We start from the raw sequence: 288,358 nt of genomic DNA, 5'->3' as shown, positions 1-288,358 counted from the left end.
TTTGGTATCTGCCTCTGAGATTTTTGGTTTTAAGGCGGGTCTCATCTCACTGGATCAAGAGAAGGCCTTTGATCGGGTAGACCACCAGTATTTATTTACAGTTCTAAAGAGGTTTGGTTTTGGTGAGACCTTTCTAGGATATATTAAATTAATGTACACGAATGTGTTTAGTGTTTTAAAAATTAATGGAGGGTTGGGAGCCCCATTTTCTGTTACAAGGGGCATTCGTCAGGGTGTGCACTCTCCGGTATGCTATACTCGCTGTCCATAGAGCCCCTGCTCCACAGACTTCGCCAATGTCTTCACGGCCTGTCATTGCCTGTGTGTCCCACTGCATCTTTTAAGGTGGTGGCATATGCTGACGATGTCACAGTTGTCATCACTGAACCTGACGATGTTGTCCTGCTGCAGGACTGTTTACAGGTGTTTCAAACGGTGTCATCTGCCAGGGTCAACTGGTCCAAATGTAATGCCTTTCTGATGGGCAACTGGGACTGTCCTCCCCCAAACCTCCCAAGTGGTCTAACATGGAACTCTAAGGTATTTAAACATCTGGGAATTTACATTGGGAAGTCTGGAGCCACAGCTGATAACTGGGAGGGCTTAATTGATCAAATTCAGGGGAGACTGAAGAAATGGAAATGGGTGGTCGCCAAGCTCTCTTTTCGGGGTAGGGTGCTAATTATTAATAATTTAATTGCTTCAATGCTTTGGCATAAATTTAGGTGTGCAGATCCTCCGTTTTGGCTTTTAAAAGAAATTCAGGGATATTACTAGATTTTTTTTGGGATAAACTTCATTGGGTTAAACGCAGTGTGATACATCTGCCTGTGGATGAAGGTGGTCAGGGCTTGGTGGACATTCTGAGTAGAATTGAAGCTTTTAGGCTGACAGATTTACAACGTCTCTTGTATGCCCCTCAGCCTTTACTGTGGAGGAGTTTAGCATTCGCTTTTTTTCACAGGGTCGGAAATCTCAATTTTGATTGGCAACTCCTTTTCATTGATATCAAGCGATTGGCGCTATCTGTGCTGCCCACCTTTTACCGCAACATGTTATTGATTTGGCACACCAAAACAAACAGAGTGGGTATTAATGTGGAGTCAGTCTTCTGGTTACTCGAAGAACCGGTAATATGGAATCCAGTCTTGGAGTTTGACTCGGTTAGTTTAAACTCACTGCTAATGAACAAAGGCTTTACCAAAGTAGCCAACTTTATTGATCCAGTCAGCAACCAGTGGAAGTCTGGGGCAGCTGTGGCACATGAGCTCGGGATTAGGTCTGTCCGTCTTGGGGGGTCGATAATCAACAAACTTAAAGGCTCTTTAGTGCAATTGGGTGCAGGTCCTCTGTGTGAGGATTATATCTCTGGAGATCTTATAAAAGAGGCAGAACCTCCTGAATGTATCATTACAATTAAACCAAATGTAAAAGATTTTATCAGTTCTAATAACTCCATTTTAACAATTAATCACATAAATGGAATTTCGTTCCAAAATTTGTCAAAAAAAGAATTGTATGACTGGTGTCTTAAAGTGTCCCATTTTATGTATTTGAAAGACATGACTGATACCCTGTGGAGGAACACTCTGTGTCTGCATGACACGACATCTCCAGCATGGAGGACTTTATATAAACCGCCAATTGAGAAAAGAGTTGGGGACCTGCAGTGGAGGATCCTACATGGAGCAATAGCCACCAATTCATTTTTAAAAACCATTGGTGCCAGCACAACAGATCAGTGTCCATTCTGCCTTCAGAAAGAAACAATTTATCATTTATTTCTGTATTGTACCAGATTACAACCACTGCTGCATTTTCTTGATTTATTGTTCAAGGATTTGGGAATTATATTTAATAACCTCATTTATATTTTTGGAATGTCTGTGTCAAAACTTTGTAAAAGACAATGTTTACTTGGCAATTTTTTGTTAGGCCAGGCCAAGATGGCAACGTTAAAAACGAGAAGAAATAGAGATAAAGATCAGAAAACTACTGATGCTCTGTTAATGTTTAAGGTCCTCCTTCAAAGAAGATTGAGAATCGAATTTGAATATTTTAAACTTATTAATCAATTAGATATATTTAGAGAAATTTGGGCTGTAAATGATGTTTTATGCTCCTTGGAAGATGAATGTCTAGTCTTAAAGTATGAGTAGGAAAACTGTGTTATTAAATGTTGATTAATTTTGACTGTTAATTTAAATGCAATTATGTTATAATTGTTAATAAAGGTCTGTTTAAAATTAAAAATTATCATATAGTGTCTTTCACATCTATCTATCTATCTATCTATCTATCTATCTATCTATCTATCTATCATAGTGGTGTATATGCACTAATTGGTGATGTGACAATCAACTTTTAATTTAGAAGCATGGGGGCACACTTGCTTCCTTGACTGTAGTTCCAGTTAACTAAAATAAAAGACTTTTCTGATCAGGAATGCAATTTTAAAAAATATAAAGTATTTCAGGTTTTTGACTTCAGCTCTCTCAGGATTTACTGATCCTTTACTGATGAGGAATCATCTCAGGGTCCCATCCCTCTTCATTTCTCATCCTAACATGGGCAAGAGAGTCTGAAGTGATTATTTATCCAGAGTAAGAAACAAACAGATAATGTCTTTCAAGACACAAGGGATAAACAAAGCTGTGGCAAGATAGTGGAGGAACTGGTTAAAAGGCTTGTGAGGAGGAAGAGGCAAGCTCAGAGGACTGAAAACCGTGCATGACGTTCCTTGTTGTCCCATCGCTAATAATCAGATCTGTAGGAGAGATGAAAAGAAAACTTTATGTGACAGCTCCAACCCCTGAGTTGGGGTGGAATTACCATTAGATGAGCTCTGAAGTTGTCTCTCAGGTACACTTGTGTGACACCAGCTTTGTTAAAAGTGGCCCAAAAGGTTCTTCTTAAATAACAGCACGCTCTCTCTCAGGCCCTGCTGCACTTGACCCTCATATTTCACTCAGCGTTTTCCTTCACCAATCCTCCCTGACATGGCAGTACCAGGACATAAAGTTGGAAGCTTTGAATTACACAGCAGCTTGCTTTACCACTGTGTGAAATGGAAAATCCCCTTCACCAAAGCTGGATTAACGTTTATGTCTGAGTCAGATGCCCTAAGTTCATGCTCAGCCTATCTATGAGAGAACAACAAATGAAGAGGAGCACAACAGATATGTGAATTCCAAACATGTATCTATAAAATAATCCAGGTTTGGATCAGGTAAAGATAGTACCTATTATCATAGCATCAGAATAAGGTAGGAATCAGACCTGGGCAGGGTAAACTCACACAGGATCCATGTATGTCTGCCATGTTGGTACTATGGTGGAATTCCCACACAGATAATTGGAGACTATGAACAAATCACACCGTCAGTGCCTCTTTAAATGTGAGACAGAGATGGTAACCACTGAAACACTTTGCTCCCTGGTCAGTACTTTAAAAGAAATGAAATAAAAGACAACAGCATTAGAGTACCTCCCATCTAAAAATGCTGTGCCTTTGGTGTCCAAGGGTGGCATGAGTGAGGTCACCCACTAGAAGCAGTAAGTCGGTGTTCATAGTCCTCATCCCATTCTGTCCACATCCATACTCCTTTTCCTATAGGTTTTCCAGGACATTATCCAGCTCTCCTGATTTGTCATATCAACCTACAAGCTTCTAGCATTTCCATCTGAAAGAAAAGAAAGCAAGAAATATATTTTATAAATAAATGAATCAATCACACAAAACTGTTTTGCTGCTCTTGGTCAAAATAAAACAGTGAGAAAATACATCACAAACAAGACCGCACACTATTCTGAAACAATACGCCATGATGTGCTGTTTTTATTGGGTTGCTATAGAATAGACAGACTTTGAAAACACTTATCTCTTTCTTCCAATATTTAATATTTGACAATTTGGTTTCCTATGCCTGTTTTAGATTGTTTATATGCACTATTATGAATATTCAATAATACTTTTATCTTCTATCTAACCATTCATTATTTAATATAGGCCATGGTGAGACAGGGTTTATCTGGGCAGCAATTGGTACAAGGTGGGAATGTGAAATGGACATGAAAGTGATCTAATGCTGAACACATTCACATCCTTGATTGCACAGGAAGAAAGAAGAATTGTTTGAGGAAACCAATACAAAGAAAGTGTGGCAATAAAATCCTATTGCAAAAGTAAGACCCTTGGTTTTGATTCGCAATAATAAAGGTGAGATTGCACAACCATTGCTCTTGCGTGCATTTAATGAAGCTTTATTTTCCAGTTTTAAGTCAATACAACGTGGACTTTGTCCTGGCACTTTTGGAATCTAACTTGAATGAAGTGTCACTCCATGGTAGACTCAAACCGATACTGGGCCAATTCAGAGTCATCAGTTATTAACCCTACAGGCACCTCTTTAGGTTGTCAAAGAAAAAAAAACCCCATAAAGACATGGGAAACTTACTGTATGTACTCTTCATGCACAGAGACTGCAGACTGGCATTCAGAGCCCTGGCTGTGTGGCAGCAGCACTAACCATTATACCACTGTACACTCTCCATTCTGTCTCCCTTCGTTATCCTTGTGTTTTACCTACAAAAGATTTCAAAAACGCAGTATAAAAGACAGCATGTTAGATAATATACTGTAAAAGACAACGTTAGCATTTTGAATTAGTTTACATGTTTTCTTTCAAAACAGGATTGTATAAAAAGCAGGTGATTATTAATAGGATGTGCTATGTTGTAGTATGTCATGATATGCTGCATCAGCTTTCTTGGCAAACAAGCCATTTAAATCCTCTCAGTCATGCACCATGCTGCGTTTGCCTGTGCAAGATCAATTAAACGTTTGCGGTGCTGTTGTACATCCTAATAGACGCGTGTACAGGGATATGCAATGGCGCACTGGCCGTGCTGTCGGTTCTACAGGCGAATACATGCGCATTGCTCATTGTTAGGGCTGAGATTGAGGCTTGTTAAAAAGTATCACTGCACCCAGTACGTTCTAAAATACGATGGGATAAGCTATGATACATAAAGGGAATATTTGTTTTAGTAACACTGTCAGTCCTGTTGTATCGTGACGAATGTTGCTCTGGTGTGTATATCATTCTTGCCTTAGTATAAAAGCATACCAGCCGGTTTTGCAGCGATACTGTGAAAGTAGGTGTGTCTGCATGCGCACGTGTGAGATCTGGCGAGAGAGCGCGCGAGAGAAAGAGCGAGAGAGAGAGAGAGAGAGAGAGAGAGAGAGAGAGAGAGAGAGAGGGAGAGCACCAAATGCATACTGCGCGTGCACCACACTCAGCGTGTCGCCAAGGGGAGGCGATAGCGGAGCTGTCCGTTTCAGCACCATGGCTCTGTCAATCTAGAAGCTTGAAAACGTGTGGAGACACTTAATACCGCGGATGGAAATGTATGAAGATTTTTTTTTTTTTACCTAGACATTTTTACATTTACCTGCATTTCTCCTTCTTCACCTGCATGAGAAACTGTAACTGATCTTAGAAGTTCTCACGTTTCGTCTCCGGTAAGCTGCTTGGCGTTTATCGCCCTTCTATCCTTTTCACCTTGTAGGCTCCTGTTCGCTGCTTCTCGAACCAGGTGTTTTGGTATGGTTTCTGTCGTCCTCGACCATTATGTGCTGGTTATTCGCAGAAGCGCATAGCAAGGTTTGTGTCCTGATAAGAGTGGTCCTTGCATGTTAATGAAGTTGAAGGTCCATATTGGGGAATCACTCTTTCTTTCTTTCTTTCTTTCTTTCTTTCTTTCTTTCTTTCTTTCTTTCTTTCTTTCTTTCTTTCTTTCTTTCTTTCTTTCTGTTCACCACTACTCATAGCATAACAATATGTCACATCCCCCTAACTGAAAAATCAAACTTTTCCGTGCTTTGGGGGCAGCTTTTAAAAATGCAATTAATAAATTTGTTGATCATTACAACAGGTCCGCTAGGTATTAAAGTATGTTATTTTCTTAATTCATTTTAGGCTTTAGGAGATCATATTTTTGTTGGTTATGTCAAGGGCTAGTGAGGCTGTCACAATGTTAATACCTATTTGGTGATTTACTTTTTTTCCCCCACTTGCTGTGATTTGTACCAGAGTCATGCTGCAGTGACGTTAAACTGGCTTTAAAAAGAGCTCCACCGTATTTTGAGCACATGATTTTTACAATTAAAAGTGAGGAAAATTCAGTCGCTCATGTGAGCATATTGGTGCTAACACTCCAATATTTCTGTGAGAAACATATATGACTATCAGGTGCTTGGTCAAAGCATAGACCTCTCACTAAAGAACAGATTTGCTTATTACTACAGTATACTGTAGCTTTTTATGTCATTTTATTTATTCAGTCATTAGTGTTTTGTAAAGAGATTGAAAGTACTCAGTACAGATGTATACATGTGTGATACATCAGGTTGCAAAATCAGAGTATAACAGTAAATAGGTTTGTGCAGTATGTTATACATTATGTATGGACTGACTGAATGATTGATTGTTTGTCCCTCCACTGGTTCCTTCCTCTCCTGTGATATTTTACCTTTGCCTGTTGCCCCCACAGAATTTCAGCAGATTCCAAACCATTACACCTCCAGGTGTTTCCAAATACCACTGGTCAATTTTTATCCACATTGTGATGCCCACCCCCAGTTATTTTTGTGGATATTTTTTCCCTGGGCACATTTTGCTGCCTAAGTCATGCTTTTCTCTTTGTCAGTAATACCTTAGCCCCTCTGGGAGAGCCCAGGCACCACATGTAAGAATAACTGCCAACTTCCCCCAACTTTAAAAAGTGCAAAATTGCTTACTTGGCTAAGATATGACAGTTTGGCAGCATACAGTGACAGAATGGTTGATGACTGTATATAGAGCAGTTCGTGTGGAGTGTTGCCATCTACTTGTTCACTTATATTGTACCTGAGTGATACTCGCCACCAACACACCAGACTCTGGGAAACTGTACAAGACAATGTGGAAATACAGTGTAAAGCTACCCTATTTGAGACTAATTCAATTTTACTTTGGAAGAAGTGCACACTGTTAGAACCCTTACCTCTTCAACAAGGAATTCCTTTGTAATAATTTGGCCAAAATGTCTCCCTGTATTCATTTTGAGTCTTCTCCCTATTAATGTGGAGTACCATTGAGCAGAAGTCAGTAGAGTCATCTACTTAATGAGTCACATGACACATATAACCCAGGTCAAGTGCTGCTCAGAAAAGGCCCTCATTACCCTGACCCCCCCTTTTCCAGCTTTATGTTGTTTTTAGCAATTAGAGGAATCCCACCTCCTAAGTGTATTTGTACTGCCAGCACAGCACCAGTGTCATATCACTAAACTATTATTTTCTAAGTGTAAAAGTGGGGAGATGAAGGTTGACCCCTTGGCACGTTTCCTTCATGGCAGAGTATTTTACTGTGGCACTGGTCCATAATTATTTACTGTTTTCCATGAAAAGTCTAGGCTGTATTCTTTACTTATGAGCCTGGGTTTTCATTTGTACAGCCCATGTTATATCTTTAACCTTAACCTGACATTTCCTAACCTCTGCTTTTTTAAATATGCTATCAACATATGTGTTTCATTATTTGAAATCCAAAAAGATAATAACTGTGGATGCACATTAGATATGAATATGCTCATTCCTTTTCTCAGTAACATTACAGTGCATGTATTGAGAAAAAATGGGGCAATTATTTGCTAGCAAAAATAAGACAGTTTCAGATTTGACTCTTTGGATGTTTTCAGATTGCCGGCTCATTCCCTCATGTGCTATTTAGTAATACGCCATTCCTTCTATACCTGCTTAATGAATTAGCTTCACTTATCTTCACAGAGATTTTCCCTCCTGCAATGTGAACAGGCTAAACCTGTTTAAAATGCCACTTCAGGGTTCGTCCATACATCAGTTGCAACACTGGCAGAAGGTCCATTTAGGAGATTTATAGCTCCAAAAGAGAACAGATTACATGATTTTTCTCTGTGTACCCTTTATAAACCCACATGACAGTGGACTTTTAACGTTCTTTAGGATATGATGTATCACTATGTTTACAGTCATATACAGGGTGAGGGATAAATATCTCCCACATTTTGAAGGGGTATAAAAAAATGAACAAAGCTATCTAAGAAAAAGTATATACAGTATTTCTAAAAAGTACATAAAAAACAGCTTTGTTTTATCCATCCATTATCCAACCTGCTATATCCTAACTACGGGGTCACAAGGGTCCGCTGGAGCCAATCCCAGCCAACACAGGGTGCAAGGCAGGAAACAAACCCCAGGCAGGGCGACAAACCACCGCAGGGCACACACACACTAGGGACAATTTAGGATCGCCAATGCACCAACCTGCATGTCTTTGGACTGTAGGAGGAAACCGGAGTACCTGGTGGAAACCCATGCAGATACGGGGAGAACCCGGGAAACAAACCTGGGTCTCCTAACTGCGAGGCAGCAACACTACTCACCACACCACTGTGTCACCCTCAGTTTTGTTCTGATGGGTTTTAAAAATCATATCAGACAAAAAGCAGCTGTCATTGGCAATACATTGCTCAAGATGTTCCCGGAAGTTCTCCATCACTCTCTGGGTATCATGGTGTTGATTTCGTGTCTGATCCTTTCCTTCAAATCCTCAACAGATCGAGGAAAATGTTTGAAAACGTTTACCTTTAGGTAAAAGGAAAAAGGTACATGTGCTTAAATCTGGTGACCATGCTTGCTGTCCCATGTCTCCCCTTAACAACAACAACAACATTTATTTATATAGCACATTTTCACACAAAAAGTAGCTCAAAGTGCTTTACATAATGAAGAAAATAAAATAAAAGACAAAATAAGTAATTAAAACAAGACAACATTAGTTAACACATAAAAGGAGCAAGGTCCGATGGCCAGGGTGGACAGAAAAAACAAAGAAAAACTCCAGATGGCTGGAGAAAAAAATAAAATCTGCAGGGGTTCCAGGCCACGGGACCACCCAGTCCCCTCTGGGCATTCTACCTAACATAAATGAAATAGTCCTCTTTGTAGTTAAGGTTCTCACTGAGTCACTTGATGTTGATGGTCATACAGACTTTAATCCATCAATCATTGTTGGAACATCACGGTACTTTGAGCAGATGTACCAAAAGGACACCGGAAAAGGGAACAGAAGAGAGAGTAGAGGTCAGTACGGATTTTGGAGCCACTGTGAATAGTTATTATGATGAATTGAACATACAGAGTATCAGGATTAAGTTAAAGTGAAGTTATAAAAAGGCCATGTTAAAGTAATGTGTTTTCAGCAGTGTTTTAAAGTGCTCTACTGTATTAGCCTGGCGAATTCCTATTGGCAGGCTATTCCAGATTTTAGGTGCATAGCAGCAGAAGGCCGCCTCACCACTTCTTTTAAGTTTTGTTCTTGGAATTCTAAGGAGACACTCATTTGAGGATCTGAGGTTACGATTTGGAATATAAGATGTCAGACATTCCGATATATACGATGGGGTGAAATTATTTAAGGCTTTATAAACCATAAGCAGAATTTTAAAGTCAATCCTGAATGACACAGGTAACCAATGTAGTGACATCAAAACAGGAGAGATGTGCTCAGATTTTCTTTTCCTAGTTAGGATTCTAGCAGCTGCATTCTGCACTCAGTGCAAGTGATTTCTGTCTTTTTTGGGTAGTCCTGAGAGGAGTGCGTTACTGTAATCTAGTCGACTGAAAACAAACGCGTGAACTAATTCCTCAGCATCTTTCAGTGATATAAGAGGTCTAACTTTTGCTGTGTTTCTTAAGTGAAAAAATGCTGTCCTAGTGATCTGATTAATATGCAATTTAAAATTTAGGTTACAGTCAACAATTACCCCTAACATTTTTACTTCCATCTTCACTTAAAGAGATCAAATGTACTGGGATCATTTCCCTCAACACTCTGAGTGAATGTCGTGCTGTGTGAGCTGTGGCCCTGTCCTGTTGAAACTACACATGTTCTCTCCTTGATCTACCAGGTGATTTTCTTTTCAGTGTGGACCTAGTTGCCCAAATGCTAGCAATCCATAGCAAAATCATTTTCCGATCTGGTACAGATACATTTTGACCGAGTGCAAACCGTGTACGGAGCACTCTCTGCGTCGCTATCACAGAATGGTTGTTCTCATAATACACCAGTCCCAACTCATGAAGAGTACTGAAAATGGCAGAGCCTAACCTACTGAATGAGACCTTCTCCACCTCTCTAACCCCACTACAGCCTGCACAGTTCTCCCTTGAAATGTGAGAGATTTTCATGCCCCAACCTGTATTTTAGCACAGTTTTTTTCTCTCTCTCTAAAATGTTCCAGTCCTTTCCTTTCTACATTTAAATATAAACTGAGTTTTCACTATTTGCCATCTTTATTCAAACATTCTCACTTAACTTGTAAGAATTTGCCTACTGATCCTGTGCAGGTATTGTTCCTGCCTTGCATTCTATGATTTCTGGGAAAGGCTCTAGCTGTCCTGCGACCTGGCCCTGGATACACCGGTTAGGAAAATGAATGCATGAATGGATAGTTCTTATCTTTACCTTTACACCCTTTCGAACTATTGAGTATTCGGTAGTCCTTGTCAGGTCTGTATTTTAAAGACTTCTTTAAATTTCCTTACATACCAAACTGATTTTTGGATACCAATGGTAAGCAACAAGTTCTCATTACAATTTACAAGCCCATGTCTGCACAGACTTTTGTATTTGCTTGCCTTGTTGATAGACTTTCTCCCACATTCCAAGATGTTCAGATTGGGTCGGCTGATGATTTAAAATTTACTCAGCATGATTGTGTGTGTGTGTGTGTGTTTGAGTGTGATGTGCCATGGACTCACTCTCTTGTTGGTTTTGCCATTAGCTGCGTCAAAGTCTGGCTCCCTGTTGCCCAATACAGGAATCTGCTGATTAGGAACTTATAAACAGATAAATACATTTTCAGGCTAATACCGTCAAAACATATACATTTCAACATTATAACTTTGGTTTATTCTTACATATCAGGGGTCCCCAACTTCGGTCCTGGAGGGCCGCAGTAGCTGCAGGTTTTCATTCTAACACTTTTCTTAAGTAGTGACCTGTTTTTGCCGCTAATTTGCTTCTTTTGAATGAATTTTGACTTGTTCTTGAAGACTCAGACCCCTTAATTGTTTCTTTTTCCTTAATTAGCAGCCAAACAATAGTAATATGCAAAATGAACCAAAACATGACCAGCAAAATATGGTCAACATTGTCGATCATACAACATCTGAAAACCAGAATACACTGGACTTCAGCATTCCTGGTTTTCATGCTCTTTCTCTGTACGTTTAGTATTCGTTTGCTCAGAGGTTAATGCGCTTGCTGCTTCATGAGCAGCTCGTTTACTTCACCCTAGCGGCCCGCTTCTTCTCTTTCTTTCATTGGCATCTTTTCACGTTAAAACTGAAGTCAGTGTTTGTGTTGCAATTACTTAGTAAGTTTTCTTTTATTTTTCAGTTAAGCTGGAACTTAAATCTTCAATCTGCCTCAAGAATGATTTAAGATATGAAGAGGCAGGGGAAGTGATGGTGAAGGGTTAGGGATGAGAACGGTGTCCATATGCATTCACCGCGCAGCCACCCTGCTGGCCACTGCCGAGAATTGATTCTACAATAAAATAAAATAAAAATAAAAAGAGGAATAACCTTGGAGGTCAATCATCACCCCGAAAGTGGATAGTAGACGTCACAAAGTATATGTGTACCAAATTTCAGGTCAATAGGTCAAATGATTTGCGAGCTACAGGTGATTTATCCTGGACAGACAAACGAACAGCCATGGCAGAGTATTATATAAGAAGATAAAGAAAGATGAAAGTGTCAGGAATCTTGGTCTGCTCAGGTCCCCAAAACATTTTATCAGCTGTGAGAGACAGCCGACATTTCAACCCCGGACAAGATGTCCCTCAACTGGGAAAAACAGCCTCTAAAGGACACTACATCCCCCGGAATGCTAGATGGCAGCTCCCCTGGACAGAAATGGCTCCTCGGATTCCCACAGGGCAGCATGGAACATGGAGTCCATCTCTTCAGCCCTGTTGGGTACCGTGGGTGCCACCAGGGGGAGCTCACCAAGAACCCAGGGACTTTTATGATTATGCCACTCCGGAAGTACTTCGGGGTAATGAGGACGGAAGTCCACAGTACTTCCAGGGCACCGGAGGAAGGAAGATGTGGAGTTGACCCGGAGAAGAAAGGCTTCCAGGTCATGGAATATAAAAGAACTTTGGGAACTCCCAGATGACGAGCCGGAGTTGGGAGGAAGTGCGACAGAGTTGCTGGGAGGAGTGGAGAATTGATTGTTTATTGAATTATTGTATGGTAGTAGTGTGGATTAGTGGTGCATGGTGCACATTATTATTATAATAAATAATAATTATTGGACTCTTACCTGGTGTTTAGCGCCCCCTTTTGTCACACAGTGCTCTTAGAAAAGAGAAAATAAACAATTTCGGAAATGTATGCTATTTCACAATGAGAGCAGTAACAAGCCATGGAATTAAAAAACAGGTTTAATTAGCAAAAGATTCTAGGCCTAGTTAAGCAACTGGCTGGGGTGAAATTGGTTGGAGTTTCAGACCCTGACTTAGCTGGTCTTCTGTTGGCTCACTGACATTACATTTCATTTCTGCTTAAGGGATGAAATGAAGTAATTCAGAGGAACAAATCTTAAAAAACAAGTCAATTGAAATGAATTCAAAAGAAGTTAATTAGCAGCAAAAACAGGTCACTAATTAAGAAAAGGGTTAGAATGAAAACCTGCAGCCACTGCGGCCCTCTAGGACCAGAGTTAGGGACCCCTGTTTTATACAGAACTACACTTAACCAACTAAATGCTCAGCACACTAACACACATTTACAAGCATCAAATCAAATTTAATTTGGCACATACATTTATACAAGTACAATATGTAGTGAAATGCTTAGTTGCTAAACTTCAAGACTCCAGACATTAACCATTATATATGTAACTCATTTATGTATTTAGATTCCTGGATAAAGATAGGCAAACAGTCAATTAAGTATCCATATTGATATTAAGATAAAAATCATGTTAATACATATTAATAACATGACAGAGTGAATGGATAATTATAGTGGAACTCAGTGTGTCTCAACAACTGGTTTACAACCCACTTCTAGGCTGCAGCAGGTGGCTTGAGATTTGCCATTGTTTATAATGGTAGTGGGTCACAGTGGGTCACAAAATGAATCAAAGTGGGTGCTCGATCAAAGTCCATGCTCTGACAGTCATGCTCAGTTCACAGAGATCGTGAAGACACTTACAGTATATGGGAAAAATGTGAGTCACGACAACAGAAAGGTTGAGAAGCACTGGTCTAACTGACAGAGAAGCATCAGGCACTTGTCATTTAGCAGTAAAACCTCAGATGATCCACCTTAGAAGTGAATTTATCAAAATTTCTTAGCAATTTTGCAGTGTATGCTGGATTGAAAGCCTGTCTGTGTATGTATGCAATCGCACAGCTCATTCCCTTCCTCTTTGCTCAGTTGTTAAGTCCTGTAAGTGCAGGTGTTTCTAGCACCACATTTTGTGTGTTTCTTTTTTCAGATATTTTTGACTTTTTTGTTTATTGACCTCCTCATTATTGCTGTGTTTGTATTTCATCTACAATGTATTTCCTTATCCTTTTTCGTTAGTGTGTTTAGTTACTAGGTGCAGAGCCTCTCTTACCCATAAGCATGTACTGTGCGTAGAGCCCATGATCAGAGGGCTGACGTAGAGAGGCCCGTTTGGGGCTTCAAAGACCTCAGTAATTCAGGAGCTCTGCTGGAAACGCAATTGGATTGCACATTTTTGTCACATGGCTTACTTGATTCGAGTTCGACAATTCCTCTCATAACTCTGATTTTAACCTTAGCTTATAACACAACATCCCTGAAATATAATGTAAAGCAACAACCTCCTCAATAGAATGGAGCTCTGGAGGTCCAGTTTTGACTCTATTGGGGTTATTGTTTAAAAATCTAAATTTGTTTAACTTCCAGTAAGCCAGCTAGAATTGCCATCAATTGCTAGAGATTTTCTGCAGTAATAATGGAGCAGCATTGTGTTTAATAGTTTTGATATTGAGTGTTTAACAGATATTATCTGATGTTACAAATACCTGGCTGTCACATGGATTATTTATTACCACCAGACAGAGCTCAGGACCTATACACTTTGTTAAAGGCTGTTAACGTTAGTCAGTATACAGTATGAAGTAAACTGAGTGTTGTTGCACTGAGGACATGTTTGTAAATTTCACCAGCACACACAGGCGACTCTCTGGCTCACTGGTTACTTATTGGCGGAATCGTGGAAAAGCACTATGTAAGCAACTCTGACAAGCAAAAGAGCAATTAGCTCAGATTAACTTCAACTCTTGATTAATTTTATTGGCAGCTAACATTACTGATTTCTTTAATGCCTTATTGTTATCTGCTACCATTGGAAGGACACAATGAAATTTAGGTAAATAAACAAGTGTAGGTGATATATTCACATGCTCATTTTTAAAATATCTATTTTGCTTCATTCTGGCCCTGTATTTACTGCATTAAATACGTTTATTAAGTACCTTCAGTAGCAGTAGTAAAAGCTGTAGCAGTTTTCATTTTATTTGTATAATTAGTAGCAGTATTTTACATAATAGTAATTGTTGTATTTTATATTATTATTATTATTATTATTATTATTATTATTATTATTATTATTATTATTATTATTATTATTATTATATAGTGGTAGTAATCATATTAAATTTGTTTTGTTATTGCTGTATCAGATGTCACAAGTGATACTCCTGGCTATGTCAAGTAACCAAGAATAACAGCACACTGTCACCCTGGATCATTATTATTATTATTATTATTACATATTAAGCCTTCATGTATAAAGGAGACAAATCAATTAGTTTATCATTACCATTAAATACCATTGAAATCCAAATCTATGGGTTGCCCTCCAGATTGCAGCGACCCTCCTTGTTACCAGTTATTCAAAACTTAAGCTCATCAAGACTACTTGAGGTCATCCATGGCACAACAACATATAAGCAGCTTGGCAATCATCAGCATCATCTCAGACATCACACAGAAGCTATCGTGTGATGATCTCATAGATAACTTAGGTAAATTAGCTCTTAGAAAAGTGTTTTAGTGTTTTCAGAAAGATTTGCAAATTTATTAAAAATCAAAACTGATATTTGTCATTCTTATAAGAATTCAGACCATTTGCCGTGGCACTCCACGTTGTGGTTAGGCACATCGTGTTTGCTGTAATTATCCTTGAGATGTTTCTAGAACTTGATTGGAATCCACATGTGGCATTTTGGATTGACTGAACATCGTTTAGAAAGGCACACACCTGTGTGTTTAAGGACCCACAAATCACACTGGACAAAAAACAAGCCATGAAGTTCAAGGAAGTCTCTATAGACCTTCGTGATCAAATTGTGGGGAAGTATAGAATAGGACAAGGGTGTAAAACCATTTCTTAAACTTTGAATGTTCCCAGGCGCACAGTGACTTCTATAATTGTGACGTGGAAGTAGTCTAGAAATAGCAGGGTGATGACCAAAAACCCAACAATTACTCTAACAGAGTTTCAGAAGTCATCTGCTTTGATGGGAGAACCTGTCAGAATGACAGCCATCTCGGTAGCACTCCATCAGTCAGGCTGGGATGGATAAATACTGCCAAATACAGGGAGGTCCTTGAAGAAGTCCTGTTCAAGAGTGCACTTTGTCTCAGATTGAGGTGATGGTTCACCTTTCAGCATGGCAATGACTCAAAGCATACAGCCAAGGCAATGCTGGAGCGACTTCAGGACAAATCTCTGACTGTCCTTGAGTGGCCCAGCCAAAGCCTAATCTTATCCCCGTAAGACATTTGTGGAGCTGAAGATGGCAATTTACAGGTTCTTCCCATCCATTCTTATGTGTCTGAATGGGATAAACTGCCTAAATTCAGGTGTACAAAGCTTGTACAGACTACAAAGAAGACCCCAAGCTATAATTTTTGTAAAATGGCCTCAAAATAATACTGAAAGAAGGGTCTGAATAGTTACATAAATGAGTGAGTTCAGATTTTAATTTTTATTATATTTGCAAATGTTTCTGAAAATATATTTTCATTATGTCATTATGGGTTATTGAGTGTAGACTGATGGGCAGAAATGGCAAATGAATGAAACTGAAATTAAATCTACAACTCAGTGAAATATGCAGAAGGTGAAAAGGTCTGAATACTTCTGGAAACCACAGTATATGAGTGTGTGTATCTTTTCAAACAGACATGCATTTGCTTTTCCAGTGGTGAAGACTGAAGCGTAAAAGGAGAAAGATGAGGCAGAGGTCTAAGTAAATCCATGCCATTCAAACCGATTAAACTCTGGATTTAAAAGCTTCTGGAACTCTGACCCTTTGATTTCATTCCTTAAATGTTCAATCTTTGGGCTTTTAATTTGATATGCCAAAATAAAAATGTATCCTCCAAACTCTGAAGGAAGGCAAAAAAAAAAACAATTTTACATCCATCCATTATCCAACCCGCTATATATCCTAACTACAGGGTCACGGGGGTCTGCGGCAGCCAATTCCAGCCAACACAGGGCGCAAGGCAGGAAAAAAACCCTGGGCAGGGCGCACACACCCAGCATACACTAGGGACAATTTAGAATCGCCAATGCACCTAACCTGCATGTCTTTGGACTGTGAGAGGAAACCGGAGCGCCCGGAGGAAACCCACACAGACACGGGGAGAACATGCAAACTCCACCCAGGGAGGACCTGGGAAGCAAACCCGGGTCTCCTAACTGCGAGGCAGAAACACTACCCACTGCGCCACCATGCCGCCCAATTTTACAATCATTTCTATTTTATTTTTCTTAAAGGTGACAACAGTGAATAATCTACACAGTACTTTCATGTGTTCAGTTTTCACATATTTGCAAGCCATTTTTTACCTTTTAAGAGTTGACAGATAAAGCATGTGGTCTTTCTCAAAGTTCACCCATATCGTTGGTAAAATCCACATTATACTTTATTTTACAATAAAAAGTCAATTGAAGGCCTTATGTTTTTTTAGAACATGAGCAAATCAATTGACAGGATTATTTTTGGGTCTGAGTCTCTTTTAACCGTGTTGTGTGATAATGTAAAGTCTTTGAATGGCGACTACAAGTGTCATCAACTCTATACTGCAGGTATCGATATTTGTATAGTTACAAAGGATTTATCTCTAAATGGGGTAAAGTTCAGTACAGGTGCCAGACACACGATTGACCCTGAGAGAGTGGATTAATAGTGGCTCTTTGCCAGCTGGGAGTTAAGTGCATGATAGCTCATCAGCAGAGGGAGCTAGTGAGGTCAGTTCAAAGCAGAAATTGCCAAGTTCGGTGTTGTCGTGGCAGCAACCAGTGACTTTCAATTAAAAGGCAGACAGCAGGGCCTGTTAAGCCCTTTTACACCTTCTGTAACCCTGTGTATGTATGTGTGTGTGAGAGAGAGAGACAGAGGCAGGCAGTGCGGCACAGTGGCTTCAAACTCCGAGGCTATGGGTTCAGATCCTGCTTCTAACACTGTGTGACCATGAGCAAGTCACTTCGCCTGCCTGTGCTTCAAATGGAAAAACAAACGAAAGATAACCAATTCTATCTCAAGTCGTCTTGGATAAAGGTGTCATTGAAATGGAGAAAGGAGTTTTACTTTGCAGGAAGAACTCTGTTTGGCCATCAAGCCCATGAGATTATTACGTAAAGAGCATTTTGAAAGAAATTACTAAAATATAAGTATGAACAGGAAAATTGGCCTTCTTATAAAATTAAACAAAGTGAATTATTGAATATAAGGTATTTCCAGACTTAAACAAGGACAACAAAATGAATTTAAAAGCACCCATAAGAGTTTAGTTTTAGTATTAAGTAAGTAAGTAAAAATGAATTTACCGTATATACTCACGGATTAGTCAGGACTTGATTTTACAGTATAATTTCTGGTATTTTAAAATGTCGGTCATATAAGTCAAATGCGGAAAACTCACACTATTGGTTCAAGAGATTATGATATGCTAACACCCACCTGAGAGAGTAACCATGGAGCCTTTATATTCTATGTGGGTGTGGCAATGCGCTGTATCAGCATATGCTCCTAACCTCTCTCTCTCTCTCTCTCTATTGTGCCTATGTGACCACACGGTAATACCCAAACTATTCTGAAGCAACGTTTGCACTGATTTGTGTTTCTTGTATCTCACACCCTCATACACCTTTATTGTAAGAGCATCCCTTATCTACGATGGAGTGTTCAATCAGAAGAAAATATGAAGCTGATTTTAAATTAAATGTCATTGAGGTTGCAAAAGAAATTGGTAACTGTGCTGCTGCAAGAAAATTCGATGTGTCTGAGAAACTGATGCAAGACTGGAAGAGGAAAGAAGTTGTACAAAAATTAAGTGTCGCATTTTTGAACAGCCATATAAGTCGGGGTCTGATTTTATGACCGATTTTTCAGGTTTCAAGACCCAACTTATATGTGAATATGTACGGTATAACATCTGTCACAAAAAGCAGACACAAGAGTTATAAAAAGTTTTAGGGCAGCCACCAGTATAATATTCCCTGCTGGCAAATGTGTAAATTGCTAGCACTGATGTGCTCAGAACAGAGTCCAAAACAGAACTGATTAGGTGCTTTGAAGGCCAGAAAAGGAAGTGAAGTCATCGAGGGCGGAAGCAGATAAGTCCTCTTCCATAGGCTCGGATCCGGACGTAACGTCATCAAAAGGACCAGAACCAGAAGTCTCTTTGGTCATGGGTTCTTCACTGGGAGTGACGTCATCCAAGGGTCCGGAACCAGAAGTAATGTGATTCTGTCCGAAACCGGAAGTGATGTTATCAAGGTCGGAACCAGAAGTGCCATCATCAGGGCCAGACGGAATATCCCATGAACGGTCTGCAGGAAAGTGAGAAAAAAGGTCAGTGCATTCTGCCACCCCTTGATCTGGCATGGAATTACTCTCATTTAAACCCTTAAGCTGACTCCCATGCGAATGTGTGTGACACATGCCTATCACAAACAAAAGTCCCACAAATGGCAGTGCTACCCAAATGGCTGCCTGAACAGACATCTTAAGTGGACAATTCAGTAGACTCTGCTGATCTCAACATCAGTGGAAGACTGTTGCATAACCTTGGAGCAATGGCCTGAAATGTGCAATCCCCACGTGACTTCAGTCTGGTACCAGCAACCAAAAGGATATCTAACTGAGCAGATCTCACAGCACGGCCTGAGGTGAAGGTGGAGTGGTGGCTCTGAGGCTAGTGATCTGCACTGGCAATCAGAAGGTTGCTGGTTCAAATCCTGTAAATGCCAAAAGGGACTCTGCTCTGTTGGGCCCTTAACCTGCAATTGCTGAGCGCTTTGAGGAGTGAGAAAAGTGCTATATAAATGCAAAGAATTATTATATACTGGGGAGCTTGACCATGTGGAAGTACCAGAACTTACTGTAGTTCATTTTTATTTTTATTGTTTAAAAATGACCTATTAACCATTTATAAATATTGTATTAACTAAGGTATTGGCAAATGTAAATTGTCATTAAAATAATAAGACTCTTGTCATTTTTACATTATCTTATATCATTTTAAAAAGTCTTAGACATTTAAGTGCTGCTTATAGTGGATACATAAACTGAAGTGTTACAGAGCATACACTGAGGAGACATTAAAGATATTATATTTTTGGTTTAATGCATAAAAATCTTGTTACAGATGTTTGATCACTACACTTTTTATGCAGGGGCTTACTGCAGTGCATTGATGAGCAGACATGACAAGATGATCTCCAGATACTACTGTATATTGCTAAGATCTGATTCAGTTAATGCATTGAATTAGTAATTTTAAATAAAAATAAATACAAATTTCACAGGCAAGTGGTGACAGAGAGTGGAGGCATATTGCATGTTGATAAGCATATGCAAGTTAAATTAAAAGCCTGTCTGCATGGAGATTTTATTTCTATATTCCAAAAACCTTCCAGCTAGATCTACATTATGGATACCAAAGTCCTTTTCAATTAAAGTGATTTCTTTATTTAGTGGTCTGTGCAATTTCCACACTTGCAGCAAAATATAACATGTGTCAGGCAGCTCCTATTTAAGTGATTTCTTGATTGAAACAGGTGTGGCAGTAATCAGGCCTGGGGGTGGCTACGGAAATTGAACTCAGGTGTGATACACCACAGTTAGGTTCTTTTTTAACAAGGGGGCAATTACTTTTTCACACAGGGCCATGTAGGTTTGGATTTTTTTTTCTCCCTAAATAATAAAAACCATCATTTAAAAACTGCATTTTGTGTTTACTTGATCAGAAACATTTTGTGTGACAAACATGCAAAAGAATAAGAAATCAGGAAGGGGGCAAATAGTTTTTCACACCACTGTAACTTAGTGGTGCGAACCTTTGAACTTTGGAAATAATGGAATTACACTCCTATAAAGCCTTTCCAGTATCCAGTGTCATTTCATTACCCAAAGTTGCTTTTCCAAATAGAGGTTGTTTTTGCAGGTCAAGCACATTTTCACAATAATTGTAGCCTCCCATCAAGTAACATAAAATCAAAACCACCTCTAAAGATGATGACAATGTAAAGGACTGGCTCAGATAAATCTAATATAACACAATCCCATCTTGTTAGCCCAAGACATGAGTACTGTATATCAAGTTAAAAATGGCAGAATCATCTTTTTGCTTCAAATTTAGTTGGCTGGATATTTCAACCTCCCACACTTTTTAATAGCAGAACAGCATGGCCTGCAGAAGTTCAGAAGGTGTTAAGTAAAAGATAGTGAGTTGAATTTCTGCTTAGTTTGAGGTCTCCTGAGGTCTCACGTTTTACAATTTTTAAGTGTGAATGGCTGAGCTAATCACAATTCTAAACCAGCATGGATGAAAAACAGCTTCTCAAAAGAGCGTACTTCTTTAAGTCTTATGTCAAGAAGGATTTGAGGAAAACATATTAAATCTGGCAGATTCCTGTGACAGGAGTACATTATAAAAATTGTAGCCACAGGTAACACAATTGTGATGCCATCAGAAAATTTGCAGTTATTAAAATAAGTACTACTATTGCTGTACAGTATGCCAAAGGAGTCACATGACCTGCAAATCTGAAGTTTAGCCTACAAATGAACTGTAGGAATTTTCAGCAATTGACACTGATTGGTGTCGCGCATAATTTTTGCTGGGGTGACACAGTAGCCCCAAAGCTTTTTGGACCTGGTCACGTTCAGTATGTTCTCCCTCTGCTCTCCGAGCATATTAGGATGACTGATTGCTTTAAGGTGCCCTGTGTGCACTGGTAATACTGTACATAGGGTGTGCACTCAAAAAAATGATATTTGCTTTTATCAATCACCATCTATTACTTTGTGTTCTGTGTCCTGACATATGATGTGACTAATATATAATCTAGCTTGGAAAAATCCAACTCTGAAAGTGAAAGCTTGGATTTTTTTATTGTTCTTTTCCTTTAAAATTATTTTAATTGCTCCTGGGTTAATAAAGCATAAAATTTATGTAACTGTATTTACTATATAATAGAGCACTAAATTCTGTGTGTGTGTGTGTGTGTGTGTGTGTATGTCCAGTCCCGCAGAGCATTCTGATTCGTCAGTTTGGCTTCAGTATGATTGGTCAGTTTGCCTTTGGCAACATGATTAAAAGAGAAAGTTCAAGAGTGACACACATGAGGAGGAGTAATGGCATTGGAGGCACGCTGAGAGATTCACCTTCGAACATAAGAAGTAGAAAACTAGACAGGAGGCAAGAAAGGTGCAGTCTGAGAAGCAGGCTTTACAGAAACACGGTTGAGAGAAGAAGCATCGGTGACAAGAGGAAAAGGTACGGATGGTACAAATAGAGCAAGAGGTAGCAAATAATTTTAAATTATTCTATTGCCAGTCTTTGACTGGTAGGTTGGCTAGTTTTAAATAATTAAGACAGTGTTGAAGAGAATAGGACTTCCAGGTGAGTGTCTTGTAGCTCATTGTTTCGCATGCCTATGTGATGCTGCTAGCATGCATTTTCAGCGTCACAGACAAACTTTTAAATCACCTAAAATAAGAAAGAACTCTGAAAAAAATAAGGTTTTGGGCTATAGATGGAGCTTAATCTGATCTAGTGAAAACAGTCTGATGGTATGCAAAGCCATTTAATGGACTATTAAGTAATACTAGCCAACCCACGGCGTACCATACGTCGCATAGTCATGCCGGTTTTTTAATGATTTTTAAGCACAGGGAGAAAATTAACATTTGAAAAATCGGTAATGTAATAAATCAGCAAGAAAAGCAACATTGTAACAATGCACGGAACGAACCAACACACAATCGTTCGTGCGGCGCTCAGGCGCGGAGGGTGGAACGGGAGGAGAGGAGAAGGGCGTCTATTCCGCTCCCTCCGTCATGCTAGTCTGCTGATCTCTCGTTCAGTATGCCCTGCCTGCTCATGTGCACACCTCCAACTCGTCACTTGAGTCGTTGTCGTCTTTGTAGAGTCCAGATGCACCTGGGACTCACGTAGACTTTTCATTGCTCTGTGCAGTTTTGGCTGCTTTTCTATATATAATCCACCAAGACACCCGACCACGGTAGTAGCGAGGTGGGAGAGGGGTGTGTACAAAGGGTAGGGACGTAATGAGTGGGAGCGTATGAGTCGCACTTAGTGGGAATTCCACGGTTTGCAGCCCGAATGGGGTTCAATGGCCTACCCACGCCTCTCTGTGCCGGGTAGACACACAGTAAATCTCATGCATAATTATTTATTGAATGCTAAACACTTCTGGAAAGACACGGTTGTCTAAAACAGGTTGGTGTGAGAAAACAACAGTAAGTGAATGAAAAGATGGAACTCTGGAGAGAGCAAAATACAACACAATAGTGAACCCGCGGCATAACAAACGGCGCATGGCTCAGACGTGCATGTGGACTCTTACCACAGACGAAAGTGACTAACTGGGTGGTCGGTGAGTTTTGCGTCCGGGCAAATGGGCAGGCAGTGTGAATGCCTAGAGAGCCAGGGTAGACGCCGGCCGGTGAAAAAGGAGTGTTGGTGGGCAGGGAAACGTCTTCCGTGTTCCTGTAGGAGCATCTAAGAGGACGCATGTTTGTCGCGGATGCGAATAGCTGTATGTAACGTGTAAAACAGTTTGCTATGGTGCATGCGGTCCTGCGTCGTAACCGAAAACTCGGTTTTTAAAGACTGCTTACTTCATTGTGCTTTAACCTCAGTTGTAAAGGATTGTTTTAAGGATCCTATGGGATAACCCTCGCAAACCATTTCACTCGCTGCATATGGCGATTCACCTCCGTGAGAAACATGCCTCTATGAACAGTCAACGTAGCTCGGAGGTGCATGACAAGCACATGACATTAACCTGACCTGCACTGCATGTGGCCTCTACGACAGACAAATATAAATGTATCCATTTTTTCTGTCGTCGCGTCCAAGTTGGTGGGCGTGGCTCTGCGAGTTGTCATTGTATCCAATGGTCTTGGAGTTGGTGGGCGTGGCTCCTTCCTGCGTGCGCCATAGGTGTCTCACTTGTCGGCGGCTTAGTGAATCCACGCCCCTTCCGGCGTGCTTTCCATGGTTGTCTTGCCTTAGTGAATTATATATATACTGTAGATAAAAAACATGAACAAGAATTCTGAAAAGTATTTTTTTTAATAATGAGCAAAAAATGTAATATTTTAACATTCCTTTAGATTAGGTACAGTACAGCAGCCATCCACCTAACCATTTTTTGGCCAGCTCAGAGTCAGCAGAAGCCATTAAATATCCCAGCAGGACTGGGCACAAAGCAGGAACCAACCCTGGACATTGCACTGGTCTAGCGCTCTGTCACCCATCTATCCACATTAACTCATGTGGGGACAAGTTTAATGTTTATTTAAAGAATGATGATGACAGTTTAGCAAAAAGCAAGTTATTATTTAGTTGGCTTTTGAAAATTACAACATATACAAGTACTTTCATGTACGCTGATAATATAAATTGCTTTTTGCACAGCCTAGTAGTGTAGTGAGTAAAATAGCTGCCTATCAGTTTTTGATCTTTGGATCTTATCTCCGTGTTTGTGTGTCATTTCTATTAAGATTGTTTAGGCAGTCTAAAGACATGTTACTTGCTGCTAATAAATCCTTTGAAAGGCCAGCATTTTGTCCAATGTTTGTTATTGTCAGGTATTTTTTGGTGCCAGGATTGGCACTGCTGCACCTTCGTAAACAATGCTGGACAAGTGAATAGAATGAGAACTGATTTCTTCTTATTATACTATCTTAATTTACTCCTATACTGTATCTAGAACATCAGCATTTGTAGAAATGTGAAATGTAAACAATAACATATTCAAATTAATTCAGTGATATTAAATTTACAAATTCATACAGTGTATGTCAAGCCATGATTAATAAAGTTCAGACTCCACCAGGTTCCTTAAAGTAACAAACATGTATTACTCATTCAACAACTGGAAACAACAACAACCCTGCCGCATCATGAACACATCCTTTTATTTTTACTGCACTCCTACTGTCCAATCCCTGTAACTCCAACAGTCCCAATATTCCCTGTCCCAAAGCATCATGGGAGTTATAGTGTTTATCAGCTAACTATAGATAATGTGTTCACCTACTGTATATACATATACACATATCACCACAATGTATCATTTTGTTTTTCAATGCTAAGTACATCCATCCATTTATTATCCAACCTGCTATATCCTAACTACAGGGTCATGGGGATCTGCTGGAGCCAATCTCCGCCAACACAGGGTGCAAGGCAGGAAACAAACCCCAGGCAGGGCGCCAGCCCACCACAGTATTATTGAAATATTACTAATTAATTAATCTAATGCTTTGCAATATGCAATATTTTTGGTTTTCCCTCCAGTGTATAAATGTTTTTCCATGCCCACTATGGAGCAAACAACTTATAGTTGACCATAGCAAAAGCATAGACTTTTTAAGTTAATTCCTGCTACCCTGAATGACTGCCCTTGAACCTCATTTATAGTCATAGGAAATGCAAATCATGCTGTATATTGCAATCAGTGGGTATGATAGGAATGCTTAAATTAAACACATTTTCTCCTTTAGCATTGCCAGTTAAAATCATCTTCTTCTAATAAAGAAATAAGTAATGACCTCTGATACAGTACCTACATTTTCATGTGAAAACATTCTGGTCTGCCATCTTTAATTTCAAAACACAATTTCAGATTTGTAATCTGGAAACCCTCAGGTACCAAAATGTGGTCGAAATCGGCTTATCAAGAAACAGTACCTACAATTTTCATGTGTCAAGGGGATGAAATCAAGGGAGGGGGTGGGGTGTTGAGGTTTCATGGTAGCCCATCTTGTCCATATGGTCCTAGAGAGTAACTAGATCGGTCAAAGAGTGCAGGATTATATAGAGAACATATAAACAGACGGACAGACAGACATTGTATTTTATATGTGAAAGACTGGCTGTACAGTATTCTAACTTGTCCTAATTTGAAGACTGAATTGTTGGTAGTAATATTTGTTTATTCTGCAAATTATGAAAAATTTGATGTACAGATATTAAAAGTGGACTGCATGGTGTCATAGTGGTTATCAAGGACATACTTGGTGTTGGGTTATGTTATGTTTCTCTTTGATGCTAGGAAAAACCTTTCTAATTCTTGTTTATTGGTTCTGATTCCAGAATAATTAATAAAAGGTGGAAACTGATCATCAACATAGTTATACTTTGTTGACATGTCATAAAAGGCTATGATATTAAACAGTGTAAATCAATCTGTTAAGGTGATTTGTAGCGAATCACAGGACTGTTCCACATAGGACTTTGCGTTTGATGTTCACCCCTGACCCATTGTGTGAGTCTACACAAGTCATGTAAATTGCCTGCTCTTCAAATTTATAATATATATACAGCATGTAAACAATTATACTTTGCCAAAGTGCCTTGGAATGATGCTCAAAATGGAAAGTGGCTGAATAAATTGCAATTAATATGATATGTGAAAACACTAACAGGAAAAAAAGCAACACTTGTAATTAGAATGAAATGATGACTTTCATTGCTGAAATAATAAATCAATTGAGAATAATAGGAAAAACAAAACAGTACAACAGCAAAAACATAACCAATTAAGACCACTAACAACAACAGTTGTCCTACAGTCCTTCAGTATGTTGTTTGACAGACTGAAACAGCCAAAGAGTATCTGAACCTGCTGTTGTGTGGCGTTATCCTGTTCTTAAACATTTTTAAATCTGAGAACCCAAATAAGAAAATTGATACCATAGTGGGGCTCAAAGAGAGGATCATTACTATAATGACATGACAGCAAAGCCATAAATAGACAAATAGCAATGACCATAAAATAATAATAATAATAATCCATCCATCCATTTTCCAACCCGCTGAATCCGAACACAGGGTCACCAAGGTCTGCCGGAGCCAATCCCAGCCAACTCAGGGTGCAAGACAGGAATCAGTCCTGGGCAGGGTGCCAACCCACCGCAGAATAATAATAATAATAATAATAATAAAAAACAGAAAAATATTTTGCTTCATTTCAAGCATATTTCTCACATGAACAGTTCTAAAAAAGAAAAGTTGAAAGTAAACGTATTTTTACTGAAACAATATGCTAAACTGGGAATAGATTCCTGTGGTCTATCACTGCCAGTGTAAATGCTAAGTATAAGCTTTAGAAAAAGTGACAGAAAAGGTACAGATTTGATTATTTTTGAAAGGACATGAATAGTTGCTTGTAATAGAAAGAGAGGACAACAATAAAGACTTGGGGTACCAGCCTGGCATAACTGGTTTCAGCAAAATCAACAAAAAAAAAACAGAATTATTGTGGGGTTGTAAATGTGAGTTCAAAACAGAACTGTTCCAAGATGGCAGAGGTGCTGGTTTTGGACACTTCTAACAGGAAGAGGTGGGTCCAGGTGGCCAGGCACCAGAAGTGACATCACAGATGTTTCATCTGTCAATCAATTTGTCTGCATAGGGAGGGACAGAGAAAGGCATTAGGACACAGCTTTAACCCCTGGACAGCAGTAGAATTACAGTTGCTAGATCCCTTTAGCTGTCCCCTAAGTGCACACGCGTGACATCACTTAACTTAGTAACTTGATTGATGGCACTGGATACAGAATAAAGTAGTCAAAAATAATCAATGCACTTTATTTACCTTGTCTTAAATAGTATATTTTTTCAAGTAATGTTTTTTCAAAGAGTGCTACCATTAACAATACATACATAGTCTTTCAAAAAAACCTTTGAAATCAGTTCAGCATATCCCAGTTTTTATTCAACAATTTAATAAACTGAGTGGATAAATTATAATTATAAATGCGTGCACTATCTGTATATTATACAGGGGATAAAATAATTTTTGATGAATAATTTGGTAAACTGTCCCCTTTAAAATGTTTAATGCTATCGACTTGTATTGTGCTGAATGTCTGCATGTTATCTCAACAGCTCAAAATTTTGTGATGATCTCATGTGGTGTTACGCCTAAGAAGTCTACCATTGACCACATACTGGCACTGAGGGTTTTCATTGAGCACAAACACAAATAGCAGAGTTTCTTTGCAGTCTTTTTCGATTTTCATAAAGTGTTTGATTCAGCTGATCAAGTTGCCCTGAGAGACATCTTGAGATTTTATGGTATCCCCCCAAAGTTGTTGGATGTCATGGCCAGCCTATACACTTTTGATTCTGGGATTCGTCAGGGGTGGGTTTTTGCTCGTAACTTGTTCAATTCTTGCATGGACTGGGTGTTGAGCAGGGTGTGGGACATATGCTGCTGAAGAAAGTTTCAGCAGTGATCTTGACTCTGCTAATGATACTGTGATCTTCGCGGAATCAATGGAGGTTCTGATCAGGGCTCTTGAGTGAGGAGTCTGAGTGTCTGGGATTGTGAGCATCCTGGATAAAAAACAAAATCTAGGCCTTTAATGACTTCTTGGGCACAGCCATTAACAGCATGTCTGCGGAGAGAGTGTTGACCTTGTTGAGAGGTTTACTTACTTCATCAGTGATGTTCATGTTTCTGGTGACTTGGGAGAGCATGGGGGGCCATGAGGTTGCTGGAAAGGGTTGTATGGCACTTCTGATATCTTTGCAAAAGGACAAAGCTCCAAGTCTTTAGAGTCCTGGTGCTTACGGTTTTGCTTGATGGTTGTGAGACATGGACAATATCCAGTGATCTGAGACGAAGACTGGGCTCCTTCGGTACTGCGTCTCTTCAGAGAATCCTTGGGTACCGCTGGATTGACTTTGTGTTGAATGCTCACAGAGTCCCGAATGAGACACATTGCCTGGATTGTGAGGGAGCATCAGTTATGGAACTACAGACATGTGGAGCAATTCCCCAAGGGTAATCTTGCTCAAAAGATTCTCAATGTTGGGGATCCGAAAAGCTAGACCTAGCCAAGGGACACCCAAGTAACACTTGGCTACCGCAGATAGATGGTCGTGTCTGCCTGGGGGATTGCCAACCAGGATCCTGAGCTGTTTTGACATGTGATGGGTGTGGCAGCACGCTATACCAGTGCATGCTCCCCATCCTGACCTGACCTATTCTTACAATTGAAATTAATCTAAGCACTTTAGTCATGTGTAACGAGATGGTATTCTTACTCACTTTTTAATGCAGAATCTTCATTGCACTTCTGCTACAGATTTTGATTCAATGTATGTCTGAACATCAAGCACACAATGAACTATCAGCTGAAACTGCTTTTAGTATACAACATATATACCCCAATCCTATTCACTCACCCTTCGTAACACTCACATTGTTGTGCCACATCAGTTATATTCATATCAACATTTCGAACTAGCTCCTCACCTTACAGTCTCATTTGTCATTGTCTGCTCTCGCCCATTTCTTATTTGTATTTTTGCTTGTAAATAATTTAGTCTGATGATTTTACTGGTTGTAGCAGGAAGGTGGTGTCATATGAAATATTTTTTTATATTTCCGTGTCAGAAATAAAATCTCTGTGATAAGTTAACAGTTTATTTTTACATACTAAATAGAGGGTGGTATAGAACTGTCACTTGGGCTAACTCAGCTAACTTTACCACACAGCCAGTTTAAGAAACACTGCTATAAAAGGATTTGGTGAAGGTGCTGGCTGCTGCCAGTTATAGGGTCATCTGTCCAGATGGTTACACCAGGACTTTCGAAAAGTGATGTGAGGGGTTAAGGTCACTAGAGAAGACAGACCAAGGAATTACCAGCACGCCATCATTCATACCTCAGGACAGTTGACTACAGCAGCTATGCATGACATGACATTGTCCTGCTGAATGACGGAGGTGTTAGCAGGGCTTATGTCATAAGGAGTTTTGTATTAAGGCCAGCAGCATGCACCATGTCCCCCACTGTCTTATCACTAATGTGGGCATTGTGCATGCACCAGCAGTTTCAACAATATTATGGATGGTAGATCTGAAACTGGTACACTACATCTGATGTGTTGGTCCCGCTCTGATGTGAGACCAGAATTTCGACAGCCATTTGCCCTGCCAGTCACTGAAACCCTGTCTGCAGATGGGATACATTGAAACAGCATAATTCATAGTGTCTGACAAACATTAGCAATTGACGTGGCTGCCTGCAACTTCCCAGGGGCCCATTCTGTTGCATTTGGTGACATTCAATATATTATGGAATGCACAGAAAAAACGTAAGTGTGACCTTTGTCTTGCTGCAACTGAAGCATTGAATTAAGGTCTCTTTAAAGCTGACTTGAACAAGCACTGTTTCACTTAGACCCATTGAATAAAAGTGAACCTAACAAGATTTTGTGCGTTAGGCAATTTGCAATGCTTCACCTCATAGGCTGGATTGCTGGGTAGAAACAAATTGACAGCTTTTATAAAGGTACTCAAGGTACAACTAGGTACAGCTAGAGTTTTCTCATTCCAGAAAATGTTGTGCTTCTTTTATCCATTAATAAATATTGTGAAAATGGGACAAATTTGTTATCCCTGTAAATGCTCTCCAAGCCTCTACAGAACACTGTGGGTAATCCTGACAAGAATACTGGGGAGAACAGGTAGGCTGGAACACAAAAGTCAGTCTGTAGTGTGGAGAACCTGCAGAGAAACCTCCCCAAGAGCACCATCACTCATTTGAATGATACCCAGGTGTCCAGTAACTGTTTCTTAAAAGCCCCTTTCAACACTGGGAACTTGGCAGGCTAGAGGATTGCAGAAAGAAGGGTAAATCTGTGTGGAGGGTAGAGGAAGGGGTTAGTGACTAAGTGGGCCTGCCTCCCCATGGGATATTTAGGCATTGGTTGTGTCCCTAAGCAGTTTCAGAAGGCAGAGTCTTTTTAAATTTCATTCATTTTGTTAATAAAATCAATTTTATTACCTTACTCTTTCTGGTTGTCATTTGGCTCACAAGCACCTCCTAAAGTTCACAATATGATTTATTAATGCTTTGGTTCTCTCCTGTTTTTCTGTTGTGCATTATTTGAATCTTGTGAGCTGTGTGCAAGTCAGTCTTGAGTGAATTCTGCTGTTGAATTACTTTGGGCTTCTGAGACACCTCTTGGTGTGCCTGATTATCTTGGAAATGCATAAATAGGGATTTAACTGAATGAGTAATAATTTACAGTTCATTATTAACCTAGCCATTGTGACATTATACCTTTATCTACTATCCTGGAAGCATTAAGAATAGCAGAGCATCAGAGTTCGGGGTTAGAATCATCCACTCCTGCCTTTGTAGCATTTTCACATTCTCCCTGTGTTTCTTAGGGTTTCACATACAAATTACATGCTAATTAGGTAAATCAGTGACTCTAAACTGGTCCACTGTGGGTGTGTTTGTCTGAGTGCCCAGTGATGGACTGGCACCTGATGCTGCACTCACTTGCCTAATTCAATAATGGACAGAGGGATACTTTGGCTCTGCAAAACTAAAATCATCTTTCTACAGTTCTATTAACCTTCTATACCCATTAGCCTTACAAAAGGATTCAGTAAGTGTGCTGTCCTGGTCTGTGCTGCCATGTTCCTAATGTTAATGGAGTGATTCATCTTGAAACTGAACTGGATGTAGCAGTTGTGAAAATGGGCGTAATTATTTTATCTTTATAGTAAATATTTTGTATTAAAATGTGAATACTTTCACACTTTCTAGGGGGAAGCCATTATACATTAGTACAATATGTAAGTACTGTATTTTAACTCAGAATATTATGCCAGATTTAGTCTATTCAAGGAAAGTCATCTACTCCAGTACACATACTTCATATCACTGTCACTATTCTGTAAAAAAGGGATTGCCATTCCAGTTTTATGTCTTTAAACAAATGGAGATTTTCATCTTAAATGTTGTTTTCACATTATAATGCCATCCTAATGAACCTTATAATCATTACCCATCGAATGGGTAATGTTGCATTTACTAAAATTAGGTGGCACTCATTTGTAGTTTCACCTACACAAATAGTGAAGAGCCGCTTTATTAAGCAAGCCTGCCATTCTGATATGGTTGACTGCTCAGTTGGTAACAATGCAAAAATGTATTTGAGACTTTACAGAAACAAGCTCTTGTACTCTAACGTTTTGCAAACCACCATCACTGCACACAGATAATGCCCCCTCAATTAATTAAGATGTCTACTTCAAAGGAATTCTTGTTTTTCATTTTCTTCTTCATCTCTTCCTCACAGTTCAACACCCATTTTCTAGGTTTACCCAGGTTAACCAGTTCACTTCACACCTTTATCTCCACTTTCTAGGGTCCTGGACATCCTCTGGGGTAAGACCAATTCTTTTCTTTCTCACACCACCTTCAAGGACACCTTCTTTTACCTACTTCATGGGCTCATCCCATCCATGTTCATCTTGATAAACCTCTTCTTCCAATCATCCACTGTTATTTCACAGGTCCAATCCGCTGCAGTTTCTCTTCTACATAACACCTATCACCGACTACTCCAAATCATTCTTTTAACTTGTCATTCATCTTCCTTTTACTCTATGACACTCCACACATCCATCTGATGATTCTCATCTCTGTTCATTCCAGGTTTCCTTCAAGTTTCATCTTCATCGGCCATACCTCACTCCCATGGAGCATACCGCTTCTTAAAGAGCTTTCATAAACTTTACCTTTCAATGCAAGACCGTTTCTTGTAGAAGCCAGAATGGAGGACAGCTGCAGGAACTCCATCTACATACTTCTCACCCTGGGTATCATTGATGTGCCCACAGCTCAACTAGCCTCTTAAGTAGCTGAGCTTCCCTACTTCCTCCAAAATAAATCCATTTGATACATACATTTACACAAATGTGAAAGAAACCAGCATTCTGCACTGCTGTTACACACTTTCTACAAACAAATGCCAGGCTCACTGCCTGCAGGCCGTACATCTATATCTTTTATGTACACGCTTCCCACAACATGTACATTGCTTGGAGTTTCTCCCAACACTTTCACCACACATACCACATTATCACATACAAGTTTTGCCCCAAAACCTCCAACCATCACCTTGTTGTTTCCTGGATTTACTTTGAGGTCTTTCACTTCCACACTAGGAATTATAAGACCTTTTATTAAAGACATTGATCATTTGTATGACCTCTCTTAGATCCAGTATTTCTGACAGAAGACTTTCAATCACTTCAGTGACCAGGATATCATTTAGAATGTAAGACTAATCAAGAGCTTAAGAAATATTTAGTTGTACTATTGATACCTATTCATCAAATTGGAAGTCAGTGCTGCTTTTGTTAAATGGCCAGCAGGGGATTAAATTAACTTTACCTGTTGTGAGACTTGCCCGGACAACACCAGTCAGAGACCACATCTTTATAAAAGTCACTCGTTTATTATTCATTAAATAAGCACAGGTTTCAGTCCCAAACACCACACAATGCACTCAGCAAATCAATCACCACAATACTGTTCTCTATATCTCAGTCCTTGGCCACCTCTCTCCTCCTGGGAGCTTCGTCCTGCTCCCACTCCCGACTCAAGCTCCTCGACTGTAAGGAGGCAGCACCTTTTATTCCCACCCAGATGTGCTCCGGATGGCTGGTGATGATCTTCCGGCAGCACTTCCTGGTGTGGCGGAAGTGTTGCCCTTTGCACCGGAAGCACTCCGGGCATCCCTGGCCTGTTCATCCGCCATCTTGCCTGGTGTGGCGGAAGTGACAGTTCCCCAGGTCTAATGAGGCTTAAGGTGCCCCCTGGCGGTGGCCACGGTTTCCAACAGGCCAGAAACTCTTTGTCCCCTTTCCCGTGGTCCTCTCTTTGTCCAGGGCAGTTGCCCCTTCATGGCCGGAAGCTATTGTTGTCCTTTTCCGTTCCTTCCAGGCATCCCGGCCAGGTAATGACCCCGGCAATCTGCCACACTGTGTAAGAGTCAAATCTTCTAAGTTAATATTAACAGCATGTTTTACCTTAGGTTTGCTTAATTTGAATAGAAGGTAGTTTTCACATTGATAATGAAAAATTCTGTTTACCCACATAAGCTAACAATGTAATGGAATGTTCTTAATGCCCTGCTATATTTCTGTTTTGAGACAATAGAATGAGCTCAGATTGAAATAAAACAGCTGGAAAGTAACATGAACGGTTGGACAGAAAGGCATTAGGTGCATATAGTTTTCTGAACATATGTCAAATGTAGACCCTAAAGTATGTGATAACAGAAACTTTAAGAAAGGATTAACTCTTAAGACTTCAATGGAAAATTATAGACAAGAACTCTGTGTTTTGTGTGCATTGTTAACTTTCTTGTTTATTTTTTGTGTGAATTAATTTATTCCAATTTCACTTTTAAAATGAAGACACTTGGGGTGTGTAGTTTTTTTGTGCAATGAGAAATACTAACTGCTGCAATGCCTTTCCGGTAACTGTTAAAAATAGCTGAACTATTTTGAACTATTTGAAAACCAAAAGGTAAAGCAAGATACAATTGGAGCTGTCTTGGGTGAAATCTTTACTTCTAACTATAGGTGAATATTTAACTGCTGTAACTTAAAGAATGACTGAAGGCTGCTCCAGTGGAAACCTCTGCCAAACAATTTATGGACCACAAATGCATACCAGCCTCACAGTAAACAATGACGTTAGTCAGAAGGTTTTGCTTACCATGTGAGAATTCTGCTTCAATGTAGCATCCCGTAAACTGTTTTGTAAATGTATTGGCCAATATATTATAGTTAAACATATTGGTCCAGTTACCTATAAATTAGTTTTACCTAGCCATTTTAAAAATCAGCCATCTTCTCTTATTTCCAGATTACAACCTTTTCATTTTATCCCACATAGGACAGAGATTTTACATTCACCTCCTGTAGACATTGAAGGCAAACAGGAATATGAGATTCAGCAAATTCTAGACTCAAGAATATTATGTCTGGATCAATGGAAAGGCTAAGAGCCTGAAGAAAGGTTTTTGGTTCCATTTTGTGATATTCATGCCAATTTCATTTGCATGACCTGGAAAAGACATTGGGTGTGTGTCGGGTTTGTGCCTTAGGAAGTGGGTGCTCTCATAATTCAGAGGTTTTAGTAATGATATTCTGTAATTCCTCAGTATTTCTATATCTTTATGTTCAATTTTATTATTACTGTTATCATTTATTGTCATTCTAAAGCCTATATTTTGTGCTCTGTTTCTTGGTGAGTTGCCACCTCTGCATGGTGTGATCATGTTGTTTACTATTTATATAGATCTGTTTCCAGACACGTAACATTTTGAACCATCATCCCCATGTATAAAACATGACAGTGTGCTAATCCAGATCTCCAAGTTTTACGGGGGCTTGTCAGCTAGGCGAATCAATAGTGATGGACAGCTGGCAGTTCAACCAGGCCGGGATGCCCAAAGAATGAAAGGATGGGGAATGGCAACTACTTTGGGACACTGCCTCCCCCAAAATGCTAGATGTCATTTCCCTGCACCATAGCTGGCACCATGGGATCTGGAGTTCGGCTTTACAGCCCTGTTGGGTACTGTGGGTGTAGCCAGGAGATGCTGCAGAGACACCCGGGGATTTTTACTTTCCGTATAGACCAGAAGTACTCCCAGGTCACAGAGACGGAAGCCCTGAAGTAATTCCGGGCTGAAGAAAACTCAAGCCCTCCATCTGACCCGGAAGTGCTGGCAAGTGACATGGGAGGAAGAACGGAAGCATTTCTGGGTCAAAGACTATATAAAGGACTGTTGGGAACCCAGCAGGCGAGCCGGAGTTGGGAGGTAGATGACAGAGCTTGCCGGGAAGTGTGGAAGAGAGAATTGTGTATTAATATTGTAGTTATTGTTATTACTTGCCTGTATATGGTGGCTGGGGTGCATACATGCACTATTGATAAGAAAGTAAAGGAATTAAAATACCTTTTTAGTGATGTCTATTGGGTTAGCGACAATGCCCTTGAGTGTCACACAATTTAGAAAGCTATGTCTTTCTGTGTAGTTCCAACTTTTTACTTTTGGCTAGCATTTTGGCACTTTTGGTAAATTGATTCTCTAAATTTCATCTCCTGGACCTTTTCTTTAGAGAAATAGCTTTTACTTGCCTACATTCCATTAGGCAAAACAATGTCCTTCTCACTTGGGCTTTATTGCCTTTTCTGGTTTTTAATGACTGTGCCTGCAAGGCCTTTCATTTTAATGGACATAAGCAGCACGATCTAAACATAATTATACTATGTAACAAATACAAGGCCAGAAGAGGGGGTTTTGGGTTTAAACCCCACCTGAAACTGATCACTAGCCAGAAGAGAGGTCGAAGTGTCAGTTAATAGAATAAATCTAAAAATATTTGATATGTCTTGCCCTGCATGTACTTTCCGCACCTTTTCCCAGTAACCACATGAACCTGTCTCAACTGAACCTCCCTCTCGCGAGTGTGTTCCCTTAAAATCTGCTTCTTAGACTCGAAGTGCCTCGCTCTCCTCCTGTTCTCTTTTATACTTTCCATCTTGGAAGGAGACTCTCAGCGAGCCTGTCACTAACCAATTTGCACTACCAGGCAGAGACACACATACCTCCTATGCTTCTACTTCTCATCTTGTGTCTCACACTTGTACTTCCAGTTTTGATCATGTCACCAAAGCAAAACTGACCAATCAGATTTCTCATAGGGAATGGACACACACACACACACACAGACCTTAGTGTTTTATAATATAGTAGATAAGCAGAATTTATGTATTTCCTCATCCCCACTGAAATTAATTCCTCTGCTATATCATCACGAAACCTGCAATTTCGTTCTGACCTAGTAAACAGTTTTGAACAATAATGAGATTAATTTGAGTTTTCCTACCAATCCATTTCATGTTTCCTACCTTTGTCCTTTGTAATTGTATGTCAGTAACTTTAATATTATAGAGGACTGCTCCCCAATTACAACCGGAGCTAACAGAAAACCACATTTCCAAAATTCACTTAGTCCAAGAAGTTCATGTTCAAAAAATGCTTTCTTCTGAATTTTAGGCATTCCCAACCATGTAAATATGTGACTAAAATGCTTTTGATTTTGGTTAGTTTTTTTATAGTATATACATACACTCACCTAAAGGATTATTAGGAACACCATACTAATACAGTGTTTGACCCCCTTTCGCCTTCAGAACTGCCTTAATTCTACGTGGCATTGATTCAACAAGGTGCTGAAAGCATTCTTTAGAAATGTTGGCCCATATTGATAGGATAGCATCTTGCAGTTGATGGAGATTTGTGGGATGCACATCCAGGGCACGAAGCTCCTGTTCTACCACATCCCAAAGATGCCCTATTGGGTTGAGATCTGGTGACTGTGGGGGCCATTTTAGTACAGTGAACTCATTGTCATGTTCAAGAAACCAATTTGAAATGATTCGAGCTTTGTGACATGGTGCATTATCCTGCTGGAAGTAGCCATCAGAGGATGGGTACATGGTGGTCATGAAGGGATGGACATGGTCAGAAACAAATGCTCAGGTAGCCCGTGGCATTTAAACGATGCCCAATTGGCACTAAGGGGCCTAAAGTATGCCAAGAAAACATCCCCCACACCATTACACCACCACCACCAGCCTGCACAGTGGTAACAAGGCATGATGGATCCATGTTCTCATTCTGTTTACGCCAAATTCTGACTCTACCATTTGAATGTCTCAACAGAAATCGAGACTCATCAGACCAGGCAACATTTTTCCAGTCTTCAACTGTCCAATTTTGGTGAGCTTGTGCAAATTGTAGCCTCTTTTTCCTATTTGTAGTGGAGATGAGTGATACCCGGTGGGGTCTTCTGCTGTTGTAGCCCATCCGACTCAAGGTTGTGCGTGTTGTGGCTTCACAAATGCTTTGCTGCATACCTCGGTTGTAACGAGTGGTTATTTCAGTCAAAGTTGCTCTTCTATCAGCTTGAATCAGTCGGACCATTCTCCTCTGACTTCTAGCATCAACAAGGCATTTTCGCCCACACGACTGCCGCATACTGGATGTTTTTCCCTTTTCACACCATTCTTTGTAAACCCTAGAAATGGTTGTGCGTGAAAATCCCAGTAACTGAGCAGATTGTGAAATACTCAGACCAGCCCGTCTGGCACCAACAACCATGCCACGCTCAAAATTGCTTAAATCATCTTTCTTTCCCATTCTGACATTCAGTTTGGAGTTCAGGAGATTGTCTTGACCAGGACCACACCCCTAAATGCATTGAAGCAACTGCCATGTTATTGGTTGATTAGATAATTGCATTAATGAGAAATTGAACAGGTGTTCCTAATAATCCTTTAGGTGAGTGTATATTTGGAATGTGTCAATAACATACTTTTTAGCATATGACCAAAACATAAACTGAGTGACATTTGCTCTTCAGTTGGAGCTGGGCTACAGCAAATATTAATGTACTTCCATTTAAAAAGAGTTCAGAAAAGAATGCAGGAGCAGTGTACATATTCTGTTATGTTATCAAAAATTTGATTCCAAAACAACTAAAAGAAAGGGTTAGAAGAAATCTTTAAGACTTAGAGAATGACGACTTTACACAGCCATAAATGATAAAAATGATGACCGATCAAAAAGTTCAAAATGGTAGTTCACCTGTCACCTTGGACACACAAAGAACAACATCCAGTTCAAGAATTTCATGATGTCTTATAAAAGGACTAACAACAGAGGTTATTACTCTGTATTTTTGTTAAGACTTCAGCCTGCTTAATAAAATATAAAACTCTCAACGGGCACTGCTATCAAGCATGGTCTACAGTGTAAACGTAAAGGACAAATGGGCATATAAAGAGTTGGGGTTTCAACTGAAAACTCCATTTAAGCTAAAGGAAAAACAACAATAGGGGAAATGAAAATAGCAGGGGAAAGTAAGCGGCCTTCCAGTCTTTCCTAGCTGACTGTGAGTTCAGGGCAGAACAGATGGAGTCAGTGTGTAGCAGACAGGACATCAAGGAATGTAGGGGAGATTCTTCTGGCATGGGAACAGGAACTGCTGCTAAAGACAGTGTTAACCCAGTGTATCCATCCATCCATTATCCAACCCGCTATATCCTAACACAGGGTCATGGGGGTCTGCTGGAGCTAATCCCAACCAACACAGGGCACAAGGCAGGAAACAAACCCCGGGCAGGGCGCCAACCCACCGCTAGGCACACACACACACACCAAGCACACACTAGGGACAATTTAGGATTGCCAATGCACCCAACCTGCATGTCTTTGGGCTGTGGGAGGAAACCGGAGCACCCGGAGGAAACCCACGCAGACACTGGGAGAACATGCAAACTCCACACAGGGGGGACCTGGGAAGCGAACCCGGGTCTCCTAACTGTGAGGCAGCAGCAAAAATTTAATTAAGAGATTTTGATGAATCTTGACGTTTTAGACCTCCCTGAGTTCGAAAATACCATTTTTGGAATTATGTCTGTGTGTGTGTGTGTATGTAAACACGATAACGAGTTTGTTTTCACTTAGGTCAACCAAATTTTACATACAAGTACAAAAAGTATATTTTTATCAACTTTTGAGCTATTTCCACTAACTGGAAATGGTACTTTTTTATTCATGAAGCTGTAGAGTTTCATTTATTCAACTATACCTTTATAATAATTATTCAATATATTATTAATGTGATTTGATTTAATGTACATAATATAAAAATATAATCATTGTCTCGTGGTTTACTCCTCAAATATCCATCCCTATATCTGAGTATATGAGAAAGTCTATGTCGATTTTTATGTATTATTATTTATTTATTTCATCTTAGAGGATTCAACACAGTGGGTCTCATGGCAGGATGGGGTATCTGTTTTCATTCAAACATCACAGGCGGCTGCAAAGGACTTTGATCAGGTGGTTTGGCACAGAACAACACCACAGAAGAAATGGAAATGAAAGCAGAGAAAACTAAAGATTAATAAAGATTGCACGCTCATTTTAGAGTATGATAATTCTATGCACAACTAGTTTATTAAGGGTGGAACTTAAATGTAGCCACGAAAAAGCCAAATTTAAAAGATGGGCTTTTAGGAGTATTTTAAAATGATCTATAGTGTAGCTGTGATAAAGTATTTCAGATATTTGGTGTATAACAGCAAATGGCTACCTAACCACTTCTTTTATGCTTTTATTTAGAGGAACATGCACTCCAAAACATAGGAAGGAGCGAGATAATTTAAGGATTCAACTGGTGAGATGGGCTCAGATTTTCTTTTTCAGACTAGAATTGTTGCTGCATTCTGGACTAACTGCAACCGATTGATGTCTTTCTTTGGTAGACCAGTTACCAGGACGTTACAGTAAAATCTAGCTGACTAAAGCCAAAAGTGTCAATTAATGTCTCAGCATCTTGCAGTGTTATAAGAGGCCTAAGTTTGGCAACATTCCTTAAATAAGAAAATGCAGTTTTAGTCATCTGGTTAATGTGGGGTTTAAAGTTTAGGTCAAAGTCCATGATTACACCACTGCAAAGATAACATTAGATTGACTTGGGCAGAGACATATTTGGACAGCAAAAAAACATAAAATATTGCTCCAATGACTCAAGACAATCAAGAGACTATAAATGGTATCTATTTTATAATCTAAACACATAACCTAGTGTTTCAAGAGATAAGAATGTTAAAGTCAAACTGTGCACTGTAATAATGTAAAGTTCAACAGGGCTTCTACATACTCTAGAATTCAAATGTGTATTGCACTAGGAATAAAAGAATTCTTAAATCTATTGTTTTTGACTCTTGAGAATTTAAGTCTACAGTCTGATGGCAACATCTGAAGCTTTTACAAACAGAAGATGTCTGCTGCCTGACAGGAAATTGTCATGTCGGCCTTCTTTCTGGCCTGTTTGTGATGCAACTCAATAAAATAGGACTTTTGCATACCAACAGCAGTTTTTATTTTTGTTGTTAACACTATAATTCCCAGACCAATATATAAACGTAAGCATAATAACTGACTGAATAAAAAATTCAATCACTGAGTGAATTATTACGAATGCTATACCAACACTATGTAGGGCCTCCTTATGCTCTCAAAACAGCCTCAAATCTGCATGGCATGGATTCCACAAGATATTGATGACATTCCTTTCAGATTCTGGTCTGTGACATGATTGCATTGTACAATTGGAGTGTTAACACGAAACAGGTTGGGTGCATGGGTTTAAGCTGTTGGTGTCAAATTCTGACCCTACCATCCTTGTGTTTCAAAAGAAATCAAGATTCATCAGATCACACTATGTTTCTCCAGTCTTCAGATGTTAAGTTTTGATGAGCCTGTGCCCACTGCAGCCTCAGCTTTCTATTCTTAACTGATTGGAGTGGAACCCGACATGGTCTTCTGCTGTTGTAGCCCATCCGCTTCAAGGTTCAATATGTTGTGCATTCTGATTTGCTTTTCTGCTCATCATAATTCTACAAAATGGATATTTGAGTTAGTGTGGCCTTTCTTCATAATGCACTAGTAAGGCAGCACCTGAAGTAATGTGTACAGATTTGGTCTCCAGGCTACAAAAAGACATAGCAGCACAAGAAAAAGTCCAGAGAAGAGCTACTTGATTGATTTTAGGACAGCAGGGCATGAATTATGAGGAAAAGTTAAAACAGCTGAGCCGTTTCAGTGTAAGCAAAAGGAGATTAAGAAGTGACATGATTGAAGTGTTTAAAATTATGAACAGAAGTAATACAGTGGATTCAGACAGTTGCTTTAAAATGAATTCAGCAAGATCAGGGGAACACAGTTGAAAACTGGATGATAAATTGGACTGGACTGCCAATACTGATGCTCTGTGCAAGAGAGGACAGAGCCGACTATACTTCCTTAGAAGGCTGGCGGCCTTCAACATCTGCAATACGATGCTGCAGACGGTTGTGGCGAGTGCTCTCTTCTACGCGGTGGTGTGCTGGGGAGGCAGCATAAAGAAGAAGGATGCCTCACGCCTGGACAAACTGGTGAGGAAGGCAGGCTGTATTGTAGGCATGGAGCTGGACAGTTTGACATCCGTGGCAGAGCGACAGGCGCTGAGCAGGCTCCTGTCAATCATTGAGAATCCACTGCATCCACTGAACAGGATCATCTCCAGACAGATGAGCAGCTTCAGCAACAGACTGCTGTCACTGTCCTGCTCCACTGACAGACTGAGGAGATCGTTCCTCCCCCACACTATGTGACTCTTCAATTCCACCCAGGGGGGTAAACGTTAACACTATACAATGATATTGTCTGTTATACCTGCCTTGCACTCTCCACCCTGCATTTTTTAACTTCGGTTTTATTGCTATTTAATTAATATTGTTTTTATCAGTATGCTGCTGCTGGAGTATGTGAATTTCCCCTTGGGGATTAATAAAGTATCTATCTATCTATCTATCTATCTATCTATCTATCTATCTATCTATCTATCTATCTATCTATCTTGTTAAGGGTAAATTTCACACAAACATTAGAAAGATTTTTTGACACAGAGAACTACTGACACAAAATAAGTGTGGTAAACAGTAGGAATGTAGGGACTTTCAAAACTAAACTTGATATTATTTTGGAGGAATTAAGTGGATAGGACTGGCCAGTTTTGTTGGGCAGAATGGCCTGTTCTCGTCTAGATTGTTCTAATGTTCTGTCAGATTGAACCAGCCTAGCCGTCAGCAATCTCGTCAACAATGCATTTTCATCCACGGAAATGCTACTCACTGGGTGTTTCGTGTTTTTCACATCTTTCTGAGTAAATTCTAGAGACTATTGTGCGTGAAAATCCCAGGAGATCAACAGTTACAGAAATGCTCACACAAGCACATCTGGCACCAACAACCACTCTATGGTCGAAATCACTGAGATCACATTTTTTCCATTCTGGTTTTGCTGTGAATATTAGCTGAAACTTTTGACTTGTGGCTGGATGATTTTATGTATTGCACTGCTTCCAAATGATTGGCTGATTAGATAATTGCATGGTTGAGCAGGTTTACTGGTGTTCCTAATGTATGCTTATTATATACTTAAGGTATCTTTTCCTACCTTAAAATGATTCTGTTTTTTTAATACAATATTTTCTGTCCTTTCTTACCGATTTGTTGTTCTGTATATTCAGGACAATTGAAGTGTTCCACTTTCTCAACAGTCTGTCCTTTTCATAATTTTTAGGCGGGTAAAGAAGAACATCTAAAATCTACAGCCATGTCTTGGATGGCCAATCACAATGACTATGCAGAAGAAGCTGCACGGGCAGAGTATGAGCATTTTTTCTAGTGGCTTTCTTAGGTTCATTGATGCTCTAAATTGGTGCTGCATGAGTGAGTGATGGAGTTGAGCTCATCCAGGGTTGGCTCCTGCATCCAATACTGCCAGGAAGGTTTGTGTCTCCTCACAGATTAAAAGGGTTCAATAAATTACATGGATGGTACATTTGTTTGTCTTGTGAAGTTCTAGTTTTCCACTCTGTGTGCAAAAATACAACCTCTTGTTGTCCATACGTCTACCTGATTGCCTAATTGCGTTAAGGAAGGCACCCCTCTTTGACTTCTGTATCTTTTAGAACAGGCTCAACATCACTAAAAGTCTGCAAAACAATAGAGAAAAAACACATTTTTCATTATGTAAATATATTATTTCTTCAAGCTCTAACTGTTCATGGGATGTGAGTTATTAACAAGAAACTTAACACAGGATTTGGCATATTATAACAAGCACTTTTAGAATTAAGGGCATTAGGAACTGACCCACTTTTAATTGAATGTGATAACTCAAAAGTACTTTCTTGAAAAAATGCCTAGTGAGAAATGGAGAAGTGATCATAAGAGAATATTTAATTTGGCTAAAACATTGTTGTCCTACAAATTTCAAGTAAAGAAATTTACACACCATGACAGTCCATTATGAAAAACAAATATATGGAGCCCACTTTATGAGAATGAACCTCAGATTTTTGGCAATGTGCCAAGTTTAATATTGTAAGTAAATTCTGATTTATTAGATGATAATAAACTCTAGCTATTCATACGTTAAATATACAGAGAATATATTCACAGACTTTTACTTATTTATTAAAATAAGTAATCTGTCTTATTGTATTTCTTAATCTAATTGCCAAAGCAAATAAAGTCACTATGTGGACAAAGAAGTGCTGGGTGACATACACTTTAATTGTGAGACAGACTATATGTGTAATTACCTTTATTGTAAGTTTTGAGGTAGCCTCCTGCATGCTATTGTAGATCCATCCTTTAAGCCCACTGATGGGAAACAGAAACCTGCATGCAAGTTTGGACTGAGGGGTACACTTTAAAATAATCTGATCAGTTCTAAATGCTGCAATGTGTAAACATATTAACATTTTTCAGAATTTCTACATTGCAGACATCCAAAATATAATTTAAAAGTGTAATAAGTGTATACAGTACACTTATTCTCAAAGCCAACTAAGTCAGTGCAAGCTGGCAGGGAGTAGGAAACAAACCTGAATGGGCAGCCATTCGACTGCAGGGCAGAAGCACAAACCCACACTCACTCACACTTAATGATGAGTTAAATAGACACGTTTTGATTTGCATACAGTAAGGTTATTATAGTTAACTAAAACTAAAATCAAAACTGAAAGTATTATTAAAAAAATGTTCATTAACTGAAATAAAATTATTAACAAAGCCAAAATGAAAAACTAAAACTAAACTATTAAAATATCTGGAAAGTCTAACTGTAATAAAGTAATAACATACTAAAAATATTTTTAGTGTTCATTCTTGAATGAATATTCTTGCCATTAGTCTTTAACCCTTGTAACTTTTAACTTTAAAACAGAAAGTCATCCATCATGACCCACCCGCATCTATTCATCCAGTGAACAGTGGCTAGTGACGGAGGGCGGGTGTTCACAAAACATTTGCAGTGACAGAGCAAACTGACTACAGGCACGTAAAGCGTGTGAAATAGAAAGTGATTTACTCTGCTGCCTTTCTTTGCGCTTCTTGTATATCAAGATGTAATTCAAACTCCTGAAGTCAAAATGTGCTGGTCAACAAAACCTTTACTGTATGGACAGAAGAATCACGAGTGAGTAACATTTAAGTTTATTTCTCAGGTGCCTGCGTTTTGTTGACAATAAATCACCTGCCACTTCACACAGGAGAACAAGTATGGGAGATTTTTGAATGTAATATTGAGGGCATTCATTATAAGCACATTGTCTTGGAGACGTGTTGTGTGCTGTAGACATTTAGAGTAAAAAACCCTCAAATCTTAAAATTCACCTAAATGTCATTACAAATTGGCCCATTCTGGGTAAAAAAAAAAAAATTAAAAGTACCAACAATCAGCGCACTTTCTTCAGCACAAATGACAAAGAAAATATTTTTTAAAAATTATTATATAAAATTGCTCATACTGTATAGAGTATCTGTTTTTGGTTATGCTCATTTTTACAAGACAAAAATAAAACCAGATAGTAAATGATGCAGTGTAGTAAGCTTTTAAACTCATATCCTTACCTGTTAACTGTACAATTCTGTCTGACTGTGACACAAAGCTAAACTCCACAGTAGCTCTTTAACCAGACCATAATTACTAAAACTAAAACTGAAACTAATAAATATAAAAATAAAATAGAAATGTCTTTGTGAAATAAAAACTAAATTAAAACTAAAAATATCCGATGAAGGAAAACTAAAACTAAACTGAATTTCCAAGTAACGTCAGAAAAAATATTAAAAGAAAAAACTAATAGAAGAAGACAAAACTATTATAACCTTGGCATACAGTTTTGTGACACTGACACTAAAATTCTTAAGTACTGCGAAATGTGAAACTCACTGGATTGTTTTGGATTGAAAGCAAAGAATATTGCTCCTTAAAGCATCTTTCACATTATCATGCTTGCCTATGTTGTTTTCTACAGCATGTACAGTAATTCATACAACACTGACAAAATCAATCCTATTTATGCCACTGGCTAACATCTCGCTTTTTTTTAACATGAAATACTGCATATTTTCCATACCAAGTCACACTAAAACACACCATCGTGCACATTACTGTGTTTCTTCCAAAGAAGAAGAACTCCATACATACACAGAAAGTTGCAGCTGCAAACACCTCCAACCCATGCTGTTACTTGGCACATGGCTTATCGTACTTGAAGATATCCACAAATCCTGGATTTGTCTTTTCACTAGAAATCTTTATTTAAATACTAAATGTTAAACAGACACATGCAGAATCAATATATAAAAATGCTTCCATTTTACTGTGAATTCAATCCACCCAAATCATTTTGTCATCACTATTCACAATGGGGGCAATTTACAGTCACCAGTGAACCAAACATCATTTTGGATATGAGAAGAAAATTTACCCCAAAATGTGAAAAATGTGCAAACTACACAGAGAGGATGTCACAGGAACCAAAAGCTGAATCTATAAAGAAGCTTGAAAAGCTTGAATGTGTCACATTAAAAACATCAGTACGTTTTCTAAAAATATATCTATTCATCCACTTTCTAACTTGCTGAATCTAGGTAATCATTGTGGGTGTCTGAATAAAATATAATAATCTCTATATGTATAAAATCCAACATCTGTCTGTGTGTCTGCTTGCCTGTCCGCTTTTCATGAGAGAACTACTTAACGGATTTAGATTGGGTTTTTTTCTATAATTTGATTAAACATTCCAATTGATTTTGCGACTTCTCTTATTTTGCTACATGTCATAGTTCACTTGTGGTACCAATTTATTTGGGCAAATCTGAGGGCAGGGGGGCGGGGCCTTTCTCACTCGCACTCCGGCCCTTGGGGCATGTACCTTACCTCCGCTTAGCTAGCGAACAAGAGAACTACTTAATGGATTTAGACTGTTTTTTTTTCTAGAATTTGCTTGAACATTCCGATTGATTTTGCAACTTATCTCATCGTGCTAAGAATCATAGTTCAATTGCAGGAGTGATATATTCACGCGAATCCAAGATAGAGGCTGCACGTCAAGGGGAGCGGCAAGCGTGACGTCAGGAGTAGGGAGTCAGCCTACCTCTGCATTTTGAAGAGTACCTTAACTCTACTTAGCTATCAATGCCTTTTGTTTATTGATTTTTAAAGTTTGTCCTGTTTCACTACAGACGGCTAGTGTAATATTAAAATTATTTTTAAAATGCTATGCCAATATAAATATGAGTAAATAAGGAGAAAACAAAGTTAGAGTGGTGATGGCACTACATATAATGTCTTAGCAGAATACACTGACCAGCAGTGGCTTGGCTAGAGTTCATGTCGCTTGGGGCTGGGCGGGGTGGTGCTTCAATTTGCCACCCTCCAACACATCTGAATGTGTAAACCTATTTAAATAGATAATTAAAATGACGTATAGAGAAAAATTAAGATAAATTGTGCATAGATTTATACATATATAGAGAAACAGCAATCATTTTTCACATATAATTATTTATAAGCATCCACTAGACAAGAAAATTGTATAGAAGCACTGTTAGCTGTGTTCTAATTATTAGTTTAATATAATTACGCTGCGAAAACCAGAACCAGTGTAGTGTACAAGTGATAGGTGGGAATGTTTTCTGTGCAGAGTAAGAACGCATTCGGATTGATAACAAAACAAAATTATAAATTGTAAATTAGTTGTTTATCTTTCTGGAAATTATTATCGGTGTAATGTTTATGTTTATTTTTGTCCTTGCCTCATAAATTTCAACTGCTGTGTCTGATGGCATCATAGAAGGACAGTCTGAAAATTATTTTTGAAGCATTTGTGGATAAAAATCAAAGAATTTTACTTTTTTCATTCATTTTCCGAATCCTGCTGCTTGCACGCGATTTGTACTGAGCCTTTTGGCCAATAATACCACCCCCAAAAATGTGGACCGCCCCCTCCGCCATCCCTTAGCTACGCCACTGGCAATCAGCCATTACTTGACTTGCTGATTAGATAAATGTATGGATAAGCTGGTTTACTGGTGTTGCTAATAATTTGTTCAGTGAGTATATACTAAACAGTAAAACTGTAGCCTTTCCAACTTTAAAACTGTTTTCTTAGAAAAAATCTTTTTTCTGCCCATTCTTATGGATTTGTTCTACATTATATTCAGAACAATGGTAGTGCTCCACCTTCTCCACAGTCTGCCTTTTATAATGTGGTGGTGGGGTGAGTGGGGAACTGCTAAAATCTACAGGCATGTCCTTGATGACAGATGACAGATGAAGTAAATAACATTGATTGTCTCGTTACAATGGCACCTGTCAAGGAATGGGATAAATTAAGCAGTGAACAGTCAGGTCTTGAAGGTGATGTGTTGGAAGCAGGAACAAATGGGTAAGTGGAAGAATCTGAATGACTAGACAACTGAGTCAGAGCATCTCTAAAACAGCAGGTCTTGTTGGGGTGTTCCAAGGATGCAGTGGTTAGTACCTACCAAAAGTGGTCCAAGGAAGGACAACTGATGAACCAGTGACTGGGTCATGAGCAACCAAGTCACACTGATACGTGTGTGGAGTGAAGGCTGGCCTGTCAGGCCTGATCCCACAGAAGAGCTTCTTTAGTACAATTGCTGAAAAACCTAATGCTGACCATGAAAGAAAGGTGTCAGAACACACATTGCATCACAGATTTTTGTGTATGGGACTATGCAGTCACAGACTAGTCAGAGTGCCCATGCTGAGCCCTGTCCACCACTGAAAGTGCCTACATTGGGAATGTGAGTATCAGAACTTAACCTTGGAGTAATGGAAGAAGGTGGCCTGGTTTGATGAATCACGTTTTCTTTTAGATCATGTGGATGGCTGCATGTGTGTATGTTGTTCACTTGAGGAAGAGATGACAGCAGGACTATTCACTATGGGAAGAAGGCAAGACAGTGGAGGAAGTGTGATGCTCTGGGTAATTTTATGCTGGATTCTGGCATTCATGTAGATTTTACTATGACACACACCACCAGCCTAAAGATTGTCGCAGATCATGCACACCCACTCATGGCAACGTTATTCCCTGATGTCAGTGGTGTCTTTCAGCAGAATGATGCGCTCAGCCACACCGCAAAAAAATATTCAGGAATGGTTTTAGGAACACGACAAAGAGTTCAAGGTGTGGATTGTGCTCACTCTGATCCATGGAAACCCCCTCCCTGCAACTGATTTACTTAAAGGGTTAATGTACTGGTGCCAGATACCACATGACACCTTCAGAGGTCTTGTGGAGTTTATTCCTTGATGAGTTAGAGCTGTTTTAATGATATGAAGGGGATCCTACACGATATTAAGCAGGTTTTAATGTTTTGGCTGATCAGTGTATGTGTGTTAATACTGTTAATGATATTTATTATGCAAAAAACATTAAAAATGTTATACTAATTGTTACTGGCGAGGAATCACTGAGGTTCTTGCCCCCTCCTCTTCGTGTCTTCACATGAAGAGGGTTACCACAAGCCCAGGGGCTCCAAGAGAACATGCATACCTATCCAGCTTTACTAAAGGGAACGTCTCCTCAGCTCAGCAAGTTGGTGTCTGACTTCTTCTACGAGGGTATCCCATCACAAAGCAGCAGGTTCCCTCCACCTGTCATGTTCTCATGCTCTACCATACGTACCAGATGCAGCTGGCACAGCAACTGCCTCACAGCTCCAGAGTTCTGAATGCCAGCTAGTGCAGACTGTCTGTGTAAAGTGTCCTCCGAAATTCCAGTGATGCAGATAGTTTTATGGATGACTGGCTAAGTGCAGGTGTGTATGTGCCCTGTCATTAGTTGTCCCTGATGGGGTTTCTTTGTGTATTTTCTTTTTCATCTGAGATTTCTAAAATTCTCATATTAGGCTAATCAGCAACTCTAAAATTGAGCTGAGGTGGGTGTTTGTTTTCTTGTGGACTGGTGACCCTTACGGGAAACAACACACCTAATGCTGCCAAGAGAGGTACTACTGTCCTCATGTAAGCCCGATCAGGAACTAAAGTGGGCTTAAAATGGATGTATATAAACCTTGAAATTCAATAACCAATAAAAGATGGAAAAAATATATTTTAGTGAGCTTAAAAATACTGTATAGTTAATGTATTTAATTTTTAAGAGTGTACTTGATCTTATTTATAGTATTTTTAATAAATTCATATGCTCCTCCATACACGTTGTATTTTCATTGCCAGACTGAATAACATTGACTTCCACCTACTTCCTGATATTCTCAGGTTTTTAAGCACATGGCTCAGTCTCTCTGAACCTTATCCAAGACTGTTGAGATGTTAAATCAATTCTAAGTGTGCAGTTGTATTTGAAACAGAAAGACGAAAGATTCATGTGCACCTTCAGTTGGTGCTTTTCGCCACAGCCCCGCTTTCTCTGTTTTTGTTAAGCTTTAATTTATTTTCATTTATATACAGTATAATAGAATGCATTCACAGAGTCCTACAGTACAGCTCATTAAAATTCCCTATTCTGCAGTGCTCCATGACAAAATGAGCCCAGATAATTAGAAAGAAAATGTCTGGTGGTAAGGGAAAGCTGACTTGCATTTAAAAGGAGCTGCTACCATTCATTAAAACAAAGGACAGAGAATGAATCCCACTACTGCCTTTTGAGTTGTATTGCATTGAAAGATATTAACAAACACTTATGTAATTGTGTCCGTATGTAAGAAGTGGTTTGATTAAGGATCAAGGTCAATGGATATAAAAAATAATAATAAGTTTGTTTAGAATTCTTTAGTCAGCTCAGACTGCAAATACATTCTCTTGATAAAAGATTTCTGGATCTCAAATGTTGTAGAAAATCCTCCCAGAATCCCAAATTCTTTATAAAAAAAAATAATTTATTCATTTTTTCAATTCATTTACTTCAATATCAGGTCATGGAGAGGCAAGTGCTAGTGTTGGCAGTGTCAGAGGCATCATGGAGTCAGTCTTGGAAGGGGCACTAGCTCCTCATATCTCGCACACAGACACACACATGCTTGGTCTACTGTCAATTAACACGTTTAGGAAGTAACTAAAGTCGGCAAAAAAAACACAGACGAGCAAAGATGACACACACACGCTACATGCACTGAGATTTGAACCCAGGACTCTGACGTTATAAGGTAGCAAAACTAAACACTGTGCCAGGTCAAGTGTATTGAAGTATTGTCTTTGTGTCAGTCTTCTCCTTTAATCTCTGTCTCTCTTGCCTTGATTATTGTGTTCTCCTGATGTTTTTATTGCCTATATTGATTATGGTGGTCAGATTGTGCAGTGTTCAATTAATTTTGTATTCTAGTGACAACTATGTATTGGCTCCTTGTCATTTTAAGTATGGGTCTGTGCTTGTGTGAGCCTTGGAATTGACTTTTCCTCCATTCCTTTGCAGGTCATTTCCTGCCTTGCACCTGTTGTGGCTTGGATGGGCTCTGTTACCCTACAACCCAGCACTGGGTTTGAGAACACTATATACTGAATGTGTGTTGTTTTATGAAATGTTTCCTTGTATCTTTCACTATTACAAACAGTACATGAGGAATTATTTTCAGAGTCCATTTTTGAAGAAGAAAGTGTTAAATAAATGATTGATTGAGTTAATGATGTCCATTGTTGGGCAGCACAGTGGCGAAGTGGTAGCGCTGCTGCCTTGCAGTTAGGAGACCTGGGTTCACATCCTGGGTCCTCCCTGCGTGGAGTCTGCATGTTCTCCACATGTCTGGGTGGATTTCCTCCCACAGTCCAAAGACATGCAGGTTAGGTGCTTGGTGTGTGTGCCCTGTGGTGGGCTAGTGCCCTGCCCGGGATTTGTTCCTGCCTTGTGTCCTGTGTTGGCTGAGATTGGCTCCAGCAGACCCCCGTGACCCTGTGTTAGGATGTAGCGGGTTGGAAAATGACTGACTGCTGTCCATGGTTTCTAACCTGCTGATCCAGTTCAAGATATTAGAAAGCCAGTGTCCATCCTGGCAGCTCTAGGCATAAGGAAGGAACCAAAAAACCCACACACTTGGCCACCTTCACATTTCTTGTATGTGTTAGGGGTGTGGGGAAGAAATCCAGCATAACTGTAGGATACATCACAGACATACAGAAAACACTCAAATGCATTGTGAAGCAATGCTGTAGCACCCTGTGAGGGAAGAAAATACACCAGACAATGTTTTTTCAATGCAAGTAAAAACTACTGACTTTATTATTGAACGTGCTTAAACTATATACATAACTCTGCCACTCCACTCATCACCCCGCTTCCTCCCACACTGCAGTGCATGTGAAATGTGTCTTTATAGAGGCCTGAGCGCTTTAGCCACTACACAGGCCACTCGAGAATTCCCATACATGGGTAACATTAACTTTGTTGGGGTACGCACTATGTGCCCTGTCTGTGTGTAGATAGGCAGGGTTGTGAATGGACCCGGAGAACTAACATCTCCATGCCCAGTAGGTACATTAGGGGAAGTAGGGGCCAGGTCACAAACAGGTGCAGGAAAAGATTCTAAAACTTTAGAGGAATCCATGTCCACAGGCTTGAGGCGATCCACTGAGACCTTCCGCGTTTCCGCATTCCAGGACTCAGAAAGGGCCATCATAAGTAAATGGTTTCAGTGGGCCATGATGTGCCTCATGCCAGACACACACAAACTTTTCTGATTGCAGATGACATGGAAAAGGAGAATGAGAAGGGTCTTGCCTGGCAGGAGGCACCGATAGAAGTTCACTGCTGTCTGGGAGCAGAGATTGGTGTCGGGATGCAGACCAGGGGACAGAATTCTGAATGATAAAATCCCCGGGCACAGGGAGAGGCTGACCAAACACCAGTTCAGCGGATGAGATCTGCAGATCCTCTTTTGGAGCTGTACGTAACCCCAACAGTGCCCACGGCAGACGGTCGACCCAGCTGTCTTTGGTAAGAGAGGCCTTGAGGGTTGACTTTAGCGACCGGTGAACTCGCTCACAAAGGCCGTTACCCTGGGGGTAGTAGGCAGTGGTATCGTGCAGGGTTATCCAAAGGTCTTGTGTCATTGCAGTCCAGTGCTGTTAAGTAAACTGTGCACCTCGGTCGGATGTGATGTGGGTTGGTGTGCCAAACCGTGCAACTGATAAAAGCTCTCGCTACTTCTGCTGCAGTCATGGACGTCAAAGGAACAGCTTCAGGCCACCTAGTAGTACTGTCAACAACAGTGAGCAGGTGTGTAAAACCATGAGAAGGAGAGTGGGGCCTACCAGGTCCATGTGAACATGGTTGAAATGGCGAGTGTGCACTGGGAAAGATGTCAGTGGGGGTTTAAAATGGAGATGTATTTTAGCCTTCTGGCATGCAACATAAGCTGCTTGCCCAGCTGCAAGCATCTTTCTTGAGGGCAGCCAAACAAATTTGCTCACCACCAAACGTTGGGACGCCCTCTTTCCTGGATGTGAGAGGCTCTGCATGGTATAAAAAATGCGTTGTCTCCAGATGCTGGGGACAATTGTGCATGGGTAACCTGTGATGGTGTCACACAGAAGCTTAGCAGCGCTGCTGTCCACCTGTTACAAATGCAGGCTGGTTTCTGCCAAGTGAAGAGCTTGGACCTCCGGGTCCTTAGCTTGGTCAGCCACCACCTGGGAATAGTCAATTCCAATGTGTATTGTTGCTAGTGCGGTCCAAGAGAAACAGTCAGCCACCACATTGTTCTTACTCTCGACATTCTGGACATCTGTTGTGAACTCTGATATGTAAACCTAGTGCCATTGCTGCTGGGCAGACCATGGCTCAGCGACCTTGGACCCTGCGAGAACAAGTGGTTTGTGGCCAACAAATGCAGTGAATGGCCAGCCTTCAAGCAAGAAGTAGAAATGTCGAATGGCCAGGTGCAAACTCAGTAGTTCCTGGTCAAAAGTACTATACTGGCGTTTATTGGGCCATAAATGTATGCTGAAAAACGCCAATGGCTGGCATGCATCATCAGCCTACTGTTTGAACACTGCCTCCCACTGCATGGTCCGAAGCATCAGCAGTAAGAACGAGTGGAGCATCGGGCAGCGGGTGTGCAAGCATGACCGCGTCAGTTAAATCACATTTGGTGTTCGTAAATGCCTCATCCAGGTCTTTGGACCACGTGACAAGGATCTTTGCGGACTGGCCCTGAGGTGCCTCATATAAAGGTTGCATAATGAGTGCTGCCCGAGGAATGAAGCAGTGGTAGAAATTGACCATGCCCAAGAATACCCAGAGGGCATGTACGGTGCAGGGTTTTGGAAAATCGGTGATAGCAGAGACTTTGGAAGGCAAAGGAATCACACCCTCTTTTGAAATGTGATGTTCCAGGAAATCTATGACATGCATTCCAAATAGACAGTTGACAGGATTGATAATCAACCTATGCAGGCTCAGGCACTCGAACAAGGTACTCCAATTTGGCAGAGCTGGCAACCAAGATGTCATCTAGGTAGTCTATGTGTGGAATTGGGTCATGAGACAGGGTGATCATTCAAGCAGCGGTAATCCCCATATGGTCAGAAACCTACATCCGCTTTGGGCTGTTTTATCGGCACATGGTTCGTAGCCTTTCCATTAGGGCAAATTCAGCCTTCGCAATAGCCAGCTTGTCAGAGGCCAGCCGACAGCTGAATGTAATATTCCACGCCACGTTTGGTTTCTGTTGTGGAAAAAGTGGGTCTTGATAGCTGGGGATATTTACAGAGAAGGCATGCAAAGTCACAAGTCACAGCCATCACATTGTACAGGGCGGAAGCAGTATTACTGCTTAGTGTGCAGGAAATGTTGGCAAAGTCCTTTGCATCTACGAGGCAACGGTCCTTAACATCAAGCAGCAACCTATTTTCACACAGGAAGTCCGCGCCCAGCCGGTGCCTGGCCACCTTGACCAAGACAAACATCCAACAGAAAAATCTTCTCCTGGAATTCTTCTCCAGAATGGGCCCTTCTCTCCCTGAAACCATGTGAATAGATGATGCAGGAAGCATGCTCACCTGTGCCCCATTATAACATAGAAAACAGTGGCAAGACTGGGCAACTGTTATGTAGAGCAGGTGGTCTGTGGGGTCTGATGAGACAGTGTTGACCAACCCGGGTGGGCTAAATTTACAAGGAGGGCGGCATTTCTTTGCGTTCTTGCCGAATTGGGCATGATAAAAACACAGGTAAGTTGTCAGGATCATGGCAGGAGGAAGAAGAATGGTGCAAGATGAAGGCTTGCTAACGGGACTGATGAGGGTTGCAGAAGGAAGATAATTCTGCAAAGCAGAGTGCAGGCTGTCGGCTGTCTTGGCTAATTCTCAGTTGTCAACGACAGACACATTGGCCAGGGTATTGTGCACTTGATCCGGCATCTGTTGTAGAAACAGTTGTCTTCATTTTAAAACAGGTCTTATGGGTGCTTAGTAAAACTAACATGTGGTCCATTAATGTGGAGGGTTTCACTGTCACCACTGTAACACCCTGCGAGGGAAGAAAACACACCAGACAATGTTTTCTCGATGCAGGCTCAAACTACTGACTTTATTATTGAATGTGCTTAAACTATATACTTTACTGTTACCTCTCCACTCATCACCCTGCCTCCCACACTGCAGTGCGCGTGACTTTACAGGGGCGCAGTGCTTCCAGCCGCTACAACATGTCACAATGTGATACTTCAAATGCAGTTTATTCCAGTTGTGTTTAATTCTTTGCAGTCACCATCTTTATAATAAAGACGTGTTTCCATTCGAAGGGCCCTCAAGTAGAGACATATGCTTGCTGCCCATTGTCCCGATTTTCTTCTGATGTGACCGTGGTGTTGTGCTAGATAGGAAGTAACTGGCATATGGGGTAGCGGGTAGAAAAAAACAGATGTGATGTAGGGGGCTGTGGAGAGTCGTCAACTTGGGTGCTCCTGTGGCCCAACTGGCATAGATTTCCTTTAGGCTAGGCATGTGACCAGGGAGAGAGATGTGGTTGACTCAGGTCAGGTGATAGTTGACTGGGATAAAAGCCAAAGAGTTCAGTTTAGACCAGGAGAAGATAGGTACGTGTAGAATGAAAGCAGCAGTAAGGTGATGTATAAGCAGGGGAATAAACCATTATTCCATTTTGCCAGAGAGAAATAAAGCATTTTTATAAGGGCTGATTCTTTGGAGTCTGCTAAAATGGGATTGACTTTTTTGTTTGGAAGATTTTTTTCAAGTTATAAAAAATATGGTGCAATATGGTGAATGTGTCAGTCTATCTATCTATCTATCTATCTATCTATCTATCTATCTATCTATCTATCTATCTATCTATCTATCTATGTTTTAATGAACATTCCTTTTTTGTTTATGTTTCATCATATTTAATTATTGCAAAGTTATTGCAATGCAATGTGCATTTTTTACAGTAAATACCCATTTTTATTTGTTATAACTTGTATCAGCTTTGTATGCCTTTCTTATTGTCCCACTGACTCTCGGTCCCGATACTTCATGTCACCGAGTTCCTGTTAGCGTCTAAGGTAGGAACACAGTGGCGTGACATGCATAGAGAATGGAACTCTTTAGCCATAGGCAGAACTGCTAACCACTGTGCCACCACCTAAATGAAATATGCCATATGACATTCTATTTTTTTCAGGACTCCCAATATGAAAGACATTACAGAAAATAAAAAAGTAGAAAATGATTTCATGGTGTTCACTAAATAATACAGTACACATTATAGAAGGTGCTGTATGGAAAAAAAATATTGATTTTGTGTGTCTGTAGTATTAAAGATGCATGCAAATAATGATTAATTAATCGAGTTCACAGTGTCCTCTATCAAGGGTGCTGTACAAAATAAATATTTATTGATCGATGTCTTTATACCACAATGAAAGTGTCATATAAAATAAAGACTGATGAACTAAATTCAGAATTCCCATTATGAAAAGCAGTAAATAAAGTTAATTTACTATTATTCCTTTGTGCCTACTGTAAAAGGAACAGTATATAAAGATTTCTAGTGTACCCATTTCAAAAGTCTCCATGTAAAGTAAAAAAAAACAAGATTTTTTTAGTCTTATACTGCCTGTAAAATAATCCCCCTTAGAAGTTTTAACCTTTCACAATTGACTTAATTTGGCTCTTTTGACACTGATATGCAAAAAATTACCCTTTAATGTCAAATTCAAAATAGATCCCTGCAAGTGGTTTAAATTAATTACAAATATAAAGCACTATATAATTGATCGAACTAGCATTCTCCCCTTTTATTATGACACATCTAAATGATGAGTTTGTGCTGCCAACTGCTGTTCGCTGGCCTATAGTGAAGCGGTTTCAATTGATTATAGTGTACATGCACCTTATCTGGGAGGTCCAACTTGTGGTGAGTCAATATCAAGGCCTAACCTACACACTGAAGACAAAAGAACACTTCAAGGTGATTGAAAATCACACATCAGGGGATGGAGACAAGAAAATGTTTAAGTCTCTGAATATCTAGTTAAATCGAAGTGGAAAGAGTATGGCACAGCTATAAAACTGCCTAGTGCAGGCCATCCACAAAGAGAATACTGAGGGAGGACACAAAGTGAACTACAAGCTAAAGTGGCTGAGATTGGGCAGATTGGGTAGTTTCACCAGTCACAGGTTTATGGGAGGGTGGGAAAGAGAAATCCACCAATAAAAAGTCAGCAGGAAGAAGGTCCTGTGGTCTGATGAGACTAAAATGGAGCTTTTGGCCGTCAGATTAAATGTCATGTTTAACATAATCTAAACACTGCACATTATCAAAAACACACCATCTCCACCATCAAGAATGGTGGTGGCAGCATCATGATATGGGGATGCTTGTCTGCAGCAGGCCCTAGAAGGGTTTTGATTGTAAAAACGAATGAAACAAAGAACAATGAAATCCTGGAGGAAAACCTGATGCAGTCTGCAAAAAAACCTGCACCTTGGAAAACAATTTGTTTTCCAAAAAGAAAAAGACACTAAGCATAAAGCCAAATTTGCACAATTTTTAAAACAATATTTATGTTCTGTAGTGGCAGAGTCAGAGTCCTGATCTCAATCCAATTGAGAATTTGTGGCTGGACTTCATAAAGGCAGCTCACCCACAATCCCCATGCAACCAGACAGAGCTTGAGCAGTTTTGTAAAGAAGAATGGGGGGAAAAAATGACACTGCCAAGATGAGCAAAGCTGATAGAGTTCTATCGACAAAGACTCAAGGTTGTCGTGGCTGTTAAAGATGCATCTAAAACCTGAGATGAACAGTTGTGCAATCAGCCGGTTTGGGGTTTAAATTTACAATTCATTTAGATCATTTTGAAGAGATTTGTTTTCACTTTGACATTAAAGAGTCTTTTTCTAAAGATCAATGTCAAAAAAGCCAGACTAAATCCATTGACAATTATTGTTGTATCGCAATAAAATATGAAAACGTCCAAGGGGGTGAATATTTTTATAGGTACTGAACTTCATACGAATGATATTACATAAAGACTGACTGAACAGTTTATTTCAGAAAGTCTGCAGTTATTGGTGCAATACAAAATAAATATTGTTTAATGAAGTATTCATGCCACAATAAAAATATGTCATACATTTTGAATATCAAATGATCAGTTCCAATGATCAAATGTCCATCAATCTTTTTCCATACACTTTCCATTTTAGAAGTACTGAGTGATGACACTTAGAGTGGGCACTTCAGCCTTGACGAAGACCCTGGCCCAATGCTGCTCACACACCCACTCTCATTAATGTTTTCAGGTATCCTAACGTGAACATTTTTGGAAAATTAAATGTCTATTGAGAATACCTATGCAAAAAATGGAATATGTACTGTATGTGCAAACTGAAACACATATAGAGAATAGAATTGAATTAAACACATGAAATACAATATTGAATCAATGTTTATTGACTAGTGGAAACTACTGCGGTGGGCTGGCGTCCTGCCCGGGGTTTGTTTCCTGCCTTGCACCCTGTGTTGGCTGGGATTGGCTCCAGCAGACCCCAGTGACCCTGTAGTTAGGATATAGCGGGTTGGATAATGGATGAAAACTATTGATTTTTTTTTTCAAATTATTAAATTAAAACTTAAAAAAATGTTTATTTTCATAGAAGTAAGTATAAGGGTCTAGCACAGGGGTGGGCAAAGTCAGTCCTGGAGGGCCTGAGTGGCTGCAGGTTTTTGTTCCAGCCCAGTTGCTTAATTAGAAAGTGATCTTTGCCAATAATTTAATTTAATTGCTTAGTTAGGCTTTAACTCTGCAATGTCATGTCATTCCCATATCCTAGATTTCTTTCCTTTCTAAGGACCTTAAATGGATGAGTAATTCTCAGTCCTTCACATTTTTCTTATCACTTTGCTTCCAAGTATTTCATTAAACTCAATAGTGCCTAATAAACACACACAGGTGTAAATGGTAACACACTAAATGGGGAACTGCTGGTTTCTTTTGTCATTTGCATCATATTGCTAATAAGGAGCAATTAAAAACCAAGAATACATCAGTTTAAGACTAAAATAAGCAATAGGGGTTCCAAATCTTAACAAACAAGATAATGAAAATGAAGCAGAAGTGTTTCTTCAGCAATAAGTACTGAACTGGGTTGGAAGAAAAATTTACATCCACGGCGGCACTCCAGGATCGACTTTGCCCATCCCTGGTCTAGCAGAAGGATGATAATGAAACAATCGAGTCATCATCAGAGAATTACATACACCTCATGCAGAATGGGACTCTTATTTGTTTATCATTTAAATTTCTGACCTTGCTACCCTAGGAGTTATCTGGCTAAGCCAGGGGTGTAAATGAGGTGCCTGTGTTGTTCGCAGTCATTTATCAAAATGTGACATTTTAGAGTCTCTATACTTGTGGCATATTACCAAGCAAGCTTTGAATTTTAAAAAGCTTTACTTCCATAGGTCTTTCACCAGCACAGTATGCACATTAACGAAAAGAGTTTGACATTTTTTGAAAGATCTTAGTACATCTGCAAGCAAGGCAGCTCAACAACCTTTGACACATGTGTCTAAGATTAGGCCTCCATGTATTTCAGACATGAAAGATGGCAAGCATTTTTTAATTTAATTTTTTTTTGTGTGTGTGAGCAAAGGCAGGCTACATGTTTTATGATGTTGTGGACTATGGCCAATACCCCCAAGCCGCCAGATGGAGCCCTCCCTGCAACGTGGAGATGCCCCGAATTCCAGCAGGGCATCATGGACCTTGGAGTTTTCCTTCACAGCCCTGCTGGATACCGTGGGGGCCACCAGAGGACGCTGCAGGAGGCTCAAGGACTTATATCATCCGTATAACCCAGAAGTAATTCCCAGTCATGGGGACAAAGGAGATGACATACTTCCGGGCTAAAGAGAAGAAGGAATTTTCATGTGACCCGGAAGTGCTGGGAAATCACATGGACTGAAGGATAGAAGACACTTCCGGGTCAAGGACTGTAAAGGATTATGGGAAACCCCAGCGAGTTGAGCTGAGTTGGGAGGAAGGGTGACAACGCGTCTGGGAGTTAGAGGATTTAGTATTGTGTAGTGATTATTCTTATTATTGGTTCTTTATTGTATATTGTGGAGGTGGAGGTGCTTTGTGTACTTTATTAGTATAATAAATCAAATATTGGTACTTTTATCTGGTGTCTGGCATCTGGTCCGAGGGTTCAAGGGGACGACAGTGCCTCCTATCTGTCACAATGTCCAATATTCACAAACAGAGTTCTCAATTATTTAAATTTGGCTTTCTGTAAAAAAAAGATTTGAATGAATTTAAATAAGAATGCCAGATCTTACTGATAGCACCGCTCTTTGGATGCCATGCCTGCATTCAGAAGGCTGTTTAATCACACTTTGAAGTGTCGAGCCTATTTAAAGAACAGCAAAGCACACACAGAATAAGACATTCATGGAAATCCTCCAGACGTATTGAACTTCATTTCTTTACAGCATTTTGTGTTTTTACTGTTGGCTGGAAGTCACAATCTCAGACCACAACACAACAAGCTCATACAGAATGAGCTAATGTTACCCAACAATTGTTATTGCAGTTAGGATTATTTCAGTGTTTTAGTGTTTTTATTTTAAGATTCTGCCTTATTCTGTTTTTTTTTTTATTTTCCTAATTTTATCTACAGTTTGTTTTGTTTATAGAGTGGCTTTTCCATTCTCAGAGCACTTACAATGTGGCATCCCAGAAAACCATACAAATTCACCTGAGCCTCTTTAATACTCTTTTGACATCACCATTGGCTGGACCCTGGGGGATTTAATATTGTAGGAAAAATTATTAAGTACATATTTTAGATACCACAACCCTGCATTGAATTCAGTGGGTGGGTTTGAGAATATATTATTGATAGCCAACAGAAAGAGTACATTTCTTATAAACTATAAATAATGTATGCTTCCATTTGTGTAAATGGCACCCTTCTTAGCAAAACTATAGGTGTCAAGCATTGTATTGGACTCTGTCTGACATGTATTGACTCCATTCCTGTCTTGCCATGTTTTTGGCAACACCAAAAAGAGATACGAGGAAAAGAAACAGGAATACGTGCCATAACATGTGCTCTAGTATTGTGCCTTTGACCCATTTGAATGTCTGTAACATGTGGTTCTAGTATGATATTGTGTTTTCTTTCCTGTTTTGTGGATTTTGCCATGTCTTTTTTGCAGTCTTGCTAGTAATTTATGACCTCTCACTTCTTTATGACACTGTTGCATGGAAATTAAAGTGTTGCCTAATTGCTTCTTCCTCACAGTTTTGTTTCTGTTAAGGCCTTCGTTGTGTTTACCCATTTCGATCACACAGTCCCTCAAGCCTCTCAATGCCATGCATACTATGCAGTCACCAGCCAGTGCTACAATTATTAGTGTGACCTACACACAGGGAGCAGAGAGGAGATTTTATACTTAGAATGGAATTCTCGATTGTTCCATTGTGCATTACGGAAAGCTTTAGAGTAGAGCACAGTGTGGATGGACACAAACGTTTGGGATCGGCAACAAATTATTTTCTACTCTATACTGTTTGAGAACATTTAAAAAATACTATTTGTTTATATTTATCAGGTGTAAATATTTGTTCCAAACCTTCTGTATCACTGACATGCCAATATTCGTCTGCATATTCCAAAAAACAAACAGTGGTGCTGTTAAGAATTCAATAAAATAATTTTATACATTTTGTTTAATTTTTGAAAAATATTTGTTATTGTTATCTTTGTTTTTAATTTTTTTTATTCAGGAACATCTGCATCTGGCCCTAAAGCCGGTGTTCCAACTTGCAGGGAAAACTTGGGGGTTGGGGGCAGGATTGGCACTCCAGCCACCATAAAAACAGGATTCCTTTCGGCTCTCTGTGGGAAGGCTGCTCGCATTATGAAGGGGATGAGAGAAAGCTCTCAGGAACACCATCCCCGGAAGAGTTGAAACCGCCAGAGAGCCAATGGGGTCGCAATTCGAGGCGGCCTATCCAGCTAGGCACGTGGAACGTCTTGTCTCTCCGGCAACTTCCTCTGCTGTTGGAGGAGCTTCATAAACTCTGCATTTCAGTGGCGGTACTGTCTGAAATGTGCAGACCTGAGACTGGTCAGATTTCTGTAGGTGGATATACCTTTTATTGGTCTGGTCATGTTGATGGTTGTCATACTCTGGGATTAGCTGTTGCTGTGGTGGATCATGAGTACCTAATGCTACCGTCTATATCGATGTCAATGTCATTCAGTTCATATAGGAGTGAACGTAACATTTTATCTCATCAGTGTGCATATGTTCTGCCACAGGGATGTAAAGACAACTCAGACCACAAGAGAATGAAATTAGAGAACAGCAAAGTCAAGTGTGAAGACAAAAGAAGCAGAAAAATCAAAACATCAGGTTCAAGAATGTAACCCAAAACTCAAAACCAAGAAAACACTTGAGATTCTAATTCTCAAACTGATGTTTACTTACTAAACACACTGCACAAATCCAGAAATTTGAGCATTAAAGGTGTCGTGCCTCCATCTTAAATATCAGTACTGCGATGAAATGATGTCATACTTCTAGCAGCAACAGCATCAACCAAGCCATAAAAAAATGTACAAGAAAATAACACCACCCGTGGTCAAACACACTAGGAAATATTGGGCAAATATGTTATAAAAAAGAAAATGACAATATAATAATAACATCACGATGTGAATAAACATTACAATAAAGTGTAAAGTTGAATTCTGACTTAACAAACATCTTAATTCATGACAGTACAAGGTAGCCATTTCCTTAAAGCAAGCATCCTAACTTTAACAAAACTTAGACTTGAAACTGAAAATTGAGTATAAACTAAAAAATCTATTTCGGAAGATCTGTTGGTTTTGAATTCAGCTTGGTTTTGACTTACAATTTGTTTAGTATTTTGGTTTTAGTAATGATCTCAAAAGAAACTGGTGTAAAAGACATCCTTGATTCAACTCAGGGTCGGCCTTAGGAGTACGTGGGGCCTTGGGCAAGTGTCATATGCGAGGCCGAGAGCCATAAGTGTAGGCTATATACCATACCACCACACTCACGGGCTTGTCCGCCTCTAATGTTGTACGCCTTATTATTGTTAAAAAACAAGGTGCCTTATTCCGAAGAAATCCACCACGTACCATATTTCAGTCTATAACGGATTTGAATGTCTTGCAGAGGCCCCGCATATTTGTATGATGAGCTGACGGTGACAAAAGAATCTCCTATCGCGGGGCTCCCCGCAGGCGCGGGGCCTGGGACGATTGTCCTAGTCGCCATCCCCAAAGGCCGTCTCTGATTCAACTTACACTATTCTTTTGTTTCTTCTCTATGAAGAAAAACATTTTACTTATTTCTGCCACTCCTAAAAAATAACATTCAGTCCAATTAGACACTCCATAAGTCCAGTTTCATTAAGTTAACAGCTTTCACAGTGTTGCCACTATTATCATATTCAGCCAGTAGAACACTTTCCTCTGTTATATTCCAGGTATCAAATTTATGTTGAATAAATTAAGCAAGAGGATATGATGTGTAGTATAGTTTAAGAATCATATGTAGGAATACTTATCATTATTAAATACTAGCTGTGTAAGAAACAACAGATTCTGGCACTTCAATCAATTGCATCGGTTGTGCATTAGTGGCTAAGCGAGGTTCTCTTTCCCCTGTGGTTTTGTTTTGCAGATGTGGTTGCCTCTGTTGTCTATCAACAGCTAAGTGAGTTTATCTCTCCTCGGAGGTTTTGTTTTAAGTGAGGTTCTCTTTCCTTGGTGGTTTTGTTTTGCAGATGTGGTTGCCTTTGTTGTCTACCAGCAGGTAAGAGGGTTTGTTTTGCCGATGTGATTGCCTCGCTTGTGTATTAGTGGCTAAGCAAGTTTCTCTTCTTTCGGCGGTTTCACTTAGGCGACTGAGTCGCTTTCTTTGAGCAGCATGCTGTAGCCTCCCACTTCTGGGCCGGACAGACAGACACACACACTTCCACGCATAGACTTTTGTATATAAGAAATGAAAAAACAGACAGAAATTCCCAATACATTTTTCCCTCTTCTCCACCATTCAATACGTGTTGCTCCTTCCTGCACTGGTTTCTTCATTTACATTGCTCATTTAATTTGTGGTATAAGGATGACAACAAACTCGTGCAGAACCCATGGCACAGGAGTTCTTCCAATGCTGGCTGCTCACCAGATTGACTCATTTTTCTTTTTTTATCAAATTCATTTGAGCCAGCTACCTTTAGTACACCCTCACAAAACTGTTGTTTAATGTACAGAATCCTCTAGGCAAATTTATTTTACAGTTTTCTCGTGTTTTGTATTTGAGTACATTTCTTCTTTTTCTTTATAAATGCTACAAAGTGTTGTTAAAATGTATGAAATTCTTGTTTTCATTTTGACTTCACATAACTTAAAATGAGTTTCATTGTCATCAAGATGTCATTAGCATTTTTATTCCTATCATAGACAAATTTAGCCATCTTAATACTTTAGTATTGTTGCACAGTGTTGGTAGAGACATTCTCAAGTTCAAATTTAATGTCTTTGTGGAAGCCCTATCTTAGACTTGCAAATATTCAAGCAGGTGGATAATGTGCATTCATTTTGCTTACAGTTTGTTAAAATAGAGAAAACATATAAAGAAGTTGGTAGCGCTGCTGCCTTGCAGTAAGGAGACCAGGGTTCTTGTCCCGGGTCCTCTCTGCATGGAGTTTGCTTATCTCTCTGTGTCTGTGTGATTTTTCTTTCTCAGTCCTAAGGCATGTGTGTTAGGTCTATTGGGGTGGCTAAACTGGACTCAGTTTGTGTGGTGTGTATGTGTGTAAAGGTGTGTTCACTCACTGGACTGTTGCCCTATGCTTAATGGGATAGATACCAGCCCCTGGAGACCCTGCTCAGGATAAGCAGGTTTAGAAAATGGTATGGTATAAAGAAGTGTCTATAATCCAATTGATTTAAGTCACAGCAAGCATACCGACTAATGCTGAATTATACGCTGATAAAAAAAAAGTCAGCTTTTCATTTAGATGCTAGCGATCTCTAAAACTAGAAAAAGAAGTGTAATTATTTTAACTTCACAGTTTTATGTCTAGCTTTACTTACCATTTTTATTTGCTTTAATAGAATGTTTTATCATGTCCTTTTCATTTCCATTTAGGGCTAAAATCTTGTGAAGCCCCACTGATATAAAATTATTTATTGTATTTGATAATTACGGCCAAACACAGGGCACTCACTGGGTGAGCTGGAACATTTGACCTGAAGTCCATTGTAGACCTGCTTATCTGCCAGATGGCTTCTTCTCATGTTTGTTTATTCCTTGTGTTAAATGAAATGTTTGATTTTTTTATGTATGTTATAGAGTACACAATTCTTGCTTAACTAGTGAGTAGAACAGAGTTTGTGTAGTGTTCCCAGCTGTGGCAATGTAACTGTTTTTCCACAGGAATTATTATGCTGGGCCATTTGGTGCAAACCTATATTTACAAAAAATGTGTCCATCATTGTCAAATTCTGGCTGACGTATTTAGTATGTGTGTATGATATTATTCAGGTATGCATTTAATATATTTTAATATTTTAATATATTTTATTTTATTCAGATGTCTGTCAATAAACTTTATTTTGTTGCGGGATTAAACATTGCAAAAGTAATTCTAAGAAAAAAAATAGCTGTTTATATACAGTACATATTGCATTTAAAACCTTAAACTTCTAGAAAGAGCAGATGAATCACAATAAATGCCATTATGTGATTTGAAATATTCTTATTATTAATTCAATGCATGATGGATGTGGAAAGATTCCGAAAATGGTTTAGGTCACAGATAAAAGTATTACTGAGGTCAAGTTACAGAAATGATTTTCAATATTAAATGTGTGAGCCTGGCGTAATACCAGAATGATTCCCTGACGTAGCTTCAAACTCTGCTGCTGGCACAGACAATGGAATCAGGATATGTCCTGGACAGATCAGAATTCAAATAACAACAACAACAGCAGCAGCAGCAGCAGCAGCAGCACGAGCAGACATAGCGGTTTGTCTCTCTCTCTCTCTCTCTCTCTTTATCTATCTCTCTCTTGCTTGCATATTTTTTACTCGTTTTTATCTTTTTAATTTTTTTTTTTTTAGCAAAATAGCATTAGTGGCTAATTTCCATAAGCAGTCTAAGTCACTTTATATCAGGGATCAATATGTGGAACTTTTAACAGAGAATTTATTCCACTAGAGATTCATTACTCCCCGGAGCTACAATCCATCTAGCAAGGCGGCAAAAAGAAAGTAAGCAGAAGGGCTCTGGGCTAGGGGAAAGGCTAACCATTATAGACCAACCCTACCGAGTCTTTTTCTTGCTAATTCCAGGAGTCTCATTTATAAAAGTTTATGTGGATTCAAGAATGAAAATATGTGTATGCCAAAAACAGGAAAATTCATCTACCACAAAACAAGCTGATTTATAAAATCTAGTGTACTTACTTACTTACTCCTCTTGGTTGCCACCCTAAAAAATGATATATGGATTATGCTGTGGCAATTACCTTGATGTCAAAGTGTGATTGTCACAAAAGTAAAAACTCTCATTCAAGGGGTTATGTTTGATATAATAAACACATACATTGGCTTTGTGTCTACAAGACCTAACATTTCTTGTTTTGTCGTGCATTTACACAACTTGTTGTAGACATGGAACATGCGTGAAATGTATATATTTCAAATAACGATTTATCATTACCTATATAATTCTATGCAACTCATTGCTAGATAAAATCTTCAACGCACAATCCATCTAGCAAGGCGGCAAAAAGAAAGTAAGCAGAAGGGCTCTAGGCTAGGGGAAAGGCTAACCATTATAGACCAACCCTACCGAGTCTTTTTCTTGCTAATTCCAGGAGTCTCATTTATAAAAGTTTACATGGATTCAAGAATGAAAATATGTGTATGCCAAAAACAGGAAAATTCATCTACCACAAAACAAGCTGATTTATAAAATCTAGTGTACTTACTTACTTACTCCTCTTGGTTGCCACCCTAAAAAATGATATATGGATTATGGTAATCAACCTCATACATATGCAATCACAGTGCTGCAGAACTTCATTGGCTGGTTAGTGCAGCCTCCCTTCACATAGAGTCTTATGCTACGCTCTACAACTGAGAGCAAAAGGGCATGCAGAATATTGTAGGGGTTTCTGGGAAAGGTATAAGGTGCCAGTTTCTGGGCAGTCACCCACTATCACCTGGCACATGTCATGACATGATTGCTGTTATAATGAACAGTATAGGCATTATGAAACCCTGAGGGTCCAGCCACTTACCAACAAGCCAGCCCAGCCGTCATTTGCAGTATCATCACATCAGCCAAACCTGGTGTTATTTGAACAATTTATTCAGTTTTGTTCTGGAATAAAAGAACGCTTGTTTCAAAATAACTTAGCGGAAGTGTTTATTTAAGAATAAAAAAGAAATTATTCAAATGACATGGTGATGTGAACGTGTAACAACTGTGAAGTCCAAATATCATTTTCAAATAAAGACATTTTCATGCATGTATGTGTTTGTGTGTGTTTTACATTCAATAAAATAACATGCATTATTTTACATTTATATACAGTGGTGTGAAAAACTATTTGCCCCCTTCCTGATTTCTTATTCTTTTGCATGTTTGTCACACAAAATGTTTCTGATCATCAAACACATTTAACCATTAGTCAAATATAACACAAGTAAACACAAAATGCAGTTTTTAAATGATGGTTTTTATTATTTAGGGAGAAAAGAAATCCAAACCTACATGGCCCTGTGTGAAAAAGTAATTGCCCCTGAACCTAATAATTGTTTTGGCCACCCTTAGCAGCAATAACTGCAATCAAGCGTTTGCGATAACTTGCAATGAGTCTTTTACAGCGCTCTGGAGGAATTTTGGCCCACTCATCTTTGCAGAATTGCTGTAATTCAGCTTTATTTGAGGGTTTTCTAGCATGAACCGCCTTTTTAAGGTCATGCCATAGCATCTCAATTGGATTCAGGTCAGGACTTTGACTAGGCCACTCCAAAGTCTTCATTTTGTTTTTCTTCAGCCATTCAGAGGTGGATTTGCTGGTGTGTTTTGGGTCATTGTCCTGTTGCAGCACCCAAGATCGCTTCAGCTTGAGTTGACGAACAGATGGCCAGACATTCTGCTTCAGGATTTTTTGGTAGAGAGTAGAATTCATGGTTCCATCTATCACAGCAAGCCTTCCAGGTCCTGAAGCAGCAAAACAACCCCAGACCATCACACTACCACCACCATATTTTACTGTTGGTATGATGTTCTTTTTCTGAAATGCTGTGTTCCTTTTACGCCAGATCTAACGGGACATTTGCCTTCCAAAAAGTTCAACATTTGTCTCATCAGTCCACAAGGTATTTTCCCAAAAGTCTTGGCAATCATTGAGATGTTTCTTAGCAAAATTGAGACGAGCCCTAATGTTCTTTTTGCTTAACAGTGGTTTGCGTCTTGGAAATCTGCCATGTAGGCCGTTTTTGCCCAGTCTCTTTCTTATGGTGGAGTCGTGAACACTGACCTTAATTGAGGCAAGTGAGGCCTGCAGTTCTTTTGACGTTGTCCTGGGGTCTTTTGTGACCTCTCGGATGAGTCGTCTCTGCGCTCTTGGGGTAATTTTGGTCGGCCGGCCACTCCTGGGAAGGTTCACCACTGTTCCATGTTTTTGCCATTTGTGGATAATGGCTCTCACTGTGGTTCGCTGGAGTCCCAAAGCTTTAGAAATGGCTTTATAACCTTTACCAGACTGATAGATCTCAATTACTTCTGTTCTCATTTGTTCCTGAATTTCTTTGGATCTTGGCATGATGTCTAGCTTTTGAGGTGCTTTTGGTCTACTTCTCTGTGTCAGGCAGCTCCTATTTAAGTGATTTCTTGATTGAAACAGGTGTGGCAGTAATCAGGCTTGGGGGTGGCAACGGAAATTGAACTCAGGTGTGATACACCACAATTAGGTTATTTTTTAGCAAGGGGGCAATTACTTTTTCACACAGTGCCATGTAGGTTTGGATTTTTTTTTTTCCCTAAATAATATAAACCATCATTTAAAAACTGCATTTTGTGTTTACTTGTGTTATATTTGACTAATGGTTAAATGTGTTTGATGATCTGAAACATTTTGTGTGACAAACATGCAAAAGAATAAGAAATCAGGAAGGGGGCAAATAGTTTTTCACACCACTGTATTTGATATAATAAATATGTTTCAGGCTGGTGCCCTGCCTGGGGTTTGTTCCTGCCTTGCTCCCTGTGTTGGCTGGGATTGGCTCCAGCAGATCCCCGTGACCCTGTAGTTAGAATATAGTGGGTTGGATAATGGATTGATGGATAAATATGTTTCATTTGAGTAACAGTCTATGTAAATGTATTAGCTGTAAAAGTTAATACTAAACAACAAATTATTTCTGTGTGCTGTGGCAATTACCTTGATGTCAAAGTGTGATTGTCACAAAAGTAAAAACTCTCATTCAAGGGGTTATGTTTGATATAATAAACACATACATTGGCTTTGTGTCTACAAGACCTAACATTTCTTGTTTTGTCGTACATTTACACAACTTGTTGTAGACATGGAACATGCGTGAAATGTATATATTTCAAATAACGATTTATCATTACCTATATAATTCTATGCAACTCATTGCTAGATAAAATCTTCAACGCAGACTTGAGCTAAAAGTGAAAATTCTGGCTGTGGGGTGGCTTTAACTGACTGAATGGGGATGGCTGAGTGTAGGTTGAGTGCTGCTAATTGACACATTTGCAAAACAAAATTTGATATCGGCAGGCAATTGGTGTGGTAATTAAGGACATATGAGGTTCCTCATTCATGTTTAGGAATCGTAGGGAGTTCAGGGAGAAAGAAATTTTCTAGGGATTCTAGTTTAAAAGTGACCAAAAATAAAGTCTGTACATCATATTCATCACCTTTAAGGTTTAAAATATCTGCCATGTCATTGCACATTATAATAAAGGCTTGGTAATATGATTTATTAAACACATTAGCTGTTATTTAACCATTTTGGCTGCATTTCCCTTCTTGATCAAGGGTTTCGTCATTTCCCTGTTTATTCAAAAAGTTACATACAGGTGGGTCAGAGATGTTGTAAACATATCTGACTTCTACAATCCAGTTTTCTTTCATCATTCCAGACTTTTGCATGGAAAGAAGGGTACACACGTTTCAAACCTTTTTTTATGCATACACAAGTTTTATACATCTGACCCCTGGTCACTTGTCAACAAGATGAACAAGTTTAGACTTGGGATTATTTCACATGATCTAAAGAACTGTGTAATGATTTTTATAGACACTTGGTTGAACCGTTTTGTTTCCAATGCTACTATTGAGTTAGCCAGTTGGTCTGTTTGTAGAGCAGGCAGGATGGAGGATTCCAGAAAGAGCAGAAATGGAGGTTTGTCTATCTACATCAACAACAGTTGATACACAGCTTGCTATATCACAGCTTCTTCTACACAAATGCTTCATCCATAGTATATTCCCAAAATACTGCAAGTACCACAAAGTTAACAGAATGTAATGAGTTAGACTGCAGTACCATATCCGGCCTTATTCTAGTGCTGTGAGGTGCTGGCCTATGTCTACCAACATTTTTCAGTCCCATGCTGCATCCAGTTCACCAGTCTTGGTACTTAAAGGAATCTACCTCTGGCCTTGTTCCCCATCTCAAGCAAATAATAACAATTAAGTTAAACTGATTGTTTGGGTGGCAGGGCATTGATGGTTATTCTTTTAATTTCTAGCACTGCAGTCAGGCACTTCAACACTTGGTTGTGTCTCCTTGTGTATCGACCTTGGGATAAGCTTACTTCACTCCCAGTGACGATATGTTCGAGTGTTGTTGGCATTGCACACAAAAAGGCATGATGGTTCTTCTCCCAGCCATTGGTTGAGATTTATTACGGTACAATGGACATCATTGGTTGCTTATGAAAGAGAAATTCATCAAGCAAGAAAATCTTCCAACGCTTCTTACCCTAACCCTAACCATAACCCTAATTTGGGTTATGGTTAGGGAAGTCATAATTGGAAGTTATGGAACAGTTTGTAATTATGGAAGTCATAATTGCAAACTGAGGTGGGCAGCTCATTTCACCAACTTCACATTAAAAGAGTCTAGAATGATTTGATTTGTTTTGAACCTCCATCCATCCATCCATTTCCTAACCCGCTGAATCTGAACACAGGGTCACGGGGGTCTGCTGGAGCCAATCCCAGCCAACACAGGGCACAAGGCAGGAACCAATCCTGGGCAGGGTGCCAACCCACCGCAGGACACACACAAACACACCCACACCTAGTTTTGTAAAACTTGACTTATTTATATGGAATTTTAATTGATTTTAATAAAATTGATAAAATCCACCCCCTCCCCCACCCCCAAAAAAAGAGTCTAGAATGAGATTTCATGTCATGCAGTCCTGAATGGTTGAGGAGTATAGAACTTCACAAGTGTCTCCCTATACAGTACATACATGTGTAAGGGCTAACCCACTGACTACTCTGTGGGCAAGCATCATGGATTTGAACTTTATACATGCTGCTACAGGGATTCAATGTAATGATCTGAGAAGAGGAGTGACATGTACTTGCCTTGGCTGGTTGAGCACCAGATGTGCCACTGTATTTTAAATCATCTGCAGCGGCATGTTGACACGTTAGTACTCCTGCCAGCAGAAAGTTGTGGTAGTGCATACCTGACAAGACATTGCAGAACCGAAAGACTGAAATGATCAAATAACCCTTAAATGCCACACAATTTTCACAGTACCTGACAGAAAAACAAAGTATGAAACAAACATTTATACTGGCACACAGTAATACTGAAGACTAGGAATGTGCACAGTGTCTAGCATCTCCAGATTTATTGCCTTTCCAGGCACACTCCATCTGAAGTTTCCATATTCTCCCCATGTTCATTCATACATTCCATTATGCGCTGCTGTCTTCCCACATCCAGAAGCTGTAAGTGTTAAGTTAAGTGCTGTCACGATGTGAATGAGTGTGGAAGTGTATTCTGAGATAGGTTAGCATCCTCTCCAAGGTTGATGTTTACAATATGATGATGCACCTGAGATAGTATCCAGTTGACCACTACCAAGTAATGGGAAAAGAAGGTTCATAAACATGAAAGTGAAGGATAAACAAAATGTCTGGTATTATATAACATAACAGTTTTGGAATGTTGTTGATTTTATCTCATGAGTTTAAAAAAAAATAAGGAAAGTATCATCACAGGCAGATGGTGTAGACTCCTCCGTTCCACCTGCTACTTATGAGCAGGCAGCAAGCTGGCTTGCTAGGATTTGAGCCCTGTGCTTAAGTACGCAGAACATCTGCTCAGCCCCTCTTTATCCTACAGGAGAAGGCCATTGATGGCTTCCTTCTGACCTTGTTCCTCTAGTAGGCAGTGACAGCTAAATGGTGCCCTGCCATCTGTCATCTACAGCAGGCTCCCTGACACTACAGCAGTGAAGTGGCTGGGGGTTGGGGTCAAGTTTGGGATGCCTGCTACAGTAGCAAGCAATACAATTGGCAGGGGAATTTCACAGAGAGGATGGGCCTGAATGAGGGCAGGGGGAGTTGTGGAGTTTCTGCCGGCCCGCTTGACCAGCTCATATGCTGAGAAATATGGAGTTCAAATCTGGGATATGGAGGTGGAAGTCACTTACGATGGATTTAAATACATTAAAAGCTGCTTGAAGGTACTACTTGTTTATGTGTTTGCTAACAGGAGGGGAAAGAGAAAATCCAATTACTATGATCTTGGAGTTTGCGTGTTTATGTGAGTGTACATGTGTGTGTGTGCCTATCAGGTCTATAACTGCTTTGCTTCTGAGTATTGAAACACGACTTTGTGTTTGGCTCATTTTGTTTGTGTTAAAAACTGCGCCTTTCCAGTGAAAACAGAAAAGCCGTTGACTGGTGGTGTCTGAAAAAGCATGTAGGAAATCCTTTGCAGACATAATTTTGTGTTGGATATGCTCATAGTGGTGAGTTTATAGCTTATGTAGCCCGTGACTTAATCTCTGCATGTGTATTTGTGTGAGTAATGCTGCATGTTTTGTAGAAACTAACCTTTTTTATTCTTACAAATACAATTTCACTTTGTCTTAGAGTGTTAATTAACTTGTAAAGCACAGTGTGCTGGAAAAACTGTAGTAATTAAAAACTTGCTTGATTGTGTTCAGGACTTCAGGTCTCCAGGTATAGGGCAGTATTAAAATTGCAGCTGTCATGTTTACTCTCCATTGACATAAGTGACGTGTACACCCTATATTTCTTCTGTATGTTGAATATATTTATTTTACTCTAAAGAAAATAAAAAAAAAATACAAAGGTGGATGTGAAAATATGAAAGCAGACAGATGGATGTTGTGCTGTTATAAAACGCTGGAGAGAAGAAAAAGATAAAAAGCTTAGAATCTCCAGACAGACCTATTAAGATACACAAGGGTCCAAAAAGAGAGCTTCGTTAGATTTGAGATAAAAAAGAACAGCTTTTCCAAGATGCAGAACGACTAAAAACATTACATGTCAAAGACATTTTAATCCACTTGTTTTATTTATGTATTAAAAAAACAGCTCCATTGTATGAGGAATATCACCCCATAAGGTTGTATTTTAATTGTTTATCTCATAACTTTCTTTTACAGCTGGGGTCTTAAAACTTAAACCACTTGCATAGGATCACATAGTAGGTCAGGTATTTGATGTAAAAACAGCCCCAAGGTTTCTGGTTCAATTTCTGCCCATGATTCAAAGTGTAGCCCTGAGAAAGCCACTTAGCCTGTCTGTGCTCCAGCTGAGAATAACATCTTTAAATAGTTAAAATTTATATTGAACTTATTAGTCCCCTTGAATAATGGCAGTAGCTAAATATAAAATAATAATAATATGAGCCATTGATGCAAGCTGAATTAACAGATTTACAATTTTTGGTCCAACCTTCTTACTACTAGACCAAACTGACCATAATAGATCCATGATACTAAATTGTTATTTTTTATTCTTATGCAACTGCTGCAATTTATTTATCTATATCTTTATGAATTGTAATCTTCATGTACATACAATATATATTCTGTGAAGGAATGTAGGCAATAAAATTGTTTATAGCAACCTGGAGGTGTGACTAGATGAATTTAATTCATTTAAATGTCTGAACTGGGTAACAGGAGTTCCCATTAATATAACACGAACCTCCCATGTCAGTAGAGGGCAGTATGTTTGGTGCTACTGAGGCTGACAACCTATTTAGGCTCTTTACGGTAGTCATGGCTTCTACACTACATATGGAACCCAAGGCCTTCGTAGAAGAGGTTGTTGGCCAGGGCTTCAAAGCTCCTTTCAGCCACAGGGTTGTGCAGTTTGGAGTCAGGAGATGAGTTACTGATATTGATCAACTGATGAAGACACTATGGAATGGAGAAGGTGTCTGATGAGTTTTTTTTAGAGGAAGAGGAGAAAGGAGTGCTTTTGGGAGTACTTTTTATTATCGTTACAACCAATATGGATGTAATCAGAGACAACTACTTGTAGACCCCATAGATATTTTGATTTAATCTGGTTTGATTTGAATTTTTCCCATAATTCCATTTGATTCTTGTGTGGTATTTGGTATTTATTTAGATTTTTTATGTTGGAGAATTGCTTCTGTTTTGTTTTAATATAGTTGGATTAAATTCACATTTTTCTGCAATGCATTTTGCATTATTTGTACATTTTTTTTCTTGTTCCAGTGATTGAGAACTATTGAATATTATATACTAGCTACATGTGGTCTTCTGGAGAAAAATTTAAAAAAACCACCCGAAGACTCCCTAGCAGTCTTACTATATTTGTGAACTTGGAGAGGCATCAGTTTACTCTTATGGATTACCCAGTGGAGAGGACATGAACACACCTGTGCCTGCTGCTCCACTGGTTTTCATAAACTGGCGATACCATATCTTAACTGTATCGCTGGCATATGAGTTCTGTTAATTTTTGTATCAAGAAAATACCACCAGATGGACGTTTTTTGTGATCCATTCAAGCCTTACCCTCCATTGCTGAGGTGTTTCACTCGCATGTTGTTGTGCTGCAGCTTTTGCTTTGTTTTGACGTTGTTTCTCTTCATCTTTGTCACTAGCATGACTAGCATTGTTGTTTGCTGCACACAGGTGCACACAAGCACTGAAAAAATTAACACTAGAATTACCAGAGCCTATGAAAAAACTTGTAGATTCGTCCCACCTTAAATCCATTCGCACCTCTCCGCCAGCGTCTTTTGTCCTGTAAATGTGCCGATAAAGACAAGCAGCAAGCAGCCAACTATTCCATCCCCCCACAGCTGCAGAACGTGCACAAACTTTTCCCACCTCATGCCTTGATTGATTATCTGAGAGTGCTGGAGTTTTAGTGTGGAAATAATAGATTGTTATTTGAAACGCATGTATTTCATGTGTGTTCCGTTTCTACAATAATCTGTGTAAACACATTTTTGAAACAGAAACGTTTTTCATATTTTAGTAGTAAATGACATAATGTAGGCATAAACTATATAATGTATGAAGCCTGAAGTCCAAAGATCAAATAAACACTTTCACGAAAGGTTCAAGGTAAAGACAACAGCTTCTGTGGTGTAGCGGTAAGATTTGCTGACTTGTAATCAAGAGTCCCCAGTTCAATCCTGACTGCCTCCTATATTTGCAGTTTTCAGTAGTGAGCTGCTCTTATTGTTAATATCATACAGTACACACATACACTTGGTTTGTGTCTGTAACAGACGGTGTACATTTATACGACTTGTAAAAGTTACTATTTTATTTTCACTTTTATTCTCTCAGTTACGATCACAATACATACTACCACCCAACTCCCCCCACCCCCAACCAGGGATATGATGCTGATAGTTTTCATTTGAAACTGGGAGTAACTGTAGGTGTGAGTGGTGTTTTGAGGTAATGGAACTGGACATTCTCTCATCTGGAGGGATAAAAGCTGACACAAAAACACTGGTGAATCTGCCTTCTTCGTATCTCACCATCACTTGATTTTTTTTTTTTCAGTTTTATTAAGTGTTCCTGCTCACGCTGAATTAGTATGCGCCTTATGGTCTATGATGTCAAAAAAAGTACATTTCGGAAAACATTGTGGCACAGATGTAACATTACTCATATTAATCATATTCATTCGCACAACATCTTGCGGTTGTAATCAGTGACCGTGTGGTTTTTTTTTCCTGATCTTGCCAGTCTCCACATGTTGCTGTATGGTACTGTTTCTTTTGTACTCCTGGACATGCAGAGGAAAGAATAGTACAGACAGGTCAGTTCAGCGCTATATGCAATCATCAAATTCAAATGCTCACAGTTCACACACATGCAAGGATCGTCCTTCCTACATTTACGTTGTGTGTACCTGTTGCAGTGCGCACACTTCTCTCTATGCTGTGGTTTCTATTACACACCTGAAAGAAAGAGACGATATATGTGAAAACATCATTGCACTAATGCAATATTATTTGAAAACGAAAAGTGTCAGTTCGGGTGTGAATTTATACTGCTGCTGTTACACAGCATAGAGAGATGTGTGTGCATACGTCGTAAATGTAGGAAAGATTGTTCTTGCAGCACGGAGAAAAAAAAGAAACAGACAAATATATGGGACATTGGGTATAAATTTATGGTACTTGTAAAAGTTAGCTTTTTTCAGTTTTATTCTCTCAATAACGATCACGCTGTACCCCACATCCAACCCTGCCCCGCCAGCATTAATTCACACCCGATCTGACTCTGTTCATTTTCAATAATATTGCATTAGTGCGATGATGTTTTCACATATATCGTTAAAAGTGCATGCGTGTGCCATCTAGTGGCTGTGATTGAGCATGAGAAGAGTGGACTGTTCCATACACACACCGGTTTTTCATTTATATAAGTCTAATATTATGAGGTTTTGAAGTACAGTGAATCTGAAGTCTGTTTTTGCCTCCTTAGAGAGTTGAATTTTGATTTAATTCTTTGCATTTATATAGTACTTTCCTCACTACTCAAAGTGCTCAGCAATTGCAGGTTAAGGGCCTTGCTCAAGGGCCCAACAAAGCAGAGTCCCTATTGGCATTTACGGGATTCAAACCGGCAACCTTCCGATTGCCAGTGCAGATCCCTAGCGTCAGGGCCACCACTCTGCCTATGTTCGATTTATGTTCTTTCCCAACATGTTTTGTTTTCAATTCAGTCACATTCACTCTAAGAACACTGTATTTACCATTTCTATGAAAATCTGTCCCAGAATTCTCCAGCACATGTTTGTTAGTGATTTCAATTGAGCTATGGTGTAGTGGTCATTCCTTTCAATTCCGGGGTATCTGAACTTGATGGATTTTTTTGTGAAAACTCAACTTACCCTATGTATTCCTGGTTGTGAATCCTTTCTCTGGTGTTTTGACTCCGAATTGATCATATTTTGAACTTTGAAAAAGATCTCTCTTATTCCTGGTTTTGATCTCGGCCTATTTCTTGATTATTGCATTTTCTAGTCATTTTCATTTTTGTCCTCCATCTCTCCTCAGACAAAACTTTTAGCTTTCTATGGGTGCCACCAATTTGTGTTTTCTTTTTTTTTTGTTTTCGTTTACCACCAATTCCTATGAGAGAACACCTGTAAGTAAGCAATGTGTGATATCCTGTCGTGACAATATAAAGGTCAGGTTGACTTCCTGTTTGTCCAAGATTGTGGATGCAATTATACTTTCTAGTGTGTTATTATTGTTCTGAACTTCCTCCAACTTATTTCTTGATTTTGTTTTTTGACTGTGATTTGGTTTAAAGTTTTGGTTTTATCACATTAAGCATTAGTATTCCCAGATACAAACTTTTACCTTTTTAAAGACTATGCATCATGTCCTGATTTCTTATTCCTAAATACTGTTACATTTCCCATCTCCACCAGCATTCATTAGATCTTTTGTTATTTCCACTTTTTGTTATATTTTGTGTTCTCCTTATTATGTTAGGGCAGCACGGTTACACAGTGGTAGGTCCTCCCTGCATGAAGTTTGCATGTTCTCCCCGTGTCTGCATGGGTTTCCTCCGGGTGCTCCGGTTTCCTCCCAAAGACATAGAAGTTAAGTGCATTGGCGATCCTAAAAATTGTCCCTAGTGTGTGCTTGGTGTGTGTGTGCCCAGGGTTTGTTCCTGCCTTGCACCCTGTGTTGGCTGGGATTGGCTCCAGCAGACCCCTGTGACCCTCTGTTAGGATATGGAGGGTTGGAAGATGATTGACGGAAGATTATTGTGTCACATTATTCTTAAGATAAAATTCTTCTTGTTTTTGAAAATTTTAATGTCCTTTTTTGGCTTCATACACAACTCAAGAATGTCCCCATTGGTTACAAAAGATTTGTTTTCATATTGTTTAAAAAGATAAATAAAGCATTTACATTTAGTGCATTAATAAAATATTTTAAACCATATTAAATATATACAAAGCATTCATTTTTCACTTTTAAGTTAATTATTTTTGGTGCATGCTGTTATTTGCCCCAGACTCTTGTTTTACCAAGTGAAGCGAAATGTAGTAATTTTTCAATTGCAACCAGTAGGGTAGATGTTCAAATTCCTTAAAATCTATCAGATTCATCTACTTTAAAGTAGAAGAAAGGTATCCTTTCTACATGTTTGTCTAGAGGCTTACTTAAAACTTTATGATGATCTAAGATGAAGAAAGTGTTGTATACAAGCATTCTGACCAACTAGCATATGAACAGTTTGAAAGCCAAGATTAACAACAAAACTATGCAATTTTATATAGATACTAGCAAAATACCCACGCTTCGCAGCGGCGAAGTACTGCATTAAAATTTTATTAAGAAGAAAAGTAAACCTTTTTAAACTGAGGGAAAATATGCCAATAATTATTTGTTAAGGATCTCTTTGTATACTATGTTGTTAGTTTGGCCCTCCGGTTGTAACATGACCAAGCTGTGCGCTGAGCTTACTCTTAAGGATGCAACGTACAGTTGGCCATGTGAACAGTAATCTTGTCTCAAATCTGACAGCTTGGATTGCTGCTGTCATAATCGGTTTGAGTTTTATGGTTTGTTTCAATTACGACAGTATTTGTAGGACTTGTTGTGTTGAAGTGACATTCGGCATCTGTCAAGCGTTGTAAGCACACAACCGGTTTCATCGATAAAATCACATCCAGCTTTTGAGAGTTTAAACATTCATAAACATCAAAATGTCCACTACTGAAATCATCACCTGTGAAGAGGCATTGGCGGTTGTCCAAAGGTGTAAAATATTTGGCCATTTCGGTACACTTGAAAGCAACAACCGAACATTTCAGTGGCAGCCATCAACTCACATGCAGAACCATAGGTGAAGGGCTTAAGCATTTCACTCTTGTAGTGCTCCTGTGTAGTATAATTATCTCCTGTACCGTCATCAGCCAACACCTTGAACCTGTTCTAATCATTCAATACAGAAGACACAATGTTCCTCCGGATATCAAGAGTGAGCCTGATATGGCCGTGCAATATGTAACAAAGAGAATGGAAACCACTCGGTAAGTGACAGTTCTTTGATCGATGGTGATCACCTCGATAGACATGTTAATGCGGGTACGGTTGGAATGATAAAGGAAATGGGTACCTGAACAATGTAAACTAAGTCTAAAATACCTACACAATAACTATAATCGTAATAAATGAACAATAAAACAGCGGAGAAGCCGTGGATTAAATAAAAAGGCTGTAGTTATCAGCAGGGAGACGTGAATCCCGTGGCGAAGTAAGGAAGAGAATGTAGAGACTGGAGCGACGGACGGCCTTATATAGGCAGGCAGCCAACAACGTGGGAGGCGTTGGGATGGGGGACCCAACGCTGCCTCACACGGTGACTGAGCTGCAGGCTATGGACGCATATATGTACATAAGTAGGATTCAGTTAGCGTTGGGAACCCGCGTACCAGATTTCTTGAAGATGGGCCCATAAGTAACAAAGACCGTTGAAAACTTCAATATGGTGGCCGACAGTGGCATCATACTACCGAAATAAGTACCAAATTTCAGCCTTCTACCTACACGGGAAGTTGGAGAATTAGTGACGTTGGAAAGTTCAATATGGCGGCTGACAGTGGCGTCATACCACCGAAATAAGTACGTACATTGGTTTCGGTTAGCGCAGGGAAGCCGCCTACTAAATTTCGTGAAGATGGGGCCATGAATAAGAAAGTTCAACGTGGCGGACGTTGTTGACCGTTATGACCATTACGCATAGAATTTCGAAATGAAACCTGCTTAACTTTTGTAAGTAAACTGTAAGGAATGAGCTTGCCAAAGTTCAGCCTTCTACCTACACGGGAAGTTGGAGAATTAGTGACATTGGAAACTTCAATATGGCGGCCGACAGTAGCATCATACCACTGAAATAAGTACGTACATCGGTTTTGGTTAGCGCAAGGAAGCCACCTACCAAATTTCGTGAAGATGGGGCCATAAATAAGAAAATTCAACATGGCGGACGTTGTTGACTGTTATGACCGTTACGCGTAGAATTTCGAAATGAAACCTGCTTAACTTTTGTAAGTAAGCTGTAAGGAATGAGCCTGCAAAATTTCAGCCTTCTACCTACACGGGAAGTTGGAGAATTAGTGATGTTTGGAAAGTTCAATATGGCGGCCGACAGTGGCGTCATACCATCGAAATAAGTATGTACATTGGTTTCAGTTAGCGCAGGGAAGCCGCCTACCAAATTACGTGAAGATTGGGCCATAAATAAGAAAGTTCAATATGGCGGACGTTGTCGACCGTTATGACCGTTACGTGTAGAATTTCGAAATGAAACCTGCCCAACTTTTGTAAGTAAGCGGTAAGGAATGAGCCTGCCAAATTTCAGCCTTCTACCTACACGGGAAGTTGGAGAATTAGTGATGAGTCAGTAAGTCAGTCAGTCAGTCAGTCAGTCAGTCAGTGAGGGCTTTGCCTTTTATCAGTATAGACTAGCAGAATACCCGCGCTTCGCAGCGGAGAAGTAGTGTGGTAAAGAAGGTATGAAAAAGAAAAGGAAAAATTTAAAAAATAACGTAACATGATTGTTAATGTAATTGTTTTGTCATTGATATGAGTGTTGTTCCCATATCTATATTTATATATATATATATATATATATATATATATATATATATATAGCAAAATAACGCTTGGCAGCGGAGAAGTAGTGTGTTAAAGAAGGAAAGAGAAACAAAAGGAAACATTTTGAAAATAACGTAACATGATTGTCAATGTAATTGTTTTGTCACTGTTATGAGTATCGCTGTGATATATATATATATAGCAAAATAACTGCACTTCGCAGCGATGTTGTGTGTTAAAGAAGTTATGAAAAAGAAAAGGAAACATTTGAAAAATAATGTAACATGATTGTGAAAGTAATTGTTTTGTGTATTTGGCGGCAGCGTCACGAACTTGTTTTCGGTAGCTGCATTAGAAAATGTACCACGACATCTGACACGCCTCCTTTTACTGTTTTCTCACAGCTTGGATTGCTGCTGTCATAATGGGTTTGAGTCTACATATATATATATATATATATATATATATATATATACATACATATATACATATATATACACATTCATATCTTCATATCTATATACATATATACATATGTATATACAGTAGATATCTACATATACACATATATATATACATATCTATCTACATCATATATACACACACATACATACATACACACATACAAATTATATATATGTGTGTGTGTGTGTGTGTATATATATATATATATATATATATAATGTAGATAGGTGTGTGTGTGTATATATATATATATACATACATACAAACATACACACAGGTATATATATGTGTATATATATGTATGTGTCTATATGTGTGTGTATAGCTTTGGTCACTGAGTGCAAGGGAAAAATAATAAAATATAGTCTATTAGTTATTAAACAGTAAAATATTAACGTTTTAAGAAGTACAGGTACATTGAGCACTACTGGAGTGGTTGCAGGTAAACTACATTTTAAAAGACGGTATAACAGAACAGGTAAGTAGTACTAACAGCAGCTAAAATGTATATGGATCATCTCTCGGTAGTTGATCCCTTTTGAAAGGCGCTACACGACGGCTGTGGTATAGAAATTACATTTTCTATGTGAACGTTCAAATTTCTGCCTCTGGTAATGTGCCTTATCGGTATTACCAGCGATTAAAGAAAAATTGTTTTGTGTCCTCTGCAGTGTTAAGAGAGAAAGGCTTTGGTTTGGGATAAAATGAAAAAAGGTGTAAAGAAAGGAAAGTTGCCTTTTTCTTTTATATAGTACTAGCAAAATACCAGCAGCAGCGGAGAAGTAGTGTGTTAAAGAAGCAATGAAAAAGAAAAGGAAACATTTTGAAAATAACGTAACATGATTGTCAATGTAATTGTTTTGTCACTGTTGTGAGTGATGAGTATTGCTGTCATATATATTTACACACACATATATACACACACAGCTATTTCGTATCAGTGCAATACGTTGCTTGTTAAAACGAATAACTCCCGCTCTTACGTGCAAGTCTGCGTGGATATTATGAACTATCGTATTTGTTCAAGTTCTATTTAAATTTTAAATAGAAGGAATTTTTATTTAGTCGACAGAAATATCTTTGGTAGGAATGGTAAAAACAGACAGGAATATTATTCGTGAATAAATCAACTCAGACCTTAAACAACTTATAATATTTTGCTCTCCATAAAAATATATCCTGTCTAAATTATACAAGTTAGAAATAAAGTAAACGTTAAAAGAACAAACATTCAAATTTCTTTACTCTTATGTAATTTTATATAAAAAATAAACTTAGATTTTGAATATCCCAAAAGATTTTGCTCTCCATAAAAATATATCCTGTCAAAATTATACAAATTCAAATATGAACATGCTGCATAACAAAACCTGGAAATATAAATAAAATGTGTTCCTTTCAGCAATAACAAATCAAATCATTCAGTTGTCTTTGCTCATATGTCATTTTAGAGCTGGACGCCTGGCATCTTTTTTTGGCAACAGGTTCGTTTCTGTTTGGTGTGAGGTTCTGTGTTGTGGAGATTCTCAGGATGGATTGCAGGTGCTCATCAGTGAGGCGACTCCTGTGTGCTGTTTTGTTAGTCTTTATCACTGAGAAGAGCTTCTCACACAGATATGTGCTACCAAACATGCACAAGGTTCGAGCCGCATGTAGACGGACTTTTTTTGTTTTTCGAAGTCACCAAAGCGCCGTGCAAACTCAGTGTGCTCAGTTTATCAGCAAAGTGTGTATTTGGGAACACCGTAGTGACGACTTGGTTTAACATTACTTGGCAACAGGGAAAGTGGGGCAAGTTGCACTGGTGCATTTGTGTCTCCCATAAAAGCAGCTTCATTGAAATCACTTTGTGATTGTGCACGGGTTAAAACGTCCGCTGAAGTGTCAGATTCTTATTTAATTCTTCTGCTTTCTGTATCTTCTGCATTGCATTCAGGTCTTTCAGGTTACCCTGATGTTTTGTCTCATAGTGCCGTCTTAGATTAAATTCTGTAATTACAGCCACATTAGCTCCACAAATGAGACACACGGGTTCAGTAAACATATACTCAGCCTCCCATCGGCTTTTAAAGGCTCTATTTTCAGAATCAACTTTTCTCTTCAGCATCGTGTGAGCTAGCTTCGCAATAACTTGCAGCATCATAAGGTAGACTTGATTAACGCGGTAAGTGTTCGGCAAGGCAGCTGAAGCGCTGCATTATGGGATCTGTAGTTTATTGTGTTACCAGCGCTTCATATACCGGGCCATTAATAACAATAATACAGTATATAAAATGATCTCGGGCGGATATAATTACGCCGGGCGGATGTGGCCCGCCCTTGAGTTTGACACATATGGACTAAATAGAACTTGAAAATATATATTTTTAAATGTGATCGCGCAATTCAGATAGAGTTGGCGCACTACAGCCTGCATGCCTCAATAAGTCATCCTCCCCTTGCCCTTACTTTTTTACCGTTCATCTAATGAATACACTGAGTATGGCTTTACCAAAACAATCATTGATGGCGAATAAAGTATCCATTATTCGAGTATGTAGATCGGGATATATATATACATATATATATACCCGTGTATCGCAGCGGAGAAGTAGTGTGTTAAAAAGCTAGAAAAAGAAAAGGGAACATTTTAACATGACTGTCAATATACAGTATTTGTTTTGTGAGTGTTATGAGTGTTGCTGTCATCAAGGATTTGATTATCATTATTTCTTTCAATCAGGTTCGTATTTGTAGGATGTGTTGTGTTCAAGTTACATTCCGTGTTTGTCAATCGTTGTAAAGATGACAGGTTTCATTCATCGATTCGTTTCTTACTGCATCAATAAACAGCTCGTCTTCTTCTTTATCTGAGACCTGACACACTGCATGCACGGGTTTTTTTTACACTGTCTTCCTTTAGCGGGACATTGACTTTTTCCAACGTGTGCTTTGTTTCCGCAGTAGTTGGATTTATGAATATGCTTGTATGTATGAGACGCTTCATATTTTTGCTGCCTTTTCAATTGTGTAATTCGGTTTTGTTCAGCTCTTTGGAACTGTTGCTTTTATCTGTGCACTGCGTCAGTTCACGTGAGCCGCTCGGTGTACATGCATCGAAGTTTCCCAGCTGTGCTGGTGCCATCTCGTGCTATGTCCATGGCTGTATTTAATGTTACCTTAGTCCTGGCACTTAAAACTTTCTCTCGCAGTTTCTCTGAGTTTGTGCCAAACACCACCCTGACCATCTCATCTTCCTCTGCATAAGCACAGTCCTTCACCCATGAATATTTACCCGTAGCAGTTTGCTATTGGATTGCCGCTGACGGACGGCCTTATATGGGCAGGCACTAAATTACAAACGCCAGCGGCAGCCTGTCTATGAACTTAATTTAAAGTGTAGGTTTACATCGTGCTTTGTTTCCGAAGTAGCAGAACTCATAAATATGGTTGTATATGTCACTCGCTCGCTTCTTATTGTTTCGCTGCCTTCTAAATTATATAATGCATGTTTTCTTCAGTGTTTTTTTGGAGGTCTTCCTGGTTTTCTATGTACTGCGTGATTACGTGAAGGCGTGATGATGTCACATGAAACTCCGCCCCCACGGCATTCAAGCTCATCTCCATTACAGTAAATGGAGAAAAACAGCTTCCAGTTATGACCATTACGCGTAGAATTTCGATATAAAACCTGCCCAACTTTTGTAAGGAAGCTGTAAGGAATGAACCTGCCAAATTTCAGCCTTCCACCCACACGGGAAGTTGGAGAATTAGTGATGAGTCAGTGAGTGAGTGAGTGAGTCAGTCAGTGAGCGAGTGAGTGAGGGCTTTGCCTTTTATTAGTATAGATTACAACCAATAAAAGAGTACAGTTAGGTAACTGAGGTGGCCATGAGATACAAAAGAGGAAATACCAGGGCTAAAAAAGTCATTAGGATCACACAGTGAACTCTATTAGAACCAAGAGGCCAAGAGTTCCTTTCAGGTCCCACATGGCGCTGAGCTAAATTTCATGGAGTGTTGTGGGAGCTTTGCACGAGAACTGTGAGCTTTTTGCATGGTTGTAAATAAAGGTGGAGAGTGACCAGAAAAGCATATCACAAAGGTCATATGAAAGAAGGAATACAACAGAACATGATAGCCTAATGCTATGTCAATGTTAATGCTCAAGCTTAATTCCTCCTTGACTATTCAGTCTGTCATCATGCAACCTTAAGTTACTTGGATACTACAATGTGCTATTGAGTGACACATTACAAATATACATTTACAGTTTCTATGTGTGGCAGTCAAACTTCACGGATGCAGAATTAAAGAAGGAAAGGAAAGTGAAAATGACTTAAACCTTCAAAGTTATATTAGGTTTCTTATTTTTAACTAAATATATTAACTTCTCTTTAAAATATCACATTGTATATATTTTTCTTATGACAGGGGCACATTCAACGTTTAACAACTTTGTCTTGCAAACAAAAACAATTTAGTTATGTCTCTATTATATTATAGTATAATATTGTTATACATAGAGCCAGAACAGTAAACACATTAATGTAGTAATAAAAAATATCTTTTTTTAAATAAAGAAATTAAACAGGTGTGCCTTTTAATTAAGCCCCATATTTTTCAGATTAGTTAGTACTTCACCCAATGAAGACCCCTTCCTCTGACAGTTTCAAGTTTTTTCTCTTATCAGTTAATAGCTGACTGAATACAGATGTTAATTGAATACAGATCAGATAGAAAGAAATATTGACAGAGAATAAAGTGAAGCATTTTTAAACCCACTATATTTTAAAATTAGCAGCATGTTAAAATTATTCATTAAGTAATTTATAAAATAATATGATTACTATAATAGTTAATTTGAGACTGAACAATAAGCCAATTGATCTGGTATACAAGAAGAAATGCTTCTTATGGTGTAGACTTTAACAAAATAAATACCAGCATTAGTTGAAAAGTTTTAAACACAATTAAATTAAAATGATATCACACAATGTGCAAATTAGTGCATGCAAAAGGAAACAGGAAATGTGTTTAATGGCTTTGTATTTGGGTCTTAAATATGATGTTTTTGTATTGGGACTTATATGTTAACTGTATGTAATAAGTGAGCCTACCTGTTTAAGAACATTACGAAGAGTGGTGTGCAGTTCACCCAGGTTAGTGTGTCAATGGAAACAGGAAGAGAGCACAGGAATGAGCCATGTGTTGTGCTGTGTTTGTTTTGTGTGTGCTTGGTGGTGACGGGAGTGAGTGAGGTTCAGTACTTTTATTACTTCAAGAGAAGTGAATATCTGCTATTGAATGTATTTGACTAGAAGAATGTTAATTTGACCCATGTTGATAGATAAAAAGAGCATCTATGTACACCAGTAAACCCCCAATTCTCTAAAGAATCACAAGTCCAACAATGGCAATCCCTTTCTGTTCCCTTTGATCTTTGGAGGGATGAAAAATCATGGAGAGTGGGAGCATCCTGGGAAAGTTTTCATTTAATTAAATACATATATCTGTACTAAAATTAACCAATTTATTAAAACAAAAATTTAAATTGAATTGTTATATCATTTAAGTCCAAAATGTCTTTGAGTTGTTGAACTCATAAGTAAAAAAAATATCGGAGTGCAAAGGTTTAAATGAAGTAAATTGGAAACAAAAAATTCATAAAATGGTAAATTCAAAATAGTTAATCAAAAATTTCCTTATAGACAACATTTTTTGTAAAGATGGTTTCCTGTCGTTGAATCAGTTCTCCCTGGTATGGAGTAGTTGAAACCTTCACTTTAACGTCACATGAACGCCAGACTCTTGAAAAGGCAACATAAAGTTGTCCATGTCCAAATACAGGCTCAGATAGGTAAATCCCTACTTTGTCCATGGTTTGTCCTTGGGATTTGTTGATCGTCATAGCAGATAGCAGATGCAGCCTTAATGGGAAATTGACGTTGTTTAAGTTTAAAAGGTAATTCCAGGTCAGAACTTGTAAGGTCAATTCTGGGAATCAAAACAGTATTGTCAGTATGGGATCCCGCAAGCACTTGTGCCTCAATAACATTTTCTCTCATGCTGTTCACGACCAACCGTGTACCTTTGAATAAACCTTGTTTAGTATTAAGGTTTCTTAGTAGCATGACTATTGTCCCTACTTTAAGGTTAAGATTGGTATTGTGGTAATCCGGCCGGGTTAATAGTGTTTAAATATTCTAAATATATGGGAAATTAAGATGCTCAGTTTCGTTTTCAGAATCAACACTGTCAGTACTTAGAAAGGCATGGCTTTCACGAGGAAACAATCCAATCACTTGGTTATTTATCTGGTCAACGTCAATAGGTTGTATATGCAGTGGTGTGCACATTCGTGTTCAGGTGGCGGTTGTATTGTGCACGGCTTGCTTTTGGCCTCTGTCATCCGTGCATGTATACAAACATTACTAAATGAAGGTTGTATATGTGGTGGTGTGTGCATTCGCGTTCGGGCGGTGGTTGTATTGTGACCTGAAGTTTAGTTTACAGGTTGTGTTGTGTTGTTTGGGCGCCACCTACTGACTCTGGAAAGCCGCTCGGTTTGACTCTGGGGCGCTGAGGCTCTGTGCACGTGCGCTTTCGGTGCTTCTGGCATCTGTGCATATATACAAGCTTTGTTTAGTAATATAGATAATTAATCATTAATACCTTTATATTTTTTAAAAAGACATTTTCAAAGCCATATGACTTTTTACTTGTAGTGTGATATCGATTTTTAACAAAGTTTTAAGATTTGACCCAGGCTCTGTTCCCGGCCTGAGTCTTTTTTCTGTGTGTTTTTTGCTTTTCTTTGTATTTTGCATTTTATTTTTCTAAATATGTTTTTCCTTCCCTTTGGTTTTGTACTTTATTATTCTTCAATGAGTATTGTTTACTTTAAAAATGATTGTGTATTTTTTAATACTTTCAATTTACTTTGTTCCTTGCCGTTTGTTCTTTGTTTTCTCTGTTGAGCCCAAGGAGTAGGGCCCCCTGATTCAGTGTACTGGTTCAGAAACAGACAGTGAGAATTTAATGAAATGGATCAGGACATGAGACATACAGTAGTGCAAAATTCAAGCCAGTGTTGTTACTTACAGTCATTCCCATCATATTCAAACAGTACCAGAGGAAAATGTCACACCTTGACTAGTCACGAAGGGCAAACAAAGAATCTGTATAAATAAAAATATGAATTTTCCAAAAATATTCTGTAACAATCAAAGCTCCGAGGAGCACAAAAAGACCCGGAAGAAATTTCCCAAAATAGACAATCAGAAGCAAATAGGTCCCAAAAAACACAAATTGAAAGAGTGGTTGGAAAACAGAGCGAGAGGTCAAAATTTAGTAAATCCACAATAAACAACCAATACACAAAATGTCACAAACTCACCAGTGCCACAAGCACATGCAATGAACCGCAAGGGACTGCTTGTTTCCTCAGCCTTCATAGGTTTAGGGTACTTGCTTGACAGAAATGGACAGGTGGCCCTGTATTTTGGGGTACTATCCAAAGAATGCTTGGAGCATGGTAACACCAGAATGGATACATAGAAATAATATTATACACAAAACTAATAAAAACACAGAATAATGCATATAAATAACAAGAGTAACAATATTAACATAAGCACCCTGATTGAATCATAACAAAACTGATCTACCATCAAGTTTAAAACATTCATCAAAAATCAAAGACCGCAATACTAAAGACAAGCTATTTAAGAATCACACACCAACACTCTTGAACACCCTAGAAATGCATGTGATGAACTTTATACCATTTCTCCGATAATGTCTGACATCACACATTCCTAGAGCATTCTGGGAGGATTGCGATAGTAACTGATTATGCTAACCTCTCAACATGGTGGCTTCTGTAACTAAACAAAATGACGTTTTGCATTATAACGGTAAAATTATTTAACTTTTTAACAGACTTTTATATGAAAACAATGGCCAAAATTGAATTCTTAAGCTGTTAGAATCCCAAATTAGACACATACTTTGTAAAAACATCAGTCACTGCGGCTGATGGACTGGCCTCACCATTGCTGAAGCATTTGTTTCTGCTATTGTTGATAAGCTCTCTTTCTTGGATATCAGATTTTGACTTTGTTTTGTGTAAGTTATGTTTCTGTTTTTATGACTCTCCTGGTTTTTAGACTTGTTGCTCTGGTTTATTTTAATGGTTTTATTTTTCAATTTTGACTCTTTGATTTTAGATTGTTTGTTTTATTTTTGATCTCTTTGGATGTTCTTTTGATTTAGTTTTTGATACTTATTTTTTAATAAAACTTATATAATTATTATAATAATGTTGCTTTTGTCTTTTGGACCAGGGTTTCATGGTTCCTTTCTCCTTACTGAATTTAATAATGCTTGAGTCCCTTTTTGGCTATGCAAGCCCCAAAGCCTGCTTCTTGAGTTTTGAAGGCAAGGTATACTAGTGAGGCCTAAATGTGAAGGTGGAGTCTCCAAAACAGTGCATGCTTCACTGCACACTTCTCTCATGCACACAAGTGGAATGTACTGTATGGTTGTCATCCATGCACAAAGCCAATGCTGAAGCCAAAGCACAAGAAAGCATGTTTGGCCTTTGCCACCCATATTAACAAAGGTGAAAGCTTTTGGAAATCTGTTCTCTGGCCCGATGATGGCATAACCCAATCTTTTTGGATCTGATGGTTTCCTAAAGGTATGGAGCTGCAAGGCAGGAAAGTACATTGAGTTCTTATATAGGAGTGTATGTGTGCTGAAGAACTTTACTTCATTGACGGCATCATGAATTCACAGAGGTTGGGAACATACACTGATACAGCAGGTTGCCCCACACCCACCACACAACAAACCACTTTAGGTTTATAAATTAGGACCCAAGTGCAGCCATGCGACAGGTGACTTCTCAGTACCACACTAGTTTAAATGGAATAGTGTAAAGTTTTTCTTACGGTGGCTGGAGTGCCAGTCCTGCCACAAACCCCCATGTATTCCCTGCAAGTTGGAGGACCCTGCAAGTTAACATCTTACCCAGGATGGAGCAATTGCAGGTTAAGAGCCTTGCTCAAGGGCCCAACAGGAACAGGAGTCGAACCTTCTGATTGCCGACACAGATCCCTAGCCTCAGAGGCACCACTCCGCCTATGAGATGTACTGCAAAATCTTAAACTAGAAGATACTACCTTCTCCCCATAACCTAGGTCACCCTGGCACTTCTTAAATTGCCACAGTGTGGGTTAAAGGGACAATCTAAACTGAGTGTGATCAATACATGAATGGGCCTTGAAAACAATTAACATTTTAAAGCGTTAATCATTTAGAGGTCCAAGTGCCTTGATCTAAGTAGAGTTTAGCTTAGGTGTATTGCATAACATGTGAGATCTCAGAGACACAGCAGCAATACAGGAATGCATAAGTTTGCCTGAAAATGCCATCCATGTTTCACAACTCATCATCACCTGTTCTGTATGTATGTCATGCATTTATTTCAAATAGATGTAAGAATTCTGTGTTTATAAAATGTGGATTACTTCATAACATGAACATGTACAAGCACAGTACACTCAGATGCTCTTTCCTAGATATTCTTCCCCAAATACAATAGCTAATAGCCTTAGAAATGCTGCCAAGCCCTGGCATATACACTCAATCAATTTTTTTTAATATAAACTCTTAAGTTTAAATACAGGAACTGCTACCACAAAGTTCATCTGTATGTGGGAGTACACACTTAAGAACCCACTAACCCTTCTCATCTGCAACCACAAAGATCGCACTGCGGCACCTCACTTCACTCGCTTCACGTTTATGGCAAAGCTCCTAATGATTCAATAAGCAGCAGTAATCTGCTTTAAATTGATCCTGCTGGCTAGATTTCATGTCCCTGATTATCAAGCTCGAATCTGGACACCTGCCCATGGAATCCTTTGAGGGCTGCATATGCTGACAACTCAATCTTTTGTGCATTTTGCTGGGGTGTTTCAGGCTGGTGGGGGCATTGTACATTAATCTGTCCCACGTGAATTTCTTAGGCCTCACCTTTTCAGCCTGAAGAAACACCATTTAGAGTCAAGGCTGAGAAGGGCTGCTCTGACCGTCCTGCTCTGTTGCGTCTGAGGTTGTAAAATTATGGGTACCAGGAAGATTTGTTTACTGATTGTGTAGGAACTTTCATTGAATCTCAGCAGACATTACTCTGCAGATATCTAAGCTGGATTGCTGTCAATTCTAATTATCTGTCAACTGGATGGAAAGTAAGTCTCAGCTTCAGAAAAGGGGGGAGAAGGTAAAGTGATAATGCCCCTTGTAATAACCACTGTTCTCATTTAGTATGGAGTAATTCATATAAATCACATTTAGTTCCCTGTGTTACTCCCTGAGATCATCTTCTCTGGGTCTTAAATAGCCAAAGGGAGGTGTCAGGTGTGGTGACGTCAGGGTGGCCCCGCTTCTTGGGGTACTAGCTACAGAGCATAAGGGACATGAATTACACTTAGATAATACAGTTCTTCTCAATTGCTTTGGGGCAATTCTCTAATGACACTCTGCGATGTCAAAACAACATGTGGATTCCTCCACAGCAAGTAGCTATTTGTACACAAGAGAATTGCATTTCTCTTTCTTTTTTTACAGATTGCAAATGATTTAGTACATATGAATAAATGACATGTACAATTGTTCAGAATATGAACAAATATCAGTTGTATTTGTCTTTGTAATCAAAAGAGATTATGTTCCTTCTCAGTGGAATAGTTTTACACATCAAAACATGTCAGAATTCTCTCATCACATAAGTCATCACATGCACAAATATCCATCTAGTTGTCAAAATCTGTCAATCTGATGTTTCTTCTGTGCTTTACTGCACTTTCACTGCTTCAGTGGATTAATGTTTATCATGACTCTAAAGAATAAGGAAATCTCCATATTTCATGAAACACTTAATACTATAAATAATTAGAGACAAGAACACACATTAGAATATTAGAACATTAGAACAATCTAGACGAGAACAGACCATTCGTCCCATCAAAGCTCACCAGTCATACCCACTTAGTTCTTCTAAAAAACATTAAGTTTAATTTTAAAAGCCCCTAAAGTCCTACTGTTTACAACACTACTTGGTAACTTATTCCAAGTGTCTGTGGTTTTCTATGTGAAGAAAAACTTCCTAATGTTTGTGTGAAATTTACTCTTAACAAGTTTCCAACTGTGTCCCTGTGTTCTTGATGAACTCACTGTAAAATAACAGTCTTAATACACTGTACTAATTCTTTTCATAATTTTAAACACTTCAATCATGTCACCTCTTAATATTCTTCTGGTTAAACTGAAAAGCCTCAGCTGTTTTAATCTTTCCTAATCATAATTCAACCCCTGTAGACCTGGAATCAGCCTAGTCGCTCTTCTCTGGACCTTTTCTAGTGCTGCTATGTCCTTTATGTAGCCTGGAGACCAAAACTGCACACAGTACTCAAGATGAGGCCTCACCAGTGCATTATAAAGAAAGAGCATAACCTCCTTGGACTTGTACTCCACACATCGTGCTATATAACCTAACATTCTGTTTGTCTTCTTAATGGCTTCTGAACACTATCTTTATGTTTAAAGTGTTATGCAGTTTTTAATATCTGGAAAAAATTTGGAATTAACTTGCTTAGAGATCTTTATATAGACAACGTCTTTGCATCCTATGAACAATTACATTCCAAATTTAACATTCCAGCTACAAATTTCTTTCACTATCTTCAAATCAGGAACTTTGTTAAACAGAACCTTCCAGATTTTCCTCATCTTGCACCCTCATCCACGCTGGAAAAAATATTGCTCAATTTTGAGGAATTAGACTCCATCTCTGCAATATATAAAATCATTTTACAATCCCTTCCTTTCAAAGATCCAAGAGGACACTGGGAAAATGACCTCTCAATTAATATATCAGAAAAGGAGTGGAAAGTAGCAATGCAGAGAATTCACTCGAGCTCCATATGCAAAGCATACAATTATACAACTCAAAATTATATATCGAGCACATCTGTCTCGACTAAAACTCTCCAAAATGTTTCCAGGGCATGATCCAACCTGCGAACGTTGCAACCAAGCCCCAGCCTCACTGGGTCACATGTTCTGGGCCTGCACCAAATTAACATTATTCTGGACAAAAATTTTTAATTACCTCTCAGACAGCCTTGGACTCACAATCCCTCCTAACCCATTAACAGCTGTGTTTGGGGTTCTTCCAGAGGGTCTTAAAGTGGAGAAAGACAAACAAATTGTGATTGCATTCACTACACTGTTGGCACGCAGACTTATTCTGATAAACTGGAAGAACCCAAACTCTCCTCTTTTAAGTCAGTGGGAAACTGATGTGTTATATTATTTAAAATTGGAAAAATCAAATACTCAGTTAGAGGATCTGTACAGACTTTTTTCAAAACATGGCAGGATCTAATCAGTAATATTTTAAAATAAGTTTATAAAGCACAGAGAATTTATTACTTTAGGTATTTTTACAAGCCTTAAATTTTACACCGTTTGGCTTGCTCTCTCTTTCAGGGGTGGGGATCGATCTGTTCTTAACATAATTCTTTCTTTGTAAAAACTTGATTGCTATGTATTGATTGTAATAAAATTAATAAATAAAATTTAAAAAAAAAAAAAGTAAAGTGTTGAGTCCACTATGACACCTACAGTATATCCTTCTCATATGGTGTACTTTCGATTTTCAGACCTCCCATTATGTATTTATTTATTTACTTCCTACTTTTTACAATACTTTACATTTACTGACATTAAATTCCATGTGTCACAGATCTACCCAAGCTTGTAAGCTGTCCATTCCCCTGTAACATTTCAATGGATTCCAAATTATCTGCCAATCCACCTATTTTAGTATTATCTGCAAACTTAACCACCTCGTTACTTATATTCCTATCCAAATCATTTATATCTCTCTATTATAAAAAAAATCCTGGAGAGAAACAGTGACGAGACGTGATCTTCACGTTAAGATCACGGAAGACACTTAAAAGACCTGTGAGATGAAAGAGATTGGCCACGGACCTTAAAAATGAGACTTTGTGCCAAGAGATTGACCCAGGACCATCTCGCAATGACATAGAACACGAGATTCTTGCAAGACACGCTCTACTTACAACCAAATAACAGCACGGGCAGCAACACACTCAGCCATTTTTTGGCTTTGAGCACACACAGATCCAGGGCTCTCAGCGCATGTAAGATGTAACATCTTGCCTGAAGAAGGGGCCTGAGTTGCCTCGAAAGTTTGCATATTGTAATCTTTTTAGTTAGCCAATAAAAGGTGTCATTTTGCTTGGCTTTTCTCTACATTCATAATGGCTAACACGGTACAGCAATCTAGTACTACAGACATAATGTGTTAAAAAGCAGTCACCAATACTTCTCAAAACTTCTGCTCTTGTGCTCTGCTATTTGCAATTTTACCCCAGTGAATGTCTGAATAGTTAAAGTCCCCCCGTGACTATAATATCCCCCTGTAAATTTGCCTATTTAATATTACTAGAAGGATGTCCATTGAAATTACTACCTGCATTGGGCAGTCTATAACAAAACTTCTAAAATAAGGCCTCTTTCCCTAATGCTTTCCAGGTGAAGCTACATGTCCTCACTAAGATGGGGCTCATCGTCAAACTGAAGAGGGCTTGGTTTAAAAGTAGGACTGTGCGTTAGGGTATCTTCAAGATATAATCCCATTTAAAGAGAGTGTCCAAATAAGAAAAGAAGGGAAGAATGATCTATGCCATTAACTAAAGAAAAGGCAATATTTATCACAGGTTTTAACACTTATTCAGAGGCTCTTCATTGCTTACAATTGATGTTTTACAAACTTTCATTTTGATGCATGCTTTTACTGAGCATGGGGCAGAAGGGATTTGGGCTTTCGGAACACCGTCATCTTCCGGGCAGAGGTCTTCAGGTCTACAGAATGAAATTCAGAAGATGTTAGTATCCGCACCTGCACACATCTTAGAGGGTCAGTGCTGGTCTTGTTGAAGGTGTCCCCTAAGTGCACGTGTATGGCAATATGTAATCCCTGATGTGTTAGACCAGTGGAGTGCATGTAGTAATTAATGTACCTCCTATTTTGGACACTGATGTACTTATTTGTAAATTGTAAGATTTTCAGCTTGTATTGCAATATTATTACACGAAACAGAAGTTAACTGGGCAGCACTGTGGCATAATTACTTCACAATTCCATGTATGTTAATTTTCCAGACGTGAAACTGTTTATGCAGAATCTGAATGTACACCTCGTGTCTTTTTTGCTATTTTGTTTTATTCGCACATCCCAAATATGTACAACTTAGAAGAATTGTTGACTCTAATTTACCCCTGTGTGTCAGTTATCTTGTAGTTGCAGGTCCAGAAATTACAGTAAAAGTACAAAAGTTAAACTATAGTTTTGATGTAGAAACTTGCAAAGACGTTTTTAAGAGAAAATGTGATTCAATAATTTACATAAATTGAGTTTTTCAAAAGTATCATATAAAAGCAAACAATCCAGTTAAAGACAACTTATTAATTATATTTTGATAACTGTTTACCTAAAAGCAAATAAAATTGAAATGTATTAGTATTTAATATTTCATTTCAAAGATTAACCCAAAATCCTTAAGGTTTTTAAAATCATTAATTTGTAACTTTATTAAGGCATTCACATAATGCTTACTACTTAAACTTTGACTTTTTGATGGCTGGTGGCACAATGGTTAGTGATGTTGCCTCCTTGATCCATTTTGGCAGAAGTACTACCTACGTGAAGTCTGCCCGATCTCTCTCTGTCTTTATTTGTTTTCCTCCCACATCTCAACAACATGTCAGTTAATATAACTAACGGCACAAAACTGCACCAGTGTGGTGTGTGAATAAAGGCCCTTCAAATGGACATGCCCTAATGTTTTTTTTTTATGTGCTCCAGTTTCCTTTCAATAATGAGTGCATTAGATTAATTGTAATGCGAGTATTTGTTCTTCTGATGTTCTGGCACCTCACTCAATGCTGGTACCCACCAGCACTCCGCAAACATGAACCGATGACACAAGCTTCATTTACTCAGTGTAGTTGTATTAGCATGATGGCACACTGTTTCACAGGCCCTTTAACTAGATTAAGTAGTTATTATAAAAGGTGCAGTACACTAACAAAGCTCAGTAATCCAAACATTTCTCTCTTGCATGTGATGTGAGCAGAATGATGCTGTAGAATTTAGTCTGGCTGTCTCATAACTTCAGGATCTGGGTCTGAATCCCAGCCCAGACACTTTTTCTGTAGGTTTGCCCATTCTCCATGTATCTGATTAGTGTTTCTTTCAGTACACCAGTTTTTTCCCTTATCACAAACACATATGAGTTAAAAACCATGAGTGATCTGTCTAAAAAAAACATGCCCTGAAACGAACTGGTGTCCATTTCAGAGATGAGTCTTGCCAATGCAGAGACTGACTTCCCACTTTTAAACAAAACTGCAGTTTGAACCAGCACTTTGGTCATTCCTGTACTTCATCTGATAACAGAGCTGACACCTCTGCAGAGACTTCTTCAGACAAAAAGACACCAAGATGGACATTCATTTTAGGATCGTAGCCACTAAGTAAACTCTGGGTGGATAACACACTGATAAGCAGGCACTGGCCCTGTAACTGGAAGTTACCTTGATCCACTCATCAGGGATTACAGCCTTTCTTCAAAACTAGCTGCATTCATCACTTTGGTCTCTTTGGGGACCTAAAAGCTGATGAACCACTCTTTCTCTTGCGAAGCTGAAAGCTGATGATTTGTTGGTTAGCTGAAAGATGAGTATTTATTCTCTTTTAAATGAACATTGATGATCTGTTCTGTTTATGAGCTAAAAGATGATGAAAAATGTGTTGGGGTGAGAAGTCATCCATTCTCTGCAGAGCAAAGAACCAATAACCTTTCTTTTGCCTGGAAGCAAATCTCCATAGAGTGTTGGAGCTGGATGCCTGATCTAACTCTAAGATCCACTCTGCCAAGCTAAGCTCAATGCCAGTGACTGAACCCAGTCTAAGAAGATTGAGAAGCAGCATTTTGTCAAGGGTGGAATTTCAGCATCTATATTCTCATCCCAGAAAAAGTAATAATTTTCCCTATGAAGGTGCAGAAGGCACAGCAAGGAGTCTAACAGCGATCTGAGGAAGGCAGCATCACAGCACACCATGAACAAAGGACCATATAGCAAATACAAAGAGTTCTCCACTTGAACCTCGAGCAACAATACGCCATACATCATCCTTAAAGTCTTTGTATGTAAAATTGTTTATCTGTGCAGAGATAAACTGGAACTCTAAATAGCCCATAAACCGTCAGCCTCTTCTGTGCCATATCTGTCTGTCTGTCTCGCCTGTCTTGCATCCTTTCTTCTATGCCAATAAATGCAGTTATCTTATTAATATAAATCTTGTGTCTATCAATAAATCAAATTAGTCTGTTTCTTAAAATGAGTGTAATTCAATTACCTTTAAATAAGTACAACTGTTGGAGACTCCCCCCTACAAAGAAACTTAAAGAAAATAAAGTAGGAACCTTACCAAATGATCTAACCAGTGGCATTGCCAAAGACAATACTGAGAGTTAATTAACTGATTAACATCAATCAATCATTTTTCTCATGTCATACACAAATGCCTAAATTTATTTGGTATAAATAAGGAAATCCCTAATTTTCCTACAGTATACATTTGCTGGGCGGCATGGTGGTGCAGTGGTAGCGCTGTTGCCTCACATTAAGGAGACCTGGGTTCACTTTCCAGGTCCTTCCTGCATGGAGTTTGCATGTTCTCCCCATATCTGTGTGGGTTTCCTCCTGTTGCTCCAGTTTCCTCCCACAGTCCAAAGACATACAGGTTAGGTGCATTGGCGATCCTAAAATGATGGAGTGTTGTGTAGTACTGCAGGTCTCAGCCAGATTCTTCTTGAAGTTTCTGCTGTGTAAATAATGTAGACATGAAATCCAAATAGTGGTTCTGAATCACAGAGCCCCATTGGTCTGTAGCTAGACCCATCTCAGGCCGCAGCTATAGAGCGCAAGTCCATCAAAGGGCACACACACCAAGGCCAGTTTTTAGTTACCAACTGTTCTAATTTGCACATCATTTGGGTTTATGGGAGAAAAACCAGGAGAAAGCATACAGGTTTGGGTAGATTTGTGGCAGGTGAAAATGAATGTAAGTAAATGTAAAGTATTACACATAGGAAGTAAAACTGTTAGGTTTGAATACACAATGGGAGGTCTGAAAAACAAGAGTACACCATATGAGAAGGATTTAGGAGTCATAGTGGACGTGACACTATCAACTTCCAGACAGTGTGCAGAAGCCATTAAGAAGGCAAACAGAATGCTAGGTTATATAGTACAATGTGTGGAGTACGAGGAGGTTATACTCAAGCTTTATAACACTCTGGTGAGGCCTCATCTGGAGTACTTTGTGCAATTTTGGTGTCCAGGCTACAAAAAGAAAAAGGTCCAGAGAAGAGCCACTAGCCTGATTCCAGGACTGTGGAAGATGAATTATGAGAAAATGTTAAAAGAGCTGAGCCTTTTCAGTTTAAAGAAAAGAAGATTAAGTGGATACTTGATTGAAGTGTTTAAAGGGAATTAGTACAGTGGATCGAGACTGTTATTGTAAAATGAGTTCATGAAGAACATGAGAACACAGTTGGAAACCTGTTCAGGGTAGAACATAAGTTACCAAGTAGTGTGATACATAGTAGGACTTTAGGGACTTTCAAAACTAGACTTGATGTTATTCTGGAACAATTATGTGGATAGGACTGGTAAGTTTTGTTGGGCTGAATGGCTTGTTCTCGTCTAGATTGTTCTACAGTAATATTCTGAAGGCCCCCACAGATGTTAGAAAGATGTACAAACACCACACAGACAATGACCAGGCATATGATTTGAACTTAAGGCAACATTTCTAACCAATGAACCACCATAGTGCTCTTGTTGAGACGGGAATTAGATAAAATGCACATTGATGATTGGTTATTGGTACTATTACAAAAGTTTGTATTTACTAGATTGCAGGTGTCAAAATCAGATCTTGGAGGCTGTGGTTTTCTGCAGACATATCCTTAATTAGTGAATGATTACTGCTGCCAATACAACATATTTCTTATGCTTTCATTTTTAGTGACTTATACTTAGTTTATTTTTGTATTTTATATATATTTATATTTTTAGTATATTTTCCTGCAGTCAAACAGTAATGAGATGCAAAGAGAGGCAACACATGACCAGCTAATGATCGTATTAGTACTTACAGTATGTGACTATCATACAATATAGGCTTTAATAAATCAAATAGTCAAATATTTGAAAAGAATAAAGTGAAGGTCTGAGAAATATCAATCTGCTCTGGTCATCTAAAAATGTTCATGGTCCTCTCAGTAAAATGAAAATAGTTAGTTTTGGAAGTATCTTTTTTTAGAAGGGAGCACTAAGAAACCAAAGAATTAAATAACAAGTCTCACTTACATCAAGAATTAGCTTCTAAATAAGAAAGTGCATGGAGTGTAGATGGTGACCCTCCAGGAACTGAGTTAGAGACTCCTCGGTTATTTGGTCATCAGTTGGCTCACTTTGCTTGTCATTATTTTTTGGTTGCTGTTTAAGGAAAAAAGAAGTGATTAAAATGTAAGCTAATTAAAACTAAGGCCAAGGCAATATGTTCCATTAACAGTGGTAATTAGTCACTAATTAAGGAAGTGGCTGGAATGAACCCCTGCAGCTACAGTGGCCCTCCAGGATCTGAGTTTGACAGCTCTGCACTTGATCAATAGCTGTTATGAACTACAAGCCAGCAGTTTGACACAATTAGCCAGCAGGCAGCTGACTGCTCTCTACTAGCTGTTGATCATTACATGATTTTACATCACCATCATCACAGCTTGACAGCTATGCCATGCTGACAACCTTGATGGATTCATACTTTTGCTTATAGTGATGACTTGGTTGATTGAGGGTCTCATATATTTTTATCTTTATATTGGCAGGATTTATATTATAGTACAACTGAAGCCGGACTGGGATTTTGTTCTGGTCTAACGGCAATCACAAAAGGAACTTAAATTAATGGGGTTTTGGAAATGGAGGACAAACAGTATGCTCTAACAGCATTAGTTGTTCTGTCTCATGCCTTGAAACGGTTTTGCGGTCGAAAGTAAAAGTAAAATAACAACAATCTGGTTTGGATGGATATTTTCTGCATTTAATGAGTGATCAATAACTTCTGTAATTAATGTTTGAATGTAATTTGTTTACTGACTTTCTGCTCGCTGCCTGTCACTTTCTGTGATATTTGTCTGATTGAAATGGGCAGTCATTACTGCTCTGCAGTGTGATTAATATAATTGATTTTTAAAAAGTCAAAAATCTTTGTGCTGGATATTTTAGCAGAGCAGGTTTGAGCTTTGGGTGTATTTTTGCTTTTCAAAACATGAGCAGCACTGAATTTCTCAGTCTTCATTATTATTTGTTTTTAAAGGACATAACATTTACTATGTAACAAAACACTACAATCTGTGTGTCTGTGTGTGTGTGTGTCTGTGTGTGTGTGCGTGTGTGGAGGTTTGTGTGTGTGTCTGTGTGTGTGTGTGGAGTTTGTGTCCTTTCCCTTCAAACAATCTAACTACTTAGTTTGACTGAGGTCTTAGTGCTCAGTTTGGCTGTGATGGCTCAGTGGTAGAAACAGTGACACAATATGTTAGGGGTGTGACGTTCAGTTCCTAAGTGTGACACGATTTTTTTTTTCCAATTAACAAATAACGAAACTAAAATGCAGCATTTCAAATAAGTTGGGTCGCTAAATACATGTTCATAAATGTTCGGCCTGGAGGTGTAGGTGGAATGCTGAGGGTACATGTAAGGCAAGACATATCAAATATCAAATATTTTTAAATGCACTTTATTCTTTTACCTTTTAAATGAAGCTAGTAATTATAATAACAATAATGATAGAATGAAACTGATAATTATAATAACAATAATAATACAGAGAAGCTCATAATTATAATAACAAGAATAATACATTTTATTTAGTTATGCCTTTCAAAACATTCAAAAACAAGTTACAAGGTAAAAGCTTAAAGTATACATATGTGTTAGCATAAAATATAATAAAAACAATTAAACAGAAGAAGTAAAATATGGAGTTAAATGAGCTAAAAGAGTATCAGTGATAGGGACAAGGAAAGTTTGAAAAAAAAATAGTTTTTATTTTTTTAAATAATAGATGCATGTACGCGTTGCGAAAGTATTCAACCGGCACAGGAGACGTGTAATGGCAGAGAGCGACATGTGCCACGCCTTGTGCTTTCTGCTTGCTAGTGATTGCTGCCATCAAGTGGCACATGGAAAAACGCTGAGCTGTGTTGTAACAGTTTGTAAAAGAAATGTATATAGTTTGTGTGCATTTTATAAAAAAAAAAGTAAAAAATAAAAAATATAAATATATTTTTGGCCCATAAGACTTGTATTGACTATTTTTACATAGAAATGTGTATTTTTTATTGTTTTTATTATTTTTATAACTAATAGAGTGACACTGTGTGTAGATATAGATTCCTTTAGGTGTAAGCTTTCAGTAGAGCCCTCATTGATATATGTGGGTTGAAGCATTCAAAAGTTATTACACTTTTCCATATGTTCCAAAATGTGGATAATGGTCCCTCTAAAAAGCCCCTGGGCATGCCCACATAAAAACTGGTGTAAAAAATGTCATTACAGGTATTCTTTTCAAATTTGAAATGTGAGTAGTCAACAAGTTATTCTGTTGGTACATAGTGTGTTTCTGTCCCCACCTACCTACTGCAGCTTTATTTTCATAAAAAACTTAGGCAAGAACAAAAAATTTGTTTTTTTTGTGAGTTCTAATGTGCATAACTTTTGATCAGTCACACCTACAGTGATTCTGACTACTAAGGGTGAAACTAGAGAATGTTACCTTTACAAAGAGACCAAACATGTGTTTATACTCCAGATAGTTAAATAACAGCAATGATTCTAATTTGGAGAGGTCGAATTACAAGCGATTTAGCAAAAATGACTCCGCTTGATAAGGGGTTAAAACCACCTACATAATATGTAGAACCCCTCAGGCCACCACAACAGGTCTGACCTATTAAGGCATCAACTCCATAAGACCTCTAAGGTTGTCATGTGGTTTTTGGCATCAAGATGTTGGCAGTAGATCCTTCTAGTCCTGTAAGTTGCATGGTTAGGTCTCCATGGATAAGACTTGTTTTTCTAACATACAGTATGTCACATATGCTTGATCAGGTTGAGACTTGTGGAATTTGGAGGTCAAGCCAACACCCTGAACTGTTTGTCATGTTCCTTAAATCATTCCTGAACAATTTTTACAGGATGGCAGGGTGGATTATCCTGCTGAAAGTGATGTACATGGTCTGTAAAAATATTCAGATAGGTGGTATGTGTCAAAGTAATGTGCACGTAAATGCCAGGACCCAAGAATTTCCAGGAGAACATTGCCCAGGGAGCAGTGATGTGCGGTGAGGTTCATGGCTGGTGAGTCAGATTTACAAATATATGAACCCAAAAGAGAGGCCTATTCACTATTCAGTTGGCAGCATACACATTGACTACTGGTTATGATTCATATCTCATCAGCATTCTTTACACACACATAGGTAAGGAACATATTTGGCTAAGAAAAAACGTTACATTTATAGCGATGAGAAAGAGTGGAGAGAGCACATTTGCTCTGCACCCTCCATGTGTTCTAAATTTGCCGTTGCAATTCCACAATTCATACTATTTCAATATAAATTAAAGTATTGAATGGTGTAACAAAAAAACGGATTTCAATTTTGACCTTAATTGAAATATTTAGCTGTTTTAAAAAGCTTTTAATTCTGATGCTTTAATCAATTTTAATACAGACTGTTCAACAAAAGGATAACAAGAAAAACAAAAAGAATATTTTATTTAAGGTAAAAATTTAGTTTTTAAATATTGGATTTTTTTTTCATAGTCTGATCCAATTTTTTACAAAATTGAAAACCGTTTATGGTCTTACATTTATTTGTAAATGAAGTCCATGCGCCTATCCTTTTCCACGAAAATCTCCATCACTTTCTTGTAAATGTCCTCCTTATTTTCGTTTAGTTTTAAAAGTCTCAATCTTTCATTTTGACAGTCAGTTGGAACAAAAAATAAAAATAAACAGACTGCTGTAGTGCAGTTGACTTTCTGTAACTGCTAACTTATTGGCACCCATGGCCTCTGCATAGAAGAACAGCAGCAACAGGCACCTGTTGGGCTCACATCCACCCCCTTTAGTGCGGCACAGCTCTGTCTGCCTCACTTTGCCTTTTTACTGCGGTTTAATGTCTGATCAGCAAGACTAAATATGTCACACACACTCATTAAAGATATCAGCCAGACTGTGGAAATTCAGGGTGTATAATAAATGTATCTGCAAACATTATATTAGCGACATACAGAGATACAGCAACAAGCACGCGCCAACTGCATGTATCAACTCAGTGTGTGTTGGACAGTGCAGTCCGAGGTGAGGCTCGGCTCGTTGCTGCTGCACCTCTTGTTTCTCCACTGTATTTCAACAGGAAATGCACAAATTCAGCGATTTTGACTATAAAAATGATCAAAATTACTGGAATCATACAGAAAACAAATTTATAGCACGGATCAGTGGATAAATTTATTTTATGCTATCATTGAATGGATTTTAAAATTCATTGAAACATTAAATTGATTTTAAAATTCTTCTTTAACATTTAAGGCCATTCATATCCTCGCCCCTCCATATCTAACCATTCCTCTCACCCATCTAACCACCATTGGGAGCAGAGCATTCAGCCGTTCTACTCCCAAGCTCTGGAACTCATTAACTACTGAACTTAGAAATACTGAATCATTCTCAGCTTTCAAATGTAAACTTAAAACCCATCTGTTCAAAACGGCTTTTTCTCTATGACTACGAAAGGCTTTGTTTGGTTTTAACTTCTTATATTTTCTGTATTTTCTGGTACTTTTAGTTCTGTTTATAATGTGCTTTTTATTTATTGTTCCTTGGGTGTCATTGAGTGCTTAGAAAGGCACCTTTGTATAAATAAAATGTATTATCATTATTATTAATTTTTTTTAACTTTTTGCCTCACATACCTCCCCTGACCACACGTCCCTACCAGGGAGACCCACTGCCCCTGTCGGCTTGCCTTCTTCCCATAGTGCATCCTGCTGCCATCTCTTCCCCAGGAAAACAACACAAAGGCACCCGGCCATCCATATGACTGAAAAGAATGCGTGATTGATTAGACCAGGCCACCTTCATCCATTGCTCTTTGTTCCAGTTCTGATGCTTGCATGCCTAGTGTAGGTGCTTTTGGCAGTGAACAGAGGTCAACATGGGCATACTGAGCAGTCTGTGGATATGCAGCCCCATATGCTGCAAGTAGTAATGAAATGCAATCAACATTTCCTCATTATGTTTTCAGCAATTTGTGCTACAGTAGTTCTTTGGTGAGATCGGACCAAATGGGCTATCCTTCGTTCTCCACATGCATCAGTGAGCCATGGGTGGCCATGCCCTTGTTGCCGATTCACCAGTTGCCCTTCCTTGGACCACTCTTGGTAGTTACTAACCACTACATACTGGCAGCTCCTCACAAGGCCTGCTGTTTTCAGATACTTTGACCCAGTTGTCTAACCATTATAATTTGGCCCTGGTCAGAGCAACTCAGATCATTATGCTTCCATGTTTTTCCTGCTTCCAACACATTACCTTCAAGAACTGACAGTTCACTTGGTGCCTAATAGATCCCATTAATTGACAGATACCATTGTAATGAGATAGTCAGTATTATTCACTTCACTTGTCAGTTGGTTTAATGTTATGGTTGATTGCTGTATATATACATTTCAGGGTGACAGAGGACTTAAGTTCATCCTAGTAGCACTGAGCACAAGGCATAATCAAACCCTGGACAGGGTGCCAGTTGTGTACAGGACTAGATTAAAAACATCTCATTCTGAATTCCATTCCTCCATTTTCTGAATGCCACAGCCTGACAACATCAAATGCAAAGCAGGAACCAAATACACCCTGTCAGGGATGCCAGGAGCAACGACCCGGCCAGGACGCCATGAGGGACCGGATGTGGGTCTGTGCCCACCCTGGATCACATGGGGGCGCCTTCCTGGCTGCTTTGGGGGCCACGGGTTAAGGGCATAGAAGCCCCACCCTGCAGGGGCCCGTGGTCACTGCCAGGAGGCGCCCCAATGCGTTGGGGACCTGGTCCCTCAGCACTTCCGCCACACCAGGAAGTGCTGGGGGGAAGATTTAGAGGGGCACCCGGAGAGCTGCCAGGAGAACAGTCGGCACTTCCGACGAGGGAATGCCATGAGCCACCTGGAGCTCATCTGGGAGAGGATAAAAGGGTCCGTTTCCCTTCATTCAAAGCTAGAGTCTGGTGGAAGAGGACAAGGCACGAGAGAAGTGTGGAGGCAGCCCGAGAAGAAGGCATTTGTGGCCAGGACTGTGTGTGTTGGGGATTTGTGCACATTGGACTGGGTCTGAGTGACCATTATTTGTGTAAATAGTTGTAAATAAAATATGTGTGGTGGTGAGTAACAACATGTCCGCCTGTCTGTGTCCGGGTTAGCTCCAAAACCCATATACACTCAAAAAGGGCCAATTTAATGCTTCTAATTGACTTAAACCGCACACCTTTGAGATCTGGGAAGAAGTCAAGCATGTACACTGGATATTTGAATTGACAGGGAATTTAACCCAAGTCTCTGAAACTGTGGGGTCATAGCCCTAATCACCTTTTTAGTTTTTTTTAAAGTGTAAATACCAAAATCACAAAAAGCATAAAAAGCAATTTTATCAATAAAGCAGTCAATATTCCTAAGCACTAATTTTGTAAATTACTAAAAAATCATAATCAACACCCCAACAATAAACTGTCTTACCATGCACCTTTGATTTTGAATTGCAAATTTAAAAAATTGCAAATATTTCACCATATTGCTAAATAGAAACCTTTTGCCCGGAACTGAATCAGCACTTTCTGTGGTGGGCTGGCGTCCTGCCCAGGATTTGTTCCTGCCTTGCGCCCTGTGTTGGCTGGAATTGGCTCCAGTGGACCCCCGTGACCCTGTGTTCGGATTCAGCGGGTTGGAAAATGACTGGCTGACTGACTGAATCAGCACTTCCCACAATAAAGATTTGATCCCATTTTCACATAAACACACAAGGCTGTGAATTACTGCTAAATGATTAATTATAATTTCATATAAACCACAAATTGATAAAAGTGATATAAAGGTTCTAGGGCACTTAGTTTTACTGATCCTCAGCTTTGGAATTCACTCCCTGTTCATATTCATTCTCAGATTTAAATGTTCTCTTAATGTTGTGGCTAATCAGTTTATATGTGTGTATATATATTTCACACTATTACCTGCATCAAATAGCATTTCTTTTTAAGGCACATAATCTATTATTTTGTTTTATTATATTATCACTAAAAGATACAGTAAAGTAATGTAATCTTATATGTATTATAAAGCATATGACACATAATAACTTACTAAGGGTAGGTTGGCGCTGTAATTCAATGTTTGTCTCAGGGAGACTTGGTTCAGATTAAGGCCTGGTCATTGCTTTTGTGGGCTTTGTATGTTTCTCAATGTTTCTCAATGTGCTCTGGTTTTCCTTTTACATCCCAAAGATGCACATATTAGGTAAAATGGTGATTTTGAGTTAACTGCCTTTGAATGACTATGAGTGTACGAGTGTATTGCTTTGATGGACTTGTGCCCTATCCAGAGTTAGCTTTGTGTATAATGCTGCTGGGATATTCTCTCAGTACTCTGAAAATGTCATTTAGAGGTCTCAGAAAATGTATAGTTAGGACAAATATGGAGTAAGGAAAAAATGACAAATCTACACCCCATTACTCTTATTATTTTCAATGATAATTTAAAATGGTCAATAACATGATTATTACAATGGAAATTATTATTTTAATTTGATCCTAAAGAGTGCTGTAAAAAAAAGTAGAAAGTACACAAAAATGCTTTTGTTTTGCCTTATGAACTCCTAACCTTTGCTTTTTTAATTCCTTAGCTGTGAAGAATGACAAGTCGGCAGATCAGTAGAATATCCTTTATCTGTGTGATCACAGTCCTGTGGAGTCAGTGGGCTAGAAATGGCCGAAAACTCTGGATTTCTGACCAGTTTTGAGTCAACCTGTAAACACTGACAACTTTCACTTGATGTCATGTCTCAGGTGGGAAGCATCCTACAACTCTATGTAGAAGTACGCTCTGTCCCAGAGAATGGAGGCAATCGTGAAGTCAGCATGGCTCAAGAGAGTGGAGGAACTCCAGCAACATCTTCTACCACAACTAGCACTCACTTGAGGAATGGAAGCAGAAATGGCAGCCCACTGCAATTTTCAACAAGACAGACTGCCAGTCCACAACTAGACCTGCAAGGAGGTTCCAGCAGCCGCACTGGACATAGACACAGTGTTCATTTTGATGACAACAAAGTTTCCTGTGGAAGCCAGGATTCAATGGCAGCTAATGCTAAAAAGTTAGCAGAAGCACCAACACTTCTCTTACGAACAAATTCTGATTGTGAACCATTTGGAGTGGGTTGCCAATCCCCAGTTCCATCTGGAAGAACCACAGCACCAGCCACCCCGAGCAATAGGAGGAGAGGTAGCCGGCCAGAGGACAAAGGCTGGAGATCTGTGGTCACCTTTGGTTATATTGAAAAGGCTAGAGTGAACACTGTTACCAGACCTTTTCGGAGTGCAGATGGCAGTCAAGCTGGTGATGGTATATATTCTAGTGGAGAAATAGAAAAGCCAGTATGGGTAAAGAACCAGCCATCCACCCCTGACACTGTCTCTAAAATGCCTTGTTCAAAAATGAAAAGCTGCACTAACAGTTTTGGGCAACAGGTTATGTCTCCTGGCCTGCTACACAGAACACTTGCCTCCATAGCTAAGGCTGCCACAAACAGGGCCCTGGAAGAATTTGGTTCACCTCAAATGAGGCAACGGGCTGCTTCAACAGTTAGCTGGCAGGGGAGCCAGTCAACTAAGCAGCCTCGGTGTAAATCCTGGACAGGAAGTCCTGTGTTGGTACACACTAGTGACCCTGAGCCATGCTCATTGCCATGTGGACTTCCCAGAAGTCCAGCTCTTGATAAACTTTCAAGCCAGGACTATCCTTCACCTCAGCAATGTTCTTCCAAAATGGAAAAGCAAGAATGTGATAATGGCAGGACAAAATCACCTTCCACTAGTAGCCAAGTCCCAGAATTAGGGGGGATTAGGCGATCCTCCATTCTTCATCGGGCCACTGTGCATAGCCCATCATTACAGAGGACTGGTGAGGCCAGCAACAGCCCTAGGTCTGGTCATAGAGTTAATTTTAATCTTGGTGACTCTCTGAGTCAGTCCACTGCCCGTGCACAAGATATTTCTCCAGCCAATAGTCCTGAAATGGCTCGTAGACTAGCAGAAGAAGCTACCAAGATGTCCTTCATTTTACAAGCCCGTAATTCCCCATCACCTCCTCAGACCCACTCCCCTACTGAAAATGTAATGGTTGACAGTCCTAAACCTAACAGACAATTCACCCAACCAAATAATAAAGGCTGTTTGACTAAACCAGGGTTGGTTGCAAGTCAAGACTGCCAGCACACAGGAAGTCCAGGAAGCATGCTAGATGAGAATGTATATTCAGTGAGTGTGACTGATCCTCACATCCGTGACAGTCCAAAGATGGGCCAAGATCATGCAAGAACAGCAAAGGCAATCAGCACTGCAATGTTCGATGGCATGGGAATAGCATTACAGGAGCCTAGGAAGAGTGACAAAGTTGAATGTAACAGTGAAAGGCAGCCTGACAACCAGGGATCCAGAGGGCAGCTAGAAAAAAATCCTCTGAGAACAACAAGCCCACAGCTTTTGAGCTACCACTATGAACATTATGGACATTTAAATGATTTTGCTTCATTGAATATTGCATCTAAAGGTTGTAATACACCAACAAAGAACATTTCACCGTGCTTAGACAGTGCATCCCCAATAAGACATGATAGACAGACTGCCTCTCCCAGCTCTATACCAAAACATGGGCACATTAATAGTCCTGAAGTAAGTTCTTTATCTCATGAATGTCAACCGTGTAGAGAAGGTAAAAAGGCTTTCATCGGGTTTGAAGAAGATCAAGTCATGTGTCTGTCTAATGACACAACCAGAAAAAGTATTTGTGAAGTAACAGAGGGCGATAGTGGCCATATATCCAAAATGCTCTATAGTAAGGACATTCAGAGGCCCAAGAGTCAGACTGATGAACTTTATAAGGCTCAAGGAGACTACGAGGATGGCAAAACAGTTTCCCAGGTATGTGGAGAAGACTTTAAACTGCAAATCATATATATTGTACCAGGGTAGAATTCAACTAAAGAAATAGGGAGGAAGAACCAAAATTGCCTTCAGGTCTTTAGAAGTTCTTTTAAAAAGAGTAGCTGAACAAGTCAAACAGGACTCATGAATAAGGCACACAGTTTAAATCAAGTCATCTTGAATTGAATTGTTCAAGGCTGTTAGATAAACTTCCTCAAACCAAGAAAAATCCAAAACTGATGCTGAAAAAAAGTATGCTGAGCATTTGTTTGCATTTTGAAATTGATTTGTGTCTTCATTTTTAAGTATATGTTGCCATTAAGGTTGATCTGATTGTCAGGTGTTTCATTAGTGTTTTCCCATTTTTTATTAAGTTTAATTTATATTTGATGTTCTTTATTCCAAGTCCTTGTGACATAATCCAGTGTTAGCACTGTACTGGTTTCTGAGGATGTCTCCTTGTTTTGGGGCCACCAATGCACATTGATCAATTTGTGATGTGGTAGACAGTTGATATTCACTTGAATTTTAATGAAATACAAAAACAATAAACAAAAAAATATTTACAAGAAGTTTTCTACAATAAAATAAATAGAATTTCCACAATAGGATTTGTGGCTTTTAAATATACAACCATGATTCTTCTTTAACCCTTTAACAATAACAGCAACAAATATTTATACAGCACATTTTCAAAGGTAAAGAAAGTTACAAAAATAAAGAAAAAAACTAAAAGAATATTTAAGACAATAGAAATAAGATGCAAAACACCCAGTGTAACTATTAAATTTTATGGTCAGATGGGCAGGGAGGAGATGATAATGAGAACTCCTGGTGGGTGTATGCTAGAGAAAATAAACCTCAGGGATTCCAAGACCAAAATAAATTAAGTAAAACGCCAAATTAAAAATGCAGTGTTATTAAATGATGCTTAAATGTTGATTATTACTGTATTATAATGATGATGATTTGTTATGAACTAGAGAGCTCCTGAGAGCAATAGTCCCACAAAATCTTTAAAAAGGGTTGGTTGGGGTGGGGTGGGGGTGTTTGGACCATCAAACCTCAGCTAGTAACAGGAGAACAAATGCTGAATCTTTATAAGTTGTGCAAGGCACTATATAGGTGCCCGACCCGGCACAGAACAACAACGGAGGCACAGGTAAAAATAAAAACAAAATATTTATTTTCTTTTGCTGGGGGGGTCACATCTTCCCTGTCTACCTCAGCCACAGCATAGTCCCACAAAGCACCACACAAAACAAATGAAAGATATTCTTTTTCCTCCACTCCTCCCAGACAGCTTCAGTGTCGTCGTCGTCGTTGTCGTCGTCGTCGTCGTCTTCTTCTTCTTCTTCTTCTTCTTCTTCTTCTTCTTCTTCTTCTTCTTCTTCTTCTTCTTCTTCTTCTTCCTCCCGACTCTGGCGCCTTAAGTAATGGCTGTAGGCTCTTCTTATATCCCACCCAGAAGTGCTTCAGGTGATAATTAACCTAATTCAGGCCACACTTCCGGGTGTGGCTGCATTTCAGCCCACACAGGCTCGTTAAGTTGTGCAGCTCCTCCCAGTGGTGGCCACAGAGCCCAACAAGGCTGAGCCCTGAAGTCCCATGCCTGTGGCCCTGATGTAACCCAGGAGGGCTGCCACCATGCGTTCCGGGGGACGTAGTGTGCATCCCATGGCTGCTTCCCCGGACCCAGTGTCAAATGGGCGTCCCGGCCTTCTACCACAAAGTAAACAGCTTTATTTTTACAAAGAATGCTCTGAAGAGCACAAAAGGAGAAAGGAGCTTCCTAAAGGCAAAGCAAATTCAAATAGCTATCACAGTCCCAATATGTAATCCAGAAAGCAAAGTCAAACATTAAAGCAAAGAGTCACAAAAAGCCAGAAAATCAGTAATTATCAAAATAGCAAAAACACAGGAGGCCTCAACAGCCACTTAACACATTCAATAAACCACAAGGAGCTGTAGGTTTGCCTCACCCTTTATAGGGCTTAGGGCAATCCCTTGCAGTGATGGGCAGGTGACATCGCCTCTTGGGAATCACCCACAAAACATGCGGGACATAACAGTAAATAAATTAAATGACCAGTAATATTAATATAGAAAAAAGAATCAAAAATGAACAAAAAGAAAATTAAAATTATATTTGAACCCAAGCCAGGAGAGGACCCTAGCTGAAACACAATTCTTCTTCTTATTATTATTTTTATTATATAGGACAAATTAGATGACAAATACAAAACACACTTTTTCCTTTGTGTTCCTTTTGCAAGCAGAAGGCCACGGCATGACACTTAACTCAGTGTCTCAATCAGATGGTGTACTGAACCCATCCACATGGTAGCACCAGAAGCTGTGTTAAAAAATCCATAATCAAATGCATCCATGTTCTAATGGGTGGGTTCAAACAGATTGGCTGCAAGATCATTGTTGAACACAGGAGGCTTACTGGGGGTTGGATTTATTCATCCATACATCCATTCCTTCTCTGAAATTTCTAAGGTAATTACAGACATGCAGGTTAGGTGGATTGGCGATTCTAAATTGGCCCTAGTGTGTGCTTGGTGTGTGAGTGTGTTTGTGTGTGTCCTGCGGTGGGTTGGCACCCTGCCCAGGATTGGTTCCTGCCTTGTGCCCTGTGTTGGCTGGGATTGACTCCAGCAGACCCCCGTGACCCTGTGTTCGGATTCAGCGGGTTAGAAAATGGATGGATGGACGGATGGATTACAGGCTGTCAAGAGACAATTACTTATTGCAGCCACTTTGGATGCAGGCAGGAACCCTCCCTAGATGTTGAGTTTCAATACATGCCTAAATTCATTCGTGCCAGGCCAAATCAGCATCAACAGTTAAGTTGTGTCTGAAAAGGATATACATTTGCCAACATTTTTAGAGTAATAAACAGTTCATCACTCAGAATTATCCTAAGGCACCTCCTTGACTAGTATCCTTTGATTTGTGAGGAATGTAAAGTCATTTGGTGCTGCCTCACCTAAAGGAAGAGCGTCAGATTTAGTAAGTGAGGTTTCAGTAAAGTGACACAGATCAGGTTTTTTACTTGATATGGTATTATTTACCAAAGCAGCTTCATTTCTAAGGGAGCAAATACGTAGCAAACAATATTTTAAACCAATTTGTTTTTTGTTTTAATTTGCATTCAGTTACTTATATGGCCACTACAGTGGAAATCTGATTTTAACACTTAAACTAATTATGCAGTTTACCCTCTAGTCATTAAATAAGTTTGATTTTGTTTAAAGACTAAATTTATAAGAATCCCTACAACTGGGATTCTGGGTAGCAGCTACAGAATTGTAACAATTAGAATACACAACAGCCTACGATTTAACATCCCAATACTGCAGCATGGATTGTGCTCTGATTATCCAGCCAGGCAGTATTGCTGCCACATTTTGGGATATAATAAAAAAAATTAGGATGAAAACCATTTCTCTTGAAAAATCCTAAAACTCATCCCCATTATTAACAAATGTTCTGCTTTAATTTGTAAACCTTTTTTCTGTGCCCATCTTAATAATTTTTTTAAAATGCATTGGTCATGTATTTAAAGTGTAACTGAATTTTTACTCAGTATCAAGCTCCTTTTACACATTCTTTGTGAATACTAGAAAAGCTGCTGGACCCCTTAAAGACCTGACATAGATGGATGGATGAATGTGATATTATTGAATCAAAGGTTTACATACAAACTGACTATGAGTAATAAGGCTTATTTTATACAGTACAATACAATACAATACAGTTTATTTTTGTATAGCCCAAAATCACACAGGAAGTGCCGCAATGGGCTTTAACAAGCCCTGCCTCTTGACAGCCCCCAACCAAGCCTTGACTCTTTAAGAAGACAAGAAAAAACTCCCAAAAAAACCTTATAGGGAAAATGGAAGAAACCTTGGGAAAGGCAGTTCAAAGAGAGACCCCTTTCCAGGTAGGTTGGGCGTGCAGAGGGTATCAAAAAGAAGGGGGTCAGTACAATACAATACAACACACAGAACAGAACAAATCCTCAATACAGCATAAAAATATAAATTTTAGAAGTACGGAGCAGAATTTAACAGTAGATGATATCACATAATAAGATTTGGATATTTTCTGGAGACCTCATCCATCATCAGTACACACCCCTCTTTAGGGTAACCTCTTCAAACGGCTATTGTACAGTTGTTTATATGTATGTTTTAATTGAAGCTCAAATATGTGACTTGTTAAGTGAGTGGTAGGGTTGAACCAGCAACTATATGGTCTAAAATCCAGCACTGTAACAAATAGAGCACATTGACCCTTGGCATCTGCTTGAAAGCGACATCTACTTTGAATGGCAGCAGTGTTCCAATATTAAACTCTATTGTTACGACCTTGAGTTACCTTTTGACATATTCACTATTTAAAATTTACAGTCCATTGGTATTCAAGATAAAGTGGATGAGTCATCATTTAGGTCTCCATTACAGTGTTTCTTCTTCAACTGCCATAGCTGACATGTCAAGCTTTATTGTTTCACAGTGTTATTGATTACTGGGGAAGCTGAACCATTTATCAACAAGAACTGGAGCACAATTATCTTTGTTCTAACTTGTTTATTATCCTTTGAAAGGGAAAGTTCAAGAAGAAAGTTAACTTTTTTTCATTTTTTGAACAGCACAGATCTGCTCTCCATTTGTCTGCTTTACTTCAGCCATTTTTCAGGTATGGCATGGGTAGAAGGGAAGCATCAAGTTCATGTACAGTATGTACTCCTACAGACAATGTCATCATTGACCAAACAATGCCTTTCTTTCATTAAGATTACATGTTTTTTTGTTTTTTTTTTATTAATAGTATTAGGATTGCATCCTTTTGTTCCAAGACTTAAATTCTAAAATGAATGTTCCAGTTACAGTAAATTAGTCTAGGGTCCACAGACTTCCCATATTTTTTGTGGCAGTCTAGTATATCAATGTTAATTGAAACATACAGGTTAATTATTTAAAAAAATCTTTATTTGAGTAATGCTTATTCAAGTACAGGGGATGTTGCACAAAGATTCTTGCTAGCTTTACATCAGTGCACTGCATTTAATGATCAGTCACAAATTGCTTATACCATTTAAAAATGTAGCAATGAGCAAAACAGACAAGTGTGATTGCATGTGAAGGTTCATCCATCCATTATCCAACCACTATATCCTAAGTACAGGGTCACGGAGGTCTGCTGGAGCCAATCCCAGCACATATAGGGTGCAAGGCAGGAAACAAACCCTGGACAGGGCACCAGCCCACCACAGGGCACACACAAAGGACAATTTAGGATCACCAATTCACCTAACCTGCATATCTTTGGACTGTGGCAGGAAATCGGAACACCCGGTGGAAACCCGCACAAGCACGGGGAGAACATTCAAACTCCGTGAAGTGAGCCCAGGTCTCCTTACTGCGAGGCAACAGCGCTACCACTGCGCCACCGTGCCGCCCATGTGAAGGTTTGCCCCCAAAATCACTTTCACGAGAGAGAGAGAGGTTAGGAGCATGCGGTGATACAGCGTATTGCCACACCCACCACATGACAAACCAACTCAGGATCCCAGATTAGGACCTGAGTGCAACCATGCAATGAGTGACACCTTGGCACCACACTAGTTCAGATGAAATGGAACCAATGTGAGCAGTTTTGCAAATTGAGAAACATGGAATTCATTAACATTACTTTTTTCAGAGGCAGAGGGTTTTTAAAGGTTTTTAGGACAGGAAGCAAGGAATATTGTTCCCCATTGCTATTTCTCAGCTGTCCTCCAGTGCTACCCTGATCATCCATGGCTCTTTCCATGTGGCTCCATACACACACTCATCTGTATCGTACACCAATTGTATGCACATTCTTGCCAACAGTTCCACCCATCACCACTCATTTTGGGTCAGAGAGAATACCATCTGCACTCACCATCCCCATCTTCATAAGCCAACGAAGCCAGGATGCTTCCAGGTGTTCGCCAGGAACCATTCCTGGACCAAAGGAGATTGGCAGCCTAGAAGTGCCTGCAAAGTCTTTTTAGACAAGTCGTGTCTGGCTGTGTCCCCTTTCCCAAACTCTGAACCTGAATAACTTCTGTTACACGTTTGAACTTGGAGAGAAATGTTGCAGATGAGCAGAAAATATACAGTGTATTCAGAAAGTATTAAGAGCCCAACACCTCCAGTACATTTTATTGTGTTGTAAATTCTATTTTAAATGGATAACTTTGCCACATTTCACTGTTTCATTTTAAATACATTTGGAAAACATGTTTTTACACTGCCATTATGGGTTATTGAGTGGGCAAAAAGGCAAATTTATCCTTTTAAAATGAAATCTACAATATGATAAAGCATGCAGAAAATGATGGGGTCTGCATACTTTCTGAATCCACTGTATGTTCTGACTTCTAGGGAGCACCAAACCTCAGATACAACTCCAAAGACACAAGTCCTCAGGTTCAAAACAAGTATTTCATTATCAGTGTACTTTAAACAGGCTTCTTTTCACACTGCACAATCCTTTTTTCTCCTTCTCTCTTCCACTCCTCCGAGACGAGATTTGTCCATGTCCTCTCCAGAATCTGACTCCCCATCTGAAGTGGAGGGCTTCATTTAAGCCCAAACCGAGAAGTACTTCCAATCCCAACTGGCTGTCTCTGGAAATCACTTCAGAGTCAGGTGGAAACTGAGCCTTCACTTCCTGATGGCTTCCCCTGGCAGCCCCCATGAAACCAAACAGGGCAGTCTTATGGGACCAAAACTCTCACAATGCCTTGAGGGTGTCCATACCATAAGTTTATGGGGGAACAAGATACATGTGAAAGGCAGTCTCCCATTGTCTCATGTGTATTGTCTCCCAACTGGGAAAGAGTCCATTACTTATCCCAGTAAGGATGCTCCATCCATTTTGCCTTCTGACATTCCAGCTGGGAATGTGATTCCTATCTATTGCTGCTAGGATGCTAGTGCAGTTGCTCTTCCCTTCTGCACAGTTCATTATGTTGGCCACCCAGTATGTAAGAGAAGGAAGTTGATCACAGCTCAAACACCAGTCTGTCCATTACAGTGTACTAACTGCACATTTTGCTAGTGGCAAAAAAAAACATCATTTGTTTCACACTTTTTTTTTTTTATTATTTTGCTGCACATTCAATTTTGTACTAATATAATGGACGCCCAATGTGTGTCACAAAAACATGGCCAGTCTGCACCTGGGTGCATGAGAACTCATGTGAATATTTATTTGATCCCTGCCTACCAACATAAAATGATCTGCACTTATGATGTTGTCACTGATTGAGTATTTGATTACATGAAAAGGGCAGCTTATAGTATTCCTCCCAGATGAAGTCTTCATGAGAAGACAGGCGTAGCAGAAATGAGATGACAAGAGATATCAAGCCATGATTCTACAACAGACCTATCACACGAGGAGGACATAAATTCACTTTACTTAAGAATGTGTGTACAAAATACTATATATGGAATTCTTTTAAACACTCTTTGTCAGCATGTTCCTAGAAGCTCCAGGAAATTAATTTTCATGATGTACAGCATGACTAAGCAGTGTTCTGTCAAATGCCTATGGTAAGTAAGCCATCAAAACACAGAGGTAGCACTTTTATCCATTACAAGGCTTACATTAAAGGTTTACTTATTTCTTTCATCAGATATGCCTCTTTTAAATTTCTCCTTGCCATATTCATGAATTAATATTATGCATTACTACTGGCTGTGGAACACCCCTGAGGTTTGTTTTCTCCAGAGATGCTGCTGACCAGGGTTTTTGTTTTCCTCTCCTCCTTTGTCAACAGGGCACTACACAATACATAGTTTAGAATTTGTGTTAATCAGTTTGTAACTGATTTGTTTTAGCATGTGCTTAAAGTAATATGTGCCTTTATTTGCATACATTAGGTAATTAGTAATTTGTAAATACTGGTTGCATTGTACTCACAGTGAAGAGCACTATACCAATATAGACTGAGTTATATTAATGTTTATGCTCATTCTGTTATTTTTGTTCTTCTAGTTGGACAGCACATCCTGCTCTGCAGAACTGGGGCCCTCTTTGCACTCACAGAAAATCGCCCGAGCAAAGTGGGAGTTTCTCTTTGGCTCCAACCAAGAGAGCAACCCTTCAGTGGACAAAGGTAAAATGGATAGAAGCAGAAGAAAAGCAGATAAAATAAAATGAGTCAAGTTAGTTAACCAATCATTATTTAATGGCACCATTCCAAGAGGACAGCTAAACAATGTGCTCAGCACAAGAATATAATACAAGACAGTAGATTATGAGATCATCTAAATACAAATAAACGAGAAGAGAATGACACACTGGAATGTCTCAGCGTCGTGTGAATCTTAATACATATTTATCACTAAAATGCCAAAGTAATATGCACACATTTTAAGGCCCACTCTTTACATAGTTAGGAAAGGTTTAACCATGTCATACTGTCACAGACTGCAGGATGACATTTTTAATTCAGTCAAGATGGGAGATTCAAAATTAAAGATAGTGTCAAGTATGGAGGTAAAGTTAGTGATAGTGAATATGGAAAGAATATGGAGAAATTGAAATTCAGTCTTCCTGTTGTGATTTTAGAATTAAATACCACAAAAAATAGAGCTGTTTTGTTAGTGTGTAACTGCACAAATTTTGCAGCCATCTTGGCATTGATCTCATGGAGACATTGTCCAGGATCAGTGTGCTTCCTGCAATGAATACATGAAACACAAGGTTATGTTGGTGGATTAAGCATCTCAGTTTAGATTTAAAATAGAAGAGAACTTGGCCAAATGTTTGAAGGCCACCACAGTAGGATGACTGACAGGTTCGTCCATACCCGAGTGGATAGAAACACATGTAGAAAGTATAGAAGAATAAACCTCCAAAAGGAGAGAACATTGTTTTTTGGCTTTGATTCAAGCCACAGGTGAATGTGTTGAGTCATGGAGAAAAGAAAATGTTTTCACCAAAGTATGTTTGCCTGGCTTATTCAGGTTGTTTAAAAAGAGGTACTTTCCTCCATTACCAGTCTAGTTTAAATGTAGTTGCTACCAGACTAGGCTCAAGGTTGCTGGACAGGACAGTTCAGAACTTCTCTCGATGGTCTTTGCCACTTACATTTGACAATTACCTTTAAGTGGAGGTTGTTAAGGAAAATTCTTCTTCAGATCTTCTGGTCTCATAATGAGGACTTTTAAGGATTGTGCTAGTTTCATAACCCATCTTTCTATTAAACACATAGTTATAAAACCAGCCAAACCTATTTGAAGTCCACAAAGCGTTTACAGGTTACTTTAAATCATCAGTAGATACAGTAAATCTTCTCATGTTTCATTCACAGGTCTGAGAGGTTCATCTACTACATCTCCTAGCGAAGACTGCAGTACCCCTACTCCACCAAACTCACTGTTGATAACCAGAATTAGTGGGGTTCCATTTAAGGATAATAAGGATGAGATTTGCCAACCCCTGGCTAATCACAGTGTCCAGCATGTAGAGGTGGAGTTGGTGACTCCACCACCTGTAGTCACTGGTCCATCTGCTAAAACTGGGATCATCAGGCGGACTATCAAATACTCAGAGACAGATCTGGATGCAGTTCCTCTGCGATGTTACAGGGAAACAAATATCGATGAGGTTTTGGGAGAGCAGGATGAGACCGATTCGGCATTTAGCAGTAATCGAAGCATGCAGGAGAGCTCTGGGAATACCACTAGCCCTGTGGGAGAACTTAATTATGATCGTACTGATGAAGAAGAAGACCTAGACGAGGCTATAAATTATCCAGGCGGTCTACGGAAAGAAGCTATAAGGAGAAACAACACCATCCAGAAAGAAAACGGAGAGTGGTGAGTCCTGGGGAAATGTTGCAATGAAAAGGGGGGCTTTGGGTATATGGAGGTGACCTATGAGTGTTGATGGCCTTACCCTAATTATCTAATTATTTTTTTCTGCTGACTAGCAGTAATTGAAATTTTAAAATATGCATTTTACACCCACTCTGCTCCAACCACTTTAAATCCATTTGAAGGTTTGTTGACATGCAGTTTCCAGATTTCTGGTTTTATCCTTAGAAGATGAAACATCTGGTAAATGAGATGTGTCATTCTACTTCCACTCTAAGCAGCAATATGAAATATATTATCAAAGTCTTGTCAATGTTGAGGTTGGTATAAGATATCCTGAAAGACCAGGAGGTGTATCTTCAAAACAACAACTTTCTGCTTAACCAGTTTCATCATATTAGAACTACAGTTCTTTTGAAGCTTATGAGTTATATGTTTTTATGAGATCTTAGTAAATCCAGCTTCAGTGTGTAAGGGCTACAGTTCATCAAGCTAAACTCCAAAGTAGTGAAATTTCAGTACTGCACCTCTCAACCCAAAAATCTTAACTCAACTTAACTTAATATTTAGACCTGTTTTCTGGTCCTATCCCCCAATCACATGAGTGTGCTGATCCATCATGAATCTGCAGATGTTACTTACCTCCAACTTTCTTTCTCTCCCCTTAGCCCTGCTCTCAAATCACCCATTATACTGTCAGGCCCAAGGCGGCCTTCTGAAGATGGCCTAGACACCTTCAGCCGGCATTTTGAAAACATCATGGAGTCTCATCGTGCAAAGGGAACCTCATACAGTAGTCTGGACAGTGAGGAACTGCTAACATCCAGCCTGCCTGTATTCAGCTTTGACCTACCGACACTGACGCCAGAGATCCAGGGACAAATCTGCCAGAGTGCAAAACTCATCGAGCTAAGCTTTGCTCCTTTGGCACAGAGTGAAGGGCACAGTCTGACGGACTCTGCTCACACAATCACAGATTTTGGACATTCTGTCTCTGGTAACACCCTCCCAATGGATGACCCTCCTCAGGAGAAGCAGCTTGAAGCAGTTGATGGTGCAGAGGATGTGACTACAGCATTTACTTCCAGGTTAGGATGTTACTGAATAGCTCAAGCCTCCCTTTCATAGCACACAAGTATAACATAAATTAGAAGCCTCCCTTTCATAGCACACAAGTATAACATAAATTAGGTATGAAGATTGAATGCCTAGCTGGTACTTTTATGTGGTTATTGTATTTTAATTCCAACTATAGGTACATGTGTTATACACTGCAGACAGATTACCTTTTATTCCCAGTGTGCGTGAGTGCTCCTTGCAGTAATATTGTATTAGATGCTTATCTTATTTTAACTGCAACATAACATTGAGGCATTTCTGCCACTAGATGGAAGCAGAGTACTCCAAAAGTCTTGGAAACTATTTGCTTTATTATACTCACAGTAACACATTCATTACATACATTGGTCAAATAACAAAATCTTGTCCTCAGAGATTTATGGTGCTGTTGAGCAATGTAGTTGTCCACCTACAGAATCCTGGACCTTAAGGTCAGAGACATTCGTTTGTGAGTTAAGGATTTCAGAGGCCATGCTGCTCTCCGGAGAAGTGGTCAAAACACTATTTGTGATTACACAACACAAGACCACATGGCAGAACAGAAAGCATATTAAGCTTCATTTCAAAATCATAATTCCAGCTTCTGCAAATATGAGAAGCATAAAATGGAGAGTGAAATGGTGAAATATTTGAATATAGACAGACATCCAAAATATAAACCATTAGTGTATTTTGCTGAGTAGAAGCACAGCTCCAGAACAGGGGTCCCCAATCCCTGTCCTGGAGGACCACAGTGGCTGCAGGTCTTCATTCTAACCCTTTTCTTAATTAGTGACCTGTTTCTGCTGCTAATTAACCTTTTTTGAATTCATTTTATTTGATTTGCTCTTCAAGACTCAGACCCCTTAAATGTTTCTTTTCCTTAATTAGCTGGCAAACAGTAATGAGATACAAAATGAGCCAAAACATAATCAGCAAACTGTGTCTCTCATACAATATCTGAAAATAAAAAAAGATGAAGGTCTCATGAATGTTGATCTGCTCAGGTCCCCAAAACATTTTAAAGAGAAAAGAGAGAAAATCAACAATTTTGGAAATGTGTGCTATTACACAATAATAGCAGTAACAAGCCATGGAATTAAAGAACAGTTTAATTAACAACAAGACTCAGTGCCTAATTAAGCAGCTGGTTGGAGTGAAATTGGTTGGAATTTGAGGCCCCTACTTAGATGGTATTCTATTAGCTCACTCACTTTACATTTCATTTCTTTTTGGGTGTCACTTTAAGAAAGAAATGAAGCAATTCAGAGGGCCGATGAAGAAATTCAGGGGAACAGATCTTAACAAACAAATCAGTTAAAATTAATTCAAAAGAAGTTAATTAGTTGGGGACCCCTGCTCTAGAAGGAAAGTCACAATGAGGAGACAAGCCATGCCTAAGAAGGGTTTACGTTCTGTGATAAAAGTTGCAAATAGTGGCCCGGTTTACATGGATGCCAAGGAATTTTTTTCTGATATTTTTAACAGAAGTTATTAGCTGGCTCCTTCATTCAAGGCAATTTATGATGGGATTTATGAAATTGTTCATATGCATTTGTTACAAATGGAGCACAGACAATTTAAATCATTTGCACAGGGTCACACAATGAGCCACAGGTAGAAATTAAAATGGCAGCCTTGAAGTTTAGAAGGCAGTGCTTTATCCCCAAGGCCACACTGCCTGGCTAGGTTTCCAGATTTAAGAATACCAATGTTCTACTGCTTTCATTCATACAGTAGATTCAGATTTTATTCTGACCCCTTCATTTAAATAGATAAATTTGCCATTTTGCCCATCAATTTACACTCAGTAACCCATAATGACAATGTAAAAATATATTCCCAGGAAGACTTGCATATTTATTAAAAATTAAAAACTGAAATCTCTCATTCATAGAAGTATTCAAACCCTTTGTTGTGACACAACAGATTGTGGTTAGGAGTACTCTGTTTGTTTTAATTATCCTTGAAATGTGTCTAGAACCCGACTGGATATAGTTCAAATGGAAAACTGAATTGACTGGATATAGTTTAGGAAGGCAACACCTGATATATAAGATTGCAGTCCATGTCAGGACAAAAACCAAACCGTTGAAGTCCATGGACCTCCCTAGACCAAGACCCAAGACGGTGTTCAAACTGTAGTAAAGCTTAGATCAGGGCAAGGGTATAAAACCATTTCTAAAACTTTGAGTGTTCACAGAAGTACAGTGGCCTCAATAATTGAGAAATGGGTAGAAGTTTGGAACCACCTGGACTCTTCCTAGAGCTGGACGTCCAGCCAAACTGAGTAACAAGCAAGAAGTGCCTGGGTCAGGAAAGTGATCAAGAATCCAATGTTCTCTCTAATAAAGCTTCAGAAGAAGGAAAAATGGGAAAACATGTCAGAAGGACAACCATCTCAGCAATACCCCATTAATCAAGTGTTTATGAGAGAGTTTACCAGATAGTATTTAAAGGATTCTGAGAGCATGAAGAAAAAGATTCTCTGAACTGATGAGGCAAAAATTGAACTCTTTGGGTAGAACTCCAAAAACTATGTCTGACAAAGACCAGGCATTGCTCATCACCTGCCTAGTACCATTCTTACAGTGAAGCATGGTGATGGCAGCATTATGCTGTTGGGGTGTTTTTCAGTAGCATTGACAGGGGACTAGTCAGAGTTGAGGGAAGGATAAAAGCAGCCAAATACAGAGATGCCCTTGAAGAAAACCTGCTCCAAAGTGCATGTAACTTCAAATTGGGTGACAATTCACCTTTCAGCACAACATTGACCTGAACCATACAGCCAAGACAATGCTGGAGTGGCTTTGGGACAAGTCTCTGTGTGTCTTTAAGTGAGGCAGTCAAAGCCCAGATTTAAATCCCACAGAACATCTGCAGATGGTAATTTACTGGTCCATCCCAACCCTTAGATAGATAGATACTGTACATGGGAAATGTATTCTAGCTGAGTGTTTGACTGTACCATTGTCCTTCCATGTGCAAACAAAGCAAAACTTGTTTCCTGAAGACCTATCTTCACTACGTTACTAGTGGCTCAAGTCTGACACCAGCCTATACTGGTTCAGCAACAGCAAGTGGTTAATGGCAGCACAAGAAAAACATTGCAAATGGTGCCCAGCTTCTGAAGGTTTTTGGACCATAGTCCAAAGAGGTACCCAGCAATCCACTGAATCTCTGAAATTGGTAAAGCTGTTTTTGAAATGCCTGCTGCAGTATCTATTTGGTTTTTTTTTTTTCTGAGATTCTTCCTGCAGTCATCATTACTGGCATCTTCTCACTCTCAAATTTATAAGAATAACATGTATCACAATACTTTTACCAGACTTCACCAAACCAGCAATTCATCCTGCATCAGACACACTCTGGGATTTGTTTACTCATAAGTTTGTCGTGGAAGCACGAGTCTCAAGGCTACCAAAATCTATTCTTTCACAGTTATTGCTTTTTATAGTGAATGGTTTTCAATGTAATGGACATTTTATACTAATCATTTGCATATCTGGCCAAACCAATGTCCAGTGATGGAGGGTGTAAACTGAACCACTGCTTCTAGCTTTAGTTGTTTTTTTATTTTGCATATTGTGTTTTGTTTTGGTGCAAAAATACCAAAGTGCAAGGAAAATTTACTATACTTGGGTACAGAACAGTATGTCCAAAATACAGAGCACAACCAAATTACCAGATGACAGATAAACTATTGAGCCAGTCAGTAGAAGACGTCAACAGGTCCAGTGTTCAGAGCAGCACCACAGCTTCAGACTTAAGAGTGAAAGTAATAAAAATTAAAACATTTTGGAAAATGTATCAAGCTTCAAACAGAATTAAACATCCACAGTAAAGACAGAATTTTAAAAATCAGTTAACCAAGAAAACAAGTATGGAATGCAAGGCTGAGCCACTTCATGTCTGGTTGTCACTAGGCACAAGTTAGGACACTTCATCACTGCGTGAATACCTAAGTCTCCCACATTTCAGAATGAGCCATACGGTACATGTGTTGGAATATAATGGAAGCTAATTCACTAAGTCATGATGTACAAGTCAGATTAAATGATGAGTCTGATTTGACTTTAGATAGATAGATAGATAGATAGATAGATAGATAGATAGATAGATAGATAGATAGATAGATAGATAGATAACAGCCCAAATTCAACAATATTTAAAAACAAGGTTTTCCTACTCATACTTTAGTACTAGACATTCATTTTGCATGGAACATAAAACATAAATTACAGCCCAGATTTCTCTAAATATATCTAATTGATTAATTAGTTTAAAATATGCAAATTCAATCTTCAATCTCCTTTGAAGTAGGACCTTGAAAGAGGACCTCTATTTCTTCTTGTTTTTAAAGTTGTCATCTTGGCCTGGCCTAAAAAAAAATTGCAAAGTAAACATTCCCTTTAACAAATTCTTAACAAAGACATTACAAAAATATAAATGAGTTTGTTAAATACAATTCCCAAATCCATTAACAATAAATCAAGGAAATGCAGCAGTCGTTGTAATCTGGTACAATACAGAAATAAATGATAAATTGTTTCTTTCTGAAGGCAAAATGGACACTGATCTGTTGCGCTAGTGCCAATGGTTTTTAAGAAGGAATTGGCGGCTACTGCTGCATGTAGAATCCTCCACTGCAGTTCCACAACTCTTCTTTCAATGGGTGGTTTGTATAAAGTCCTCCATGCTGGAGATGTCATGTCATGCAGACACAGAGTGTTCCTCCAGTGGGTATCAGTCATCTCCTTCAAATGCATAAAATGGGATACTTTAAGACACCAGTCATACAATTCTTTTTTTGATAAATCTTGGAACAAAATTCCATTTATGTGATTAATTTTTAAAATTGAACTTTTAGGACTAATAAAATCTTTAACATTCAGTTTAATGGTAATGTCACATCCAGGAGGATCTGCCTCTTTTATGAGATCTCCAGAGAAAAAATCCTCACACAGGGGGCCTGCACCCAATTGCACTAAAGAGACTTTTAGTTTGTTAACAATCGATCCCCCAAAACAGACAGACCTAATCCTGAGCTCATGTGCCACAGCTGCCCCAGACTTCCAGTGGTTACTGATCGGATCAATAAATTCATCTACTTTAGTAAAGCCTTTGCTCGTAAACAGGGAGTTTAAACTGACCAAGACAAACTCCAAGATTGGATTCCATACTACTGGTTCTTCAAGTAACCAGAAGATTGATTCCAGATTAATTCCCACTCTGTTTGTTTTAGTGTGCCAAATCAATAGCATATTGCGGTAAAAAGTGGGCAGCACAGAATAGCGGCAATCGCTTGACGTCAATAAAAAGGAGTTGCAAATCAAAATTAAGATTGCCAACCCTATGAAAAAAAAGCAAAAGCCAAACTCCTCCACAGTAAAGGCTGAGGGGCATACAAGAGACGCTGTAAATCTGTCAGCCTAAAAGCTTCAGTTCTGCACAGAATGTCCACCAAGCCCTGACCACCTTCATCTACAGGAAGATTTACCACATTGCATTTATCCCAATGAAGTTTGTCCCAAAAAAAATCCAGCAATATCCTCTGAATTTCTTTCAATAGCCAAAGTGGAGGATCTGCACACCTAAACTTATGTCAAAGCATTGAAGCGATTAAATTATTAATTATCAGCACTCTACCCCAAAAAGAGAGTTTGGTGACCACCCATTTCCATTTCTTCAGTCTCCCCTGAATTTGATGAATTAAGCCCTCCCAGTTATCAGCTGTGGCTCCAGACTTCCCAAGGTAAATTCCCAGCTGTTTAAACACCATAGAGTTCCATGTTAAACCACTTGGGAGACTTGGGGGTGGACAGTCCCAGTTGCCCATCAGAAAGGCATTACATTTGGACCAGTTGAAACTGGCAGGTGACACCATTTGAAACTGCTGTAAACAGTCCTGCAGCAGGACAATATCATCAGGTTCAGTGATGACAACTGTGACAACGTCAGCATATGCCACCACCTTAAAGGATGCAGTGGGACACACAGGCAATGGCAGGCCATGAAATAATTGGCAAAGTCTGCAGAGCAGGGGCTCTGTGGACAGCGAGCATAACATACCAAAGAGTGCACACCCCTGACAAATGCTCCTTGTGACAGAAAATGGGGCTCCCAATCTTCCATTAATTTTTAAAACACGAATACCAAACCAAAGGTGTCACAGAGCCTTTGAAGAGATTACATAGAGCATAAAAGAACAAATGATCGTTATGCTGACAAAGGGTTGAGTACCAACTGTCAATCCCCATTTAATAGGGTTCAAATCAAAAAGGAAACAAATGCACATGCAGGTGCAAAAAGGTTGGCCTCCATCGATTCACAAAGAAGTTATGTTCTCCTCCAAGTCTTGTTCTTTACTGAATGCTGTGATGAAACCACAAAGGCCACAAAAAAGGATTGGGGTTAGTATACTTGAAAGGTAATGACAAAGATGAAGGCAAATATGTCTTTTCAGACCAAGCTCAATACATAAGAAAATAGGATTTATAAATGTTCTTGGCAGGAAGTGAGGTCAGTAGTGCCAGGGCAGGAGGTGAGGTCAGGAGCGTCAGACAGGACTTCCTTCTGAGTATTATCTGACAGCGCCAACCCCTGATTTGGCAGATAATCACACATATCCGGGCCCATAAACTGTTTCCTATGCACACATGTGTGACAATGCCTACTTCTGGTAGCTTTGAGACTTTCATATCACCATCCCAGAAGAGGCAGGGCTTCGCAGTGAAACTGGGAACTGGGTCGATTATTGTCCAGATGGTGAGCTAAGATGAACATGAGTAAATGACAGCACTCCCTCTCTACTCAGGGTGATATTATCTACCTTACTGGAGCTTTGAAGATGTTCTCAAAGTGTTTGTGCCTCCCAAGAGTATAAAGTAAGAAGTTATTTCAGGCTAGCAGCTATTATTTTTGTCATAATTCAAAAACACACTTTAATGTATTGTCCTAAATGCAGGCTGTGTGGTGTAACGTGGCACTGCTAAAATTTTGGACAACACTTTTGCTATTGTTTAAAATTTTGGACATTAAGTCCCATCATTCCCTTAGGCTTTTAAGCTCCCTAATCTATATATATAATTCACTAAAGGCACGCAAGACAGTGAGCGCAAGATAGTTAGTGCAAGCAAGACAGAGAGCGCATGCAAGACAGAGAGCCATGCCCGCCAACTCTAAGACCATGAGATACGGTCGACAGAGCCCCACCCGCCAACTCTAACTAAGGGCACGCAAGACAGAGAGCCACGCCCACCAAAGCCTGCCCGCCAACTCTAACTAAGGGCAAGCAAGACAGAGAGCGCATGCAAGACCGAGAGCCATGCCTTCCAACTCACAGAGCCCCGCCCACCAACTCTAAGACCATGGGATACGCACGACAGAGCCCCGCCCACCATCTCTAATCCTACTTCCGCGTCCACCGCCACTCTTGATCAAACAGCAATAATTAGCAAACAAACAAAGATAACTGGCAGTAACAGTGCAAAATTCACAATTGGTATGCCAGTTTGAAAAGATAAGTTTTGAGGGTAGTTTTAAAATGTGTTATTGAATTGAGCTGACATATATGAGAGGGAAGAGAATTCCAGAGTTGAGAAGCACTAAGAGAGAATGCTCGAGTTCACATTGAACAGAGTTTGATATGTGGTACAGAAAGTACAGCTGCAGATGAGAATCAGAGTGAGCGAGACGAGTGTCAGTCTGTAGGAGATCAGTGAGGTTGTGGAGAGCTTTAAATGTTAAGAGCGGTATTTAGTATTGTATTCTGTAGTTAACAGGGAGCCAGTGAAGTTGAGAGAGAAAAGGTGTAATATGTTCAGTGGATTTAGAACAGCAGGTTATTATCCTGGCAGCAGAATTTTGAATAAATTGTAAGCGATGGATACGTTTTTGTGGGATGACAGATAGAATACCATTACAGTAATCTATACGTAAGGTGACTTGGGCATTAACCAATACTTTAGTACTGTGTTGCGTAAGAACAGGACAAAGTCCAGAAATGTTTTGGAGATGGAAGAAAGTAGTCCAAGAAATGTTACTTATACGGGAGGAACTATTTAATAATAATAATAATAATTATTGTTATTTTTATTTAATAATTGCCATTATTAGTGTATAAATGGATATAAATAATTGCATGTAAACGATTCGCCAAAATCTGTTGTATGTAAACGATACTGTTTAAAATGTTATTGTTTTTTCATCAGAAAACCCCGTTTCCACGTCTACCTGTATTAGTTTAAATGGCACTTTTACCACTCGCAATAGGGCGGACGCGCTGACTTATCGTGTCGACTGGGCAACACAGTGAATGTGGTACTCTCTCGACCATTGGCATTGGTTTCGCTCCTTGCTAATTTATGTTATACTGCCACAGTGGTTTCCTAAGCCTTTGTTATACTGAATTCCTTTCTCACCGTTTTCCATTCCTATTCTGACACCGCCATATGCTTCGGCTAGTATTAAAATATTCTCCTGTCATGCATTCATGCCATGGCTGCATGCACTCTTTCCACTATCTTTGTCCAACAGTATTTTTGATTTCCTAGCCTGTTACTTGTGAATGCAGCATACATGGTGATCTGTTCATTTACAGCACATTAATACATGTTGTACATGGAAAGTAAGTGTGAAAATATCTGCATTGGTTAGTATTTTATGAACAGAAAAGCTCCTGAGGAAGATGGCAGCCTGTTTAATAATTTAAAAGTAGGCCTTTGCAGAAGTTTAAAAACAGCAGATTGTAATTGATTTATCCACTGCTACACATTTGCCATTTACACAATAGTGATACTTCTGAAATAGAAACATTTAATTTGTTTCAGGCATCTTTCATAAAGGTTAAGCTTAAATCATGAGATGTTGGTCAGATATATTATTGCAGAAACATATTAATGTATAATACACATTTACATGTTCCATGTATAAATGGAAATATGAAAAATGATGTGGATCTAAACATTAAAAATTAATCAGATCTTTCAGATTTAGTTAAAGGATTAGGGAGAAGGCTTGTATTTCTGCCTCATTCTTTAAAACTGAAGAACTACTGCCAGCCATCTACATGCACAGTGACATATATAAATGTAATGAATTATTATTATTATTATCCATGGTGGGGAAAAAAATTAATTGAAAACTCATCCTTTTGGGTCTTCAGCACTCAAGCTACTTCTCAGATTCCTCCGTAAATCTAACAGCAGTTTGGCTTTCCCACTTTAGGGGTGTTTTGCACTACTGGCTCAGATTAAAGATACTGCTTGTATTTTCCACAGCCCATCCTCTTATGAAGCAAAAGAATCTGTTCATGTACAGCATTCTTCACTTTAGTATAGGTTCAGAGCGCCATAATACTGTAATATCAACACTAAACCTTGCGGTGTTTACAGACATATCAGAATAAAATCAAAAATAACACTTAATGCTTATATAGGAATTTAAGTGACAATAAATATAAATACCTGTAAACATTATAATTGCAATATGGACAGTTGACAGTGGAGGAGTGTGGTAAAGTGCAGTCCACGGGTGATCTTTTTAAATAAATAATCATCGCAGTTGTGTCTTGATAGGAGGGGGTGTGGTAGCGTGGTGAGAGCAGTTCCCATGCACGATGCGGGAGTGGATGGCCCTACACTATATGCGCAGGATTGCCCGTGACCCTAATTGGCACTTCGAGCTGCTAATCGACACAGGTGTGCCACGTCCCCATTTTAAAAGGGGAAGCGCAAGTGCAAGAAGGACAATCAGGAATTGGGACGAATCGAAAAAGAAAAGATGGAGGTTAAAAGGAGAAAGAAAGAAAGAAAGAAAGAAAGAAAGAAAGAAAGAAAGAAAGAAAGAAAGAAAGATTGATCCGGTACAGGAGTAGGCAAACTGAGGAGAGCAAGCTCGTGGGAGACAAAGCAGGCAGGTGGGAAGTGAGCCCCAAAGAGGAGTGTGTGGCTGACACTCAGGGGGGCGGCTGGAATGGGTCACTCCAGCTGAACTGCAAAGAGGAGTGGGAGTGAACAGGAGATTATAAGGCTTGCCGCGGAAGACCAGGAAGGCAACGGGGGTTGAGGAAGCTTGGGAGGAGAGTCCCAGTGTGAGCACCCTGGCCATTTGGGACCCAAGCCAAGGTCCGGAGAGAGAGCCTTTTCATAGCCATGAGATGGAAGGGACCCGGCCCTGAGGAAGGTCAGCTGTGTCTGCTGTTAGGGCGACTCTCTCTGCTGCAAGGCCCGTACGGGATAAGCAGTGGAGCTGTCAGTGAAGAAGAAGGCACTGGGTTTTCTTTAGTAAAGACTGTTTCCTGCTAGCTGATTTTAACCTTGTTTTTAATGGATTTATTTATTGTTATTTTAACCTCCACAGATACGCATTTTTATGGATTATTTATTTATTATGGGTTTGGGAGCACTACATTTTTTGAACTCTTGTTCTGGACTTGGTTTTTAATAAAAGCACTGACTCACTTTTACACCATCCTCTTGCTCCAAGTGTGATTTGTCCTCATCAGACACTCTCATCTCAGGTATGGTACTAACGGTGTCAGGTTCAAGAGGCTCCAATTAAGAATAAGGAGCAAGGAGCTGACCCGCACCGTCACAAGGAGTGGAAAACACAACCGACAGTTAACTGCATTCCTGCAGAACATGAACATCTGGGAGCTTAATGGTCAGTTCTGGTGACCTAGGCCAACTGACCCCCCAAAGGAGCATTTTACAAGTTCATGTGTTAGTCCACACCTGTATACACTGTAGTAAAATGAAATGGTCCAATACTGGGGCAGTGACCATTAAATCATAAGGCTCCCATCGCTATGATGTCTCAGTCAGTGGATAAAAGCGGCAAGGTCCCCATGTCCTTACAAGTATATAACTCAAGGACCACTTAACATATGCCCAAAATAACAGCCAAATAGGTAGAATAAATGGCATACTGGTGTTGAGAGGAAGAGGAGTATGTACATACCATTGAATTCCAGGGGTGGGTTCTTCTTCATGATTTTTCACAGTGATAGAATGGGTATATTAGATTAGATTAGGTAAACTTTATTAATCCTGGGGCAATTCATATGCACACTGCAGCAGAAACATAAAAAGCTCTGTTAGACTGGGTAGGAACAATCTGTATAACACCATCTTCAGGTCTCTCCACAATAAGTCTTGACTTAAAGGACACACAGAGTTTTGCCTGAAGCCACGCCAGCGTTGTCTTAATTGTATGCTTCAGGTTATTGTTGCACTGAAACCTGAACCACTGCCACAGTCTGAGGTCACATTCACTCTGCAGCATGTTTTCTTCAAGGACCTTCCTGTACTGGGCTGCTTTCGTTCTTCTCCCAATTTTGAGCATTCTCCTTGTCACTGACATTGAGAAGCACCCCACAGCATGATGCTGCTACTACCATGCAGGGACCTGTAGGGTCACTGTAGGGATGGTACTAGGCCGGTGATGAGCAGTGCCTGGTTTTCACCAGACATGACAGCTTGGAGTTTTGTCAGACTAGCAGATATTTTTCTATATGCACGCAGAGTCATTTAAATAGTGTTTGGCAAACTTTTACTAAGGATTGGCTTCCATGTAGCCAGTCAACCAAAAACACACGATCGAAGGAATGCTACTGAAATGGACATCTATCTGATAGCTTCTCCCATCTCAGCAGAGGACGTCTAGAGTGACCAACAGGTTCTTGGACACCTCCTTGACCAAGTACCTTTTTGCTAGGTTGCTCAGTTTAGCGGGACAGCCAACTCTAGGAAGAGTTCTGGTGGCTCCAAACATCTTAGGTTTCACAATTATTTAGAGCACTGTGCTAATGGGAGCACATAAAACTTTAGAAATGTCTTTGCCCTGATCTATGCCTCACCACAATCTGATCACAGGAGTCTACTGAGTTCCTTTGCTTGGTTTTTGTCCTGATATGAAGTGTGAATTGTGGGACCTCATATACACAGGTATGTGCCTTTCTAAACGATGTCCAATCAATTCAGTTTGGACTCCAATCAAGTTCTGGACACATCTCAAGCAGAATTAAAGGAAACACCTGAGCACGATTTAGAAAGCCACAAAAAGGGGTCTCAATATCTATACAAATAAGAGATTTCAGTTTTTGATTTTTAATAAATTTGCAAACTTTCCGAAAACATGTTTTCACTTTGTCATTATGTGTTATTGAGTGAAGAATGATGGGCAAAATGGCAAATTTATCCATTTAATATTAAATCTACACCATGATAAAGGGTGCAGAAAGTGAAGTGAACTGAATATTTTGTGAATCTGCTGGTGTGTGTGTGTGTATATATATATATGGTCATTGCCTTGGTGTAGCTTGCGTTCTCTCCCAGTGCATGCATGAGGTTTTTTGTGTTTTTTCATGCAGGTGAAGTGTACACATGCAATCCATAAGTGGCCCCATTTGAGTGAGTGTGGGTGTCTTCTGATGGATTGGCACCTGGTCTGGGATTGTTTCCAGTCATTGCCCAGTGCTGCCATGATTGACTCTGAACCCTTTGCAATTAAGGGTTTGAAAATGAATGTATGTGTATAGACATTGGTAAAAACAGAAATTGCAGCACCATAAAGACATCGTCTGATTTCTGCTAAATTATGACACCGCAAACCAAATGATTACACTGGCAAAGCTCTAAGACATATTGTATAAAGCTTTCTTCCAAACAAGTTAGTAGTGCATCCAACTGTAGGTTACTGCCACTCTTGAATGCAACATCATATGAAGTCACTGAGTGCCCAGATTCTTTCAAGAATCAAGGATCTTTTGTTGTCATTCCAACATCCATACGCTGAAGGAAAATTCAGTACTCAAGTCCTGGTAATTAAACAATGCACACAAAAACCCCATAATAATAAAACGTACCACATAAGTAGACCCTTAACCCCATAAACTTCAATGATGGTGTATTCATTACTCTAAAAGCATCCAAGAAGAAGCTGTTCCTCATCCTGGTAGTGCCAGCCTGTAAGCTGCACAATCTCCTGCCTGACAGGAGGGCGAAGAAAAATTCATGTGAAGGATGAGTGACATCATCCATAATGGAGAAAGGTTTCCTTTTGCACCTGCGGGTGTATATGTCCTCGATACTGGGTTGGCTGCTGCCGATGATCCACTGAGCAGATTTATTCACTTGTTGCAGTGCTTGTCTGTCTGTGGCCAAGCAGCTACTGTACCATACTGTAATACAGGAGGTAAGGATGCTCTCTACCACACACCTGTAAAAGGAGGTCAGAATAGAAGGGACAGACCAGCCTGCTTCAGCCCCCTCAAAAAGTAGATGCATTGGTGGGTTTTATTTACCAGGCAGGCTGAAAGTATTATAGCTCCACGAGAGGTAATTTATAACATGCAGTCCCAAGTATTTGAAGCAGTTGACAATTTCATTCTCTTCTTCATTGATGTAAAGCAGGAGGGGACGGGGACTACCAGTCCGTTGAAAGTCCACAGTCATTTCGTTAGTTTCCTTGACATTTATATTAAAGTTGATTTTCCTGTTATTCTCTGCCTATATCATGAAATGATTTTTGTGGCTGGACCAAGATGGAACAGGCTTTGTTCTTGAACCAAATCATTTGCTCACGTCACACAATTTCCAGAAGAGAAAAGTCCTGAGTTAAATGGATGAGGATTTAGCTAAAGTGTAAACATTACCTATTTTTGATTTTCTGGTATTGGACACACTAGCTTTGAGTCGCAATTCAAAATAACGTAAATGTGTATTACCTCAAAGATAATAGTAATCAGTGTTCACAGACTTCAAAAGATTTTAAACTGAGACATGGGCTTAAATTTACATTCGCACAGTGGCACCTTCTTCATTTATAGTCAGTTATATAGGCAGTTATATGGACAACTAGCCCCTTGTCTCTCTCTTTCTCTCTCTCTCTCTCTCTCTCTATATATATATATATATATATATATATATATATTGTGGACTTCACCCGGACACAGACAGGCGGACATGTTGTTCTTCAACCACCACACGTTTATTATACAAATATTTACAATATTTTGGTCACTCAGACCCAGTTCAAATAAGTGCACACACCCCAATACTCAGTCCTGGCCTCACAATGCCTTTCTTTGGGCCGCCTCCACACCTCTCTCGTGCCTTGTCCTGCTTCCACCCGACTCCAGCCTTGAATGAAGGGAGACGGCCCCTTTTATATACTCCCGGACGAGCTCCAGGTGGTTCCCGGCATTCCCCTCTTGGCCACGCCCAGCGTGACGGAAGTGCCGGCTGTTCTCCAGGCAGCTCTCCGGTGTCCCCTAAATTTTCCCCAGCACTTCCGCCACACCAGGAAGTCCCAAGTCCCAAGACGCCCCGGCCGGTCGTCGCCCTGGCATCCGCGACAATATATATATATATATATATATAACCCCACAGACAAACATCCAAGACACAAGGTAACAGCACCAGGAAATATTTTAATTTCTTTTTTCCTCAATATTGTGCCACAAACCATCACAACCACCCCAATAAACAAATCAATAAAAATACAATAATAATATTCCTCCTCTCCTCCCGGCAGCTCTGTCACACTCCCTTCCAACTCCGGCTCTCCTGCTGGGTCTCCACCAGTCCTTTTGACCCGGAAGCGCTTCTCCTCTACTGTTCACGTGACTTGTCAGCACTTCCAGGTCAGATGGAGAATTACATTTTTCTTCAGCCCGGAAGTACTTCTCTTCTTCTGTCCTCATGACTTGGGAGTACTTCCGAGCTATATGGGAAACTAAACCTCTTCTCCCTGCAGCCTCACACAGTGGCACCCACGGTACCCAGCAGGGATATGAAGTCAAACTCCATCTCCCATGATACCCTGTGGGAATCCGGGGCGCCTCTATGCTGCAGAGAAGATGCCATCTAGCGTCCTGAATGTGTCGGCTGGGATGAGCTGCCGGCCATCCATCACAATATATATTGCCTACAAACGAGACAGAAACATTAAAAAAAGTTTAAGGGCAGCCACCCATATATTGTGCTCTGGCAGCAAATGGGTAAATTTGTTGAGTTGTTCACCAAGTCCAAAACAGAACTGATTTTAGGATGGGAAGATGGCGGCTTTAAAGGCAGAGACAGGAAGTGACGTCATCAGGGACATGATCCGGAAGTGATGTCATCAGGACTAGACGTGGCGTCATCGACATCCCCAGTACTGGAAGTGTCGTCATCAATGGTGCCAGTGCCAGAGGTGATGTCATCGTATGAGCCGGACATGAGCGAGATTTCCCATGGATGGTCTGCAGAGGATTGAGAGAGAAAGTCACTGCAGCTTGCCACACCCTGGTCTGGCATGGTACTACTATTATTCAAGCCCTTTAGCTGTCTCCCAATCGCACGTGTGTGACAATATATCTATATATTGTTTTTGCAGCAGCAGAATGATGCCTGCCTTATTGGCTCTGTGTTCTCTATACTGTATCTCACTCCTTCCACTATTTCTGATCTTATGTGTATCTCAGTTTAAGGCCATCTTTATCAATGCCTCTTTTCTTATTTCTATATCTATTCTGGCAATCTGGCTGCACAGTTATGCGTACATCTGTGATGGTGTAGTGGTATAGGCTGTGCCTGAATTTAATATTTAGAGTTTAATCATATTCATAGTAACTGCCAAATTGCAAAGGTGTAACAAATCAGATGTTGCCCTATGAAAGAGAATTGTTACTTTTCTGTCCAATAGGCCAAGTTACATATTTGTAATTTGAAGCAGGTTGTCTTATTGTACATTTAGCTGATGTCACTGCATATTATGGTTATTTACAAGACTATGATGCATTATAATGTATGCAGTTTTTTAGAAGTGGAACATAGCCAGGTTACATTACCTGCTTCGGTTGACACAGTGATTGAGTATAAGCCATGTGCACTCATGGCCTTGTTCAGAATTAAACTTTTCAGATACATGACCCACACATATGTGCTCTTCACAAATCTATGACTTCCTTAGACTTACATAACTGCCAGAAAACCAATCAGCATAGTGAGTGAAAAGAATAATTCATCCAAGGAGTGCTGCAGAAGCTGCTGTTTAGTCAATAAGCACACTGCCTGTTCCTTTTGTCGCCTGTGAGCCACCAGGCAGAGTTGGAGGGTAGCCAGTCTCTCCAGGACCAGTCTCCCTCATTTCCATGGAAACATCAACTACCTTGTGATTTCAGGGTTAAAAATAGCAAACAATTGAGAGGCAAAGTTCACAGCACAGAGGCCCAGATCCTTAGAGACTTAACCATTTCCTCACTGTGGTCAATAATTGTGAAAGAAGTCAGCAATTTTAATATAAAGTGCATGTGCTTCCTGACTCGACTGACAGAGCGTTTTGTGTAGCTTTTCTAACCCCATCTTCAACTCAGCTTCATTTCTCAATTACTGATATGTTCCACTCTGCCCCTTTCTGAAATAAACCCCCACCACAGACCTTTACATAAGGTTCAGTTTCCCAATATTAATAAAGCCCCATCGTTGTTCTTTATGGTCACATTTCTGAATCACACATCCACACTTCATTCTATTTTTTATTCTGAAGCCTCACTTCTCTTCATCCTGTTCACTTTCTCTCCATTTCAAGCATCTTTCTAAATACAGACCCCACACAAAATCATAGATCCCTTGCATCTCTTCAGTCCAGTCACTTTCTCTCCATTCTGGTCCTTTTCCTAAATGACGACCTCTATAGAAAATCACAGAACCCTAATTTTCACTCTATTTTTTCCACCATCTTGAATCATGAACCCCCTTCTTCTGTCATTTTCATCACTTTCTTTCCATTCTTTTCACTTTTGTAAATAACAGGACCCTGTCTCTCATCATTGTGGCTAGTTTGCTAAATGGCATTAACTCTGTTCTCTTCAGTTTCCTGAATAATGAACCCCATATTTTTCTTCATCACAGCACACCTTTTTCTAAATTATATTCACTCCCTTAAATCACATTTTGGTTTCTGCTGGTCATTTACCTGGCATGCAGACTCCCACTTCTTTTTCTCTTCTCTTCACTTCCCTAAATCATGAAGTCCCCTCCTCTCTTCCTTAAGGTCACTTTTGCTCAGTTCTATTCACGCTCCTGATTGACAGACCTCACGCTTTTCTTCCTTCTGGTCAAATTCTGTAATCTTTTCACAAACCTATACAACTGACCCACCCAATTCTGTTTCTACAGGTCAGTTTTCTGATTCACAGGCCTCTATTTTTTTCTTAACTTTTCTGAACTACTTACGTTTTCTGGGTAGCCATCTTCTATTCACAGACCCCTTTCCTTCCATTTCCCTCATGTTCCCATACCATGGACTTCCTTGTCTGTTCCTTAAGGTCACTTTTCTGATTCACAGGCTCCTACCTTTTTCTTAACTTTTTTGAACTGCACACCCCTACTTTTCTTCCTTCTGGCCCCAAAACCTCATCACAGACCCCCTTTTCCTCCATTTTCATCATGTTCCCATAACATGGACATCCATGTCTGTTCCTTAAGATCACTTTCCTGATTCACAGACTGCTGGTTGTCTCTTTTCTCTTTGCTTCTCCAGATTATTGACCACCACCTTTCTTTCACCTGGTCACTTTCTCTCCATTTTGTTAACTTTACTCATTATTCTAGTCCTTTTTATGATTTGCAGACCTACATTACTGATTATTGTTTTCAGTTTCCCAAATGGCAGATTCCTGCTTCACTCCATACTGATTATTTTCTTAAACTACAGGCCCCCAGTTGTCTGCATTCTGATTCTCAGATTTGTAGGTCTCTGCTCTATGAACCGTGGTGTTGACCTTTCCGACTCCTTGCTGCCCAGGCAGCGCAGAGTATAAACTGGTTTTGTAATGAAACCAAATCCAGAGAAAGCCTCATGCATATACAGCCACAGAAAGCCAGGTACGAAGGATAATAGGGAAGTAGTTATCTTGCTAGATAAACATTAGAGGTCAAACATAGAACTTTTATGTAAAGACATGAGAGTAATTTGCAGCAACCTGCAACAGAGGTGGTTTTGTTGTATCAGTCGACTGGAAAAAAGGGGAAGCGCTGGCACAAAAATCATGGCACAAATTCTGCTGCTATAGTTGGTAACTCTGACAAGCTAACATTGTTAGAAGGGATCTGAGAAAGAAGCCTGAAGAACAGCAACTCTGAATCCTATTATAGTGTTTTTGATATGCATCACATGCTCTTCAGGAATTTTAATGGTTCAAAGTCGAGAAGAAAAAGAGGCCACTCTAGACACTTGTAAGTATATTTGAGAAAAACATCAATGTTTGCATAGCATTGTTCAGATTATGCTAGACGCTATTTCATGACGTTTCACTCAAGGCACCTGGTAAGCAGTGCTGACACCTTAAAACGTGTTGCTGTTGTTGGTTCTTAAACACCTATGACTTCAAATGTTTTCATTTTATTGAATGGCTGTGGTGTGCCACCTGCCTACTTTCTTTGAAAGTATTGGTTGTTGTTTGTTTTAGACCTTTTCTTACCCACTAATGTAACTTAGTGGGGTGTGTGAAAGTTTAGTAAATGCTCAATACAGATCTCTGAAACTTACACCAGTTTGTTAACACCATTCCAGTGGAGTTTTGTACTGAATTAAGCCAGGATGCTCTTAGAAGATGGAGTACACAACATTGAGGGCAGCTCTTTGTCATGTCCTGTAACTTTTTATTTCTTGAAAATCTGCTATGTATAATAGAGATTAGGAGGTTTGGAGCACGTGCTGATACAGTGGATGCACATGACAAACCACCTCAGGATCCCAGATTAGGACCTGAGTACAGTCATGCATCAGGTGACACCTTAGCACCACACTAGTTCAGATGGAATGGAACCAGTGTGGGTTTTTTTATGGTGGCTGGAGTGGCAATGCTGCCACCAACCCCCTGGTTTTTCCCTGCAGGTTGGAGGTCCTACATGAAGGGCTGGATGCAGATTAACATCATACCCAGGATGGGTATGCATAATAACTATAATAAATTAAACACTTGCAAAAAAAGATTTAAAAAATATAGAAAGTAAATTTAAAAAATGAAAATGCAAGTAACAGATGAAATTAAATTTAAAACAGAATAAAGCACAATCATAAGATGTAAGACCCTCTCAGTCCAGTGGGGTTTGAGAGCCTACCTATTTGCAAGGTAGTGTTCAGTCCTCGGTGAGATGCCAACCCATCTCATGGCCCACTGATAGACACACACTGGGCAAATATAGAGTCATCAAGTAAAATAACAAGGATCTCTTAGGAATGTCTGGAGAATATCTGCAGACTCCTCACAAACATCAGGTTTAGGATTTGAACCCCACACTCTGTTGCCTGAAATGCAGTTAATTAAAGTGAAAATGCAACTGATACTAACCCTTTAGATTTTTTCTTTCAGACATAGTAAATTCAAGTCAATTCAATAGTAAGTAAAGAGGATGTGAAAAACAGAATTCAAAAAATAAAACATAAAAGGCAAACGAGGGAGGAAAACATAAAGGAGAAAAAGAACAAAAAGAAAGAAACCATAAACAAAACCAAAGTATCCGGTTCAGGTTCACAGGGAGTAGGGGCCCATCCTGACTGTGCTGAGTGATATTCCAATTAATTCTAAGCAGCAGTTACACTACCCAATAAAAGGCTGTTAAAAAGGAACAGCCAGGCATAATAATGGTCAGTACACAGAACAACAACAACAACAACAACAACATGTATTTATATAGCGTATTTTCATACAAACAATGTAGCTCAAAATGCTTTACAAGATGAAATAAAAAGGAAGTTTATATAAAATGTAAACAAATAAGATTAGATAATAATATTATACAGTATGAAACAAAGAAAAGGTAAGGTCGGATGGCCAGGAGGACAGAAAAAAAAATAACTCCAGTTAGGCTGGAGATAAAAACAAAATCTGCAGGGGTCCTAAGGCCAAAAGACTGCCCAGTCCCTATTGTTCATTGTAGCTAACCCAGATGTTATAAATCAGTCCTCATGGTTTACAGGCTTCACATGAAAGAATTTGATGATGATAGTCATGTGGACATCTGGGACACCCGCCATTCAACCCATAAATGCAGGGGACAACATGGTACCCTGATCAGGTAGTGGAACCTGAACCAGAAGAACCAGAAAAGACAGCAGAGAATGGTACAGATTAGCATGGAATTGCAGAACCCAGAGGAAAATGATAATTTAATGCCCACACAAACTAACAGGGATACAATTAAAATATAGCTACAAAAAAGCCATTGTAAAATAACAGGTTTGTAGAAGTTTTTAAAATTGTTGTACAGTATTAGCCTGTATTCCAAATCAATTCAAAACCTCTTCTTTTCAGGTTGGCTCTTAGAATCAGCAGACCTTCATTTAAAGATCTGAGGTTATGACTTGGAGTGTAGGAGGACAAACATTCTAAAATATAGGACAGAGTAATATTAGGGCTTTATAGACCATTAGTAGTATTTTAAAGTCAGTTCTTAATGACATGGGTTTAATGATGCTAAAACTAGTGAGATTTGCTCAAATTTTCATTTTCTAGTTAAGATTCCGGCTGCTGCATTCTGCACTAATTGCAGGCGATTGATGTCTCTCTTAGGTAGTTCTTTTAGGGGGTATTACGGTAATCTAGTCAGCTGAAAATAAAAGCTTGAACTAATTTTTCAGCGTCTTCTAAAGTTATAAGATATCTACCTTTAGCAATATTTCTTAAGTGAAAAATGGAGCCCTAATGATCTGATTAATAGGTTATTTAAAATTTAGGTCACAGTCAATACTTACCCCTAAATAATTTGAGAACAAAAAAATACAAATATAACAGATCAAGTTTACTTCTAATACTCTCACTATATCCATTTCTGTCAATAACTTTTCTCCTTATTACGTTTGAGAAAGTTACTACTCATCCATTCAGAAATAAAAGTAAGACACAGGATCAGAGAGCCAAGAGCATCAGAGTCTTCAGGTGCTATCGATAAATACAGTTGTGTGTCATCTGCATAGCTATGGTAGCTCAATTTGTGCTTTGAGATAATCTGACCTCATGGAAGCATATAGATCAAAAGAGCACTGGACCCAAACTAGATCCTTGTGGTACACCATATCACTGGTCTCTAAGGGTATAATCACCACAATTAATAAAGATTTTTGTACCTGTTAAGTGAGGTTGAAACCCATTTAAGACATTCCTGCAGAGGCCTACTCATTGACTAAGGCGATTTATAAGAATACAATGGTGTCAAATGCTGCACTCAAGTCTAAGAGAACAAGAACAGATATACGGCATTAACCCCCAAATCATTTACTACTTTAACAAGTGCAGTTTCTGTACTGTGATCTGTTCTAAAACTGACTAAAAGTGTCAAGAATAGAATGTTTATTCAAGTAATCACTTAGCTGCGTAACAACTGCCTTTTCTACAGTTCTACTTAAAAAAAATTGTATAAATTGTCAAAGACAGCAGGGGATTAACAACTGCAGTCTTAAAACAGTCAGGAAGACTTCCATATTTAATGACGAGTTCACTATGTCAAGTATACTATCAATTAGTACAACAGAGACTTCTTTGAAAAAGTCTGTAGATATTGGGTCATGGGCACAGGTGGAGGGTTTCAGTTGAACACACCAGAGCCAATACAAAAGCAAGGAAGCAAATCATCTAAAACAGTTGTTTTAAAATCATGTGTTGTGTTTTTCATGTTTTTTCTTCATCACTGTCAACAAAGTTTGGATGTTTCACTAAGCATCCCACCATCTTTAATAGCAGCAATGTGACAGGCAAAAAACATCAGCACCAAGAAACACAGTGAGATTCATCTTCATAAAGATCATGGCAGTGCCCATAATAAATAACCCATCCTATAAAGAACAAAGTAAAAATTTACAAAAATGGGAAGGAGCCCAAATAGTCTGATTCTTACCTGAACCCACAGCCACTTTTGTTAAGAAGTGTTATAGCAGGAAAATAAAGTATATGCACAATACAAGGGAAGTAGGGTATTTTCTGAGAATCTACCACGAGCAGCAGCAATGAACACACATTTTTGTTAAATTTGTTAATATTATAATGGCCCTGAAGTTATACTTTTCTCAGTCACTTTGGAACATTTCTTGAATCATCCTTAACATTCGCCAAACAGTGCATTTCTCAAAATAATTTCTATAAACAGCACCACACAATGGAATTCATCCAAAAATCCGTAATATGCTATGAATCCTTAGTTGATCTCTCAAAAGCAAATATTTTCAGTATGTCAATGAACATGTCAGTGCCATCAAAAGACGAGTCCTTGTGACATTGTTTACAAACAAGGTAGTCAAAATAGTTAGCCATGTTGTCAATATAACAGTGTACTCTTTAAGTATTTTCTGATTTGAACTATAGCTAAGGTTTTCATGACAATAATTGAAAATGCACAGATCTGCATGTGTTTTTATGGATAGCATATATCAGTTTTAACCGTACAAAGTTGCACATGACTATATGTGGGAGATTAATTCTAAGAGATTGGACAGGATTCACATTTACACTCTTACTGTTTCTACTGCAATTTGTTGACAGACCATATCATTGTGATACAGAAAAGAAAAAGACAAGACTATTTTACAACACTATCTAGCACAAAGGAAAAAATAGAAAATAAGCAAAATAAACACAGGAAACAACACTTACGTAGATCTGTACATGCAGCTCTGTATGGAGAATTACAGTGCAGTCTCTCTACACCTCCTGACGTTCATGGCCACAAATTCTCATCCACATCACAGCAAATATCTTCCTTGGAAAAGAACCTTTCAGAATATCTAATCCAGCCTCTGCAGGCATGTGATGTCCTCACATGCTGCATCCATGTCATCCAGTAGGGTCAATTGAGTATGTGGTCTGCAATCGTCAACCTCCCACCTCCATGCTGAGAAGAACTCCTCAATGGGCAATATGGTTTCACACCATGCACTGAAATGGCAGCATGCATAGTGATGTTCCCACTGCATTGGCCTAGCACATCGACAGTAGCTCTGTGGCTGATAACAGTACAACCACACCTTCTGCCTTTGGCCAGGTTAAAGCCAGCCTCTATCCAGGTATGTGAAATTGTGAGTGGTTCACTTGATTCCAGTTCCATTGTATCTTATATCCCAGAAGCAAAAAAAAGAGTTGTATGAATTTCATGTATTTTTATTTCTGGACAAGATAAAGTTACATCACAATTATACACATTGCATGTTCTTTCCTACAGCCATAGCAAATGTGTACATGTCACACTTACTGTATATCACTATATTCAATGTTGTACTGTTTACTGTAAAGCACAGTAACTGTATGCACACAGATGGTTTACCTGTACATACTGGTACCGTAGCTCCTTCACTGTGTCGCTATTCCTTTCAAATGGTACATGCTACAGCTGATTCATGCTCATCTGGTGTCTTTTCAGCTCTCTATCGATAGTTGAGATGCTGACAGACTGCAAAAGAATTGTTGTCTTTATAATAGCACTTTGTATCTTCCTTAATCTAATGACATTATTTTCTATGAAGAAGGTGCATTCCTCCTGTTGAGGTGGGAAAAGGGGCCCTTTGCTGCCCCTGTGAGGTAGTCTTGCAGTCCTATGTGGGGAAAAATACAGTAATGTAAAACAGAAGAGTGAGTGAGATTTCAGAAATATGTCATTGTGCATATACACCATGTACTGTACATATACACACTTTAACAAAAGACGTTACTGTAATATTCTGTAAAATGGGGCTGCATTGCATGAATAGGAAAAAAATACAATTTAAAGTAAATGAGTTAAGCTTTACTTCATTGGACTTCACAATTTTAATTTTTATGAATGGCACGTTGAAAAGAAACCATAACGACCTAGAGACCTGGCAAAATGACACTCAAAATATAAATCATTACATTTTCATTGGTTCTAGCTGAACCTAACTGGAGATGAGAGTAGCTTGTCCCCTTACCTCCCATACCTCCCAGTTAACCCATTCTTTTGTATGCTTCAATCTTCCACCAGGCTGACACCTCAGTGTTCTAAGATGTTATCCAACAAGTGCTGCACCCCGGCCCTCCTCATTCAGTAGTATGTTAAAAGACAACCTTGCTCTCATTAAATAGTCTCTCTACTTGAGGGTCTATATGACAAAGGAGGGCTACAGCAGTAGCTTTGTTATCCTTTCCTTAAAATGAATCTTTGGGGTCTGTCCTGTAGTAGCTATTAACTCTTTGAGGGCTGAATATTTTTCCAAAAACAGTTTCTGAAAAGCAATGGTTTCACACAGAAATCAACATAAAACATCTGTTGCTGCATGCTGTGGCTGCCAGTTTGCCAAGAATGTGCGGCAGACTTGCTGCCAGGCCGCCTTCGCAGCTGCAGCAGTGGTCACGGTCGCATTGCATTGCAATCTGGTTTCTACCTTTACCATTGTTAAGTGTCAGTCCTCCTGGTGAATATTGCCGTAGGTGTGTCAGCTACACAATTAGCTGGGGACCAGTTAGCTCATGCTGGAACCTCACATTTGTTTTTGATCACTTGTATCAAAATCAGAGTCCGGCAAGTCATAGTCCAGGTCAGAGATAATAGGTAAATCTTTCCCCACGACGTATTTTGCTTTACGCATTCGCTTTGATCTCTTGCCATTATGTCATTGCCATTTTTGCTCTTGTTTGCACCTTACTACTCACACAAGCACAGAAAATCTCAGTCAGACCGATGAAGTTAACTTTCCTTCTAGCAACGAGAGTCCAAGTAAAACATAACGGTTTATTCTGGCACAGTTTACGGTTGATTACCATCGTCAATTCCTCCTTTTGACAAAAGTCGACATCGGCCCTGAAAGAGTTAAAGGCTCAGTAGCAGGTATAATAATTCGAAACTTTTTAAAAACAGTTTCTCTACACCTCATAAGGCCTGAAGCTAGGAGACATTTATAAGCCATTTCGAGAAGGCTTTCTTCAAGGAGTTGCACATCTTATGGTGACGGGAGTAAACCACACTTAAAAGACCATTCCTTTAAGCAACCATGTTGGCTAAATTGTCCATGCAAATAAATAAACTCCTTTTACCAAGTCATTCTGTAAATACTGTATGCTTTCTTAGTATGACTCAGTTAATGCAATGCTTTTTATAATTTGGTGATGAGAGGAGTCGTGGGCCTGTCTCTATCAGAACGAAAGGAATGAAGTAAGGAAGTGCTGGTGCAAAGAAATATGAGCAGCATTGATTATACGTGTTTTATGAGTATGAATAGGTCCATTGTACATCCTTTCATCAATTATCAAGCCCACACAATCATTTCAGGATTGTAGAGGGGCAAGGAATGAGAGTATATCAGTCATAATAAGTCATTTAGGACGATTTGGAGCCAGAAATTAAACTAATCTACATGTCTTTGTGACATTTAAGGAAAAACAAAAGAAAATCCTTTATGGACACTGAGACATGATGGAAATTCTACAAATTCAGGGAACAATCAGACTTTGAACCCTGATGTCTGCAGCTGTGAGACAATAGAACTAAGCACTGTACTGCTCATAAACAGCTGTAATTTGCCACATAATTTAACATTCTCAACACCCATTTAATCCAATTCAGGGTGACAGGAAACAGAAATCAATACTGGATGGGGTTCCAGTCCATCACATGACCCACTGCATTTAGACTGGACAGGGCCAATGTGGACTCATCAATCAACTTTAAAACATGTCTGTGGGATGTGAGTGTGATATGATCCGTGTTGTAATCTACTTGGGATTGGAATGATGCTCAGTTTGGATGGCAATGCATGTAAATATTGTGACTAAATAAATAAATAAATACATTCATAACTACAATGTAAAACAATTCAGGGTTACTGGGGTTATCCTGGCTCAGATTCATTTTCTAAACTTGCTTCTTTCAATATATGACCCCTCAGTGTTCTGGCCTGTTTTTAAAGCACAGAGTAAAAAAAAGCAGGAACCAGCCCTAGACAGGGTGCCAGCCCACTGTAGTGCCCTCAAACATTGACACTTTACAGTTAATATAACCAGCATGAAATTGGAAATAGAAGAAAACTGGAGTTAAAACCACACAGATATGGAGAGAACATTCAACTCTATGTGGACAACAACCAGGCATGGGATTTGAACCATGAACAATTGATTTGTGAAGCAGCAACGCTACCCTCATTGAGTAAATAGTTCTACATTAATTAGTGTAACCCAGGTGGTCAGAGAATGTATACAAACATTTAAAATAAAAAATGTAACATACCTTTATTTACAGTTTAGTATATTTCACTTTGCTTTTGTGAGCACCTTTTTATTAAAGAGTTATACTGCAATTAATGAAACAGATAGATAGATAGATAGATAGATAGATAGATAGATAGATAGATAGATAGATAGATAGATAGATAGATAGATAGATAGATAGATGCTAAGATGTAAAATGACTTTCTAGGGCCCTGCTTAAAGTTAATACCCATCAGCTCCCTTTTTGGTACCTGCATGGCAGTGATACTCCTGAAAGTCTCCATACTTGTGTGGTACCAATTATTATATACCACAATGTTACAGTGGGTATAGTACTAATAATATTTAAGATAACATAACTTACAGTATAACATAAGTAAATCCCCCTAATCTAATTCAGGATCATGGAGAATTCAGAGCCTATCCTGGCAGCATCGTGCATAAGGTTAGAACCAGCCCTACGTTATTTCCTGGGAACAATAAGATTTAAAAACATAATGGTGCCATTACAATATCTGTGTTCAATAACACAATTGACAGCAGAAGATGAAGGACGTTCAACCTTATTATATCACTTAAAGAAAAGAACTACCAAGATATCTAACAGACACACAAATTTAATATTCACAGCACCTCAAAATAGCACATTGCAATTATCACAAAGAGCATTTCAAAATAAAACTTGCTTCACATAATACATTAAACCCTTGATGGGGTGCCAATTCAATGCAAAGATATCTGTTTTATTTTTATTAAATTAATAATTTAGACTCTTTCTGCATTATTTTATTGTGCTTAGTTGGTTAAGATGATGGATGGATGGATGGATGGATGCATAATGCTAAGTACAAGATAAATCAAATCAAAATACATGTAAATATTATCATTTTAATTTTCCAGCAAGCAAATATTATATTTTGTATAGTTTATAATTTTAGATATTCTTTTCTATCAACTTTGTTTAAAGTATTGTAAACTATAGGAGGTGCTTTTATGGGGTGTTCTAGGCCAGAATAAAGGATTCAAAAATGTACACAAATAAATATTTATTTTATATATATATAAGCGCAAGTGATGAATGAACAAAAGGATGTGCACAAAAATAACACATACATAGAAGAAACAGCAAACCCTGCTGCCTCCCTGTGCCTGCCTATATAATTTCAAGTCTCTTTTGGCCAGCTAGGATGGTCTCCCCCTGTCATCTACCTTAAAGTACCTCAGAACACACCAAATATTTTTCTCATCCACCTTGGGATACACTGTTTCTGAACTCTGGATTTACTTCTGAAGTTGGGGCAGCCCAACAAGGACACAAAGCTAGAGCTACACCAGCAGCTTCTGGTGTCTCCTAAACCCTGAGACCTTTGCTGGACTTGGGCATTCAATCTCCAAATGAAGCTACTTGTACTGTCAGAGGAACAACAAAACCACATGCCTTCCCAAAAGAGATCTTGTACCCTCTGTTAAACCAAGGAACATATTTCTGCCCTGTTTGCACTTCTTGGGCACCCAGCACACACAGGGCACCATACTTCTCTCATATGTTCTTGTTCCTACATCTGTATGATGTACAATACTTATAATGCTCCAGTCAGTGCAAATTTCCCTCAGTTCCTTAGGCAGCGTTCAGCCCCAATCTCTCCAGCCTGCAATTCCCTCACTCATCTGAATGACAATCACAGCATATTTGAGAAAAGAGCTTACAATTTAGCTACTAAAGTCCTTTTATGTGAATACATTACATTTTATAAGGTAGTTTCAATTGAATAAGCACATAATAATGCACTTTATGAAAAGCATTATCTGAATTTGGTATAATATAAGTGCCAAATATTCACGCTATAACCTAAAGAATAAGTTGCTATGTGTGGCATTTGACAGTTTTCAAAATGGAATCTGGAATGCAGTTCAATGATTTCTGCTCTGCAGTCCACATAAATGTGGTAGTCTATAATGGTATTGCTGGGGCTCCATCCCCAGCTTTAGTTTTTTTTGTTGCTGTTGTTTACTTTCATTTTCTTTGTAAATTGTTTTATCGGTTTTATGAATGACATTGTATGTGTTCATTTCTCTTGGATAGTTCCAGTGATTCCGTTCTTTGTTAATCATGTTATAATTATGTTTCTCCTCTTTCTTAATTGTCTTGTTCTTCTTATCTTATTGCCTTTTTCCTCTTCATGTTGAGCCCAAAGGGGCGGGGCCTCCCAATTCATGCAGGTGCTGCTAAGTCTGGATTTACTCTTCCTTCACATAATCATTGTAAATTAAATCTCATTTATTTTTCCTTTTAAAACATAGCATGTCTACATTGGTTCTCCCCACCCTGCCTCCTAAGACATTGTTATAGTTCCTGGACCTTCTTCTTGCTATTTTGGTTTAGTTTGTCATATTCTCAATAAAGTCAGGCTTACACCGAGTGTACGCAAGTTGCTTCTTTTGGAGGTCTTGTCCTCTTTACCTTCACTCTTTATGCACAAGCTAAAGTGCTTTTGTCTGAAGCTGTGCAGGCGTGTTTCAGAATGGCAGGGGTTTAGAGTGAATGAATAAACCCCAAAGGGCTGAGTGGGTGTTTGCCGAGGCGGCATGAGTAACTTACTCACAGAAAGAATGTTGTTAGTGAAAGGTTGAGTTGTGTGTGTGTCTATTGTGGCCCTTTTATTCAATCTCAGTGAACAGAAGAAAGCAGGAGAATTACAAAAAAAGAAAGCATTAACATTCAAATCCTTTCAATCTTAGAAGTTCTTTTTGAATTCTGGGCTGTTTCTGGATGTAGCAGTTTAGTGGTATGGCTGCTTTTGTCCCTAGTTGAAAAAGAATCCTAACATCATTGTCAAAAAAGTTGTTCCATCTCTTTCTCCGTTTTGGAAGTTCTTGGGTTTTGCCTGCCTTGGTGTTTTGTAATATTGCTGAGCTGAAATGTTCCCCAGATTTTAACTTGTAATGTGTTAATTTCTTTACCCGTGCATGTCACCATCCATACTCTGGTCAGTCCTAACAAACTTCCCTACCATAGCTCACATGAAGTAAAATGTAATAATCTTCTTCTTATGCGTTACATTGAGATGATGCAGACTGAGTGACATGCAAATTTATTGACCTTTCACACAATTAAATCCTCAACTGATCCAGGGGAGCGTTTTTGTTTCTTTCATTCTCTTCCCAGTCTCTTAGGTTCTCCTTCCAGATGTGGAAAATGTGTGAATGCCAAATACTGCAGTATTTTTAATTGTTCATATCTTGTTTTGTGCGTTAACATCACCACAACGTTATGAGTTCCAGAATGTGTGTCACCCTATAATTGAGATCTAGAAGCATGGTGTGATGAAAGCTCTTCTGATCTCTTTGAAGATGTCAGTATCTTCTTGTCGCATCTCATGCTAAGAAGTGATGGTGTAGAGTGATATTACATATCTGAATGAAAGGTATGAAGTTGAACAATCAGAGTGGCAGGAAAGTTGCACTAAATTCAAACCACAAGTCAAAGAAGTAGAAGACCAAGAAACTACTGAACCTAAAACTAATTATCTCAAGAAACTAGCCATCACCTGCTAACAGGCCTGCCCATAATTTATAATAATTCTGTCATAATTTGACTGTATTTTAATTTTTTTTTTGTAGTCATTACTTAGCCTCAAAAAATAAAGTTTTAATTCTGAGGTTTTCTGTGGTCAAGTAATTCAGTGGTTCCTTTCAATTTTTGATTTGATATGTCCCTATGAATGTTTCTTTTTTAAATCTTTCTCCCACAACAAAATATTACTTTTGTATAAAAATTACATTTTTATTCATCAGTTAATGATCAGAGGTGCATGCCATGTGATGTCATTGCCGTGATGGAATAAAAGTCAGTATCTCATATTTCCAAATCATCTGAGTATTCAGATGTCCTTGAAGAACTCTGTGTGGGGCTTATTATATTAGCTTGATTATTGTTTTTGAGTTACTGGACTTTGATTCTTGTCTCTCATTTTGGCTAATGAATGAATCATCTACCTAGCTCCTAATAGCTACATCCTTTTTGACCCAGATTTTTGATTCATGTTTTGTGCTCTGTTTAAATGGTCATTTCGTACCTACTGGCATTAATCCTTGCTTATTTTTCTGATACTTGTTTTCTGAGTCGTAATTCAAATCCATCCATAACTGTTTCTTTTTGTGCAGGCATTACAATTTCAAAATGAAGGGCAGATATGAGTTAACAGTTCAGTCTTAAACAGCTAAGCCGGTGTGATGCACATCATTAATTCATACATACATACATGCAACCTTCTAATAATACATCAAAATACAAGAGCTGAGGCTGATATACAGGACCAGGAAATACAGGATGCCTGGCCATGTTGTGCCCAGCTAGCCAAATGATGCATTGCAAAAATACTGAAAAAAATAAACCAAATTGTCACATAGCCAAGCTACTACAACAAAAACATTCAGGTCATGTTGGGCAGTAAATCCCCATCTGTTAAGATTCTGTGTTGTTTTGTTATAATTTCCTTTTTCTGTGAATTTTGTAATTTTCCCTTACCACCTTACTTGTTCCTAACCTTTGTTGTAATGTTTGTAGTTTTGCCCCAGTCCTTATCTCACTAGCATGTAATTAGCTTTCCTTTGCTTTTGTTGTTAGACTCCCTTTTGTTTTTTTTTCTTTGTTTCTTTTTTTTTTGCATGTTTTTTCTGGTCTTTTGACAGTTCTAGATTTGGCTTTTGATTTTGTTATCTGGCTTTATCTTTAGGTTTGTGGACTTGGTTTGTTCATTTTGTATTTGATACTGTTTAGCATATAGCTTCTTTTTGAGGTTTATTCTTTTGCTTTATTTTTCTTTCTGCAATATTGATTTTTATTTGAAAATGTGTGCACTTTTGTATTTCTTGGTTTGGTTTTGTACTTAATTTAATAAGCTATTAAATAGTATTGTTGTTATGGGTTAGGGCTTTTGGCAATTCCCCTCTCCCTCTTAAAATTATTCTGATCCATCAGCTTTTCTTCTGAAGAATTCTGGTTTTTATAGGCCTGAAATTATGACACTGTTTGCGTTATGTGTTGTGTTATTAAACTACTCAGATGTAATTCTTTATAGTGTGTGTGCCATGTTTCAGCAAGGATTTCTCCCCTGGGTAGAGTTCAAATGTCTCCTTTATGTTATTTTTTATGTTATCATTGTTGATTATTTAGTTTTTATGCATCAAAGTATCTTCTGTTAAATTCCTTGTGTTTTGTTTGTTGGTTCCCCAAGAGGTGGCCCATCTCCACAAGGCATTGCCCTAAGTTATATAAAGGCTGAAGAAAACCCACAGTCTCTTGTGGTTCATTGAATGCACTAAGTGGTTGGTGAGTTCTCAGGTGTTCTACTGGCTCTGTTTTTGCAACCATTCTTTGCTTAGTTTATTGGGACTTTCTTTGTCTATGGTTCGACTATTTTAAAGATATTGCTTTCAGTACCTTTTTATTCCTTAGAACATAGTTTTGTTTAAATAAATCTTTTTTTATTTATAAAGATTCTTTGTTGCCCTCTTTGTAACTAGCTGGAGCTTGATGATTTTTTGGGGGACTTTGTGCTTGGCAACTAGTTCATAATAATGTTAGAGTGTGAAGGATGTATATCGTGGTGTATGTTAAATTTGATGACTGAATTTGCTGATTTCACCACCAAACTATTTCAATTTAAATGACTGAAAGTTACTGCCCATGTCACATTATGCAATTGCATATTGACTCTGTATCACAGTTGTACTCACCCCTTTTTGTGACAACCAAAAGCATGCTGCCTGACAGAACTGGCGCTGTACAAAGTGTTTACGGGTATGACAAGTTCAGCCTCAATCTCTACCCTTTTTTCTTTTATTTCCATTTTGTTGTGTTATGTAAAACATGAGATAGCAGACTGATGAGCTCCTCTTCAGTTTTTGAGATCCAAAACACCAGTGCTCCCTATTCCTCATTGCTGAATTATATGCATTGTACTTTAAGGTGAGCACTCATTGGATGGCAGTTCTCATACATCTACAACTGAAGACAAGATTTTGTCAAGTCATAGACTAGTTGGAATGATTAGTTGGGTATGGCAGGCTACGCGACTGATTTCAACTATCTAAGATTATGCAAATAAAGGCTGCACCTGTTAATCGTTGGAAAAGTCACATAATGTGACATGGTCATAAGACAGGAGGTGTTCCTAAAATACATAACCCAGTGAAGCATCGCTTGCAACTAGCATCTTAACACACATTTTGGATAATCTGAGTCGACAAAAATATGGAATATGTTGTGTAAGACCATGTTTCATACAGACTGAGGAAAAGTGTATTTTATCAATGACTAACTTCCACTCATTGTCTGGAAATCTAATTGAAAGAAATGCTTTCTCATTATCTAGATGTGTGCTCTTTTGGAAACACTGATATGGCTTGGAAGCAGAGCTATATCTTTATCACAAATAAAGCAAAATATATCATTTCTACACCAGGTTGTGAGAGATACAGGACAGCTGGACAGTGTACTTTTATCAAAGTCTTTAACTTGAACAAAGTAGAAATGTTTTGGTGACAGATTATATATTTAAGAGGCACAGTTGTTGATTTTGTTTACAGATATATTGTCATATAAACATCCCAAGGCTTAGTATATTCCAGCATTTCTCAACCTTTAAGTACTTTGTATTTGCAACCTGAGTTTTCATAACAGTTTTAATCGTGCCCCCCTAACTTTTTTTGAAAGGAGCCCACTAATACCAATTTATTCTTTTTTTAATTAATGACTAGCTGATTACCCAGTGGCTTCGCTCACTGAGTGCAAGGGAAAAAAATAAAATGTAGTATATAAATTATTAAACAGTAAAACATTAACATTTAAGAAGTAAAGATACATTGAGCAGTACTGGAGTGCTTTTGGGTAAAGTACATTTTAAAGGCGCTATAACACAACAGGTAAATAGCACTAACAGAAGCTCAAATGTATTTGGATCATCTCTCGTTAGCAGATCCCTTGTGAAAGGCACTACACGACCGCTGTGGTATAGAAATTACATTTTCTATGCAATCCTGCAAATTTCTGCCTGACATCCTTGCACTATGTGCTTGTGATTTTAGAGAAAGATTATTCTGAGAAATGTGGACGCTGCCTTTCCATGCTTAACGAGCAGAAGGTCCAAACAATTCCCAAGTCCAAAATTTAACATGAAGAGGTCGGTGCATCTTCTTAGATGTAAACCCTCCATCTTCTTAAAAGAATTAATCACAAAAGCAACCTTGAAAGTTGCGGAGTTTTAGTGACCTGAACTCATCTTAAGGGACAGTAAGTAGTCGTGAAGTGCAATTTACAAAGAGAGTTTTGCTTCAATGGTGCCGATCACACTCATTTGCAATGATTGTCACTCTCACAGGAGCAGACGGGGCACACATAGTGTCACAAACAGTGCGAGAAGAGAGGACGCCGCCCGAAACTGCAAATCTTTCAACCCGGCAGAGCAGCCCAACATTCCGCGCCTCTGAGCGTCCACTTTGTTCTCACAACCCCTCGACCCCTCGCCGCTGAAAGTGGTGCCGTCTTCATATTGTTTACAGCTCGGCGCAGTTAAAAAGTAGTACTATCAAGTACTGCCAATTAAAAAAAAGTTATAATGTGGCAGTTTCCGTGACAGTCACGTTAACGAATAAATAAAACTTCTTTGTCAGAACGCACCTGGTGGCGGACGGCTCAGCGCTGGAGCCCAGAGGAGAGGGTGATGCGGGGCGCACTTATATGGGATAGATCAGCGCGTTTGTGTTTACTTCTTTTCAATATCAGTAAAATAACTCTCACACAAATAATAACAATTCGTAAAGACGATATAAAAATGGCATCCACAAACGAAGTGATTAGTTCCTGTATTATAATATGTTCTGTGGTCATACTTAATTTCGTGGTTATACGTAATTTCTGTTTCAAACGCAAAAAGAATTTTATATATATAGATATATCATAGATGCATATTTTATTATACCTACTTAACTTTTATCGACATTTATCTAACTCTGTATTTATTTTTCTAGTATCAGAATGTAGTTTAAGTTAATTTGTTTTGGTTTCAATAGATGTATTTTTCATATTTTTGATTCTTGGTTTCTTTTTTCACATCTTCGCGCTCCCTAGGGGGGCCCGCCCCACAGTTTAAGAACCACTGTTGTATTCCATGTATTAAATATTGCATATTTCAGGAATGGGTCTAAATATATAATTATCTTGTTGTAGTTTATTAACAGTAACATTTCAGCCTTCAACCTTCTGCTTCTGCATAGTAAGAGAGTGCTGAACGATTGGCAGTAAGTAACAATAACTGGTGTTGAGCATACAGTGAAGAATTAGTGAAAGACTTTCTCCGCATGACCAACCCAGATGATGCAAATTCATTCCTATCTAATCTTTGTTTTTATACAGGAACCCTGAACATCTTGAGAAAACCCTTGCAGCCATGCAAACTGCACATAGGCAGTGACAAGGCCATGAAACAAACTCATTACTACAATGCTGTCAGATAGCAGTGCTAGCCATTTTACCACCTTTTATTGACCAATCATTCTTTACTTTATATAGCCCCTTCATATGCCATTACAAGTTTTTTTTACAAATCCCTCTAGAATATGTTCAATGCAAAAATGTGGTAAATTGAAATACAAGATAATTCAAGGTGAATCCAAGTTTAATGCGAAGATACACCCACTTTTCTCCCAATCACAAAGATGTCACTAAAAAAAATATTAAAGTGGACCCTGAGTCCTGTCACCTTGGCCCAGACCTGTTCCATCTTGTGTTTTGCTATTTGACACTTCCCAGAGTAAAAATCAAGCTATGCCAGTGTCACATCACTTCATATTTACTGTAGCTCTGCCAAACATGAATCACCTCTTCTTCTTCTTTTTTGCCACTCTTTTAACATGGAGGACTATTGGGCTTTAATTGCTGGAACACTATTTAAAGGCGAATTCAGAATAGTAAGACAATCTGGGAGCAGTCAAAATGAAAAACTGTTCAGTATAAGATAAGTATAAGGATCATTAAACAATGAGCAGGTACTAATGTAGACATTAAGGTCAAAATAACAATAAAAGAAATCCATCCATCCATCCATTATCAAACCCACTATATCCTAACTACAGTGTCACGGGGGTCTGCTGGAGCCAATCCCAGCCAACAAAGGGTGCAACAATAAAAAAACCTAGAAATGATCAAGAAATATTAAGACTAGACAAAGACACAAGAGATGCTACTATGAATGGAAGTGAAATGCAGCAGCAGAAAATGGGTTCCAAAGACATGATGCTAAAAGTGCTACACGTGCCCAGCGACAAGCTTAGTCTGGCTGTGAGGTTGTACACACATCCAGTGTAGTAGCATGACAGTTGTGTTAAAGGAAGCCACCAGATTGTTAGTTTGCAAGTGGATGATGGGTATTATGAAACCATTTCTTGTTATTATTTCCTGGTGCAGTCAAAAGGAGAGCTCCAAGTGCAATGCAGACTCGGAGGCAGAGCAAGCACGTGCCGATCTTCTTTGTATGGGAAATGGAGACACACTGACCAATGGGAATAAAGCAGATGCTGAAGCTGCAAAGAGATTGGCTAAGAGGTTGTACAACTTGGATGGGTTCAAGAAGTCTGATGTGGCCCGCCACTTGAGTAAGAAGTGAGTTTTTTTACTGGTTTATTAACTTCTTCCTTCCACTCTTTGTCCTCTTTGTATCTTCTCACTTGTGCTTCAGTCTTTTCATAGTCGATGTCAATTCTTCATTTTTGTTCCTTTCTCCTTGTTTTTATTTGACTGTGTCATATTACCTGAGTCCCGCCATCTCTCTCACTCTCCTTATTAAGCCTCATGTTTTAACCTCTCTTAATGGCACACTCTGTCAGTCACTCTTTATGTCTCACACTGTCTTTTTCCATCTCCCATGTGTCACACACCCTCTATTAATGACACCAGGGCCGGATTTACACATTTCTACGCCCTAGGCCAAAGCACATAATTCTGATTATGATTTATGATTGATTTATAATTTTCAATTTAATATGTAATAGTTCATTTTTGAAACATATAAGCTCTTAATACAATCTTTATAATCTTTGAACCACATTATATTTTTTATTCAAAACTACACTACTACACTACTTATGAAATTGCATAACATTAACATCTACAAAAAAACTTTGCATCGAATTTCTTCAAGTCATCTTAAATACCTACTAGAATTTGTTCCTTCGCGCTTTTGTCCATGAAAAGGCTTTAACTGTTTCATTGAAGTCGACAGGTCTTGTTAAATCTGCTTCAATGCAAGGAAGTGCAAGGGCATTCAGCTTATTTTGTTGCATTGTAGATCTTAACTGATCCTTGATTCTTTTCAGAGAAGATAAAGACCTTTCAGCCGAGTCCTCGTCACTGGCGTGCAGACAAACATTCTTAATAAAATGTCAACGTTTGGATAAACTGTTTGTAGTCCTTAATCTCGTAGCCACTTCGACAATTACTTCTTTGGTTAGTTCAAATTATTCACCCAGATGGCGTATTCGATACAAACAATAGCGAATAAAATTGACATAAAATGCAAAAGATTTAGATCGATTCTCATCTGACATTATATAATTTTATTGAAATCATTTGCATTTTGTGTCAAACTTACATTACACACATTAAATGACACTGCATGAACAAGCCATAAGTTCTATATGTTTCATGTTTTGTAATAAAAATCTCAGCCCCGCTTATAATTTGGCAAACACCCCTGTCAACTTTTTCTGCTTACGGCTTTCAGGCTTACGGCCCTGAGTAAGCTAAACAGTATATAAAAGTAGTAAAGATATATTTTATGTACCTACTATCAGTAGATATGTAGAAGTCAAGTGATATGAGTGTAATGAATCACTTGGAATCACTATTGTAATGCCAAATCTGGAGTTTTCCTTTAACACATGGTTTATGCTGAGTGTGTGAGAGAGAAATAGCAAATGCTTTTTGCCTGTGACTGAGCAATGTATATGAATGTAAATATGGGCGGCACGGTGGCGCAGTGGTAGCGCTGCTGCCTCGCATTTAGGAGACCCGGGTTCGCTTCCCGGGTCCTCCTGTGTGGAGTTTGCATGTTCTCCCCGTGTCTGCGTGGGTTTCCTCCAGGCGCTCCGGTTTCCTCCCACAATCCAAAGACATGCTGGTTAGGTGGATTGGCGATTCTAAATTGGCCCTAGTGTGTGCTTGGTGTTTGTGTGTATCCTGCGGTGGGTTGGCACCCTGCCCAGGATTGGTTCCTGCCTTGTGCCCTGTGTTGGCTAGGATTGGCTCCGGCAGACCCCTGTGACCCTGTATTCGGATTCAGCGGGTTAGAAAATGGATGAATGTAAATTTAAAAATCAGCATTTTATATGGCTTTTTCAAAATAATACTGAAACATTTTTGTAAATATTTGGTTGGTATTTCTTCTGTATATTACGCCCCACTGACTGCTGCGCCCTAGGCCATGGCTTAGGTTGGCCTTATGGGACTCTGTGTCTTATGCTCTCTCTCTTAATTAATTCTTTTTTTTTCTAAACACACTCTCTTCTACTCAATCTTCTTGTCTCATGGTCACTGTTTTAATCACATACCTCTCTCAATTATTCCTTGTACTGTATGTCACATTTTCTTAATCATTCCATGTATCTCTCCCTTCTTTTTCTCTCTCCTAATCAACTCTGAGTTTAACACTGTTTCAACCACTCCTTATGTCTCACTTTTAATCATTCCATTTTTTCATTCTGTTAGTCACTCATTTTGCATTTCATTTTCTTAATCTATCCTTGAGTTTAACACACTCATTTATTTACTCCTCATGTTGCATACTCTCTCTATCAATTATTTTGCCTTACAATTTATCTATTAATCAATTTTTTAGTTCATGTTAATCACACCTTTTTAAGAAATCTTCATACCCTACATTCCCTCTCTCTCAGTCACTCCTCATGTCTCACACTGATCATTTCTCTCTGCATTTCAAACTCTCTATTAATCACTCCCAATGTTTAACATACTCTTTCAATTACTCTTGTCTGTCACTCTTCTCACTATACCTTACATCTCATACTCTGTCAGTCTCTTCTTGTGTAGAACATGCTGTATTAATCAATCCTCATGTCTCCCACTGTTTCTCAATCACTCATTGTATCTCCCACTACACTACAAACCACTCTGTGTATCTTACACTCTCACTTTTAAACTCTCCATCTTTGCTTAACCTTTTGTTTTTGGTCACTCATATTCACAGACCCACTCATCGTGTTTGACAATATAAATGAATCTGTGTATCTCCTTCTGTCAGTTACTCCTCATGCTTAACATACTCTTTTAACACTCCCTAAGTCTTACATGTTCTTCCTTAATTACTAATTTTTCACACTCTCTTAATCACTCCTTGTATCTCACAGTTGGTTATTCACTTCTTAGCACACTCTTTTAACACTCATTGTCTTACACTTTTCTTTTTACTCACTCCTAATCACTCATTGTATCTTGCATTTTGTTATTTACTTCTATTTAGCATACCTTTCTAACACTCTTTATACTTTACGCTTCTTTTTTCTCACTCATTTTGCACTTTTCTAACTCACCTTACAGTATGTCTTACTCATTCCCTTTTAATTATTTGTTTTTCACACCCTTTTATTCGCTTCTTGTATCTCACATTCTGTTATGCACTTCTGTTTAACACACTCTGCTAATCACTCCTCGTGTATCACACTCTCTCCTTTGCTTACTTTTGTCTCATGCTCTCTCTCTCTCTACATTACTAATTGATTTTCACTCTTTTAATAACTTCTTGTATGTCACTCTGTTATTTTCTCTTCTTTTAATCTCTTCTCATTGTTATTACTCTTTTTTTAATCATTCATAGCCCATAAATGCATTCATTGTATTTCACTCTATAACACCTCCTTGTATCCTGCTCTCTCAATCATGTTTAACACACTCTTTTAAAAATTTCTTCCATCTTACACATCCTTTTTTTATCACCAATTTTTCATTCCTATCTCACACTCTGTTATTCAGAACTCTCCTAATTACTCCTCGTGTCTTTCCTTTACTTTCTCTTTATAGAGGAATATGTATTTTGTACAAAATTAATCAAATAAAAAAATACACAAAAAATTAAGTGAAATATGACAATAAATAAAAATAGTAACAACATGAAACATGAGTATAAATAAGTCACAAAATATATTTGTTTCTTATTTATGAACTTATTTAATTATTTCCTAATTTATTTGCATATTTTAGCGACATTCCTGAAATGAAAACTGTCACTGTCATTTAACAAATCTGAGAGGACGGGTTCTGGCGATGGCTGTTTTTTGATTGGTGAATTGTCTATAGCGTGGATGTTAACCTTTGTCCCTCAAATGCCACATTTACAGCTCACATTTTCGATAAGAACACCTAATAATGACTTTGGAATTTGTTCTGTATAACATTTTCGTGTACTGTCACCACTTTAGGCATACACATTAGCCATAGGATTCCTAAGACAAGAAAAGCGCATATGTTCACTATGTGGACAATTTACCAATCAAAACACAGTACTCGCTCAGGCCCATCCTCTCAACTTCGACAAGTGAAAGTGACAGGTTTCATTTCAGGGCTTATTCCTGTGAAGATGCAGGACCCCTACAGACTCCTTCTTCCCACATGGGAGTCTGCTGAACCAACACCGTCAATAGTTATGGCCGAGATGAGCTGACAAATGTGGACAATTCACTGATGATGCCAGAGGATGGTGGAAAAAGTGCTCAAGTGCTTTCATTAAAAACCAGTCAAAACAAAAGTAAAACCAACAAAAGCGTCAATTGTGCAGTGTTCAAAAAAGTACATATATAAATCCATAAAATCCAATGAAAATTGGGGGTAAAAACTAATCAATAAATAAATCCATTAAAATCCGATGGTAAAATGCAGACTAACTCCTCCTGATCTCAGCCCACCTCCTTCTTTCACCCATTGCTCGCGTAGCTGGCGGAGACTCAGCAGCCACAAGCTCCTTTTGACCGATGTCCATCTTGGCTGCCTCAAAGCATCACGGGCAGACTGTCCGAGGTCGGCTCTCCTCCCTTCTTCCTTCGCGCTCACATGGTCGCACCTCAGAAGCCTAGGGAGGGCACCTGCCTTGCTTGCCACACTCCACCCGAATGTTCAGTGAGGCGAACTAGCCCTTAGAACACCACAGCTAACGCTCCTTCATGGAGCCCCAGCTCATATTCTGTCTCCTCCTTCCAGGTGGCCAGATCAATCTTCTAAGACTATCTTTCACATCTTTTAACCTCCTCTCCTTGTATTCTTTTATTCCTCCTTTTATTTTGATCTTTCAGTTCCTCCATCTTTCCTTGTGCCGACCCATATATATATACACTCACGTCTCCATGGATGCAGTGCCTTAACACGCTGCAGGAAGCCAATAAAGCAATTGAAGACAATCGCACCCGCATATGTAGGTGTGACTTGCTCCAACTACCTCATTAACTCCCCATGGTCGTGCAATCGCGCCCACCGAGAGCTACATGGCTCTATGGATTTAAAACTGGCCCTTTTTCTTTTTTGAACCCGTGGACCCGCTATATCACAATTTCATGTTGTGTGCAGAGTCACTGTAATAAACAATTAAAAAAATAATCAAATTAATCTGTAACAAATAAGAGGCAAAACTTATATTTCCTGATACATTTATACTAATATTGTATGTTGCTATTATTTATTTATTGTGATATGTCACAGTACTTTTATTTATTTGTGGTTTTTTATTCTTTTTATAGAATTTTATCCACAATATTCCTCCATACCTCTTGTCTTACATGCTCTCTTTTTCATCACTCATTGTGCTTTACTCTTTTAATCACTTCTTGTATGTCACTCTCTTAATTTCTCCATGTGCCTCACATTCTGCCTTTTTAATCACTCCTCATGTTTAACGCACTCTGTCTTAAAACACACCACACGTCACACATTTTAACATATTCTCATTTAATCACCCCTCATGTGTCACACTTTTTGACTCAGATCTCCTCTTTTTCGCTTTTGCCCTGCAGTAATGACTTCAGTAAGCTTGTTGCTGAGGAGTACCTTCGTTTCTTCAACTTTTCTGGAATGAGTCTGGATCAGGCACTACGGTAAGCTCATGTTGCTATGAACGGGGTCCCTTTCTTTGCGCAGGACTATATATTGCTAGCTGCCAGTATACTGAACCAATGAAACCAACTGAAAGTTGAAGTGCACTTTGTGTCATTAATTAAAATCTAAAAGTGCACTTTCTGTCATTAACTATTCTAGATAGAGATCTTGTGGCACTCTGATGACTTTTGTCTTAATTCAGTTCTGTAATCCTTTCTTGGCTGCATTAGGTGCAAGGTCTATATGGGACACCAGTCCATCATTGGGCACAACTGCCTACACTCACACAAAGGGCCATCCTGCACATTAGTAGTAACCCCATACATATCAGCCATTATTAACTGTAATCTGTGTAATGCACCATTCAGAATCTGACTGAGCATTTGTTGTACTGCTGAAGGAATGGACAGTACATTTGCCTTTTAGTTGAGAGTTTTAAGTTAACTTAACAAATATATTTTTGGAATATGGAAGAAAATTACACAAAAAAGCCATGCAGACACAATGAAACTTACAAACTCCACATAGAGACCTGGTCGAAATTGGAAACTTGATTTCAGGATCTGTGATGCAGGAGTGGTTACCATTGTGTCACTGTGTAAAAAATATCAAATGAAATGCACAGAAGATTGATTCTATAATTGGCAACACATTGCTTTTACTTGCTAGTTAACAAAGCTGGTTCATTTTGAATTGTGATAGTTTCTCTCAACATGCTCATTGTCATGGCCTGACTTCTTTTTTCAGGGCCTTTTTGAAGGAATTTGCACTCATGGGGGAAACTCAAGAAAGAGAAAGAGTTCTGTCTCACTTTTCACGAAGATATCTAGCTTGCAACCCTGACAGCATCCCTTCAGAAGGTAAGCAGACTTGAATGGCATCTGCTGTTTTATTTCTTGAACATTGCAGTAGAGCAGTTGTGTGCTAGTGAGGAAATGTGACAACTGTGATGTCTGATTTATTTTTTTCTCTCAGGTTCTATTTTTACAAATATGTGTATGTGGGCGGGGGGGGTTGGTGGTGGTGGTACTTTTTCAAGATTACAAATGATTGGGAAAATGGTTAGCATAAGTGTCCTAAGCGTTCTTCAGATCAACATCATTCAGACAGTTCCTTTGCTAATATCCACGTTTTCACCACTTGTATTTGGTGTCACCTTATTTTGATCCACATAAGGCTATGCCTTCTTCTATAATAATTCAAAATTGTTTTTTATTGCAACTAAGCTTTCAATTACTGTGCAGGTGTGGATCAGCTCCATGCTACCAGTTGCATCCCAGGAGCCTTTCTTTTTCTGTCTGGACTCGTACTTTCCTTTATCTTTCATTTTATTCTTTTATTTTCTTTCTGATTCTCCACTTTCTCGTGCCAGCTCTTCCTTATATGCCTCTGAGGGCGTCACATCCCAAACACAAACTGCAGGAAGCCAATGAAGTAGCTGAGACAGACAGCACCCTCATGTGCAGGTGTGTCTCACCCAATTACTCCACCAACCCCCTGCAGCCGATTGAATATGCACATCCACAGAGATCGAGCCAGCCAGTTATTTATATATTAAGGTCTTTATCTTCTCTGAAAAGAATCAAGGATCATTTAAGATCTACAATGCAACAAAATAAGCTGAATGCCCTTGCACTTCGCTCTCCCACCCTGGTTTGGTTTACCGGATATACAATTTAAAGAGATTGTTATTTTCATGGGAAATGTTACATATGCGTTATTTTCACTTTTACTTTAAAACTTTTGTATAAACAATACTTTATTTCCGGCCGCAGGCATGGTTAAATCTCTTTCTTGCAGGACGTATAACACTGCTCGCATTGTGAATGTGGGGGGCGGTTGAATGGCCGCTAAGTTGATGCCTTCAGATCAGCTAATATCTTTCTGCTGCTGCTGCTGGCAAGCTGTATGTTCTGTTTGTCGCGTTGCGTGTTGGTATTTAAAAGCCTGTACAGCAGCTGTCCTTTTGCCACTTTGCGTATCTGCCACTCGCATTGTTATGAGGGGGTGAAATGATTGGCTGAATGCATGCTAAGGAGTAGTGGTTGGATCATCTGCTGGCTTGCTGCTGCTGGCGAGCTGCGTGTTTTTCTTGTCTTGCTGCGCGTCAATCATTTCAAAGCCTGTACAGGAGCTGTCCTTTTGCCACCTCATGTCTCTTCTGCTCGCGTTGTGAAGGGAGGATGGAGGGCTGATCGCACACAAGAGCTGGGAGCACATGAAGTGTGTCTGCCAAAAGCATTCCAACAACTGCTAGGTTAGATGTCTGTGAACTTGTTTTAAATGTTCTCTCACTGCCTTGTCTCGTGTGATGTTAAAGTGTCTCTCGCGGGACACCAAATTGTCTTCTGAGAAGATCACGTCTCATCTCCCAAGTCTCCCTTCCAAGATTTTTTTTTTATAATAGAGAGATCGGCCACCTTATTCTAAGCCATGGACCCACTACACCACAATCACTGATGATTAAAGATATTATGCACATGCACATCTCCCCCCAAACGCTGGTCTCCTGCCCTCCACATCCTCCACCCCAGATGAACTTTGCTTGCATTACAACCCAACTTTGAGCTTTCCTAAATGAGGACTGGAGAGCACTTTTAAGACCTGACTCAAGAGTGCTTCAAGTGTTATGTAGACATACCTGAAAAGTATGTCAAAGTCAGTGTGGTCCATGGTAAAACAGATCATCTTTTACCATGGAGTTCCATCTAGCGGTTCCCTGAAATCTCTGCCCTATGTCCATGATGCCTACAAATCCCAATTAATCCTGCAGCTGTGTGAAGTATGGGGGCTTCAGTCTGCTGCTATCCCCCTCAAAGACCTGTGAAACCTGAGGCAGAGTATTACAGTCTAGTTTAACATCCATCTTAGTACAAATCACCAACAACTCTTTGGTATCTCATCCAGGGAGTGTCCTGAACTTCACATCAGGCGGGACTTCAAACTCTTCACAATACGCTTTGGCAGCATGCTGTTGTATCATATTTTATCCAGCATAAAACAAGACCAAAGGCTGTCATACCTTATAAGTGGAGAATCCAATACCAAGCACTCTAAAAAGTAAAACATTTAGTTATTGTCCATAAGGCAAAAAGGATGAACGAATAAATTAAAATTGAATAGAATTTTCAAAGCAACTAGTTCTTTCCTAGAAGACCATTGGCCTTATTTGTTTGACAGGGTGGTTTCTCCATTTCCCCCTTTATGTCATGCTCAACCACACAAACAACGATCACACTGTACAATGGGTGGTGGGATATTGTTATGAGGAAAACAAGGGGAAACGTCTCAGTCAACAGGTACTAAAGATAAACAGTGGTGACGTACCCTGGGTAGTCCCTTTTTTACAAGAGCCTGGTCTACAGCATATAAATGTGTTTACAAGTGATTGCTTCACTGAACCAGTCGTACAGAAGCTGGACTTATGAATTTGTCAATGATATGTGACTCCTGCAAGAAAAAGCAAATGATCTGAACAGACAAATATGAAAATTAAGGCATAAGGTCAGAGCTGAAGGTAAAGTAACACACAAAACCAGAGGTCTAGTAAGACACTGGAAGCAATAATATGGTCATTCTTTGTAGAACTGTAGACATCTTGATAGGGTACCTCATGAAAGGTTTCTATTAATCCTAACACCACCTACTACCATGTAGCTAGTTAGGTAGTTAGAGAAATGGATCCTGAGAAAAGAGTCAGCATCAGCGACCCTACAAACTACTAAATCAATTACACAATCATTAGGAAGAACTAACAGAAGTAGTTAACAGAACAAACCTCAATCAACAAGTGACCCTGTAGCTTTCCACCAGTGACACTTTGCTTCAGCTACATCCTGACTTTAGCTTCAAATGTCCCTAACAAGTGGTGGCTTTCCAAATCATCTATGGAGTAAGGGTAACACATTACAAAGTTTAAGCTGCTAGTCCACAGAAGGTCATAGCAGCATTTAGAGAAACTCTAACTCTGAGCCATCTTTCACTATTTTAGTAGCTTTCATTATGCTTAACAAATGAAGAAAACAACTATGAAAGGCTGTAGCAGGATTTCACTGTTGTGTCTTGAGGAAGTCCTGCTGCCATTCTGCTTCATTGCTTGGAATACGTATCTGTTGAAAAAGAAGATGTTAATATTAATTTAAATATTCTGAGGCCATTTTAATGCTCTGTGGTAACCACATGGGTCCCGGCACCGCCTTGGCTAATTTAATACTGGGTAACATGGGCCTGCCGCTTAGGACATTTAGTGTCTTTGTGTCAGTCCCCTGTCTGTCCGCAAGTTACAAGTTAGCTAAGAATTGTCTTCCCAGGCACCCACTACACATATTGTGCATTGCATGCTTACACCCTATGGTGGCCACTATCTTCTCATGCTGTCAAATACAGATTTCTTTTCCTCTTTCTAACATACTCCCCACCTCACCTTTTCATTCCCTACCCCTCTATATCAAGGTACCACTTCCATCTGTGGTACCCCTTTACTAATGGAAGAGCAGTGATTTTTTAAACTGGCTTGAAATATAAAAATTTCCAAACATCCTGAAGAAAAAGTGCCATTTTTTTAAATTGAGCTCAGCTTGTGAAATGAGTTTTAGAAATCGATTCTTCAGTCAGCTTTCCTCTTCTCAGTTATTTTAAAGAACCCCACAATCAAATTATCATATCCAATCATAGCATGTTTCCACCAATAATTTTATTTATTTATTTTTTATATTTGTTTCTTTCATTCTTCTGTGCGGTGCAACAAGGTTCACAGTGAAAGGAACCACTCTTATAGAGAATGAGGCCTGATTGAATGGCTGATTAAACCATTCAGTTATGCAAGTGCTCTTACGTGTGACCCTTTTTCTGTTTCAGATGGCGTTCATACATTAACTTGTGCCCTCATGCTGCTCAACACAGACCTCCATGGCCATGTGAGTTGGATTTTAAGTTTTAATGATACTTGCTCAGAAATGTACTAACTGAACTATCACTGACTGAGAGCTTATGCTTGATTGGGTGACTTGTGGATCTCTCAGAGCACATAGAATGATGGATAAAATTCAAGGGGTTCTTCATAGACATGTAATTTAGAACAGGGAAAGTATGAAAATGAATTTAATAAATCAAGGAATAAAATCTAACTTTACCTTGAGTACATATAGCCTCTTACTCTTTCTTTAACTATAGATGGCCTTGTGTGTTCCCTTGACCTGAAACTCCTAACACACCAGAATTCTGGCCTTACTCTTTCTATTGCATGATGCTAATCCTACTTGTATGATAGTTTATATTGTGGGGTTTTTTGTGTGTGGGTGTGTTTTTTTTAATGATCTGCCTGTCAATTATGCTGGACCCCTTATTATGTCCAAAGATAGGCCCTCAGTTGTGCAGCAGCAGTGCTAACCACTGTGCCACCATTCCTCCCTGAGGTAAAATGAATAGAATTAAATATAAGGACAGTAAAATTTCTTGCAGGCAGGAAACATGAATTCACTCCAAATTCACTCCAAACCTCCAAAGGTTCGATAGTATGTACTCACCTCTTGCAAAGCAAAAAGTGCAATTACAAATTTATAGAAGATTATAAGACACAAATACACAGACACATTTCCAGTTTCCTTCAATGAGAATGTTTTATGTTTGTATCTTCTGTTAATTTCTAGATCACTACTACAATCAGTATTATATACTCAGGGGGCTATCCCATCCATAACTGGCTGCTACAGCTCTGTGATGTCATGCTGGCCTTGCAAAGCATCATGGTGTACTAGGAAAAAAAAGTTAATCTAAGCCAACCGTATAGTGGATTTTCAGGAAAATAATTGGTGGATATAGTCAGCTTACAAACCCACCAAATGTGTTGTGAGAAACACTTAACTGAATTTCGCTGGTCACTTTCACTTTTGTTGTTAGTTTTTACTTCCTCCAATACGATTTCCATATGACATGTTCAGCATGTTAGTTGAATAGATAATGCAAAAGAACAAAGAATCAGTGGGCTCTTTGCTTCTTTTTTGGTTGCTATGTAGGAATCAGGATGTGGATGTCTTTTAGTAGGATCCATAATTTATTTTGTGTCCCTCCTCATCCCCTGAAATAATCTTAAATGCATTCCCCCTCCTATTTGCTGATGCAGAATTGGTCGTGTTTAGTTTATACTGTCAACATGTTAGATCAAACCAACAGGGCCCATAATTGATAGACTTTCCTTGATCGCCTTTCTTTGATCTCAGTAGATCAAACTAATCACTTGACTTTTACAGCATCTCCTGAATGTTCTAATGAGCTGCGTTCAATGCTTTGACTAAATGTTCTCTTGTTAGTTTGAAGAACTCAAGCAGTGTTCTTATAGAGAATGATACGTTATAAAAGTAAATGTGCTTTGCCATAATTCACCTAATTCATCTAATTAAGAGAGTACTTAGTTAAAGAATTGTTTTTTAAGTTTTTAAATGACAGTCTGATGATAAGCCAAAAGAACCACTGAGCATTGAGGCTAGCATAAATGTTCTGAAGTAGTTCTTTATACCCCTAGACTATGGTGGTTGGACGCACCCCCTTGTAGATCATAGCGTGTTCAAATTCATATATAACATCGGAGAGTAGGGGGATTAGGGGATTATCCATGAAGATTCGAGTGCATTCATAATTGTATATGAAATCAAAGAGTGGGGTGTGGGTATAACTAATAAGGACTGGGAGAAGAAATGTACATCAAGAACCAAGTCAATATTTTTCATGTATCACAGAATCAGAAACCAGAAATCATAGTTCAGAGTTTGCAACACACAAATCTTTTACTAGAAAAGACATTTGTTTTAACTTTTGTGAGAAGAAATATTCTCCAGACATTATAAAGGTTTGGGGCAACCACCCATATATTATATCCTGGCTGCAAAAGTTTGAAAATAATTGAACAAAAATGTTCACAAGACTGAATCCAAAGCAGAACTCCCAGGCTGGATGTAAGATGGCGGTTTTAAAGGACTGGAGAGGAAGTGACGTCATCGTGGCTGGAACCAGAAGTGACATCATCCAAACTGCCGCTGGACATCATCCAAGGCCCCAGAACCGAAAGTGACGTCATTCAAGACACCGGGACATGGTGGGATTTCCTGGGCATGGTCTGCAAGGAACAAAGAAAGACAGTCAGCACACCTTGCCACCCCCTGCTCTCATATGGTATTAAAATTGCTCAGGCCCTTTAGCTGTCTCCTATTCACACGTGTGACACTTTATAATATTGGATGACCAGGATGTGCACTACACCATCCTTTATGGTGTCACAGGAAAGAAATTACATGCAACATACTCCTGGTTTGACGGGCAGCACTCCAACAATATTGCAAAAAAATTGGGAGTGGATATTTGTGGAGTAAACTGCCAGACAATGGTTATATTTTTACATTATCTATATTAAAAGACCATCAACAAAAAATCAAATTAATAATATATTGAACAATAACAGTAAGGTTGAATAAGTCGGATTCTGCAACTGCATGAAAAAAGGTAAACAGAAATAACCCAAAAGTTGATAGAAATTTACGTTTTGTACCTAATACTTGTATGAAAAATTTGGTTAATCTAAGTGAAAGCGTACTCAAGTTATCATGTTTACGCACACACACACACACACACACCCACGCACACACACACACAGACAGACAGACACACATACATAATTACAAAAATGGTACTTTTGGACTCTAAAAAGTCTAAAAAGTTGAGATTCATCAAAATCTCAAAATGTAACTTTTGGAGAATTCCAATATTTTCCCTATACTTTGTATACAAGAAAGTCAGAGAGGTCTAAAACATTGAGATTCATCAAAATCTCGACATCAAATCTTTGGACGATTACGATACTTTCCCTAATACTTTCTATACGAGAAAGTAAAAAGAAGTTTCAAAACAGCTGTGTAAAAGGAAAACAAATATCTTGTCACAATAAGATATTAATTATTTACATCTATATCTGTAGCTCAAAGACTTATAATGGTATGTGAAAGGAAATTAACCGAATCCAGAATAAAGAGAAAAAATAAAATAATTCAACTCTTCACATTTCTTTTAAAAAGAGGTTAAAAAGTCAATACACAGATTAACAAAATCAAAACGATGAAATTGATGTTTCAACTTTTTAGTCTGCCAGCAATGATAAAATTAATCACTAGATTTACTGTACATTCACTACTGCCTTCCAGCTCTGGAGTGTGAGCGATGGAAAGGGTACCAGGAAAGATCAAGGATAGCTTTGCATGCTTGTATCATACACACATTGACGAAAGGAAAGGCAAGCGCAGAGAGTTAGTAACTTTCAAACACACTTAATCCAAGTGTTATCTTATTCACTCTTAAGTCTTATTCACATTTCTTGAAAATAAAAGATGAAAAAATTAATACACTGATTAAAAAAACAAGTGGATGAAACTGGTATTGCAAAGTTCCGATGTTTTAGTCAGCTAGCCATGGTAAATTTTAATTACTGGATTTATATTCACTACTGCCTAATAGCTCCAGAGTGTGAATGTGAGCAGAATGGAAAGACACATCTTGAAGGGACATGGACGACATATAACGAGAGATAGAATTCAAAAATAGTCATGGGCTAAGCAAAAAGTCAAAACCAGGAACTGGACAAAGAAAACCGATTGTAAAATTTGAAATACTGGAACTACCTAAATGACTTTTTCCTAAATACTTATATGATAATTCTAAAGACATTTTACAAAACTTGGACACGGTTATCACTGCACTGATATCTTTTATGATGATATGTTGTACGCAACACCACCAACCAAACACATGACCACCAATCAGTGCCGTTGCAACAAATAACATGTCCTCAACTGAAAAAGGACACAAGATAATGTCATGAACAACACTATAAAAATTATGACAGTAAGAATGTCACATCATATTAGCAAAAAAACAATTCCCACTGAAGAGCCCTAAGTTAAAATCCCAGCACTGTCTGTGTGGAATGTATAACCTCTCTGGATCTTCCTTCCTTCCTTCACTTAATTATTGGCCTCATAACTTCTTCTTCTTCTTCTTTCGCCTGCTCCCGTTAGGGGTTGCCTCAGCTGATCATCTTGTTCCATATCTTCCTCTCCTCTACATCTTGTTCTGTCACACCCATCACCTTCATCTCCTCTCTCACCATATCTATAAACATTCTCTAAGGCCAACTGATTTCTCTAAATTCTCCCCTAGTGGATGAGTGTCCATGAGTCTGCTTTGTGCAGATCTAGTGTTCCATCCAGGGCTGGATCATGTATTGTATTCAGGGTTTCTGAGAGAGGATCTGGAAACTGCAACACTGAAGTAGATAAGCAAGCTAGAAAATGGATGAATGTTGGGGAAACCAGAGGCATTCTAGTCGCCCCAACCCCGACATAGACAGGCAGAGACAATACAAGACAGCACATGTTTATTTCCTTGGCAAAGCACTTTTCCCTCGCTCCCCACAGCAGTACATTATAATTAAGCAGTACCACATACTCAGTCTCTTGGTTCTTCTCATATCTCTATTTCAAGTCACTTCCTCCTCTGCTCCTTCTCACAAGCATTGTCCTCTTCCACCTCTTTTATAGGGCACCAGGAAGTGCCCCAGGTGCTCCACGACCTTCTTCCAGCATCACTTCCAGGTGTGTCGGAAGCAGTGCCACAAAGGACTCAGTCGTACCTGCAGCACCCCCTGGCGGCACCTCTGGAACCCAGCAGGGCTGCTCCAAACTCTAGTTCTCAGCGTACCCTGTGGGAGTCCGTGGTGCTACAGCAACCCAGGGGGGCTGCCCTCTATTGTCCCAAACAAGGTCTCTCCCTCGGTCCTTCGACAAAGCTTGCATCCTAGCCAGGTAAAGGCCCTTACCATCCGTCATAATGGATTCATGAATAGTAGATTCAGCAGATAAGCTCAACTGTGAAATGTCTTTTTCCATGTACTGTAAGCAGCACAAAAATAGTACATTGCTGGTTAAAAAAACTAACGGCAGAATGCTAACAATTTACAAGTGTTAATTTGAGATAAATAACTTAGATGCATGAAGAATTGTGATTATACTGTACACCCCTTTTCTATCTATTTAAATATTTGTCAGATAAAACTAATCTTCTGAGTAAACAACAAAAGGCATATCTAATGAGATACTCTGTTCTCCTCTCTTGCCACATGCAACTAGCAATTAAATCCATTTTAAATACTGGGTTGGGATGAAAGCTGAATACTGCGTGTGACTAAGGCAGTTATAACTAATCAAACTTTTGTTTTGCTCCCAAGTCTTGAAAGAGAAGTCCACCTCTGTGGAGACATGATAAAGCATTTGTCATAAGGTGGTATACCCATGACAGATAAAAACCTCTCAGAATATGAGATCAAGGGTAGCTTTGCTTTACATGTCTGTATTGTGCACACTTGAAAGGAGGGAAAGGCAAGATTAGAGAGTTAGCAACGTTCTCAAACACTTTTAATCCAATTCATGGACATGTTGAGTCACATACGATCCTGGCCATATCACTCATGCACCTCCAATTGGGATGCAAAATGAAAAATTGAATGGGTACAGGATTGAAGCCCAGGGTACTGAATCTGTGCAGACTGTGCTGTCCTGCATGCACTGGATTCAGAAAGCATTCAGACCTCTTCCCTCTCTACACACTTTATTGTGTTGTACAGTTAATTTTAAATTGGCAGATTTTCCATTTTTGCCTATCAAACTACACTCAGTACTCAATAATGACAAAGTGAAAATATGTTTTCAGAAAGATTTGCAATTATATTAAAAATAAACTAACATCTCCCATTCCTGTAATTATTCAGACCCTTAAGTCAGTACTTTGTAGAAGCCCCTGTGATGACAATAATAGCTTCAAGTCTTCTTTGGTACAAGATTTGCACCCCTGCATTTGAGCCATTTATTCTGTGGCAGATCCTCTCAGGGTCCATAAGTTTGGATAGGAAGCATCTGAAACGACCATCTTCAGGTCTCTCCACAGATGTTCTATGGGGTTTAAGTCTGGGCTTTGGCTGGACCACTCAAAGACAGTCATGGACTTGTCCTGAGGCCACTCTGGTACTGTCTTGGCTGTATGCTTTGGGTCAGTGTCATGTTCAACGTGAACATACATTCTGGATTAGGTTTTCTTCAAGGAACTCTCTGTTTTTGGCTGCGTTCATCCTTCCCCCAATTGTGACTAGTCCCCCTGTTGCTGCCACCTAGTAGCAGCCCCACAGCATGATGCTTTCACCACCATGCTTCTCTGTAGGGATAGTATTAGGCAGGTAATGAGCAATACCTGGTCTTCAACAGAAACAGTGCTTGGATGTTGTCTCAAAGAGTTCGATTTTTGTCTCATTACACCAGAGAATCATTTTCCTCTTGTTCTCAGTCCTTTAAATACTGCCATCCCAAGCAGTAGTTTGCTACCCTACCAAAAATGCCTGATCGATGGAGTATTGCTGAGGCAGGTTCTCCCATCTCAGGAGAAAACATCTGAAGATTTGTTGCTGTGACAATTGGGTTCTTGGTCAGCAAACAAAAAACGCATTACACAATTGAGAAGGCAGCAAAAGAATATAAAGCGTGTGACGCATACAAGTATATTCATAAGTGCAGCTACTGCGGAAACAAAGCACGGTGTAAACCTTAAGTTTAAATTAAGTTCATAGACAGGCTGTCGCTGGCGGTTTTCATGTCTACGACAAATACGATATTCGTGAGATACAAGTTTAATGAGAAGACGCAGAGTATAAACGAGACTTTTGATCACATTGTAACGGAATTAAAATTGCTGTAACGGAGTTAAAATTGCTGGTGAAGGACTGTGCTTATGCAAACGAATAGGAAAGCAAGGTGTAAAGCTTAACTTTAAATTAGGTTCATAGACACGCTGCCGCTGGCGTTTGTCATGCCTAAGACGAATACAATATTCGCGAGATACAAGTTTAATGAGAGGATGCAAGGTATAAACGAGACTTTTCATTACTTTGTAACAGAGTTAAAATTGCTGGTGAAGGACTGTGCCTATGCAAACAAAGTGAGATGGTCAGGGATAGAATAGTGTTTGGCACAAACTCAGCAAAAATGCGAGAGAAACTTTTAAGTGCCGGGTCTGAGCTAACATTAAATGAAGCTGTGGACATCGCAAGATCGCGCAAGATAGCACAAGCACAGCTGAGAGCCTTCGATGCATGTAATCTGAGCGGCTCACGTGAACTGACTTTGCAGGACTGGGAAAGGTAAACCCGTGCATGCAGTGTGTGATGTCTCAGATAAAGAGGAAGACAAGCTGTTTATTGATGCAGTAAGAAAGGAACAACCCTCTGAAGCTGAACAAGCCTTTGTAGACATATCAATAGGAAAGCAAGGTGTAAAGCTTAAGTTTAAATTACGTTCATAGACACGCTGCCGCTAAATATTAGCAGGCAAATAATGCCTGTTAAACATCTTAGATTCATAAGTACCAATTTGGGTAGTGATCACTTAGACGAATGAAACCTGTTATCTTTACAACTTTTGACAACGAAGTTGAGATGGTCAGGGATAGACTAGAAAAACACAGAATGTAACATGAACACAAAACATCTCTAAATACGAACCTGATTGAAAGAAATAATGATAATCAAATCCTTGATGACAGCAACACTCATAACAGTCACAAAACAATTACATTGACAATCATGTTACGTTATTTTTAAAAGTTTTCCTTTTCTTTTTCATAACTTCTTTAACACACTACTTCTCCACTGCAAAGTGCGGGTATTTTGCTAGTAATCTATATTGTTAATAATTAAACATGTAAAGACACGGTGTCGCAGCGCTAGTGATGAGCTGGTGACTATTCAGGAATTGTTCCATATGCTTACATATGATACTCAGACAGTAGGCTACGACTCGCCTTTTCACGGTGACTTTGATATCTGACAACTTCTTTTGTATTTCGGCCACTGTGTGACTTTGTGAACTTGAACTTTCGAGTTTCTCCGACACTCTATGTCACTCAATCAACATACCACTGTTTAAACCAACAAATATTTCATTTTTCCTTGCATCCACTTGGTATTTGCTGAAATTCTTCTATTTTTCCCTGTGGTTTTGCCATTGTCTTTTCAAAAAAACGCTGAGCTTACGGGATATTTATATTGATTTGCATATTCAAAGAGGTGTAATTCTGGGAGGAGTTTGGGAGTGGCAGCAGGCGCATGCATGTTCGTTACTTTTCACGCTGACCGGGATTATGTAGCAGAAGAACGTGGAAGTTGGCATTCGCACAGATTTATGCATCTGGATTTTTTTGTGTGTATGAACATTTCCGCTTTTGTCCGTATGCCATGTTTTAGTCTGAGTTCTACGTACTGCATTATGCATGAGGCCCCTGGTCCTTTTAAAGTTTACTTGGCCTGGATTGAAGGGGGGCCCTCACCCTTGTCCAGCTTTTCATTGATTCCTAACGCTTTTCCTTGTTCGTGTGCTTATTTCTGCACTTCACTGGCTGTCTCTAATGCTACATGACATCAGGGCATGTCTCCGTATGGGTCCCCTCTGTATTTCAGGTTAGGATTCCAAGCTGTATACTGAGGCTAAGGTTCTGTGCCAGCAATCGGAAGATTTCTGGTTTGAATCCCATAAACACCAGAAGTGACTCTATTTCACTGGGCCCCTGAGCAAGGCCCTTAACCTGCAATTGCTTCGTCCTGCATCCAATCTGCATCCAGCCCTGCAAGCACGTCCTTCAGTTTACAGGGAACACTTGCATTTGGTGGCATGATTGGCACTCCAGCCTCTGTAAAAAACCTCACGCTGTTCCTGTGTGGTGCTGAGGTGTCACCCTTTGCACTCAGGTCCCATTCCAAGTGGTTTGTCGTGTGGTGGTAACAGCAATGCATCATCAGCACATGCTTCCATCCTCCTCTCTCTACCTCTGTTTCTGTGCTTCTGAGAGTACACAACACTTTAGAAATGGTTTTACACTCTTGCTCTGATCTATACTTTGATACAGTTTTATCACAGGGGTCTGCATAGAGTCCCATTGACATCTGGGCTTGGTTTTTGTCCTGGCATGCTATGTGAATTGTGGGACCTCATATATACAGGTGTGTGACTTTCTAAACGATCTCCAATCAATTCAATTAGCCCCAAGTGGAGTCCAATCAAGATCTAGGCATATCTCATGTCTCAAAAAAATCTAAACAAACAGGATGTGCCTAACCACAATGTGGAGTGCCACAGCAAAGTATCTGGATACTTATAAAAAATGAGATATTTCAGTTTTTGATTTTTAATACATTTGCAAACCTTTCTGAAAACATGTCTGCACTTTGTCATTATGGGTTATTAAGTGTAGATTCATTGATTCATTCATTCATTCATTTTCTAAATCATCTTTATCCTGATGGGCAAAAATGACATACTGCATTTATCTATTTAAATCTACAACACAATAAAGTGTGCATAAAGTGAATGGGTCTGAATGCTTTCTGTATCCACTATAGATACTTTAATGTTTGTGCAGTACCCCTGGAAAGGAAAAGGAATTGGGCTAAATCACACTAATCACTCATGACCGGACTAATTATACTATGGGGACCTCTCTGACCACAACAGAAGGTGTCATCTTTCCTGTAAACTCCTCCTGTGATGATTTTGGATGAGGTACCAAAGTTTATTCCTGGCTGGTGCAGTGGTTAGAGCTAACTTCACAGATCCCATATCCTACACCCAAGTTTTCATGTTCTATATCTGCATGGGTCTTCTTAACAACAACTTCTTAACTGTAAACTCAAAACTGGTCAGTGTTGTGTGTGTATGTGTGTGTGTGTGTGGGTGTGGTGCTTTCTCCATTGTCCCAATAATCTGATTTCGACTGTGACCCTGAATTTTGTTTGCCAATAACTCACTGATGACTGGTTCCGACCTTGTGACAACAGTTGTTGGGACAGAAACCACTACTATGTGACCATGAATTTAATGATCACCTTATAAAATGGATGGATGGAAAATCTGTTTTGCTGAAATAGCCTCAGGGCTCTTGCAATCCTGAACTGGAAGACGTGAATTTGGTTTGGCATCCATCTGTTCTTCAACTGCTTCTCACTTTTTGTTGCTTTGTTGCCTTCCAACAAAGTAGCTGGTGGAAAATTCACAGAGACTTGAGGAAAACATGTAAACTCCACACAAACAGAGACCAAGCATGGGATCTATAAAGCATAAAGCAGCAGCATTAGCCCACTGCACCACCCATGCCTTTTATGCTAGTGTAGAATAAGAAGATGTCTCACACGTAAAGCAGGGATTACGTAAACTGCAGTACATCTCCAGATTACAACCATACTTTTCAATTTGTGGTGTCGGTTCACAGTTCTGGGCTCCTGTGTGAAATTTTCAGAATACACGCAACTCTCACTCTGCCCATTACACCGAGAAATGCTTAAAAAGCCTCTGCACTTGTATCTTAGTCCAACCTAATGTGTCTTCCCTTTCTCTACCAGCTTTCTTTGTTTCCTCACCCATGGAGGAACGACATGTGTCTTTTTGGCAAGTGCTAGTTCAAAAGGGAACGCACTTTACAATACAATCTGGTGAAGGTGTCTGCAGTATTTTTAACCAACTTCACTCTGAATGATGAATTTTGCTCACACCCTTTATTGAATTCCCTCTAATCTTTTTATTTATGTCTATAGGGTGGTCCAGATCTAATTATGAAATTTTCATTACGCTATAACTTATTAAGTTTATTATATAGAGAATTCCCAAAAAATTATTTTTGTTGCCGATAGATGGCAGTCTAACAGCGGGTGCGATGTGTTTGCCTTTTCATAATTGCATAATTAGAACTGGACCACCCTGTATATAAATATGCACTGGCTTGTATTTTGATCAGATTTCATGAATACTCAAAAAGAGGCTTGGTTGGGTAGTTTGAGGTGGCTAAACGGTTTTGTCAAGGTCTTGAAGAAAACTGCCAATACTGGGGACACACGATGCACTGTTTATTCCTTTGTTTCTGGGTTAAACACTATGTGTAGTCACTCATCTAACTCCAGATAAGAAATCGCTTTTTCCATCTTTTTTTTTTTTTTTAACAGGTAATGGGGTCAGATTACTGAAAGACAAAGCATACATTAGAGCAGCAGGCGTTCTTGACAGTTCATGCAATATAAATAGACTTTACCCATGGGTACCTCAGGCTAGTCTCCGTGAATGCAAAGCATGTCTTTCTCTTTTACCATATCTTATTCTCAAACCCACTTAAGCTGATTCAGGATCACAAGTGTTTAAACCCATACTGGCAATAGTGGGCACAAGGCAAGAAACAGCATCAACCATTGCAGGGCCCACATACACTTGCTGTACATCCATACTTGCACTCATATAGGGCAAGTTAGGTAGCCTAACCAACAAGTCTTTGTGGAAGTGGGATGAAAAATGAAGTACCTTGTGGAAAACCCACAGAGACATGAGGAGAATATTCAAAATGCACACAGACAACAGCTAGGCACAGGATCCATGAGCCAGCTGCATTAACCCACTGCACCACCCATGTCTTTTATGCCAGTGTAGCATAAGAGGATGACTTAAATTCTCACACTTAAAGCGGGGATTAAATAAAGTGTGCTATATCTCCAGATTGTAGCCATACTTTAACATGTGTGGTGTCATTTTTGGTTCACAGTTCTGGGCTCAAATCCCAGGCGGGTCACTTTTCCATGTGAAATTTCTCAGCTCTCCATGTGTTCTGCACTCTGGATTTCTCTACAGATCTGCAAATTAGGTTAACTGGAAACTCTAAACAGGCATGGTGTGCATGTGTGCCTTAAATGGATTGGCGTATAATTTCAGGTTATTTCCTCCTTTTTACCCAAAACTCCTAGGATAGGCTTCAGCTTCCATGTACCTGATCTCACCTTTGGACAGAGCAGATTTATAAATGACTCTAATTTAATTTATTGATTAATTCATGTAAAAATGCATTTCAATGTACTGTATATTCATTAATATATTCACACAGTGGCCTTACTATCTTATCATTTCAGAGGCCCAGCGGTACTACTTGGCTAGGTCATTTTCTGTATGGACTTCTGAGTTTTTTCTCTGGTTTTCCAATTTTCCTCCCACATCCCAAAGACAAGTAGATGAGAGCAATGGATGGATCTAAACTGATGCTATATAAGTGATTATGTGTCTCTACGGGATTTTGCTCCATGAAAGATTGATGTCCCATCCAAGGTCACCTCCTACCTTATGCCCGCTACTGCTCACATAATCCCCCCCAAGCTCTAAAGCACTTTTACAAAATGGGTGGGTGTATAAATGGCTGGATTTGATTTCAGTAGAGTCTACCATTTCCCAGTTTTAAGTTGAGAAAAGTCTAAATGAGGTCCACTGCTACAGCAGCTGCCGACTTTATAAATAAAATAATAGGGCTCTACGATTCTCTGTCCTGCTTCCCCTAACCCAATAATAACAGGACACTACACCTAATATCAATTGTCAGAAGTACCAAATTGTATTGAGAGAATATTTAACATGAAAAGCCAAATCAAGGAATGCACAATAAAAGGAATGAAATAACACAAACTGTATATAAAGAAATAAGGTACAGTATGTCTGAAATTGAGTGAAGAACAGCTAAATGCAATGCAATGAATACAGTCACTTCCCAGTAAGAAATTACAATTTATATCCTACTGCACCTACAATCTCATTCCTCACTCCTCACTCATCCAGGGTAAATCCTGAGCACACAACTCAGGAAAAGTGCAATGTTGTGCTTCTTGGTCACACAATTCTGACTGGAGCAGGGCAGGCCAGTTTTTCCTGGCAGGGTGGTATTCTCTAGCAATGAAGCAATTCCTTCTCCCAAAATACAGTCAGTGTGTCTGCCTCTGAGTTTGAAACCTCTTTTAAACTCTCAACTTCCTTTTTTCTTTTCAAAAACGTTCTATTCCTGCTAGGCTAGGCAAAAATACTTAATGACCTGAGGTTAGTATAAGTTCACTGTCTATAAAGACCACTAAAGGAGGGTGACATCAAAAACCCACTCTCTGCTCCAAAACCTTCTTGATGGTGAGATAACAAGCATCAGAGTTACAAAACAGAGGTGGGGTACAACCCATAGAACCCCCTACATCAAACAGGAACGTGAGGAACCTGAGCAAACCACAAAGGCTGAAAACCCATTTTATGGTGGTCCGAGGCCTGATGCACTGTGGGAAAGTAATCTTGGTAGCAAGAGAGATGAAAGAGAGGTAGTGAGATAAAGGCACGATGGGAGAGTGTAAGGACTGCAATGAAAGCAAGACATGGCTGAGGAAAACAGAACATGAAGCAAGAAACAGAGATAAGAATGATCAGATGGATGTGTGTGTAAACCTGGAAAATGACTGTTAAACTGGTAATGATAACGACAGATTATATAGGAGGTGGATCTTCTCTTTTTGTTTGTTCTACTCCTTTTTGCCTCCATTAATTAAGACACATCCCATGTTACTGTTTTTCAGAATATTGGAAAGAGGATGTCTTGCCAGCAGTTCATTGGAAACCTTTCACGGCTTAATGATGGGGGTGACTTCTCCCCAAATCTTCTGAAGGTAATTAAGAAGGCTGTTAATACTTATTGTATGGAGTGTTAAAACCACAAATCGCATAGTGTGTACAAAACCCTTTCCCAAAATGAATGGTTTTTGGATGATCTCTTTCCAATTGCAAGAAATGTTTGAACAATAGAAAGGTAAGGATCCCACACTGGTAATTGGTGTAAATCTTATTTTATGCCAGTGTGGCTGCTCAAAAAATCAATAATATTTTTAATGTATTATTTTCATGACACTTTTATCCAAGGCAGCTTACAAGTTTGAGGTACCTTACAGTTGCTAATGTAAAATTTTACCTTTAGGACACAAGCTGGTTAAGTGACTTTCTCAAATACACAGAAGCTGAACTGACAGCCACTGGTTGATTATCGTGAATTCTATAAATATATAAAACGGGGCTCCAACTTGAAGTGACCCTCCTGTTTAAGGAGATAATTATTAATTGCAATTTAAACACTTTTGATTAAGTTTGATAGCTCTTGAAACAAAGACTATTTTTTTTAAAGTGACAGCTAATCAGCAGTGTCAAGATACTCTGTGGATTTAGACCTTCTGCATTCTACTGACAAGTAACATGAATGCAGACAATTGTGGTCATGTATTCTCCTAGAAGTGCTGCTTGATGAATACAAAGAAGAACAACATTAGTGACACACTTTTACCACTTCTAGCATGCTTACCATTTCAGCTATAGTAAGTGATTTGGCTTTGTTTTTCACATGGATGTAGGCATTTCACCCTGTTGTTCCTACTTGTTCCACTAAATTCAGCTACTGAAAAGAGATTCTTTGTGTAGTCTTTTCCTTGCAGCCCAATTTTAGTTCATCCACTAAATACTTTGCTCAAGCAGGCTTTCATGTGTGGGACAATCTGCTTGAAAGCAGAGCAGATGGTGACATCAATCTGTTTCAGATGGCACTCAATGCCAAGCCATACTTGCCAGGGAAAGAGAGAGAGACAGTGTGTGAGCTCCTGCAGAGAACAAAACTCCACAGTATCTGTGTAGCAGATCACTGAATGATGAAGGAAATGACCAGGAGGGCCATCTGACAGGTTAGCAGCAATTTTCTTATTGAGCATATGAATTTACCTCTCATCTGATGAAGTTCTGCATGTCCTTGGGGTGTATCTTTGGCATCTTGTTTCCCTGCCTTGTGTTTGCATGGTCAGACAAGAATACTTTATTTTTTGGCACCTTACGTTTTCAATATGAAGTAGTCATTCTTATATTTTCAATAAATGCTATGCATAACTATTGGCAAATATATTTGTAGTAATGATTTAAGGTGGGAAAGCAAATATTTACTGTATGTCTTTGTTTTACTAGTGACCCTTTTTGTAATTGCTGACTGAAATGTTAAAACTTCAGCCATCATATACACTACCTCTATGATAACTGTCAATATCTTTAATGACGGCCGGCAGGGTAATTTGACCAGCCGGGACATTCACAACCTGGAAGGACAGGGGGAGACAGCTCGCACAGGGCTTTGTTTCCCCCAGGACCCTAAATGGCAGTTCAGGGCATTTTAGGAAATAGAGTTCATCAACTCAGCCCTGTTGGGTTCATTGGATGCTGCCGGGAGTTGCTGAGGGATTTGGCAAATCCTACTTTATTGGGTTCCAACCTCACACGGAAGTGCTTCTGAGCCACAGCTTTGGGACTCTAGAATTTTTTCTGGGTGTTACATAATATTAACTACCTACCTCAACTCCGAGAGCCAGATTCAGAAGGAGGAGGACAACACTTGAGGTGAGAAGTTGAAGTGCTGATGAGAGTGGACGGAAAGATTGCTGTGTGCTGAATTGTACTTGTGGTGGTGGTGGTGTTGGAAACTCTTCCCTGTAAGAGTTTCATATAAATAAAACCTTGTGTGTTACTGAAGCACATGTGTCCAAGCATTTGTGTTTTTGGGAGCTACCCCCTGGTGACCACACTCTGCTCTCAGAGAACTCAGTAGAGAACTTGTTCTTTTTGTGTATGATTGGATTCCATAATTATGGTAGTTCCTTGCTACTTTTCCTAGTGTAGTGTGGCTTCACGAATATATGTTTTAATCCCACATTAATTAACTGGATGGTTTGTTTAATAGAAATTAATTAATGGACTGCTGAAGCACCTACAGTTTTAGGATTCACAGACATTGTTTCCGGGCTCCGTATTATTAAATAACAAAGAGCACCAGTGGCGGTATTCAATAATTTTATAAAGATGATTTAACGTTGATTTTAAATTTCTGCACATCACTATGCTGTATTGGCATCATAGCCTATAATTAATAAATGCCTTATCATAAAATGGATTAAATAAATATCTGCCATCAAGAAAGAATAAAGGTTACTAAAACTGTCCTCAGTTACTCTCTTTTGATCTTATTCTGAATAGCCACTCGGCAAGTACTAAAACATCACATTTCATTCTGGTTCATCATGGCTTATATCTATCACACTTATAATGATGTACAGCTGTAAAATAATGCTGTTGGCATTTTTGTTATACAGTATATGTAAGTTTTTGCTTTGATAAAAAATCTAGTGTCATCAGTTCACATCAGAGTTATTGTCACGTGTACACAATGCAATGAAATTCTTATCTTTATATTGGACCAACATGGAGCAGGTTGCCACTGTTCTTGTCTGGTGACTCAAATCTTGCTCCATTGGTTATGTATAATATCCACCCAGCCATCCATCCATTTCTTAAATCCGTTTATAATCTAATATCACAAAATAAGAGGTAGTGACTGAGTTTCCTTTTGCAAACAGTTTCACAAAATACTTGCTAAATTTTGATTCACATGTGATTTCACAACTGCAAAACTCACTTAAAGGAGTGTTTTAGAGTTCTAAAGGTTTTTTAGGTGGCTGAAAAAAAGGAATATCGCTCCATAAAACTGTACGCCACTTTTAATTTTTTTTTATTTAATCAGAAAAGGGGCTTGATAAAAATAAATAGACATAAACTGACTTTTGAAAATTCAAGGAGACTCAGCACAATCCAGAATGAAATAAAATGATGTAATCACAGCTGTAATCCAGCAAGCCATTAAAACTGCTATCCGAATTAGTTGAGAAGAAAACACTGCACCTGAGGTCTCAAAGCTCTGAAGCTTTGTACTTTCAGATAAAAGTGTTGTCCAATCAGCCCCAGTGCACTTCTGCTGGGAATTGTACTCCCTGCATCTACACTGGTTTACATCACAGCCCTTCTCCCCTTCATCCCATGTAGTCTACATTTTAAGTTGGACCAACAGCAACACACATGCAAATGTTTTTTTGAAAAACAGCTCTGCCAATTTTGAAAGATTGGCAAACAAACAAAAAGACAACCAACAGATCATAATTTTATTTTTATGGATTGAGCTGATGCTTTTTTCAAATCAGTTTTCAAGATTATGATATAATTATACTTGTTGAAATATATATTTGTTTCCAGGTGGTGAACAGGCAGTTTAACTGATTGGCACAGGGCCGGTTCAAAATAGAAATAATACTAGTGTTATGATTTTTTGGTAACTTTTGCTGTCATTTGTTCCCTGTTATTTAGTTGATTTGGACTACATCATTAATTTTTGTCATTATATTATTGACATTTTGGGTTGCCATTTTGCCTTACGGGTAGCACTATTTTGAGCATCTTTGTTGATGGATATCATTGCTACCTCGTAACAGCTGATATCCATGCAGCGTGACCTCTGCAGTATGCCACTTTATGAGACAGCAAAATGTTGCTATTGACACTGTGCAGGTTTCTGGACACAAAAAAATATTTTTGCAGTGTATTATTTTATGGTTTTATTTCCCAGTTCTAATTTCCCACTATTATTTTTTCACTATGATTTCTGAATAACAATTTATTTTGGTGCTTTTCATATGACTTCTGGTTTTAACTCAGATTTGTTATATCAACAGCAATTTCCTAGTCCACGTGTGATTTTTTCTTTTTTCAGTTCTGCTGTGTCTCTTATTTAGGCAGAACAACTGACAGTATTGAGCGGCAGAGTGGCCAGAGGTAGCACTGCTGCCTTGCAGAAAGCAGACCAGGGTTGATGTCCCAGGCAATCTCATCTTTGGCCTGGTTTCCTTCCAAAGATATGCAGCTTAGATAGATTGATGATGCTGAACTGACACTGATGTGTGTGTTTTCACCATGTGATGGGCTGGCAGCCTGTCCAGGAATTCTTCCTACCTTGTGCACCGTGCTTGTTAGTGTAAGATCAGTTTTCCCCATTATCCTGTTCTGGATTATCAGGTAAAGTAAATGAATGGGTGGGTGGATGATATACCTTTGATCATTTTTCTTCTTTGATCATTTTCACTTTTGATCATTATTCTTCCAGTCATATTTCTATATACAAAACACAAATAAGATACAGGCAGGACTCAAACCACAATACCACTGTCCTGCAATCTGCTCTGTCCTGGGATTGTCTCCTCTCTGTGCCCTATACTTGTTGAGAAAGACCCCAGTTTCCTTGTGACCTTGCTCCAGATAAGTGGGTTTTATACGATGGATAGATGGAAGCTTCAAAACTGACACATATAATAGCAGTAGTAGTGTTGTCATGTGTACAGACGAGGTGAAATTTTTACTTTCTTGTCTTACTGACATGCAACTCATCCTCACTCTCTGGCATCAAGTACTGTCAGTCATTTTCAAACCCGTTTTGCCCTGAACAGAGTCACATATTGGTTGGGGCTGGAGCCTATCCCAGCTAGCATGCACAGAGCACATGGAAGGTACAAACCCAAAACAGGGCACCAGTCCATCTTAGGGTGAACACACACAAACTCCAACTACACACCAGGACCAATTTAGTTTCACCAATCCACCTAGCTTATATGTCTGTGGACTGTGGGAGGAAATTGGAGCACCTGGAGGAAACCCACACAGACAACATGCATACTCCATTCAGGGATATCCCTGGTCTCCTTACTGTGAGGCCGCAGTGCTACCACTGTGCCACCCTCAACTAGTACAGTAAAGTGAAATTCTTACTTGCATTTGTGACCAAACTTCAACACATTGCCCATTTGTGTCACCATGTTAAACAAGAACTTTGTTTGACATATCTGAAAACACAAATCACCTTAATCTGATGTACTCCTTACCCCTGAGAGAGAAATACTCCAGAATAGTCTATATGGAAAATGCTGAGGGTTGTTAGGTTAGGTTGGGTAGACTTCATCATCCAAGAGGGAAATTTGCTTGCATCATGAGAGTACAAAAACATAAGACATTGTTACACTGATACAAGAAAACAGGCAAAAAACACAACAACTAAAAACTAGATAGATAGATAGATAGATAGATAGATAGATAGATAGATAGATAGATAGATAGATAGATAGATAGATAGATAGATAGATAGATAGATAGATAGATAGATAGATACTTTATTAATCCCAAGGGTATATTCACATAATCCAGCAGCAGCATACAGATACAAAAAAACAATATTAAATTAAAGATTAATAAAAAATACAGGTAACGAGTGTTATCATAAGTACTCACACACATTTAATGCAAAGATTGGCAACACTTTAGTTTAGATACTACAAAAATGTGAAATTAGTCATTTACTCTTATGTCATAAGACCTTAATAAAGGCTTCTTTAGGAATTAATTATGATAACAAAAGTATCAGTAAAGTGGATATGCATCTGTGTGCAGTTTGGCAAATTAAGAGCCCGTGACATGCTGGTAAAATGCTACAGAATACAAGAATGACAATGATAAATGAGGGGATCCTGAAATACTCACAATGTCCGCCCATATACAAACATCCTTACATCAATGTTTGGTTGAAGTGTACTACTTATAAAGGTTATATTGGTGATGTGCTTGCTATGGGCTGAAGTTTATTAATAATGAAAACAGAAGAATATGTGGCCAAAATGGAAATATTCAGCTTGTTTTATATGAACCACTTTTGTCTGAGGACTGGAGGTCCACATCTTTCCTAGTTATACATGAAAGTTAAATGTACACTTTTATAATAGCATCCTAAGGAAGAGAAGGTAAATTGTCTTTCATAGGTGGAGGATGAATTTCTTGCACTGCCAGGGGACCATAATGGACGAACTGGGAAAATGAGCATACCAGAAGCAGTTCATTACCCAACATGACAGATGGCAGTGTTCTTCAGAGCTGAACTTGATTAGTTACACCCACAGGGTGGCATGGGAATTGCAGTCTGGAAACGCAGCCCTGTCAGGGTTTTTGGGAACCACCAGAGGGTGTTGCCAGGGGACAACTGCTCTGGTTTCTATACAACTCGGAAGTTCACCAGACAACCTGGGCACAACACCAGAAGCAGTTCCCGTGTCAAAAGAGAGCCTCCAGCCTCACTTGATTTAGTCAGAGTTGGAGCAGCGGGCAACACTCTATGGGAGGTGGAAGGAGAGAATTTATATTTATGAATTGTGGCTAGCATTTGTATAAATAAGGTGTTGGAGACAAATAAAAATCTTTAGTTTGAAACTGGTATTGTGTTAAGCATTACTGTGTGTGCAGTTTGGAGATCAGTTACACCCCTTTGTGGTTGCAATTAATTTTCCAGGACTCTGCCAACCGATGGCCAAGAAATCCTGCTGACTATGCCAGTTGTGCCACATTCAAAACCAGGATGTGGCAGCATGGAGTTCTCTTAATATTGAGCGAGGGCACACACAGTAGGGTGATTAGCAATTTTAAACTGGCCTGCAGTGGGTGCCTAGATGCGTGTGCGAATTTGCTCTACATTGGATGCTGTCCAATCTAGGGCTAACTGTGGTGTTGTGGACAAAGTGGTTGTGAAAGACTCCTTCTGCTCTGGCCCCAAATCTGAATAGTATGAAAGAATTGATGCATGGATTCCTATTTTTGTGGGCTCAGGTGCAGTGATAAAAAGGCAGAGTACCTAAATACTTGAAGGTACTATGTGTATTTGTAAACTCAGATTCTTTTAACAATTAACTTTTTGAATAACAAAACTAAAGGTGAGCAGGAGACAGACTGTTTCTTCTTCATATCTGAATGCCTCTTCAGGAAGCCTCTTTAAAGTCTGAGGGATTCGGTCTGAAATCCAGCTGCTATTGCTTATTACCTAGCTGATAATAATTTACCATCATAGTGTTTTTCTACAAACCATGAAAGTGGAACTGACTGTTGCATTTGCAAAGCATTGTGCTCCCAAAAGCTCAAACAAACACATACCGCAGATAAAATAAATTAAAGCAGTATCTAAGATTCTATTACATCCCCTAAAGACACAGATGGCAGAGTAATAAAAGTTAATAATAGAAGAAAAACGTTTTTGTTCTCACAGAGTGAGGGTCCCGCAGACTAACACTAAGGGAGAGTGGCCAGCTCTCAGTTAGTTGACAGGCAGCTCAAAAAATGGCTTGAAATTGGCATGAAGAAGGCATGTGTAAAAAGTCTACATAGACCGTGAAATAAAGACAGTACTGTTTTTTAATTTTTTTTTACTGTTCTTGTACAAATGTTACTCTTTCCATCATCATTCATCAACATTAAGTGTGAAACCTTGCATATACACTTGACCATTTAGGTTTGACATACTCTCTATTCATTGAGCTGCTATTTAGCACTAAATCATTCTTTGTAGTTTTCAGTTATTGCTTTATAGCTCTAAATTAGGACTTAGAGTGTCTCTAATTTAAAATTAAGCTAAATCATTTCATTTAAACTAGAATAGTGCAGTGCTCATTAACTAATTATTGAAAAGGTCTACATTGTAATTAATAATCAAAGCTCTGAAACCAAACACAAACCTTGATTGATTGCTCTCTGAGGTTTTAATGTCACATTATGGTTGCAGTCTATCAGTCATATTCCTAGCATTTCACCCTTAATATTCACTTTACATTTGTTTCCCTGTAATTTTCATTATCTTTGTTATCATTTATTATTTTTATCATTACTATGTTGATGTTGCCACATCATTTCTGGCTGTATTGTACATAATCACAGCCATTTTGTTTTTAGGTATGATGCTCTTTGCCTTCCATGTTATCATCATGTTGCCAATGTCATGACACTGAGACTTTAAAGTACAACTCGACTCAAAAATTATTTTTTTTATATTTTACTTACCCCATATAGTCTATAGTGATGGCTGTTAAAAACAATTAATTTTTTCAAACTGAACAGAAAGAAAAAAGATAATGATAGAATAGAAGCCAATGGTGACAAATGCTGTGCAATGGCAAATGAAGTGAAACGTGGAAGAAACATGTTTCTCCTTCAGATTTCACACCAGTACGTCCCTTTTTATGAAGCTACTGTGAATGTTCTGGTTTTAATGTAATGATGCTGGCTTTTACTGCCAATCCCTGCACTTTATTATCTACTTTTGGTAATTTATTACTTTGAATACTATTCAAGTGTGATGAACTTACATGTTGGCACTTTTTGCATCATTATTTTTCAATTTTGAAAAATTTTCTAGTGCATTTCTTATTTATTTATATATTTTCTGATTTCTCTGGTGGTGAAATTTTATGTTCTGTTAATTTTTGTGAATGTCATTAAATATTAAGTGTGTCAAGAAACGCTAGTGGTTTTCCTTCATACCTTTGGCAATACGCATTTATAATGCTTTGCTGTGACTCCTCTCTTTTCTTTATCCAAGTCAGAAGTTTCCTTTTTTTCTGTGTATTTCAGGGGAGCAGTCATTATATGTTCATTATACAAATGGGCCAAATAATGTGCTATCTATCTATCTATCTATCTATCTATCTATCTATCTATCTATCTATCTATCTATCTATCTATCTATCTATCTATCTATCTATCTATCTATCTATCTATCAATCAAAATCAATAAACATATTTTTGAGACAAGTATAGTAATCTTTCTATCAATATGTCAATCTATCTGACCTCTACATGTTAAAGACAGTTATAGGAATCTACTGTTGTGTATCTATTATTAACCAATTGTCTTTCTATCTATCTATCTATCTATCTATCTATCTATCTAATTTTTTTTTTCTAAAAATGGAGCTCACATGTTTTGTGTCATCACTTTCCACCTGTTTAAGATGTAGTTATTCATGCCTTAGGTTTCCTAATGTGGATCAAATCTTTTTAAACAAGGATAATTTCTAGAACTTGTTAGTGCAAGTAAAGCTGTTCCGCCTGGATAAAAGTAAAAGCAGGAAGTAATAGGTTTTGCAGACCAGGAGATGGCTGTAACCAAATTCAAAGTAAGAAGCAATCCAGAGTGTATTACCAGTAGTGATGAGTGCAACGAAATTCACATAAAATTGTATTTTGAGATTAAAGAATATGCAAATTAAATTATATTTTACTTCCAGCAAAGTTCAAGCTATTGATGCAAGAAGAAAGATGTTTATTTACTTCCCAGAAGCATCTTCATGCCTTAATTTTGCCTAAATAATAAATAAAGCTCTCGTTGCACAGTTACATTCAGGTCCTAATCCGGGTGGTTCATCATATGGTAGGGGCAACAACACAAGCTCCCAACCTCTCATTCTCTCTCTCTCTACTGAACAAATAGATCACTGGAAGTGTGCATATGTGCCTCTAAGATAAGGTGGTTGCCAGGTAACACTGAGTGGGAGTGGTAGGCACCGCCCACTTTCAATGTGTTGAGTTTTCCTATGGAGAAAACAAAGCAATGTCAATGTGCACAGTGGCACATTTCAGTGTTCCTTCATATGTAAAGTGTCATATTTATAAAAAACAAAATTGCACTCCTTGCTGATGACGGAAACAAGAAACATACATTTTATTGAATTGGTTTACACAGCTGCAGAAAAACACAGGTAAATCATGAGCAGGGATTTAAGGAGTAGCATTCCTTGTTTTCCACTCATGAAAAAAAACTTTTAAAACCCCAAAAACTGCTTAGTGAATTTCACACTTTGTAATCATCTGCAAAATAATTTTAGTGTCAGTTTTGCGAAACTGTATACGAATCGAAACTTAAAACAAGTTACCTGCAAAGCCACAACAACAAAATCAAGCTAAAGAAAACACAAAGTTCTTTTCCCTATAGTCAAAATGTAATGGCTCACTACCACTAAGAAATTCTTTTGGGAAAATCCAAAATCTTGCATAACTCAGAAATGTGTGATTCTGACCTTCACACAAACTAACACCAAAAAACACCAAGGATCTCAGAACTTCAATTGTTAATGATAAAGCATATTGTGATGGGTCTTTATAAAAGGTGCTATATAAAATAAAGGCGGATCAGTTCATTTAATAATGAGTGATGAGCAGAATGATCTTTGGCCCAGTCATTGTTTGTGTGGCGTTCTCTTTTTGAGGCAACTTTTTTTTGTGTTATCACTAAATTTTTTATTACCATTCTAAATGACTTTGCAATAAATCCATTACAAGTCAGTCAGACATGCAATGTAATATTTTATTCATGTTACATTAAGGTGACATTAAATCGGACATCCCTTCTCCTACACATCTAAAGAGCAGGAAATCAGATTCAGCGTGAGGTGATCTCTCAAAGATTTTGAGGCATCCTGAAATTAGCAGGAGTTTGGCTTAATTAGTGAAAGATAACATTAATAAATGACTGTCAAATTCTTAAGAGATCTGAGGGGAGTTCCTCTTAATGTGCATTTGATTTTTACGACTTAAAAAAATAGGACATCCTTTTCACAGAGTGACATGATAGGTGGGTTAGGACCCTTTAAGTTAAGTAAGATAAGTGAACTTGACTGTAAAGTAGTGTAAGTTACTACAATAAGAAAAAAAAGTAAGGTTTCTTTGGGCACTACACCAAATAGAGGGTTAGGAGATGTGAATTCAAAACTGTTGGATACAAAAGGCAAACATCTTATTCCAGCATGTGACCCAGTAAGGATGATGTCTGATATCAGCATTCACATCTGGGGATTTTATCCAGACATGTTTTAGACAATCTGTTTATTAAACTTGTTTTCTCGCAACCCAATTTTGCCCTTATTAGTGTCTTCGAGACCCAGTTCACGATGACCACCAGGAGTCATTGCTTAAACTGCCTGCAATGACCCATAGCAAGACACATTGCAAACTGTATGCAATTCTTTCCCATTGAATACAATGGTGAGTCACAACCACATGTGACCCAAAAGGTGGCAACCCACGACCAAAGTTGTGACACTTAGTTTAAGAAGCTATGTTTTACACTATTGAAGTCTAGAAAAATGAACAAGTTAACTAATAAGGTCTAAGTGTGGGACACTCCCAGAACAACCTAAGCAACCCAGTAAGGTAAAGATCTGCTAAGAACATTCACAATTAGAGTTGAATGATCTGAGCCAAGTAAAATGTGTACAAAGTTGAATTTGGCCATGCTTCAGGCAAATTAATGACATGTGTTTGGTTGGTAAATGAGGTCGATTCATTAACTGAAATTCTGATTGAGATATCAGACGGAAGCCCCCTGAAGCAGGTAGTCCCTCTACATGCAGCACTCCATGACGGCACACAAGGACCCCTACAGGGCTCTCCTTCAGGACTACGGATCCCATACAACCCTGCAGGCATCATAAGCACTTCCATCTACCGTACTGGGGGAGGAACTACCGTGGATGCACCAGCTCCCCACATGGCTCTGAGGCTAGGGATCTGCACTGGCAATCGGACGTTTGCCGGTTCGAATCCTGTAAATGTCAATAAGGACTCTGCTCTGTTGGGCCTTTGAGCAAGGCCCTAAACCTGCAATTGCTGACCATTTCAGTTTTTCATTGATGCATATTCTGAATACATGCCAATAGTTTTCTTTCTGTTTCTTCTTTTATTATGCAAGCACAGTACATTACTATTATGAGTGGTTCTAATAGGAGAGTTTATGTGTATGTTATGAATACTCATAATATTTAAAGTACAAATTTCTTCCTAATCACTGAACTGGACAGCACACATTTCACAAGTTTGGCATTTCTTGAATTGAATATACTGAGTAACGTAATAGTTTGTATATTACACCTGTTTTACATAATAATAACAATAATTATTATTATTAATATTAACATAACATGCAGTGAATACATTTGATTTGAGTATTCATCGTTTTCATACATTTTCTCAGTACGTTTACCATTCGTTTGCTCAGAAGTTATTGCGCTTGCTGCTTCCTGAGCAACTCTTCTTTTCTCCACCTTAGCGGCCTGCTTCTTCTCTTCTTTCGTTGGCATTTTTTCACGTTAATACTGATTAAGTCAGTGTTTGTGTTGCAATTATTTAGTACGTTTTCCTTAATTTTTTACTTAAGCTGGCACTTAAGTTTTCAATCTGCCTCAAGAATGATTTAAGATATTAAGAGGTAGGGGAAGTGACAGCAAAGGTGGTAGGGATGAGAATGGCACTGTACGCATGCGGGAGTGGATTCTACAATAAAATAAAATAAAAATAAAAAGAGGAATAACCTTGGAGGGCAATCATCACCCTGAAAGCGGATAGTATAGGTCACGTAGTATATGTGTACCAAATTTCAGGTCAATAGGCGAAACAGTTTGCGAGATATAGGTGATTTAAAATCCTGGACAGACCAACGAACAGCCACGGTAGCATATTATATATAAAAAGTATTATTATTATTGCCATCATGCAAAGTATTTTCTGAAATAGCTCCTTTGCTAATGCAGGCGTAGGCCAAAACATAGGGCAGTGTTATGTAGTGTGTATACAGTACTGTACATATATATGTTTTCAGGCATTGTGTTTGTGTTAAGAAATTTCTTGACTGTGACTTGTTTTTAAAATGACTGTTTTCTCTATTTTTATGTATGTGTACTGTATTGAATTAAATGTAATTTCTGAAGGCTTTTGTAAAGTATGTTGGATGATAACAGTAGAGAATACAACAATGGGCACAGTGATCACCTTGTTCATTCTCTACAAGAGTATATTTCTTTTCTCATTATTATTATTGCTATTAATTTTATCATTTTTACTATTATTATTATTACTTCATTTTATTTTTAATACAAATAATCTGTGAAATTACTGACATTTATAAAAAAAAAATCATACAACACAGCAGTTATATAAATGTGTCCTTATGATTCATACAATTTCCAGCATCCTTATCAGTGGAGACATCGTTAGCCCAAATAATGGATTTAAAAGAAATTGTTTCACAAAAAACATCACAAAAACAACCCCATGGAATAAATTACCAAGTAGAGTGGTGAACCGTAGAACTTTAGGGGCCTTCAAATCACGACTTGATGTTATTTTTAATAATCTAGATAAATAGGATTGACAAGCTTGTTGGGTTGAATGGCCTGTTTTCATCACAATTACTTCTAATGTTCTAAAGATGGAGTCAAGAAAAAAACAGTTTTGAATTTCATTGATATGTATTTTTATATAGAAGCCAAGAGAGGACGTGCAATATCGATATTTTTTCCTTGAGAACTGTATTGATCAGCGCGTCACATTTTTGTTCAATCAAGGGCTCACACAGGCTGAAATATGTTTATGCCTTAGTTTAGAAAATAATAACGTTAGTGTCTGTCATTTAAGAAGACGGTGATCAAGGCTTCAGCTGTATAGGTGTCGCAATCTAAGCATGCCTGATGCCAGGAGCAAAGGTTAAGTTTCGTTTTCTCGAGATCACGATAATATTATTCCTTTATCTCAAGAAAACAAATTTTAATTTTAGATAGATAGATAGATAGATAGATAGATAGATAGATAGATAGATAGATAGATAGATAGATAGATAGATAGATAGATAGATAGATCTTTATTGTCATTGTCACTTTTACAAAGGAACAATGAAATTGAAGGTGCAGTCAGCTCAGTGTGAGGCATAAGAGTTAACAAGACACGAAGAGAGAAAATAATAACAAACCAAATAGTAATAAAAGTACTTTACAAAATATACAAATTGCACTTGTTATATATACAAATTGCACTGGTTGACTTAAGGTCTATACTGCACATTGGGAGAATTATATGGAGCAGTTTTATTCAGAGTTCAGGGCCATGATTGCTTTGGGATAAAAGCTGTTTTTAAGGCTGTTTGTCCTGGTTTTCATTGCTCTGTATCTCTTGCAAAAGCTGAAAGAGGCAATGACCAGGATGTGATGAATCCTGTGAAATGTCTATTGCTTTTTTGCAGCATCGGGATTTGTAGATTTGTTCCAGAGTGGGGAGGGTACAACCAATTGATCTCTCCACTGTCCTGACAACCCTGTGGAGTGCTTTCCTTTCTGAGGAAGTGCAGCTGCCATACCACGCACACAGTCCATACGTGAGCACATTCTTGATGGAACAGTGATAAAAGGCAAGGATTAGATTTTTGGGAAGATGGTTCTTTCTGAGGATTCTCAGAAAATACAGTCTCTGCTGTGCCTTCTTCAGCAGCTCCTTGGTGTTGGCGCTCCAGGTCAGGCCATCCTCCAGCTCAATGCCCAGAAACCTAAACACCGGGACCCTCTCCACACAGGCCCCGCCAATGATGAGTGGCTGGATGTCAGTTTTGTTATTTCTAAAATCAATAATAAGCTTGTTTGTTTTGTGGTGTTGAGGAGCAGGTAATTGACTCTGCACCACTCTGACAGCTGCTCCACCTTGTCTCTTTTTGCCACCGCACCACCCTTGCCCGAGATGAGTCTGACCACCGTTGTGTCATCCACGAACTTTATGATCTTGTTGCTATGGTGAGTGGGAACACAGTCATATGTGTAGAGGGTGTAGAAGAGCAGGCTGAGTACACAACCCTGCGGCGTCCCGGTGTTGAGGCTGAGAGCAGTGGAGGTGTGGGGACCTGACCCTCTGGGAGCGACCAGACAGGAAGTCCAGTATCCAACTGCAGGTGAGTGATGGAAGTCCCAGATCTGCCAGTTTGGACACCAGTCGTTGTAGGAGAATGGTGTTAAACACTGAGCAGAAGTCCACTAAAAGCAGTCTGGCGTAATTCCCCTGCTGTTGCTCCAGGTGGGTCAGGGCAGCATGAAGGGCTGTGGCCACAGCGTCCTCCGTGGATCTCTTTGCTTTGTAAGCAAATTGAAATGGGTTCAGGTCTGCTGGCAGGCCGGCGATGATATGACTCTGCACCAGTTTCTCAAAGCACTTCAAATTGGCAGATGTGAGTGCCACTGAGCGGAAATCATTCAGAATGTTTGTGATGGATTTCTTCGGCAGCCGAACAATGATGGAGGGCTTGGGGCAGGATGGGGCAGTGGCCTGGGACAGGGACTGGTTGAAAATCCTAGTGAAGATTCCGGCCAGTTGCTCTGCACAGTCTTTCAGCACCCGTCCAGCCACACTGTCGGGTCCTACAGCTTTCCGTGGGTTCACCTTCCTCATCACCCGCCTCACCTCATACTCTTACACCGTGAGTATATTGCTGTTGTGAACAGGTGGCTGTGATGGAGCTGCTGTTGGTGTTGCCTCAAAGCGGACAAAGAAGATGTTCAGCTCCTCTGCCAAAGAATTGTCTCCCTCAGCAGCCAAGGAGTTGCTGGATTTGTAGCCGGTGATGTGCTGGACACCCTGTCACACCTGCCTGGTGTTGTTGCTCCTCAGATGGTCCTCTATCCTCCTTCTGTATGCTGCCTTGGCTTCTCGGATGCCTCTCTTCAGGTTCGCTCTGGCTACACTGTAAAGAGCCCCATCCCCAGACTTGAAAGCAGTATTCCTGGCTTTCAGCAGACTCTGGACCTCCCTTGTCATTCAGGGCTTCCTGTTGGGATAAATCCTTATGCGTCTGTCCCTGGTGACATTGTCTGTGCAGAACCTGATGTAATCCAGGATTGCCATAGTGTGGTTCTCCAGGTCTTGGTGATTGAAAACCTCCCAGTCAATTCTTTGGAAGCAGTCCTGCAACTGTTGGGAGGTCTCCTCGGGCCATATAGTAACAGGCCTGGTCATAGTGGGAGCTTATTTCCTGAGGGGGGTATATGCAGGGATCAGAAGCAGGGACGTGTGATCAGACTGGCCAAGGTGTGCTAGAGGTTTAGCCCTCTAGGTCTGTCTGATGTTTGTGTACAGCTTGTCCAGTGTTTTTACTCCCCTGTATGTTGATGGAATTTGGGGAAAATTGCTTTCAGACCTGCATGATTAAAGTCCCCAGAAATGATGTGAACAGCTTCAGGATACTTGCTCTGTTTACTGCTGATGGTGTCATTCAAAAGCCCCACAGCCGAGCTAGCATTAGCATCTGGTGCTTTGTACACAGTAGTTAGCAGTATGGCGTTGAATTCACTGGGGCGTACTGTATATGGGTATGCATTTAATTGTCAAACTCCACGTCTGGAGAGTAGTGTCTGGTGACTATGGTGGAATTTGTACACCAGCTATTGTTCACATAAGTGCACATCCCCCTTCCTCTTTTCTTACCAGAGCTCTCTGTCCTGTCTTGCTGGTGTGCTGTGTAGCCTGCTATATCGATAGCCGTGTCCAGTATGAGTAGATTCAGCAGGATGCAGCAGTCCCTGATGATCTTTTCCGTTGCAATCCGCAGCTTCCACTTGTCCAATTTGCTTCGCCAGAGACCTCACATTTGAGGAGAAAATGCTTGGAAGCGATGGTTTGCATGGCAGCTTCCTTAGCCTCGCTAGGACACCACCTTGGCACCCCCTCTTTTGTTTATGTTCTTTGGGCCGCCGCCGGCTCCTTGAAGCTGGGATTGTAATCCACTGAGAGCCTGGTGTCCATGAGATGTTGTCCGGAATGTTGTGGACGTGGAGAAACTCAGATGTCAAGCAACTCTCGCTCCTTAAGCCGATAAATAAAATGTCCTGCCGGCTATGCATGTATTTATCCAAGCAGGGTGGAAAAACCAAACTCTGAGTCAAAGAGCACACAGCCACAGCATTTAAGCGTGCCGCCATGTTATACCATTATCTTGAGAAAACAAAGCTCGATAAAATTAGTCTGTTATCTCGAGGAGACAATTAAAAAAAATAACGAAATTGCACATACTCTCTCGGCTTCTGTATTTTTATAATCGTAAATAACATTATTATTATTTATTTTTTACAACTGGTGTTCTGTTTGTAAAGTGAAACTAACTTTTAGCAATCAACCTATTTATGTTTTTGTAATATTATTATATGTATATATTCTTTTTGTGTTTACACATTGTTTAAATTAAACAATACTAACTCAAATGTACATTAATTTATCTAATGTTAGTACACTGCTAGTTTTCGTTTGTCGTCAGACATTTCAGGAGAGACAAAAGATAGAACAATCAATTGTGATGAGTAGACAGCTTTTTGCTTGGTGGTAGTTGTTTGTTGATATATTCTAGCTTGTGTTGGGTATATAAAGTGTTATTTTGGCCCTGAATAAAATTTACTTTGACACCCTTAGACTACAGTAAAATTTAACTGTAGAACACATGGACACCATGATGGTTTAGTGTTTAGCAAGGAGTCCTCAAAACTTCAGAGTCCCAAGTCTGGCTCAGCATCTGCTGTGAAATCTTTTAAATGGCAGAGAGAGTCCATGTTCTTTCCATGTCTGCAAGAGTTTTCCTTCCAGATCCCAAAGACAATCATGTTAGATCAATCGTCAACCCTGAATTGATACACTATCAGTAAGTGAGTGAGTGGGGTATGCCCATTGGTGTGCCCAGTAATGGACTGGCACACTGTGAAGGACTGGTTCCTGATTTCCACCTGATGTTTCCAGAATCAACATCAGCTCCTCATAACCCTGAACTTGATCTCGCAGGTTTAGCCCTCAACAGTCCCAATATCTAGGTTCCTTGTCCGGTACTGCCTAATGAAGTGCACCAAAGCCTTAAACTGGTGCTCTTTTGTGCAAAAGGGACATAGAAACAGTGCAGGAACTTTGTAGACAGGAAGAACTGTGGCATTGAGTCAATTGTTGTGTTTTCATGACTTTTACTTTGTGTGCTGCTCTGGCTTAATGAGCTGTATCCTTTGGTCAGATAATTTGGCCTCACTTTCACCTAATCCTTTTTTTGTAAACCTGACACCTTACACACTTCATTGTAGTATAATAGTCAGCCAATTTAGGCTTGCTCTTCTTATGAAAAATCTGATTAACTTAGGCCATTATCATCAGCTCTGATAGCTCAGCTTGCCATGATCAATGGATAATTAAAGCTGTTGATGTCTGTCAGTCTGGAATGAGTTACAAAGCCATTATCTAAAACAGACTGTCCAAGTAAATAAAATATGCGACTGCAGGCTTCTCAGAGTGAAAACTGTCCTAGAACAAGGCATAACGTTTCTATGATGTCAAAAGATCAGTGCTGATGACTCTACTGTACAGGCAGAAGTACACTGGACAAAAGTCATTTCAAAGCTGTAGGATAAAATGCAAATTAATAAATTTTGAGTATCGGATATAAATGCAATTTAAGGTATTCATGCAGGCCCTAGTGAGTGTGATAATGAGCTAATATGTCAAAAGGGGTGAATTTCTCCTTTAATTAGTGAGGCTATTTTAAACTATAAAAAGATTATTAAAAGTATTTACAAGCCATAACATGAAAAATACAGAACTAATGCTGCTAAAGGATCTCATTAATCTCTTTAGAGATGAAGCCAATTATTTTTCCAAAATCCCTAACCGTTTCGTTAGTCAGTGCTGCTTGTATAAACCCATGCTACGGTATGGAGTTTACTTTAGGGAAGACGACCTTCTGTATCTCATCCTAGTGCATGTTGCTGTCATTCAAGCCTCTGGTTTTGAATGTAGTAATCACTACCTGACAATAAAGTTGCATTCTTTTTGATGAACCCATATTTTCATTTTCTGTGCCTATGTATTGCCCTTTGGGGTCATTAGAAGCCAAAATTTAACAGCAATGGAAATAAAAGTCCAGAGCCCAATCAGTCACTGGGCACGCTAACTTAAACTCTTATAGACATTCAGGTCAATTTAGAGTAGTCACTTTAGGCACCATAGAAGTTGCTGAAAGATATTTGTGATTTTATATATAAAGCCTGCTGAGGCATAGTCCATTTTGAGTTGATCCTTCATAGTATGCATTTACATTGCCATAATGAATCTCCTTGATTATGTGAGTTAAAAAATCCTGAATGATGTCTGAATCTGACCAGATTGTACACATGATTGACATTGTCTTTATGGAGGAACACCTAAAAAGTTACCATTCATAGTAAGTATCACTACTCTAATAAATTAAATGATACAGAATATCTATTGAATTGTAAAATGACTCACTACATACAGTATTATTATGCAAGTAAGAATGTCATAGTACTCTGTACATGTGGCAATAACGACCATATAAGCCTATCATTTCCCAGACTCAGAAAAGAGATCAGGATGACTGAGTTCATGTGGTCACTGACATCTTAAAATGCATTTAATATTCCAGAAAATGAGCGTGTAATTATTTCTGCTATGTTAATGCCCATCCTGAGATATTCTGAAATGAATTTTACATCACTTCCAATTAAACAAGTAGTTATCTTGAAATGGCCATTAATATACAAATATCTTAAAAAACATTGCAGAAATACTGAATTTCACTTACATTTAAGCTGTCATGCTTGTATGTAAACATTCATCCTCAAAATGCTTAATCCAATTCAGGATCACAAACTAGAAGAATGTGTTTCGGTTTTCTTGTTTTTTTTTTTTTTTGCTTTGTGTCCTATTGTTCATTTTTATCTGCTTCCTTGTATGTCCTCTGTTTACAGTTATTTGATATTTGTAATTTTGCTGCCGTCCTTTTCTCTAGAATTGCTTGTTAGGGGCTCTCGAGTATTCAATCAGAACTTATAAGAGAGCCCTCTTTAAGGTGTCTGCATCCACAGCACCTATGCTGTAGCATCTGTTTCTGTAGAGATGTTCTTCAGTTTCCTTTTATGTATCTGCATTACTTAAGGAGTGTTCCTTTATTTTGGATTTCTTTTGCATTTTTATTTATTTTCAGAATACTTTTTTGCAGACTTTGGTTAAGTTTCCTTCGGTTTCTGTTTTTCTGTTTTTTTTTATGTAGTTTATTCTGTTCCTCTTTTTTTTAGAACTTTTATTGTTTACTTTGTATATTTTGGCTTTTGTTCAATGTGAATTTTTACAGTTTTGTATTTTTTGTAAACTTTGATTTTTAATATCTTCTTAAATTTGCATATATATATATATATTGGGACTTTGGAACTTAAATATTAAAAGTTTGGAGTAAGACAAGCTGTTTTGACAGTTTTGATCTTCTTCCTTTAGCATTAATCATTATTACAAAATGTTATTGTTGCTACTGGAAAAAAAATTGTTATTACACAAAAGTATTCCACTATTTCTCAAAAGAAATGTATCATTTCATAATATTGTAAATACTCACAGATAAGTTCTCCCACGGATAAGTCGGGACTTGATTTTACCGTATAATTTCTGATATTTTATTATGTCTGTCGTATAAGTCAAATGTGGAAAACTCACGCTGTTGGTCCAAGAGATTATGATGTGCTAACGCCCACCTGAGAGAGTAACCACAGAGCACGCTGCCTTTTTTTTCTATGCATTGTGCCTACCTGACCACACAGTAATACCCAAACTATTCTGTAGCGACGTTTGCACTGATTTGTGTTTTTTGTATCTCACACCCTCATACGCCTTTATCGTAAGAGCATCCCTTATCTATGATGGAGCGTTCAATTAGAAGAAAATATGAAGCTGGTTTTAAATTAAATGTCATTGAAGTAGCGAAAGAAATTGGTAACTCCACTGCTGCAACAAAATTCGATGTATCTGAGAAACTGGTGCGAGATTGGAGGATGCAAGAAGATGTAAAAAAATAAAAAATTAAGTGCTGAATGGGTGTATAAGTTGGGGTCTGATTTTATGATGAATGTTTTGGGTTTCAAAGACCTGAATTATATGTGAGTATATACGGTAATTATTAAGGTATTTTGCAAAGTATTTTCCAAAAGATATTGCCTGCTTGCTTTGAACATCAACTGAAGGCTAGTGAGAGAGAGTAGTACGCAATCAAGTTGCCAAAGACTAAACAAATGTTAAAGATGTACATTTAATTTTTAACTGGATAAAATTTTGTAAGTTTAGTACAGCTGTTCTAACATGGGTGGAGTAATTGTATGGGATCTATTGTAGAGCAAACATTCCTGCCTCAGTGCACCAGGAGCTTCATGTACATATGAAACCTTGCTTAGATTTTTTCATATTGTAACTTTGCTTAAGCTAGTAAGCTAAAAAAAATGTTTACAGAAAAACAATCAGGTTTTTAAAATTGTAGTCATGCCAGGATCCCAGCAAAGATTTTTTTTTATAAACTTTGAATCAACTTAAAGCTATGTGCTCGTGCATTTGCTTTTAGCTGCACCCTGTCATACCCGACCAGTAACCATGTATGGACTAAAAGCACCCATTTTATTATTGATGACCTGATCACCATATAAGTTTGGCCACATTCCTGATTGACCATCTTTACTTTCAAACAATGGGAGAATACAGAAAACAAAGCTTCAGTGTGTGTGAGCTTGAGTTGTATTACTGACATTTACCAGATTTTACGGAATGGCCAGGGGGCTTGGAACCCCCCAACAGGTGCACTATGTTACTAAAATAAGTCTCAGATAAAGTGTCTTTTTCCTCAATTTTAAGGCCAATATTAATAACCAATGGATTAGGGCCCAGCATATGTACATTTTTAACATGTTAAAAAGAGAATGTGCTTATTTTGCTGCAATTAAAATACGTAGACAAACAAACTTAAAAGACATAATTTAACAAAATGTTATTAATTTTCATGACAATGACTGGCTTATAAATGTGCCAGTAATTCTTTTCAATTAGGCAGAGAGGTGGCTGTAAAGCTAAGGATCTGCACTGGGTATCTGGAAGGTTTCCAGTTCAAATCCCCTTCCTGCTGAAAGGAATCCTACTCCATTGGGTCCTTGAGCAAGGCCCTTAACCTGAAAGTTGCTCCAGGGGAGCTGCTGTACAATAGCTTTCCCTCACGGAGTAATAGAGTATACTTCCTGTGCTGTGAAGTACATTATATCCAAATGTAAGCTAATTATGCTTTTAGAATCTTTATGACATTTTAAGACTATTTCATGTTATTTCATTGCAAAGGCTTTGCTTAATATTTTCAAACCTTTTGATAACTATTACATATTTTGCATATGGTTTAACTAATGACGCTCACTGCTTTTAACTAAACATTTTTTTTAACATTCTGTCTCTTTGTTACCAGTGCCTTATTGCTACACTTGTGCTGTAAGTATCATTGTGTGTTTTCCTACAAGACAGGAGTTTACAGACACATGACGCTACTGGTTACAAAATCACAAGTAAGTCTGCACTTCAAATATCTTTCAGAAAACATGCTGAGCCTATCTTTAAAGAGTGAGGCCAGGGGCAGAAATCAGCCCAGGAAGGTGGCCCTGTTTTTCGCTGGACACATTCACAGATCTCAATCAGCACACACAACCACACCAACTGTTACAAGGCTAAGAATTAAACTTAGGTCCCCAATGATTTGAGGTATGAACACTAGCCAGTGCCCCATCAGATCACCCTGTCTCAATATAGTATCTACAGTGCTGCTTGAAAGTTTGTGAACCCTTTAGAATTTTCTATATTTCTGCATAAATATGACCTAAAACATCATCAGATTTTCACTCAAGTCTCAAAAGTAGATAAAGAGAAACCAGTTAAACAAATGAGACAAAAATATTATACTTGGTCATTTATTTATTGAGGAAAATGATTGAATATTACATATCACATACAGGGTGCCCACTCACACCTGATTATCATCCCATTGATTGAAAACACCTGACTCGAATTTCACCTTCAAACTAACTGCTAATCCTAGAGGTTCATATACTTTTGCCACTCACAAATATGTAATACTGTATTCGATAATTTTCCTTAATAAATAAATGACCAAGTATAATATTTTTGTCTCATTTGTATAACTGGTTTCTCTTTATCTACTTTTAGGACTTGAGTGAAAATCTGATGATGTTTAGGTCATATTTATGCAGAAATATAGAAAATTCTAAAGGGTTCACAAACTTTCAAACACCACTGTACAGTAAATAATTAAAGAGTGCTTAAACTGATACTTTATACGTTGCTTGAGTGTGTAATCAAACTGACATACCCTCCACCATAGCCACTTCTTGCATTGCCCCAATTGCTGCTGGGATAATCACTGCCTCACCTGGGACCCTAAACTGATGCAATTTACACCTCAGCACATGTTGGGATATGTGTACATGCCTATAACATCTGTTCATGTCTTTTATCAGTTGATTGTACGCTACACACATTTTCAGTCTCTCTGACTAGCTGTGACTAGATGCAGAAGCACATACATGCAAGAACGGGGCAAGCAGGCCATTTCTTTACAAAGTACTGCAATACTGCAATGGAAGTTAAACCAGAGTAACTGGGAGATTGCCCATGCAGATACAGAAAGAAAATGCAAACTCCATTCAGACAATGACCACCTTGGGTCATTGTAGCACTAGCCATGGCACCACGATGTGCCCTGGCATACTTTTATAAACCTATTGTTTAGATTTAATGATTTATGTGAATACCTTCTTAGTTTGACATGCCTTGAGTAATTACTGTGCTTTATACAGAATGTCCTAATGGCATTTTCTGTCTAAAGAGCGTGGATTTGTTGAGACCTAGACTAAACTGGGTATCAAATGCTGGTCCATTTCAGTTCTATTGTGTCCCACCATTATTATATATGTTATATAATAGCATAATAGTTGGATGTGGCAGTGGCATAGCTAGGGGGGGCGGTGGGGGCGGTCCTCCCCGGGCGGCACATATTTGGGGGCGGCATTATTGGCCAAAAGGCTCAGTACAGTTCGTGTGTAAGCAGCAGGGTTCGGAAAAATATCACTCATGAATGAAAATGGTCAAATTCTCTGATTTTTAACCACAAATGCTTGAAAAGTAATGTTCAGACTGTCCTCCTGTGACGGCATCAGACACAGCAGTTGAAATTTATGAGGCAATAACAAAAATTTAAAAAATTACACCGATAATAATTTCTAGGAAGATAAACAACTAATTTACAATTTATAATTTCGTTTTATTATCAATCAGAATGCGTTCTTCATCTGCGCAGAAAACATCCCCACCAATTACTTGTACCCTACTTTGGTTCTGGTTTTCGTAGCGTAATTATATTAAACTAATAATTAGAACACGGCTTATCAGTGCGTCTATACCATATTCCTTTCTAGTTGAAGCTTATAAATATATATAAAAAATGATTGCTATTTCTTTATATATGAATAAATCTATGCAAAAATTATCTTAATTTTTCTCTATACGTCATTTTAATTTTCTATTTAAATAGTTTAACATATTCAGATATGTTGGAGGGTGGCAAATTGAAGCCCCGCCCCGCCCTGAGTGGCACGAACTCAAGCTACGCCACTGGGATGTGGCTCTCTACTCTGGATAGCCTGTCTATTTCATCTTAAGAGGTTTGATTATATGCTTGCACTCAGCTGAAATCATTGTCATGTTCCTCAGGCAAGACTGGCCTAGTTTTGCAGCATGGGGCCCTATCTAGATGAAAAAGCTCATCGGCAAATGCTGTCTTGAAGAGATGTTTCTGATCACCCAAAACACCAGAAACAGATAAAATAAGCAAAAACATATATCTTGCACAGTGTGGGGGGCTTTAGTGTCCTGAGAGCTCATCCCTTGAGTTTCAAAAATTGGCACAACTGGCCACGACTGGGCAGTTAGGATTCTGGATCACACACTCCTTGAGTTGCATACGCAAATCTACAGTGATCAGAGCACATACCCCTTAAAGTGATGGTGCCCTAGGTGGTTACCTGTGTCGCCTAATGGATTGGCCATTTCTGGTCCTGAGGCATTAAAAAAACTAGTTTCAAAGCATCCAGCATGCTTCATGAAATGCCATTACATTCCCAACACCATCTAGCATGGTTGCACTGGCAGGATAAATCATAAATCAATAAAGTTTTTGAAATATCCTAGAACCAGTAGGAACCTAATTCCATTAGAATAGGTGATCTTACTCCAAAGTGAATCAGTGTTTCTTAATCTTTTGCAACTGCACCTTGCTGATACTCAATGACATGGCAGAGAAGTTTTTTTTTCTTTAGCAACAACACTCCATTCATGATAAGTTAGAGCACATTATGTTCTGATGTGCCTCTTTAAACACTATTCTTTAACTCTGCTGTTAGTTGAGTGCTCGTAGTCTATGTGTTACCTTGCATGAGTCAGTTTCTGATAATAGGGCCACCATTGCCTGAAGATTTTTGGGGCAGTGGTCTGTTTTCAACACAACATTAATGCTCTCAAGAATCAAAACCCCATGTTTATGTTTATGTTATATTCATTCCTGCGCTTCTTATTTTCACTACTATACAACTGTTAAATGACATCAATCATTTACATAGCCCTTTTCTTCAAAGTAATGTAGGGTCCAATGGTGACCATATTTTCCCCTTAATATTCTTTATTAAGCAGTCTTAACCAAAATGGCTCAAATCCCATACACTTACCAAACTCTGTGGTCAGATACAATACTTTGGTAAAGCACTTCTTCCCCCATTCTTTTCTTTGTCTATAAGTTCAGGCACTGAGACAGAGTGAAAGATCAGGTAGGAGAAAGAGTTACATATTTCATGAAGTATTTACAGGTAATAGAAAGTGGCTTTGTAAACCAAGACCATACAACCACACAGTACAATGCTACATGTGTGGTTTCAGACAGCACAATAACTTATAGTTGCGCTCAATTCTTCCTGGTCAGATCATCATCTGCATAGGTCCAGACAGCCTGCTTTCTTCAGGTCATCATCAATTCACCAATTGAATAGCTGAGACACAACAATAAAACTATCTCTCTCCTGACTCTGACTCCCCGATGTGAGGTAGCTGGCTCCTTTTGAAGTAAACCCGGGAATGCTTCCAGTATCACTGCACTGCATGTTGAGTGCACTTCTGGGTTATGTGGTAACCAGGGGTGTCCCCCATATCTGGCAGCACCCAAGGACCATGACAGGGCAGCATTACCATAGTCCAATTCCCATGTAATCTTGCAGGCAGCCTAAATGTATAAGCCTGGAGGAACACTGCCACCTACCTTGTGGGGGTAGGAACTGCTCCCGGTAACCACCTTTACCCAGTCCATCCATTATTCCTTGATTCCAGCTAGGCTAGGACAAATATTAAAAGGCATTCCAGTGGGTTTTGTCCCCAGTCCCACAATCCTTTCATTATTGCCTCCCAGCCAAGATGGACTTATATACAACATATCACTCCACCATAGACATGCATACACCCAATCCTGCTTATTTACTTTAAATAAAATAAATAGTTAGCCCAATTGTTGGGTTGGTACTTATTGAAAGGTCAGTTAATTGAAAGGAATACCTGATAAAGCTTCCTCTCAGCTACATCTTAAAATGTACTTCTTGATACCTTTAAATACATTTAAGAAATCTTTTTGCAGAATCTGAGGTATTGTAAATGCATTTCTGGGTATCTCTAAATCTGCTAGAATATGGCTTGTTTGCTCCAGGACAAATTTAGATGCAATAACTCCAGCGTCCAACAAAGTTCCCAACATTCCTTTCATGTCATTGTCTCCTAACAGAGATTTGAAATTATAGTCACATACTAAGAATGCATATCCCTGTGACTGTAAAATTGGATTAAGCCTGTAGATAGAAACACGGTAGACAGTTGTGTAAAACGTCTATTTTAATATTTAATTTTTTAATTTAATATTTAATTTTAATTTAATATTTAATTCTTTAAGTTGTATTTTAAATAATATTTATTGCCATGTTTTTGAGGGTGTCTTTAGTTTTTAACTACTTTCCTTGAATTTAATAGACCTCACATCACTTGACACTGAGGGCATCATTTTTTAAGAAAACAAAATTGAATCATGTATTACACGTAATCTTAAATGAAATAAATCCATAAAAACATTTATTTGGCGTGATCCATATACTCTAACAATTTTTCAACAAGGGTTATACATCAGAAGAGAAATGTGACTGTCACTCATAGGAATTCCAGCTGATAATATTGTGAGCAATTGTGACATGGCTTCCTAATTCCAGTAAGGGCAAATGTGGGCTATAAGCAATGTCTTGGCATTTGCCATGCCTTTAATTCAAACTATTTTTATTTTAAATGGCATTCATTCTCCAACTCTCCCACACACTATAGTTCAAAGCAACAGAAATGTGTTGCTGAGTGACAACTTTGACCTAATTTATCGCACCACTGTTGCTGAATCATTTTTGGTCTCAATTTTTATGGTGTTGCCAATGCATGTCCTACAAAATCAAGTGTCTTTGTCATGTATGTATGATTATGGGTATAATAACTATTGCCGTGAATGTTCATTGATTATATTTTGATGCTTGTACATAATGGTTGTATGTGTTTCTGATAAATCAAACCTGTTTGCTTGAACATTTTAAACTGACTGCATTTATTGCATGCATTTGATTGATTAAATGCATTTATGGTTGATTAATAATAGCCTTATTCATGCAAGTTATATTACAAACATACTTTCAGTTAGGAAATAATGCATCATTTTCAGAAACTATTTTATTTTAATGTAGCCCTGGGGAAAAGGAATGAACCAACTCGGGATGGTGGGAGGACAGGATCAGTCCATCAAGGGACATTTTCATATGTACACTCACAGAGCTGTGTTAACAGCATCATAGGACCCGAGGCAAAGTAGTACGCTGGGGCTCCCGTTTTAATAGAAAAACAGAAAGATACATAGGCAAACATTGTGGGCCGCTATGCTCCTGGGGCCCATACGTTAAGATGACCCTGCAATCAGATCCATCCAATTCACAGTCTCCAAGGAAGTCAGATCAATTTACTTCAATGTGTTCTTATTAGGTGCAATCATCAGAAATGCATGTTGAATTATGTGGGAATGTATTTAAGATGTCTGGAAAAGGATAGGAAAGCATTTTGAGATTTCTTTAAGAGTCAATTCAGATATGCTTAATTGAAGTTCATATATCTGAAAATGATGTTCAGATCAATTGAAATAATTATGTATTTGCAAAGATACCATACACTGTATTTGAGATTTCTTCAAATAGAATCTGAGTCATTTTGAATTACATTCTAAGATTTCAATTGGAGCAAAAACCTTTTTTAAGATATTTGAGATATTTTAAATGTATTTTATGTATCTCAAGCATGTGTCCAAGTGAAGATATCTGAAACATCCAAATCATTTTGAGATATCTCAAATGTATTTCCAGATATCTTAAAATAGCGTTTGTGCAGCTTGTGAAATTTCTTTTTGCATCTAAGTTATCAGAAAATACACTTCAGATATTTTAAAACTGACATGTTTTGGATATCTACAATTAATTTTAGCGTGATTATAAATTCAGTAAGAATAAGCATATGGCTAGTTAATAGTTAACCCAAGGATTCTCAATATGAGCTAAGTTTGCTTCCAAAAAGTGTTATTTAAAAGTTAAATGATTTTCGTCTTTTCAGTGCTGCCATTTTCTTTTTGAGGGTGCCGCCATTTTGTGAACCAGTGGTTGCCGCATTTTTACACATTTAGGGGTGTAACAGCCAGGACAAACACTATTTATTCATCTGAGTTTGCGGATAAATAACAAAAATTGTGTGTGCATTTACTTAGATAGTGTTCCTGGTAAATTACTTATTTTTGAAACAATTCAGGGTTTTGATTTTGGCCTGAGTATAGTGTTTAAATGATGTTCTGGTTGCAAAATGTTTTTCTTTTGGCCCATATCTCTGCTTCTGAGACTTTATTTAAAAATTATCTATCTCCTTCCTGGTGTCAGGATGATTATAATATATCTTAATATGCATTTCAAAATATCTTTAAATGTATTTTCTGCTGTCTCTGAACGTTAATTTGGATTAACCCTAACCCTTAAGCCTGTTTTTGGTTACCTAATATCTAATTTCTGAGGGTTTATACTTAAGTTGCATATCTCAGTAGTTTGTTCACAATTCTGATAACACCTTGTGTAAATAATTATTTCCTTCCTTCTGCCTTAAATACACTTGCTCTTAATATCCATATGTCCTTGAGTATGTGATTCACTGTTTAATCAAAGAATTGTGTTTGATCATCTTTATCAGTGCTTTTAAGAATTTTGAAGAACAGGGTTAGGTCCTCATACAGTGTACAGATTTAAATTCTGTCAGAATACTGCATGTCCTTAAGTCCTGGGGCCTCATGTATAAATGGTGCATATGCACAAAAATGTTTCGTACGCCCATTTCCATGCTCACATATTTTCACACCAGCTAAATCCTTGGCATACGCAAGTTCTCAACTCGATTTTGCAAACTGGCGGCACCCAGTGTCAAAGCAATGCTTTTGTTCCATTGTGGTTTCTTCCTTTCTTTTTTAGATGCACATCCCTGACGGCTTTATCAAATACACTGAAATTAACCGCATATTGTTTATTAGTTTAAAGCATTTGATTGTAATTAACCCATAACAATATACGTAATGGCCAAACTATTCCAAATACCATAGCTGCTTTAGCGATTTTACTCTGAACTATTTATCCGACTGTATTTGAGTATGGACAGCTCCCAAGCAGCTGATCGGAAAAAGAATTATTGGTATACAGCATCAAGCACACACTGCCTCAGCCATGCGCTATTTGAACTGCTCCCATATGGTAAACACTTCAAAGCCTTTCCTGTAGGGACCTATTGGTTTAGAAACAGTTTCATCCCAAGAGCTCTAAACGCACTCAATCAGTCCATCAAGTGTTCTAAAAAAGAACTACCTATAAGTACAATTCCCTCACTGTAAACTTGCAATACAGTTATAATATCGCACAACCTGAGCCACTTTATAAAGTGTGTATTTACATATGATGATAATATCATTTTTAAGATGAAATGCAGCAAAATATGTTTATTATATTATACAGATAAAACTTTAACTTCATTTAAATAATCTATATTGTTAATAATTAAACATGAGGATACTGTGTTGCAAAGCTAGCGATGATTTGGCACCCTGTTCAAGGATTGTTCTTGCCTCGCACTGTATTCTTGCTGGGGCTGGCGTGACACTAGAAGGATAGTTGGATAGAATAATTAAAACATGCACTATGAAGATATTTCAATGTTCCTTAAATGTTTTGAAGATCTGTGTTCTAAGATTACAGATGGCTTAACATCTATTACAGAGCTGATTGTGTGGCAATTGGGTACTTAGAGAAAGAAAAGGAAAGACAGGAATTGGAGGTTAGTTTGAGAGAGACAGTACTGCTGCAATAAATTATTTCATTGAAGGTAGCGCACGGCGCAGCAAGCATCTTGCGTGAGGCAGGAATAATCTCTGGACAGGGCGCCAGCTTGTCACTATCACTGCGCCACCATGTTCCCATGTTTAATAACATGCTTTTATTCGTATCATCATGAAAATTATATCAAATTTACATCTCAGTATTTAATTTATTCAGAGAGCTGTAATATCATTAATGTAATGGATTCTGTGTCCTGTCGGAGGAAGAGAAAGCTCATTTAAGAAGCACATAGTGATTCACACACATAGAAGAACACATACAATACAAAGTTCTACTTTAGTTCTACTTTAGTTACAATGGTATTTGGGAAACTAGCAAATTAAACGATTTTAAGATGAAGTTTATGATGTTCTACTTTAATGACAAAATAAATTACATGATTAAAGTGGAAATTTTGAGATTAAAGTTGATATTTCGTGCTTTTTTTGCCACTGTGTTCCTGATTTTTGTCTTTTCTCTGTACCCTAATAAGCTTCCATATGACACTCAGATGGTGGGCTACGATTCGCCTTTTCATGGCGACTTTGATATCTGACAACTTTTTTTTTATTTTGGTCACTGTGCGACTTTGTGATTTTGAACTTTTGAGTTTCTCTGACACTCTATGTCACTCGATCAACTTCCTTTTGTTGTTTATACCACTGTTTAAACCAACAAATAGTACATTTTTCCTTGCCTCTACTTGGTTTTCACTGAAATTCTTCTGTTTCCCCCGTGCTTTTGCCATTGTCTTTTCACAGAACGCTGAACTTAAGGGCTATTTACAGTATATTGATTTGCATATTCAAAGAGACATAGTTCTGGGAGGAGTCGGGGAGTGGCAGCAGGTGCGTGCATGTGCATTTCTTGTCACGCTGACCGGGATTTCTGTAGCGGAAGAATGTGGAAGTTGGTGTATGCATAGATTCATGCTTCTGGATTTTTTTGTCCTTACGCTTTTGTGCGTATGCAATGTTTTAGTGTGAATTCTACGCATGGTGTTATGCATGAGGCCCCTGGACTTCACTTGTTGATCTCCTCTGTGCAGCCTAAACCTTTACCATGTCTTTTATGTAGTGTGGTAACCAAATTGCACAGATGAGTCTTACTAGTGCATTATATAGTCTGAGAATAATGTCCCCTTAATCATAATCATCTGTTTTTACAATATAACCAAAGTTTTAATTTTCGTTTTTAATTGCTTCCATACATTGCCTATACCACAGGAGTAAAAGCAAAATAGGTGAGAGGCCTTCAAAATAAACCAAAAAGCAGATCAGGCTCTTCACCAACCTGCTCAGAAGGTGCTCATATTAACTGAGCTAGGCCCCTAATACTACTTGTTGGCTTCAGCGGGAGTAGGTCCAAAAATGGGAAGTTAGCAAAGCAACTCAAGATGTCCGCATATCTAACAAAAAGTCACCAAAGAGGGAGGATAACCATCAACACCTAGCTTATGAATGAAAGGGCAAGACATAATCTTTCTAAACTGAAGGGTTATTTACAAAACAAAAATTAGAAAAATACAGGAAATGCTCAACAGTACAAAAAAAGACAAAGGAAGTTGTCTAAATGTTGATCTTACAGCAAAGAAATCCCAATGAACAGTCAAGAAGAACAGACCAGGAAAACTAAGCCAGAAATAATGAAAAAAAACAGAAAATCTAAACAGCAAACAATACATACCAATTCTCCACGAGAAACAAAATGAACTCCTGTGTCTTTTCAGCTGAGTTAAATAGCCTGTGGGAGGGCTCAGGAGTGCTGACGTCAGGGTTTCCTGCCTCCTGGAGCTCCACATATAAGGAACAGGGAACATAAGTGAACATAAAGATACAGTAGACAATTAACAAATAATGAACAAAACTGACAGAAATAACAACATGTAAGATAACGCAAAGACAACCTAAACAGTATTAAAACACATAAACACACATTAATACATAACATTACTATTCTAATGTCCTTGTATAGATCTCATTACAGTTTTAAGTTTAATAATATCCGTATTTATCAATTTTGACCATTATCTTGGTCTTTTAGTTTTTTAAAGGGAATTTATCTTTTCAGGGACTGGATCAAAGTGTTTATGAAGTTAAATCCACTATTTGTACTACAGCTGCTGATTGTTTATTTTCCGAATCTGTTTGCTAAATGTTTCTTCATACTCATAAGCTCTGCTTTCTGAAAATTATAATTTCTAGTTCGTTATGTGTGTTTTCAAAGACAATTTCTTGTTTAACCCTAATTGTGATTGTTGTTGTTTAAGGATAGTTAATTTCTGTTGTCTTTAATGACTTTATTGTTTAAAAGCTGAAATATAGGCCAGTATTACCCTGGGCTGGGTTGGCCACAAACTGGGTGAAAAAAGTAATTTTCTACAAGCACCATTTTAGTTTCATCTTCCCTTTTTCCATGAGTTGAAACCCTTATGATCGATGCATTAAACAAGTCCCCAGGAGTCTAGGAACCCCAAATTAACATCCATCCATCCATTATCCAACCCTAACTACAGCGTCACGGGGGTCTGCTGGAGCCAATCCCAGCCAACACAGGGCGCAAGGCAGGAAACAAACCCTGGGCAGGGCGCCAGCCCATTGCAGGGCGCGCACACACACACTAGGGACAATTTAGAATTTCCAATGCACCTAGCCCGCATGTCTTTGGACTGTAAGAGGAAACTGACGTACCCGGATGAAACCCACGCAGGCACAGGGAAAACATGCAACTTCTATGCAGGGATGACCCGGGAAGCAAACCCGGGTCTCCTAACTGTGAGGCAGCAGCGCCACCCACTGCGCCACCGTGCCGCCCCCCCCCAATTAGCATGAACATCAAAATTATAAAATATTTTAAAACATATTATCTCATAAACTGACTAGTCAACTAGCTTGGGGGAATTCAGGTGGGCAGAGATTAAAGGCCAGCAATGGGACTGGGGTCTGAAGGCTTTGCATCAATCTACTTGTAACTGGTTTCTCAAGGTTAGTCTGAAGAGGATGGGATAGGATGGCTTTATGAGCCCGTGGAAGGTGGTAGTTTTTTAGAAATATAATCATGGACTGGATTTGGGTCTGAGTCATGTCTAAACAGGACTGGAGTAAGGCAGGGCAGTCGGACTGTACTGATATCCCTTTGGTCTGGGAGATACATCAAAGAAGCCAGACTAACATAAAGACAAGGTAGCAAAGAAACTCTCTATCATTTCCATCCTGAAGAGAGACCATCTCTCAATCTATCTGTTTCAACCATTCAGATGACATTCTAGAACAAGGGACATACCGGACTATATCACATCAGAGACCAGTCAACATAAGATAGATGTATTATTTACCCAATAGTCATTGTACTCTGCTATTGTGGGTATATGATCTATAATGCATGAATAACTGTGTAAGCCTCTCTCCTCTGTGTTCTGTTTCTCTGTCTAATTGCCTGGGGTCACAGATGAAAAGGAAAGGGGGAAGTGTTAAACTACAATAGCAGTCAACCCTTATAGTGTGGTTAGAGTATGGAATTTGGAAACAAACAACATAAATATTTCAATCAAATTTCTCAACCTCAGAAATCCCAGAATACCTATCAAAAAGTTTTACGAACTTGGGGCATTTTCTTCGGGTCTACATAATAAAGAGTGTAAAGGGGAGAATAAGGCCTCTACCATGACAAAAGAATGTTATAAAAGATTCAGTGTCCATTACTGAGGTTGCTAGAAATTATTGTGTCAGCTTATAAACTAGCCCTCTCAGACCAAATACTCCAGCAATGAAGGAAAATGCATCCTTTGATTTAGAAGGGCAGATACTTATTAATAAATTGGAGCCCCATGCAAGTGTCAGGGATTGCCTTGATCTGAGTGTAGCGGTGGAAAGCAGAAAGTGACAGGGATTGCTTATACCATGATACCGACAGAGTTCACATTGCAAGGGAATTCCAGCAATCATTTGTTATTTGAAGGTGTTTCTTGTGGACTGTAAAAATGGGAGAAGTAATCAATCAGCCTAGTTAGGCTTTTAGAGTATGGTGTTGCTGTCTATTATGTTTCAATAAACAAGCCAGGCAGGCAGTGTGGTGCAGTGGGTAAAGTTTTGGACTTCAAACCATGAGATTATGGGGTCACATCCCACCACTTACACTGTGTGACCCTCAGCAAGTCGTTTCACCTGGCTGTGCTCCAATTGGAAAAACAAAAGAAATGTATAAATGTTGTAAGATGCCTTGGCTAAATGCGTCGGTCAATATAAATAAATGTTATTGGGCCATCATTCAGTGTGTGCCTCTGTCCTCCCATCTTGGTGCTCTCTACAATATGGTCAAATATGAATTCAGAAAAAGATAATTGTTAGGGTGTTTTATTTTACTTTAGCATCATTTACATTTTCTTTCACTTCTCAGTGTCTGTGGTGTTACCTGGGCCTGTTTTCAGACAGAAACTTGTAATTACTTTATTTTGACCAGCAACACCACTAAAAGTCTCCATTTGAATGAGAGTCTCCGAAGGATGGCACCACACAAAGTGCACACTTAGGAGCATATGTGCTATAAATAAATCACATTTCTTTGCATTATCCATACTTGTTGCACACAACACATTTGGTGGTTGGTCACTGTTTACAATCAGTGGGCAGCAGAATGTCCCTCTACTATCTTCCTGATAGTAGTGACAAGTTGGATGTCTTGTGATTAAGAAACGCTTTTTTGGGGCCTATCTGCATTAGTGAACATAGGGGTTCCACATCATCCAATTGATTGTCACTATCTTGATCACAGTCATTATCATCAAAATATTCTTATTGCAATAAATCTAGTTGTTTTAAACATCAGCAGCTTTATATCTTTTCCGCAATTACATAACTACGTACAGTCCATTTATAACACTACTTTAAGTAAGCCTCTAAAAAACAAATTTCATGGCTATTCACTTGTAGTAGATATCTGAGACACAGTGGCTAAACCCATTCATCAAGCTGGCTCTGTCTATAGTGGTTGTATACTGAGATATGAGTGGTATTATATAGCATGTCTAGACAGGCTCAATGAGATACGACTTAACTCGTACCTCGTGTTCAGGGCTACTTTGAGGGGAATCCCATCTACCACTTCCTAGATAAGAAATGGGTTAAGAAAGAAGAAGAAGTAGTAGTAGTTCAGTACAATATATTATATCTGCCACTGTGGCATAACTCTGCACTGATAATGCGTGGGATTCTTACAGGAAGAGAGCAATTTAGAAATTAGAAATACTGTAGACTCTATCTGTAAGAATTACTTGTCAATTCAACAAAATGTGTGACATTTAATAAAAAATCTGTCATCTCGTGTACCATTTCTGAGAAAACAGAAGATTGGTAACTTGCAGAAAGGTAACAATTTTTTTTTTATTTTTTTGCTTTGGCAGTTTTCATATGTTCTCCCGCTACCCAGCTCCACTCAGGTGCCCTACTTTACAGTGAATGCTGAAAAAGTGTGAGAATGCACCAGCTAAAATGAGGAGCTCCCAAAGCGATTTTAGCCGCATCCTAGAGTTGTGGCTACAGTGTCCATTGTAGACATTAACCTGCCAGACATGACTTTCTTAAGCGGAGTGCACTGTAGAACTTGAACTGGACTTCTCTACACTGAATCTGGCTCTGATTGCCATGGATACAGACTGGACAGTTTTTTGTGTGTAATTTTTCAAAGCTCATGAACAGCACTCCATTAAAGCTGTGTAGGAGGAATGTGACAGTGTCATGTGACAACTAATCTGACTGAGAGGGCTTACCCCCACCATCATCATCACCACCACCACAGCTTTAATAGAAAATCACTGCAATAAACTCCTAAGGAGCAGGTACCTTAGAGCAGGGAACAATCTGCACGTCACTTCTGCATCCAGCCTCCTCAGAAAATCTGGCACAATTAAATAAGGCAAACATGACAAAAAGAGTGTGCTGCAGAAGAGAGAGACATTCTCTTGGGAAAATGATTTGTTAGTGGCTCTTGAAAATCTGCAGGCGTGAAAAGGAGGTCCTCTGCATTAAATCTCGCCCTTCCATATCCCCCTGGCAAATCCCATTAGACCCCTCTCCGACTGAAAGGACAGTGCCCTCTGTATGTCATTGAGTACATACAACAGCTACTTTGTAAGGCTCTCCAAACAGGAAAAAAATTACATTTTTGACAGTATATCTTACTTTAAAGAGAAATGCAAGCATGCATTTTTATAGTGAGCAATTATGCTATCATAGGCAGTGGTTCACAAAATAAATTGCTGTGTTTTTTTAACTCTTGACCCATGTCCACCTGTCAATTAAAGAACAAAATCAAGCAGCATGAAAAAACCTTAAGCCAGATTTGGCATACCATAATAAGGCATTGTTTCCTTTTTGCCCCTTTTGACTTATCTATCCTTCTAAATTCAATATAACAGCAGATGAGAATCTATCCCAGCAGATCTGGGGAGCACCGTGAAAACCAGATCTGGATGGAACATCAGTCCAGTGCTGGGTGTGCTCAAGTTCAGTTTTACACTTATTGGCATCCTTTCTGTATACCGTATAAATAATTCTTCCACAACTCCCACAGACTACATACCTACAATAATGATTAATTACATTTATATTTATATAGCATTTTTCTAACCTACTCAAAGCGCTTTACATGTACAGTGGAGAACCACTTTAAACACCACCAATGTGTAGGATCCTTCTGGATGATGCAACCATTTATGCACTAATACACTTTCCACACAATAGCTATTCGGTGGTAAAGCGTTGAGAGATAGAGGATGATTAGGAACCCAGAATGACTAGGCTGAGGTTGGCAATTTTGCCAGGACATTGGGGAACACCCTAATCTTTCCAAAAGTTTCCAGAGATCTTTTATGAACACAGAGAGCCAGGATCTTGGTTTTAATTCTCATCTGAAGAATAGCGCCAATTTTTATGGCAGAGTGTCCCTGTCACTGCGCTGCGACATTGGGATACGCCCACAGATCATAAAGTGACCGCCCCCCAATGGCCTCACCAACACCTTTTCCAGCAGCAACCAAATATTTTCTTAGATGCCATCGTGAACTAGGAGTCTCAAAGCAGATAAGTCCCAATAAGATCCAAAGTACGTTCACAAAATTATCTGTAAATGTGTGCCCTACAGAGTGTCATGTAAGTCAAAAAGGAGTTGTCTGTAACATAAAAGGCAATCCAAATCAAACAGGTCCCATAATAGAACCCAGGACCAAGGTCAAAACACAGAGCCAAAGGTCCAGAAAATCCAAAAAATCATGAAGCACATTGAGTTTACAAAAACCACAAGAAGTCCCCATTCATAAGCATTTTCAAAATGAATCACCAGGAACTGTGGGAGACCCACTGAATTTATAAGGTGCAGGGCAGTTCTTGTTGGTGATTAGCAGATGGTGGTTTCACCTCTTAGGGAATCACCGACAAAATCCATGGAACATATGTACTGACATTTAAAAATACAGAGCATAATTAACCAAATAACAGACAAAACAAGACAAATAATCATTGGAAATCAACAAACACAATAATAAAACACATATATACTAAACTGCTCAAAAAAATTAAAGGAACACTTTGAAAACACATCAGATCTCAATGGGAAAAAGAAATCCTCCTGGATATCTATACTGATATAGAATGGGTAATGTGTTAGGAACGAAAGGATGCCACATCGTTTGATGGAAATGAAAATGATCAACCTACAGAGCCCTGAATTCAAAGACGCCCCAAAAATCAGAGTGAAAAAATTATGTGGCAGGCTAGTCCATTTTGCCAAAATTTAATTGCAGCAACTCAAAATTGTACGCAGCACTTTGTATGGCCTCTGTGTTCTTGTATACATGCCTGACAACATCGGTGCATGCTTCTAATGAGATGACAGATGGTGTTGTGGGGGATCTCCTCCCAGATCTGGACCAGGGCATCACTGAGCTCCTGGACAGTCTGAGGTGCAACCTGGTGGCATTGGATGGACCAAAACATAATGTCCCAGAGGTGTTCTATTGGATTTAGGTCAGGAAAGTGTGGTGGCCAGTCAATGGTATCAATTCCTTCATCCTCCAGGAACTGCCTGCATACTCTCACCACATGAGGCCAGGAATTGTCGTGCACCAGGAGCCACTATACCAGCATAGGGTCTGACAATGGGTCCAAGGATTTCATCCTGATACCTAATGGCAGCCAAGGTGCCTTTGTCAAGCCTGTAGCGGTCTGTGTGACCCTCCATGGATATGCCTCCCCAGACAATCATTAAACCACCACCAAACTGCTCATTCTGAATGATGTTACAGGCAGCATAATGTTCTCCATGGCTTCTCCAGACCCTTTCACTTCTGTCACGTGCTCAAGGTGAACCTGCTCTCATCTGTAAAAAGCACAGGGCACCAGTGGTGCATCTGCCAATTCTGGTATTCTATGGCGAATGCCAATCGAGCTGCATGCTGCTGGGCAGTGAGCTCAGGGCCCATTAGAGGGCATGGGGCCTTTGGGTCACCCTCATGAAGTCTTTCTGGTTGTTTGGTCAGAGACATTCACACCAGTGGCCTGCTGGAGGTCATTTTGTAGGGCTCTGGCAGTGCTCATCCTGTTCCTCCTTGCCCAAAGGAGCAGATACTGGTCCTGCTGATGGGTTATGGACCTTCTATGGCCCTCTCCAGCTCTCCTAGAGTAACTGCTTGTCTCCTAGAATCTCCTCCATGCCCTTGAGATTGTGCAGGGAGACACAGCAAACCTTCTGGCAATGACACGTATTGATGTGCCATCCTGGAGAAGTTGGACTACCTGTGCAACCTCTGTAGGGTTCAGGTATCACCTCATGCTACCAGTAGTGACACTGACTGTAGCCAAATGCAAAACTAGTGAAGAAACAGTCAGAAAAGATGAGGAGGGAAAAATGTCAGTGGCCTCCACCTGTTTCCTGTTTTGGGGGTCATTTCATTGTTGCCCCTCTAGTGCATCTGTTGTTAATTTCATTACCACCACAGCAGCTGAAACTGATTAACAACCCCCTCTGCTACTTAACTGACCAGATTAATATCCCATAAGTTTCATTGACTTTATGCTATACTCTGATTAAAAAGTGTTCCTTTAATTCTTTTGAGCAGTATATATCACTCTTATAGAGTCAATGTCATGACACCACTTAACCTAAAATTTAGTTAGCATGTCCAGCAGAGCATTAGCTCCATGAACAGACCAGGTTCAATGTTCAGATATGCACTGAAAAGGTAGTTCTGCTTATAGCACCAACTCAAAGCTGCAGAGACAACAAAGTAACCACAACAACAAAAACCTTATTAAACAATCATTTAGCATGCAGTCTACATCAGGATTTGCCAGGTAAGCCCCAATTTAAATATCAACAGGGTGTTACTGTAGTAGTTCTTCCCTCTCGTAGCTGAGATGCTCTCAGTGTTCAGGCTGTCATCTTCTCCAGATGCTGTCAGATTGCACAGAAGGGTAGAAGGTTACAGAGGGCTGCAATTCAAAAGTCCTATAGATGGGTAGGTCAGTGGCTGTAGTGCTCCAGTGGGTCCATGGCCCAGCAGCGGAGGGATTTTCAAATGCCAGAGTGTAGTAACACTTTAAATAACTTGAATAAATCAATCAGTGCCCCATTTAGGTAGAAATCTCTGGGTACAAACAACTTCCTTATCATTTCTCCTGGAAAAACCACACAGTAATTTCTCAAACTGATACAGTATAATTGTCAATGAAAAAAGAAAAACGTATAGTAAAAAATGAATAGCAAGCAATGTACCATAATAATAAGTAGAAATAAATTATCTATTACACATGAAAGAATAATATTTCATAATAATTTATATACAGTGTATTTCATAAGCAGGCTATATGTAAGACTGCAAACTTTATGAAACTGGCCTCCAAAGCTACCTACTGTTCATTAAAGCTTTGTTTCTTATCCAGAAATTTCTTCAAACTAGCGTAACTGCATTTGTTGATGGTATCCAAATACAGTAGTTCAAATCCAGTTACCTGAAAGGCATTCCAGCTACAGTATGACTTATACAGAAAAACTCCACAATCTAAGTGTTTTGATGTTAAAGATTTCAGTGAAATTCAAAGCAAACAGTTCACACAAAAAATGTGTTGATAAGGTTGATAACACATGCAAAAAAGGGAAACTAGGAAAATGCTTGTCTATAGTAAGTATCTAGGTTAAATTTCTTAAGATTTCTATCTATTATCATATACCCTAGGACATACATTTGAATCTAAGTACATAAGGCAGAAAACAATATGCCATTAATGCCTTCCTGTTTATATCTAGCTCTCTAACTCTAAGAGCTATACTACTGTCACACAGAACTAACATTAAGAACAAGCTATTACTTTTAACTCTAAGGGGATGGAACAGAACCTTCCATTTTCTGTATTAAATCTTCATTATATTTAAATTCAAACTAAGCTAAATTTACCAACTCAAAGTATTTGGCTATTACACTGTCAGAGCCACTGCTTTAACATACTAGCATTCTTAATTCACTTCCGGTGCCCATGAGGATGAGGTTTACTGTTTATCAGATAGTATCCTGCTTGCCTTTGGAATAGGTGTAACATTCCCAACAGAAGACATTCCTTAGAGACTCAGCCCCCTCAACCTGTAAGAGTAGATCACTCCCTTTAGTCTATGGATGCACTTAGTTGCTCTGTCACTTTCTTTCCTGGTTTCTGCCAACATGACAGCATTACTTTATTGCATATTCTGTTTTATTATTTAGTCTTCTCAGCAAAGCTGTAGAAATGAGTACTGCTTCTGCAATGGATAGTCCCTTTTTCAGTTAGTCCTGAACAGGGTTACGATGGGGATTGGGGGGTGCTGGAGTCTAACCCAGTCTACAAAGAGCACAAGGCGGGAACAAACCTGGGACAAGGTACCAGTCCATCACAGGGTGAACACACACACACCCCAACCATACACTATGGCCAGTTAAATGTTGTCTGTCCACCTAACCAGCATGTCTTTGGACTATGAGAGGAAACTGGAGCACCTGGAGGAAACCCACACAGACATGGTGAGAACATACAAAACTCAATGTAGGGATTACCTAGGACACAAACTCTGGTCTCCTTACTGTGAGGAAGCAGTGTTATAGCGGTGCAACTGTACCACCTTCAATTTATAAAGGCCTCTCAAAAACAGGAGCTAGCCCATAGTTTGATTTATGAAACTAGTGAGAGAAATTACTTCATGCACTTTTTGAGACAGAGCAGCCAACCTACTTGTATGGTTGGAACCTTTTTGCCATAGTTCTTATGGCTAGTGATTTCAGAGCACCTTGATTCTCAGCCCAGACTATATGTGATTGTTTATGTGACTCTCTCTGTTTTCCCCTCACACCCCAAAGAAATGGGTATTAGGGGATTTTCTGCCATTCCTCTCTGCAAATCCCTCAAGTTCTGTCAAGTTGGATGGTGACCATTGATGGACAGCTATTTTCAGATATCTCCAGAGAAATTTGATTGTGTTTAAGTCTAGGTTCTGGCTGGGCAACTTAAGGAGATTTCCAGATTTGTCCCTAAACCACACCTGTTGCGTTTTTGTTTTGTGCTTAGAGTAATTGTTCTGTTCTGTGGTGAAACTTCGGCCCAGTCTGAAGTATAGAGCACTCTGGAGCAGGTTTTTATTATGGATAACTCCATACTTTGATCAATTCAGCTTTCCCTCATCCCTGTCTATTCTCCCAGTCTCTGCTGCTGAAAAACAAACCCACAACATGTTGCTACCACCACCGTGCTCCACCATTGGAATAGTATCGCACAGGTAATGAACAGTGCTTGGTTTTCTCCATGATATGAATCTTAGTTTCATTAGACAAGAGAATTTTGTTTCTCATTGTCTCAGAGTACTTGAAGTGTCTTTTTTCAAACTTAAAGTGAGCTTAGCTTGCATGCATCTTTTACTGGGGAGAAGTGTCTATCTGGTCATTCTGTCATAAAGCCCATATCAGTGTAGTGTTGCAGTGATGGTTGCCCTTCTGAACGTTACTCCCATTTCCAAATAGTTTCTCTGGAGCATAGTCAGAGTAACCTATTAGATTGTTGGTCACATCTCTTACCATGGCCCTTCTCTCACAGTTGGTCAGTTTGACTGGGCAGCCAACTCTAGGGAGAGTTGTAGTTGTTCCAAACTTATTATAAAAGTAACTGTGCTCTTGGGAGCCTTCAATGCTGCAGGGATTTTTTGTAGCTTTTCCTAGATATGTGCCTCGAAACAATCCTGTCTCTAAGATCTGCATGCAACTCGCTTGACCTCTTGGCTTGATTTTTGTTCTTATACACATTGTCGTCTGTGTGACTCTCTATAGACAAGTATGTGTCTTTCCTAATCAAGCCAAATCGATTGAATTAACCACAGGTAGATTCCAAGTAAGGTGTAGAAACATCTCAATGATGATCAACATAATGGTATGCACCTGTGCCATATTTCAAGTGACATCACAAAAGGTCTGAATTCTTTTAGTATAATATTTCATTTTTTTAAATCAAAAAGCAAAAAATAATAAAATTCTGATTTTAATTTGCTATTCTAAGTTATTGGGCATTGCTTCATGTGGGGAAAAAATAATACAAATGTTTTAGCACAAGCTGCATCTGTGGTGCAGGGATGAGGGTGGGCTTGGATCAGTTTTAGTGCCTACATGGCACCCCAAGGTCGATGCCTACTCAGTCTAGGCTTAGAGCTAAGAGGTTTTCTTTTAATGCGTCCTCTTGGGAAAACTAAAGTCTCATCTATCTGTCTATCTATCTATCTATCTATCTATCTATCTATCTATCTATCTATCTATCTATCTATCTATCTATCAATCATTAGTCACTCATGATCTATCTACTGCTCTATTGAGCTAGGTTGATATTTGTATTTACCACTGTGCTTTACCTTATTTTAAACTTGCAACTAATTTTTATTTACTCATGCACATATTTATTTAAATTCGTATATTTAACTTGTTACATTGACTTTTTGAACTTTGTACTGCTGCTCTATTGATTCCAGATGTGTGTGTGTGTAGGCAGTTTAAAAAATATTTCGATTTATGGATGAATGAATGGATTGGTGACTAGTACTTAAGTGCTTTCACTGCGGGAGAGAAATTTTACAAATAAAATGCATTATTTTTCTTCTTATTCTCCTTTTTACTAGTATTCATGTTCTTAGTAATATTAAACGAGAAGTCTGTTGGCTTTCTTCTGTTTGTGTATTTTTTCTAAGTGACTAATTTACTACTCGCTTTCCATTACTCTGATTTGAACTCGCCTAGACACTGAGCTGCTAGGTAAAATATAATAATAATAATAATAATAATACTACTACTAATAATAATAATAATAAATTTTTTATATAGCGCCTCTCCCATGTTGAAAGTGACATTTTGCAGCCGACTGGTCTTAGGAGGGGTAAGAACGACTTCATAAAATCGAGAATACGTTTTATTTATTATGACTGTTTTAAGGTGAATACTCATTTTTTACGAATTACCTGCCACCTTAACTCCCTGGACATACCCTGCGTATACCATCCGCTCTGTATTTCTTATTCTTTTATTCACCAAGTAGAATATCATTGGGTTTTCTTTCCCCCAATTCACCGTACTATTGTTCATTTTGCCTCATTTGCACTTTTTTCGCTTTATTCCCTCTATACACCCAACTGAGGCTCCACGGATGCGTCTATGCGCCTGTCTCACTTACGGCATCGGAGCTGAATGCTAATTGTCATTCAAGGTACGGCTGAGGAAGAAGGAGAGAGAGAGAGAGAGCTGTGATTTGCTGCCTAGAGACGGGGATGAAAGAGAGAGAGGGCGCGCGCGCGAAATGTGTGTGCGAGCCCGAGTGTGTGCGCGTGTGTTCACAGCCCCATCAGCTCTTGAATTCAATGTGATTAGGACAGTTTTCGTCTGCAGAGAAAGGAAAAAGCAACAGCTTCTAGTCTACAGCCTAGCAATAGAGGGCACGACTGCAGCAATTTTCACAACTTTTCCTAAATATTACTGGCTTCATGAGAAGGCACTCGGACAACGTATCAATTTTTTCATCAGAATCGTGCTGAAATCTGCTCAAAGAACACCCGAAAAGAAGACATGCAAGGCGATACAATGTAGACGGTATCCAAAATTTAAAGCTAAGGCACCGTATCTGTTTCTAAACAGAATGAAACGGGGACTCACTGACTGAGACAGAGTCGGAAAGGATTTTTGCATTCGTCTCCTCACCGTTGGACGGTTGACCGGCGCTTGGTCACTCACTGCAGCCTTTATTCCCTGGCTCCCCTGTTCGAGGTGACGGGATATTTTGGAAAGGGTCTGGTTTTACAGCCTTTCAGTTGCTGCCTTGTCTGCTGCTTGTCTGCTTTTTTATTTTTATTATTATTATTTTGTATGAAAATTAGCAGCTAAGAAGGAAGGACCAACTGAGCTGGGTCAGTCAGAGAGTGTGCTGGGATGCTGGTTAGCAGGGAAATAAGATGCTATGCTGGATCAGCCAGGGGTCCCAGGGTGCTGGGAAAAAACAGGCAAGTTTGAAAGACCATTGTGCGATGTGCTAGGAGTGTAGTCAAGAGGAGCTCTAAAGTTACGGCATTGGTCAGTCAGATTTTAAGAGTTCATCTGCATCAGATTGTTCACAGGGTGCTACGTATGCTCAGCCACACACTGCATGGTTTCTCATTGTGTCAGTGGTCACTGGTTATTGTGCAGTAACAAACAGCGGTTAAAGAGTGTGGCAAAAAAGAGACTGGGTGATTAAAGAGTGACGCACAACGTCTGAAAAAGATAATGATAGGGCAGCAAGGCACAAATCACTTGTAAAAGAGGCCATCCCTACTGCCTCAAGTGCACTTGATCTGAGTTTATGACCACTGTAATCACTGCTTGAGGGTATTTTTAAGTTTTCTGAAGTCCATCTTGGATAAAGGTTAGCTGCTTTAGACAATTCCTTTGTTCCACACAATTTACCTTTGGCCTGCGTGCCTTGTGGTGCCATCCACTGTTCAAATCAGCTGTCTCCTGGCAGTTGACACTCCTGATTTCTCTTCCTGGGGAATGACCTTACTGTTGTAACAGCACTGCCTGCAACTAAATCTGCTGTGCCTCAGCTATGATTGGTGTCAACAGCCTCCACTCAGCAGGCCGCCTAAGGTCCCGCTCCCTGTGCTCTGTCCGATATGGCCGGGATTTTCGCATGATGGACCCCTTCAGGTACCCTCGTCCACCACGTTCCCGTTCTCTTAAGCCTTTGGTTTTCCCTGATCTTCTGGGTACCAAGCCACTGGACACTCACCACCAGCAACAGCAGAACAAAAAAAAGGTAATTTAATGTCAGTTTTTTTTTTTTTTAGTGTGGCAGAAAAAGTTAAGTTATCCTTGGAATACTAGATGTTTCTTCATCTTTTTTGGTTGTATTATTCTTAGACACTTAGACTACTGTGTTGAATAATTTCACTACTTTCATGTGTTCAGTATTAAACCATCATCTTGATATTCACTTGTACAGCTTAAAGATCCTAAAATATAAACCATCATTCACCTTCTTGGGCATGTAGTAGCAGCACATTAGAACCTCTAGTCATATTTATGGTCAAGGAGGAACATTTGAAAATACTGTACAATGTATTAATAAAATATAGAGTGTATACATAATGTGTTCATGAGCGTATTTTTGAGGCATCAATCCATAACAAAACATACACATACTGTACATATTGTGCATATATATATATATATATATATAAATATATATATATATACATACAGTAAATAGATAGATAGATATATGTGTGTGTGTGTGCAGTTGGCTACTGGACAAATGGCAGGATCACATTTTCTTACTTTGTTACATTCTTTTCCATGTTTAACACTACTTGTCTTGTCTATTTCCTTGTGCAAACTTGCTTACTTGCAGTTTTTTCCTGGTGTCTCTGACACTTCATTTTATATTAGGCCATAAAGGAATGGTCAGCCTAGGCTTTAATGAAACCAGTCATGCCATCGCTTTCATTTTTTAACTGCTGCCACCCCTTGATTAAGCTCCATTGAAGTCTAAACAATGTGTGTCACTTTCTCCTTAGGCACTGTACAACTCTATCAAGAATGAGAAGCTGCAATGGACAATGTAAGTCAGATTTTTTTTTTAACATAAATGTAACAAAGGTGGTTTAAAGTAATAAACTGTATGTTTAGTCTGTGTTTTAGCAACACATACTTTCTGTCAACTTAATGCGTTGAGCACCTTTTAAACTTACCATCAATAAAAGGTGAACTGCTCTTTGAGATTTTACAAAGGCTATTACGAGAGTTTTTTTTATTTATTACTTATAAGGTGCCAGTAGTACTAGGGTGGTATACTGTGTTAACCATTATGGATACAATGAGAAGTCAAGCAAAATTACACCTTTTATTGGCTAACTAAAAAAATTACAATAAGTAAACTTTCAAGGAAACTCAGGCCCCTTCTTTGGGCAGGATGTCTTCAGCTATAGCTTTATTGGGCAGCCCTGTAGGGGTCCTTGGATGCTGTTAGGAGAAGGTGCTGTGGGCAGGCTCCTCTGTTACAGAGAGGTTTTGCCATACCTAGAAGTGCTTTCAGGTGGCAAACTCGTTGTGCCAGAAGTACTCCCAGGTTTGGGTTGAAAAGCAGCCACTCCACCATATGCGGCGGTCAGAGTCAGGAGAAAGTGGACAAAGCTTGCTTAGAGAGTGCAGGTAGAAGAAGAAAGGAAAAGAGTTGTGACTGTGATTTACCAGGTGATAAAAACTTGTGAAAGGTATTTTGATTACAGTAATACAAATATCGTTGTTTGAACCCATGACTGTGAGGTTTAGTTGTGTCTGGGCGTGCCTCCTACAGGTCACAAAGGTTATAACATTTAAACATTTAGACATGTTTTTGTGCATCAACACCCGTTTGGCTTTTTTTCTTTATATTTCATGTTTTTTTTTTCTGAACTGGAACCAGCCTTTGAAAGGACAACAATCCATTACAAGGCACATCCCTATACACATGAAGACTTGTAGAGTTGCTAGTTAGTCTAATCTGGTCTGATACTGCAGTAGACACATATAATCCTGGCTGAGAATTATATACTGTACAAGACCCAAACACTGTGTGGTAACAACACTAACCATTGTGCTACCAACATTATTAATAAATCCACCAATTCTGAAACCTGTTGAATCCATTTAAGAGTTGGGAGCAGCCAGCAGGTTTCCCATTATTATCAAGTAGGACACCAATACATTGCACATATACAAACTTGTTCATACTGCGTTCAGTTTATAACTGCCTGTCAAACTAAAATACATGTGTAGTGGTTGGGGATGGGAGACAGAGTGGAAAAACCCACCCAGATACAGGGAAAACAAACTCCTCCCAGACAGTCCTGGTTTGAACCCAGGACTCAAATAAAAAGGAAGCAAACCATAGGATCGCTAAGAAAATATTATAAATATACAGACAAACACCAACATTAACCATAATTAAGTAATATTTTAACAGAATAATATCTGGGAAAAACATTTCAGCTTAGACTGCAATAAATTCCCAAATAAACTAAAAACTAAACCACAGTTTATTATTACCATACAATTTTGAAAAAGATAAATTTCAGAAAGAGGGTGAACAATCTAATAAAAAAAACACAGATTAATGGATAAAAGTAATACCATTGCGTTAAAGCTTTTTTTTTTTAATATAGTTTTACTAATTAAGTATTTCCAACATACAAACAAATATCACACTAAAAAAAGCAAGAAATCTAAAAAACACATTGTTAAGATAAAGCCACACTTTAATCCATTATCATATTGCTTGCCAAAAAAAAAAAACATTTTTAATGCTGCCAAGAAATTATTACAACAAAAACCACCCTTCTGGGAAAATGAAATAAATAAATAGAATATATCTTACTGCCAAGATAATATCACAAAGCAACAAATGAGGTATCATGTACTGTATGTGCCTGGTACCAAAAAGAAATTAGTGTTGACCTCCATGATGAAGAGACACACACAAACTGAACAATACACTGTCGAGAACATCATGCAAAGGAAGCAATACCAAAATATCATTTGTGACAGAGCACTTCACCGACTGAAGGGCTCAAGCGTGGGCCTGTGAGTGCATCGACTGTAAAGTTTCTGTCTTCATCAGACCTTCCTCCACTGTTGGTTTGAAACCCCAGAATTGAATCTGAATTTTAGAACAACCATTTTTGAGTTGATTCTTGAGAATTCTAGCCTCTTTTTTTTGTATTGCATCATAACTGCTGAGGTGTCACTCTGTATGTGACATAAAAACAAATACCACTTATCAAGGACAAGTAAGGAAGTAACGCGTTATACTATTAAAGGGAAATAATGACAATAAAAATATCAAACTTTGAAAAAACATTAAAAACTAGGTAAGCAAATAGTGTGCTACCAATAATGTTTCACAGTGATATATCATATTGCCAAAGGAATACTACTAAAGCACAAATATCATTCTGGCACTGAAGTAGCCTAACATAACAAATTCAACATGGCTTTGAATAAAAATAGATAAACTGTGTTGGATGAAATGCCTGTTCTCTTAGATTTTGTACGTTTTATTATTACAACTATTTATGCCAGCCTGATCTATAACAGAAAGGACAAAATAAAGTAAAATGTATAAAAATAAATATGAGAAAACAGAACAAGATTAACAAAGGGAGTTAAGCACAATTATCCTTACTCACATCCTAGAACTACATTTACTCAGGGTTTGATTGTAGCTACTGTATACAGGTAGATTGTTTGTCTTCTTGCCCATATAATGTTACTCACCATCATTACTTCTTTTTTTACTTTCTATTCTACTTTTCTAAATGTCATACTCCACACCCTATGTGTCTGGAAAGTGCTTGCCTTCAATTTACCTCTCAAATCCAAAATCAATTACCATTTTTGGTAGCAGCCATCGATACTCCATCCTGGGATTTACTAACAGTGTAAAACCTGCAAATTCTTCATGTTAATAAGTAATTTTAGGTGTTTAACAAAGGATTGTATTATGTCACACTGCACAGAAATGAATACCCTGTGTACTGATGTTTTATAAGTGTTACGAAGACAAGAAGAACCCTTTGTTGAGGTCTTGTTCCATAAGAGTATATGAGTAATAGATGCATTTTTGCAGTACCTAAACTAAAATGTTACCTCTGTAGTACTAGTGACTAATTAAACAGTTTCTTCTAGGGGAGCATGCAATGCATATGTACATATTTAAGAAAGCACATAATTTTTATTCATTAGGATAGTTCGACAAATAAATAGGCAATAACCTAATAAACACTCAAGCAAAAAAAAAAAAACTGACTGCAAATTCTGATGATGAAAGTCCAATGATCCCTCCATTTTTCAAAAAACATATTCATTTAGAGAGTTAAGGGTACCAGACCCTGTCCCTGAAGTATTGTGTGTTAGACAGAAGCCAACCCTGGACAGGGTGCTAGTCCACTTCAAAGTGTGCTCACTTACAAATGCCTAATCCACCTACTAGCACGTCTTTGAGATGTGGTGGGAGTCTGGAGTCTCCAGTGGAAGCCCATGCAGACACTCTTTATATTTGTTTCTTCCTTTATAAAAGAGTACAGAATTGACATTGACTTGTTATATATGTCATTAGGGCAAGGGAATTCACTACCCCAGTCAAGAAGGTTGCAAGTCTACACCCTGCCCCACCATGTCACACTTAATTAATTATATCAGTTTGTATGCTGTATATATTTAATAGATGTCTGCAGTAATTATATAGTTCTGCATCAAAGGAAATGGTTCCCAAACTCTGGAGGGACATCCACCAGTGTAAAATGCCTGCTTTTTCTTGACAGAGCCAAGAGGAGATTGAACTTAACTTCACTAACCGTCCACTGCTAAATCAGACAACTTGCGGCATTGAGAAATATTTACGAGAAAATACAGACCTAAAAAGTAAATCTGTGCTGTCGTATCATACTGCAATTAACAGAAAATATTGCTGAGGTATACCTTGGCATTTTCTACATTAGTTACGTAGCACACTATAAGTTACATTCATGTATCAGAAGTAGCCTTTTGATTTACCACTTCATGTTTTACAGATGTACCAGAGAGAAAGAGAGCTCACCAAAAAGCACAACTCCACCAGAAGATAATGTTAAGAGAAATGCTCCATTTTGATAAATCAATGTACAGAATCTTCTAGTTTTCTTTTCTATTGCAGGACTTTCAAAAGACTTACCAAAACAAATCTATCTATACTAATAAAAGGCAAAGCCCTCACTGACTGACTCACTGACTCATCACTAATTCTCCAACTTTCCATGTAGGTAGAAAGCTGAAATTTGGCAGGCTTATTCCTTACAGCTTACTTACAAAAATTAAGCAGGTTTCATTTCGACATTCTACACGTAACGGTCATAACGGTCGACAACGTCCGCCATTTTGAACTTTCTTATTTTTGGCCCCATCTTCACGAAATTTGGTAGGTGGCTTCCCTGCGCTAACCAAAACCGATGTACATACTTATTTCGGTGGTATGACGCCACTGTCAGCCGCCATATTGAATTTTCAAAACGTCACTAATTCTCCAACTTCCCGTGTAGGTAGAAGGCTGAAATTTGGGAGGCCCATTCCTTACAGCTTACTTACAAAAGTTAAGCAGGTTTCATTTAGAAATTCTACGCATAACGGTCAACAACATCCGCCATATTGAACTTTCTTATTCATGGCCCCATCTTCACGAAATTTGGTAGGCGGCTTCCATGCGCTAACCGAAACCAATGTACATACTTATTTCGGTGGTATGACGCCACTGTCAGCTGCCATATTGAACTTTCCAACATCACTAATTCTCCAACTTCCCGTGTAGGTAGAAGGCTGAAATTTGGTACTTATTTCGGTGGTATGATGCCACTGTCGGCCGCCATATTGAACTTTTAATGGAAACCGATGTACATACTTATTTCGTTGGTATGACACCACTGTTGGCCGCCATATTGAACTTACCAACGTCACTAATTCTCCAACTTCCCGCGTAGGTAGAAGGCTGAAATTTGGCAGGCTCATTCCTTGCAGCTTACTTACAAAAGTTAAGCAGGTTGCATTTCGAAATTCTACGCATAATGGTCATAATGGTCAACAACGTCCGCCATGTTGAACTTTCTTATTTATGGCCCCATCTTCTCGAAATTTGGTAGGCAGCTTCCCTGCACTAACTGAAACCAATGTATGTACTTATTTCGGTGGTATGATGCCACTGTCGGCCGCCATATTGAACTTTTCAACAGTCTTTGTTACTTATGGGCCCATCTTCAAGAAATTTGGTACACGGGTTCCCAACGCTAACTGAATCCTACTTACGTACATATATACGTCCATAGCCTGCACCTCGGTCATCATGTGAGGTGGCATTGGGTCCCCAATCCCAACGCCTCCCACATTGTTGGCTGCCTGCCTATATAAGACCGTCCGTCGCTCCGGTCTCTACATTCCCTTCCTTGCTTCGCCACAAGATTCACGTTTCCCTACTGATAACTACAGCCTTTTTGTTTAATCCACGGCTTCTCCACTGTTTTATTGTTCATTTATTATGATTATAGTTATTGTGTAGGTATTTTAGACTTACTTTACATTTCTCAGGTACCCATTTCCTTTATCATTCCAACCCCCATTACCATGTCTATCGAGGTGATCACTATTGATCAATGAACTGTCACTTACCGAGTGGTTTCCATGCCCGGAGATGGCACCTACGTTTTCCATTCTCTTTGTTACATATTGCACAGCCATATCAGGCTCACTCTTGATATCCGGAGGAACATTGTGTCTTATGTATTGAATGACTGGGACAGGTTCAAGGTGTGGACTGATGACGGTACAGGAGATAATTATACTACACAGGAGCACTAGAAGAGTGAAATGCTTAAGCCCTTCACCTATGGTTCTGCATGTGAGTTGGTGGCTGCCGCTGAATTGTTCGGTTGTCGCTTTCAAGTGTACCGAAATAGCCAAACATTTTACAACTTTCGACAACCGCCAATGTCTCTTAAACATTTTATATTCACAGGTGACGATTTCAGTATTGGACACTTTGATGTTTATGAATGTTTAAACTCTCAAAAGCTGTATGTGATTTTATCGATGAAACCGGTTGTGTGCTTACAACGCTTGACAGATGCCGAATGTCACTTCAACACAACAAGTCCTGCAAATACTGTCGTAATTGAAACAAACCATAAAACTCAAACCGATTATGACAGCAGCAATCCAAGCTGTCAGATTTGAGACAGGATTACTGTTCACATGGCCAACTGTAACTTGCATGCTTAAGAGTAAGCTCAGCGCACAGCTTCGTCATATTACAACCAGAGAGCCGAACTGAAAATGTGGTATACAAACAGATCCTTAACAAATAATTATTGGCATATTTTCCCTCAGTTTAAAAAGGTTTAATTTTCTTCTTAATAAAAATGTTAATGCAGTACTTTGCCGCTGCGAAGCACGGGTATTTTGATATATATATATATATATATATATATATATATATATATATATATATATATATGTATATATATATATATATATATATGACAGCAACACTCATAACAGTGACAAAACAATTACATTTACAATCATGTTACGTTATTTTTAAAATGTTTCCTTTTCTTTTTCGTAACATCTTTAACACACTACTTCTCCACTGCGAAGCGCGGGTATTTTGCTAGTCTGTAATACTTGTCTTAATGATACAGATGTTGGCTACAAAATTTGGGGGCAGCACAAAATGAGAATAATTTTGAAATATTACACAAGTACTCTAAAAGAAGTGTGTAGTCTTTTGTATTATGGAAAACTATTCTGCACAGCAGCAAAAATAAAATGAAATGGATGTCTTTATTGAAAAAACTCTTACGGTCTGACAACAGTTATTGTAACTTAGTTGTTGCAAGCTTGCTAACAGTCTCCTGATTCGCCATTCTGCATGAAACAGTGGTGCTTCTTCTGTAATGAGGCTCTCTGATAATGACAAAATGGGTTTCATTGTAGGTAGAAATTTGTGTTTTTCTGTCAGCATTGTCCAGGATTCCTGCATTGTACTAATTAATGGCTCACTAGGTTTGATAATGGATGGATGAATAACATTCTTTTTGTGTGTGTGTGTGCATATATATGTACAGTATATACAAGGGAGAATCAAAAAGTAGGGATGGCACGGTGGCTCAGTGGGTAGCGCTGCTGCCTCACAGTTGGGAGACCTGGGTTCGCTTCCCGGGTCCTCCCTGCGTGGAGTTTGCGTGTTCTCCCCGTGTGCGTGGGTTTCCTCTGGGTACTCCGGTTTCCTCCCACAGTCCAAAGTGGCGATTGTAAATTGTGTTTGCGTGTGCCCTGTGGTGGGCTGGCGCCCTGCCCGGGGTTTGTTTCCTGCCTTGTGCCCTGTGTTGGCTGATTGGTGATTGGCTCCAGCAGACCCCCGTAACCCTGTAATTAGGATATAGCAGGTTGGATAATGGACAAATCAAAAAGTAAAAGAAACTTAACCTTTTATACCGGTAACAGATGAACATAACAGTTATATCACTTTACCACATAACCTCCCTGCAGGTCAATGCAATTCTTGTATCATTCCACTAACTTCTTCATTCCCTGGAGAAGAAGCTTTTCTGCTGTTCCCGAATCCAACAACAACGGTAACAACAATTAATTTCTTTTATAACTGAAAACCACACAAGAAATGCCTTAATGGGCTTTAACAGGCCCTTGTTTTTGATAGTCCTACAACCTTTACTTCCTAAGAAGACAAGAAAAAAACTCCCAAAACAAAAAACCCTTGTAGGGAAAAAATGGAAAAAAAATTCATGGAGAGACTCCACCCCCCCCCCTCAATTTCCAGGTAGGCTGAGCATGCAATGAGTGTCAAAAATGGGGTAAATACAATACACAAAGCAGAACACAGGTAATCCTCTTTACACAGCCAGTTCATCATTGCCATCTTGGAAATACTTAAACTCCTTAACCTAATCATCAGAGGTGAACCTACGACTGTGTAGAGACCAAAAATGTGATAGTCACATGGTGGTAAATCAGGCCTGTAAGGGGGATGTGAAAGTCGTTCAAGCTGCTTCTGATGCATTGCCTCCACTGTTGCGGTGACTGTATGGAGACATGCATTATAATGAAGCAGCAAGACCATTTTGGATAGAATTCCTCATCTTTTGCAGCAAATTGGTTAATTTCAGTAGGTTTCAGTGTCTCTGCCAAAAGAAATCTCACTATGTCACATTGTTCAACAATGGTGCAGTCCCACAGTGGCATGTCCATGTTCATTTAACCTTGGCTTCAACTAGACTAACATCAGAGTGCTTCACTGCCGTCAGCTTCTATCTGTTGTGGTTACTGCGTAATTTTCAAATTGCCATTACTCCTCATACATACATGCAATAGATCAAATAATTTTTCTCACTAGCAGCTGTTTTTATGGCTCTAGTGAGTCTAGTATGTGATGAGACAACTCTGCTTTTGTGCTATGATGCCAACAGAGGGTCGTAATTGGCTCTTGTAGAAAGGTGCACATTCTTTTAACAAGTTATTTAGTGATGCCCCTCTATGCACCTCTCCTTTCTGTTTTAATCAGTGCCAATTGTTAGTCACTTTAAACCATCTTTGAATTTTTTAATCATCTTAATAACCCTTTTTAAATCAAGCTCCAGCTGCTGAGATAGAAAGACAGAGAATGTCTCCAGACCTTGACTTCTATTGCTGGTATAATCCCTGTCTAGAATCTGGAGGTCATCTCATGAAGAAAATAAAAAATAGAGTCATGTCACCTCAATGGTACATTGGTTGGTATCCTAGGTTCAAATCCTGGAACGATCACTGTGTTTGCACATACTTCATGTGCCTTTCTCCAGGTGCTCCAATTTTCTTGACACATACGATTTACACATGCGTTTAACTCGTTACTTTAAACTGTCCTGGCATGGATGACTGTGCCTTATATTAAGCTGGCACCTCATCAAGGACTGACCCCTGTTTTGGGCTTGCTGCTGTATGGATTAGACTGCTGTGACCCTAAAAGTGTCTCAGTATATATATATATATACAGTAGTTGGACAGTTTGCCTTTCTTTACCATACTGAACTCTTAGTAAGAAGCTTGTGCCTTACGATGTGCTTAGATATTGTTGGCAAGGCAAAGAAATGCATGTATTCGCATAATTTAACGTATATATATATATTATTAATTTTATTTGTTTATCTACACTAATTTAGCAATGGATATGCCATTACTAATCACAATTTGAGATGGAAATTATTGTGAATACTTCTTACTCTAATAGTAATACATATCATGTACCCTTAGATGGGCTGGCACTCCATCCTGGGCTGGATCCAACCTTGAACCCAATGCTTCCAGGATAAGCTCCAGCACCTCAACTGTGAAGTGTTTAAGAAAATGAATGAATGTGTGAACAAGGAACCTTTTGGCACAGTAGGTTCTTTAAAAATGGCAAATAGCAGTAATTTCTGAAAATCATTTTTCCAAGTTAAAAACCTTTGGAAACACACTTAAATTAATGTAACGGTCACCAGAAACAAAGCACAAGAAGAAATCAGGGTTAGATATTTTCAAACATTAGATAGTAAAACCCATTTCGGAAGAATACTCTGTCTTAACATTTGTCACAGCATGGTACCATGTGGTCTTCTTTTGACCCTCCTCTCTATTGTGGTCATTTAAGCTGGCTGCAGCTGGAATACAAGTATCACATCTTAAGCCATCAAACTGGTACATGTGCATTCCGGGTCTCCCACGCAGTTAATGTTCTCTTTGCAATTTGATTCCTTTTTTATGAAAAGCACTAAGTGGATGCAAAACAGTTTGCCTTACTGATAGGTAGTAACTGGAAAAAAAAAACGGTGTCTTATATATGAAGTCAGAGTGAGTGGGAGGACAAGTGTGTTTGCAAGTGTGTGTGTGTGTGCATGAATTCACATTTGGGGGGAAAAGGGCACAGCTATTTCACTTGGATGTCAAGTATGAATGAGGAAATGTCAAAGTAGGGCAAAAGGAAAAAACAGGTAATGGAGTAAAGTTTCAATAGGATAGGGGCATTTGTTTAAGGAAATTAAAGACCACTGATAGGTAACTTCTAAACAAAACAAAGGTGTGGATGTTACAAGTATATTGTACACCAGCAACTAAAATGGTTGATATGCACATGCAATGGTTGATAGGATGTTAATACTGTACATGATGAATGCCTGAATAGGTAGTGTATGGTAAATTACTCATCTTCTAAATGCTGATTATGGAAGAACGGGCACCATAATGGTATAGAAGTTGATTCTCGTTTAAAAGCAAACTAATTCTAGAATTTGCTCCCTTTGAAAACTCGGTTTGAATAAATATGTATCAGATAAGTGTGTACAGAGAATCATGGAGGGATTTTCATGTACCACATCAAGAGATGTAGATGGCAATGCCAAGATGCCAGTTGTATTCCTCCCTTAGACACCCTAGCAAAGTGTGAAGTTCAAGTTTATTGACATGTGTACATAATACAATGAGCTTCTTACTTGTATGTCTGTTCAGAATAGTGACATATACTTAATTAATTGTATATCATATATGTATACAACACTCTGAGCTGGTAAAGGAGAAGGGCAACTATATAATAAGTGAGAGCAGACATAGCTCTCAGCACCACAATCCAGGGTCCCAAAGTGTAGTATATTATATTGGCCAACTGTCACTGTTAAATATTTCTCAATGTGGTTTATGGGATACATTAAAAGTTAACCCAGAATGAATTAGAAATGTAGCACTGCTGCCTCACAGTTAGGAGACCTGGGTTTGCTTCCCGGGTCCTCCCTGCGTGGAGTTTGCATGTTCTCCTTGTGTCTGCGGGGTTTCCTTCGGGTGCTCCAGTTCCCTCCCACAGTCCAAAAACATGCAGGTTAGGTGGATTGGCGATTCTAAATTGGCCCTAGTGTGTGCTTGGCGTGTGGGTGTGTTTGTGTGTGTCCTGCGGTGGGTTGGCACCCTGGCCAGGATTGGTTCCTGCCTTGTGCCCTGTGTTGGCTGGGATTGGCTCCAGCAGACCCCTGTGACCCTGTGTTCGGATTCAGCGGGTTGGAAAATGGATGGATGGATGAATTAGAAATTTCCATTCTCTGCCCATCCACTTTCAGTTTTGTGTCAGAGATGAACAGGAAGAATGAATAGGAGGTCTGTTGCTATATTAATGAATGTTTGTGAGAAGCAGTCCACTTGACAAGTTACCCCACATTTTCCTAGGCCTAGGGAAGAAGCTCATCTTTATTTTATAACAGTTTATCAGTAACTTTGTGATTTTCGCTCTAATCATACTGTATTAAGTTTTTGGCATAAATTAGTGTTGAGTTCTTTTTGGTTTAGCTCAAGTTACTATTCCCCATTATTACATGAAATACACTGCAGATGACAGCAGAAATAAATTAGGTCAGTGTAATTTTAAGCATGTTAACAGCTATCCCTACTTTTAAACTATAATGCAGACAGGGATGTTTAATTTAAACCTATAATTTATTAAATCAAAGCAACACCATGGTGTAGTGGGCACCATTTCTGCCTCACAAATGCAGCATTCTGTGGTTGAATTCCATGCCCAGTTGCCATTAGTGTAGAGTCTGCATGTTCTCCTCATGTCCACCTATGTTTTTCTCCTGGTACTTCAGTTTTTTTCCCCACATCCCAAGGTTGTGTATATTAAGGTTACTGATTAACAATAAATTGGCTCTGAATGAGTGTGCTATCACCATGCCTAATGCTGGTTCCTGTATTTTGTCTGATGCTGCCAGGAAAGGTTCTGGTTCAACACAACCACTATATTAACAGCTCTAAGAATTGTTATGTTACTTATTAGTTCCTGAACATCCATTAGAGCTTCATTTAGTATTTGATGTAACTCTTGAGGGTTACATGCTCTTTAAGATTCCTGGCTTGCAGCTCAGAGGGTCTTTGATGGGGTGAGAGATGCAGCCCTTTGATCTGTGTAGTTGCAGTACCTTCTCCTGCACACTCTAAACACTGTTTGAATAGCCTGACTCCCCCCCAACCCCCACCAAACATACATTACCACTTGTGAAGCAAGTTTAAAATATGTATGAGATGTCTTCTTCATTTGGAAGATCTGTAAAACTCCATGGCACCAAGTAGCCTTTGATCAGCACAATACTGTCTGCCTAAAGGGTCAGTAGCACAATTCTTTGTAGTAGAACAGAGTTGAGGCTGGTTGCTATCACATTGGCCTTGTACAGAGTAGGGCAGCATGAAGAAATTTGTTCAGTCCAGGTCACAGCCTAAATATTGGCCTTTGATGCTTTTTGACTGTGTGCCAAATTAGGGTGGGGTACTTTGTGTCTCCATAGGTGCTAGTATGCGTAGGTGCTCTTTTATATTTACCAGTTTTCAAAGTATTTTTTTAAGTGCGTGCACACTTTTTGGATTTCAGTTACTCAAGGAGCGGTTTCCATGGTAATGAAAGCCAGCTGCCAGTGTTTTAACAAACAGTGCTGCTCAAAACCATTGTGCATAATCTGCTTTCATATCCACTCATACTCTCCCTATCATTTCCACAAGAAGGTCAAGATCCTAAACTCTTCTGTTGTTCATAATTACTTTCTTTTCCTCTTGCTCCCTTCATGTACCCGATTTCACTTGTATTTTTAAGCCCATTGAGGGTTAAATTGGCTTCCACTGGCAGAGTGAATGGTTCTCTAACCCTCATACTCCAGAGTCACTTAGGCTCTATGTCAACACTGCTGTACGGAAGAATTTCAAGTGCTGCTGTAAATTTGAAGGCCTCTTCCTAAAGTGTTTAACTGGCTAAACTGAAATAGATAGATAGATAGATAGATAGATAGATAGATAGATAGATAGATAGATAGATAGATAGATAGAACACACACCAGAATTATGAAAGAAAATTAAAAAGAAGGAAAAGCTTCTGACTTGGCTGTCCCAGTCACAATGCAGCATTTTATGCAGATGTATTGCTGTTGGTATAAAGGAGACACAGTAATGTTTCCTGACACACTTCTGTTCAGTAATTCAGTACTCACTGTTTGTGTGTCAGAGAGAGGATGTGCAGCATTGTTCATAATGGCATAATGTTTCTCTTCTACCTTTAGTAGGCTCGGTGTGCATTCCATAACTGAGCCTGTCCTTTTTATTTAGCTTGCTGATTTGGTGGTGAAATGATGTTGCTGGCCCGGCACACCACAGCATAGAAAGTCACACTGGCTATCACAAAGTTGTAAAAAATATGAAGGATGTCACTTCCCAGATTAAAGGGAAAAAATAAAAAGGAAAAATAGCCTTCTCTGCTCTTTATAATATAGTTCCTCTGTGTTCCTTGTGGTGCTCAGAAACACAGTCCTTGATTGTCACAGACAGGATACCATAGGTTCATCCACCTGCATATCTCTGAGTTTACTCCTTAACTGGGATGGCTGGATGGTACTAAAGGGACTGGATAAATCAATAAAATAGGATAGGCATGATGGCTGAACACACTGAGCCTTATATGCAACAGAAACAAGAGGTCCTAGATTATAAAGAACAGGAATGTTAAAATAAAAGTGCACAGGGTGCCTTTGTCATCAACATCCAGGTGGTCTTGGTATTTTGACATTTTTATTGGTGAAGGTGGAAAATAAATTTGTTTCCTACAATGAGTATAATACACTCTATTTTTATGTTTCAATTAGTATGTAGTGGAATGGAATCTGATCTGAATTGCTGGGCTGTTGGTGATTTTCTAACTATGGTCAGTTTAGAGACGAAAAAATGTATTATTTGTGCCTCACGTGTCAGGAATTCAAGATTCAAAATCCAGCCTGAACCCTACTTGTATAAACATTGCACTTTTTTCCCTTATCCACCTCTGTTTTCCGAAAAACTTTGATATCCTCACACATTCCCAAGACATGAATTTTAGAGTGAGTAGTAACTCTGTATTGTCCTAGAGTGAGGGGCTGAGTGCAGTTGAGTAATGGTGAAAGACTAGAAAATGAGTGCCACCCTATCCAGGTTTTGGTTCCTTCCTTGTACCTGACATTGCTGGGAGTGGATATTCCCCCATAATCTTTATTGCTAGATTTGAGAAACAAACCAATTAACATTAGAACAATTTTGACACGAACAGTTTTTTCCAAAATAACATCAGATTGCAGCGATGCCACTAGAAAAGCTGTATTAGTGGATGGCTTTGGTTGCTGAATGAGGTGGCCTCTCTGAGATATGTGGCAGTGATAAATAATTAAGAAATTGAAGTAATAAATAATTACACAATGCAAAAAACATGTTTACAACAAAAAAGCAATGCATACAAGTTTTAAAAAGAATTACAATGAAATCATGTCCACGCAAAAAGGCATACATACTCATTTTTAAATTAAATTACATTCTCAAATGGCAGGCCCACAAAAAAGGTGTGCACATTTTTATTGAATCTCATTTTCTAATTTGTTATAATAAATAGGAGGTTAGAATACTGTTTGCTTAGCACAATTAAGTTAAATCATTTAAAGAATAAAAGCTGCAGTAATACATTTGCTTTGGGGTAAAGGCAGTGTCAGATTTACATCTTAAAACATCTTACAATGAGTTTTACATGGAAGGCACATCACATTTAGGGACTGCAGTTGCTAAAACGTCAGCACTGAAATGTCACCATAAGTCATTCGCAGTGCATATCTAATTACAAGATTGCTCCTAAGATTTCACACTGATTCAAAGGTGAACATTGCGATCTTAGCTGCCATTCTATATAAATAACACAAGAATGTGATCAGAAACACTGGGCAGAAGTAAATAGACATCACAGACAACTTAGTCACAGTATGCCCACTTCAAAAATTCACATTTGCCCACCAAACATTGGAACACAGGTAGGGGAAAATTTGAGTTGAATTTTGAAGGTCCCTTTATTTTTAGTTTCTGACACACACTACTTGGTATCTTTTTAGATGTGTCTCCATTGGTTCTTTGCTTGAAGAAAAACTTTCTAACATTTATGCTGAAATTTGCTCTTGATAAGTTTTCTTCTTTGTCTCCCAATTCTTTGTTGTAGAATTTATTTCAAAATAACAGTTGGGTTCCACTGTACTTCCATTCATAATTTAAAAAAAAAAACTTCAGTCATGTCATCTTGTAATCTCTGTCTAAAGTGAAAAGTTACAAATCCTTCAGTCTTTCCTTATGCTTCACAGTCCTAGGATCAGACTAGTACAGTGGTTCTCAACCTGTGGGGTGGGCTCCCCTAGGGGGGCGCGAAGTAACATAAAGGGGGGCGTGAAGATGTGAAAAAAAGAAAACATGAATCAAAAATATGAATAAAGCATCTGTTGAAACCAAAACAAATTAACTTAAACTATATTCTGATACTAGAACAATAAATATAGAGTTAGATAAATGTCAATAAAAGTTAAGTAGGTATAATAAAATATGCATCTACATTTCAAAAAAATGTTAGGGGGGGGGCGTGATTAAAACTGTTATGAAAACTCGGGTCACAAATACTTAAAGGTTGAGAAACGCTGGACTAGTAGTCACTCTTCTCTGAACTATCTCTACCTCTGCTCTGTCCTTTTTGTAATATGGAGACCAAAACCTCACACAGTGCTCAAGACAAGGCCCACTAGTGTGTTACATTGCTTAAGCTGAACCTGCATTGGCTTATATTCCACACACTAGGCTAAGAATCTTAATATCCCAATAAGTCTTCTTGATTGCTTCTGCACACTGCCGGTTGTAGATAGTGATGAATCCACTAGTACTCTCAGGTTTTTCTCAAAAGATGTAGTTTCAAGTTTCAAACCTTCTATTGAATATTCAAATGTAATACTTTTTTTATTTTACTGCATTTACTTAAATAAAGTTTTATCAGCAACACATTTTTCCTTGTCTGTATTCTGTCTGGAACCCTCTGTAATGATACTTGGTACCATCTGCAATTTAACCACCGGTCTGTTTCTTTATACTCTCATCAAAATCATGTGCATTTACAGTATTAAAATAAGCAGCAGCCTAGCATTTATACCTGATGGACACTACATTTAGCATCACCTAATTCTTCAAAAGTTCCTTTCACTATTACCATTTGTTACTGGTGCCAGTTTTTGCACTCAACTGCACAATCTGCCTTGAACTCTCACTTCTAGTCTGATTAAACTAATGAATAAATTAATTCTTCTGGGCTAAGTCAGGATGGAAAAAGTAAAAGGAATTGTGGACTGGTGTCACTGGTGCCAAAATAGCACCATACTGACATTGGAAGTAAGCCCAATGCTTGGTGCAGTAGTGACTCGAAGAAGGGATCTTCAAGTTACTTAATGGCAATGTTGGCGTTAACTGTCCAGTAAGGTGGAGAGTAGGATGAGTGTTAAACTGATGCAAAGAAGAGACATCAGGTTTGAGAGAGAGAGAGAGAAACATGGGATCTAAAGAAGTAATTTTGTAGTGGTGGGCAAGTGGGTGAATCACCCCACCTAACTGACAGAGATCTGTACAAGTAAACACAGAGTACAAGTGGCTTTCTTACTTTGTTTATTTTGTATTTTGATTACTCCCTGTGTTTATTTTTCCCTTGTATTTCAGTTATTTCTTCAATAAATTCTTATCTGTATATTCTGATCACTCAGCATTGATCTGAGCATGGCCAACTGTAAGTAAAGGTTGAGTAGGCACCAGCCTTGGGATTCCAAAACACTCTCTATGAGCACCCCCTTATTTCGGACATGTATGCCGATCAATCTCCCCCTCACTGCCTATTCATTTCATATGTGATCTCGAGATCTAGGGATGGCTTAGGTCACTAAGAGGGAACTCCCCATCAGTCATGTGATCTCAAGGGTGCCACTCTCCAAGGGGACTAGTCCTACCCAGCTCCTCAGTTTTATATGCAATCACAACCCACCTTTGTTGATTTCAGCTACAGATCCAACCATGCAGATCTAAAATGGGGGCTCTCTTTTGGATGAGGTTTTTGGGTGCTTGAAACCAACACTGCCTATGGCCGCAATGTACCCTTCAGCCAGCCTGGATCTGAGTAGGTATTGAACTTATATCAGTGTTAGGGCTAACAACCTGGGCAGACCAACTGAGGGCATAAAGAAGTCTTAAGGGAGGAAAATGATGTAACATTGTGACACCAAGAAGACAGTTTCTCAAGAACTGTTCAGTTTCTCTACAGATGTCTCCCTCCATAGAAGCAAAGTGGGACACTCAGAGGAGCAATATAATGCTGCTGGAAATGTGTTCATGTTACTGACAAGAATGTTTTACAATTTCATTGTTAAAGGTCCTTATTATGTGCTGCATCAGTGATTCTAAGATGCTGTCCCACTTCAAGATCTCCAATGCTAGAAATTTATTATGACAATTGCTCCTTTTAACCAGGCAGGTGACTTACTCTGGTGGGATGCTGTCTGCCTTCTTGCTTTGGTTGCTGATTATATCTGTGCTAGATAAAAGGACTCAATTGATCAAGCCTTCCTGTATGCTTTCAGCGGATTCCATATATGCTCTTTAGCTGGGCCATCCATCATTTCAGTGTGCCTATGGCTGCATGCTTGGGGTTGTTGACAGTTTGTAAGAGGAATATTCAGAGTTCACACAGCAGATCTTTTTATTCAAAAACTGCCTTTGGATAAAAAATAAACACTATTTTAATTTGGAGAATAATTTTCGTGTCCTGAATATTTTTAATGATTAATGTGTTATGTGCTGGTACCATATGGTGAGGATTGCTATAAATCACTGTACTGTATATTGATTGACAAGTCAAATGCCTTACCTTGTGCATCTGAACATTTCTCATCTTGCGTCACTTCTTTTTTCAACACCTCAGTGATTTCTCATTTATCATTCTGAGAAATCCCTGTTATGGTAACTGTTTTTGTTTTAAATGTGATATTTCATTAACAATCACCATTCAAGTCTCAAGATTCTCAATCTGTCTAAAATGATCTTAATGATTACTGGAAAAGTGGGATTAGCCATCCCACTAAAAATATGAAATTATAAATTTCTAAATGTGGGTAATTTGCTTGATCTATCCTCTCCATGACGCCACTTTATTTAGTTTCAAGCCTTACATGTCTTTGAATGTGAGGTCTTTCGTGAAGGTGGACACCTTACTGGTGGATTCAACTTAATGATTCTAACAGCTGCCGGATGAGAAACTATGGTCAAAGGCAGAAGCAGATGTCAGGAGGCAGATATAAAATTACAAGAGTTTCAAAGAGCAGCTGAGGACATAGTCATTTGTCAGTAAGAGAGGCATAAGTGTGAAAGAGAGACTGAACAAAGAGACAGGAATGTATTCGAACAAGAAGCCAAGGTGATAACTAAAAATGCTAATGGTCAAATAATGCTTCTAACCAAAGACTTAAAATGTTAAGACTTGAAAGTAAAGCTGGCATCACACAATTTGACTTTTCCAATGATTCAGAGCCACAGCCTTCATTTATATAATTTTAAGAAAATTGCAGCAAGTTGTAGACAGTCACAGCATCTGCCCATTACCATCAGATGTGTTGTGTGACAACCCCAGCAACTCAGTCATAGCATTCTCAACGTCCTACAACTTTCTGAATGCAACTTACTACTAAAAACTGAAATTGCTTTGGTTTTCATGTAGTAAGTTGCAAGTAAACATAAATATGAAACAGGTATCTGTGCTGTTTCTGAAGTTTTATGAGCATCTACTTGGTTTACATAGTGTGAAACACTTGCATTTCTTCTCCTTGCACCAACTAGTGTTCCTCACTGTTTATGGACATTGCATACATTGTAATTCTGGTTGAGAATTTATTTCCAGCAAGCTATCACAGACACAAGAAACCACACTTGGCACTAGCAACTCAATGTTATAAAATTAAATCAGTCACAGAGCATTGCGATTGAATTTTTGGTGGTATTACACTACACAACTGGCACTAATAGGTGCGCACTGCAGCTTGCTGTGGTTTTCTGAAGATTATGGAAACAAAGGATACAAGTGAAAATCATAGGATAAGTCGTGTAGTGTAATACTAGCCTTAATATCGAGGTCAGCCTCAAAGTGTATTTAAATAGACCCCCATGCAGAATGTGGGTACCTAATAATGACTGTTGCGAGGCAAATCCAAATCAAGTAAGATTCCCTTGATGTGGCATGAGCAGAAACATTCCATACAAGGAGGGTATTGCAAATAAGAGAAAATAGGTCAGACCAATTATTTTAATTTATTTCAAATCTTTAACAAAGGTACCTGCTGGTGGTTCACAATTCTAGGCAAAAATAATCCTGATGAAGGCCTTACATATGCTGAGTTGTGTTTGTTGTAAATCATACTTTGGATTTCACCACACGCTTCAATGTATTTCATCAACTAGATTCACAGCCTTCATGTGCCTCGTCGTACAATCTGGATTTAATATTCTGTATCCACTGTTCAAGAGTAGCTGTTTTTGAATAGGGGCTAAATCAGAGAAGTGCTACAGAAATTACTGCATTTTCTGAATGGCCTCTCACTACACTCATATACTGTACGTAAATCTAAAATTCTTCCAGAGTACTCCTTAGTTGCTTGGTCACTGCCATGACAATGGTTCTTCTTGACTGTTTGCTAAGGTTAGAAGGATAGCTTTACTCTAGAAAGAGCCTGTATTGTCCTGTATTGTTTACATTTCCCAATAGCACACCTGAAACTCTTCCTGAAGTTGCCCACAAAAAGCACAAATGTAACATGTAGTTGGACTTCGCTGTAATGTTTATGCTCCAACATGCATTGAAAGAGTAATCCTTATACAGGAACCACCAATCACCTCCAGCAACTGCTGTAAGCACAATCTGGACTACTGATATTTCACACTGAGCTCTCCAAGAAAACAATGCACTATTACCATAGCAAAAATAAGTATTTATTAAGGCATTTGTTTTTAATCTTTAAAGATTACATAAATAGACTCAAATATTCCATTCCATTTTTTTGACTTAATGGAATAATTTATATGAAGAAATAACAAATATTTATTTTTACTAACACAAACAAAGAGAGAAAAAACCAAGCATACACTGGAATGTATTGAAGCATTAGTGCCAAGTACCACGATGGATGGGTTTTCTGCTCCTTACATGGTTCTTTGAGGTGGCTCTCTGTCCTTAAAGGGACTGCTCACCTTTTGCTGGACTAGTTGGAAAAGCATGTTACTTTGCAGGCTTGCCATTTCTATATGTGACCCTGCCACTGGTGATCTAATGTCAGCTTATACTTGGGTGACTCATGTCCGGCTGATATAACTTGTCAACATCGCTACAATATTGTGTATAACATATCATTCAGCAAACTGATAATCTAATTCATGATCATGTCTAGCATCATTGGTTGCAAAGCAGGAACCAACCCTGGGTGGTAATCACAGAGCACACTCTCCCATTTACACTATCCCATTTTAGAATCTTTATCTACTAGCCAACCTGTGGCGTACCATACGCCGCATAATCATGCCAGTTTTTTAATGATTTTTAAGCAGAGGGAGAAAATTAATATTTAAAAAATCGGTAATGTAATAAATTAGCAAGAAAAGCAACATTGTAACAACGCACTGAACGAACCAACACACAATCGTCCGTGACTGAAAACTGGCGCACCGTCCTCGCGCCTTCTCCTGCCAGATGGAGGGATGGGGGTGGACAGCGCAGAGTGTGGAACGGGAGGAAAGGATAATGACGTCCATTCAGCTACGTCCGTCATGCTAGTCTGCTGATTTCTCGTTCAGTATGCACTGCCCGCTCATGTGCCCACCTCCAACTCGTCACTTGAGTCGTCATCTTACATAGTCCAGATGTACCTGTGAGTGACGTAGACTTTTCATTGCTCTGTGCAGTGTTGGCAGCTATTCTATATACTGTATAATCCACCAAGATACCCGACCACGGTAGTAGCGAGGTGGGAGGGGGGTGTGTACAAAGGCTTGGGACGCAACCAGTGGGAGCGTATGAGTAGCACTTAGTGGGAATTCCACGGTTCAACGGCAAACCCACGCCGGGTAGACACACTTTCAATGTCATGCATAACTATTTATTGAATTCTAAACACTTCTGGAAAGACACGGTTGTCTAAAACGGGTTGCTGTGAGAATACAACAGTAAGTGAATGAAAAGATGGAACTCTGGAGAGAGCAAAATACAACACAATAGTGAACCCGCGCCATAACAAACGCCGCATAATTATTTATTGATGGTTGAACACTTCTGGAAAGACAGAGTTGTCTAAAAAGGGAGGGTTTGAGGATATAACAGAAAGAGAATGAAAAGATTGAACTGTAGACTTTTCATTGCTCTGTGCGGTTTTGGTTGCCTTTCTATATATAATCCAACCAAGACACCCAATCACGGTAGTAGCAAGGGGGTTGTGAACAAAGTGCAGGAGCATCTAAGAAGACGCATGTTTGTCACGGATGCGAATTGCTGCATGTAGCGTGTAAAACAGTTTGCTATGGTGCATGCGGGCGGGCGTGCGTCGTAACTGAAAACTCGCTTTTTAAAGACTGCCTACTTCAGTGTGTTTTAACCTCAGTTGTAAAGGAATGTTTTGAGGACCCCATGGGATACCCCTCGGTTTTGGTTGCTTTTCTATATATAATCCACCAAGATACCCGACCACGATAGGAGGGGGGTGTGCACAAAGGGTAGGGACGTAATGAGTGGGAGCGTATGAGTCACAATTAGTGGGAATTCCATGGCTTGCAGCCCAAATGGGATTCAACGGCTTACCCACGCCAATCTGCGCTGGGTAGACACGGTCAATGTCATGCATAATTATTTATTGAATGCTAAACACTTCTGGAAAGACACAGATGTCTAAAACAGGTTGCTGTGAGAATACAACAGTAAGCGAATGAAAAGATGGAACTCTAGAGAGAGCAAAATACAGTACAACACAATAGTGAACCTGCAGGCATAACAAACACCGCGTGGCTCAGACGTGCATGCGGACTCTTACCACAGACGAAAGGGACTACCTGGGTGGTAGGTGAGTTTTTGCATCCGGGCAAATGGGCAGGCAGTGTGAATGCCTAGAGAGCGAGGGTAGACGCCGGCCGGTGAGGAGTGTTGGTGAGCAGGGAAACGTCTTCCGTGTTCCTGCAGGAGCATCTAAGAGGACGTATGTTTGTCGTGGAAGCGAATAGCTGTATGTAGCGTGTAAAACAGTTTGCTATGGTGCATGCGGTCGTGCGTTGTAACCGAAAGTTGGTTTTTAAAGACTGCTTACTTCATTGTGCTTCATCCTCAGTTGTAAAGGATTGTTTTAAGGATCCCATGGGATAACCCTCACAAACCGTTTCACACGCTGCATATGGCGATGCACCTCTGCGAGAAACATGCCTCTATGAACAGTCAACGTAGCTCGGAGGTGCATGACATTAACCTGACCTGCACTGCATGTGGCCTCTACGACAGACGAATATAAATGACGCCATTTTTTCTGTGTCGTCGCGTCTGAGGTGGTGGGCTTGGCCCTGCGAGTTGTTGTCGTATCCAATGGTCTTGGAGTTGGTGGCCGTGGTTCTTTCCTGCGTGCGTCATAGGTGTCTCACTTGTCGGCGGCTTAGTGAATCCACGCCCCTTCCGGTGTGCTTTCCATGTATGCAGTGTGCAAAACAGTTTGTTTGTCGCAGATGTGAATCGCTGTATGCGGCATGTAGAACAGTTTGCGAGGGGTGTCCCTGTGTCTTTCCAGAAGTGTTCAACCATCAATAAATAATTATGCGCCGTTTGTTATGCTGCGGGTTCACTATTGTGTTGTATTTTGCTCTCTCCAGAGTTACATCTTTTCATTCACTTACTGTTGTATTCTCACACTAACCTGTTTTAGACAACCGTGTCTTTCCAGAAGTGTTTACCATTCAATAAATAATTATGCATGAGATTGAGCGTGTGTCTAGGCGTGGGTAAGCCGTTGAACCCCATTCGGGCTGCAAACCATGGAATTGCCACTAAGTGCGACTCATACGCTCCCACTGTTTTTGTTCCTACCCTTTGTACACACCCCCCTCCCACACGTTGACTGTTAATAGAGGCATGTTTCTCGCGGAGGTGAATCGCCATATGCAGCGTGTAAAACTGTTTGCGAGGGGTATCCCATGGGATCATTAAAACATTCCTTTACAACTGAGGTTAAAACACAATGAAGTGAGCAGTGTTTAAAAAACGAGTTTTCGGTTACGACGCACGACCGCGTGCAGCATAGCAAAGTGTTGTACACGCTACATACAGCAATTCGCATCCGCGACAAACATGCGTCTTCTTAGATGCTCCTGCACTTTGTACACACCCCCCTCCCACCTCGCTACGCTGCACGGACGATTGTGTGTTGGTTCGTTCCGTGCATTGTTACAATGTTGCTTTTCTTGCTGATTTATTACTTTACCGATTTTGCAAATGTTAAATTTTCTCCCTGTGCTTAAAAATGATTAAAAAACCGGCCTGATTATGCGGCGTATGATATGCCGCGGGTTGGCTAGTATCATTAACACGGTACAATGAGGTGGTTTATTACTGTGTCACAAACATTCAGATTACAAACTTTATTAATGTCTTTCATGGCAAAGCACTATGCAATACCAATGAACCCACTGAGTTTACTGCTCAGAACTGAACCTGTGACCTTATTTTTTAGTGTCTGACCTTGTAGCGGTTGTCATGGATATGTGTGAGTGTCACTGGTAGTTTGCACCTGTCTCTCATCCTGTTAATGGTGGAATGGCTGAATGTGCAATGCCGGCTAATGGTTCATGGGGAAGGGGTCACTTGGCTCAGAGGGCCGAATAAACTGGAAGGGGAGAAGCCAACCATATGTAAATCTGTTGGAGGAGAAAGGTGAAGGAGGAGAAGAGAGCACCAGACCAGAAGGAGAAGTCAGCCACCACAAAAAGACAAGAGGGAAAGCTACACTAAATGCTGGAAAAAGTCATGTGAACCTGGGTTCATTTTAGTAAGCACCATCTTCATTTTGGATGTGGTGGAGTTATTTAGGAGAGGAATTGACAAGCCAGCATTAAGGGACTGAGTATGTTTACAATTCCCGGGACAAGAGGTACACCTTGGTGCATCCTTCACCATAATGGACTGTAGATGATTATATATAACAGAAGATATTTAAAGGACTCTGGTTTCATTAATTTTTGGTTCTCACATTTGTGTATTTGTGATATATTCTGTTCAGTGTTTTGTTTCGTAATTCATGGGGTGGGGAGATCGCTGCAGCTCAGTACTATGTATATTGGTGGTCTGTTTGTTTTGTATAATTACTTATTTTACTGTATAGGAACAGTTCTTATTTAACTTAATTTTTGCTTCCGCTGGCGTGCTTCTGTACTTGTGGCCGTTTAGTAGGGAAGTAGTGTTGGTCGCTTACGCCCTGGATCATTATTTTTCTCTCTCTCTTTGCTGCCACTCTAGGATTGCAGCACATATTATAATCATACCAGCTTGGGTAGTGGTACAATCTCTTAGCCACCATGCTACCCAGCAACTTGGAGATAATACCTTGAAGTGTACAGCCAAATTCCAGCTTTTCTTTCCTTTTCCAAATCTCACTCTGTCTGGGTTTTGTTTTCTTTTGTAAACTGTATATAACTGACAAATAGTCAAACATTCATTTATTTTAGGAATCCATTCATTCCAAACTAGGTCACAGAGAAGTCCTTTCCAGCATAATTGGCCACATGGCGTACTAGTCCATTGTTCAGATTAGTGTGAGTTAATTGACACGTTTTTCATATTTGGAAGGTAGGTTGAGAACTGGCGAAAAAAACACACAGACATGAAGAGAACATTCCACACAGTGAAACATTTCACACAATGAGGGAGCATCATCTACAACTGTGTCACCATGGCATCATATGGAATACATTGTTACAAAAGAAATTTAAGAAATCCCTGTAGACAAGCGTAGTCCCAAAAGTCAAAGTTATAGTATAGTGGAAAAGAAAAACACTAAATCACTAAATTATACTAATAAAAACATTTTTATGTACATAGTATCAAAGCTTAACTGTTATACTCTGCTAGATTCCACAAGCTCAAAACTCAGACTTTGCTTCCAAAGCTAGGTCTTCAGGCCCCCTGAGGCCTAATTACCAAAAAATAAGCTTTACCCCAATCTAATAAATGAGGCTTTTAGCCTATACAGACCACAAAGGGATAATGGCTTAAAGTAATCTTTAATCACTCTGAAAGAAAGAGGGGAACTATATAAAAATCCATTATCCACAATAACGAAACAAAGTAGGATATGCTTAAAAGTAAACAAACTATTGTTTGTAATGCAAAAATCATAAGCCACATGTATAAGCAAATTGGGGTCATAAACAGAAAATCTAAGACTTACAAATATTGAAATCCACAAATAACCAACAACAGAATTTGTAACAATAGTGTCATAGTACAACTTTGCAGCAGCTGAAGGACTTATAAAAGCCTGGAGATGATCCTCCAGCTTTAGACTTGGGGGGGATGTAGGGGTGGGTATGGAGGGGCCCATACCCACCCCTTAGATTCAACATAAAAAGACTAGGCCCATAACTTAAAGAACAACTGAACAAACTATTAACATAATGCAATGATTTTAAATGAAATAGACAAATATTCCTAATAACATAATCAAAAATAAAATTTACAAATTACAACAAAAAGTAAGGAAAAGATATCCAAGCCAACAATGATACTGTGGCAATTCCTTGACATTAGCACATAAACTCTGTGGAACAGAATGACTTGCAGAGTCCCAAAAATAGTTGGGGTGCCAGCTGTCTAATTGCAAATAACAGAAAGTATGAAATATCAAGGAAATTTACATGTGCAAGGCAGAAAGTATCGCCTGTTGTGAGCAGGAGAGAGCTAACTTGGTGCTCTGTTCTGCAGAGAGTTCGGTCACAAGTGAAATGCCATCTTCCAGGGATAGCTGGTTTTATATGCTCCAAACTGGAAGCTGTGGGTCTTGTGGAGACAATAGGGCATTTCCTGGGGCGTCTTATCAGAACTGTGGAGGAAAGAGACAAGACAGTTTGTGACAGTGCCCTCTCTCATCCTGGGGTGGTACTGCATATCTGAACAGAGCTGGCAAGGTCACCCTCAGACACACATGCATGACAACTGTAAAACATTCTGAGTTAAATGGACATCTGCATGTCCCAAGCCCCTTCTACTGGCTCTGACAACTATGGACTAATTGATCCCAGCATTATTAGTACAATGAGATGTTTCTAGCAATTACAGATGAGTCTGTCAGTCAGATTGAATTTTTGTGTTTTTCTTGGTTGTAATACACATTTGCATTCTATCAAAGTTCTGATAATCACTTAACCCAACAACCAAATAAAAAAGCACATTCACTTCTCCATTTAAATCCCAGACTTTGCCTCCTTCTGTTTCTTCTTGACATTTACATTAGAAGGATGAGGCTTAGCCAGACACTATTTCTACTCTTATCTCCACTCCACTGGTTGTTACTGATTCTGAGTGCAAAGATTTCTAAGCTGCTCTTGTGGGCACACAGCACAATGCACGGCACTTTTCACAAAGCGCCTAGATCAGCCATGATTCCCCTGTGCAGCTCTGCAGGACTGCCAAGTCCTTTCATAGAGCTTTCATTCACTGTGACATCATGCACTCTGTTTCTCTGTCTATACTTCCCTAAATATAGGCTTGTTTGTTTAATTTTCTTCCTGCCCTTGACCACAGAAAAAAGAAAATCTATATCAATACATTTACTTATTTGACTGCCACCTTTATCCAAGGCAACTTACAACATCTATGATACAATTGTTTGCATTTATTATGGTTTTCTAATTGTAGCACAGGCAGATCAAGTAGCTTGCTCATGGTCACACAGTGTGATAGTGGGATTTGAATCCGCAGCCTCAGGGTTTGAAGTCTTAATGACTACACCACACTGAATGAAGTGGCATTAATGAAGTGGAGTGTTGGCCAGACATGCAAGTAAGAATTTAACCATCCTATGTACATCTAACAATAAATTGAACTTGAAGTTGACATGAAGATGGTATAATAGGTTGTATAGGTCTGAACAAGTGAGGTGCTTTGTGGCTAGGAATAGAAAATTGGAAGTCTGATTGGCATATGGAGTGGAACTCAACATTCACAGATGTTGGCCAACATCAAAACAAGGCACATGACATTTGAAAGGAAACCAAAACAGAAGAATAGATGCTAATGGTGTGCCACTGGTGTTCACTGAAGTGAGTGAAGTTGTATAGGGTTGTAAGTAGCATGGCAAAACTGACAGGTCAGGTTAGTTTTTAGTTGAATTTTTAATAAAGGCAAAACTGAGAGACAAATGAGATTGTATTAATTTACTTACTCAAGTTTTCTCCTGGGTGGCACAGTGGCGCAGTGGTAGCGCTGCTGCCTCGCAGTTAGGAGACCTGGGTTCGCTTCCCGGGTCCTCCCTGCGTGGAGTTTGCATGTTCTCCCCCGTGTCTGCGTGGGTTTCCTCCGGGTGCTCCGGTTTCCTCCCACAATCCAAAGACATGCAGGTTAGGTGGATTGGCAATTCTAAATTGGCCCTAGTGTGTGCTTGGTGTGTGGGTGTGTTTGTGTGTGTCCTGCAGTGGGTTGGCACCCTGCCCAGGATTGGTTCCTGCCTTGTGCCCTGTGTTGGCTGGGATTGGCTCCTACATCATCAAAAGACTGGTGTCTCAGGTTAAATGGCAATTCCAAATTGGCCGAGTGTGGGTGTGTGCGTGAATGAACCCTACAATGTCTTCTGCTTCCAGGATATTCTCCAGTGCCCCAGTGATCTGAAATTGTATTATGTGGATTTTGTTATTCTAAAGATCCTAGACCTTTTAAAGAATGTTTACTGGAATTTTGCTTCACTCTTCTCTGCTGGTCAGATCTTATACTAAATTTCCCTTTCATTTTTTTATTAATATTATTTCTTCTTGTATGTCAATTGGGATTATGTTTATGGATGTAACAATCTCTCTCCATTTAAAAAGACACACATGTCTAGGTTTTGTCCATATTCCATGATTTTATGTAATTTATAGGGATTTTTTTATATATATTACTTACCCCATTTATATTGCAGTGGTGGCCAAGAAAAATCTTTAATAATGTTTTTGTTGAGAAATTACATATTGAAGATTCAAACTCTACAGGAACCTGCAGTGACAAGTACTGGACAACAGCAAATGATGTGAAAAACATCCATGGGGGGAAAAGAAAATTCTCACGTAATTCATATTGCATAATCAACCTCTCCATTATCCAACATTTAAACAGAAGAAATTCGTTATGAAACCAATCAAATTGCACAGATGTTTCTTTGTTAATTAGCTAATATAAGCGAAGTTCACCTCATTGGCTATGCCACATTTAATAGGCTCAGTTGTAACTAATTTTCTTTCAAAGCCACATAAATAGGTGAATCGAGTCCACCTGTGCACAATTAAGGTATTTCATTTCCCATGAGATTGGAAATTGAATCCTACACATCGATCAATGGGAAGTCCTTGTTAGACAAAACCACAATCTAACTGACTATTGAAAATAATTTTAGATTTATTTTAACATGTAATTCCCACAATACAGTGCATTTGAACTGAAGACAGTATTCTTGACCAATGAATGAGAAAGTGAGGTGGACAGTCAATTGAAACGCACTGAAGAGTTTTCTGGAAGTAACTGCAGTGCATTAATAATAATGTAGCAAACAATACACATATTTTCCCAATATTGACCATACAATTGGATAACATGCTTGTGGAGTATGTGATATAAGAATATAAAAATGAACATATAAAAAAAATATAATTTTTGTGTGGAGTATTCCTTTAATGGTTGCTCCTATTGTATTTGTAAATCCATGTAAGCACTCTAAGCCTGCCCTCAGTGAAGAGTGCCTGAATACAACTGGATTGAAAAAAGAACAAACAAGAAGAATCTCAGAGGGTAAAAAACATGAAAGAGATGTGCGTGAAAAACTGCCATCTAGAATATGAAAATGCGAAAGGAATCTTTTTGTGCTGACAAAGAAAAAAACATAGCTATCATTTGGAGTCCTTAGAAAAAAAAATAGAAAGAAAAAATAAATGAAGCAATTGGCATTACTATTCAGGATTGGACCTTGATTTTGAGTGTCTAGTGAATAGGAAATTTAGGTTCTGTTGGTCATAAAATAAAAATAAATTATCTAGTGACCAAGAAAAAATATTTTCAATAGTCCGTTAGATTGTGGCACTCTCCAGCGAGGACTTCTCATTGATCGATGTGCAGGATTTATTCTGATCTCATGGGAAATGAGACGCCTTAATTGCACACAGGTGGACTCCATTCACCTATTTATGTGACTTTGAAAGAAAATTGGTTACACCTGAGCCTATTAAGTGTGGCATAGCCAACATGGTGAAGTTCTTTTATATTAGCTAATTAACAAAGAAGCATCTGTGCAATTTGATTGGTTTCATGGTGACATTCTTCATTTTGAATGCTGATAAACAAAAACACTTAAGAATGACTACATATAATGAAGTGAAATGTGAAAAAGTCCTTGTGGTGGGTACTTTTTGAAAATGTTTGCTTCAAGAAATCAGACTACCTATAACTAGCATTGGCAAAATAATGGGCGGCAGAGTGGTTAGCTGTGATGGAGGGCGAGAGTTGAGCAAGGTTGAGAGAGGAGGGAGGGCCAGTCACTGTGTAATGTGATCCCCCCTCCCTCGTCAGCCGCAGCTTAGGTGGGGAGACATCTTTACTTATTATTATTACTCAGTTGATAAATGTATACCTCTGACTTGGGGGCCCTGGATTTGTAGCCGGCTTCTCCACAGTAGGACGTGAAGGGGAAAGGGGAAAACCCTGAACTATTACCTGCCATTGACAGTGTTCTTAGATTCAGATTTCACTCTGGACATTGTTTATTAGCTGGAAAATCGGAATTGGCCTAGTTTTGTGTGAGTGTGCCCTGTTAGAGACAAGCACCACACTCCAATGTTTCCAGTATATGCTCCTTGAGTAGTAGATGTTATCTGGAATTGGATTCAGCAAGTAAGAAAATGTATGATGTAAAAGAACAGACAAGATAAAGATAAAGATTTGGGATACCTCCCTGGTAACCCCGTACAGTTGAATGAGTTAAAGTATAGAAAACTGTAACAATTGTGAAAACATCTTCATAGATGCAAGTTCACGACAGAACTGAACTAAGATGGTGGATCTTCTGGCTTTCAGGACTTCTGACAGAAAGAGGCGACCCGTGGACAGACACCAATGGTGGTAAAGCCATCAATCCTCCAGTCTGCAGGGGAGGAAAGAGAAAGGACATTATTACACAGCACCTACTCCTGGAGTGGTGGGTTATTACCTTTAGCAGAGTCCTTAAGCTGTCCCCTATGCTCATGTGTGTGACAATGGATAAACAGATTTTTCAAAGGTTTTCTCTTTATTGCCAAGGTGACACCACCTCTTCCCATGATTTCTAATTACTTCAATGTATAAAAAAAACCTTCCCTTTGAGTTATTTCAGATTACTGTAAGACTGCCAAATCTATTTGGCAGTTTCACAATAAATATTTTGGCGACCCTTCACACAGATGTCAGAGGTAAGGGCAGGCGGGAATGTCTCTCTTTTACAAGATGCTAAATTGACCCAGTAATGTGTGACAAGGAGACCTCATTGACTCGGCAGTCTGTTTTTAGGAATCAAAGGTCTCAAGGGTTATTGAGAGAAGCTGACAGAGCTTCATGCTTCTAATCTGACCAAATGAAAGCTTAGCGGATAATAATTAAAGATGACTCGAGTTGTTACTGTAAGATAAGTTCTGCAAGGAGAATACAAGGGCACAGATGAAAGCTTGTTAAGAGCAACTCATGAAAACATTTTTTTAACACACAGAATTATTAATGCATGGCACAAGCTGCCAGGGATGTGGATAGGGCCATTCAGGTTTTAGCACAGTGCCATTTACAGGGCCCTGTCTTTGGAGAAGGAGGTGAGGATATACTAAAAGGGTCAAATCTTGTCATTTTTCCTATATGCTTTTAAAGATGAGTTTCATTTCTTGGCTTATTGTGCTGTGTTTTTCACAAATTTATTCCTCAAAGGCACTGCCACATTTAGACCTTCAGTTTAAAAACGGCATCACTTACATATACAGGGACAATAATACAGGGCTAGGATGCCAGGGAAAAACTAAGCAATCATTCTTTTTCATGTTGTTTTTCACTGCTGGTGCCTTTCTGTATTAAGGGAGCAGTGCTTATTCTGAAAGACACAAGTGCCTCCAAGTCTTCACAGACACTGATCACTAAATTATTTATTTATTTGTTAATTCTGCCTCTGAAGCTGGCAGCATTGGACCAACTAACAGAATAATTTTATATGTAAGGAACCACAGATGACTAGAATTATAGATGATTTACTGTGACCTCTAAACTGAAGAGCTTCAGATATAAAATCAAAAAAATATATATATACCATATCATTGAGCATACTTAATGAAGTTTCAGAAGAGCAGCACCCAACCAACATACTCGTATTTATTCGATAGATACAGATTGAGAGGTGATTTGTATGCCGAGCTAAACAAATATTTTGATAATTTCAGAACACTTCAGCTTTTCAACATTTCTTGATATATTGAAATATGCTCCCTTATATTTTAACATAACTGCAATACATTCTGAGGTATCACAAAAATATAATTTTTCAGATATTCCAAAATAATTTTGTGTGCATGTTTTAAATATTTCTTTTCAGTCACAACAAACTAATGCTGTATATATTTTAAAAACCTAAACCTGATTTTAAGCCTTCTCATAATGACTCTCTGCGATATTTCCAATTTCTGCCAACAGGAATTCTAAACTGTGTTTTAGATATTTTCAGATAACCAGGATATCTTGAAATAAATATAAATGTATCTCAAATGGAAATGAAGATACTTTTTTTAAGATACCAAGAAATGAAACTGACATATCGCAAATGTGTTTTAGATATCTCAAATGTGAGTCAATGTGCAGATATTTGAAATACTCCTGAAACAACAACCAGGACATTCTGAGATATCTGAAATCTTAAAATGACAGGAAAGCCCTATTCAGTTGGAAGAACTTTTATGAATCATTTTGAAATCTCTTGAATTTCATTTCAATTTGTTTTTAAAATGCGCAGATTTTTTAAAATATCTCGAAATGTATTTGAAATATCTTAAAATATATGAGATATTAAAAAAAGCTTGAAGTGCAGTTGATATCTCAAGATGCATTTAAGATATCATGGAAGAGCCAATTCAGATATTTATAAATTATTTGTGAGAGTGCCATAGTGGACCTGAGAGAGACTCTGCTAAGGTGCCCATGAACTGCCATATGGAGATGTCTACCATAAACGCATGGAAGATTATTTGTGCCAAAATGAAATGCAACCCAACATGTTAATTACATTGCAATGCAATGCTTATGCATCTAATTTGGCAGCTTTATCGTGTCATAGTTAAAAGCATATGAACTAAATGATCAATTTCTTTTTACTATGGTACACAATTTTCAAGTCAAGTTTAAAATGCAATACAATGCATTTTAATTTATATCCAGAGATTGTGTGTCAAAACTAAAAACAAAGCAAATGTGTTGCTTTTTGCTTAGTGGCTGCTCAAAGTGTAATACATTTCAATTCAAGACCATGATTTAATTGTGCCAAAACTAAATATAATCAAATGTCTAATAGGCATCAAAAAGTGGGGCAAAGGGCATCAACATTCTGGGTAAGACGAATTCTGATTACGAGTGTGTTCACCCAGCAATAAAGATGGAGAATGGGGAATTGATAAGGTGGGGCATCCGCTTTCTCATTGAACAAGTGGAAGCTGGCAATTTAAATGACAATTTAATTCTCTTCTGTTTCAATTGGTTGCTTTAAATGGTTGGTATAATATAAGCAGCAACACGAGAAGTATTTGCAGATGTTACAGTAACATCATTTGAACACATTGAAGAGCTAATGTCCTGAAGGGCTGAGGCATACGATTATTTAGATCAACTGGGGTATCCATACAACAATATTTCCTTAATTATTGTTTGTGTCTACCTGAAGATTTGGATGACCCCACCAGGTATTGCTAAACTATGATATAAGTTAAGTTTAATACAATATGTAGACATGTTAACATAAGAGTGAACTTTTTCAGTGAGACCTTAAACAAACTTCTCACCCTTTCAGTTAATTACTCTGCACTGACATAACTTATATTTCCCACCACAACCCAGAAATGTATAGAAGTGGAAAGCCTCTTACCCCAACTGATACCCCTTACCTCACTTTGTAACTCTGTTCATTTGATTATTTTCAATTTTGCAATGATTAAATTCATCCTGTTCATATGTACTGCATTGCAATGTAGGTAACACGTTTGGATTGTATTTATTTTTGGCATGAATAATTTTCCACTTAAAAGGAGCCAGTGCAGAGTGTGGAAAGAGAGTGCTGATGATCTTTTAAGACACAAGGACTTGTCAGGGATTTCTTTGATAAAATCTTTGAGGTGTTTCGATACAAAAATGATGCTGGCATGGGGACTTTGGAAGCAAGACGGGTGTTTCCTCGGAGCACACGTGAGCAGAGTAATTGTCTGAATCAGTGTGGGTGGTGGATAAGGACAGCAAGGCCGGGTTGAAGAGAAAGTGCTTGTTCATTCTCCAAGATGTTACAAAATCTTTGAATGCATTGTGAACTATCTGTAAATGTTATTTTGGCTTGCGTTGCATTTGTTCAGCTAAAACACAAAGAAAAAAAAAATCAAGAAATACCATATATCGACGCAGCCATTTACTGAGCCTGCATAATCCAAGGTCAGTATTGCAGAGAGCTAGCACTTATTGCATTACTTTTAGACAGTGGACTGCTAGATAGGACTACCAGTCCATGACTGGGTGCACTCTCACGTACCTCTTCACTTGTTTGCTTAGTTCTTCATTAAATCTGCAGTACTTTCTTGACTCCTGTTAATCAAATGTTACTTTGTTGATCATCTTTTGCATAATACACCATCATGAACACCATGATTATATAATTTAAAGCCTCTTCATTGTGAGGTATGTGATGAAATTCAGCGCGTAATATTTGTGGATTTAAAATTGATTAACCTGAGATGTGTAATGGAGCAATATACCTATTTTAACTTTTCATAACCTTTCATATTACAAATTGCCAGCTATTTGCAACCATGAAGAGTCAAGTACAATCCGTAAGCGCAATTCCAAAGCTGAGCTATTGTGCCTCATAAAAGGGACACTGCAGAGCAGACTGCCATGACATGATTGATAAAGCAGCCGGGAAGCAGGTAACTGACTGCACATGCGCACAGCAGGATAGCTCACCACGAATGGATATGAACCTAAGGTATTGGCTAATCAATCTTTAGTTTAGATGGCACCATTCATGACAAGTAGTATTACAAGGTACTTTAGTTAAACAAAATACATCAGAGTATGCAGAACAACATGATAACAAGGGTTAGTTAAAATTAGTAAAAGCCAACAGAAATATAGAATATTAACACAAACACCACACCTATGCTTTCACTGCATGGATTTGAAATTAAGCAACAGTGAGTTAAATGTGCATGCAAATAGTTGGACACAGGAAATCAGTAGGGTTTATTGCAGAGTACTTTTATGTGGTGGCTCCCAAGTGCAAGTGGTGAATGAATAAAATGTGGCTTCATTACAAAGTGGCTCCAATTTTGCTATCTTTACTAACGGCTTGCACTTCAAGGCCACCATACTTTTTGGGATGGAGTATGCAAATAGGTAAGTTTTTAAATGATTTTAAAGGTAGGAGTAAAAAGAAAGGTTGAACATTTTCATGAGGTCATAATTTAAGTTTGATTCCTGAACTCACATAATAGAATTTGGGATCTTGAGGCCTCACCTGGTTGCATTGTGAGCAGAGGTGGGTCTAGTCCTGGTTGAGGAATGAATTGTAATGTCACATGATCATTCAGTTCAGTTTTAATTGAATTGTCAACCCATCTCCTGAGTGTGTTAATCGCTCTATGAGGACCCCACCTTCTTTTGAATTTCCTGTCCTATCCAAGACTGGTTCCTGGTTATGACATAATGCAGCTCGGATAATCCCCAGCTCCAAACTTCTTCCTAAGCATTATCTTAAACAGTAGCTTTATGATAAATACTGCCTGGCTGGGGTGTTTTTTGGTTTAATATGTAGACCACTTTCAAAATGCACAATTTGGCAGCAGTTCTGCAGGCCATGTCTTGATAAGTGAGACGATTAAATGATACAGGAAAAGAAAGAAACAGAGTAAAAGAATTCAAGTAAAAAAGGGAACATAAACCAACAGACATACTTTACACTCACTGAGCAAATTATAAGGAACACCTATACGCCTGCTTACCCATTAAATTATCTAATCAGCCAATCATGTGGCAGCAGTGCAATGCATACACTCCTGCAGAAACAGGGCAGGAATTTCATTTAATGCTTACTTCAAACACCAGAATGGGAAAACAAGTGTGGTTTCAGTGCCAGACAGGCTGGTTTAATTATTTCTGTAGCTGCTGATGTCCTGGAATTTTCTCACACAGTATCCAGAGTTTACTCAGAGTGGTGCAAAAAACATCCAGTGAGCAGCAGATCTGTGATTCTGTGGCTAAGCGTTTGTATTATTATGTGGAAGACTGACAGTTCAAATCCTATTATTTCCAGAAGGGATCCTACTCTGTTGAGCCCTTGAATAAGGCCTTTAACTTGAAAATTGCTCCAGGGACAATGTACAATGGCTGACCCTTTGCTCTGACAGCGGACAGCACAGTGGTGCAGTGGGTAGCGCTGCTGTCTCGCGGTTAGGAGACCCAGGTTCGCTTCTCCCCGTGTCTGCATGGGTTTCCTGAGGATATTCTGGTTTCCTCCCACAGTCCAAAGACATGCAGGTTAGGTGCATTGGCAATTCTAAATTGTCCCTATTGTGTGCTTGGTGTGTGTGTGTGTGTGTGTATGTGTTTGTGTGTGCGCGCACACCCTGCGGTGGGCTGGCACCCAGCCCGGGGTTTGTTTCCTGCCTTGCACCCTATGTTGGCTGGGATTGGCTCCAGCAGACCCCCGTGACCCTGTAGTTAGGATATAGCGGGTTGGATAATGGATGGATGTTTATATTCATAGCATTCGTAGTCTGAGTCCCGATCTGATTGTATGGGTGGTGTATATATATATAGCAAATAGCAAAATACCCACGCTTAGCAGAGGAGAAGTAGTGTGTTAAAGAAGTTATGAAAAAGAAAAGGAAACATTTTAAAAATAACGTAACATGATTGTCAATGTAATTGTTTTGTGACTGTTATTAGTGTTGCTGTCATCAAGGATTTGATTATCATTATTTCTTTCAATCAGGTTCATATTTGGAGGATGTGTTGTGTTCAAGTTATATTCCGTGTTTGTCAACCGTTGTAAAGATAACAGATTTCATTCATCGAAGTGTTCACTACCCAAATCATTCCCGGTATTAAGTTGTGGATTTGCCTGTGAATATTTAGCGGCAGCGTGTCTATGAAACTTAATTTAAACTTAAGCTTTACACCTTGTTTTCCTATTGATATGTCTATAAAGGCTTGTTTAGATTCAGAGGGATGTTCCTTTCTTACTGCATCAATAAACAGCTCGTCTTCCTCTTTATCTGAGACATCACACGCTGCATGCACAGGTTTACCTTTCCCAGTCCTGCAAAGTCAATTCACGTAAGCCACTCAGAGTACATGCATCGAAGCTTCTCAGCTGTGCTTGTGCTATCTCGTGTGATCTTGCGATGTCCACGGCTTTATTTAATGTTAGCTCAGACCCGGCACTTAAAAGTTTCTCTCGCAGTTTTGCTGAGTTTGTGCCAAACACTATTCTATCCCTGACCATCTCATCTTCGTTTGCATAAGCACAGTCCTTCACCAGCGAATATTTCGCAGCAGTGTGTCTATTGTATAGCTGCTGACGGACAGCCTTATATGGGCAGGCACTCAATTACGTGGGAGGCGTGATGATGAGGGACGCAACTCCGCCTCACACGGCTACCAAGCTGCAGGCTATGGCTGTATATATGTACGTAAGTAGGTTCCAATTATGACCGTTACGCATAGAATTTTGAAATGAAACCTCCCTAACTTTTATAAGTAAGCTGTAAGGAATGAGCCTGCCAAATTCCAGCCTTCTACCTACACGGGAAGTTGGAGAATTAGTGATCAGTCAGTCAGTCTGTCAGTCAGTCAGTCAGTGAGGGCTTTGCCTTTTATAAGTATAGATATAAAATAGAGTTTTTTTTCAGCACGCAAGCACAGATTTAAAAAAAAACAAAGCCTTTTTTGTTGAGCAGGTTGCTATCCACCTTATTTAAAGGATAAATGTCTGTGCGTCTATCCAGTTGATATGTCTGTTTCATTCCAACAGATGGCGCATCACAACCACTGCTTTTATGAATTCCATACCAAATCACCTATAACAGAGACATATGTATTGCTTTTGTCATTCCAACAGCATTTTATTGCTACAAATGTTTTTGATGCCCCATCTGTAAGAATGACAAATGTAATGCATTTTATTACTGTATGCATTGCAAAATACGTTCCAATAGATTGTGCACTGCAAATGTTAACACTGAGGTCTATGTTCATTTCTTAGACTGCAATCCATCTTAAACAGGTAGCACAGCTAGTATGTTAGATAAACAGATATAAAAGATACTGCATGATTGATAAAGATGCTATTTAACAGTCAGATAGACATCTTTAAGGCTAATTTCTATGGGAAAGAATTAGCCGCATGGCAATAGTGAAGTGAAGTGATTTTAAGGCCCCTGCTTACATTTTTCCTTCAATAATAAGAGTTCATAAGTCTTCTGCTATTTTGACTCCAAGTGGAAAACGCTTGCAGCACTCTTGGATTTTCATTTGCTTCATTATGTGATAGGTGCATTAATTAAATGATAAACTAGGATTCCCAGACATAATTGCGTCTGTTTTTATCTCTCATCCGGCTGTGTATACCATACTTATTAGGTTTGCTCATTTGCTGTAGGCAATATCCATTTTTGGAAAAGAGAGAATTCTTGCTGAATAGACACCTGGACAACAATAATCAGCATGTTGAGATCTTGATCTTATTTTGGTCCACATATGCTCTATGTAGAAAGACAGAAATCAAAGGGAATTGGGTCTCCCTTTTATTAACAAGATGGAGCCTACCACCATTTGTAGCAGGACAGAATTGACAGAACAGTCACTTAAAAGCATAGACTCTTCAGTGAGCCCTAGTAAGAACAATTGCTGCAGTCCTGTCCACACTGCCATTACTTCTGTAGCATCAGTCCTTTGCCAGTTATACTGTATAATGGCTGCTTAATATCCATTTGGAGATTACGGCCACCCTTACAGAAGATACTTCTGAGTAGCCACAGATTTAGGCTAGCAGCAGCTTAAACTGTAAAGACTGAAATTAACTGACATAACCAAGAAATGGTGTTTACTGTTTCAGTTGCATTAATATTTAAAAATATTGATCATTTGTTATATTTTTTCATTAGTTTTTATTGACAATACTGAATACTTGTTATATCCATGAGATGGTAGTGGAGCAGTCAGGCCTGCTCAGTGGCTGTTTAAGCATGTCACCCTTGAGACAATTTCCCTGTAATTAAAATTCAGTAACGCAGCATGCAGCTGCCTAATTTAAAGCCTGCGTAGACTCAACTGCATGTGGCTGCCAAGGGAGTGTCAGAGCCTGGAGTCGACAGCTTTTTATTGTTTCTGCATTAAGGCTTAAATTCTGAAGTCTGCCATACCTTATCAGCATTATGGCTTCAATATTCAGAGTAACTAATTATTCAATTCCACTGAAACTTCATTAGCAAAAGAAAAACAAGAATAATCAAAAGAAGATTTGATATCAGGAGTGGAGAATTAAAAGAAAATGGTGCAATTACTCAGAAACACAAATGTTAAATGTCTGATTAAAGATGCATGTAGCACTTTAGAACAGGGTTTGTCATAGTACATCGATTAGTCACTTATTGCCATTTGCCAAGACAAATGTTTTGTTAAGGTCTTGTTATATTGCAGCAAGTGACTAATACAGTAGGTGCACTATTGGTAGCCCCTATAATAAAGCTGTCACTGGTGCTTTGTAAGTGTTATTAATACCAACTGCAGCCTTTATTAAGGACTTGTGACACAGAAATAAGTGAGAAATGGATGAACCTAGAGTTCCAGATACTGTTCTGGATTCATGTTATGTAAGTTTCTGAAATGCATTTTAAAATGAAGTAGGAGGACAAAAAAGGCACTGCAGATTCAATCCATCAGTCAGCACCTCTTAAATGCAGAACTGCTGAAAGTTCTTGATATTTCCTTCCATTCTCCATTTTCTAGAGACAGAAAAGGTTAGCTAGAAATTTAGAAAGACCAGTTAGATTCCTGAAACAAATCTGCACATCTCTATAAAAGGTTTACATGGTGGCACCGCAGCTAATACCACAACTCTAGAATCCTCCAGGTCCTATCACTGTCTGTGTGGAGCTTTCATAGAGCTGTTCCAAATAAACCAGTTTCTTCCCAATCATCCTGAATATATACACCTTAATCTCCGTAGTATCCATGTTTGGATGTGTGCGTTGCAATAAACTGGCAACCCATCCATAATTCAGTCTTGCCTTGTTCCTAGGGCTGCTGGGATATTACCTCTTTTAGGGAGGATATCGATGTTTGCCGACATTCAGGGGCAGAGGGCGAACAAAAGCTGTAAACGTCAATAAACCTCACTGTTGCGTTACAGGTAGACCCTCTTTGCTAGGAGAACCGTTAGACTCGTTGACTTGATGGCAAATCCCTGCATGTATGTGAGTAGTGCAGAGTAAACAATGTCTAGAATGGGATCAACATTGGGTGAGAGAGCGAAGCAAATGTGCAAAGCAAAATAATCTGTGTGTATTATTTATTTTTGTGTATTATTGCTGAATTGTACTCTGACTTATGAAAATGAAAGCCTGGTACCTGCAACAGCTGATTGGTCCCCAGCTGATCAAAGTGCTGTACATGGTCATGTAGCTGATGTGCCAACGGTAACGCTCGCTCTGGATGAACTACACTGACATAGATCCATGGGAGGCCAGCTGCCAAATGGACTTCATCAAATGACACGGCGTACTATTGGACACTACGCATTACTAGCCACTCAGCTACTTCAAGCTGTTTTTTTCCAGACAGTGCCTTTGAGCTTATGAGTGATGAGACAAAAAGGTATATAATACATATGTAATAAGTATGTGAATTTACATAGTGTAGGGGCTCATGGAACATAAAATATAGTGACAGTTGCCATAAATAAGTATTTTATGTTGATTTATCTGTGAAACCATTGCTTTGTGTGCTTTTCAGAAAAACGTATTTCTTGGAAAAATATTCCGCCCTGGGACAAAAGGGGAAAATATAATTAGCATTAAAAGAGTTACATTTCAAGAGCACTGAGTCAATTGCCCAACAGCCCTAAGCATAGGAGGGCAATGCCACCAGGTCCTCACCAATTCCAGACAGATGTCCATACTAGATGCGTTTGAGTCCACACATTGCTGAAGGCTGCTTATGAAGGAGAACGTGCATTTCACCTATCATCCAATGTGGTAGATTATTGTGATGGTGAAAGCAAAATCATAATTTTACCACAAACATATACAGTACATTTAAATCTGGTCCCTGAGGCGAAAGTGAGGTCCATGTTAGAGCAAGTTTTTAAAAACAATGCATTCGAGCTGAGGGGGCGTAGATGTGTGGTAGTATGGTGGAGCAGCCCCAGGGTGTTGATGAGGGAGTTGGTGCAGACATGCTTGGTTTGTCCAATTTCCTCATTAGCACTTGGGGGTGCGTAATTTGGTTAAAAATAAGCCTGAGCAGCACAGAGAGATCAACAATTAACAGAAAAGAAGAGAAAACAACAGAGAAGCAGGGAGGTTAAAGGGAAGAGCTTAATTAATGAAAGAGTCAGGATCAAGATGGAGTTGGTGCCATTATGGGCATGAAGGGATGTGGCTCTGAGATTAGCAAGCAGACAGCGCATAAGCGGCTGGGTTGCTTCTGCCGAGCACCAAGCTCCGACTGCGTTCCCACAGGCACAGAGGAATAACAGTGGGAGACAGAGGCAGGGTTAGCAGAGTCCCCACAGACATTGAAGGAAGGTGGTGAGATAATGAGCCAGGCTTGGGGTACTTTAACGGGTACTGCCTGAGGTGGCTGGGGCCCAAGAAGAGAGAGCGATGACTGTGCATGTCGTTCAACGTGTTCTTGTGGTGAGGAGACCATAAACGTACAGCAGAGCAGTCCTCAGTTTTAGAGGGAGACACCAAGGCTCATGTTGGTTTAAAAGAAGGTCCTGAATGGGTGTTTTTAACCCTTGATTTTAACCTATTGAAATTATTTATTTGCAGACTTTTAAGCTCTATTGTGGACGCTGTTTCTTCAAAGATTATTTATTTATTTATTGAAACACTGCATTTATTTTTTTGTGCACTTTGGATCATGAACCCTTGACTTTTCTTAAAAAAACACTATAGTACTATGCACCATACTCTTGCTTCTTTGTGTTCTCATTGCGCAGCTCATCCATCATGACTATCGATGGTTCAAGGGTGTACAGTATAGCAATTAAAGCCAACCAGAATCTTCCCAGTCTATAATCACCAGTTTGATGTAATTGAAATGCAACAGGCTTCGTTACACATGATTCCTGTTTCCCATGGCTATGGCAGCAAGTTCTGAAAATGCAATACCAATATGCTTTCAAAGCACAACCTTCGAGAGTTTGTTAAACAAGAAGCGAGCCAAGAATGAACTTGAAGAGTTTGCCAAGTAATTTAAGCCCAATTTTGGAAATCCTAATATTTTATATTTTAACTTTAAATCAAATCAGTCTTTAGCAATACATTCAGAACTTACAGTCAAGTTGTGATGTTGATCATTTCATGTTATTATGCTGTGTTTGTCTCCCCATAACTAGTCCATTTGGAGGATGCTTATTTTTCTTATTGTTGTTATTGCTGTGATTATTTTTTGTGAAAAATGAAATCTACAAAACACATACAATTTGTCTTTATTTCAAAAACATGAATATTTCCCTTATACTGAAAATGAAAATCTAAAAACTCCAAAGTATGTCCAATGCCTTTCAACATGTATTCAAAAACTCTTTAAATAAGATAAGTTAAAACAAATTGAATTAGGCTTGGGTTTGCACAGTGATTAGTAAATTTCCAGAGCTGAGAACTTTTTCCTAGAGAGTTCCTCTCAAAAGTCCCAATGACATGTTACTCAAAATCAGACTAGGGTAAGTGAGAGTGCCTTGCAGTGGACTTATACCTTGTCCAGAGGTTACGCCAATACTACAATCCTCAGTAATGTCACAGGGTTAAGCATTTTGAAAGATTAGTCTTTTAGTAGGCAAAAGTATCAGTTGCCCATTCTCAGCCATGTCTTGTTAAAAATATGGAGACACTCCTTTATGACAAGTTCACAAAGCAAGAAGATGTAAATGGAAATTAAGAGTTGGCATCATTTTTGGCATCAAAATTTTATGATCTCAGCCGATGTAGGAGCACTTGCTGCCACCTTATTATACTGCCTTTGAGATAATTACACATTTGAAGGCATTGTGTTTTAAGTCCTACAGAAAAGCAGCAATATGTTGTTTCTAGCACAAAGCAGCTCACAGTTCCCAGCTCAGCCTCTGAGTCACTCTGTGAGACTAAACTTATCTTCTAATCTCCTGCTGGTTAGTCTTCCTAAAGTATAATTCTGTCTTTATTCTAGATAACATTTATCACAACAAGAGCAGTGTGGTGCTATAGTGCTTAGTGGCGACATCAATTTGCTTTTGGGTCTTTTAAGTGACTGTGTGGATTTTGCATGTTTTCCTCATCTCTCTGGAGAATTTGCTTTCCTCTCACATGTCAAACTAGTGTGTCAGGCTAACTATCACCTCTAATTAGTCCATTAATGCGTGATGGATTCCTGCCACCAGAAACCCTGTATTGGAAAATTAAAGGTAGACTATATTTGGTTTTCTACATTTATAAGTCATTTTGTATACTTACTAGAAATACTTACTTCTCTGATTTCCAAACGTATCCCAAGCGTGTCCATGTGGGGTTGATTGTCAACTCTAAGCTGGGCTTCTGTGGTTTAAGGTGGACTGTCCTTCCAACCACAGCTGATTCCTGTCCACTACTTTGGTTTCCTTCAGCTTTGCAAACTAAATGATCACATAAAGCCATAATATAGAGCAGTTTACATTTCTAGCAGAAGATTAAAACAAAGAGATGGAATCAAGGTAAAGACTACAAACATTAGGGGGACAAAATATCAATCAAACAAGTGAAAATAAGATAAGATAAAATGAGGATACAAAGCATCATAAAGACCACGGTTTGAAAATTTGAACTTCATAATCACATTCAAAGAGGGTATTTGATGGTGAACATTAAAAATCTGAATGCATATTTGCCAAATTTAAGGCAAACCATTAACTATTAACACTTTAAATATTGTAAAAGCTGGCATTACCAATAAAAGGGTGAGATATTCAAAAAAAAAGTTCCTGAAATTTCCTTTCTATTCTTTTGCCCTTCATAATACCAAAATACAATGGCAAGTAAAAGAAAATAGTTACATAAAGTTATGGCACGCAGCTGGGGGTGGTACCCAGCCGGGACGCCCAGGAGGACCAGAGGAGGACTTGTGCCTCCTCCAAACCACGAGGTGGCGACCACCCTGGTTGTGTTGGGGGCCACAGGTAGAGGGTTTGGAAGCCCAACCCTGTAGGGGCCCGTGGTCACCGCCAGGGGGCACCCCAATGCCTTGGGAGCCCTGGACCTCACCAATTCTGCCACACCAGGAAGTGCTGGGGGGAAGAGGAGCGGGGATACCCGGAGGGCTTCCGGCTACACTGCTGGTACTTCCGCCACACGGGGGTGTGTCGGCGGAGGCTCCTCAGCCCATCAAGGGGTGCATAAAAGGGGCCGCCTCCATTCGGTAGCAAGAGTCGGTGGAAGTGGACGGAGCTCGGAGGAGAGGAGTGGAGGCGGTCTGAAGACTGTAAAGGCATTGTGTTGGCCAGGACTGAAAGGGGTGATTTGTTGCTGAGGCACTGGGAGTTTGCACTTTGTTGTGTAAATAATAGTATTGTAAATAAATGTGTGTGGTGAACCAACATGTCTGCCTGTCTGTGTCCGGGCTGTACCCCACAAAGTAAAATATGCATATAATGATAAGGGAAACCTTCTGTGTTGCTCCTGCCCAGAACAAAATACCAAAAACCAAAAATTATTTCTTTATTTAAATGACTAAGGTTCTGGGAGGGACAAAACTGTTGAAGACTGTAAAGTAGTAGCTGAAACAGACAGATAAGAAACCCTAGTTGTGTTATTAAGCCTTACTTACAGGGCTTTAGGCCATTTCTACACTGTGGGGTGTTTGGCCCATGGTTCCACTGTCCAAAACACAATGTACAAGCACCAACACATTAACCACCACCTCTGCTAACACTTATTCTGGCAGCAGTACCTCATTTCAGACGGAGCCTTTCCCTAGCTCACTTCCTAACTCTGATCTCTTCTGCCTGCTGCCCAAGGAGCAGCTTTATACATCTCCATAATGGCGCAATCCCCAGTGTCACTTCCAAGGTCTGGAAGACTCCCCAGAAAGTCCTGTGGCCTAACTCATTTTCCTACTTTGCTTCCTACCTCTTCTGAAAATGTCACCACCTTGCCAGGTCACAGCCCTATAGCATATATCCATACGGTAGATATATACAATGGACACAAAAGTAAGATGCAGCCCATTTAACTAAGTGATTATTTTCTTTTCTCTTCTTTCCTCAAACACTTATTGCTCCAGCAAGTGTTGTCCCCCAATCCCCCACAAACTGACTCAGACTTCATGATGCAAGGTAGGCAGTCCCATTTATTTTGGCTGCCCTAGAAGTGCTCTTGAACTTCCGCACATGTGGTCTGTCAGCATGTAAGGTCGAAACCTCATGACATAAGGACTCCCTAATCCTTCAGCTCCCCCGGTGGCCCCCACAGGACCTAACTGGGCTGTTCCCCAGAACTACAGTACTGAGCATGCCCTGTGGGCTCACGTTTAGGAATCTGAGCCTGGGTTTGCTGCCATCTAACATCCTGGGAGAGATAACACCCTGTGTAAGCTGTCTCCTCCTGTCCTTCCCTCCTAAGGGCATCTTTCACAATGTTTAATGTAAACAGCACAAGGTCCAGTTGAAATAAAATGATGCAACTCACAAGACTGCACTCTAGCTGAAGTTAGTCCTTGCTTGACTTCGAGGCCTGTTTTATTCTTTAATGTTAAGGTGCAACTAAAGAAAAATTAATTCCACATCAGAATTGCAACCCAAAAAAATCTGCAAAAAATCCTCTTGTTTTCTGGCAGTATCCTCTTCCTTCTCCTACTCCTTTCTCCTCAGGAACGTTCCCTGATAATATTTATATTGAGTTCAAGTAACAAGTATCATCTACAGCAACCACTTTAGGGCACTGTTTTGAGGCATTTTTGCCCTTTAAGCTGCATGCTTTCATTTACATAGGTTCAAAGCCAGAGGACAACATGGTTGCAAAATAAAAGAATAAGCATATACAAATAATTCTGTAAAATACCATGCATAAAATCAGTTCATTGCAGTTTTACTTGGGAAGCAATCATAGAAATTTACATTTCAAGATTTTTTATTAACATTTTGGGGAAATGAAAGAGGGTCAGCACTGGTTCATTTATCAAAAAATATCACTTTAGTAGAATTACCATTGATTAGGACATCATCCTGAACCAGGTAAGAGGTCATGCTCTTCCCAATGGGACAAACACATTGAAATTCCTCAAAAAGAGCTTAAATCTGTTTTTACTCTTCGATTTGTTTTGGCCTCTTGCAGGATGTGGCTAATCTACATCTGATTTGATGACACTGTCTGCTTTTTCAGAGATGAAGAGGAGCTGCGCAAATCTTTCTCAGAGCTGGCAGATGGACGTACTGACTCTTCCTCCCGCACTATGAAGCGGATCAACAGCTGTGGGAATCCATTCCTTGGCCTGGCCCAGCAGCCTGGAGCCCTCACCTACAAACAAGGCTTCCTTGTGCGCAAAGTGCATGCAGATGCAGATGGAAAGAAAAGTATGACAATGGTTATAATCAATGTAGTGCCACTTAAGTAAGAATGATGAAGCATCTCAGTACGTACCATTTGCCTCTTGTTTTTGCTTGATGTCTGTTCCTCCTTGTATTCACAGCTCCACGTGGAAAGAGGGGATGGAAGACATTTTATGCAGTTCTCAAAGGACTCATCCTGTACTTACAAAAGGTAATGCATGCTGTGTGATTTTTCAAGCCGACCAGACTAGTCATGTAAATAAATTGAGGACAAGTGTTTCTGCACACATTGTCCATCTGTCTGGGATTATCTTGGTCTAGAAAGCATGTTTTTGTGTTATTCCCTGCACACATTTTTCCTTCCAAAAGGCATCACACTCAATCATAACACTAACGGGTTGATATGCAACATAAAAGAAAAGGCCGGGAAGAAAACGAGAATTCTAATGTTTGGGGCACTTTCCAAGTACAGTATAACTAATTATTACTGTTATCATCTGGTGAAAAGAAAATGCCAGCACAAACAGTGGCCTTGTGCTTTTTTTTTTTTATGAAGCTCCTAAAGCGTTGAACTAGTGGCCACAAGGTCACACGTTTCCCACATTTTAGGCTGACCTTACATAAATTGTTTAACATGCCTGTGTACTCTGAGCATGTTAAATGTGCAATTCTAGATAATATTAATCATGAAAAGTTCTTTGATTGATGCTGTTCAAGTTGGATGGTGTACATCACTTATTTAAATAAAATAGTTTTTGGTGGACATAACCACTGATAGCTGTAAATTTTAAGTGTAAGGATGGGAATTAAAGATGCTGCCTGCTACTTCACTCTGGTTGGTATTTTTATACTCTGACATTTCTGGTTTAACAACTATTAAATAAAATGGAGTTATGTATTTTAATACATTTTCATTTATTATGGTGAAAAGAAGTGACAACTTGTTGCATGTTTGTTCTTCATGCATTTAAGAATTTCACTGTACTCTGTATATGTGATAAAACTGCTACTATATATAGTGCCTTTCATAATTATTTTGTCATGGTAGGGTCTTAGGGTGATTCTTTATTGCATAGACTTGAAGAAAATGCCCCAAATCCTTGCTATAGCTCTCATATGTTTCACTGTCTTTTCTATTTATAACCTCAGGCAACAAAACAGAGCACTAAAACAGACAGGAGGAAAAGTGACACATTTATTAATTTGTTGTATAAGCCCAAAATGTAAGCAAGCGCAATACAAATGTTGGCCTGGTTCAGAAGCCATTACGAAGGCTAACAGAATGTTAAGTTATATAGCACGATATGTGGAGTACAAGTCCAAGGAGGTTATGTTCAAGCTTTATAATGCACTGATGAGGCCTCATCTGGAGTGCTGTGTGCAGTTTTGGTATCCAGGCTACTAAAATGACATAGCAGCGCTAGAAAAGGTCCAGAGAAGAGAAACTAGACTCATTCCAGGGCTAAAGGGGATGAACTATGAAGAAAGATTAAAAGAGCTGAGCCTTTTCAGTTTAAGCAGAAGATTAAGTGGTGACATGACTGAAATGTTTAGTACAGTGAATTAGTACAGTGGTTACTTTAAAATGAATTCACAAAGAACACAAAGATACAGTTGGAAACTTTTTCAGGGTTAAATTTTGCACAGACGTTAAGGAGGTTTTTCTTTACAGGGGACCATAGATACATGGAATAAGCTACCAAGTAGTATGGTAGACAGTAGGATTTTAGGGACCTTCAAAACTTGACAATATGTTATTTTGGAAGAATTAAGTCAGTAGGACTGGAGAGCTTTGTTGGGATGAATTGCCCGGCCTTGTCCAGATTGTTCTAATGCTTGGACTACCAGGTTCCTCTCTGTCTTTAATATGTTGATTAGTCTCTCGTCCAATGTAGTCAGATGTGGTCCGGTATGGCCTTTGATCCAGCATGCCATCTGCACTGGGCAACAGAGATGTCTCTGCTTAAGATTGAAAATGGCAGAGAGAGAGACAGACGGATTGAGCTTCTTTGTTAACCCTGTCTTTACAATATTTTAGTCCAGCTTCCTTGATGTACCTTTATTCCAGTCCTGTTTCAACACAACTCAGAACCCGTTCCATCCCCAGCCAGATTGTCCTTTCATTTCATGCACCTGTATTCCCTCAGGCCAGCTGGCAAGAATATTTACCCAGTCTTCTGTAGGATTTTATCTGTACTAGTTCTGACCTGTGGTAAATACAGCAAATGGTTTCTAAAGCAGTATATTTTTATCATAATATTATTACATTATCCTCATGACAATACTTAACACCATCAGAAAGTGAATTAGTTGTAATTGCCAGTATTTTTTGCCACTGGAACACCAGCAGCTTTAGTAACTTGACTGGGGGGTCATACAGTAATTTGTTTCAAAGGAATAAACCCATAGTGCTGATGTCTGTTTTCTTGTGTGTTATGATGTACTTTCTACCTAAATTTCTATAAACCTATTCACCACTGACTGTGCATTTTTTAAATATCTTCTAAATGAGGGGCATGAACCTGTCAACAGCTCCATCAGTGTTTATCTGGTTCACCTGCCAGTAATTGATATGCAGTAGAAGAAGAAGAAAGCGACATTACATTTATATAGTGCTTTTCTCACTACTCAAAGTACTTTACATTGGCTGCAGGGAACCACTTCAACCACCACCAATGTGCATCATCTACCTAGATGATGCAACAGCAGCCATTTTTGTGCCACTATACTGACCACATATTAGCTATTGAGTGGTGAAGGGATGAAAGAGATAGCCAGTTCAAGACTGGGAATGATTGTGGGCCAGAATAACCAGACTGTGGTGGTCATTCTGTAGGAGTAGGGGAAACACCATATGAAGAGTTACTCTTTTATGACCATGGTGAGTCAGGACCTCAGTTTTATGTCTTATTTGAAGGACTGCCATTTTTATACTACAGTGTTCCTGTCACTGTACTCGAGCACTTAGATTCACACACGGTCCATAGGGTAAGTGCCCCCTGCTGGCCTAATCAACACCTCTTCCAAGTTTTTCCTATTCTTGTAAAGTGCCATAGGATATTACTTTCTGTACAAAGAGGCCATAGAAAATAAAGTGTTGAAGATTCTTTGTTTTAATCTGTGCACTAGCACTGCTGCCCAGCTTCTAAGGTCCTTAACCAGGCCAATGTTACTGTAGAATCTGGACATTCTTGGTGTCTCCATATGATTTGAGGTACTCCTGGTTTCTCTCACATCCCAAAGTAATTGATGACTCTAAACTGAGTTTAGTGTGGGTCTATATGTGAGTGTGTCAGAATATTCCTAAAAGTGATAGAACTTTGTTCCATTTTTAAGGGTCTTGAGCATGGGAAATTATTGTTATTTATTTATTTATTTTTATTTATTTATTTTATATTAACTCTCATTATAATAAAAGATGTTCACCTACTAGTGTGTTTCATGGGTACACACATAGCTTAGAGTGGACAGGGCATCACATGTTTCCATTCAAAGGATCCTCAGGAAGAAGCACATACCTGCTACTTGTCATACTTCGTCCTGGTGTTTTTCTGATGCAACCATGGTGTTTGGAAGTTTCAGAGCTACAAAGTAACAAATAGGCTTAAACTGGATACCAGCTACAGGTATATAAGACAGACTTGATGCAGAATGTCGGACTTAGGTGGGCATGCAGTACAACCAGCAGAGACATTGTTTAGGCTTAGGCACATGACCAGGGAGAGGGAGGGGTGTGAGACTCAGGTCAGGTGATGGCTGACCCTGAGAGAAAAGCCGGTCAGATCAGATCGGGAGAAGGTCAATTCCTGAGGAATTAAGATGGCTGCAGGTTTAGAGTTGATTTACAGGCAGGGAATAGACCATTATTCCGAATGGCCAGGCAAGCCAGCTTTCCTTCCATATTTTTGGATAGGGACTGAAAGTAGGCTAAGCATTCTTTTGACAGAAGGGCTAATTCTTCAGAACTCATTAAAAATGGTATTTTTCTCTGAAAGATTTTTTAAGGTGCATGCAATGTGGTGAAAATAATTTTTTTGTTCTACATTTTATTTGTTTGTCTTTTATCTTAATTCATTATTGCAGTTTTTGTGTGCCTTTTTTTGATATTTTCAGTCTAAACAAATAACTAAAGAAGTTAAAATTGATGTCTAATTTGAAAATGCAAACATGCCATGCCAGAATATAGCAGTGGCATTTTAATATGTGGTATATCCATAGACCACTAGGCTTATCTAGACTCCAGTTGCTGTTGTTTTGCCATATAGCAATCCAATACTTAAAATGTCTAAAAAGATTAGCAGACTGAAGCACTTCTTAAACCTTAAAGTGGTCTATGGGTCTGTCTGTCTGTCTCTTCTGTTGTAGTGCTCATTACAAAGCACATATTAATCATTAAGCTTGTGCTGCTAAGCTCCTGAATTGATAACAGCAATTTTACATTTGTATTATTTCTCAGTGTCATATCTTTTGTTTTCTCCCCAAACTTTGGGCGTTTAAATTGACCAGACTTGAGGAATTGGGGACAGGTGTTTTAAGAAGTATTGTGGTCATAGTTGTGGTGGATTTCAAATTTATTCACTACAAACTTTTTAATGAGTTGCTCCCAGCCCCCATCACTTCTGGCCCTGTTTAGCTATGTTTAATTCAAATTCAAATTTACTTAAAAATCACATTTAACAACAGCAAATAGTTTCACCAAAGTGCTGTACGGAGTAAACAAAAAAGAAATCGTAGCATAAAACACTTAGTAAGCCTGTAAAAAAACACTAGCACTGAACAAACACTCTAAAACCTAAAGTACAGAAACATAAACACTTCCAAAATGACACCAAACCTAAAAACATTACTCTATATCTCCAAAAGCCAGAGGAAAAAAGATGAGTCTTTAGACGGGTTTTATATGTAAGGACGATGGAGACAGCTCTGACATATAGAGGTAACTCATTCCAGAGTATTGGGGTAGCCACTGCAAAAGCTCAATCAACGTTCTGTATGAACCAAGAATGAGGCACTGGTAGTAGAAGCTAGGAGGATGATCTAAGTGAGGTAGAAGAGGATGGCTAGATAAGGTGTTCTAAAATATTTGAGGGAGCCAGATTATTTAGTGCTTTAAAGACAAACAAGAGTACGTTAAAATTAATCCTAAAATGAATCCTAACCTAACAGGCAACCAGTTGAGAGAGTCCAGGATAGGAGTTTGGGAGCCTGTCACCAAACTGACCACTGCATTTTGAACTAGCTGAAGATGAAATTATGAGGTATAAAAAGTCCAACCCATTGGAAATCATGAAGAGCAGTCTCCAGGTTTTCGGCTGATAAAAAAAGTCTTAATTTTAGCTAAATTTCTAAGATAATAGAAACTACCCTTGACCACTAAAGTTATGTCTGTTTAATCTTCAGTTAGGATGAGTATTTTATAGAGTGGTAAACATATTTACTTAGATTTGATAGGCATGTAGTGTTTCCCCATTTATATCTTTATTTTCATGGTAATAATTAACTTGTTCATTCTTTTTGGTAAGATGTCTTAGGCTAAGACATCACTGTCTTTTTAATGTCAATGGAAATTTATCAGAATTACATCAATTTGATTTTTTTAAAAAGACCCATAAAATGTCTGACTAATATTTTAAACATTTTTATGTATTCCAATAGTGTGTCTGGACTTCTTAAATTGTGTGCAATATGTCCATTGTTATCTACTGCAGCAGGAACAGTAACTTGCTTTTGAGATTTAATCTCTTGATATACCTGATCAGATCTGCCATCTTCTGTTTGAACAATTTATTTTTAGTTCAAAAACAAAATCTCTGTAGATGTAAGGTTCTGGTTTTCCACTCCAGCAGTGTTTAATGCTCATAACTGAGTGCTGAAAATACTTTTGTGTTCACTCAGTGCTAAGCAAATCGACAAGGATAAGCCTGCTCACAAGGAGGAAGTGAGAAAAGTGTGGCTATAATCAGTAACCTAATCTCACCTTGTCGTCTTTCTTTTAGGGTGAAAACAGACCAGAGAAGCAGCTGTCAGAAGAGGACTTGAAGAATGCTGTGTCAATCCATCACTCCCTGGCCATGCGTGCGGCGGATTACAGTAAGCGTCCCAACGTATTTTACCTGCGGACAGCCGACTGGAGGGTCTTCTTATTTCAGGCACCGTGAGTATAGGGGACTGCTTTTTGTCACAAAACAGGGAAGTGATGCAGCCTATAATTAGCAAACTACTGAAGCAGGGCCTCAGTCTCTGTTCTTCAAATTCATTATCTGTAACTGCAGCAAGCAAATTTAGAAGGGTACAGTTAAGACAGAGGTTTGATTGCCACATACTTTACTTTATTTGTATGAGTTTAACTCAGAGGTCCACACTCTTAGTTGTAGAGGTCCCTAGTAGATGCAGATACTGTATGTACTCCAACCAGTTTCGAAATTAGAAACCACATCCTTGCTATTAATGAAACCTGTTACTCAAGTTTCAGTTCAGGGCTATTGTCACATATACAGAGTGCAGTGAAATTCTTCCTTGCATGACAGACCTACATTTAACATGTCACCACTCTTGGGCAGGATGATCAATGAGTATTACTAGTCAAATGTGGAGCTGGCCATGGCTTGTTGGTTCTCTCATTCTGCCCTGTCAGACATTTCTAATATAACAGATTCTCATTTTGCAAGGACATCATCAAAACGTTTTGTGGACCAAAGCAGATTCTTTCTATTTCTTTCCAATAGTACTGATGAAATAAAAATGCACAGAGACCAAGATAGCTGGGGAGCTGCATTCTAGTAGACAAGCAGGAAAACTATCAACGTTTTTTAAAGTTGTGATGTAAAGTTGTGATGTACTGCTGAAATGCATAACATTGCATTTTTGTGGTCAAATGGTATCTGAAGCGACATAAAGCACTTTAAATATGCTTAGTATGTTCATAAAAAAAGACCTTATGATTAATTAGTTTTGTGAAGATCACATATCCAATAAACAGTGGCCTTGCTGACCAAAAATATTTGGAATTTCAAGTAAACCCATGAGATAGGAAAGTGAAACATCTCATGAGGGAAGTTTGAAAACTCCCATTGCACACAAATTCAGCAGGATTGGTGTATCATTATTTATTGTCACTGATTAAAAAAAACAAAGAAAAACAATTTAAAACTGGGAATGCTGCTAATTCAGCAGTTAAAGGATGTCAATCAAAACAGAAAATAAGACCAAAGGAGTATGATGCATTAGCAGATATATCTGACTCTTCATTAAGAAAGTATCTTGAATGAAAACCGGTGGTAACTGTAGTTCTCCAGTTTTGACGCAGAGGAAGCCTGGTTTACGTTAAGAGTGTTACGAGGACAATGTCCACTAGGTGACAGCACAGAACTCAAATGCAAAAGACTGCATCATGCAAAGGTCTATTGATGAATGATGTTTATTAACCTGGGGCCTCATTTATAAAACTTGTGTATTCAAACTTGAAAATTAAACAACAGGTTAATGCATAGGCCAAAGAAAAATCAGAGCTATAAAACCTGAAATGCACATTTCTGCACAATTTACTCTGTGTAAATCACAAATGTCTTGTAAATATGTGTATGTAAACACACCTCCAATACCACACTGAAACATCCATATATGGAGAATGTTAATCAACCTCATACATAGGCAGTTACGATGCTGCAGAACTTCAATGGCTGGTAAAGCAGCCTCCCACCTGATGCATCAAGACCATGCCACCTGCATTCAAAAGGATTTGGCCATTCTAAGCAAGTGAGAGTGCAAGATCATGCATGGCATCATAGAACATTAGGAAGATTTAGATAAGAACATATCTTTCAGCCCAACAAAGCTCATCAGTCCTATACACTTAATTCCTTCAAAATAACATCAAGTTGAATCTTGAAAGTGCATAAAATTCTGTTCACATTCTCTGGTAACTTACAATATGTAGTGTCTCTCCACTACGTTCTATGTGGTCTGGGAAAGGTGTAAGGTGCCAGCATCAGAACGGGTAGCCACTATCACCTGGTACGCTGCCACAATGAATAGCACAGGCCAAATGAAAAACTGAGGGTTTAGCCTGCTACCTTACCAATAAGCCTTTCACAATGTAAAGCACCATCACCATCTGTTAAAAGCTACTTTGCCACAAAATATCTGAATCATGGGTTGACCCAGGTCACATGGACACAAAATTTGTAAGCCACACCTTGGCATCACAGATGACTTGTGCATTAATGGAACGTACAGTACGTGCAGCTTCATTCTCACTAGGTGCTCTTATTATATACGAGTGCAATAAAGTGCTCCAGGTACGTTAGGAAAACAGCAAACTGCTGTAAATTGCCTTTTTATGGGGGTAAAACATGTTATATTTTATGTGTGTGCACCCACACCATATGAAAACTGGATTTAGTGCCTCACAGGTCAGTTAATGGCTTCCAGCTTAACAGCATCATAGACCCCTGGGCAAAGTAGTGCGCTGGGGCCCCGTTTTGATAGCAAAACAGAAACATACTTAGGCATCAGAAACATCATGGGCCCCTCTCCTCCCGGGGTCCTGGCCAGTGCCCATTGTGCCCATACGTTAAGACGGCCCAGTCTAGCACAGCAGGTATGATTGAGTGAAACTTGGCTGAGATATTCCTGACTTGTCGGCCACTTCATTTATTAGTTACAACAGGTCGCTAATATAAACTGATGAAACACCAAAAAAGTTCTTCAGTGCAAATACGCAGCATTGACCCTCTTAAATTGGAACTGAAATACAGTCATTTTCATTGGTTTTAGGGTGTCAAGTCAAAGCACTATATAATAATGGCTCAGTGACATGAATTGTTACGCATGCAACTCGTTATTTCACTGGTTTGCCTTCATTTCCCTGCTTAATCAAGAATTTCGTCATGTCCTAAAATGTTGCGTATGCATAAATATATGCCGGTTCTCTTCCAAGTTTTCATTTATAAATCCTGATGTTTGCGCAGGAAGTTGTGTACTAATATTTTGAGCCTCTTTTTGTGTGTATGCAAGCTTTATAAATGAGGCCCCTATTTTTGAGATATGTAATAAGCAAAGCAGATAAAGGAGGAAGTATCTTTGAATGGCAAGTAAACCCAAAAGTTTTGAATGTGTGTGAGAATGGGAAAATAACACAAAAATATATCCCAAGGTTATTTGCTTTCTCATCCTTACTGTTTATATGTGTAATCAATGATGTTTAAAAGTTTTAACAGGGCTTATAAAGAGAGAAATACTCTCACTCCCTGAAGCTTCTAGAAAGTTGCAAGTAGAAAAGTGCAGATGGGAGAAGCACAATGCAGGCAGGAGACACCTGAGATGGCATATAGCATGGCCTAATAAGTAACCTGTGCTGAAAATCACAATGTTACTAGCTCAGTTTCCCCCACGGACTCACTGGGTAAGCCATTTCACCAGCATGTGCTCCAGTTAAGGATTGATTTGTAACTGACTTTGGATAAAATCATCAGGTAATGTGAGCAATCTCAAGGTCTGCATGAGCGGGGTAACATGAGATAGTACAGACACAAAGAGTAGCAGCAGACAGTACTAATAAGTTCTAGAAGGAGCAAGGGGCAATCTGTGTATCCTCATTGTTAGGGAGGTCATAATCCTGGAGGGAAAGAATAGAGTTGTTTCAAAAATTAGAAGCTTAGGATTTACAGATTATTTATTACAGACTTGTATAGGTGTTGCTTCCTTGAATCACAGGAAAGCTGTTATAAAAGGGTTGTGACTGAATCATGCTTTTCAATGCTGGCATCTCATAAGATGGTCCTGAGTATGGGTGTTTTCACAAATATGCCCTTTGATGGACTGGTGTAGCGTCCAGTGCTGATCTTAGGTTTTCATATAATGCTACCAGAATAGGGTGAAGCTGCTGATAACTGCCACCATCTAATCAGATAATCAAGTTCCAATGTCAGTAGACTGATGGACATTTTCCCATGTGTCAATTGTTTTGTTACCTTTCAGTAGCACCATGTGTTTTTTTTTTGTGCTCCTTAATTCCCGATAGGTCCACAGAGCAGATGCAGTCCTGGATAACCCGGATCAACACTGTGGCAGCTATGTTTTCATCACCACCTTTTCCAGCAGCCATTGGATCTCAGAAGAAATTCAGTCGTCCCTTATTGCCAGCCACCAGTACGAGGCTCTCCCAGGTACTTGTAATCATGGAATTTGCACAGTGAACCAGAAATGGTAGCCTCAATGTTCTGAAAAGGGCATCAAAACACAGTCTGATCATATTGAGCCAGGCATAAAATGTTTCAGCTCCTTTGTGTTTTTCCACATTTATTATTAAAGGAGGAACAGGTCCAATCTCATGAATCCCGGTTCCGGTCCATTTCTTCAGAGCTGTCAGAACTTCGTTCATATGCACCTGACCGCAAAGGAAAAGGCAGAGAGGTTGAAGAGTTCCGCCAACGGGATGAGTACTTAGAATTTGAGGTGAGCCAACTGTAGCATTCAGAGGGATGAAGAGCATGAACAACAGTATTCAAGAGTGGATGGAGGGGTCTGGTTGTCAGGGGGAGCAATTATTGCTTTCTATGGATGACAGTACAGTGAGAAAATGATTATGGTTGAGGAGTTGCACATGTCTTTTCTTATCAAAATCAAGTGGAGAATAGTGTTAAAGGCTGTAAGTCATTGTGGTGAGCTGCCTTTGAAAACTGGAGCTCTTATTGAGGTACGGTGGAGTGCATTATACGGTAGATTATGTAAAAGTGGACATATTAGCACCTCTCTTCAGCTCTTATGGGTGGTGCAGAAATTAGCATGTTTTGTAGTAGCCTCGGTCTCCCAAGTTTGAGCTTTGATACAAGTTTGATACAAGTGTTCTTCTGTCATGCTCATAAAATGTAGTCCTTCAAAAGTTGGGACCTCGTGACTTTATCTTTCTTAAGTTCCTCTCTGTCAATCTTTTATAGAAGACACGCTATGGCACTTACGCCATGCTTTTGAGAGCCAAGCTACGCTCTGGTGAGGAAGACCTTGCCCGGTTTGAGTCACGGCTGTTCGAGGGACCGGAAGCAGAAGAGGATGGACTGCAAAGGGCCCACTCCAGTCCCACACTACACCAGGAAACTGAAACACAGAGCACTGGCAAAGGGAAGAGAAACGAAGGCCAGCGACATAGCTACCGGCAGGCAGTGAAGCAGTGAGAGTTCACCAGCATAACCACTTCTCATTTGTGTTTCATCAGTTTGTCATCATGTGGAGCCAGGATGGCACTCCCATCATCGTGGTCTTGTCTGCCAGTGAGAGGCTAGATGAGCAAGGAAGAGCTACAGTTTGGGGGAGTGCCACCCGAGTCTGGCCATTAGGACGGCATTCTAACAAACCACGATCAGTTCAGCCATTCCAGTGGAAGTTTCCCCAATATTATTTCTTTTTAACACAACAGAGTTTTTTTTTTTTTTAGAAATTTGTATCATTTTTAACACCGTTCTGAAAATGGGTATTACATACACTCTTAACTGGGGAGTTTTTTTTAAGTAAAAACAAAACTTCTTGGTCTTCCTTTCCTCTGTGACAGAATGATGATTTTGTAAATTTCAGCTGACGTACAACAGATCAGATTACATCTGTCAAGTGAACGTTCTTTGAACTTCTTGTTTTGTATCAGGACCTAACATTCAAATGTTCTCCACAAATTATCTTTTTAGGTAACAAGAAGGAGTGAGACTGTAGGTTGTTCTGGATTTTGTCAACTCTCACACAACAGGACATTCACTGATTTTGATTTCCTCTCTTTGCACTTTGCATTACTCAGTTGTCATTTTGAACCTCAGAACTCCAGTTCCCCACTCTTGCACATTTACAGAATCTCAAACTCCAGTTCACATCTGAGTTTATTTCTGATTTCAACCCCACATTTCTCAGTGTTTTACATTTTCTGACTCTTGGGCCGCTACTTTTGTACTCTGCTCGTTTTTCAATCTCTCAGACCTCCGGTTCTCATTACTTGGATCAAATTATTGACGTTTTTTCGCCTTGTTAATGTTTTAAGTGTGAATTTTAGACTGTCCAAGACCATTCCTTTTTCTTTATGTCAGTTTCCCACTTTTACATCTCTCAGCTTCATTGCTGACTCTACGACTCCCCATTCTCATCACTTGGTATTCCCTATTTGTCTGTTTTGTTCATTTTTCTGTATCTCAAAACCCTCAACTCCTACTGCTCTGTTTCATTTCAAAGTTTCATCCCAAATTCATTTCTTTACAAATTACTGTACTACATTACTAATTCCTGACCCCATTTCTCACTTCTCACCACATAGTTTCATTTCTCACTTTTAGACCCGCATTTCTTGTCAGTTTATCTCCATTTCCGACTCAGACCCAGTATTTTCCACTCCCAGACCTGTAATTCTCAACCGTATGGTATATTTTTTGATTCTTAGACCCCCATTTAGCATTACATGATATTCATTTTTGACTTCTGGACGCCTCGGCCAATTTTCTTATTCTCAAATCCCCTATTTCTTTCACTCAATTTGCATTTTTGTCTCCAGAGTCCCCTTTTCTTTTGTTCAGGCTGCATTACTTTTTGCTTAGTTTTATTTTTTCAGTCTCACAATTACCTACACTTGGAGTGCATTTGACCCAGTATTTTTCACTCATCCCATTTATCATGATATTCAGAGTCCCAGTTTGCATCATTAAATTTCTGACTCACAGACATCCAATTTTCCTTCCACGTTCATTTTCTGATTCTCAAGACCCCATTATCATCACTCCATTTACGTATTTTGACTTTCAGGCTCCAATTCATCATCACTAGGTTTTCATTTTGTCAGTGTTTCAGCTGCTTAGTACTAATTTTTAGCTCTCATACCTCCAATTTTCCACTCGGCTCTCAGACCCCACATTCTTCTCCACTTTCAGACCATCAGTCTGTTCTCTTTAGCAACTAGCAGACTCTTGATGTTCTACACTATTTTTAGTTTTGGAGATTTTCGAAGAGATTCTCAGGCCTGCCGGTATACAGTGCATCTCTTCAGGTTGGATTGCTGGTGACCCATGGAGTTGTCTCTTAACAGATATCGCTGTGCTTACTTGTGCATGTTTCTTTAAGTCAAAACACATTTACACTGCTTGAACCGATTGTTTCCCTTATTCCAAACAGCAATGACAAGCAGATGTCTTTTGCGGGATTATGCTCTTTTCCACAAGTCGCAATGTGTGGATAAGTTTTGTTTCTTCTTTACCTGGACTTTCATATTACATTTCTTTCTAAAATGTTTGGCTTCTGAGGATTAAGCAGCAAAAAACCAACATCTTAGTACTTATGTTTTTTCTGGATTTTGGATGATTTTCCTTGGCACCCAGGACTTGACTTTTTTTAGACCAAAGCTTTACGGAGATTGTTTGGTGATATCAAAGCCTGAACGTTACTCCTGAAAGTATTTTAGTGTAACAATGGCCTGTTTCCACAACAGTAACAAGTGACCTCTGCTGGCAGTTAGAGGTGTTGCACTAGAAGGAATGTACTTGTTGAATATATTCTGATCTCCTGGTACATATAGCACCTAAGAAACTTCAAAGATTGTGAACAGGGTGAGTAAGATGTATGTATATTGGAATGGCTCTTGGCACATAAACCACTGAAGGGCTTTTGTATTCCGTTAACCTGATCTCGCCATTTGAATGTCACGGACTGTGTGGAGTCTCTCCACAATCAAATCATCTTTTTTAGCTTTACTGCTACTATAAACATGTTAATGTGAAAAGCAAAACTGTTTTAGTTATGTGATGTTGATAAATGCAAGGTCTTCTTTAAAAAGTCAAATTTGTACTTTCCTCCCGACCTATTAATATGGCTTAGTTTTGTCTTTTCAAACTGTACATTTAATGTAACAGAAGTGTAAAAAGAACCATCAGTCCCTTTTATGGAAAAATTAAATAATGAATACTGTTCTTTTTTCTTTTCAACCAGCAACGCAAAATTTCTAGTGTTCAAAAGCTAATGATCAGCTCTTTGAATTAACACCAAAAGGTAATGGGGCACCACACATGGCTCCCATCTTTAAGAACATCATGTATTTAACTCGGGCCTTCCCATTGTGTTACCTGATAACGCTACAAATAGGGCAGTTAAATTACTGAATATTTTATAGGAGTCAAAAGTAGAAGTTAGAAGTCCAAAACACTGGTGGACAAGTACAGGCATTAAAATACAGAGAGCTACTAAACAACTAACTATACGGGCTATTCAAAATGAAAGTGCAAATTTCAAAAATGCATCTCAAGACAGAAACACATTCCGCACATCATTGGATAGATGAAAGTTCAAAGTTTAAAAATTCAAGATTCGAATGACTTCAGTTTCATGCAAGATGGTGCCCCGCCTCATTTCCACTTGGAGGTCCGGCTTTACCTGAACGACGTCATTCCAGGACGATGGATTGGAAGAGGTGGACAACAAGATCTTGCTCATCATCTATGGCCTCCCAGGTCTCCAGACCTTGCACCCTGCGATTTTTTTTCTGTGTGGGTACATTAGAGAAAGAGTGTTTGTTCCACCTTGTTTCTTCAAGATTTGTGACATCGAATTGAGGAAGCTGTGAATTCAGTAACTAGGGACCAGTTGGTTCGTGTGTGGCAAGAAATGGTCTACCGTTTTAATGTTTGTCACGCTACACACGGTGCTCATGTTGAGTGCATGCAACCTCAAGGACCATAGGACCAAACTTTGAACTTTCCTTTATCCAGTGATGTGTGGAATGTGTTTCTGTCTTATACAGTTTGTTTGAAATACATTTTTGAAATCTACTCTTTAATTTTGTATAGCCCTGTATTGTCGTGAAAT

At 39.0% G+C, this 288,358-nt stretch overlaps 1 protein-coding gene across 1 annotated transcript; it reads left to right on the top strand.

Moving 5' to 3' along the window:
* The first annotated feature begins 107,797 nt into the window (after positions 1-107,797).
* On the top strand, positions 107,798-287,481 carry LOC120538928. The gene is made up of 16 exons (XM_039768552.1): positions 107,798-110,093; positions 118,143-118,263; positions 119,464-119,971; positions 120,637-121,056; positions 156,730-156,924; positions 162,336-162,416; positions 163,165-163,277; positions 167,275-167,333; positions 180,905-180,994; positions 227,351-227,394; positions 273,372-273,562; positions 273,679-273,749; positions 279,535-279,692; positions 283,560-283,704; positions 283,850-283,993; positions 284,476-287,481. The coding sequence occupies exons 1-16, from the start codon at positions 107,952-107,954 to the stop codon at positions 284,707-284,709; spliced, it is 4,716 nt and encodes a 1,571-aa protein (XP_039624486.1). The 5' UTR covers positions 107,798-107,951; the 3' UTR covers positions 284,710-287,481.
* Positions 287,482-288,358: the final 877 nt, after the last annotated feature.

Source organism: Polypterus senegalus, chromosome 1, assembly GCF_016835505.1.
Source record: "Polypterus senegalus isolate Bchr_013 chromosome 1, ASM1683550v1, whole genome shotgun sequence".
In the NCBI taxonomy this organism is placed as follows: Eukaryota; Metazoa; Chordata; class Cladistia; order Polypteriformes; family Polypteridae; genus Polypterus; species Polypterus senegalus.
This window is presented reverse-complemented; position numbering and strand designations above follow the sequence as displayed.

Excerpts from the sequence above, each read along its gene's own strand:
- LOC120538928 (XM_039768552.1), top strand. The coding sequence starts at position 107,952 with ATGTCTCAGGTGGGAAGCATCCTACAACTCTATGTAGAAGTACGCTCT. Across the intron at positions 227,395-273,371 it reads GAGAAGCTGCAATGGACAAT|AGATGAAGAGGAGCTGCGCA; the intron begins GTAAGTCAGATT and ends CTGCTTTTTCAG. Across the intron at positions 273,563-273,678 it reads AGATGCAGATGGAAAGAAAA|CTCCACGTGGAAAGAGGGGA; the intron begins GTATGACAATGG and ends TTGTATTCACAG.